This window comes from Pyrgilauda ruficollis, unplaced genomic scaffold (assembly GCF_017590135.1).
Source record: "Pyrgilauda ruficollis isolate IOZ18807 unplaced genomic scaffold, ASM1759013v1 scaffold12, whole genome shotgun sequence".
Classification (NCBI taxonomy): Eukaryota; Metazoa; Chordata; class Aves; order Passeriformes; family Passeridae; genus Pyrgilauda; species Pyrgilauda ruficollis.
Genome location: NW_024510321.1, coordinates 11,854,259 through 12,142,616, shown reverse-complemented (window position 1 = coordinate 12,142,616; position 288,358 = coordinate 11,854,259). Strand labels below are relative to the sequence as shown.

At 39.8% G+C, this 288,358-nt stretch overlaps 2 protein-coding genes across 4 annotated transcripts; both read right to left on the bottom strand.

Moving 5' to 3' along the window:
- Nucleotides 1–22,606: 22,606 nt before the first annotated feature.
- ITGB1 (integrin subunit beta 1) lies at nucleotides 22,607–65,024 on the bottom strand. 3 transcript variants are annotated; one of them, XM_041487349.1, is made up of 17 exons: nucleotides 64,833–65,024; nucleotides 45,348–45,417; nucleotides 45,018–45,103; nucleotides 43,338–43,560; nucleotides 41,169–41,339; nucleotides 40,636–40,874; nucleotides 39,274–39,429; nucleotides 38,186–38,281; nucleotides 37,327–37,416; nucleotides 36,538–36,678; nucleotides 36,160–36,362; nucleotides 34,939–35,177; nucleotides 33,234–33,456; nucleotides 32,231–32,463; nucleotides 29,930–30,096; nucleotides 29,101–29,181; nucleotides 22,613–22,840 (listed from the first exon to the last, which is right to left on the bottom strand). In XM_041487349.1, exons 1-16 carry the CDS (start codon nucleotides 64,839–64,841, stop codon nucleotides 29,107–29,109), a joined length of 2,421 nt encoding a protein of 806 aa, XP_041343283.1. In that variant the 5' UTR covers nucleotides 64,842–65,024; the 3' UTR covers nucleotides 22,613–22,840; nucleotides 29,101–29,106. The 3 variants fall into 3 exon arrangements, with proteins under 3 accessions (XP_041343274.1, XP_041343283.1, XP_041343267.1); XM_041487333.1 differs by having other exon boundaries at nucleotides 29,115–29,181; nucleotides 64,833–65,009; XM_041487340.1 differs by lacking the exon at nucleotides 29,101–29,181 and having other exon boundaries at nucleotides 22,607–22,840; nucleotides 64,833–65,008.
- A 54,066-nt stretch (nucleotides 65,025–119,090) lies between these two features.
- NRP1 (neuropilin 1) lies at nucleotides 119,091–232,627 on the bottom strand. Its single transcript, XM_041486622.1, is given in 18 exon segments — nucleotides 119,091–122,597; nucleotides 122,600–122,857; nucleotides 124,106–124,165; nucleotides 125,750–125,843; nucleotides 126,317–126,588; nucleotides 130,351–130,482; nucleotides 137,601–137,660; nucleotides 140,621–140,725; nucleotides 143,607–143,751; nucleotides 148,232–148,563; nucleotides 150,002–150,146; nucleotides 152,850–153,005; nucleotides 171,488–171,654; nucleotides 173,807–173,962; nucleotides 181,348–181,575; nucleotides 186,012–186,193; nucleotides 228,629–228,803; nucleotides 232,048–232,627. Coding segments are annotated over 18 exon segments (2,775 nt in total). The 5' UTR covers nucleotides 232,115–232,627; the 3' UTR covers nucleotides 119,091–122,556.
- Between the last annotated feature and the right edge of the window lie 55,731 nt (nucleotides 232,628–288,358).

Below are 288,358 nucleotides of genomic sequence, written 5' to 3'. Positions count from 1 at the left end.
TAACAAAGTGCCATCAATTTTGTGGTATATTTATTCTAGCTCCATCACCACATCAACAGTTTGTTTGCCTAGTGAGGATCGTATCCTGAACTATCAATGGGTTTGAATAAAATGCTTCCTCATGTGCACTTCACCCTACTTGTGGAACTGGAGAAATCAGTGAGAAGTCTGGTTGCATTACCCGGAGAACTAAAACGTGTTTTCTGACAAAGGTTCAACTAAATATGATTTTAAATAACATAGCATAATGAATTAGAATTTAAACAGTTGGAGAATAAGATATCTCCATGAATCAGTAGTTCTGGCTTGTTGGGAAAGCAGAGTTTTCATGGTACTAGTAAGAAGTTTTCTTTGGGATACAAACCCAGCTGATACACAGCCAGAGATGCGGAGAAAGGCACAGGAATCTCAGCAAGGGCAGACCTGGGAGTGCTCTCACTTGTTTATCTGGCATGGGCTTGTGTGTGTTTGGTCAGTAAGGTGAGAAAGTGAGGACAGCCAGGGAGGGAAGTGAAATGTCAGGCAGCTCCTAAGGACAGCAGACACCTGGGGAGTGACATGGGGAGCAGCCACGTGCTGGGGGATCCCTGCAAGGTGGACACATCCTGACCTGCCACAGGTGGTGAGTGAGGGAATTGTTTCTGCATCCAGTGCTCATTATTTACCAACACACATGCCTTCCATGAATTTGTGAAGCATATTTAAAAGCCATTTATATTTTTAGTTTCTATAATAGAAATTATTTCTGGTTAGACTTAATTTGTAAATGACTGATTGATTTTCTAATCTGTCCTGATTTTAGAAATAATGATAATTTTTAACTCACATTTTGCCATCCTTTCTAATTCCATGGTTTTACTGTATCTGTCAGGTAAGAAGGATTCTGTTGTATTTTGGAGAAAACTACAATCAATTTATTGACTCAAGTGAAGCAATTCAATGCCTCTTGCTATCTCTGTCACCTTTCTCTGCTCCTTTTCTACATTTTTATTTTTTCTGAGGTGCCAGAAGAGTGCCAGAAGTAGATGTAGTAGTAGTCAAGATGTGGACATACCATCCATGCATACAGCAGGACAATGATGCTTTCTTCTGAATTTTAGTTTTCTTTGCTTATTATCCTTGTTAAAATCCAATAGATTTTAACACTATTCACTTAATACTAAGAGTTACTTCTCTTCGTAGAATTAACTACAATAAGATCAATTTTTTGATCTTCCCAGTGTGCACTTACAGAAATGATGGTGACTTCTCTCCAGGTATACTATATTTATCCATCTTCAACATTGCATTTGTAATAATTTCTGCTAATAACTTTCCCAAGATGGAGGTCACCCTTAGGAGCTTAGAGTTTCCAGGATCATACAGGGACACCTTGTGAAGTGATTGTTCCTCACATTCAGTTTCCCTGGTACTGAGATTTTAGAACAATCAGGTCTAGTACTGTCACATTTTGGAACAGAGGCTTGGAATTTGGCAGCAGAACCTCTCTGATATTAGTGATGCAAATTTGCTATTTTTAGGACTGCCATCAAATTTTGGCCAAGTCTGGGAAAACAATTCCTATGTATTCAGTAAAGACTAATAGATTTTCCTTAACTACAAGACATTCAATTTATTGTTTTGACTTCTTTAAGGCAATTGTGTATGGCATATAATTTTTGGAAATAATGCATCTAAATGTAGCATACTCCACTACATGCTCCTATATATTAATTAGACTCTTACTCTGCTGTGCCTTGTAGGAAGTGGGGTCATTGGATCCCCACAGCTGTTTCTCTATCCCTGCCTCCCTGCTGGCTTAGCAAAGAGGTGGCTTTTTCTGAGGACTCCGAAGCTCAGCAGAATGCCCAGCATTTCTGCCGTGGCACGGGCAGTTACTGTGGTGCTAAAACTGAGACAGTGGGTAATATCTCAGGCTTTCCTTGCTCAAACACTGTCAAGGGGAGAGCTTGCAGATGCAGACTGACTGGTGAACAGGTCTGCTGGGCAGCTGCATATTGAAGACAAAGAGATTGTGGTTAGCAGGAAAAACCAAAAGCTGGATGGCAAAGGAAGAAGGAGAAACCCCTCTGAGATCTTAGAATGAATAATAATTCTTGGAGTTAATGTGTGTGTCTGCTATCATCAAATAAACCAAAAGCTGGATGGCAAAGGAAGAAGGAGAAACCCCTCTGGGATCTTAGAATGAATCCATAATTCTTGGAGTCAATGTGTGTGTCTGCTGTCATCAAACAGCTTTGAAATAATTGAAAAGGTAAGTGACCTCTCTTGATTTCTCTGTGTAGAAGGCAGCAACAAGCTGCTGGGCAGTTTTCTTGTGTTGTCAGTCTGAAGGGTTCAGTATTGTTACACCCTATGTGGGCATAAATGTATTTACACGTGATGAAATTTCTGGAGAGGCAGGGTAGAGAAAGTAGTCCATGTTTATACTTCTTTTTTTTCTACAAGATCCCTGCTCCCTACAGTGCATGAAACTTGGTCCTTATGGAATGAATTTGTCTCTGAATTATTCTCAGATAATTTCTTTTCAGAATATGTAAAGTGAATGTACAGGAAATGAGGCAGAAATGTGCCTCAGAAAAAGAAAGGGTTCAGGCAGCTGCACAGCCCCTCAGTAGGACTGAAATCCTGTCTTCCTTCATCATCTTAGCCCAGTTACTCTAGTAAAAGCTGAAAAAGTGGTGGAAACTGTGTTTATGTCAGTCTGCTTTTTGTGTTCATAATTCAAATATCTAACCAGTTTGGAAGTGTCAAAAGTGAAGTCAGTGGGAATGCAGAACACACAAATTTCTTTAGTTGTTTGAGAAGCTATATTCATATTAAAGTAAGATAAAAACCAGCACTCAAAGCCCAGTTTTTGTGACATATTTTTGTGACATATTAGTTGCAAGTTTGCTGTTGAATAAAGTGTGTGTGCCACCTTCCTTTGGAGAACTTCTGCAAATAGGAGGTTACTTTGTATTTTTTCTACAAGATCCCTGCTCCCTACAGTGCATGAAACTTGGTCCTTATGGAATGAATTTGTCTCTGAATTATTCTCAGATAATTTCTTTTCAGAATATGTAAAGTGAATGTACAGGAAATGAGGCAGAAATGTGCCTCAGAAAAAGAAAGGGTTCAGGCAGCTGCACAGCCCCTCAGTAGGACTGAAATCCTGTCTTCCTTCATGATCTTAGCCCAGTTATTGTAGTAAAAGCTGAAAAAGTGGTGGAAACTGTGTTTATGTCAGTCTGCTTTTTGTGTTCATAATTCAAATATCTAACCAGTTTGGAAGTGTCAAAAGTGAAGTCAGTGGGAATGCAGAACACACAAAATGTTAACACTGGGAAAAAAAAAAATCAAAGCTCACCTGGGACTTGCAGAATAGGTTGACATTACTGACTTTGCTCCCTTCACACTTGTGCATAGAATTACAACATGACCTCATTCATCATACAAAGTGTCTCTGAAAATGCATGAATTAATGTTTTGAAAGTACTCACAGAGGTGACCTGCCCTGCAAAGAAAGAGGAAAAAGCCATCAGAAAGTGATAATCCATTTCCAAAGCATTGTTTGCAAGTTGTGTAATGTACATCAACAGTTTGAATGAAGTTATCAATAGCAATTGGTTTAGGGATTCCCGCTGTATAAAGTCAAGATGTTTCAGGTACATGATGACATGAATTTTCCCATGAGATGTTATGACATATCAAGTACAAAGAAGCAGGAATTGAAGTTTTAAGTTCAAACTTATTTATGGCATTTCCTAAGCTGCAAGTACTTGACCACACAACAATAAGTATTTAAATGCAGCATATGTCCAAGTTCAATGCTTATAATCTGGCCGAGGAATCTGTCCAGGATTATACTCCTTGTTGTATTAAATATGAAATTTGAATACCTAGTCCATGTGTTTATACAGGCTGCTCAGCAACCACCTTTTTAAAATGAGTCATCACATTAATCTCTTTGCCTGGTTACATGATTTATATCTTAGTAAAAATACACTACAATGAAAAGTCAATGGATAAAATAAAGATGCATTTGCAAAGATTACATATTTTTCCATTTTAAAATCATTAGCTATGATTGCTTGTTCTTGCTTTACCCAATTTATTGTGCAAATGTTACTCTGTTTTATTGTAGACATTATGAGAGGGATGGGGTTTCTGTTTATTCAGGGTTGATTTCTCTCTCACTGGAGCGAAGTACTTGGAATAGAACAGACGTGCATGTCAAGGAGTGTTACTTAAATTTTCAGTTAATGAGTTTACTGCACTATGGTGTTGTATCTTAAGCTTGTCCTCTTGCTAGTCACTAATCATTAGATATTATGCAAATAATACAATAATTGGACTCCTGCACACTCATCATGGAAAGCTTTGTGGTTCTTGGTGCTGCACAGGCACTGGGACAACGTGGTCTCTGCAAGCAAATTCCACAAAGAGACCTGGGAGAAACTGCTGAAAGGCTGGAGGCTGCTCCTCTGACCATCACATCCTCCAAGCCCACAGCCTGCCCCAAGCAGTGTTTCAGAACAGGTTATATTACACATATAGCACACAGAAAGAAGAAAAAGCGAGTATTATCTGAATCCTGCTATGGTTAGACTGAGTGTAATGTTTTACTTAGACATTCACTATTTCACTGTAGAAATAAGCAGGACAACTTGATGATGCTCCACTTACTGTTCTTTCCAAGATCATTTCCCTTCCATTAGAAAAACATTTTCACTCAGGTAGTGGATCATGTCTCATTCTGTTGATGTTCTCTATACCTTAAATATGCTTTTGATTTGTATTATGTTTATAGTCATGATTTATGTGCATAGCACTGTGCTTGTGTTATTTTTGTATAATAGCACAGAGGGTTTTTCACAGTGAGCTTGTAAAGATGTCTTTCATTGTTACTGGCTCTTTTTTCTGTGAATTTATTTTTCATTACCACCATCAGTTTATGAACAACACAACATTTAACAGTAGTTTAAAGTGTATTTTATTTATGGCTTATATAGTATGTGAGTATCTTACAAATATTAATTAAGGTTGCCATGTCTCTGTGAAGCAACAGATATGTTCATTTGACAGATGGGAAACTGAGGCATGGGGAGCTTATTTGAATGACCTAAAATCACTTAGCAGATCTGAGACAGTGCAGGCTTTTAATACAGGATCACCTTTAATCTCTGCAGCAGCATGGCTGTTATTTTTACGTGAGGACAGTTATAGATTAGCATCAGTCTATGTTCAGATATTAATCTCTATTGATCCATTTACCTACAAAACTGTTTCAAGAAAAATTAAAACACGTTTCTACTTCAGGCAAAGCTGTCTGTTGCTTGTATTGTGGTAAAACTTAATCTAGATGTTTCAAAATATATTGCTTTGTCAAGGCATTGCTGTAATTGGTGTATCAGCAGCACAGTTTTCACTCACCAAAGGATGATTGAATCAGAGGAAAAACAATCCTTGAGGAAAAGTTGAAGAAGCATTACAAATGCTGAATTTGGAAAAGTATTTTTATCAATATATGTTTTCCTTTTACTTTCTTGTTATGTTTTTGCTGTTGTTACTGTTTTGATACCTTTCTTAAAAGGAACAACAATTTTTAAACTTTGAAAAGGAAGTGGATAAATTCCTGCAGGGTGGTAAAATCACCTCAGTGGAGTCTTTAATTTCTCTTTCAAAGAAATGGGAAACGCAACACTAAGATTTATTTCCCATAACGTTGGAGGTCTGTCACACAGACATTTGTGTTTGAGCTGGTCTACTAAACTCCTTTCATAGTTACAGAGATAATCAGGCATTTCTAATGACCAATTTATCTGAACTGTTTTAAGCATCTATTTTGGGGCAAGATTAATTGCATTCTAGAAACATCCATTTCTTTCCACTTGCCAGAAAGTCAAACAAGTTTAGTTAGAAACTAATTCAAAAGGAAATATATAAATGGGATGAGATGAATTCCTGATTCTCTGTAATCTTACACAAGGTTACAGATTGCCCATACTTTTAACCGGAACATGGAAAAATATCTCCTATACACTAAAAGCATTGATGGAATGCTAAAATGCAGCAGCTTAAAAAAAAGGGCAAGAAATGGAAATTTAATAAGTCCTGACCTCTATATTAACTTCTGTAAATGTAACAATGTACAATTTTAAAAGTATGGCAAATTTTTATGTATACTGGAATATTCGTTTGTCTTTTTGAGCTTTCATTTTAAACTCCTATTTTGTAACTTGTATAATTCTTTTTATGGAAGGTGTTCTATTTCAAAGTATTAAACAAGTTTTCACTTACAAATTGAGGAAACTTTAAACTCTAAAATTAGAAAAAAATTTCAATAACTTCTCATAAAAGCTTAATTCAACTTTTCTTCTTTCAATTCATGCTATTTGAGAAGCTTTAAAAATGTTTTAACCACTTTTTATATTTTTACTTTTATATTTGAATGTGCTTTGCTGTAGCTGTACTACAGATATTCAGCGTATATTTGACTTGAAGCTTAAACAATATTAAAATTTAAAGAATTCTTCAGCTGAAGAATTCTTTAATCCTAAAAGGGATTTAGGAAGTGCTTATCAGCATTGAAGTGAACCTGAGCAAGAGAATTTCAATGCAATTGTGCTTTTAATATGTACTTTAATAGGAAGCTTCAAAGTCTAACAAGCAACTTAGCAACATCTATTCGTATTCAAGACACAAGTTTTTCAAGAAAAATTAGTTACAAAAATGTAAAAGAGGATCACATTGGTGTTTTTGACATTACTATGAAAAAAATGCTGAAGGTTTATCTGAGAAAGGACAAAAAAGTGTCTTAAAAGTGAAGGCAACAGTACATTGTTAACTTCCAAGGTCATTACTGAAACTGATGAATTAGTACAGAAATTGGCAGTACTGAATTAAGGAAAACAAGCTATTAAAAAAAAAAAAAAAAGGAAAAGTCGTGCATGAATGGAAGAAACTGAAGAAATTGGAGCACCATGTCAAAAAAGGATGTTATATTATGGAAATAATGATTAACAGAGAGAAGGAAGTGTAGCAATCACATGGGTTCAGCAGGCAAGTTAAGAAAAAAGATCATATTCAGAAGCAAGGTGAGCTGGATAAAGCCAAGGAATTAGATTCACCCCAATTAATCTCAGACAGAAAAATCTGCTGCCTCTGCATTCCAGGTCTGGCATTCACAGGGCTGATTCATACAATAATTTTATCCTGAAATTATTAAAAATATTTATAAAAATAGATAAGCATTCTTATCCACCTGCTGCAGGTGAAATCTGTGATACTGAGAGGTAAGAATTCTGCCAGGCTCTCATAGGTAATACTTTAGTATTACAGCCATGAAAGTACCTTACGTCACTGTAATTTACAGCACCTCTAATGATAGTGCTGAGTTATGTCCGTGTTCAGGGGCTGTTTGATTTCTTTCCTCTCCATCTGAATAGAAAGCCTTGTATTTCACTCCTGGAAACTCTAAATCATCCAGCCTTCAGGCAGGTTTCCTTCATATTCTTGGGAAAAAAGAGTTCTTTTGAAGGAGGACGGGATGGGACAGGATATGATACTTGTGCTTGTCATTTTCCAAAGAAGTCATACATTTTTTTTTTTTCCTTCTGGCTAATGCAGTATCAAGAATCAGCCCTAACTACCTTCCTTTGTTTTACTGTAAATAGGCAGAAACCCAAGACTGGAAAACCTGATCAAATTACTGAGTTCAGTTCAGTTACAGCAAGATGTATTTTACTGGTGGTTTTACTCCTACATAGTAGGAGATGGTAGAGTCCTATTTTGCAAGATGTTTGTTGTCAAATTCACTGCACATTTGCACTGCATTTTGCCTATTCCAATCGTGAATTGCTGTTTTATGAACTTAGTATAGTAATAAAACAGAAGAAACAGAAGCAAATGAGGACAGAGGTTATTAAATTTTCTCATACAATGGAGAGGTGAAATTAATAATTTTTTATTACTACTGTATTGCTGTGTCAGTGCTCTCTGTCTGTTAGCAATTGACACTTAGCTTAATTCAGTGAGAAAACTGTCTCGTTCATAACCTGAACTGCAGCTGTTTAAACCTGGAGAAATTGATTGCAGGAGAAAGAATTCTTTTGTTTTCCAACCTGTCCTTCAATTTTTTCAGTTTTGTGAAATTCCCAGGATTGAAAATGTTTCACTTTAACTTTTCTCATTGTTTTGTGAGAGAAAAATACAAACATAAAGGAACTGAATCTAGATTAGAATGTGAAACAAAGTATTTCCTCTATTTCCAAAACAATTTGTTGGCTCTTGGGTATTCTTAGTTCCCATGTTTGAATGTATTAATGAGTTTTGCTTCCTTAAACTGTAGTGAACAACATAACCTTCCCAGAAATTAATTTTCAGCACTTGAACACAGCATGTTTGGCTTTTGGGGACTTTTGCATGAAAATATTTTCTGTCTTGGACTTCATAAGTTCCTCTACATGACATTAACAGAGACTGCAGTGGAATGTATTGGACTGTTACATGACATTTAGACTGCAGTATTTGATTTCAGAGCCACCTACAAGAGTCTCATGATGGACGGAGATAAAAACCCAACACAGAAATTGAAATTTATACGATTATCTTTAAAAGCATTAAAATATAATCAATAACATGTTTTGGAGCAAAATACTTCCATGGCTGCTGGCCATGTAGAAACCATGAATATAATTCTAAAGGGGTTTCCAGCAGCAGTGGTAACCTACAGCAAACTTTTATTGTCTCTGTTTTCCTTTGAGCATTGGAAGATGACACAGCCCATCCAGCACTAATCTTACTTGTCATATTTGTTCCCATATTCAGCAATTCAAAATACACACCAATACCTCAACAATAATACATATTCTGTAGTTTTCCAAATATTGAAAAATTGCTTTGAAGTTATCAACTGCTAACATTTTATCAGTTTCATATCAGACTTCTCAGTCTTGAAAAAGTTGATGGAAAAAAGTGAAGAAGGAACTCAGTTTCTGAATAAGGTTCTGTGCATTTGTATAAATAAAATTGAGGGGGGTAAAGGGAAACATTATTCAATTTATCAGTTTTGAAATTAGTTCTATTAAATTAATCAACTACTTCTGAGTTCTTAAAGGTAGCTCCTTAATTTGCAGTTTGAATGAGTTTACTCAGGACCTGGATATGTTAAAATAAAAGCATTTATCAGCTGACTAATATTGTGATAAGTGTAAATATCATATAATGTTGTAATTTTTCATTATAGAATGTCATTTTGGAAACCATCTTACCTGAAGAAGAAAATCTTCCATGGACTATTTTAAAAGGAAGTAGTAGATGTTAAAGATAAATGTTCTCTTTTCTTTAGAAAGAAGATTATCTGATTGTAACTATTGCCATCATGCCAAAAATCACCAGAGACCTTAGAATTTGCTTCCCAGACCCAGTGTTTTAACAATATTAGGGACCATTTCTCTCTGCTGCACTGGGAATTTGTTATACCAATGAACATGTTTCCAACTGAGCTGATTATACATGAAAGATATTCAGTCATGCTGACATACAGAAAGTATGAATGTTAAATAATCAAAAAATATAATATATGATGACAATTATATGGAAATTTATGTGCATTAATGTGTTTTGACATTAAAAATATTTTTGCCATATGGGGAATATTTATACAAGTAAAGGTTATACTTTTATAATAGCTGTCAAATGAGGAGCCTACACCAGAAGCAGAAAATACCCATAATTAAATTAGGTCCAGAAAAACAGTAATGTAGGGTCCTTACAATGACAATGATTACTTTCAAAGTAACTCCATAAATTATTAGAGTTATTTTATGTGACAGTCACTCTTCCTTGAATGACTACATTATGTCTCCTTAATTGCTAAATGCTTTGAACCTGCAGGGTGAGCAGGAGAAATCAAACACACCTGGCTTTTTAAAGTTTTTGCTGCAATTCCTGAAATGACTGTCAGCCTTACATGCTCCTTGTTTGTGGGCTAAAAATATGGCAACATAAGTACTTTCTAAAATTCTAAAAATTAGTGAAATAATTTTGTTCAATAGGTAGCCAAGAAAAATGAAATTTATCTGTGTTCTGTCTTTTCAGGTGGCAAAAGAAAGGTACTGTTTGGATGTTGCACTGATATTTCCACATTGGCAATTAATTTATTTCTTAACCTTTTTCTTTCCTGTCTCCTGAACCTTGAGGTTTTGCTTCTGTAAAAAGAAATAATGATTCTTATGTCTGCAGATAGCTTTGCCTGCTTGGGAACATAGTCTCATCACGCAAATAGGTTTGTAACATAGCAAAATTTTAAGTCTTTAAGTGGTTTTTAGGTAAATATATAACAACAGAAACATGATATATATTAATCCTTTTTTTGATCTTGTTTTGTACTAAGTGGTGTTTCAGCTATTTTAATGCTTCATTATTATTATAGCAGGAAAGTATGCAGTAGCTTTAATATAAATTATTATCAAGGCTGTAATGTATTATGTACTTATATAAAAGATCCTATAGTCCAAAAAGATCATAGAATTAAATATAGAACATAGTTAAAAAAATGTTATTATATGTCCTAGATTAAAGCTTATGTATTTTTCTAAAGTAACCTTTGCTTTTTTCACCATTCCCTAGGAACTAGAACTTCTACTAGATGGCAAAAGACTGCCATCAATAAATCAAATGAGGAAAATCCGACAGGCAGCAGCAGCAGAAGCTGGCCTGGAAACTGCCAAATGGAAAGCTGCTTGAGTAGGGTCCTGATCAGAGAACGTTAAACATGACATGAGGATATTGACAGTTTGCCCTCCCTCAGTGAAGTGCTATTTATCTTCTTGTGGGCTTTTTTCCCCCTGCTATTACTGAAACCTGACTAGCTCCATAAAATCTTAACTTTGTGCCAGTTCCTCATCTATCTGCATGAAGTGGCTGCTGAAGGATGAGGTAAGGATATAATAAAGGATGAGACGAATATATGCTACAGTGAAGTGTAGAATTGTCTGAGGATGAAATTGCCAACCTTTGTGCTATGCAAGTGCTTTTCCAAATTCCTGTGTCTGGACTGGTTCTGACACTGCCTTCATCACCGACTGAAAACGCAGGGACTGCACGGGCCTGCAGCAAGAAATGCCAGAAAGGCCAGTTCTTAGGAGTTATAGAGAGTTTTCTTCACTCTTTTCAGAAAACACCGTGTGCCAGTTTCTAGAGGAAAAGCAGGCACTGTTTAGATGTTTTCTCTATTGAACATCTTTCTGAGCAGCTTTTATCTTTGCAAGGAAACAGTGGAGCTTTGGCACAGTAAAACTTGCTAGGCTGTCATCAGGTACAGAAGATCTGAAAGGCAGAGGAGCTTTTGAAGACAGTTAAGTAGACAGAAGCACTGCTAAATGCAGCACAGATACAAAGATCTGTATTCTATTATTTAGGTCCCTGTTTAATTTACTCTACCACCTCACATGCACTTAATCAAGAAATGTTACTGCTCTGGCCATTCCCAGTCTCAGGATGAAGAAACATGCTAGTGAAAGTTACTGGAGATGCTGTGAAAAGTAGAATTATTTTAAGAGGAACTTAAATAGGGTAAAACACTTTATATGATACCTAGATGACAGACTGTCAAACATATTACACAAGACTGGGAATACTGGCAGAATGTACAAAATATAAATAGGCATCAAGCTTGATGAGAAAATATGTTATGAGAGAGCTGTACAGATGAACAGGAAGAGTACCCACGAATGCATAGAGTTGTGCATGAACTAATACATCCTGCCAAGGAGCTCAGCACCACTGTTGCTGGGGGTACTTTCCTGGTTCTAATTTTAAACTAGCTCAGATATTTCTTTTACTTGGCAATTGGATATAGTTTATCTTGCATAGTGTCCAATTTTTTTTTTTTTTTTAACATGCAGATTTATGGTACTTGGACATTTAAAAGCAATACTGAAAAATGTAAGTTTGATATCAAAGGGAAGTAGACCCTGGTGGAAGAATTCAGATGGTACAGTCTTGAGGCAAGGGTGTTGCATGAACAAATTGAAAGGGTTTTAAAAATGTTTTTTAATAACATTTTATTAGGACTTAAAGGAAGCCCATTCTGTTTGGACAAAGAGGGAAGGAAGATGTTGAGTAGATGAAGATCCCAACATGGCATGTGGATTTTCTTTTATAAGAGCAATGTGAGGAAAAAACTTTGAAAGTATCCTGAGAACACATACCTGAATGTGCAGAAAGCAAAGGTATGGCAAGTTTTTGGGAAGAAAGATACTAATTATTTTTCTCAGGTTTGGTTAAAGCTGATAAAACATTGAAATGACATAATTTGAGAGAAGGACAGATGGAGAATATTGCTAGAAGAACAAGTAATGATGCTGAGCTAGATTTGTTAGTCATCAGCATGGAGATGATAACTGAGGATGTGTCAGGTGATAAAATTGCTTGGAGTGAGAGCATAATGCAAGATGAGCAAAATGCTATAGATACTGCCCAGGGGAATAATGAAAGTGGGGAAAGAGCAAAACTACTCACCAAAAGATCAACTACAGGAACAGTCTTGAAAAGAGCTGGAGCAAAAAACCCATCAAGTCTAGTAGGTGTAGAATGCCAGGAAGGCAAGAATGATCAATGGCATCAAAAATTGGAAGAAGGTAAAAGAAAGGAAGTATAAGGATGAAGGACAGGGAGATTATGCATGTCAAGGAGCAGCAGGAGTAGACTTTTCCACATGGGGAGGTGTGGATGGATGGAATGTAGGAGAATAGAGATAGTGATGAAGGTAATTTCACCCCTAAGGAGTTACAGCTGCACTAATTACCAAGAATTAGGAACAGGCCTGCCCTTAATATGCCACAGCTATATCCAATTAGGATGGGTATTATAAAAGAGTAGGTTGGCTTGTTGAAAAGTTAGTTAGAGTTTGTTGGCTGTGCTGTGAGGAAGAAGGAGTCAGAACGGGGAGGAGCTGCCTGTGAGATGTCACCAAGAAGGTCTGGAGCTTTTGCAATAAGACGATAACAGGGAGGCCCTCTGGGAGGTGGCGATGACAGCAAGGTGGTTGGAGGTACTGACAGGGGCACAATCCCACAGAAGCTGGGCAAGGCAAGCTGAGCCAGTCAGGTTATGGCTGTTGGTGTCACCAAACAGTCCAGATCACAAGGCAACACAAAATGATGAGACATAACCTGAGGTGAGGTCAGAGCCAGGGCTGGCAGCAGCAGCCAGGTTCAGTCACAGCGCGGTGGCTCCAGGCAGGAGTGCAGGCCCGAGGCCGTGGCAGGGCACAGCTCAGCGAGGCCACGGCCGGGCAAACCAGACCCTCAGCAGAGCCCAGCAGGGGCTGGGCACTCACAGGGCAGAGGGGACTGGCTCTCTCACTCTGCCTGGGCAGAAGGGACTGGCTCTGGCCCAGCTCTTTGCTCAGCTTTGTCCCCAGCTCCATTGCTGAGGCAGCCCTGGCAGAGGCCCAGGCCGCGCTCGGTAACTCTCTGCACTCGAGGGCTGGCGCCGGACTTGGGCACAGGGAATGGGAATTTGGTAATTGGCTTAATTAGAGCCAGGAACTCATCCCCAGGCCTCTGTCTGACCATTATTCCTTCTTGCCATTGCAATGTGTAAGGTGGGAAAAGAATTTATTGTGATCTGGAGGCTAGAATGATAATCACAGCTGCATTGTGACAAAAACAAGAAGATAATCTGTGTTTCGAAGGGCTTAAATATAAAGTACAACACATTCAGGAGGGAAGAGTTAACAAGATAATAGGCTATTGTTTTCCATTCCTTATGCACTTTTAAATTTTGCTATTGTTTAAATGTAAGTTTTCTTTTCACATCTCAGACATTTCTTTCTCAACATCACTCACAGCATAGACTAATAATTTATCATGGATGTTATTTGTAACATAAAATAACATAAACATAAAAAAAGCTTTAAGCTCGAGATCCATCTGCTAGGATTCAATTTTTAAAGAAAAATATGAATGTAGTTTTCCAGCTAAAGGGGCTATCAAACCAGTGAAGGCTTCTTGCAGCTTTGGAATGAAATTGAAAGACCTGCAGGAAAGCCTGGGTCTGGCAGGCAGCCAAGCAGGCAGCACAAATGGCAACACACAGCTGCAGCCTGACGCTGGGTTATTTATTCATGTGTGTCCATGGAGGAGAATCATAGAGACATTCATATCTCCCAGGACTGTGAGTGCAGGGCTGGATTTTTATAAACATGGAAATTATTTTTAGCAATTTTTAATGTTTAGAATTCTTTCCCTTGAGACGTGAAGAAAAGGAAGTTGAAGGGAATATCTGTTTTGACATAGGTGACAAAGGACATTGACTGAACTTCTGACATGGAGGAATGTTGTTTTAGATTGTCTGAGAGCTACTTAAGCATTTTTAAATAAAAAACATTAAAAAACTGATAACCTGGGAGTATATTAGTTAAAGATGCATAAAAATAAACTTCTGATCTATGTCTGCAATAGTAGATTGTCACTATACATGGAAAATGTTATCAAAGGTATAAATTTCAGCAGGTAGGAATTAGCTGCTTTTATTCTCTAAGCTGTACAGAGAGAGGGTGTTACACACTTGCATTATATCCTTGTCATAGTACATTTTGGCTTATAGACTTTTTTCCTTTTTTATAGACTTTTTTCACTTTAAATATTTTTAATATTAATATTTTATGTGACTAATCTCAGTATACTGTATTTACTATGAGAATGCAAAGACCACTTTTCAACAGTAAGCACTCTAGCTTAAAATCTTACATTGCAAAAGCTTGTAAAACTTTAAATTTAGTAACATATCTCTCATTTCCTATAGGGAAGAAAGGATATCAGCTGAAAAGAATTTTAGCAGCAAGTCTGAAAGAAAAATTGAAAGACCTGCAGCAAGTGAGGAATTCTGCAGCAGAACAGCCAAGTGCACAGGGGTCAGAGGGTGCAACCCTCTGTGGGCATTCATCTGCATGTACAGTCAGTAGAAATTATGGCTTTGGTAGACAGTCCTAGGATGGATACTTAAAGTATTTTTTATTTTTTCATTTTTATTTTAACTGAAAATACATATTATTGGCACTTGTGTGTGATTTGGAATATGTCAGATGAAATGTGAATATTCTAAACTGATCTATGTAGATAATTATCGATGAAAGATAATTAGCCTTAAGAGTCTTTTGCCCTGACAAGATGGGAAGACAAGTCAGGGGATTCTAAATTCTTTTTTTGGTAGGTGCCTCAGTCTCTTTCTAATTTGGAATTTAACTAATAGAACAGAAAAAATAAAGTTAATGATTCAAATATGTACTGAGGTATTTTTAACATTAATCAAATTTACCTGAAAGTTCTCAATGAGTTTTGAAATACAATTTTGTGGTGTTGCAGCCAACTTTGACCTTTGAAGACCAGTGTTCTAAGGCACAGGAGGCAGAGCTGCTTTATGTAGACTTTTCCTTTGTGCTCTCTTCACTGCAGTCGTTGCTGTTTTGTGTCCCTGCAGTTCTACTGAAGATGCAGAACCCTTATGGGCTGTATTCATCTTCTCTGCTCAGCTGCAGCTGCCTTCCTTCTGCAAGCCTCTGAAAAACTGTGCTGTGATTTAGGTGTTGGCTAGGACATGTTTTATATCTAAATACAACTCTTAATTACTCCCTGCAGTTGTTATGTGGCTAGTGACATTTTAGTATATGAACTTAATATGAAAATTTGATGATAAAATATTGTAGTTATAAGAAACCATTTTGCTATAAAACTGTTGATAGACTATAAATTCTGATAATATCTATTTGGAAACTATTGAAATAAATAACAAATCTTTATTTTCCAAGAGCAGGAAAAGCTTGGTTCAAAAAAAATTTTATACTATTTTTTGCCCGACTTTCTGATTTTATTAAACTCGAATGAAACTGATGGGATGCTTCAGATAACAGGAAAGAAATATTAACCTTATTACACTACAAAATGTTGTACTACAAGGGAACAGGTAGTGCCCCAGTCTGCATGTGCACGAGCAGAGTGCTCATCTGTGAGCTGAGGATTGTCTGGGAAAGGTACAGAACAAATGGGCTGGTCAAGGAGCTGCTGGGACAGATAATTTATTGTCATTCTTGAAACTGTGGGGAGTTTCCAGGAAACTGCAATGGAGCTACTGTTGTGCAAGTGTTTTAAAACCAACAGTTGTGCTAGTGTTTTAAAAGAATATAGGGGACAGTATCAGTTTCATATCAGATAGTTTTCTATAATATTACCCTGCTAATGCTAAGGGAAGAAAATATAGCTGATGTTGCTCACTCTTGTTTTATAGAACATAAGATGCAAACCAACTTTTTTTTTTTTTGAGCAGTGCTGAAGGTACCCTATTTATTAATAGCAATTATAATGCTGGCAGAGCTGAGATCTGCAAGTTAGTAGTTTTACAGAAATATATTTTTACTACAAAATGAGATAAATAGGGAATTAACCGTTCTGCCAAGTAATTCCAGCTGAGTATTTGTCAGCTTTGTGGTGTGTTCCTTGCCAATGTAAAATTAAAATAGGTCGTTTTCATTTTAATTTTCTATCTCAAAAGGAATCAATTGAGGAAAACCTGATGGTCAGTGTTATGCAGTACCCTGAATTCAGTGCCAAGGTCAGATCTTGCCTGCTTTGGCACTTAAGGCAGAATGTTCCACAGAAAACTGAGGTGCCCAAGTCAAAGAGAGCAGTCCAGCAAAAGCTGGACTTGTTAAAATATAAAATTTGTATAAAATACGTTAAATAATTACTTGTCTGTAGAGTAACATGCCTTCCTGGTTTTTAACTGTCCAAAAGATTTCCAGGATTCTGACTGCACAGTGATCCAGCTTCAACAAGGAATGGAGTCCATCTAAACTCTTACCCTGGTGGTCTCCAGCCACTGAGCTGTATCATACTTGCCCACACCCAGGGAGGGCTCAGGGCTCTGGATCCTGTATGGATGAAGGTGCCAGTGAGAGGAAATAACTGACATAAAATTTCATTTTTAGTATTTTGTTTGCTCACTGTAGACAATATTTCAAACAGAAGCAGAGAATGACCGTATTTCAGTTTGGGGATTAAATGAATTGGCACTTGGATCATTTCACTGAAACACCAGTTCTTACAGAAGTGTAACATGTACTTGGATGCTTCCAAGTTAAAGGTGGCTTCCGTAACTCCAGCGTCTGTAAACTACCTTAAAATGGCTGCACTTTCTGTTCTGGTAGGAGAATTCATGCATCATGAAATTTTTGAAAAAAATTGAATGTGAAGCAGTGGGCTGGGGGTGTCTCCTTCATCAGGTGCTGGAAACAGCCTAGATAGTGTTTTGTGATGTATCACACTAAAGTGAAGCGTCTCTTACTGCCAGGAGTCTCTTCTGCAATGCTCCCAGATCTCTTAATACACACTACATCCTACTGCTGTTTGAGAGACTTATGGGAAAGTGCTCTAGCTGTACATCAGTGGAGAGCCTGGAAATTAAAAGAATTTGTTGTTTTCTGTTCTGGAAGGGATGTTTTGATGAGCCCATTAGCATGACACAAAGGAGCAGGGCAGACAGCCTTATTGAAATAAGTTTCTTATTTCTTTTGATTCGTATTTTAAAATAGTATATGTAATTTACTTCTAATTATTGCTGCAAAGTATTTCTCTTGTGATAGAAAAGAAAATGCAGGAGGTAACTGAAAACATTTGCTTACAAGACTGGAATCAAACTGGAAAGGTCTGTAAGAAGCTGGGGCCCTTACAGCTGGCCAGTGTTGGGACATGAATGGTCAATACCAAAGAACATAAAGGTTTCTCACCTTCCTGGGTCACATTAAGGGTTCTTATAATCCAGTGCCCTCTCTCCATCTGTGTTCACAAGCAAATGTGTAGAGAAAAAAAAATTGATTCTTCCCAGCATAATCTCCAATTTCAACTTAAGCAATATTTACTAGGTTCTGCAGCTAATATCCCATGATGAATTCCTCTTTTGTGAATTTATCTGCTCATTTTAAATATGTGCTACCCACATATGTCAGAATCTTTTGCAACTTATGGGTTATGGGAAGATGTACCTTACATTTATTTCTTGGGGCTGTCTTTGTCTGATAACTCTTTTTTCTTCCCCTATTTGCCTTCTCCACTGCCTCTCACAGTAAGTCGCTATGGTATCCTTGCTGTCTTTTCCAGGCTGAAAATCCCTTTGTATTTAGTATTCCCTTACAGAAATTGGTGTGCAGCTTTTGTTATGTCATCCTCCTCTGTGTCTTTTCTCGTTTCACTTTATCGTTGCTGTGAAGGCTGAATCTGAAGTGATACTCCAGATTTAGTTACACCAGTCCTTTTTTTCTTAAAAAAAAAAAAAAAAATTTACTGTTTTCTCTTTTGCTTTTTACTCTTTTTCTAGTAATCCCTACTTATACTGTGTGTTTTATTGACTGTTACTGAGCATTACACAGATGGTCTGTATCTTATTTCCTGAGTAGGTACCAGGTAGTTCAGGGACTGTCCCTGGTTACATACAGTTAATGACTGATTTGTACCCTTTAGCTTGATTTAAATGTATGGATTTGGGTTTCCCAGAGGACAGCAGTGGATGTTATCTCCCCCTCAGTAAAGATTTTGACATTGTTTGCCACAACATCATTGCAGACAGGGTGATGGAGTTTATGGCAGACAAGAAGGCAGTGAGATGGTTGAAAACTGCCTGAAATGCCAGGGCTGAGGGGGCTGTGATTGGTGGCACCAGTCTGGAGGCCAGTGGTGGATCCAAGGGCTTGACATTGGACCCCTCCCAGTTCAGCATCCCCTGGAATGACCTGAAGGATGGGGCACACCCTCAGCACCTCCAGAGACCAACACAACTGCGAGGAATGGCTGGTTCACCACAGGGGGACCTGGCAGACTGGGAGTGGAAAGAAACTGGGAATGGAAGAAACCTTTTGACATTCAATAAAGGGAAGGGCCAAGACTGGCCCCTGGGGAGGAATAACCCCAAGCAGCAGCACACCCTGGGGCCCAGTGTGTGGAAAGCTGCCCTGCAGAAGGACCTTGCTGGTCCTGGTGACAACACAAGGACCAGGCAGTGACACAGTGCCCCCAAGGCAAAGGTGGCCAGTGGTGTCCTGGACTGCACAGAGGCTGCTGCCAGCAGGTTGAAGACTCACCCATGGCAGCCCTCAGATTAGAGAACTGGTAACTGAGCTCCTATGATGTGCTTTTTAACCTTCTGCCTCAATAGCTGTTTATTCTTTTGAAGACTTTCTTCACATCCCCTGGAAGTTTCTGCAATGGTCATTGATGCAAAGCATTGCTAGAAGGCTTTGGAAGTCCAGTTGTATGAAATGATCTCTTTGCATGGTGCTGATTCCCTCAAAGTTCACATTTGTGAGATAGGACATCCCTCTGCCCATGCTGATTCTTCCACCACATGTCACACTTATCCCTGTGTCCACTTATAATTCCTATCAGTGGTAGAAACATCTGGGTAACTCTTTTTTTAAAATTTTGAGTCCCAGAAAGCCTCCTAAAAATTGAGACTTATGTATGTTAGCCATTTCCCATTCATATGGCAATGAGACCAGGCACTCATCCTTGAGTTCCTTAAGCCTTCTCAGATGATTAGCATTGGCTTTTGGCACTTTGCTGCTATTCCTTCTGTTGATTCCTCTCTAGAACATTCTGTTGACACTCCATTTTGAATAATTTCTCTGGTATTTGCCCTCTGCTGGGGAATGTTAGGTTGGCTGTCTCATGAAACTCTTCCATTAGAAATATATAAGCAAAGAATGAGTTTACATATTCCATCAAATCTTTATTCCAACTGTCCTTCTTAATCTTGATGTCAGACTTCTTTTTACAGTATATTTATTATTTCTTATGCCCTTCATGAGGAACTAACATACTTCTAATGTTTAAATTTCTTTTATATTTTCAGCTTTTTCAAGGACATCTTTGATCAGCTGCTTTTACTGGCTTTTTAATCCAGCCTTCTCTTTGTGTAATCTTTCTAAAATCTTCCTTGAAAAGTTTCTCTGGTAACCAAGAAAAATTTGGTGGCTCCATTCAAACATACTTATAGTTACCTTCTTGAATAAATTTTATTTTCTGATTTTGCAATTAGGCATTAGTAGATGGTCTGACTAACAATTGTCATATTTTTAGAGTTTCTGATATTATTCTGATTGTATTATTATTCTGATACCATGCTATGTCAGCACCCTCATTAAAATCATTCCCAAGTACTTTGAAATTATGTTCTACAGTGGTTTTTTTATCTGCAATTTATAAATTTTATTGAGATGGGGTTAATGTATTATCATTAATGAACATTCACTGGAGTTATGTTACAGCAATCTGTGTTCTGATAGTTGTACTCATAGCTGCTAACAAATATTTTCTTTCTGCTAGATAAATGCCTTGGCAGCAACTAATTTTTCAAAAAGAAAATCAGAAGTGCTTGACAAACACCTTCTAAACAGAAGTGTGTAGCTAGAACATACCATCTCTACTTCATCAGTATTTTACTTAATTAAAAGCTTCTCCTTTTTATCCTACTCATATTCTATGTTCCTCTGAGAAGGAATTTTTACTTGTTACAGAAAAGAACATATTATAGCTTTTGCAGAAAAGGAAAAAACCCATCAGCATCCCCAGAGCATCAATTTATCAGTCCAGATTCCTCATGTGTAGGTGCTCAAGACTGTGCTTACACTACTTTCCAAGCAGACTTAGAGGTAGTTTTAAGGTAGGAGGCTCAACATACTATTGCAAAATTAGCTAATTAATAAACTACATGATTACAGAGAATTATTTTCTTTAGCTGACTTGTGTTTTTGTTGTTAGTTTCTACCAGGATAAGAAACTCTGATTATTACAACTGCCATAAAACAATTCTAGCTTAGCTCTTTAGTTACTAGACAGGAGTTGAGATGGATGGATGAAGGAGAGAGAGACTTTGGGTACATAAACTGTATTTATTTTAAAACAGAGAAACTGCTGGGATCTTACACGTGGCTCGTGTGGGATCAGAGTCTTCTGTGTCGATGCACTGCTATTGACTGTAAGAGTTCACTGCTCTGTCAGCTGGCAGAATTCAGGTAAGTACCTGAGGACACTGTTTACAAACCAAGGAGGATTCACAACTACTCCTGGTTCCCAGCATCCAGATTTTATCCTACTTGAACTACATCTTCTCTCTTAGCTGCATCATGCAATCCTGGTTAAAGCAAATCCCACAATCTGTGGCACTTATCTTGAATGTAATCCTGTAGGATGGCAGCTGTTCTCTCTCATTTAAGCAACTGTTCACTTGCAGATATTAAGCAGCTTCCATCTGTCTGGAAGCCTCTACAGGAAACCCAGTTCAGACAAAGGTTTAGAAAAGCTCTCTTAATGGGCCACTTAAATTCAAAGCCTTCAGCATCTCTATGGAAAAGCAGTCACAAAATCCACAAAAACATTTTGAAACCAGATTTGTTAAGGAAAGTGCAGAACATGTAATATAATAAGTGGATACAACCAGGTTAATGAACATGTAATTAAATATTGGCCTAATTTGGGAGCACTGGTAACACTGCACAGGGGTCAGTGCTCCTAAAGGTCAGACTCCTGTGTGACATTAACTCCTTTCAGGGCATATTTGGTATTATTACAATTACTACCTTGCAGAGACACAGTTCTCAGGATTTTGAATAATAACTTCTACAAGATAGAGAGACAAGATCAAGTATTTTAAGGTACTTTTATTTAATAAATAACTTCAGTAATAGCATTGTAAAAAGTGAACATCTGTTAAAATAAAAAGGCACTTAAAACAAGAATATGACTATGATGCACTTTGAATGGTCAGAGGCAAATATACATGGCACATGTCAAGAATGATGTGTGACTCATCACATGACAAACTATGCAATCTCAGCTATGAGGTCAACGCAAATTTACAGCTAAGACTGCTCAAAAAAAAAAAAAGAGGAGAAAAAAAAGCTTGTGTTGATACAAAAATATTACAAAAAGAATGGCAACCAAATACATTAAAAAGATTAGAAGGTGACAAAGCACCAGGCTTGGAAGCAAAGAAACATTACAGAATAAAACACACAGCATCACGTAAGGCCCTTAGGTGATCTGAGGATGTCTTGGTAAGGTACTTCATGATACTGCCACCCAGGGCTTGAATTTACAAAGGAAAACTAAGTAAGTTACCAGTCAGCAACTTCTTCAGTAATGGCACATGTTTTAAAGCTATTTTTTCCTTCTTAACATTCTTCTCAAAACTTTTCATTTTAACCATAACCTGGCAATATGCAACTTGAAAATCAAAGATAAGTATGCACACGCTTTTCAGTCTTTTACACTGCTCCCCTCCAGCTTACTCAACTTACCAAACACTTAATCACACATCTAGCAAGTCAAAGACCAATTAACCACCAGCTCCATGCTACATGAGTTCAATTACATCTGCAAACTCAAGCCCTGATTTCCCTGTAAAGCTAAAAAGTTTAATACTAAATGGCTAGGCAGAGCCCTCATGCTGATTGCTTTAACCCCTTCCCTCCCAGTCATGCCATGCAGCATCACGCCCTGCACAAGACCTGGATTCACAGCATGGGAATGGGAAAGGTCAAAAAGGCACCATGTGTCCTGGGCTGACTAAAAAAATTAAAAAAACCCCAATTACATACGGCATATTTTCACACAGGAAAACAAACCTATATGTAATTAATTAGTAAAAATCACTGCAGCTTGCCCTAAATCTATCTTATTGTGACTACAAAAGTTGCTATACTGCATACAGTGTTGTGAAGTTATACAAGCAGTGTTCATTTTCCCTCATATTTAGGATTGACCACAGTCGTCACTGCACTCTTGTAAATAGGATTTTCACCCTAGGAAAAGAAAAAAAAAATTAACATTTAAAGATATGAAAAAAGATACTTGTTTGCAAGAAGCATAAAAATTAGCATAAGAAATTACCCATTAATGCTTTGCTTGTACACACAAACAGCTTAAGTCAAAGTAGTTTTCCTTCTAGCAACTTGAACAAAGGCATGCACAGCTAATAAATAAAGCAAAGGGTTAGCAGGATCCTGTTCCATTTGCACCACAGAATTCCTTGGAGGCAGCTGAACCTCGGGGCTGAGCCATCACCCAGGGCTCTGCAGCCCCAGGGCATTTTATAGAGAAGAACAGAATTGTAAACAAAATTGTTTGACACCAGGACTGACCACAGACCACATTCTGCTATAAGAAACATTTAAATAGCTTATCTTACATTGTAATTGAATTCTAGAAACAATGTGGAAAGACTTCTAGTATTTTGCTAATACACAGTCAATATTTATAGTGACATTCAGTACTTGTCATTTTCATTTTATTCCTGCAGGTCTCCCCAACCACCATAAGGGCAAAATGTACAGATAAAACAAAGAAACTTTTGTACTGGTGCAGATGCTGTAATAAAACAATTATTTCTACTGTTATGAGACAAGCCTACAGAACAATTGCTTACATCTCTCTTGCTGAGATTTAAAACCTGCCTAAATTAAGCTTATTTGAAGCTTCCTTTTCCCCCAGGTTTCCTTCTATCTCAGTACATCTTACTCCATTTATGACATCCTTGCACACCTCAGATGAACAGCTTGATCTCGAAATTAACACATAAATCCTCACAGGAGAAAGGACCACTGCTAGAACTGCTGGAGCTGCAGCTCTGAGCTCTTGGCACAGCCTGAACCTCAGCCTGAATGCTGTCTGCCAGCATGAAGCTCTTCTGTGCATACACAACTGATTCCTGAGAAAATTGAGCTCAGTGCAGATGTCAGCTCGAGTGCTGCCCTGGCCAGGGCTGTATCTGGCCTTCAGCAGCAGTGGAGGAATCTCTGACCCTTCACCCCGATCTGAGATGGGCTATACAACCACATTAACTCAACTCCATTTACAATATTTCAGGTTAAACCAATTTCTCCTACACTCAATTAAAGGATGCACAAACAGGTGTCTATTTTTCAGGGTCATAAACCTGGAAAAACAGCTTGGAATACCACAGAAAGTGCCAAAGGCAAACAAGAACCTCACTCGGTGTGAAATTTTGTCATCATGGTTCCTGGGAAGTTTGGTGCCTCCTGTTTGCGAGGCCCAGCAGAGGATGGATAACTGGTCTACCCCAACAACAGTGGGGTGCTGAGGGAGCCCCTCCAGCTGCTCCCATGGTTCCCCTCACAGCAAAAGGGTTTTTCTCCTCACAGCCAGCTTCTCTAACGGGCAGAGAGCAAGGAGGCACATCCAGTCTTGCCTAGATCCAAGAGACTTGTCCAGCCAGAACCTGGATTGCCAGACAAGGGAAGTCAAAGCTCTCTGTTCAGTCTTCTCAAGTCAATGTCACCTGAGGTGAAGAAGGAGCTGGGTGTTCAGTGCTGGCTGTGCTTCACAAATACAGTGTGACAGCAAAAGTCCCTTCCCCCTTCCATCAGTTCCCAGGCAAATGCTCTCTTGAGTAGAAGTGTATCACCTACTGGTCTGGGAGGGGATGAGGAGTAACATTTGGTTGGGTTTTTTTAAATTTTAAATAACGGAAAATCATGTAATGTGGCTAGTTCTCAGACAGACTAATTAATCAATGGAAAATTATGACTTTCCCCAATATTTTTAGCAAAAGGTTTACAATAGTAACATGCAAACAAAATGGGAAGAACATCCAGGGATGAGGGATTTAATCTGGTACTGAAGGATCTCTTTATCCCTCAAAGTTCTTGGCAATGTACATTGCTTATTTCCTTGACAAGCTTTAATGGAGAATTCTTAAAAATATAAATATAAACCGGTAAAGTTTATGATGCAGAGGAAGTCTGTAAGCATAAGAGGCTGCATCATATGCAGACTATAAGTTATTGTACAGCTCCTCCATGGCCAGGCATTATGTAACATTTGTGCTGTTAGCCTCCAACATTTTACAGAACAGACTCCCCTGAGCACACACAGGGGGTATACACTCACACCTTCTAGCTGTAAAAGAGATAACTTCTACCACATAGCCTAGGAATGGGTCTAAAGGTAAGGAATAAAACTTGGAAATTTGCTAGGTGCTACTCATACAAATAATTTGAACCTGAAATCAGGCTTAACATACAATTTGTGTAACAAGATTGCAAAATTTTTACTATACTGCTTTTTAAAGAGAAGTCAGAATTGAAGTTTTCATGCTCTTGATTTAGCATAAGCCCTATAAGGATATTGAAACTCTGTCCTGCCTTCCCTTGTACTTGCACTTCTCAGAAGCACACAGTGGGATTTAGGTCACTGGATAAAGCACTTGACTAGCTGTCTCCCCACGTCAGGTCAGTGTCTCAGTTCCCATTACAAATAATGGAGATTTAGTCAATATTCACAACTCTTCAGCTTAACCCAACCTGACATTTGATCAGCTAAATGGCTCCTGAGGCTCTACTGCCTATAACTGCAACACAGGCACCTGATGGATCTGCAGGTTCCTTCCCTGCTCTCTTCTGGTAAAGCTCCAGCCCCACCCAACCACCCTGCCTTGGGCCTGGCTTGGCAGCGTCTCCTGCAGACAGCTCTTCATGAAAATAAATATCCACAAATGAGTTTCCAACATGACACTCCCCTCGCTCAGGGCCCCTCACAGCTGGCAGAGGGTACATTTTCAGACATTAGAAGCATTCCAGTTTTTTAATTGGCCACTAAAACACGGGATTCAAACTTGCTGTCCTAGACAAATAGTATGATTTTAAATGCCCCCGCTTCTTCATGGCACTGCAGAGAATACACTGGTTTAAGCATGCAGACTTAGGGAAAACACATTTGCCACATGCCCCTACAACTGAAAACTCCATACACACTTAAACCAAAATTAAAATTAACAAACAGTAACTACATATAAGACTCAGTGAAATACTGAGCAAAATAAAGATGGGGGTACTTTTTAAAAGTACGTTCAACCGAGACTAAAAAGCTGTGTTCTTGCAACAATATTCACTTTCAGCTAGGCTGCTCAGAGGACACCAGTTCAGTCCAGTGTTGCATGGAGATGAAACTATTACACAGAATAGCTCTGTGTTCAATTAACCTTCTTATTCCTTTTGCTGCAGGGGCTCAGTGTTTCAACAGTCACTGAAATGACCTCCATAGTGGGTTTAAGACCGAAGGCACCGTAAGAAACAGAGCTAAACTCATGCACACGCTGTTCAAGAGCAGGCTGTGCCTATGGAGCCCCCGCTGGTGTCCAGCGCCGCTTCCCAGCAGCGGGGCCCGCTCCGAGCCCGCACGGCCGCCAGAGGGCGCCCCCACCCCCAGAGATCCGTCCGTCCGTCCGTCCGTCCGTCCATCCATCCATCCCTCCCTCCCCTCCATCCTTGGGTCACAAACCAGCGCTCACTGAACACAGCAATTTACAGGAAAGGGACTGAAAACACGGCATCTCCACTCCCACACCTAGAGCGCGTCCATCATTCAGCAGCAAGGTAAATTACAGCATAAAATCCAACTCAGGAGAAGAACAAGTACCTGCAATTTTGAGCACTTTGAAGTGCTTGTGGGTTTTTTTTTCATTTTAACCAGTAGCTGATAATAAGGCTAACCAAACTACTACAGACTTAAACTTCTTTAATTTTAGTATTAGTGTCTAATATAAATGTGTTTATCACTTGTGAAATTCAAGATGACTGAATTTGGAGTCTGTTTGAAGATGCTTAGCAATGCACAAGCTATTCCCATGCAGGAGTGGTAATGGCATTCACTACAGATAGCAGCTTTGTGTTTTAAATTTGTGATGCAGCTTTTCAGTCCAGAAGAAATTTATCCTTAGACTTGTTACAAGCATGAGTGCACCAAAGCTTTTATGGCTGACTGGGGTAGAACCTGGGCAAAGAGAACTCTGTTTGACCCAGCTGCCTTGAGCACTGAGCACTGGGATGCTGTGGCTTCATCTGCACCACCATGGACCAGCACCAGGGAAATAGCTGAGTACCTGGTCCATGGCAAACTCCATGGTGCTGCAGTTCCCCCACCACAGAGCCCCAGCCCGAGTGTGGACAATGGCTGTGGGAGAGGGGAAGGGTCACACACACTGCACTAAGTTAATTTGTGTATGCACACACCTGAAGGGAATCCACTACAGTGTAATTTTCATATAATGGGATTTCAGATGACTTTCCTGCCTTGACGTCACAAGGCATCTCTTCATCTAAATGAGAGGCTATGGCAATAATGTAATACCACCAGAAAATCTTATCTATAGGGAAAAGCAGGACCTTGTTTTACATCTCATGGCTCACCTGACAATTCTGACCTCCTCCTTTCCAGGGATCCAGAAGAATAAACCCACCTCCCTCTCTCCCCAGACTTCTAATATTTCTATGAAAACCAAAAATTGTAAAGACATGTTTAAAAAAACCCAAATCACACCCTTTCACACTTTTAGCCTTCACATCTGAGTGAACCAAAAAGGCAGAAGTCAATCTCTCAATTTACACCACAGGAAAGCTTTTAGCAGGATATACTTTTTGAGGAGAAATGGCAGCACCAAACATTACATCCTGAAGAGTCACAGGGTAGAGAACAAGAGCACAGAATGGAAGTTACACACCGTATGGTTTGTTAGGTGCTTGTCCTGCATGCAACAGAAAGTACACAATTAAGTGAATGGCAGAAGAACGGGTAACAGACACTTAACCAGATGGAGTATGTGAAGTGTTAGAAAGGACCAAAAACTCAATTTCCTCCCCAGCATAATTGGCTCTGGGAAGAAAAATGAAAAGGAGGTGAATGTGGTTGATGTAGCAGGCAAAAGGAATGTTGTTTACAATCCATTTTGGATACACTGCAAAGTGAAATGATTGTGAAGGGAAAAGGAAAGTGTATTTCATCAGGAAGGGCTTGGAATGCTACACAAAGTATTTGGAACTGTTGTCACAGTAAGAGCTTAAATATTCTCAGTTTCTGCTTTCTCCCCTTATTTTTCCTTTACAAACTCTTTTGAATGCAACACTGAAAAAGGGAGACAGCAGACAGTATAAAATTAGAGATACAGATTGTTCCCTTCCTCTGGCTTCTGAAAAAAGCTCCATGGACATTTAATGGATGTGCTGCCTTCACAACTTCTTCATACCCCTCCCTCTAGTCTCATCTCTGCACTACTTTCTCTTAGTGCTCCTCTGACATCCATTCCCCATCTCAGCATCCCTTTCCCTCCTTCCCAGCAGCTGGGGGTCCCAGGGAAGGAGAACACCTCCAGCACTCATGGAAGGGCAGTCTCAGAGTCTGCAGAAGGTATCAAATCATCTTGTGCTTCACTGACTTCCCCTCCTGGATACTGCTGTTACTTTGGCGTGTTGGGTGTGCAGAGAACTGAACTCAGCAGCTCCAACCAAACGAGGTGCCCAGGCTGAGTTTAGGAGGGAGTAAGAAACTGAGTGAAAAATGCATCTAGAGGGGACAAGGATATTTCCTCCTCTCCTATTAATGTTCCATATCTATGGACACCCTAAAGCTGGCTAGGTTGCAAAGACTATGATATTGCCAGTTTCAATAGAAAAAAGGATGAAAAAAATAAGGTGCATATTTAATTATAAAATTAGTAGAGTATATGCATTTCATACCTTAATTACAGACTAGGTCTATACTAGGTTAATAAGCCAAAGCAGTTGACAAAAAAAAGTAATGCTACTCTGCATGTTCACAGAGCTACTCCAATAAAAACAGTGATATTTATAGGCTGGGATATTTTAGGAGTATCTAATCTAGCTTAGCAAAAATATTGATTTTAAGCAAACTGACTGCTGATTTGAAGAAGTAGAAGACAAAACATCCCCTGTGTGTCTCTCTACAATCCAAAAATATTTTTCAATCCTAGGAGCTGCTCTATTAGGTATCCACATATCTAGAAAAAAACCTAAAAAATCACTTGTAGAAGAATAGTTTAAGCCAGTACTGGCAGTATTAGTAAGTAAGCAATCTTGCTGTCAAATGCAGTTAAAAATTTTCAAGCTGCATTCTTGAAAACCCCACGATCAAAGCAGAAGTAGTACACTGAGCAAGACTCAAACTGTGATTAACGGACTGTGACACACAGTGAGTTTGAAGTAACATGCAAAGGGGGAAAAAAGGAAAGAAAATGAAAGGAGATACAAACTGAGACTCAGAGACCAGCTTTACGTCCATAGTTTGGATTCTTGAAATTGTTAATAGGGCTCTTGTATATTGGATTTTCTTGCTGAAGTAAAAGAAATGGTCAATGTCGAATAATTCAACAGGAAAAAAAAGCAACATTCTCAACTATCACTGAAAAGGAATCATGCTGTACATAAAGTAAAGTGTTAGTAATTTTTTTCCCCAGTATGAGATTAATCAATTTACTTAAATGAAACTTAAAATGAAGCCAAAAGGCTTCCTAGGACAATTTTTAAAAAAGATATTTTCTCATCAAGCACATGGGGGCGTTGACTTCTACAGAACTGTAGTGAAGGGGCTCTTGATCAGCAAACTCCTGACACTGCCCAGAGGCAGCGATTCCATAGTCTATGGAAGCCTATACACCACAGGCTTGTTTTTCTTGCCCACTTCTCTGCTGACAAAGAGCTGGGGAGATTTCAACCAACCAGCACCAGCCATGACTTTGTGACTTTATGGAAACCTCCCAACTAACCCTGTGTGAGTATTTACAAGATTTCCTCAATCAGTGCAAAATTTTCTTCTTTGCTTTCTACAGAAGTGACTCATCTTTGAAATAAACGTTTTAATCATAGGCTGTAAAGCGTGGTAGAACTGCAAAGCTGAACTGTTCTGTCACCATCACATTTCCTCTCTGAAATATTATTTAAACCTGCGTTACTATTCTCTTTTCTGCCTCAAGAAACACCTCTCCAAGAGGACTGGTTATAATCTGAAACACTTTGAACAAAAATCTTCTATTTTTCCTCCACTACTGAAGTTTTTATACATAGAAAACCTTCTTGACTCACCGTATCCCACTTGGCATTCATCTTCTCCTTTTCAAATTTAGCAAATTCTCTTCTGTCATGAATGATCATTAGTAGTTTCCAAATCAATAATAATGCAAGTCCAATAAGAACAATTCCAGCAACCACACCGGCTACAATGGGAATGATGTCAGGACCGCTGGGGCACTCTGGGGAACAAAGCACGGGAAACATGATTTTCCAAAATGGTAAAGGTAATGCATATCCAGAAGCTGTTAATGTTTGATCTTGTACTGAAGCCAGTATTTTGAGTATCAGATATGCCAATACTACTTTTCTTTCAAATAACAGAATTTTTGGAATATGTACATCCTGTAACATTCCAGCTTATTTTTATCCTTCTAATTTGTGTTTGATCTTAGCAACAGAACAACCCGTTCTGAAGACAAAGTCTATACACTGCTAACCCCTTAAGCTAATTATTTACAATATTAAGAGTAAAATAACTGGCAATTGTATTTAAACATGCAAGAGCTCCAAGTCAAAGCTGAGGCAGCTGGAGCACAAATGCTGACCAGCAGAACAGGCCCCACACACAGAAACAGAATATCCTGAGTTGGAAGGGACCCACAAGGATCATTGAGTCCAACTCCTGCCCCTGCACAGGGAAGTCCCAAGAGTCACACCCTGTGCCTGAGAACACTGTGCAAAAACTTCTTGAACTCTGTCAGGCTGGTGCTGTGATCACTTCCCTGGGGAGCCTGTTCCAGTGTCCAACCACCCTCTGGGTGAAGAACCTTTCCTAATATCACCCTCTGGGTGAAAAACCTTCCCTGACACAACTTCAGCCTATTCCCTTGGGTCCTGTCACTGGTCACCACAGAGATCAGTGCCTGCCCCTCCTCTTCCCCTCACAAGGAAGCTGTAGACTGTCATGACATGCAAGGTGATTTAAAGTGGCTGACACAGAAATAATAATCCTCCAAATTAAAATCCTACTCCACTATTAACATAAATTCCCAATAATCACAAACTGAAGAAAGGCTTTTGCAGAGCTCACTGCACCGACTGAAGGAGTCAGAAGCAAATTAATGCAAGTCCTGTGCTATAAAACAACTGTGGATAGAACACAGCTTCCCCACACGGCAGACTCCCTGTCTTCATAGCTGCCTCTGCAGGAGGGAGGGAAGTGGGAAGGGACACGACAGGAGCCAGTAAGGAACAAGTGTCTGCTCCACAGAACACAGCTCTACTGGCCAGAGCTTGTTCCTTCAGCACTTGGATGGCACAAATTAAGGTGCCTCTCATGCATGATGGGCTTGATTCACCTTTGAGCTAAGGCAGCAGAAGTGTGTACTTGAAAAGGTCAGGCCCCAAAAGCATAGGGCATATATAGCTTGTCTAGGAGACAGAGCTCGAGTTCCTCCTCTGTACTGTGGACTACTTTTGTACAGAATTTAAAGCATTCTGAATTGAAGCAGTATTTATTTCTGACAGCCACTAGCCACTGGATTGTGTAAAGTCATGATCATCAAAATGATCAATTCTGAAAATTCCTCAAGTATATAATACAGCACTAAATCTCTAATGTGTGTATTTTCCATCAGGCTTTTAAGACCACAAACTGCTAATGTACAGAACCATAAATTCTCCACTGTTAGACGCAATATCCAGTGATTCAAAGTAACAATACCCTTGGTAAATAAATGGTAAATTACTGATGGAGGTAGAGAATTGTTGTCACCTTTTTTTTTTTTTCTATCAGAAGACTGATCTATGAGGGATTAACTAAACTAAATTATTTTGGGATCTATTATTGAAGGTACCACAGGCAAGTAAAAACAAAGGTTTTCAGTATAAAATTCAAGCAGTTTGCAGCATAATACACAATTTCATGTAGACTGATCCCAAATTATTAAGGAAAAGAAAGAAAGGAATGAAACCCCACAGACACCATTGTTTATAACCTGTAGCAGAAGCCTAGTAAAAAAAATATCAAAATTTATCTAAATAATAAAATTTATCTAAATATCTCTCCTTGCTACAGGAGAGATAAAGTAAGTCAGAGTACATCAAGTGCAAACAGGAAATGTTTCAACAAATATACATATCTGATTTACCTTTTGTTTTTAAAAAATAGAATCTGTTTCTATCAGGTCAAGGGTTGAAAAATCTAGATCTAGGGAGACATATGTTTTTCTGAAGCCACTCAGACACATACAACTGTCACTCAGGTAACAGGCACCTGTTTCTGAATGCATTTAACTCACCAAACTGACCAGAGGCACCCAACAACCGCACTAATTAACAACAAAAGCGGAACAGGCAACATCACGCTCCTACCTGGGGTCTCCACCACGTGCACATTGGCTTCACCATTTGAGTTGACAGAGTAAGTGAAGTAGAACCAGCAGTCATCAACATCCTTCTCTTTGCAGTGGGACAGGGGGTCAGGCTGGCCGGGCTGTGGCAGCTTGTCCCGGCTCTCCACGCGCGTCATGTTGAAGTGCATACACTCCTGGGAACACGTCTCCTTCTTCTCTCCCTTGTCGAAAGCTCTGCACTGAACACAGTCCCTGGGCAAGAACAAAACAGAAGCAGTGCTTTTGAATGTGTTCATAGAAGATTTCTAGCATTTAATCTCAAGAAACGTTACAGAGAAAACTCAGGGGAAAAAGCCCAAGAAAACCAACCCTTCTGCCATAAAGGTTAGGAAAAAAATAAAGTAAGACATGGCGGTGTACCAGTCAGAACATTTATATACCTTGAGATTAACAAAAGCCCTTTTCATAAACTCATCTTTCCCTGAATGACCCACAGGTTTCAAGGACAGAAAAAACCCCAAACTTTTTCAACACCTCTACCTGGGAAATGAATACTCTCAGAGAAGGCGCTGTAAGAACAGGGTACTTACAGTGGAACACACACAGGTTAAAAAGAACAAACTCAGTGACGAGCTTCACAGTGGGGTATCACTGATTAATTCATTGAAAAAGACAGATTGAACATGATTTTTATACTGAAAAGACCAAGTTTTTTTTCAGCATGAAGTGAGTTGCACAGGAATCCACTTAGCCACTAATCCTAAACATATTTCAAAGTTTTCATTCAGAAAACGCTAGGTTTCTAAAAACCTGGATTTCCAAAGGGAAGGATGCAAATTTCACTGTCCACAGGTCCAGGTTTAGTTATTGACTGTCAAGTTAGTAATTTCAGTAGTATTTTTTTTAAGCAAAAATCTTAGCTGAAGTTCTACCTATCAAAAGCTTTTTTTTTTTTTTTAAATCCTCACATATCACAAACTCAAAATGCACAGAAGCTGGGATTTGGTTTTCTGGGTACGTACTTGTGCTCTGCACAGACACCGAGGCAAGTCTGACACATTTCACAGGTGGGGCCTTGGAATTTGGGATCTGTACAGTTACAGGTGCCACATTCACAGGTTCCTCTTCCATTGCAAATCTGCCCATTGGATGCCAAACACGGTGTAGTATCCAAGGAACAGTCGCAGGCGCTGCCAGTGAAGTTGGGGAAACACTCGCACACTCTGCACTTGCAGATCCCGTTTCCTGTGCAGTGAAAAGGCATTGCAATGAAATCAAGTCTAATATTAAAAAATCTGTGACAGTGAGAAATAAATGTTCACCACCTCAGGGTAGATAAAAGAAATCATGGTGAGATAATGAAGAATTAACTAAGAGGTACAAAATAAATTTTAGCTCCTTGAAAGACTACTTGCAGGCATTTGTCCCCTTTTTCCCATTCTCCTATACATCTGGATTTCTTTTCATAAACAAAATAACAAGACTCAGGAATATTTGATCAAGAATAGTATAATGTGATGACCACATCCCCTGGGTGGAGAAGCATGACAGCACTGCTTCAGTTCACAATCTTGTATGCATTGACTGCTATATGAAAATATAGATAGATACAGACCACTACAGATAAATTCACTGCTCCTGTCTTCACATCTATCACTATACAAATGTATAAAGCAAGACTTAAAAAGATGAGGAGTGCACTAACTGAGTATTTAAAACAGAAAAATGAAATAGCTTTGGCTCCACAGGACACCAGTGTTCAGCTGCTGTACTTCTGACCTCCATCACCCAACCCAACTTCATGCTCCTTGCATTCTCTGCACAAGAAACAAGATGCCTTTGTACTGATCTGGATGACAAGGAAAGGTCTTTGGCTACACTCCTCCAATGAATGAAGTGTTTCAGTCAACACTTTCCTGTCACCGTGTATTCTGGAACATCACCACCATTGCTCCCATCCTTTGCAGAGCAATAGTGGATTCTGAGCAAATCAGACAAATGAAGTATTCTTGTAACTCAATTAGAGCTCAGTGCCTTCTCTGTTTTATTTTTGCAGCACAGACAACACTGTGCTGCAAAAATAAAGTAGTTATACTCCTACCTGTAGTTATACTCCTACCAGACACTTCCACATGCAAAGCAGCAAAATAATTTAGACACTGGCTGCTGAATGTTTTTAAAATTGCTTTTGATTTCAGGAATTAACTATCAGCAAAGTCTTGCTCAGAGTGCTTAAGGTGTTTTCCTGGATCTTGCACATTCTAGTCTTCCCTTACCTTTCAGAACAGTGTAAAGCAGTTCACTGGTATCCTGTCAAGCACCAAAGTCAAGCACTCACTATTACTAATAAGCTGAGGGCATTCTCTCTATTGACACAGTGCTTACACTGAGGCAGTACAACATTACAATCTCAGGGCAGTTGTCTCAGCCTTCTTTACTGAAACACCTGAGGGTAATTCTGTAATAAACAGCAGAAGTCAAGTTACTTTACACCCTTCTTGGAGCTGTGATTGAAGGAAGCTGAAATTTGCATTAACAGGCTACATTTTCGGAAGGCCGTTTTATTAACAGAAAAGTGTTTGCAATCACTAAATCTGTGAGCATCCTCATCTCTGTTATCAAGTGGTTTTGATCTTTCACCTAAAGTATCCCTACTCTGCTGGGTAAGAAGACAGACTTGTAAGCTGCTGACCAGCTTTTCCTGCAGAAAGCCGAAGCATCTCTCACCTCCACAGATTAAACCATTTGATCGATCACAGTTGAAGTTGTCACATTCACAGTATTTGCCAGAATACACCTCATTGGTGTTCTCCCTTTTCTTGCACACGCATTGTCCACAAATGCATTCTCCATTGTTACTGCAGATTTCTGTGCTGTTCTCCCTCCTGCAGTAAGCATCCATATCCTCACTATTTACTTCATCTGTGCTACATTCACATAGTCTTCCGATACGTCCTTCATTACATCTGCAAGGTAAAAGCATGACTGAAAATGTAACCTTAATTGAAAGTCACAAAAAAAGGCCACAAGAATAGCACAAAGAACAGCAGTAAAAGTGATACTCTCTCAAGGGATGTTCCAATTTGAACTTCAAATGAGGTTTCCAGTAGACACTTATGTACCAGCTCTTGAAGACACTGGAACAAACTGGACGAAGTTGCTTTTATGCTGATTATCTTATCTGATATTCCAGGTGAGAGACTATGTGTCACTCCCTCTAACTAAACTGTCACATAATCATTATTAATCCCTCTCTCATGTGACAGAACAATAATTACTTCTCAAGTGACAACAACGGTTCCCTGTAGCTGCTGTCGTATTTCAGTGAAAAGGTTTCCTATGAACAGCAATTAAGAAGGAGAGTAGATGATCTTCAGAGCTGCCAAACTGAGATCTTCAGGGATCACCACTTCTCATTACTGAGGGTAAGATACAGATGAGCAAATGGAGGTTGCTCTTGCTCCCATCAGTGATCAACAGACTGTTACATGGTGTCCACCAGAGACAACAGATCATTGGGAAAATGCTGCATTTACAAAAACAAAAGGCTGTGCTTATCCACAGGCCTGTTCTCACCCACGTGAAACCAAGTGGACAACAGTATCAGTGACACCAAGGATAAGAAGTTTTCCTACACACAGATGGGAAAATCTGTTCTCTTGATTTAAAAAGGTACACCAAAAACTGATCTATATCCTTTAAAGTACTGACTCAAGGCCAAATTTGAATTCTGACTCATACAATAATGCTGATCTAATGATCAACATTTAAGCATATGGATTATTTGCAGAGATATGGCAGTATTTCAGAGTATCCTAAAAGAAACAGGCCTGTAACAGAAATTCTTGTTCTTTAACAAAAAAAAAAATTAGTAAACCCTAATTAAGGAAACAAAGATCTTGCTCATATTTCTCTTTATAAAAATTAAGAAAACATCTATTTATTTACCTGCACGCACCACATTCAAATGTTCCATTTCCTGCATGGCAGGCTGGACTGTTAGGTTCTCCTTCACTTTGACACTGACACTCACAGATGAACTGGAGATTAATTTCAACTTCTTCCGTGAATCCCAGTGGTTTAATTTTAATTGTTTCATTTTGTTCTTTCTTTGGACATTCATTAGCTGTTATATTAATCTCAAATCTAACCTGCAAAAAAAAAAAAAAAGGAGTGTCATGTTACTACAAGGAGTATTGTCTGTACTATTAAAAAGAAATGCTGTGTTGGACATTTTAAGTGCATTTTGTATTGGAGCAGCAGCACATATACTGACATTTTAAGTGCATTTTGTATTGGAGCAGCAGCACATATACTCTGAGTTACCTCATCTCCAATCGAAATGTTAGAACACTTCCTTCCATCTTCTTGTGTGTCATTCACTCCATTCTTGCAGAAAGACTTGTAACTGATGGTCACTCCTTTTGGTAGCTTAGTATTTTCCAGGATAACCTCTGAAGAAAGGGACTGAAACAACAGTTATCACCTAACTTCAAACTGAGCTGCAGAAGTGTTCTGTTGAAGAACAGACATTATACAACTATGCCCAGTCTAAGCACCAACCCCAGAGGCACACTGGAATTATTTAAGTTCCACTGTGCTGAGAAACACCAGCCCAGGGCTGCCCAAAGTCACTCGGTGGTGACTCCTTCCCATGTCTGAACTTGTTACAAGGTCAGGACAGGTTTCCACAGATGTTGGAGGCACTCATTTACCCCATGTACTCCAAAGGAGAAGTGAGGCTCAATTACACACAAAGCAGTAATGAAGAAAATATTGTGGGGCCAAACCCAGCAAAATAGCCTTTTTTTGCTAACACTTGGAAAGAAGGTAAAAGTGAAGAAGCTGAAGAAACAGTGTGGGTTTTGGTTGTGAATTTTATTTTTTAAAAGGGAAAACGTGGATTGTAAGTTTTCCTTGTAATGCCATTTTAAATGACTAAGAGTGTATCTTTTTACTCATCTAACCTCTTACTGCCATAGAGGCTTAATGTTTAGTCTGGTTTTACAGCAATGGAGTGTATTTGTAGTGTAGAACGCTAAGTAATCCACCTTGGAGTCTTCTGCTTGAAAAACTTAGAAGAAAGAAAAATTAATGCATAAAATCTGAACTTACATTATATGCATCAATGATCAGCTGAATCACATTGCTGGAATTTGAAGACAATGTTCCCACTGCTGATTTTGGTATCAGATTTTTCAGTTCCTTTCAATATTGACAAAAAAGAAGGAGAAGTATAGTCTTACTAGCAAACAGAGTATAATTTGCAGTACAAATGGTGATATAATGTGTTAGTGGATGAACTAGTCAAGTACTTCAGAAAATAAAGCTGTGTTGCCAGTGATGAACACGATTTTTGAGGTTATACACAGCCTTACTGGCACAAACTCTGCATTTGTAAGAGAATACTAAGCCCTTCTCTTGTACAAGCAGACCACAATCTCTCTTCAACCATACTTAGAATACATTAAAAATAGGCAGGCATAATTTTCCAACAAAAAATTTGAATACAGTTTTAAAAAGAACCCCAAAACCAAAAAAACAGGTTAAAAGAAGGAAAGATATGCATGTCCTTCACACAGTCATTTCCTATTGCACAATCACATCCAGCAGTTTAGTTAATTTTAAACATGGGATATATAAATAGAACAAAAGAGGCAAAATATGTTCTTTCATAAGTGTGTCCCCTGATTCAGTGTCCACACCCCCCTCAGCTATTTTGATGTAAAAACGTTCACAGAAACTAGAACTGCAAATGTGCTCTCCACTCACTCATACCTATAAAGAGTAGCAAGGAGAAGGGGCACTTTCTCACTGGAAATTACACAGAGAGTCAGTTTTGATTCGAAGAAATAAAAAAAGCTTAATAATAAAATATGTGGGTAGCAAAATATTACTTCCATGATCAGTTACTTCCACAATTACTTTAATTTCAAATAAGTCAATTTTAATGACTTTAGAGTAATTTCCTTACCTTATAGACTGCCTGAAACTCTTCAGTAACAGCAAAGATTGTCTGAATATTGTTCTCACTAAGTTTCTGTACCAGATGAGCAATAGAGGGATAATCCTAAAAAAGTCAAGCATAAAATTAAATTCAAATTTAAGACATTTTGCTAGAAAATAATCACTGACTCCAACATCATAAATACAAATCATCTTTAGAAACATACACAGAACTCCAGCTCATGTCACAGTTCTAAAGCAAAATAACCTGTGAAACCAGACATTGGTAAGATTTCATATATGCCTCACGAAGATAGGTGTTTCTTCACATGGACATTATCACACTCCATGCCATACAAAAGCTTAAATCCTTAATCTCAATGTCCTCAGAAAATTATCTTCAGTCCCTCAAAACCACTACTTTTTGCATTGTTTCACAAAGAAATGATGAAATAAAATGGAATTAATTTTAGGTTTTTATTGTACCATTTTCATTCAAAGTTAGGAATATATGAACACATAAAACTTGGTGAAGCTTATTGTGGTTACCCCATCTGGTATTTCTTTCTCTTTGCATTTTTTGTCAGATCTCCCTTCCAGTAAACCACAAAGGCAATGTTAACCATACTCTTACCATAAACTTTGCATCGTAAGATTTCAGTCTTAAAAAACAATTCAAGCAGATATTTTACAGTATTTTTCACTAGTAAATTATTCTGAACATGAAGACTGGTGAAATGATAATGAAACAACCACCACAGTTTTCTAGTGGACATACAAGTCCAGCTTAGGAGCTGGACTCTGTGACCCTTCTGCATCCCTTCCAACTCAGACTATTCTGTTATTCACTGTGGCATACAGGACTACTACTCATCAAAAAGGCAAAATCCAGCAACACATAATCATAGCATGAAAGTTGCCATTTCTTGAAATTTTCCAATTAAGACTAGATTAATTCTTGTACATTTGCTTTAGTTTAACAGAAGTCACTTGATGTAAACAGATACATTTTCTAATACATAGTGGTCTGAAATGACACCAGATGATCCAATGTGTTCTTTTGAGCCTAAGCATCATAAAATATTCATTTTCCTAAAAGATGATATAAAGACTTACGTAATAGTGGCTCATTGTGTACACATTATTTTCCAGATGACATTTCCCATCATTTGGCAGAACAATTCCACCAAGTTTACCATCTCCTGCAAAGTGGAATCCAGCATCCGTGGAAAACACTAATAGTCTTGTAACATTCCTCCAGCCAATTTGTTCCTTGGGAAAAACACAAACATATTTTTGGTATTTTGTACCAATTTATTTTAAAGCATTGGGGAACCAACACTTGAGAGAGAAATGCATGGAAAGGTCGAGACTTAGGAGAAGTCACAATGCAAAAATTGTCACCCTGGAAAACATTAATTCATGTAAACCTTGGAAACACTTGTGTTTCATTAAATGCCTGCTCCAAAACATCTGCTGCAGATTTTTCATCAAAGGCAAAAAAGAGTCTTTTTGAGATAGATCCTGTTCTCATTGGAGTATCTGAAGAATGACAGGTTTAGAAATCAGGCTGTTCAGTTCCACTCCCATGCCACGAGAGGCAGCCCCAGGATGCTGGTGTGCAGCACTGCTGCAGTACTGAACTGCCCAGCATTAGACTCTCAGCAATCATCAGGCTTTGCCAGCCTAGTGCACCGTGCTTGCCAGAGGACTGGCAAATGAGCATCCTGGCTCACAACTGCACAACTGTTTAATTATGTAAACTGCCCATTCCTATTTTTGAAATTTATCCATGGAGCTGAAGCCCTAGCTAATTTAATGAAAGAAGACCATGTACAAGTGTCATATACTAAGTTACCACCAAAAAAAACAAACCTAAAAGGCTTATGATAAACACTGCACTTTTAAGTCAAGACTCCAGAGCATTTATTTCAGAAAGTCTTGAATTAATTGACCAACAGCAAAAATAATACGGAAACAAAGCAATAAACTTGGGTATTGCTTTTTTGGGAGTCCATTTTGTGCAGGTGCATAGAACTGTCTGAAAAAATGACAAAAAAACCCCAAAGAATCCTTAGGCCTTTAAAAATAAATAAGAAACCAGTTTTCCATCTACTTTCTGAGAAATTAGTAGAAGTCACAACACACCAAATTTCTGCAACCACAAACACAAAAAGCTTACAGACCTTTCAAATAATGAGAATAATTGCTTACTCAGGATCTCATACACTTTTAAGCAGAACCCAACTCTTCCTCTACAGCAAACTTTAAAAGGTTTGTCTCTACATGCTGCGTGATGACAACCTCTGTTTGGCAACTTCACATTTTCCAGTTTCATTGACTCACTGAATTCTTCCTCATCTACCCTGTTTTGCTCACAGGAGGTGAGATATTCAAATGCCAGCCACCATAAAACACTAAGGCTGCATTCAAACAATTTCATCTAATAGAACAGTTAAAAAAAAAATACACACTTACCCCACAAACTGCAACCTGCATTATTGCATCAAATCCACCTTCAGGAGAATCTAAGTTCCCAGAAATGTGCTGTTTGCCTACAAGTTCATTGAATTTGTTTCCTTCACTGGTAAGGCTGAGCACATTTTTATAGCTAAATGGACTTGTGCAGTTCTGGTCCCCTGTACAAGGATTTCTGAGTTTGGCTGGTGTTGTACTTATATAAGGCATCACAGTTTTCTCCACAAAAGAACCAAAGCCTAAGACAAGAACAATAAAATCCCTGTAAGTTGAATGGAAGTCTCATTTCTATTATCACACAACAGAATGCAAATGCATTATAGCTGAGCACCAAAAATAGCTCTTGTACTTGTTTATGTCCCACCTTCTCCACCAATGCCAAATACTTTTATGCTGCCTTTGTATTAGAACATCTGCCATAATACTGCTAAACTGAAAAAAAAATACACTTCATATACAATCATGTGAAAAACATCAGGAAGGAAACTTGGAAGAAAATTATTGTATTTTTAGAATAGGCAAATCTTTCTTACCAATCCGAAAGTCCGAAGTTATTTTTTCCATCTCTAACATCAGAGCCGTTCCAAGACTTTTTACATTCTCTAAATCATCTTTCATAGAATAGGAGAGGTCCATAAGATAATAAAGGTCAATGGGGTAGTCTTCAGCTCTCTTGAATTTTAATGAAAATGTCTGGGGTTCCCCTGATTCAGAGATTAAACAACAAACAGAAACCATTAAAAATTCCGTAACTGCACTGGCAAGAAAAATGCCTTTCTAAGGAAAGGCTTGTAAATCCTTTTGAAGGTTTTGATTACAGGTGAGTAATTTTTTCTCCTGTTGACTGAAATGCTTAACATCAAATTATGATTGAAAAAAAAAAAAAGTCAACAAGTGTTTCTTTCAAATGTTCAACTTGCCATTTTTGAGGGACTTTATCTCCCCACAGAAATATTAGCATGCCAAAACCCAAGCTTCTTGTAGTTGCTGCAATTTCAAATCTTCATACTTGCAATCATTTTAAGAAGATTCCTAAGACATCATAGCACAAATTTTCAACATCTATTTTCATCCAAGATGACTTCAATAGGTCTCAAAAGTTAAAAAAACACATTGTTTTAACAGGTTTATAAAAGAAAAATTAGTTCTGGATGGAATATTGCAAGTTACTTTGCATCTACCAAGCTCAGAACACAGAAATGGCAGTGAGAGCACAAGTTAGTGTTTGTTGTGATTGTAAGCCAGACCCTGCATTTTACCTACAGAAGAATGTAGTCTCACTCTGATGCTGAAAGACAGTGCAGAAGGATTACACACACGTCCCACACATCCCCTTTCCCAGAAACTGGAACTGTATTCTTTTGCCTATTTTATATGACATAAGGAATTAAATCAATACGATTTCCCCACTCCCCTCGGTCATTGAACTTAAATGGTAGGATTGCTGCTACTTAAGTTTGCTTAAAAATTAGGAAACTTTTAATAAACATCAGCAAAATTAGTGAAGTGAGAAAAACATTAAATGGGCAAGTTGAACGGCATATGGATCACACAGCTACGTAACACGGTTTTCACCAAAAAACCCACGAACAACAAAACAAAAGAGAAAAAAAGCCACACCACAAAAAACCCAGCACAAAAATCTGTTTAGATTTTTCTTAGCTATTATTTCAAAAAGCCTGCACAGAAAGCAAGTATCTCTCTCTGCAGTTCTCAGTCCTCTCAGAGAACTAATACCAACAGAAGTGCGTACAAACATCTTTTGGCTTATTAGATTCTGGCTGCCCAGGCCCCTGCTATCTTCTGATGAAGAAACTTCTGTGTCAACAGAGGAACAATAATTTGGTTTGAACCAAAAGGTTCACGTAAGAAATAAACAGGAGCCACACCAAAATTGCAAAATAATTTTCATTACTTTTCTCTCTGCATAATGCTGAGCCTGCTTCACATCACCTTCCAATTATTACTGCAACTACCACCAAGCAGATGACCCCAAGCACAAGCTCTTCTTCCAGGAAAATACAAGGCAGCTGTTTAATGTGTCTACACTACCTAGGAACGCTCCCTGAGGACAATCTCCATTGTGCTCAAGTGAGCCACTCACCCTGTTCTTTCTCGCCCCCCTCATTTGAACTAGATAAAAGTTCTCTTTAGGGGCTAGAAATGGTACACAACTACTTTGTGTTTTCATTACTGTGGTTCTGTGCCCACATCTTTAGATCTGGAAGGTATTTTACATAGCAATCCAAAAATTGTGCTGCATAACTACAAAACCACTTTGTTCAGACACGCAGACTTCAGGAAACAGCAGTACTTCAAGCAAAAGGAAATGCTCTAGTAACTTGAAGTTTTTGCTGACTCCTCTACTTCCATCCTACAGGCATGCTGTAGAAAATCAACTACAAAATACTGAAAACAAAACAATTTTACCTTTCTGATATATCTAACAATCCATGTTGTATAAATTTTCTCCCAGGTTCTATTGGGAAAATAGAACAAGTGATAATATCTAATCTCTCTCAAGAATTAAACAGTATTTGGAGTACGTAAACACCTAGAGCTGAACTGAATGGCTCTGCTATCACTCTCATTATCTGAAAAATAGTAATTTCTGTAACAAAATGGTTACACATGCAAATAAAAAAATGCAGACGTGGCGGTGGCAGAGAATCATCCCAAAACTGGAACGAAACTGTCCTTACCGACTCTTAGATGCAGTGATAATTTCTGTGGCTGGATCTGGGTAATGGCTTCTGGTTTCAGCTTCTCTGCAGCACCTTTCTTACGATTTGTTACTTCTCTATTTTCGAGCACCTGTTTGCTGCCTCTGGGATTCTCTATATCCTCCATAGGGCAGCCTTTACTCTTCAGGGCTGCCAAGTCATCACACCGGGCAGATGTTGGCTCTCCTTCTTGCAAAAAGTCCTAGAAAACACAGCAAAAGAGAATCACAACAACAGCTGTGTGCAAGTTGTTATATTCTACCCACAACTGCTCTTTCTACAATTATCACATCCATTTTTTTTCCAAAGTTCAGTAATAAAACACACGGTCCTGAAATATATTAAATGATGCTACATATATTCAATGACTACTATTTACTCCAGGAGTTTGCATCTACTTATACTTATCTGTGTATAAGATGCAAGAGGGAAAAAAAAAATAAAGCCCAATGCCATCTCCATCAGAAGTGGGACATCTGTTTAAAATGGCTACTCTAAAAGTGACTGCGAGTAGAAAAATCTTTCATTTTCTCATAGTTACCAATAACGTGAACCTACTCATACAGCCTGCTTTTAACATTCTTTCCTTTTTAATTAAGATATATAAATGTACCTTGGTACTCCACAACAAAGTAATAGCTATATTCTGACAGAGCAGAGCAAAGACAGACAACTCTTTATTTTGGGGAAATTCAATCTGAAAGTAACACCCGTAAGAAAATCCAATCCTTAACTTTGTTCTGAACAACAAATTATCATTACAAACCTCAGAAAAGCTCTAACCTCAAGTATAAATAAATAAGGCTTGTAATTGAGAAACTTGGCAAGTCTGATTTTGCCCCCTCCCCTAAAATATGCATATAAATAAATGTATACTAAAGCTCGTCAGTTTTTGGTGACACAGACCTACAGGAAATCTGATGGCTCAAGGTGAAATTATAAAATCAGTCTGTTTAATTAAATATTGCAAGTTTATAAGCTAGTTTGGGAATAGTAAGTAGGCAAGACATAGAAACAAAAATAAATTATCATCTCCTAGCAAGAAAAAGGAAAATTTCTCAGTTTCAATAACAAACCTAAGAAGAGTTATAGAAAATATTTTCTTCTGTTTCTAACCTGAAGAAGATATGTCAGCATACAGTGGTTATATCTTATATTTTGCAGTTTCCTAAACTTAATTTTTCTTAACATACCCTTTTCATTTCATAATGAAACAAACTACCCACCCACACAAACCCATCTCCTACTCCACAGGTCTACCAACAGGAAACTAAAATCTGAGAATCTTTCTTTTAGAAGAAAAATCCCCTTCAATCTCTTTCCCTACTCCACCTACATCGGCTTTAACTCTAATGTCACTGGAAGACTACAATTAAGCATACTCAGACAGATTGCACATTAGAGTAATTTTAAATAACTGTGAGACAGCTTATGGGGTCTGTATGCGCTTAGAAAAGGAGAAGTAAACACATTGTGAAAAATGTTTATACTCAAATCAGAAAAATCACAGTATTTGATTTTTAAAGTACAAATAAGTATCGAACTGAAGAACTACAGGAAATTACTATTAATGAAAACAGACATTTCAATACAGGTATTTACTAAAGTTTGAAACCAAGGGAAAAAAACAAACCATAAAAAGATTTTTGCAACACTTACTGTTTTTTTACACCAGCCACAGTTTGGTCCTGCTTGTATACATTCCCCACATGACTTTGCATTTGCTTTTATGCAGTCGCTTCCACCTAGCGAGGAACGCAAATCCGTCACTTCAGTTATAAAAAGGTGTTTTACAACAACAGCATTTCACTTTGGTTCACTGTGGTTTTGTAAACTAAGCTCCAACTACAGGTTATTAACATGAGATATGACTGACCTACTGCCATTAGCATTTGTCTAGTGAGGATGTGCCTACCCACATAAATAACTGCTAAACAGATACAGCTTTAAAGCAGCAATTAACTACTGCAGTGCAATCAAGTGCCTTACCTTGCTGGGCAAATCCATTCCATAGCAAGCAACAGAGGACGCCAGCACACGTGAGCCATTTGAAATTAGTCTGGAAGACAAAACAGAAAGCAAACTGGATGATTTACTCTAATGAGTAAGCGCAAAAAAGATAATTTCACAAAGCTGTGGACATATAACAGTGTTTCAGAGGAGACAAGGAACACGGAACAAATGCAAATCTAATTATCTTAGCTGGAAAGTTTTGCCCTAATACAAACCATGTTTGTGGGCTACTCTGTATTTAGAAGACATCAAACAGGGTAGCTTTTAAAATTATTTTGTAATGTTCTTCTGCTAGGTAAACCAGCAAGCTATGAGAAATTCAGAAACATTGTTGACTTGGGAGGAAGACCAAGACCGATTTTTTAACACCTTATAAAAAATATGTATGCTCTGAATGTTATCAGAGGGAGACTTCTAAATAAAGCTACCACAGCAATACAGGACGGAAACAAAGCTTCGATACTCACATCTCTGTTTCAAGATAAACACCAAGGCCCTTTACAAAACATTTTCTTCGTAATCTTCAAAGGGCATTTTACTTTATACAACAAACTAGAAATTTAATCTCAAAATATGCACCATAAAGCATCTGTGACATGAACTCCACCCCTGTTTTTTCTTCTTTAGACAACAGAAAATTAACAGATACCACCCATATAAAAGAAAAAGAAAAACTGTTCAGCACTGTAAGTATTAATGAAAGGCTAAATTTTTCTAAATTGTTTCCTACCTTAATAGCAGGTAGTCAGCCAGGGTCAGTTGCCTTTTAAATTTTTATACTATTTTAAATTCTATTTCTCTACACTATAAGAGTTCTCAGAACTTAGATGATAACAGCCAGTTTTCTTGAATACCCTAAAATGTTGCTAATTAAAGCCTCTCCAGTCATCCTGGAAACAAAAGTACTCTTAATAACTTTTTGTTCTAAAAAACATCTTGCGGTATAGCCAAGGAAAAGTGAATTTGGCAGAATCTCCTAAACTGAAGATGTCATTTTTCTAGAAGATGTACTCTTTTTGGTATAAATTAGCAACAAAGTAAGCAATGCTCAAATTAGTCCAGCAGTTAAGCTTTGGTTTCTGCACACTGAAACACAGTTGTTACTTTGCACATCCAGCCAGACCTACCAGAGAAGGGATGGCCACTCCAAAATCTGATGGGGAAAGTTTCAAACAGAAGCCAACCCTTTGCTAGCAAATTGTATCTAACAACAGTATTACATGGCTCATATTTTTCTGATAAATCATTTTGGCTCACTTTTCAGTGGATGCTATGGTGAGAGGACAGGCAGTGGAGTTTAGACACAGCAGAATTAAGAGAATATGCTGTTGAATTACTTTGACAGATGTTACGTTTAAGCACAAAAGAAATTACTAGTCAAAAAAGGAGGAAAAAATTGAACTGTGAATTATACCTTACTCAGCTTTTGAACACTACTTTCTGCATATATGCAACTTGAATTTCTCTCTGCACACTGCTGCAAGTGACCAGTCCTTCATTCACAAAAACTCTCTTCCAGAACACTTTCATTAAGTCCCTTTATAAGCGATCACCTAAATTCAACCTGTGTAACCACAAACCCTGCTCAGATGGGAACAGTGACCCAAGGAATGTGAGCAGGTGGAAGACAGATGAAGGGATTGAACCACGGCTTGGAAAGACAAGGTTAGGAGCTCACCTACTAGACCAGCGGTCTGGACAGCAAGTCCTTACCAGGTTGCTCAATTTTTGGGTTCTTCTTTCCTAATTTTATGGTAGGTATGTTGTGTACAGCAAACCTTGCTTCTCTCAAGTGAAATTATATTTGTTACTCAAGAAGCAGTTTTGCTTTTAGTACAGCCCAGAATGGGGTGGGCTTTCCAGTAAGAAAAAAGCCAAGCTGCTGGCACCAGGTGAGCACCATCTTTTCTGTCAGCCTGGACGAGAAAATTATAAACAGTTCACCTTTTTAGGGCAGACTGAGTGGATGCACACAAGTCCACACAGACTATATAAATAAGTCAGCAAAGATGTGACACAGTGCTAAAGCTATGATTAAGACCGTTTGGAAGAGAAACGTTCCAGTGGAAACGCATCCGCATGATGAATGCGGCTCTGGGCACAGAGCGCCGGTGAAGCTAACAAGGAAAATGTCCTTTCCCATATATGGCTGCGCCAATGCCTCTCCGGAGCGGCGTGGCTTCCTCTGCCTCCACAGCTTAACAGCTTTTCCAGCTGCTGAGAGCTGGGGAAACGCGAGCACAGATCTGCTGTGCTGGACTCAGCTCTGACTGCTGTCCCATGCAAGCGAAGCCATGCACATCCCTGTCCTTCCACCCTCCTGGCAGCCACTGCAGCGTGGAATGCACTCCCCTGCAAGCCCCCAGTCAGCAGCGGGAACTGCCCTCCTGCACATTTTTCCATCAAAGGAATAAACCCAGACAAATAACCCCTGAGTACACGAGCTGGCCAAAGGAAGCCTTTGGAAACCCTTGGTGGAGCTACAACTAAATGTCATGTCAGTATTCAACCAGAGATGACTGCAACTGAAAAAAACCTCAATTGTTACAATTAACATTTAACTATTTTCTATTATACTTGTTCTCCACTTTCTAAAGCCTTGAAAAAGATTCCAGAATCCTTGAAAAAGTGTTTTTTTTCCTCCCTGAAAAAAAGCAACTCAAAGCCAAGAGACTGAAATCTCTTTAATACTGTATCACCACTTGGATCCTTTTTAAAAGGCTGCAAATGGTGTGCTGTTGAAAAACTGATTTTAAAATTATTTCTGCACAATTGTAAACCATACTCTATTTTTGTTAAATATTTTAGGAAAACAAACACGGACACAACCTTAAATGTTTAGATTCAGTGCTTTTCAAGCTGCTTTTTTTTACTGTCTCGACAAACTGTAATGCTTGAAGAAAATTTTTTATTTATAAAATCAGCTTTGATGGAAATTTGATGGAGCTTTTAATTTGAAATGAGAGACTCATTAAGTGACAACAGAAAGAAGAAAGGACTATTTCTCCATAAAATTTTAAATTAAGTATTTAGAACCTTCACATTCTGCTGAACATCAAGCTATGGAGAAATTAACCACTCCACCTTACTGAAGCCTTTTTAAGTTTATTTATTAGAATGGCAACAGCATCCCTGAAAAAACTTAACTGGGCAAATAGGGTCAAGGAAGAAAGGTAAGAGTTATACATTTATTCCTTTGAAATTAAATACTTATGGCTATGCTGCTCTCCTCTCATCACTCTCCAGCTCAGCACTGCCACAGGCCACAGTTTATACAGTTATTAAGGCAATATCAACAATGTGCTGGGTTCCTGCAGTATTATTCCCCTCAGCTGAGCTGCTCATCTCACCCAGTAATGCAGAATCCACCAAGCTGATGGCAAGCACAGGAAAACACTCCATGGCATCTGCCCTACTGCATTCTGAACTGTGCCTCACTGCAAAGCTTTCCACTGAAACATGCAACCAGACCACGGGGGAAACATTTCAGTGTGCAGAAAGAGCTGAGCTGTTGTGCAGACAGCACCTTTTTAGAGCAGTATCCAGACAGCCAACTGACTCATACCCCCACACACCACTCTAATTGCACTTATAAACCTAGAAATTAATACACAACTCACACTTTTGGAGTAGCATTCGTGCTTTCCTCAGCCTGACACCTCTTAGCATGAGCTGTATTTTCATGGGTTTAAATCTTGGTTCAGAAATGCTGCATGGAATTGATTCCTCCTGGAGCTAATGTTACATTTACAGCCACTTTCATGTAGTGCAAGGATGGAAAGTCACTGAAGAGAGCTGCCCCATCCTCCTTGCTGATTATTCCCTCTTGTCAGTCAACCTCCTGGCTGATTACTCTTACTGCTTTCTTTTTTGATCAATGCCAGTATTACTGTGGCCACCGGGAGGGCTGGAACAAGAAAAGATCTGTCTGAAACGAATCCAACAAAGAAAGCGTCTTGTTCCTTCCACCTGGCCACAAAATCACTTATCCGGGTGTGGGAGATGTGGTGAGATTAGGATGGAGAAAAAGAGAACTTGGAGGGGGCGGGGAAGCAAAAGCTCCTGCTGCTCAGCCAGAGGCTGTGGTTGTGTGCTGGACTGCACTGGTCACACAGCCAAGCCCCCACCCCCAGGCATGAAGGCTCTGGTTCAAAAAGGAGCAGGAAGAGACACATTTCTAAAATAAGCAGAATGAAATAGTCTCTGGAGATGCCTGTTTCAGAACTCGATGGCTGCCCTGCTAAAACAGTTCCTTCTTCCCTCGCTCCAGAAGGTTTCCTAGCATGAGCTGAGGGCCATGCTTTTCAGTGTGGATCTTACTGACTGGCAGAATGAATCCCATTGATATTTCTGAAAAAAAAGTGGGGGGGAAAAGAAGGGACTGAAGAACCAAACAACCTCAGTGACACGGCACAGCAATTACACAGAAACTACAAACCTCTAGCAATGACCTGCAAATACTCTTGACAGCAGAACTCCCACAACAGATGTCATTAATTACAATCCCCAAGTTGCCTGCACATGAAACAACTCTAAACATATCTGCTTGTACAACTATTCACTGTAAAGAAGCAATGCACTATAAAAGAAAGCACTAAAATGGTGTCTCGCTGTTCTGGAAGACGCATATTACTAAGGCACCAGTACAAAAAAAAAAAAAAAAGTTTTACACTAAGGAGTTACTTTTGATGAAAGCTTTCAAGCCTGTGGTATAGATTTTCCCACAAATCTTAAATTGGTAATTCTTCATTTATGACCTTCACTGCTATCTTACTTACTTAATCAGTGTAACTGTGATACTGAAATATAGTCAGAATACACCACACAGTAAATTCCAGAACCACCATTAAGAAACTACGTGATGCATTCTTCATTAAACAAGCAGAGAATTGGGATAAACACTGGTGCTTGAATTGCCAGCAATTTTAATCAAAGAACCCAACCCTAAACTCAGCCAGCAAAACTATTTGTTCCCTGGATGCAGACCAGCCTTGTGATGGTTGCCCTTCACAGAGGCCCAGCTCCTGACCTTGCACCGTGAGGGATGAAGTAGCAGAGCATCCCCATGTAGGGAAAGTGAATTTGATGGGAAAAGTCAAGATGGACAACAGAAGTGCAGTTCCCAGAGCAGGGCTTTGGAACACACCAATCCAAATGGGAATGCTAGAAGTAAACCTTCCTTCAACAGCCTATCTAACCAGCCTAACACCATGGCTCAAGACCACAATGTTCCTTTTGCCCCTGGTAACTTTACAGACATGAACGCAGCAGGTTTTGAACTGCTTGCAGTAATACGGAAAGAATGGGATGTTATCACAGACTGAAGTGCAAAATAAAAAATTCTTTAGCACTGAAATAACTTTTACACAAAAAGTTCAGCACATCAAGACTGCTTACTCAAAATGTTTCCTGAGAAAACTTTAAGGCATACCCACTTCAGCTACTGTGATGTTACAGCATAAAAGAATCAACAGTATTTCACACTGAACTTAACTTCTGTTGGCTATTTCTAAGTTAATGGAATAAAACAAATCTAGAAATACTCATGAGAATCACTTCCATAAACACTGTTTTAGCAGGGCATTAAATATTTAAATAATATAGAATAAACTAGTTAAGAATTAACTTTCAATTACAAGAGAGTTAAAATCTACAGAAAACTGATTTTCTGCTCTAGGTTAGGGAGACTGGCTCCTCCATTCCCTTATGGTTCTGTAAGGTCACCTGCCACAATTAGTGTATGCCACTGTTAGATCAGAAGATTCCCCTGCAGGGTTGGGAGTCCAAAAAGAGATGAGAATACACATTTCTGCATGCCCAAACAATGAGAAAAGATATCACAATTGTAAAAGTTTGACATCGAAACTCCTGTGCCGCGCTCCTGTGCCCAGTAAGGCAGACAACCATGAAGAGTAATGCGACTGCTAAGACTGAGTTACACTACATTACTACCCACAGTTTATTCACACAGCTCTAAAAAATTTCCCATGAAATCAAGTAGCTTAAAATTCACCAAAAAGGACTGAATGCAGTGGGAAAAATCCGTAGGTGTTAGGTTCTAAAATACCCTTGTGTCTTTTGCTGAAATCCCAGCATGGGCACCTACAACACATGGCCTCTTCAGCAGAATAAATGAAAATGTTCATGTACAAGTATGAGCAGGCTGAGGCCACAGCTCATGAGAACCGAGCTGGACGGCTGTTCATGGTATCATCTTGTGTCCCCAGAGTATGGGGTGTTTGTTAGTTTATATAGGACACAGCTGCTTCAAGACTGAACCACTAACTTCACAAGCACTCACATGGTTTGACCATACTATTGCTTTTACATAGAATTTGCTCATGTTTATTTTGTGGGTTTCACACAAGCTCTCAACTTTTTGACAGTTCTAAATAATGGAATGAAAAGCAACTGGGTATTTTTATGCAAAGTATCTTTTGGTTTTGATTTGAATGATGGAATGGAAACAAATCTGCCCAAGTTAGGTGCCTGGTTGCAGGGAATTGTGGTGGGGAAGATTTTTCTTGATGGAAGACATAAATTTCATCTATAATCAGAAAAAATACAGGTAGCATTTTCAGAACAACTGCAGATAATAAAGTTTTCTGGTATCTGACATCACTGCACAATGAGAAAGATAAAATGCAGTAGATCCAGTTGGGACGTGACAGAAGGTGGTAATGGATCCCTGATATTTCACAGTACTGTGGCATACACAGGAAGTAAGGTAAATGGGCTCCAGTCCCTCCTTAGCCCCAAAGGGTTTTCATTCCCATTTCCTGGGAATGCTCTATCATCCTACAGGATATACTAGTAGGACCTTCAATTAAACCTTTGTTCTGCTATGCAGAACAAAAGCACAGACAGAAAAACTGATAGTTTTGTCTCTAGATTGCCTACTGAAGGACTCATATAGCAGGAGCTAGATAAAAAGGTATGAGTGGAGTTCCAGTTACTGTTCCCTGTAATATTTACAGATTTACAGCATATTGTCTATAAGAAAAAACAAGAGACTTGGGTTCATAGTCTGGAGTACGAACTTTATTTCTTTCTCACCAAATGCTCTACCCTGAAGGAAACTGAAAGGAAACAGATGTATGTTCACACTCAGACACATAAGAGAGCCCCGACTGCAAATCTCCTGTGTCATGGGTGACGACTCTGACTTGTGCATGCTGGGCTGAAATCCCTCTCTACCTGCCCACCTGACCAATCCAAACCATATGGACTTCTCTAGGGACTTAGGTTAAAAGTGAATACAAGGAGCTCAATACAAGGAATCAAAGGCAGCCAGGGAACTTCTGGAAAGCCAGGAAAACCTACAGAATGTAGACTTTTATGGAACATAGCAAACCTATAATGGCAGGGCAAATTACATACCATGCCTGATTTCACTGTATTTCTGCATGTGTTTCATCGTATTTTTGTGTTTTCCCTAGCAAAATCTAGCGACAATTTCTCTCAAAGACAAACTCCAGCAATTGGAGTTTGCAATTACACCTAAGTAATACTCACAAGAAACATGAGTGCCATAGCAAATTATAAAGAAGACTACTACTAGTAAAGCCCACTCAATTTATTCATAGAATATTCTGAGATGGAAAGGACACACAAGGATCACTGAAGTCCAACTCCTGGCCCTGCACAGGACAGTCCCAAGAATCACACCATGATTTCCTTTTCATTAAATATCTCTATTTCAGAACGCACACATGTCAGAATTTCAAGCTGACAATGGTGACAGAAGTTAAAAGAACGGGAAAAAGATGCACAGGGGCAACTTGAAGATGCAGCTACTGACAAAGAGCCTTCATCTTTCTAGTCAGCAAACCCCAAGAGCAACCTTGATCTCTTTCCTTTGTTCTCAGGCTTTTTGGGGAGGACTGTAGTGCAGACAGGATTAACATTGGTTAGTCAGCACCACCTCTGAAGGAAGGACCTTTTTTCACGCAATGTGTGTACACACTGCCATGCACAGACAGCTTGTAACTCATGACTGGATCTTCACAGTACTACCACAGCACAAATCATTACTAATTTAAGAACACTGCTTTGCTGTATTAACCATCCTTGTCCCTGGCTTGGTTTGTATGCACATGAAGAGATGATTTGTATAACACTTTCTTGACCTGTTGAATCAGAATTTAAAGCCAAGACCCCACAGTTCAGGAGTTACTCTGGAAAGCATCTCAATGCTTGAAAGACAGGTACTACTTCAACACAGCTCACAAGAACAAGCAACCTGTGCATGATGACCACATATATGAAACTGTTCAAGAGTCAAGTCAGGTATTCTTTCTCATGAAAATGTTCCTTTTTATTTAAATATTTTTACCAGGCAGTTATGCATGAACTGCAATTTACAGCATGAAATCTGACAGGTGTATTTTGGAAAACCAGATTAACAAGCAGGTTAAAATTAAAGTTCAACACTAAATTAGGAGAGAAATACAACTCTGCATGCTCTCCATCAGAGCACTCAGACTTGCAGCTACACCTCATTAAAACATCAGCAATGTGCTTTACGTGTTGATTACCTACGGCTTATACCTAGTTTAAGCTATAACATTTACCTCTCTGACAATCCAGTCTGCAACTAAATCTTGCTCTACACTTCTCAAACTGTTGTGCCTATGAAAGCCCATGTCACTGCATCCTGCCCACAGAACCCGAGGATTCATACAAGGATACAATGAAGCTCTTTGAACTTTAGGAAAGGACATAACAATGTCCTGCACTGCTTATGCTGGTGTGCAAGCACCCTGCAAAGGCAGCACCTCTCCAAGCCTAAACCACTAAAACACACCAAGCCCATTGCTACTGACACTGTGGTTGAAAGTGTTTGCTACACCTACAGCACCTCTATACATGCGCAACTAGAAAGTTTCCTCTTTAAGGATAAATATACAATGTGGACATGTGCCAATAACAAATATATGTCATTTTTTCCCATTAAAACTGTCACTGTCAAAAATATCCCTTTTTCATACTCTTTAAAACATAAGCTGCCAATAGTTCATCACAACTTTACTGACTCAAAGCACATTGTCTCCAGAAATTTGTAAGAAGTATCACTGTACTCAATCTTGCTGTTATCAGCAGGCATTTTTCTGTAACAAATATTTCAGGATTTTTCTATCACAGTTGCATCTCTTCACACAACTGTGATTACAACAGAATTTTAAAAATCTGTTGTTTCAGTACCTTTCAAATGCTTTTAGAACCATGAGTTGTTTTTGCCATAACCTAATTTCTTCTCTAGTCTAAATATAACACCATTTTTTGGTGGGAGAAAGTGCAAACGGGATACTTAACTTGTTTACATAGTTTTTTCCAGCCTACAAGACTTCTTGGCTACGTTCAGCATTTCCATCAGAGACAGATTACAATCAAGAATGCCACATAATGATTTAAGCCATTCTAGTAGAAAACATGGGGGTCTGTTCCATGTGGTAGTATTAAATTCCTGCATACTCTTCACCACTTACTACTCCCATAAAGACACTATTTAATTTTGTGCAACTTAAACCTCACATTTATCCACATGGGGAAACGAGAAGTTTAGTTAAGCACATAAATATAGCTCTTACACAGCTGACTGTAACTGATGCTTCCGAGGCTGTACTGCCTCCATGACTGTCACAACATCTGGCTAAACTTACTTTAATCCAAGCTTTTCTGTTAAAGGAAAAGCAGAACAGAGGCAAGTATGTTCTTAGTAAAAAGATAGAGAATTTCAGTAAATGCAGTGTCTCACTCATCTATTTCTTTAAGAAAAAACAATTTCAAATGCATTGCTAGCTATTGCTGTAGGTACTGCAGGAAACCAGCAGCTGGCACACCACAAAGAGAAAACTCAGCGGAAACTCGTCTGTCGTTACATGGCAGAGTTCACCCACCAGGAGCTATCATTAACACTCAGGGTACAGTTTCAGCAGCCAAAACCCAGATGAAAGCAAACTGCAGCTGAAAGAATCAGCAGTGCTGCAGCATCTCCACAACAGCAACCTCTGACCCTGCGCTACCACTCAGGGACCTCCCCACATCTATCCCAAGCCAGCTCCACTTGGACCTTGGGCCATCCCTTCCCCCTCTGTGTCAAATGCCACTTTCTGTAAGCCTCAGTGAAAACCAGACATCCACATGGACAGAGAAGAGCTGAGGAAACAGCTTTTAAGAACGGGCAGGTGGCTGTCAGACTGACTGCCCTTCAAAATTACACTGGGCTCTCTGCTGCTAAACCAGCCCAACCTCAGGCTGTCACAGGCCAACCATCCTAAGCTGATCTTGGATGAACTGTTTATAAATGCTCTGCAACACAGCCAGCCAGTTTGGGGAACTACTCTGATTTTATTTTTACAGGTTATCAGAATAAATTAGCTGGCCAAAAAAATTAACAGACGCAAAGAACAAAATACTGAAGGATTTTAGGTTTGTTGTTGTTTGTTCATATTTTTGTTCAGAATTTGAAGCAAGTGCATAAAATAATATTTACAGACAATATTCAAATATTTACCATCAAGTTTTTTAAAAGGTTCACTATTCAAACACAATTTAGAATGAGACTTGTACTGAAACAACTCTCATCCTCAACATTCTTTTAATGCCAGGTAAGTGTCCATAAAAATGATCATGTAGAAACAATAAAAAACTGGTCATCCCACAGAACTACATACAGCCTTATAAATCTGTATCTATGAGATTTTGCATTTAATTCTATATATATTTAATCTTTCATACATGTGTTATATATTTTTCTGTACATAACTAACGATGATTATTAATTCAACAGCAGTGATAACTGGCTGGGCAGAAGCACAAACAGTAGACTTTATCCAGATTTTGACACCAATTTGAGCACTTGCAAAAAGCTCATCAATCTCAGGAAAAAATAAAACTTCAACCTTAAAAGACTTTTTAATAAAAAAATCAAAACCAAAACCACCCAGACTCATCACTTCATAAAAAGCAGTCCTGGCCTGAATAATCTGCCTATTCATACATACACTTCTGCTGCTTTCCAGAGCAGAATTTTAAGCCTGGAGTCCACAAGCTGCTTTAAAAGCACTGCAAAAGGTAAGATGAGGTTTCTCGTAGTAGCTAAGTACATCTACCAGTTTGCTACTAGGGAACCCAGGAGACAGCTCAACTTCTCCAGACCCTAAAATTCCCCACTTTGCACCCTTTATCTCTCTGGTGCCAACTACAGACGATAGTTTTGCCTCTTAGCTGAGCCAGTGGAACAAGCTGAGCAATAACACCTTGCTGAGTGATTTCCCACCTGATCTAGCAAGTTAAGATGGATTACTCAAGTCAGAAGATCGCTGAAGCAGGCACAAGCAGATGCTGTGAGGTGCCACAGCAGTTTATGCCAACTTATCTCTGGACTGCCACAGTGGCACACGCTCTCTCTATGAGTTGCACGTTTTCCCCTTCCTCCCCTGGCAATGCATGTGATCTCCCAGCAGCAACAACTGACCTAGCTGAAAATTAATTTTTGGCCAAGCTATTTTTCAGCCAGAATAGTTACTGAAATAACTCAATGTACAGCCCTATAACTTCCACAGCTGATGCAAGCAGGATGGTAAAACTGCACAGGTACAGGCAGGAGGGACGGTTGAGACCTAGCGCTGGTATAAATTGCTGCAGAACCATTTTCCTATGAAAATTAAACACAATTTTAGTTGAATTCATGGCTCAAAAGCCACTTTGGAACGTTTTACAAAACAGGAAATTCAGATAAATTTGAAAACCAATTGTCTGCTGCGGAGTTTTGAGTTATCACTAATGAGTGAGATTTTTTTTTAAACTCTGCAACAACACAGCATTAGAATTGCTTCCAGCTACAAGCAAATGTTAATCATTTTAAATACAGATATTTTTCATTTAGAAAGTGAAACTGCATTGTGAATTATGCACCAAAAAGAGGCAGTATTTGTGCAAACTCTTTTATTACTATCCAAACCAGGCAGCTGGCAACAGCAAAAATGCTGGCAGCAATCTTACACAGTATAGTTACTTCTTAAAGCTGAAGTTGAGCTTTCACTGAAAGGAGATATCTCTAACATGGCTATGTAACATTTTAGTCTAGCTTTTGAAAAGTTATGTAAACAAGATGTGTAGTGGAGAGAGATAACACATACATAGAAAAAAAAAGTTTGCTGCTGTTTATTGATTTTATTACATGTTTTTAACAACCTATAGCTGGTATGTACAGCATGTTCTTCCAAAAAAGGAAATTTGCTGTTTCCTTTTTTATGCTGAAGTCCACACCCAGGAAAAATTACACTGAAGTTCTTGTACATTCATTTCTCACATTGATTTGTATTTGCATAGAAGTGACAAAAAAACCACAAAAAATCATCCCCATTTTTGAACTACACAATAAAAGCAAAGAACAAGTGTTACCTTCTAAAATGTTACACTTTCAGATGTTTCAGAAATGCACATAAGTTATATTCATATGTAACTGAAAGACAGATTTTTAATCTATTCTGCCACAAAATCAGCAAATTAACAATTCAAAAACTGTAAAGCCTTGTGTTTTATGCAGATGGGCTATAGCACGCCTTTCAGCTGTGGGACAATCTCCACCTGGCATCACAAAGTCAGCACAGTAACACACACTAAATACAACCTTGCAAAAGCACAGAAGGAAGCTCTCAGAAAGTAATTATTGCCTTTATCCTAAGCCCACTAAAACTAATTTCTTAATACACAAGAACATCAGTGTAATAAGAAAAAAGCCCAGCCAGAATTCACTGGCAGCACATCAACCATGCCTTCCCTAGCCAACCTTGCAGATGATGATAGCAAATATTTCCTCATTTCTTCTTTTCATTAACAGAAGAGGGAGCATTTCACTTGCTGACTGGACAAGCATAAAGCCTTCAGCCACTCCATTCTCAAAGATGTGTTAGCAATATCAGAAGTCATTCTGATACAAAATTTATTCCAAATTTATTGATAACCAACTACTAAAATGTGTCATCTTTTGACACCTGGGAGAGTGCTTTGATTTAACATCAAAAAGATCAAGTTCTTTCATATTTATCTCCACTTCAGAAACAGGCCTTCCATTTAGTTATACTCATCCTTATACAAAACCTCTTTACCCAAGAATTGGAACACCAGACAGCTCAGGGTATAGGTGGAGCCGGATGTTACCAATTTAGTGCTTAAAAAGCTGAATTTGTGGATGATGTTGGCCAAGCTACTAGAATGCCAGGTCCTTCAAATGACCTCCTATGGTCCCCAGGATGTTCCTGGACACTCTGGTTACCCCGCTGCTCACTGGAAGAGCACCCTCTGCTTTGTGGAAGATCACTCCCAGCAGGTCCTGCCAGCCTACAAGGACGCAGAGCAGATGAGGACACATCAGATGCAGCTTCCTGCACGAGGGGAAGATGTGACTCTTGGTGCCACTGCCCAAGGTAAGCACATGTTAAGACACATTAAACTACAATTCCACCAAAGAAAATTAAGAAACACAAGAATGACAGCTTATTCCCCTTTCCGAATGGACACATCCTTATTTCAATATTTACTTCAAGGGAAAGATTAGGCCAAACTACACATCCCAGTCTCAGACTTGTTTTCCAGAGACCAAGTATGCACTGATATCCAAGATACCACCTTTGACTCATCACCATTTCCTAAGTGAAATACTGACTTCTTCTAAATTAATCTGATACAATTATTTTTCTTCTCTTAAATAACCACAGATCAGTAATCTTTGAATGGGGGCAAGTTCAGTGTTTCAGTTCAGCCCAATATATAATTACTGTTTTTCATTTTACCACAAAGGATGAGAAAAGAAGAAAGATTTCTTTTTCTGTTCAGCTTCCACATCAAAAATGCTTTTAAAAAATTGTTAATAGCTATAACAGAAAATTAAATACAGGTACTTCTTTGTAGTATAAATACTACAGAGAAATTTGTAGTTTAAAACAACAAGAATTCATACAGACAACAGCCTCCTTCCTGCTTTTACACTAGAATGTACCAAGAGAATAAGTTAAAACTAAGTGAGTCAAAACTATGACTAAGTTAAGCATATGTAAGTGATCTCATACAAAACCCAAAGCAGAAATAGGAGAACTACAAATACAATGCAAATCATTTGGGGGAGGAAATACTGGCACTGGTTATTGTATATGTTGCAGTTTATGAGCATTATAAAGAGGAATCTCCACTTATACATGGTCTTACAGATTGGAATTTTTAAGAAAGTGACTTTTATAGTCTAATGATTTGCTGACAAAATGTGAGAACAGCATTAATTTAACAAAGATTTGCAAAACAGTTTTTCTGTGACAGAAAGGAATGGAAAGGATGGTGAGAAAAGACCAGGATCTTCTTAGCTCTTATGAGCAACAACAAAGTTAAGATTCCAGCCTCAGCTTTGTTACTCAAAACCTTCCCCTCTAATAAAACCACAAGAATACTAGTGGCATTTTGTTGCTGCTGTTGAAAAAGAAAAAAATGAAACACATGAAACTGCTTTTAAGACAGAAAGCATGTTTCATAAGCCATTCTGCAGCCAACTGTAAAGAGAAATGAAAAAGATATAGCACACAAAAAAAAACCCTAAAAATATTTAAGAGCCTCTGCTCAGTGACACCCCAAAGATGATTACAAGTAGGAATTCTATCACCTTTTGCAAAAGAAAACATTAATATTATAGCCTCCTCAGGCTAATTCCCCTACCACGTGCTTGGTTTTGTGCAAATTTTGTTACAGAGACTTTACCATCTTTCTGAACATATCCAACCCATTAATGAGAAAATACAATAGCCTAGGAAGTCCACTAACCACTCTGATTAGTTTATGAATAGAAAAGTAATAGAAGGTGGTAATTACAAAAATACAGGATGTTTAATAACAACACTCTTCTAAAGAGAGCACCTTTAGTACTGAAAAAGGCAATCATATTATTTAGTGATGTATAACAAGGTGCCTAGTGTCTCATTTTTTGTTCACAAAAGCTAGAATTTTCATTTCCTGCGTAACATTCCCAACAGAATCTGTTCAGCAAGCTTAGATGCATCTTACATTGGGCTAGAAACTCGCACAGCTAAAGCACACAACTATTTCTTACAATGAAGCCATATATACTTTCTACTGGTTCTTACACTAATAAGTGTAAGAACTAATGGTGGGAGAGAAAAAAGTTCAGAGAAAAAGCCTTCTCACAAATTTATTCTGACTTACAGTTTGAGGAGTTTAGGTTACTGGACCACACCTATGCAAGACGAATTAGGAAAAAAAAAAGAAGAAGAAATAGAATATGTCTTCCCATTTGTGGGTAAACACAAAAATGGCTTTATAGGCTACCCCAGAAATGCCATAACCACAACAACTGACAGATACTGGTCAATATTGTGGTCCCCTCTGGTTACCACATGACAAGAAACATCATCCTTTTTAGAAAGTTGTCAACACAATACACCACAGAGCAGAGCAAGGAGGAACTACAGAGTAAAAAGGAGAACATATCTGCCACCATAAATGACAATATTCAGCAGCATTAGAACTATCCAAGAGATTTTAATTTTCTGACACAAAAGGAGCATTAAATCACACATAGATATTGCCAGTATCCGCCCAGGAGACAGAGCCACAGAATTTGTTCGTCTATTCATTTGTTCTCAAATCTGTGATACTCCTTCCCTTTTGAAAAGCAAACAAACATCCTCTTCAGAAAAAAAAACAAACTAGCTAACTCTCCCCTACAACAAAAACTTATTGTCACAGGTCTGAGATGTGTTTGTCTAAAAAATGTCCCTGCACACCTATACCAGAGCAGAAGCCTGAAAAAACTGGAAAAGAAGTGGCAGTGAGAACACTGCTATTAGAAGGTGACTTCTAAGCAAGGTGAGTGGAGCAAGTCAAACAATTTGAAGAATCAGCAATATAAAGACAGATGGGAGATGAGAAGCAAGACAACACAGACTGAACTCTGAGTTTTCTGCTGCTGGGAGACCAGAAATTTTCTACAAGGCACAGAATATAGCAGCTGACTTAAAAATCTAGTCATAGGGGAATAGTACACATACTGGCAAGTACTTTTTAATGACACTTCCAAAATAAATCTAACTACATATTGTTGCCTTAATTACATTTTTAAGATTGATTAAATTTACGTAATTGCTTTATGAGCTCTACCAATAGATGCAGCTTAAAAGTCAAAGGAAAAAAAAAAAAGAAGGAAAAAAGGCACTCCCAAGAACGATTCCCTCTCAGAGGGCTGACAGCAGTCCCTAAGAATTAAAAGGATGCCAAGAGGATTGGCCATCCTAAAAAAAAAGGTTGGAAAAAACCAAATCACTTGACATTCTAGAAAAGCAAAGGAGGCAGAAAAGGCTCTGCTATTGTTAAGTATGGATTCCATCTTTTCTGACCTACCTAACCAATGTCTTTTCCAAGTGCCACATGAGGTGGCATGAGCAATCTTAAAGCTAGTGATTAATACTGATTATCTTCATTTGAGCAATGTCTCACTGATTACAACAGTCTGTCTTACGTGGAAGGGGTACAAGACACATTTGGAAAGGAATGAGGAGGAAGAGGAAGGTCGGTATACCAATGGCCAGCAAGCTCCATCCAGCTCTCCTCCACAAAACCCACTCCCCAACCGCATGAGGAGAACTACCAGAGAAAGTAGCACTGCCACACATCCACCTCCTGTGCAGCAGTGACAGGGGACACAAGCAAAGGCTGCAGGAGGCATCATGAGCAGGTCCTCACTGAAGAAACCCAGGCCCTCAGAAGAAACCCAGGCCCTCATGTGCAAGAGAAGAACAACAGGGACTCTGCATGGCTGTCCACCAGAAGGAAAGGGAGCCTGTTGCAGAGCTAAAGCCTTTGCTTATTAAAAAGAGTCCCATCAAGAGAAGATACTTAACAGCCTGCTTAGCAATCACAGCTGCAGCACCTTGTTTCAGTACCAAGAGCCACAGCCAAGCACAAAGCCTGTAGCAGACTGATGAGAAGCTGTCAGAACCACAAGCTAAGGGTGCATCACATCACCCAACTAAATCGAGACTGGGTGGAAAGGCAGGCATGACAACTATTTACAAACAACTGGGGCACTCATACCAGCAGCAGCAAGGGAATTTATTCAGGGCAAGGGAGAGCACAGCACATGCCCACCCCATGTGTGCACGGCTCTCCCCAAGTTTGCCTTTCTGCTACCCAAGTTATCTACTTCCTGAGCTGCTGCTACAGCAAACAAGGTTTTTTCAAATCTGAACTGCAGCCGAGCTATCCAATGAGAGGTACAGAGAGGATGGTTTAGAGAGAGGAATGAAATCATGAATCAGGAAGAAAGAACAGCAGGAAAAGTTCTCAGACAGTTTTTTTTCAGCTTTGGGAATCACTTCCCAAAGGAAGTGGTGTAAGGCTAACCACTTGAGTCATTTAAAATACTCAAGACAAAACTAAAATTCTGCACTCCCATCAGAAATTCATGAACATTCTTAGAGAAACAAGGATCCCTCCAAATCAGTTTTCCACAAGGGTGGGCGTTACTGGTGACATGGCACAGATCAGATGCCTGAACAGAAAGAGCAGAATGAGCTCCCTGGCTGCACCCACAGAGAACAACAGAGTTTTAACTGCTGACATTTCATTTTGAAACAAATATGGTTCATTTATCATGTGGCTGGCAAACAGATACAGCACTTAGCAGCTCCAACTTTGATTAAGGTAAGATTATGCATGCCTGTCAGCTTTTCACCTTTCAGCTGAAACATCTTTGAAAAGGACAAAAGTTGAAGGTGTTCACATCTTAAACTTGTCTTGTCTTGCCAATCTATTGCCAATGGCTCACTGTTTTTGCAACCCTGATAAATAGAGCCTTAGGCAAGCTTGCAAAATGCTACTTAATCATTACCCAGAGGCAAGTAATATTTTTTGTGACAGGAGAATGAATCATCGGTTTCGTCGCTGGGATGGATGTGGACAATGAATGTCTTTGCTCTTAGTCTTGTTTAATTTAGTCTAATTTACATCCTTCTAGTAGTATAATACTACTATTAAAAGGCCCATACAAATAACCAAGAACAACAAAATACCCTCACTGCTACCAAGCTGCCTCATTTCTCAAAACTAATTTTTCTAGCGCTGCCACCATCCCCTACCAAATGATCTGCGTGCCAAGAATACAAGTTATTTAAATCTCCTTCCACATACATAATGTCCTGCTTAATTTCAACACCTTAGCACACAAGCAGCATTAGCCGTGAGTGGTTCCACAAATCTAAATGGAGACAATCGCTACTCCTAAAGGTTTGTGTATCTTGGCATGAATAGGATTGTAGCAGCGATGGCAAATCTACCAGAAAAATCAACATTTTTCACCCAACAGCTATGTGCACATGTGCTGGCATGAATGGACTGTTGTATTCTATCAAGGGCAAATGAAGAACCAAACATGAACGCTGATGTTTCTTTTCATGAACAGTCACAAAGACTACCTAATGAGTTTAACAGGCAGTCAGATACTTATTCCATAACATAAAGACATCTGACATGGGCCTAAACAGTGAGTCAGAATGAATTTCCCATCAGTTCATGTTTCCTTCCAACCATCAGTAACTGAATGCAGTAACAGGAGACAAAGCACTGCACTACTTCTGTAAAATCCCCATGTGGGACATGGCACGGAGGCCTCACATTCCCACTGCATCCCGACACAAGTTTATAGCAAGCTATAGAGGCTCAGAGCCAGTTTGGACGATCGAGCAGCCAAACGCTGCACTGCGACCATCCCGTCATTCAAACCGCACAGAGCCGGCTCTCAGCGCTCGCTTTCTGCGGATATGTGCAGGTCACAACCCGGGGTAGTCAGGCTCCTGCACTGCCCTGCCTCACTCCTTTCGTTTCCATTCCTGTAACTCCAGCGCCCGCTTCCCGCGGAAGGCAGCTTCCCCCTCCGGACGCCCGCCCTCCCGGGAAGCCGCCCGAAACTTTCCCTGCCGAGTGCTGCCCCCGTCCCGGGCACCACCGGCGGGAGGCGGCGGCCGGCACAGGGCAGGGCACCGGCACGGGTTCCGTCCCTCTCGGAGAGGAGGGCTCGGGGCGCTGCCCGGGGCAGACGCTACCCCGCTGGCAGGGGTAGGGCCGGCCCCGAGCGGACAAAGGCCCGGCCGGCCCCGGCAGCACGGGAGGCCCGAGGCCGCCGTCCCGCCGCCACAGGAAGCCGCAGGCTGGGCCCGACACCTTCCCGCCCACAGCGCCGGGCGGGCACGGCGGGAGGCGGCGCCCCCTCCTCCGCCCGGGACCGGCGCCGGGGGACCCTCACACGGGGCGGCGGCGGCGGCTCCGGGCGCGGGAAGCGGCGCTCGCAGTCCCGCGCAGCCCGCCGGAGCCCGCCCGAGGCGCTGAGCCCCGGGACAGCCATAAGCACCGCTCATCTCGCTCCCGGCCGGCTGCGACCCCCGCCCGTCCTCCCGTTACCTCGGCCATGGCTCCGGGCAGCGGGCGCGCTCCGGCCCGCCCGGCTCGCTGCGGCGGCGTCCTGGGCTGGGCAGGGCTGGGCTGGGCGCGGCGGGACGCCCGGGCTCGCTCCTCGCTGGCTGCCCGCCGCCGCCTGCTCCGAGCTGCTGCGGGAACCACGCCCGCGGGGGAGGGGAGGGGAGGGGAGGTCCGCGCTCCGCTTTACCCGCCCCGGAAACACATTCCTCCCCGCTGCCGTCAAGCGGGCCGGGGAGGCGTCTGCGGCGCGGCGGGCAGGGACGGGAGCGCCGTGCTTGAGGCGGGGCTCGGTGCCCGCTTCCATCCGTGCCGCCCGCCAGCGCCTTATTTGGCGGGGTTTGCCGGCGGGCCGGCTGCCCCCGGGCTGGGCCGGTGGGTGGGACGGGGCTCGGGCTGCCCCGCGGCCCCCTCGCTGCTGGCGGTATCGAAAGGCTCTTCGACCCCAGCCCTTTTCCAGAGGTCTTCTCCTGCTCCCCTCCCTGCCTGGTTCCACGCGCAGACACTGCGGGGAATCTGGGCAGAGGGGGATTCCCTGTCCCTCTTGCTCGCAGCTGTTGCCAAGAGCAGTGGAAGTCACTAAGTGAGGAGGGGGCTTGTCGGTGCTAACACACGCTTTTCCCAGATCCCTCGGCCGGAGCCTCCTGGTGTTCGAGGCATGCTCTGTATTTTAAAGTGCCCCTTAAAATAGGTACCTGGGAAATTACCGATTTTAAAAAATGAAAAAGCGTGCCATTCGACACCTTTGTGAAGGTAAGGTGTTGGGAAACACAAGCTATCTGCTCACAGCTCTAAGCACTGTGCCTTTATGTGTGGCTACTGGAGCTTGTGTCAGTTCTTGGTTTTCTACGGTTAACTTAACCAGCAGTGCTGCAGCTTGTTTATAATTTCAATCACTTTCCCCCTGCTTGCTTTCTAGCTGCATTTTGGAATAAGAAAGGAATTATATTTCTAGTTTACTCAAGTGTGGCCGGTGATTCAACCCCGTGTTCCACTTGGGCAGTGCAGTGGTTTAGGGTGCAGTCTCATAACAGCTGTTTTAGCAGAAGCTTTTAATGCTGGTACAGCTGTAATTGCAAAACTGTTTCAGTGGTGTTGGAAAATGAGATTGAAATGACAGACTACTGCTCCAAGCAGCTCCATCAAAAGCAAGCACTGGCCAAATGAAATGGTAGCTAAATAACTCTGACATCCAGAGATAAGCACAGCATATGTTTCAATGGGTAAATCAATATATAATATTAATACTGCCAGGAAGGAAGAAAGCCACCAGAAAGCTGAAGTTTTTAAAACAGTAAAAATTAATGCCATGCAAAGTAAAAGCAAATGCTGGAGGGATAGTTGTCTGCAAAAAATATGGGAAATTTAAGTATTGGCAGATAAAAATTAGTTTTGTCTGAGGTATTCTCTGCTTCTTTATTGCAGGGGGGAAAAAGCACATCTGGTGTTAATTATGATAAAGTTGTGGATTTTAATCCTTGTATGGGCCGTTCACTTAAAAGATGGACTTGATAATCCATATTCTGTGAATATTCTGTGGTTTTGCCAGAATATGCAAATAGTGAGCAGCTGTCCACTATAGTGTACTGCAAAGAAGTGGTGGCAAAGATGTGCTCCTGAGATCACTGGGGCTCTGAGGGGTAAATAAAATAAAACTGCTCAACAGACTGGTTCAAGTGCTACCCAATGCTCTGCTCAGATCTTACTGTGTCAAGTAGCCAGTGGCTGGCTGTGCTGAGCAGTAGGAAATCAACAGGAAAAAGTCTCACAAATGGCTGAAAAAAAAAAAAAAACCTGAATTATTTGGCTGCTTTCTGGACTCCTTTGGAGAGCACAGATGGGTATGAAAATCATGAGTTATTTTCCAACACTTGTGAAATACTAAAGATGTCAGAAAAAAAAAAAAAGTGCTGGAGGTGTCTGAGCCAGTAGACACAATTGTGGGTGATGTCAAAATGTTTAATGTAGCATCTCTATACTGCAGTGTACGTGACATCTGGGAGAGTGAGTGAGCAGTTTTGCACAGGAGGGCTCAAGAAAAGATGGGTTTTCATGGATTGAGTGGGAAGCTGGGAAGTGTTTGGTTCACTGTTAACTTATCTTGCAGATACAGATTTTATTATAACTTTTACACAAACACGAGTCCCAAACCAGGTTTTGGTGTGCCCAGTGTTGCCTTGTCAAGAAGCCAGCTGTGTAAATCAGCGGTGCCCAGCTGCACTCGAGGGCTGGGGATGAGTATCCCTGTGCCAGGCAGCTCTGCTGCAATCCCTCCCAGTGCCTGGCTGGAACCTCTGGAGTGAGGGGTCACTGGGGTGCCTCAGGAGCCACTGCCTCCAGGGAAGGAGGAGCTGGTTGGTAGGAGAAGCTGCAGCATCTCCTGACCACTTACCAGGGTATTCCTTGGCTGCAGTTTCCCATTTGCCACACGTTGCTGCCAAGCTGCTGAACTCTGACTTACCAAAGCCCACACAGCCAGGGAGCTGTCACCCTGTTCTCCAGCCTCTTCTCCACTCCTACAGCTTGCAAAGGGTTTAGAAGGAGATATTTTTCAACTGGGGCCTCAGTGATAATAAACACAGGATGTGTTTTAATGCGCGTGGTTTGCACATTAATACCCAAATGCAAATGCCTCCCATCAAGGCACCCATTAGGCAACATCATAATCTCACCAGCCACTAGAACTTCCACCTTTACTTCTCCATACTGTACTAAGTACCTCTGTCACCTCTGCCCCAGGGCGTGATAATTTATCTGTGCTGCTCCGCTTTCCCAACAAACTTTGTTACTGACAGCAGAGTACTTTCCCTTTCTAGCCCTCTTCTTTTCCTTCCCTGCCTCTTCAAAATGCTCCTACCCTGCTTAAGGTATTTTTTTCTTTCCAAACTAAAGAAAACCAAATTATAAACCTGAGGTAAAGAATCATAGTCTGATCACAAAAGATAGATAAAGGGACAGAAAAGAGGAAGTCAAAGTCATTTTCCCAAGCATAGGAATGAAGCCAGGAAAAGAAAGCAGGTCTCCTGTGAACACATCAGACTGCAGCCACCTGGGCTGAGCTGGCTCCAGGAGCACACAGTTTTCCTGGCCTGACCTTGGAGCAGAGAGCAGCAGCTGCAGCCGCTGTTTTATTCCACTGCAGCTGTGCAGTCGCCAAGGGGCACAGTGAGCACTGAACCTCGCTGGCAGCTGGTCAGCACGGGGCTCTGGCTTCCAGCGTGGAGGATGGAGGAGATGTTAGGGCTTGGACAGAAGATTCACAGAGAAAGTATTATTAGAAGGCTCACTTAGTACAGGAAGTGATGGTGCTTCGTGGTTGTGGTCATTGCTTTTGATAACAGCCTCTATTTGGCTGCTCATGAGGAATGAGCAGCACTTCTCTGGAGGCAGCCTGTGGCCATGTACAGGGTGCCCATGATATGGAATGCTGTGTTTACACTGGAGCCATGTTCTCCTGCCCCACACAAGGAGTGACATGAGTCACAAATGTTCAGCCAGGAGATTGCCACAGATTGTATCCTACGGGCAAAGGTGTGCTCTGCAAGATTGCCTGCCTGCTGTTCATGGGAGCAATGTACAGCACTAAGGTGCAATAAAGCTGATATATTAACACCTGGTTTGTGATCAATGCTTAGATCTCTGCTTTGTTCAATCCACAGTCCTGTGTTTAACATGAGCCTGAAAAGGTCAGAGTCCACCAAGCCCTTCCTTCAGCTTGCCAGCGTTTAAAAAGCAACTTGTGGCTGTCAGGCAAGAAGAAAGGAGAGGTCACCAGAGCACATGGCCCCTCTGGTGGGACTGTGCCCTTGCTGGCACAGAGCAGGCTGTGGGAGTAGAGGGGCTTGGGGACAGCTTTGTTACAGCTGCACTGTGCCTTCTGATGCTTCCTCTGGCTCGTTTTCTGCACTTCCTTCAGCTGAAGAGCTGCTCTCCCCTCTGTGCATATGTTTGGGTGGGCTGAGCTGTTGCTGTTACAATCCCTGCTGCCATTAGCATACACATTCCTTCTTGTTTGTCACACTTATATCTTCCAAAGCACTTTTGTGGGACTCCTATGTCATTGTGAAGAGAGTTTGTTTTATGCAGAAATTCTATAAGATATTTTGATCCTCAGTAAGCAAGGCAGGAATCCTTTTTCATGGTTAGGCATGAACTACAGGTTGCCCCCTGTGTTCCAAAGTAAAGAAGCGAGCAGGAGTTAAGTGAAGAGACTAAAGCCTTTGAGATTTATGTTCAAGCACTCATACTCATGATAACACAGGGCAGAGAACTTCTGCAGCTACTTATGTTGCTTGAAATGAATAATGTTTTCTAGAAAACTAGATTAAAAAACTTCTAGCTTGAAGATATTTTAGTGTTTAATTACCCAAGAAAAAATGCCTTTGGGAGATTAAAAATATCCCCAAAGGATGATAATTCTGAATGCACAGTAAATTTCTGAGATTCAGCAGTTAGTTAATTCTTACCATGTGGTGCTTTTATTCTGTGAGACTCTGAGATCACGTGCCTGCATATTCTGTTCCCTCCTTCTCAGGGGATTCCCACTGTTTAGACAAGCAGCTCATGCTCATTCAGGGGAAAAATGAATTCCACTGCTCCCAAAGAAATGAACAAGGACGATTGCAAGAGCTCTCCCTGAAGAATTCTTCTGCTTTGGTTTTGCCCAGAGGGACATCCTGCAAAATTTTAAGCTCAATGCAGTAGTTATTAGTGCATAAAATTACTGAAATTTAGACTTGTGCAGAGGAGAGAAAGGATAGAAATGAGAAAGGAGGATTTTGGTATCAGCTGTAGAAAAAGTAGGAGATGGTAGCAGTCTACTAGTACTGAGAGTCTGTCATGAGAGCGGGAGTAAGGACAGATTTAATGGTCATTGATATACAGGGGAAAGAGGAGCTATGTGGAAAACAGAATATTTCAAGCAAGACTGGTAGGCAAGAAAAAAAGGCAAAAATAGTCTGAAGGAAATAAGTAGTAATGGTACCACTGGGAAAAGAGATTTGGGAAATGGAATGACTATTGTATGAGGTGATTGGCTGTTCCAGTAGAAAACAATGGTAAAAAAGGCAGAACAGAGTATTTTTTCTAATACTATTTCTGTCAAGTAGTAGAGTTTTACATTGAGATTGTTTCTGAAACCCCCAATTTATCCTCCTCATTATTACACTCGTGAAGTTATTTTCATGATTGTGTTTTTTCAAATAATTTCATTGACTTTTAAAAAAGTTATTTTTTTAAGGCTCATCTCTAAAATGCTTTGGCAGTAATGATGTTTGGATGAAGATGCCAGAGATTTACAGCCAGAATCTCTTGCTTGTGCACTCTCAATCATCTTTCTAGAACAAGTGCCATCAATATTCTTTTTCTTAAGAGGTTATGTCTGGACGTTAATAGCAGTTTTGCTTGAATATTGATTTATCCCACTACCTTGTCATCTAAGCAGAGTCTAATAGAAAGAAATTCTGACTTTCTGTTGTCTGTTCAGCCAGCTTTTCTTGCCTTCTTTATGATTCTGACAGCAGTTGCCGTAATTTTGCAGCAGTAAGCTGTGTAACTCACAGGACTCATCAAGCAAAGAATTGAGTTTCTCAGTCTACAGGTTCAGGCTCTTAAATGAAATTCATCATCAGGTAGTGAGAATTGTAGTTTGCTAGTATCCTTGGCAGTAGGATATTCTGGCCACAGAATTTAAGAACACAAAGTTCTGATTTTAGCTGGGTGTAATGAACCAACAAGGAATGAAAGTGAAAAGATAATTGTTGATGAACTTACATACAACAGAGAGATTCACAATCAATTTTGAGAAAAGCTCAAAAAGAACAAGGTTGAACATTGCAAGGAGGTGAATTGATCACTCTAGTACAGGTTATAAATGTATTTTAAAGTTACTATGCTTCTAATGCACATGTAGGCCATCCTGGATGTCCCGTTGCTCAGATGGTAGGAAGGCATTTGGCTTTCAGCCTTTTGCCTCACAGCTTACCCAGGATCTGTGGTATTTTCTGTAACCACATACTTGAGTGTGTGGCATTGGCTTTCTGCTGTAGCTGAGGTTTAGCTAAAATTAGACTGTCTTCAGACTAGTAAACATACATCTTAATTCTCTTTGCTTGTCTGGTATCTGTATCACAAAAAATCTTGTGCCATATGATCCATCCTCCATCTTATCCTGTCCTTCCTTTTTATTCTCCCCATTTTCATCTGTGATCTTTCAGATTTCCTCACCTGCTTTGAACAGTCCTTTTTCTTTGGTCTGCAGTGTGGGCACTGGGCTGTTCCTTTTGCCAGTGGCACATACACCCTCATGCTTACATTCCTGCTGCACTGATCTGTCCCCGATTCCCATTCAGAAAAGAAGAATTCCAAGAGCTGTTGAGGCACACAATGTCTTCTGAAAATGAACCTGCAGGTTCCAAGAAAACTCCACCAAGCTACTTTCCAGATTGGAGTCTGCATGCTATAAACAAAGTTTTGAAAAATGTCAAATTCTAGTTTCTATCAAATATACATGTCCAGTCTCATAAAGTAGCCTGATTTACAAAGCTTTTATAAGAAAGGCCAGGGATGCTTCTAATGGCTTTAAGACCTTTGCCCTGAGGATGGGAGGTCGCTGGAATTATTTTAACTTCATTTTCTGTTATCTTTGTTTTACACTATTGAAAATGGCAGGTTTGTTTTTACTTTCCAAAGGAAAACACACAACTTCAGGAAAATTATTTTCTTAGATGCCTTCAACCTGATGCATTAATATTGCAAATCTGTATAATAGTAAAATGGGGTTACAAAGAGAAATCTGGCCTTGACTGAGGGCAGTAATACTTACATACTAGTTTTGTAGGTTTACAGGAACATTGCTGAAGTCATATGATAAATTTCCTAGAACTGAGATTTGTAAAAAGCTGTATAATGAAAAGAAGATGGTGTTCAATTTAAATAATTATCTTAGGTGACATAGCTGTAAATCCTGAATTAAATTGGTCTGTGCTGTGTAATTTCATTGTCTAAGCAGATCTGGCAGATTAAGTTTAAAAGCCATTATTAATAGTATATATTAAATTAGCTTTGAAACATTTTGATAGTTTCTCTTTTGACAGCATAAGTCTTTAAAAAAAAAAATGATGGCAGTTTTGTCCAAAACCCCCTCCTTTTAGTTTTTTCTTTATGAAAATATCATAAAAGTCTAATACCTTATTTTAAACTAAGTTACTTTCTTTTATTATTTTTCAAATATCAAAGCAGAAATGTTATATTGGTGTAAATATCTATTTGTGGACTATAAAACTATTCTGCAAGGCATCCTCAGGAACACATCCGCTGTGCTCAGGCCAGTGGATTCTCAGCTTGCTGAAGTAAGAGCAGCTCTTCACCTCTGCTGCTTTCCACAGCCCCGCTGGCCCCATCACTGTTTACAGCTTGCCAAAGGAGCCCAGCCCATGATCCATCCTGGCCAGTGGATTCTCAGCTTGCTGAAGAGCAGCTCTTCACCTCTGCTGCTTCCACAGCCCCGCTGGCCCCATCACTGTTTACAGCTTGCCAAAGGAGCCCAGCCCATGATCCATCCTGCAAGCAGCCAGCACCAAACCTTCCCTGAGATCCATCCCAGCCAGAGGCAGCTGCTTAGATTCCAGGCTGACACCAGCCAGTGGACACAGTGATTCATGCTGCCTGAAGATTAGTGCCTGAAAAGTCTTGCATCTCTCTCCCTTGACTGTAACACCCAGTTTGAACTTGACACTTAACTTCCCATGGGCAAAGTGAAGTGTGGGGAGCCCTCCCTCCCTTTTATGTTCCACAGTTATGGATAATGGATCTGAGCACTGGGAGAAATGTGTGCATGCCCCGTGCAGGCGGCCACAGGAAGTTGTGAGCTCTCTGCTAAGTAGATTGGAGGCTGTAACCACGTCCTGAAGTTTTATAAACTTCTTACTCAGTTCTTCTCTGTGAAACATTTCCACTTAGTCACTGGCTATTCAGCACAAATGATTGATCAGAAACATTCCCCTAATGTAAATCAGTCTTATCATGTTTAAACACAAATATAACTTCTGCCAGCCAGGATGTTATGCATACTGGGAGTGGGAGGGATGCAAACAGCTGGAAGCATTCCCTGTTTACTGAATCCATATTGCCATAGTGCTGCTTTGCACAGTTGGAGAATTGCTGTGCAGAAGGAGCAGTTCACAAAGAGTTTAAAATTTCTTGGCCTTAAGAGCACATGATTTGCTTTTCATTTCATGCTTGGATTTCAGTCCTCTGTTTGGACAAAAAAAATAAGAAGACAGAAATGTTAAGTATACTGGTATTTTATTTATTCCACTAATTTCACTACCATCTTATAGTAGATAACACCTTCCCTCCAAATACTTGTTTCACATTTCAGAGGGTTCTTTCCTGCTGCTGGGAGATGCATTTTCTGCCTTTGAAAGTACCATAAAAGTACCGTGAGCTGACTCAAGCTGACTCATGGTTGGGGCAGATGAAGCTTACAGCTCAGCTAATTCTGGATAGCATCGCAGGTTATTTATACAACATGCTTAAGGCTTTCAAGTGACTTGTTTGTTCTTCCTTATTTAAAATTTAATTTTATTCCAGGCAAGCCTTGGGTATTTATGTAATAATTTTATCTGCTGCACCTCATCCTTTTACTGGAGGTAAACTGAATACAAGTGGTGTAATTTTTGTTTGGAGGCTTTTTTATTTTCTGTTGGGAAAAATATGGGACTGAAGTGAAAATAAAGGCTGTCATTCTTGTTGTCTGGACATTTTTGCTTTAGTCAGACTCTCAGCCTTGACTTCTAAGTGCAAACAGGAACTTGAGTCACTTGTGGGAAAAGGTGCAGACTTGTTTGCGACATTTCACCTGCAGGAGAAGGTTTGTCCTTTGCTCTTATTCAAATGACACAGCACTGATAAATCCATATACTGAACTTCTTGTATCACCTTACTTTCTTTATCTTACTGGACTTACTGACTTAAGAGCACTGTGGTATTTCTGGAAATAAACTTTTTTTCCTGGAATACAGGAAATTTAATTTAAAATTTAAAAGATATGTTTTTTTTCACTAGGTAATTTTTATAATTTTTTTCTTCTCACAGAAGTCATTGAATAACCTAGTAAAGGAAATATTCAGTTATGAGATAATTTGTGTCTAAAAGAAAATCCCAGGGTGGTTGTATTAAATGTCTTGCTGTAGGATAGAGGAGATCTCATCCACGATATGCAGTTAATTTCATATAGGAGTTCATTGACAGTTTTCTCACATGGCACTCTCTTTTTATGTTTAGGGTTTCATATCCTTATGCTTATATCCCGTGACAGAGCATCCCCTCAATGATACAATGCTTCCCTGGCTGCGTAAGGAATGTGAATTCTGGTGGCTGGCTCCTTAAATTTTAGATGTCACCCCCGTCATCTTCTTTTCTTTCCAGTACTGGTAAATAAAAGACAAAAATTTATGTGATTACATTTCTTGAAGTGAAGGAAAGGAGGTGGATTAATTGTTGTGTAAGTGGAATCTGAATCTTGATCTGTTTATGTCTGTACATATATATGCATACACATAGATGCATATACATATATGTATGTATGTATGTGATTTATAAAGATTTTTCTCTTTTGCACTAAAAATCCTTTTTGAAACTGTATCAGGGTGGTAACTCTCTATACTGTCTGATTTTAATACTGATTGAGAACATTTAAATAACTCATCTAGGTGAAAGAGCTACTTACTGATTTCTTAAAACTTTATAGGCTAAATTGTATGGGCTAAATTCAGGAAAAAAAAAAAAGGTTCTGCTTTTGATTTATTTAGCAGTGTTATTCCAATATTCTCTGAGAAGAGTAACAAGTTTCTTACTAGCATTTAAGTTCCTATGTTTCATATCCCCACTGGTGTACCTATTTGTTCTAGAAATAAGATTTGTCACTCTTTATTTTGGATAGGTAATTGTTCTAATTATGCTGCTATGACCCTGAGATGCCACCGCTGCTCATGACTTTTCTAGGGAAAACATGAACCTTAGGGAGCACGTGAGTTCATGAGAAACTAGTGAAGCCTTTTCTGCTTAGTGCTTTTGTCTTTATGGTTTGCTTGCTTTTTAAATGAGCTATGGCAACATTTCAATTTGATATCAAAATTCATTGTGCAGCTAAACTGTTCTCCCTTTCTCTTGTGGGCTGTTTGGGCAGCAGCACACAGACTGCAGTACTTGTGGTTGCTGCACCCTGTTCCTCACAGCATGAAGGATGGTGCTGTGCTGCTGGCATGGCTCAGCAGCCCTGGGCTTGTGCCATTTGCTTCATATTAGGCCCCTGGCTTGAGACATCTCAGCGAGGAAATGTCCCATGGTAACTGCCAAAGCTTTTTGTTTCACAACCCTTTTTCTGCTGGTGCCCCATGTCCCCACCCCAGGTCAGCCTCCCCACAAACCCTCATCCCAGGCTGCTGCTGTCAGCCTTGCTGCTGCTCTAAACGTTGTGCCTGTCCTTGAGTGTTTTCCCAGATGCTCAGCTGCTGCAGTACTTTTGGCTACTGGTGCTGCTGGCTAATTCCAGATCAAAATGCATTCTTCTGTTAAAAATATTCCTCAGGCAACCAAAAATATTCACGTCTCATCTTTTTCTGTATTTGCTAGAGATTCACTAATGGGATCCCAACACTATGGAGCACACATAGATACACCAGTTGCTAGTGATGAGATGAAAAGCCTTTCATGTTTCCATGTTAACTGGGCTAAAAAATGAGCCAGTAGTGTAAAAATGTAATTTGACTGTGCAAAATTGAGATACTGCATATATACCACTTTCTAATATAGTACCACCCACTTGAAATTATTATTCAAACATGCAAATCGGGTAACCCAAAAGAAAAGCCTGCCACCTGTTCTCTGTGGCCTCCTTATTCTATTGTTTCACCATCCTTTGAACATTATTTTATTGAAAACACTTTCACGAGCTGGCTGGCTGTTTTCCTGGAAAATAGCTTCTGAATAAATAATAGGTTGTGGTGGAAACTCCATGGAAACTGTGGGGTTGTCAGCTCTGATTCCAGCTGTTGTCCTCATCCACATCTCCATTGTAACCAGTGGATATATTAAAGTGTAAATCTTGTGGTTTCCTCTCTGACAGACTTCCAAGCTTTTCCCTTCACTTTTCTGTCTACTGTGTGGACAATTTTCATTAGGTCTTTTACAAGTCCATGAACTTTATGCAGAAGGGATGACCATCAGTAATTACCAATTTGACTGTAATAGTTTGGTAAACCTGTTAATCTAGAGTCCATTGGCCTCATAGCCTCACTTAAATTGCAATACTGAAAAGGGAAATTAGTCAAAATCAAGAATGGTTTTGATGTTTGCAAGATATCCTGTGCAGTTCTTTTTGCAAATGATGGGCTAGTTTTATTCTGAGCTCCTAAATCTAGAGTTCCCTGTGAGGATAGGTGTCTTAGTCAGAGTATGTGTTTAATATAATACCTATATAAAGGAAAAAAAAGAGAAATATGAGTACTTTAGAACAATTCTATTTCACATAGACAAACCTGGGTTTTTTTCTACTACCTTGTATAATTATTCTGTGTTACAATTTGTTTTGAGTTTCTAAATTCATAACATATAACTCGTTTCTTATTTTTTATGTTCCTCAGTTCTACAGACAGTGAGAGAAAATAACACCCTGAAGGTCCTGGCAGAGTCTTCTGAAGATAGAAACTGTACAATAGGTGTGGTGTGCTTTTCCTCTGGGTAATGATTCTGCAAGGCAGGGCAGCATTGCTTCATGTGGGATTGTCTCATTTTAAGACTGTTAAAAGAGTGGTTACATTATGATTTCTTTTCCCACTAAATATTGCCAAAATATTTTTAAAACAGGATTTCATTAAAACAGGTCAGACTGTCACACGCAAATAATTAGAAAAAAAAAGGCAGCAACTTTTTGAAGAGAATTAAAAGTACTCGAGTTTAGTTTACAAAAACACTAATCCTCCACTGGAGAACGGAAAATGCATGGCTGGCATGGACTGTCCTCCTGTCTCTTGTTTTCTTGAGCAAGAAGAAAAGAAAGATGTTTCTCCCATAGTTTTCTAATAAAACTATGGAAGAAAATTGAAATAGTACCAACAGACCTGAAACACCAATATTTTTCTTCATTGCTGCATTAAATTGAGTCCAGTAATGGAGAAATGTACCTCAGGGCTGAGCATCAACAGAGTTTACTGCAACTTATTAAAAAGAAGACTTTCCATTTGCAATGCATCAGTATTAAAAAGAAAAAAAAAAAGAAAAAAAAAGCAGCTTTTTTTTTTTTTTTTTTCCCCCAGCTTAGTCTGAAAACATTTTTGTGAGCCAGAAGTTGCTGGAGCTGCCTGTCTCCAGCTCAGAGCTGTACCTGATCTCTGGGCTGTAAAGTTCTGCTGCCTCTGGTGTTGTCCAGCCCACATCTGCAGGGCTTCCTCAGAAACTCCTGCTGAGTAAGAGATATTCCAGACAGATCATTTCACCTTCAACAATGCAGATTTTTTTTTGACAAAACTTAGTTGCAGAAGTGAATTTATAAATAGCTCTGTCTTATCTTTGGCTATGGCACCAAGCATGGAGATAGGAGATACAATCTTTTAGTGTGACCTTGGACTAGTTTTAGCTTAAATAATAATTTTAATGGAGCTTGTAAGCAGAGTTTCACTTTTCTGACCCTTCATAAAATTTGTGATGCAGGTATCAGCTTGCTGGAACTCGCTAGCATCCTTTCCCTGGCAGGACTAGGAACAGGAACTGTGACCCTGGGCCAGATGGCTCTGGAGCAGGGCTTTGAGGGAAGTGACAGTGCCTGCTTGCTCTGGTTCTTCCCAAGGCTATTGGTCATTGCTGGACACACAAAATAGATCAAGTGGCTGTGCTATGACCATTCTTACTTTTTTAGTGTACAAGCCTTACTGAAGCCTCTTCTGCTATTGAGCAATAAAGTATTCCCTCTTCCTGTAGACTTGCTTCTAAATACATTTTCTGCTGCTTACCACAACCTCAGCTGATTTTGGAGTCTTTGTGTCTGTGAGGGCATTTAACAGATTTCTGCCATCTGCACATTTTTATAGGCACTTAATTTTCTGAAGAAATTTCTGTCTCTCTGCTAAGTTTTTTTTTTTGTTTTTTTTTTTTTCCAATCCATGTAAGAAAATTAAACAATCTAAATATACAGAATTTTGCTGGCAAATGGAGGGAGGAGGATTAACCTCTACAAGTATTCAACGGACACTGACATCAAGGAAGGAGAGGAATTTGTTAGGAGTATCCAAGTCTTTGTACTGGACTCAAAAATAACTAAAACCAGAGCAGAAATGTATTTTTGGACAAGTACAAGGAAAAAACTTCCAAAGTTTACTGCTTTGTGGATGAGACTCCAGAAATAAAACTCTTTTGTCTCATCATTTATAAAGTTCTCTGGAATTCTGTGGAGAGAAGCATGAAGTAGAAGGATGGAAAAGGTGACTCAAGAGTCATGGTTGAAGTTCTCTAGGAAGAAACAGATTTGTTATTGGTGTCATTTGTATGATGGCAAATTTCTACAGACAGAAAATAAGACTGAAGGGAAAGGCTCACCCGTGCCCTGAGAGAATTGTAGACTAAAGCTCTGATCTGCAATTGGGTCTGGAGAGATGAACCCTGGAGACACAGGACTGTGGAATTCCAGTGCCTGGAGGGCTCTGCAGAGCTGCATATCTGGCTGCACAGGAAGATCTGTGCCAAGAGACCCAGCTTCAGCTTGTATGCACTGGGTGTGCAGGTAGCACCATCCTGGGTGTTCAGGTGTTTGATCTGGAGCTCTGGGAGACTTAATTGCCGATGAAAATCACTCATCTACTTCATCTTTCCTATTCAATGTCTTTGTCCTGTTCTAAAAAGTGGCAGAGGTGCCTCTTTGCTGCTAAAAGAGAATCCCAGCAGTTTCAGAGAGTGCTTCCCTGCCCAGGATCAGGTACACAAGTTGCTGGTGCGTGTTCAGACATCCTTACATGATACTAGAATGGACTTGTCTGCCTGACTAATCTGATCTGTGAGTAGAGAAGAAACTGCCCTTCCCCTTAATTTTTTCAAGTAACTTGTCTGAAAATGGTTGGCTCTTGAATGTGTTTGTGGTTTGGCCTCCAAGTCCCTTTCTAGGAAAATGAGAAGCTTTTGCAAACCAGATGATTACAGGACAATGCAAAACAAGTCCCAAACCTATGTTTGTTGTCTTGTTATGGGACTTATGTACAGAAGCTGTACAGAAAACTGCTTGGCGGCACTTTATTTTAGTTTTGGACATTTATTTTCTCATGTACAAAAAACATTGGCTTTCTATTTTTAAAAATTGTAACTGGAATATATCAACCCTATAACTTACTTAGGGAATGTATTTGAAATAATATGAAGTCTGCACTGTTGAGATGAAGGTATGAGACCGTAGCAATCTCTGTTCTGCTTTCTGAGTCAGTGCTACATGACTTTTAGTACATTAAGCATTCAATTTTTTTCACTGAGGGATCAGAAATGCACACAGCGTTAGAAATGCAGCCATGCCATAAAATTGTCTATTTTTAAGACATTAAATTGTATCTAATGAAGCCTTCTCAAGACCTGCACTTACAGTTGTACTCCTTAGTTACTCATTAAACCCAGCTTAAGGCCTCTGCATACAGAAGGACGTATTTTCTTCCCTGTTTCCATATCTTCACATCTCTTTCTCTCTTACTTCCTTTTCTATTTTTCTTGCACATCAGTTCCTCCATCATCTGTTCAGTTCAGTGCATTCTCCCAGCTTGACTGGAAAAATTTTGAAAATCCTGAAGGAGGCTTACAGGATGGAAGCAGCAGGAAATGAGGGTGCAGAAAGAAAAAGGAAGCTCTTACTCATTAAATAGTGTGGCACTCTAAGCAAGAGGGGAAAAAATGTGGTGAGGAGGGAAAAGAATGTACATACTTAACATCCAGCCTGAACTGGGGCCATTCCTCTTCTGCTTCTTCCTAGCTTCTGCCTTGCTGAACTGAGGACTTTGGACTTTATCCCTAGTTAATGAGCAAGAGAAACACAAACCCCCATGAAGCTAGCCCAAACCAAAAAGGATGTGTATAATATACTTATTTTTGAGGGACATCAATTAGTAACCTTTGAACTGAAGTTTACTCCAGTAAACAAGACAACAACTTGGGTTCTGAGAGTGGATTTTGAGAGTAAATATTTCTGCTTGAAATATTTTTTACATTCCAGAAATAGCTGGTGTTTTATATGAGCTGTAGATATGCAACCCGTTCTAAATCAGTATATTTTTCCTTTCAAAATGTAGTGTTTATCCCTCTTCTAAATCTTTAACAAATATTTTAAATAAGACTTATAGCAATTTTCCTGTTGGACATATACTGTTCTTTCTTTCAGCTCATAATTATTTTACTCAGAATTATTTTGGTTTTCATCACCAGCTACTATGAGTATGCCTGTCTTTTGCTTACTGCTGTAACTGGTGTTAAATGAAAAATGGTCTGAACTGGCTTCCAGTTGAAATTAGCTTAGGTACTGGTGGCTCTATAGCAATGGCCAAATGAAACACGGAAGGGTTTACAGTAGCTGTCTAGGAGGGCTGGGAAGGCTCTGTGGTTAGCTGGAGATGAGCTCTGTGGTGTCATGGTTATGTTCCTTGTAATATCTGAAGTAGCTGGGGAAGAGCTTGTTTATGCATTTCTGTACATCAGCCAAAATTACTGCAGAAGCTACAGTCGAGCTTCTGGGGTTTCTTCAAGCCAAATACCATTTAAGATATCGTAGTTACTGTTTCAAGTGCTTCCTAAAATCAAGTTGTTGCTGATTATATCCATGAAATTGTTTTCTTTTTTATAAGTAAGAAACAAAGTGTCTTTGTCAGATGTAACCCCTTTTTATAACCCAGTTCTTCCATTGTCTAGACCCTATTACTGATAGCTTCTATTAGTGGAGCTAATTGTCTCTAATTTGAAATTCAGAGTGGACAAGCTGTCAGTATTTCTATTTTACCCTTTAAAAAAAACAAGTCACTTTTCTGATCAGCTTTTGAGTGTGAAAGATTCTCTCATAAACCACGTTTAACTCTATTCTGAATTGCTTTTTCCCTCCAAACAGTAATGATCAAATAAAATGGCAACACAGAAGACCTGTATACCTCTCACCGATCACCGAAGACTTCATGTTTGTGCTGCCATAATATCAAATTTACTGGGTCCGTGGATATGTCAGTGAAAGAGATTCACAACGTGAAAAGTAAGATACTGTAATTCTTCACTCAGCCCAGTTTTGTGCTCAAACAACTGACCTGATGGGGCACTGAAAGGACTTCTTTCACACACTTGTCCCCCATTGTGTTCTGCAGGGGCCTTCACAGCATTAGAAGTATCTGACACAATTCCTGCTTTGTAGCCGTCCTGCTTACACCACGTTGGGTCCAAAGTAGCTGAAATACTGAGTCTCTTATAGTGAAAGAGGCTCTTTATTCATAGACTGTAAAGCCATAAGGGATCCTTGAGATCAAACTAGATGATCTCCTACATAACACAAACCTTGCATAAATGCCTATTTGAATAAAGCATATCTTTCAGAGGGCTTTTCACTTTTTGCTTGAAAGCCTCAGCTGATGAGGAATCCACCACAACCAGCTCTTGCATGTTCTTTTACTGTTTGCAATTTACAGCCTGAAGTCTGTTGCCAGTGTACAGCCTAGATCACACTGCTTCTGTTTCTAATCTGCTCTTTTTTCCTCTGGACTGTGACCAACTCACATTTTTTTACTTTTTCTTGCACAGTATATAGAACAAAATGTAGACTAGAATAATACCATATGTTTAGAGAAAAAATGTTAGTTAAAATATTAACATTCAATTTCTCTGTAGTTTTATTAAAATATATGCTACTAAGTTTCTACTATCAATTTTCAAGATTTACTCTAGAATGTTAGTGAGAAATATTTAGGTCTGTATGTGTTACAGATGCAGGAAAACCCCAAGGGCATTTTCAGATATGCTGGCAGGAATTTGGCTGAGAAACCTCAATGTCTTTGTAAAGAAATGCCTTTGAAAAGTAACATCTGGGTCACTTCCCATTGGTCCAACACAATTGGAACAGGTCAACATCAAGTGCAGGTACTAGTGTAGCTCTGAAAGTGGTGGAGCTGGATCAGTATTCAACTGGTCCTAGGCAGAGGATTCTTGTGCCTGGAGCTGCTTCTCACTATTCCTGTGTATGAGACAGGTGTCTTCAAGCATTCCCATCCTGTTGGGAAGCTTAAAATCACTCTTCATTAATTTGATGTGATTAATAATGTGATGATGTTTAAAAAAGCATTTCAAGCAACAAATACAAAATAAGCAACTACAGTTCCAAGTAGCATAAAAAAAATATGAGGTTTTTTTTTTTAATGGGAGAATTGTTTATATATATTAATTATATGCAGCTCTTACAGCAAACTGTCAGCACACACTCACAACTTTGCAACAGTATTTTTGGAAGAGTATTTCCTGTAAACCAGAATGTGGATTTACACAGTTCAGTTTTTTCATCAGTTTTCTTACCATGGCATCCTTGAAATAGAGATCACTTAGTTCAAACTGGCTGGAATGTTTGGTAGGACAGGAATTTAACTTGAAACTGAAAAATAAGATACCAGTAACTATTATTACATGTCTCTTACAAAGCCCATGAATTTATCTGTTCTTCCTCCCCTCTTTTTTACTTAATGCTGAAGAATTTTCTAGGTTAATGATACTTCCAGGCATAAATTCTTCTCCCAAGGCATCTATTTTTTCCACCTCAAACTGGTCCCTGAAACTATGTGGAAATATACCTTGTTATGAGTGGCAAAGAGGAGAAGCAGGGGAGAGGTATCCAGAACTCTGTTTTTTTCAGAATGGCCATCACGGAGGACTGGGATACCATAAAGTTCAGCCAGTTACTCAGAAGTTATTTTTGACACGAACAGGAGCAAGTTAAAAACAAATAAAACTACTTATTTATATAGTTGGAAAAAAAAACCCATGAAATGCAGAACACGCAAAAATACATGAACGGAAATGAAAGTAGAAAAAAAACCCCAACACTCATATCTGGCAGAGGCTCTGGTTAGCACTGAATGTCCTTTCACCCTGGACGAGTCATCTCTCAACCTGGTGGGTGCTTTACACTGGTCTTGATTCTACAGCTTGAAGTTGCTTTCTCAGAAAAGTCCCCACCTAGGGGGCCCCTAGGTCTCTTCCTAGCCACCTTCAGAGTCAAGGCTCCCCTCCCCACCCCCATGTCAGCTAGGTAATACGGGCAAGGAAGGATTTGCACCCTTCTGCCAGTAAACTGGTGCTTACAGCTTCCTGCTTCGGTGAGTTTAGGATGGAACCTCAATCGTGTAATCATGGACATGGTTCTCTTTTCCAAAAAAGCCGTGCCAATTACTAGCAGTAGGCAGGAAATGGAAAGTTCACATTTTTTCAGTTAAATTGTAATGTCACACATTCATAGAAGCTAGAGTCACAGAGTCATAGAATCATTTACGTCGGGAAAGAGCTCTAAGATCAGCAAGTCCAGCCATTAACCCAGCACTGCGAAGTCCAACACAAAACCATGTCCCTAAGTGCCACATCTATGCATTTTGTAAATACCTCCAGGGATGCTGACTCAACCACTTGCCTCAGCAGCCTGTTCCAATGCTTGACAATACTTTTCAAGGTATTTTTCCTAATATCCAATCTGAACCTCAAATTCAAATTGAGGTCATTGGTGCAAATTGAGGCCATTTCCTCTTGTCTAGTCACTTGTTACTTGGAAGAAGGATCAACCCTAACCTGACTACACCCTCTTTTAGGGCAGTTGCAGAAATTGATAAGATCCCCTATGAGCTTCCTTTTCTGCAGGCTAAACCCCCGAATTAAAACAGACCCACAGTAAGCAGAGATCCAATAAAGTGTATTAAGTTGTAATAGTAGATTTCTGTTTCTGGGCTTCTAGGTCTCTTGGGACAGGGAAAAAAAAACCTTACAGCTATGTAAAGAGTGAAAGAGTGAAAGTGAGTACTTGCTTTTACTTGCAAAGTGAAGCACAGGTCGTTTAACAGAATCCCTGTGATAGGTAATTATATCACTTAAGCCTTGTCCCAGCAGTTATAATTTTGAACTGTGGAGGTTGCCAGGTCAAGTGGGCTGTACTTTGCATGCCTCTCTGTTATTTCACATTGCACCAAAATGAGCATCCCCTTGCCTGTCAACAAGCCACTAAATAAAGTATCTGTTTACTTTCCGAGGCTGCCAAGTTAGGCAGAGCTATAAATAGCAAAATAACTCTGACAGAGTAAGAGGGGTGAAATTTTATTGGAAAGGTTATCTGCCCAGTGGGGTTTAATAGTATACTTAGGCTCATGTTTTGCTTGGTCCTTTTAGCCACATTCCAGGCTGATGCTTTGAAACAAATTTTTGGCTTCCGAACCAAAAAAGCAGCAATACAGCGGTTGTTGTGTGCCATCTAGTGTTCCCCACGTGGAGCGGATTGCTGAGCAGGTTCGCCTGTGTCGCACGGGGAGGATGTCCCGATGTCCCACATCCTGCCCCTGCAAGACCTTTGCAGTCCTGCCTTCCCTGCGCAGCCCTGCCCGGCGGGAGGCGGGCCCTGCTGCTGCTGGCTCCAGGGCTGGAAAAGGGATGGAGGAAGGAGAGCCCTGGGAGGGGAGAGCACTGAAATAGCTCCTTCAGATTATCGATAGATAGCACAGTTTAAACATCACCTGTGCCTTGCGCGAGGATATTACAACCACTAGATCACATCGCAACCACAATGCACCAGAATGCAGCACATCAATGCTGGGACAGTCCCTGAATGCAAAGAAGAGAAATTTGGCTTAAAGCAAATGGACTGAATGTCCCTATGCTGCATTCTGCAGGCTAAACATCCCCAGCTCCCTCAGCCACTCCTCATAAGATGTGCTCCAGACCCTTCATCACTTTATGCTTGTTGAATCTGTGAAGCAGTATCAGGAACTGACTGCTTTAATATTTTGGAAATGAAGTGTGAAGGTTTCTCCGTCTGATATAAATGTCCCCTGCTGGACATAGTGGAAGTCTGATATAAATGTCCCCTGCTGGATATAGTGTGAGTCTAATATAGACTCAGATCCTGTTTTGGTACTGCACAGGCTTTGCCTCCAGGGCCCCTGCAGGAGATACCATGCTCAGAATGAGAAGAGCAGTTTACACACTTCATCTCTAAACTATTTTGGTTTAGTCTGTAGCTCTTCCAGTATGTCTGTTTTCGCTGATCCCAAAATAACTACACCAAATACCTTGAGATGGGTGTTCTAGTTAGGGACTAATTTTAAGTGGTGTAAAAAAATATGTCTGGAGAGCTAAAAAACTTGCTGGAAAGTCAGCAACTCCAAGGTGGTTTGAACCTTGCCAAGGTTATTAGGAAAAGTTTGTGAAAATTCAGAAAATTGAATCCACCCGGCCCAAGGCTCTGACAACTAATCCATGGAGATTGTTATGTAGCTCTGGCACTGATAATGTGAGTTTTGTGGATGACCACAGGGCAAACATTTGAAACCACACATTGTTCTGGAATTAATGAGGAAGTGAGGTGTTAAGAAAGAGAATATTAAATGGAATTGAAACCATTTGAATTAGAGAAAAAAATACTACTGGGTGTGGAGCTGGAAGGAAGCAGACCTGAGCAACAAGTCTAAGTCCAAGCTGGATTTTGACAGGACATATTTTTGTCAGGACTCTTTGTTCAGTTTGGGTACATGTAAGTTATTTTGGAGAGATAATTCTTTACAAAAAAGGTCTGCATAAGCAACTGTAGATATACCATGTTGAAAGAAAGATTGAACTGGTAACTAATTCCCTGGGTATTCCATGGTTGTAGGTGAAATTTGGAAAGAATATGCTTTTTAGTAGAATGGTTGTTATTAGAATGCTTATTATTATGAAAAGAAAATTGGTTCAAGAAGAGCACTTGATAGAATCTCTAAGAAGAGTTGAACTGTCTGACATTAGGAGAGTATGATAATCTTATTTTTGGGATCCTTCACAAATCCAGGGCAATCCACTGTGTGCATGCAATGAGCCCATTTGATAAAAACAGTAACTCAAAATAATTGTGGTGACAACCACATGTGAGAATGTTGCAGATTTAGAAGCTGTCCTCATACACAGTACAAAGCCCAAAATAGGCAATTTTACACCTTCACAGTGATGTTATCTTTTAATTCAGTTGCTTTTGGCCCCTACAACCTCTGCTCATTCTCTTTTTTAATGCTAAACACTTTTTTTCCTCCCAATACTTACTGCTTTCAGTAGTTAAAGCACAAAGTTAAACAGGCTTTGCAAAAATTGATTAAAAAAATCCATGCACATGAGCTAGCCCAAGAGATATCTCTTGTAGACAAATGAATAAGCATGTGCCTCTTTTTACTAACCACTCGTGCATTCTTTGGATTTAAGTCAAAATCTTATCGGAAATTCAGGATTCTTTTTCTCTTAAGCATAGCTTCTCTAAATCATGGGCTTGTCTTTGACTTTTTCAATTAGTTTGTTATTGACCAGAATATCTAGTCAGAGATTCACATGCAACCTGGGTCGCCTTTGCTGTTTTCATGATCCTGGGTGACTCACTGCCTAGTGATGTCTCCCCTGGAATTCAAACAGAGGAAAAACTGGGAAGGAGGTATTTCTAGGAGGACTCCAGATGCATAGGTGGTCATTTTTAGGTCTGTACAAAGGCCAGGAGTTTTTTTTCAATCACATCCTGTGGATTTTGGTTGAAAAATGGAACTTAAAGACAGCAGAGGATACCAGCAAACTCTGCATCAAGATAGTGTGTGAAGGACATAAATACACTGTCACCCAGAGGCTGTCCCCAATATCACAGAGAATTTGTAAACTATGTGTGTTCACAAATTTCTCCAGTCCTTTATATTATGTATTCCCTTTTATTTTGTGTGTGTTTCTGTATGGTATGCACAGTACAGCTACCAGCTGATGGGGCTGGGCACTTCCTCCTATACAATGTTAATAATGGGGGAAAAATAAACATTGCACACAGCAGTATAAAATGATAATGCAGCCAGTTTCCTAAATGACAGATGAGATAAAGCTTGAGTCTGTAACTCAGGAAACACATCAGCATTTTCATCACACACAGCCTGGAATGCTAGCTATAAACAATAGGCTGGATACGTAAGGGGAGGAAAGGAGAGAATTACTAAGTCTAAACAATTTATCTGAGAGGAGTTTAATGAGCTACTTCTGTGTTTCAGTACAAACACATGGCTTTAGCTCAAATCAGCAGATTCTTTAAGGCAGCATCTATAGGATTGTTACAGCAGTGGAAGGAAGGGAGAATGGCAAAAGGTTTGTGCAGAGGAGCTTTGTTGTTGCTTTGAAGAGGGGAGCTGCTCCATCCTGGGGAGGGTTGGGAGAGGTAAATGTTTGTGAGGTTATTTACGCTCTCCTCTGACCTTCCACATTGTTTGATTTCAGTGTTCCTTCACTTCCTGTTTTATTCTGTCTAGCTCTGAAGGTGCTTCCAGAGAAGACAATGCACCATATTAAAATGCAGAACTTTTCCAAGGAGAGCAGAGATCTCTGAGAATGAGTTATAGTCACCAGTCACACTTGTGTGACAAGACTCTCTGTTGGACAAACATACATAGATGAAATCATATGGTGAAGATCTTCTGAGCTCTGTAATGTGAAGGGGGACAAAGACTGCCCAGAGTCTCATTTATTTATTTTTATCATGGTAGAGCTTAGCAGCCTTCATCTTGGACCAGTGCCTGTCAGAGCAGCTCCAGCATGAAATGACAGGTCCTGTCCCAAAGTCTGCAAAAGCAGCAAAGGCCTAAACAGCCAAGCAGTGAGTAGAGCTCCTCAGCCAAGATGACAGCCAGCCCTTTGTCCATCTTCAGGGGCTCATCTGGAGAGAGGTAACAGGCCTGGACAGACAGGTAATCTAAGAAGTGATGGTGAAAAGATGAATCAGGGTGAATCTCCCAGGGTCTACCATGGCTTCCTGGGCTTCCCTTTACCTTGAACTCAAGCTTTCGCAGTGAGGACCACAAGGCAGAAATACACACTGAACCAAATATAGTCACTATGGCAATCTTGTGGGCCTGTCAGAGACACCCTGGCAAAGCTTCCTGTTAAAAAATCTGTGGTTGTAGGGCTCCTGATGAGCTGATTCAATAGGAACCTGCCTCCTCCAGGCAGCAGAGAGTGGAGAGAGGCACTTCTTCCCCAGTGGGAAGTGAGGGCACCCACATGACAACACCGAAGCCAAGTGCAATTCTTTGCTTTGAAAGTTTTCAGCACACGTAAATGGAGTTGTCTTTATTCCACCTGTCTTTCCTCTTTGGAAGGCTGGTCCCATTTCTGAGTGCTATCAGGGGAGCTGGAGAAAATCAGAACTATGACAATACTTGAATAGTTGGCAACCTTCCCATGCTTTCAGATGGCTTTTAAAACATAATGCTTTCGATGCACGCATTGCTAGGTAACACTGAGGCTGAAACTTCAATTTCAAGGTAATTAAGTTATCTGTTCCTCACCATCAGGATTTTACTCACAAGGGCTAAAGGCCCCTGAGAAGCAGAGATCACAGCAGAACAATGGAATTGCGAGGCTGGAAATTTCTGGAGTTCTGTGCATATTTATACACTCACTGTACACCAGCTATTTGTTTTAAAGTGGAGTCTGGAACTGAAACAATGGGTCTCATTAAATTGCCAGAAGGTCAGTAGTGCCTGCCAATTCACAGGCCCCAGCCAGGTGCTTTGAAAAATATCACGAAACTGTGAGGAAGCTGAAGGACTAAAGAGCTTTCCACACAGCTTTTCTCAGACCCCTGCAAAGCTGCCCTACCCCTCAGTGGGCAGCAGCCTCTTGCCTGCAGGAAAACCAGTCATGGCAGTCCTCATCCCAGCTGGAGTCTTCACACAGACTCTGCTGGCTTCTCTGGGGAGCGTTCACAGGCTGCTCGCATGCTCTTAAGCTGCCTTATTGGAAGATTCAAGGCTTTTCTTTAGGTGTGTTTAGGGGAGATTGGAGAAAAAGAAATAGTTCTTTGGAGATGAAGTAATGGCAAATATCCTGGAGATGGAAAAGGGAGGCCAAGATTTAGACCTTGACAACCTTGGCAGTGGAATAACCTCTCCTATGTAGGATTTGAATAAATGCATAATGCTATTTTATGATCCCTTGAAAGAGGAAAACTGTCTTGCCAGCACAAGAATTCTCCTATCGACAGTATTGAATGTTTCAACAGAAAAGCCTTGATGAAGTGAAAGCCAAGTGCATTAAGGATGTTGAGGCCTATTTTCCCCTGCTTTTAGAAGCAGCATGAGTTGGTAAAAAGAGACACTTTGTACCAAAGTTTTTCTGGCTGTAAATATCTTAGGAAATATTTTCTAGCTCGTAAGGAGAATTCATACTCCGGGACAAAGGCTTTGCCAAAAAAACATACCAAGAAAGCTTAGAATTATGTTCTAATTTGCAAGATTTTGATTGTTCTGCCAGATGGTAGGACTTTTTACTGTGCCGTAAGGTAGGTTGAACAGCAAATACAGGAATAGTGGCATATGGCTTAGAGATCAAGTATTATGAAAATCTATCAGATCAAAATTGCTTAAAAGTTTTAATAAAAGTATGACTGTCATCTCAACGAGTGACTAGTGACCTGATTTAGATTTTAGTGCATGATGAATCTCTAATTCTGACCATATGACATTGAAGATGGAAGTACTTTTAGAATGTGTAGCATATGGATATATTTCCAAAATCCTTCTCCTTAGAGAACCCCCAAAGAACAGTTCTGCCTTCTCCTGCCTCTCCATTAACCCTCCCCAGGCCCTGTTCCCACCACATACACTCCCACGTAAGAATTTGTAGCAAGATGTCACAACCGCCCCATTACTCTACTCCAGTGTGAGAATTTTCTATGAAAAAATAATTAAAGCCATATATTGCCAGTGTGGTCTAATGGAGCTTGTGATTGTTCTCAGATGAGCTTAATGAGATAGTAAACAATACTTCTGTGCCTAAATTCAATACAATACAATATTCTGTGCCTAAATACAAAGCAGGGAGGGGGGGAGGAGAAAGCATGGAAAAATGTAGAAAAATTAAGACCAAACATTAGAGAAGAAACAAGTAAAATGTATAGCTTGCAACCACAAAAGGTCTTCATGAGCAGACACTTTTCTTACCAGGAAATTAAACTGAATACATTTTCGGGAATGATTCACCTCCAAGGACTTTTACGTGGTATTAAGCCAGACTCTGATCACCTACCATCATTACTTGGGCAGTGAAAAACCATGTGAGTGTTTAGTCTTGGCAGGGGGAATTCACACTGCTGAAATTAGGTGCACAGGGTTCTGCAGTCACTGCAGGGACTGAGCACCTCTGCAGACCTAGGTAGAGAATGTGAATCAAATGCTTTTTCCTTTGTTTAAGTAGGGAGTTTACTTTCTTATGTAAGTTGATGTATGATTTACACACTCACTGTGTAAATCATACATCATTTGCTCCTTTACGTGGAACAAAGTGCACTGGGGCCAGCCAACATCAAACACTACTTCCCTGGATGTTTCTGATGTGCCTGAGGCCTGGCTCCATTTGGAACTGATGTCTTGATGATTTGGAGTTAACTGCATTTGTTTTTTTCAGGGAAGGTGCCTACTTGCTGTGGAGGATGTGATGACATTTGCTTACTTTGGAGCTGATCAGGACCGCTTATAGGCAGGTATGTGGGTTGAAGGGTAATTCCTAAGAAACCTATACACCCCCAGGCTAGTGGTTTTACCATGAAAGTGCAGGACACCAATGAAGGAAATGTTTTGGGGCCAAACCCAGGAATTCCTAAGGTTGATGCAAATGCTTTCTTTGGGGTCAAGAGATTGCAAAGTGGACCTTTTATCTTTCATTTGGAAGGAAGGCAGGAACAGAAGATGTTGAAGGGACAGTGCATCGCTTTCTATAAAGGGAAAACACAGCTGAAAGCTTTTCCTTTGTAATTGTGTTTCAAGTGGCTTTAAGAGTGTATCTTCCTAGCCATCTAACCTCTTACTGCTGTGGTGTCTGAATGTCTTACATGAATTTATTGCAATGGTGGTATATTTGTGGTTGAATTTATTATTTAAAGCCTTATTTTAAAGGCCTTAGACTGTCATTAAGATGAGATGTGTGTGAATGAAGCCAGCAGGATTTGTCTAGTAAGTGTGTGGTACTGTAATGATTTGTTTCCTGTGTGCCAGCTGTAACAGAGAAAAGTTGGAGTGATTTGGGAGAAAGGACAAAGGAAATGACAATATGTTAAAGCCAGTTTTGAAGAGATTCAATTTACATTGACCACTTTAGAGATTTTTGTAATTTGTATTGTGAGGAGGGGTCTGTTTCTCTGACAGCCTCCTCCTACACCTCCATGGTCTCTGCTCCTGTCTGTCTGCTTAGTGGATACTTAATTGTATGTGAATATTTTAACAGGAAAAAATAGTGTATGGCTAAACTCGCTCAAAGAAGATTTATGCAGCTCTTCCATATAATTTACAGGAAAAGCCTATGAAAAGAAATCCTTTCTTGCTTTCCTGCTGCTAAGTGGATGAAATGTATGTCTTTCTTGTCCCTGTTTTATTCAGAATATTTATGGATATGTTTACTTATTAATGAAATTTCTTAGAAGTGGATGTAAGACCTACTTCATTCTCCAAACCACTTACAGTAACTATATCAACTTTCTGGATCTGTTGCCTACTCAGAGACTGTGAGTTCCAGGAAAACCTGTGTGGGTGTTAGCAGGGAGAATTATTTCTTCAGTATGCATAAGGCAATGCTTTTTCCAAAAATTTTTCACCTTGAAAGATGGGTACCATAGTTCTCTATATACTCCTGTGCCCTTCCAGGGCCTCTTTGTGCAGTACAAGAGTTAGTGGTGTGTCAGACTGTGACATGGGACATGTGTGGCACATGGAGCAGGGAGGACTGAGGCAGCTCTGTTACATCTGCACAAATCCACAGCCGTCCACAAGTGGCACATGTGGTCACGGAGCTGGAAGGGGAATATGAGATTGTCTTGAGTGAACCATGAAAAAAAAAAAATCTAAATGCAAGTGTCTGCTGTGCTGTAGCAGAGCAGGTGAGTGTGCTGTGAAACTGAAGGTGTCGTGAGTGCTGCTTCACAAGCTGCTCTGGAAGCCGTGCAGTGCGGTCACACAGACCTTGGCTTTCATGGATTAATGCTGAAATTTTCAGAATATTCTAGGGAATTTGAAGAACTACTCCCAAAGCACTCATGAGAAAATTGTCTATGCTTTTCCTGCCAGAATGAATGGAAAATGTTCTTCTTTTCTGTGTTCTGGTTTACACAGAAGTAAACCTCTTTAGAGCTGGTGAGTGTGATGATGAGCCTTCCACGGAAGCATGAACTTCAGATGAGCTCCTTGGGGGCACCAGGTAACTGAAGCACATAAACAGTACACAGGCATATGGTAAGTGAAAACCAAACTTTGTAGCTCAAATAATTTCCACAGGAATGAGCAGAGGGACTAAAACTTTAGTGGTATAGAAAACATCATGGAAATATGGAGAGGAGAAAAAACAGAGAAGAAAACCAGATTATAGTGTAGGGAAAAAAAAAAGCTGATGGAAAGCTTTCCAGGCAGAGAGCTGGCTGAAAGGAGGTTTGGAGCTGTGACAGAAGAATCTAATTCCACTTTGACTCTTATTCTATTCAGGAAGACAAGCAGTTATAAATTATTTCTAAATGGGGAGGTTTGCATCATAGGAATATTTTATTTTCTCCACAAAGAAGAAAAGAAAAAGACTCCAGTTTGGTTCAAATAGCTCAGGTCAAATAGATAAAAAATATTTATCAAGACTTTTCTACTTGTGTCTTTACAGTGTGCCCTTGCTGGGGTTTATCAATGCCAAGAGCATATCATAATTCTAGAAGAAGGGAGGCAAGGGACACCTAATAAATAAGTTACAGGGAAATTTATGCTTCCAGCCACCTGCTACCCAGTCAACTGTGTTAATGCCTGGCAAAATCGAAGTCCCTGTGAGATTTCCTGTCTCCTGAATATTAGTTTCCCCTGTAGTAGGTAGATACCTCTCTAATGGGTTTCTGGCCACCTGCAGACCTGTCCAGCTGGGTAAATTGCATTGCATTGTAATGAACCTGCTTAAGCAACCAGGAGGAAAGTTGCTTCAAAATTATTTCCATAATGGGAAAACAACCCCCTTAATTAAAATATTATGCTCTTAAGTATCAAACAGAACAGTTAGAAACCCAAAACTACTTAATAGGAGCTTGCCTTTTTGTCCTATCTTAAATGGTAATGAGTGTAGCTGATGACACCATTGCAGCTCATATATTACCAGGACATACTAAGTTGTGTGATCTGTGTAGTGAGACATATGGGGACATTGCAGGCATTATCTGGACATGCTGTTGGGATATTTTATTAAAATACATTTTCTAGACACTATGTTATGCACCTGGAGCCTAATGTATTCATAGTTAATAAATTCTAATGGATATATAAATGTGCAGAGGAAGTAAGGTCAGTGAGAAGGTAGATGTGCCCCATAAATAGCACACTCCAGAGTTTTTTGTCTGTGTGATGACAAATCTCACCCTCCTTTTATTTTCACCCTCCCCACACGAACGTACTCCTCCTGGGAAAAGTAGCAGAGGGATCCAATGAATATGTGATTCATGGAAACATCAAGGAGGAGTGGAAAGGATAATCTAGTTTTTCACATTGCCATATGACTTGTCACAGAGAATACCGTCACTGGAAAATCCTGACAGAAAAGAAGGAGGTTTTTCAAGCATGGCAAAGGTGATAGACAGGGAGAGACACGTCTCACCAGAACAGCTGAGAAGGTGCTGGCCTTACCGGAAAAACCCTGCCTTGTAGTTTTCTGTCACAATTTTATTATTGCAGATCTCTGTTTTAATCTGTGTCTTACAAAATGAAATGGTCCTTATCATTCATCCCCGTTTTGTAGGGATAGAACTGGGCTGCTATTACCAGGCAAACAGTGGATACTGTAGTTGAGGTCACTGGAGCTGTGGGATTTCTCCTCCAGCGCCACGCACTGTGTGGTTTCAAGTCCCTGCAGAGTCTGTTAGGGAGCATCCATTTTTCTGCAAGTGCATGCTGTAAAATGGTAAGTTTGACTTTCCAAAATTAAGAGGAGGAGAGTTTTCCAGAGGCTTGATCTGGGCAACACTTCATTTGCCTTGTGATGCCTCAGAGGGGCTGGGGTTCTCATCTGCTCTGCTGGCTCTCCCAGCAGCCAGGATCCAGGTGACTTTGGGTGGCAGAGATGGCTTGTGAGGTAGAAAGGGTCTCATATTTGCAGAAAGGAAGCGACTTTGCCACTTTTTTTTCATAATCATAAGAAAGTGAAAAGAAAGACTGGAAGTATGAACTTTGCTGTCCCTTAGGTGTGACAAAATCACTTTATGGCCCTGATAAATACCTGCCTCCTCTGTGTGTCATTGCACTGGAGCTGGTGCTTTTGCTTTTGGCTCTGGTTGAGTAAATATCATGATTCTGTCTGGGCTTGCCGTCCTTTTAGCTCCTCTTGAGTTTCTAAAAGAACTTCTGTGCTGAGGCGTTTCTCACTGGGCACATACTCCTGAACCCAGCATGGAACAGTCAGCACTTAGTTAGTGACAGCTACTGCAAACAAAATCTGTGCCAATTCTGGCTTTGAAAGTTGAAATATAGGTTTTTTACTACCATTTCTGAGACTCTTCCCCTTTTGTGATCTTTCTAGGGCTACATGAAATGTGGTTAATTAACCTGCCATCACCTTATTTTCTGTGAATCCACAGTCCCATTATCTACTTGGTATGCTGAAGCTTTTCAGTGATGTATGTTCTTCCCTGTGCAGACATTTTATTTAACCTCTTGGTAATCTACTGAGTTAATTCAGTTTTGCATGAGTTGTTTTGGCTTTTTTTTTTCCTTATGTGCTGGTATTCCTAGTCTTAGTTAGTGGTCTTACTATTAATTTTGAAGCAGAAAAATCCACATTACTGTAAGGTCCTCTGGATGGTCACTCTTTCAGTTTGATTTTTAACCCTGGTCTGGACTTGTCCTTGTTTTTGTGGAAGGAATGGCTTCTCTGTCTTTACAGAATATACATTACAATACCTCACTAACCAACATTTTTTTCTTAGGTCTTAGGGATTTTTCGTCTGTTGTCCTACGTTTTCAGTGAAAAGGAAAAGTACAAAAAGAGGAGATTTGCATTTAATAAAGAGGCTATGAAAAACTGAAGCTTGAAAATGTCCTTCTGCTTGAGGGAACCTTAGGACAGTGAAATAAATAGGTAAAATTTAGATTAAATGGAGAAAGATAGCTACCACTGCAATGCAGTGAAATGGAATTAAGGAGTCTGAGTGATTCTTTCTTGTAAAGGTCAACATCATTGACTGAATTTTTGTGAACCTAATAAATTCTAAGATATGCTATAAATAGGAGCATCTCAAGGGCAATACTTAAGTCATTCAATTGAAAAATGAGACAAAATAAATAGTAAAATGATAATGAGAAATGGCAAATCAAGTTAAAATGGTACGTTTAGACCTGGCTTTCTTGATAATACAATTTTAAAATGTTACCAAATCAATTCTTATTTAGAATGCATTTTGGAAAGAGATTAATTTACTTTGGATACGGACCAGGTTTCTATACAGGTTTTCAATGATGCCAACATTATGCGTATTTGATTATTTCTAAAGACTTTCAGAACAGTGAAAATCTCTATTTACATATTTGCAATTTGATATTAATTTTGACCTGTAAATTCAACATTTTATAAGAAAATGAACTAATGTATAGTTACACTGCATTCACTATAGAATGACAATATTTTATTTTAATTTTCACTGATAAAATACAATTTATTAGTATGGAGGATAATTAGTAACAGGCTTGTAATAAATATTCTCAAACTGTTTTTTTAAATCAAAAATTCAGGGAATTCATACAGTTAATACCTTGTAGGAGATCAAAACAAATTATCATGGTGGTCCATTCCTATTTTAAATTATAGTCATAGCTTTATAGAAAATGCTCACCAATTTTATATTAATGTATAATGTTTATTTTTAGTCTATGAATCAGACTTGAGACTTGTCTTTTTTCAGGAAGAAGAGTGTCAATTCTCGGCATCCAAAAATGTTCTGTTCCCAGCTCCTGTTGTGCATTTCATCCTGACTGTAAAAATTTCATTGTCCCAAGATCACGTCATGATTCAGAGATTGAGTTTGTCTTTGATGAATTTGGGTCTTGATCAAGTAATTATATTATCAGGAGATGAAGAGGAGCTGGAGAAGGGATTTGAGCTGGTGGCTGCTCTCTGCATCAGCTGCCTCCTGGCCTGGCTGGCTCCTCGCTGCGTTCTGCCTCCACTGATGATGCTCCAGCTTCACCAGCCAGCCAGGAACACCCTGTCCTCAGCAGAGCACCAGCTTTGACAGGCATCTCTCAGGTGGAGAGTTAAAATTCAAACAAACAGGGGTAGCCCTGGGTCTGTAGGTGTATATTTTACAAAGCTCTCTGTGATAATAATTTATGTAATATTTATCCGCTTTCCTGAGCTAGTGCTCGCTGGTCAGAGTGGTGAAGGACAGCATCCAGATCATCTCTGTAAGCTGAACTGTCATGTTGAACTGCAGCAGAAGAAAAATGGCAAGCTGTGGATATATTTTCTATTATATAATCCACTTCCTTGGTTTAGAGATCTTTTTCATCCCCCTGTCCCTCAGATAGATATGCTATACTTCCAAATGAATGCATTTTGACTACAGCTTCAGCCTTTTTCCACTTGTTTGTCTGCTGGGAACACACACAGCAGATCAAGGTAAAGCAATAACAGGAAAGCATCTAAGCTTAGAAGCACAATAACCAGAGGCACTCTCACAGAGCAAGTGGTAAGGTCATGGAGAAGTCACAAGGAGGGCAGGACCTAAAAGAAAAAAAGACTGAAACAGGATATGTACACAGAAATAATGCTGATAACATCTTTGTCTTGTGTTCAAAGCACTCTGGCCCCTAACAAACACGAGCAGTGTGACTTGATGGGTAGCAAATAAGAGATGGAAGAGTAGCAGGTGGCTCTGGGCATCTGTAATTCTTGTCTAGCAGAAGTCAGGGTGGTGATGGAGACTTGCTGACTCAGGTCAAAAGGATTCAGGATGCCAGCAGATGTGCAAGGGGTAGCAAAATGCCTGAGAGCACTGGGGGAAACAGCTGAAGCAGCTGTTGGTGTTGCAGGAGCAGAGGACCAGGACAAGCATCTGGCAAGCATCAAACCAGGAGAGGAGCCATCCGTGCAGCAAATCATACCAGTTAAACTGACTCTTGTTCCCCACACTGGAAACCTTTAGTCAAGCAAATATCTTTTCACCTAACTGTGTGAATGAGTTTTGTTTTATTTTATTTCTGTGTACTGAAGGTCTTATAGGTCAACTAACAATAAGCTGGGTGTTCTTAAATTCTGTAACATGAAGTCAAGACTGACTAGGACAGAAAAAAAATGTGAAATAAGTTGTTTTAGTTTAACCTTGGTAGGTAGCTCAGCCTCACACAGACCCTGGCTCACTCCCCCACAGCAGCTGGGCGAGGGCACCAGAAGGGCAAGAGTGAGAAAACTCATACACTGCTACATCAGCACAACAGACCCAGACACATCCAGACTCAGTGGAGTTTGCCTGTTATATACATCTTGTACAGCCCTCCCACTAAAAATGGGCTTTTTTGCTTTTGCAAATCATTAGGAAAACGTGTGGATTTTTTATCTTTAGGGCAATTGCAATGAGGTATTCCAAAAGAGAAAATAAATACTCAAACTACTACTTTTCATCTTGTTTTGAGGAACCTAACAGCCAGACAGAGCTGTGCTCTATAATTATAGTATCCAAGATAGATGAAGCTAAATAGTTTTTGTATAGATTTCTGAAAGATCAATATTGCTGCTTCTTTTTTAAGCCTCTCCTGTGACATAGATAGATACATACTTAGACAAGTTGTATATTTGCCTGCTGCAGATGTGGGAGAATTTCTGACAGGTTCCCTAAATATACTGAAAGAAAAAATTAGAACTTTCATTATATTCTCTGACATGGAAAAGTTTAAGATATCACCTACAAAAGTAATGTACTGGTTTCTTCTATAAAAGTGTTCTAGCTTTTGGAGGAAAGAAGGTCCTCTAAGTGTATAGTATTTGGATACCTAAGCTTGTACCTAATAATTTGAAGGGGTGTTGGTAATGGTGGCTGATTTCCTTTCTCTTTCACAAACCCCAGGGACAGCAGAAGTGAAGGTCATCATCCAAGACCTGCTTTTGTTTCTGAGTCCTGTCATGTATTTTCTTGGGATCTGAATTTTAACAACAAACTGAAATGCAGTTTGAATCCCACTGTTCTTTTTCCTTCATAGGGGGAATACAGAGGACCAGAAAACAATGCCAGGAAACCCTTGCATTTATTTTTAGGCCTATTCGTTAACGGTTTTCCCTCCTCCCCTCCAGACAAACTCCTGCTGAAGCTGGTGGCTGAGGATTGCGAAACCTGCCCCTTTCTTGTTGCGTGTTCTGCTCTTGGCCGATCTGAGGGCCTGGAGAAGTTCAACAGTTCAGTGAAGCACACAGCAACCCCCTCCCCACAAGGGCAATGCACTGCCCACATGAAACTGTGATTGTGATTAAAACAGAAAAGTGGTAGCTGGAAAGAATCGAAATGCACATTTCCTCCTGTCACTGTGTGGTTTTTGCACTTACCAGATGGCAGTTTCATACTTGCTGTGAATCCTCCTGTGTGCCCTATGGGCAAAAAAGGCAGTCCAGCCTTTCTCCCTCCTTGCTCATCTCCTTGCTGGCTCCCTTGGGCATGATCTGGCAGAAAATTTAGCTCCCAAAGAAGGCACAAAGAGCTGAAAGAGCAGCTGTGGTCTGGTTGACTCTGTGATTGCACCAGTGGCAATGCCAGTGTCAGCAGCGGGGTGGGAACCTGCACACAGGGATCCTGGGATGGTGGGATGACACTTGGTTGGTGGCCATGCAGTCTTCAGACAGCTTAAACAATTTGTGATGTATGGTCAGGTAAGAGTTGGTAATGTGAATTACTGAGAGTTCTGTAGCCCCACAGGAATTCAGCAATAGATGCCAATTAAAGATCAAAGAGCAAAAAGCCAAATGCCAAAATGAGGTGGTGATACTTGCAACAGAGTATGATTAGCATGGTGAGGTGCTAATTTATGCAGCTGGAAGAGAACTTTAGAGAACTAACAGGTATGGGTGAAGTAAAAATAATTACAATTATATTTAATGAGTGAAGTAAATGAGGAAAGCAGGTTAGCACTCTTTGCTCTCTGAGGAAATGAGAAGAAAGATAAATAAGAGTGAATAGAGAAGATAAATAAGAAAAAAAGTAGTTAATGTGAGAAAAATGAAAATCACTAATTTTTTCCTTTGTCTAATGGTATTATAGAAAGAAATAAGAAAAATATAATTGTAACATCAGGGGAATTTCGTATTCCTTGATGATGAACCCATCTCAGCTCCAACAGTATTTGATCATCTGGATCAAATCAAAGACATCGGTAGGAAAATCCTCTGTCAAAATTAATCAGTTCTAAGGAAGATAGATTAAAAAAGCTGTTCTGTAGATGTTCATCTGTAACTAAGGTAAAGTTTGCTTTTTCTGGCTGTATAGCACCATATTTCTGCCAGTATGTTGTGGAAAAGCATCTGGCTTATTCTTGCTCACAGAAAAGGACATAACAGTGCATTGCATTGTATGGTGAAACTACTGACTTGAGCATCTGTTGCAATTAGGGAGGAATTTATTAATATATTAATGTTAATGCCATATGGCTTATAGAGAGTTTCTTGGTCTTAAAATTCCTGCTATTTACATAGGGCTGGTCAAATGTAACCAGCAAGTTCCTCCAACTGTGGGAGCATTGCAATCTTTTGTGGGCGCTGGGAGGGTGAGAGCCCTGAGGCAATGCTGTTGGCATGGAGGGAGACAGTGCCAGAACTGGGGACAGAAAAGACAGCTCTTGATCTCCTGATTACAGCATTTTGCATTGACCTAATATCTTTCTTGAAAAAAAAAAAAAGACATGAAGAAAACTGGAATGTTAATATAGCAAGATCAGTGTACTCTACTAAATTAAAATTTATTAGCATGAGAAGCTAGTGGGAAAAATGTCAGCATGGTCCAAGTGCTCAGCTGTTTGCATGGCATTTCTTGAAGGGGGAGAAAATCCTCTGCAGAGCCACAAAGGTGCCCCAGTAGCTACAGGCACCCTTCCATAGCTCATCCCTGTGTTCCCACTAACTCCCCACACCCTGACTCCTTGTCTCTGAATACCATCTGAAGAAGGTGTCTTGTTCATCAGAGGAGAACATGAGTTTCAGGCAGTGTCTGGCAATTGCTTGGCCAGGATAGTGTAATTCAGTTATTGGTGTGTGCACGTGATTGCTCCCTACAAACCCTTAGGTCCTGCATCCTGGTTTTCCTGGCAGGCTCAGCACCTGTCCTTATCTCCTGGGCACCAGAAGGCTCTGCAGCTCAGACTTCCAGCATCACAGGCTGCCAGTTCTGCCTGCCAGCCTGTACAAGGGTTTCTTCCTGGTTTATTCCTCAAGTCTCTTTGGAGGTGGCCTTCTCTCACTCTGGTGGCAGCAGTCCCAGGTGCAGATGCCTCTCTTAGGCTGTGTCTGATGTCTCCAGACTTTGGTGCTTCTTGGCAAACAACCTGTGTGTACCTGAAATGTGCTCAGCCACACTGGTGTGTTTGCCCCTTGAGAAGCAGTGTGTGTGTGAGGAGGGAGGGTAATTAACATGGAACTCTTTCCTTGACACTTTCCTTGAGCTCTGAATGTGTATTTATGTGCTGGTTTCCTGTCAGTGAGTTCTCTCATCTCTCCTAGGGAGAACAGAGACCACCGCAACATCCTCCTAGCCCTCTCAGCTTCAAAAGCATTATACAGAATTTATACTTTGCATGCTTTAAAACACAATTAAAGGTACAATTTGATCTGTCTATGGTCTGTCTAGAATTGCTGTCTACCACAGAGTATTCTTATTAATGTATAATTAATATTAATTAACATGGGTTGCAAAGAACCAGAAAGGCTTTAATGGTGTTTAGGGAATTCTGGAGACACAGAATGCTTGCAAAGAGAAATTTATTATTGTCTTTCCTGATAAAGTGATTTTTCAGGTGTGAACACATAGTGTCATGCAGAAATACAAGTTAACAACGAATATTGTCTTGTGGTTTAACCCCTGCCAACAACTAAGCACCACACAGCCACTCACTCACACACCTCTGCCCCTGGGTAGGGAGAATTGGAAAAAAAATTAAAACTTGTGGGTTGAGATGACAACAGTTTAATAATTGAAACAAAGTTAAACACAATGCTACTGATAACACAAACGAAAACAACAACAATTGTAATGGAAAAGAGGGAGAACGAATAAAACTTAAAAACAACACATGATGCATAGTGCAATTCCTCACCACAAATGCCCAGCCTGGCTCTGAGCAGCAGCCTGTGGTTCCTGGACAAGTCCTTCGAGTTTATATACTGAGCACCATGTTCTGTGGCATGAAACACCTCTGTGGCCAGCTTGGATCAGGTGTCCTGGCTGTGCACTTTCCAGGCTTCTCGCACAATTGCTTGCTGGCAGAGCATGAAAAACTGAAAAGTTCTGGTTCAGAGTGAGTGCCATAACTATAGCTCACACCTAGCTTTATCAGGTGTGAACTTTGTCAGAGATTTTAGAAGAGAACTCTACAGTGTAGTTTCCTGTTTAGAAGAGGTTATCAGTCATATTTATGAATACAAATACTTTGAATTAAAAGAAATAAAACATTATCAAACTAGAATAAAATGTTTGTTAATTTCAGGCAAAATTTGAAGGAAAAATTAAACCATATTAGTTCTGTAAGTTGGGATGTGTACAATTATATTATGGTGTTGGCAAATTGATGGATTTCTGTAGTTTTGGCTGAGATATTAAATTTGTATCTCCTCAATTTTAACCATACAGGAGTATTTATTCTTTCTTAAAGCTCACAGCTGAATTTACCTTGCTAGGTTAAATAAGCTAACATTTACTGTGTTCAGAAAATAGTTAGAGAGAACTGACAGCAGTTCTACAGCTGCTAAAGGTCCATGTTAGTGATAAAGCAAAGGCTTCTTGATTTTTAACATACATGAGTTGTAACTACAATGCTGTTATTGCGCATGGGGAATTTGTTACAAAGCTGAGCCAGTTTGCCTTCAGTAATCAATCATTTGTTGTGAGAGGTTTCATTTCTTCTTTGAAGCTGCTGGTATAAATGTCTCTCTGAGACAGGATGCTAGACTTGATAGAAACACAGAAACTGCCAGGTCAGTTCAGCCTGCAAACTTTGCAAAATACCACAGGAGTATTTTTAACCAAGCCTCAGCACAGCTCTCATGACTGCACCTATGATACTGTGTGACAAAAATTAGGCTTGATTGCAGTTTCTTTTTATCATGGTATGTTTTTCATCTGCAGTAGTAACTTTTTTCCAGTGTGAATAATGAACATAGAATAATGTTCACTTCTAAATAGGTTTGTTCGGTGAGAGAGACAGAGGGAGAGAGGTTGTGCTCCATTTGGCTCAACTGAAGTCATCCCAGGAGCCCTCAGCAGTTCTCTGCCTTTCTTATGTCTTTTTGCATGTTCCCTCTGGTTCCCATAGAAAACCAGCAGAAACGAAACCATCTTTTTACTGAGTCTCTGGCTTGCATGCATAGCTCTTTCATGATCCTGCTGATGTATTTATTGGCCTTTGGAGATTAAGTGAGGCACAAATAGCACATAGAGCTTTTGGAGATGAATTCCTTTATTTTGGCTATGTCTGGACCAGAGTTTAAATAGTTGAGCTCACACTAGTTCAACTTATTAGTACTGGTGTTAAAATCAGAACCTCTAATGTCATTGTACAGCTTGATTGGTTTAAAAACTCAAGAGGCTTGTTTGAACTAACACTTTTATTGGTGCTCTTCTGAGCCCGTAGGTGCAAGCTTTGACTTTCTTTGGGTTTCTTCTCTGCAAAGAGAGCTGGAAGTGTCCCTGTGCAGTGTCCTGAGGCCAGCAGTAGAGCTCCTGGGAGTAATGCCAAATGTATGAGGGACAGAAAAAAATAATGAATTGAAAATAGTACTAACTAGGCCAATCTAATTAATACCTTCTAAACCCAGGAGTTTACAAAATGAAGGATGCAATTAGGAATAATGCGAGTCTATTGAAATCCTGGCTTTGAGACACACGGATGTTATGTGGTGTAACTAGAAAACAGGATTAGGATCATTAATAATATTCCTAAAAGAAAAAGCAAAGCAGTGAATGGAAAAGACCAGGCTCAGGAGTCTGATGGTTGGGTATGGAAGTGCTTAATGGTCAGGACTCTTCAATTCCTGTGACTGTGCTTATTGAATTATGCAAATTGAGTGTGACAGTATGAGACAGTGTCTTGGGCCCCTCATTTACTATTTAAGCTATGAACATTCAGCCTAAAAAAAACCATATGTCCCAGTTTACAGAGAATCTGTGGGCTTTGGGTTTTTCACCTGGAAGGTGAAATAGGTATTGCTGGTAGGAAGCTGTGACGTCCTTTATAGCTTCACTGTGATTTAATGGAGACAGAGATTCCTTCTTAGGTTGCATCAACCCAGACTTGAGTGCTTGAGTGAATTGAGGTTCTCCTTTTGAGGGAGGAAGCCTGTTGGTAGGATAATTCAGAGTGGAAATCACTGGTGCAATGTGCAATGATATTTTCTTTCTGACATAGCCTGCGCTTGGGTTCAGTTTCCTTGAACTTGCACAGTAATAACCCATGCACAGGAAAGCTCTGTCTTTGGCTACCTCTGCTGCAGCATCCTCTGTTTCTAGGATGCATGGAAAATAGAAGAAGTCCAGACAACCATGATCTTTTTCTCCTCTGTTAATCATTGTCTTTTCCATACCAGATCGACTCAGTTCAAAGATCTCCTACCTGCCTGGTCCAAAAGGAGAGCTTTGCCATTAACCTTCCATGTGCAGTTGCTTGGCAACACAAGGTAACGATCTAAACAAAAGGGCAAAGAAAAATGATTTAATTCCCAAGACAGCCTGAACAGATTTGGAGGTAGTTGCTGGTAGTAGTTTTTCTGTTGTTTAGCCAAACAACATGCTACAAAATTTTGCTCACAAAGCAGGGTGACACCCTCAGTTATCACCGATACGCTGAAAAAATCCTTGTTGCAGACACACATATGGCTGCAGAAATGAGTGTTTCCTGGCTTGGCTCTTGCTGTCGGGGGAGGAGGTGTAAATAGAACAACACAAAGCTGCAGCTTGGTGGCATATGTTCCCCCTCACCTGGGAGCCCTGACAGCAGAGTCGTCTGGGCGGAGGAGCACCCCAAGCATGTGTCTGCTGTGACCCTCGTGTCCCCTCTCCTCTCATCGCTGGCCACAGGAAACACTGGGGGCTGATTCATGCACGTCTCCTTGCTGTCCCCAGCGCCGGGTGACATGGCTCATTATGTACTGTGCTGGCAATTGGCACTTCCACTCAGTGCTGGAATGAGATGAGTCCTCGCAAGGCGTGTAATGTATGCGCTATCCGTGCCAAAGTGGAGCCTATCTCTTGTAAAATGGCTTTGATACATCGATAAATGGAGCTAGCTGACAAAAATTCCTTAACAATGAAGTATCATTTCAAAGCCAATATTTTTTTAGAGTGCTGAAGGTACAAGGAGCCCTAATGACTAACAGAGGGTCGTTATGTATGCAGGTGAAAAAGAAAGATGACAAGGATTTTAAATCAATCTATCACATTATGCAGTTACCTGCCAGCAGTGAGTTTTTCACCCCTTTCATTTTCCGCTGCCAAATACCACATATTCAGGCTGGTAAGCAGAACATTTGGGGGCAGAATTTACATTAAAAATGAACCTTTTACATAAATTATGACCTCTTTTGTTTCCCTCCTGACTGATGCTCTTTAGCTGTCACATGCCCATTGTAGAGGGACTATTCTTTCCCTGATGCGTGCATGTAATTCTCATTAACATCAAGGCGACTTACAAGTACTCATTTGGGAAAGACAGAACCCAAAGTGCCTCTAAATGCTTATGACAGGGGTGCCCAGATTGCCAGGTCCTGCAAGCAACAATCCAACATGTTCATCTGGCTGAGAGCCTTTCCCTCCCCAGTGACTCTCTCAGCCATCCCATGGGTCCCACTGCCCCAACCCAGATGTCCCCCCAGACACTGACATAATCCCCCTCTGCTTCCCTCAACCCCCCCAACAACTTGAATCCCTCACTGCCTCCCCCACACTCCCACATCTCCAAACAGCCATCACACCTTGCTGCTGCTAGCCCACCCTCTCTGCTGCGTGTCCCTGCTTGGTCCAGCAGCAGCCCTGACAGAGGCAGGCAGTGCCAGCAGCAGCAGCAGCTCCAGCACCTGCAGTGCCACAAGCTGCTCCTTCCAAGTGCCACATGGCACAGGCGAGTTCTGCAATCTGCTGGCTCCTCACACATCATGGACCTTCCCAAGCTGCAGAGACAAGCACGTGTGAATCATCCCTCCTGCCTCCAGCAGGCCTCCATGAGCAAAGTGGCCTTCTCACCTGCCACACACATCCCCCATCCTCTAGTCTGAGCTGCTGTTCTCCCCAGGTCTGGTACATGTCCTGTAAGAAAGTGAGAGCATGCTGGGAGTAATGGCAATCCAAACTGTGAGTGGAACCCTGCCTTGTGGTCACCAAGTGCTGGGACTATAAAATGATGGTGCCACTGTGGGAGGTTACCTCTGAAAGAGAGGAGCTATTTACACTTTGAGAAACGCTTTCAGCTTCAGGCTTCATGCTGACATGATCCCCATGTTAGGCACAGGCAAGGAATTTGGCTGCCTGCAGTTTCTCTTATTCCCAGATCCTCTTGCAGCCTTAGTACTGCCACAGAAGGCGTGAGACCAAAACTGAGTCTCCTGCAGACTGGTGGGATTGGTAGGTGGAGGAGAGGAAAAACTTCACAGTTATTCCAAGGAGAAGGGGAAGGGGAAGGTGACCGATGAAAGTTTGATAGGGCTCGTGTTCAGTGCCTGCAACTTATCTCTGTTGGTTAAAGGACACTGAGGCTTAGGTTCTCATTTGTATAGGGCTATAATTTCCTCCTCTGTAATACCTCCTTCCATCAGTGTAAAATAAAAACCAGCCCAAGTAATGGCCGAACTGATGTAGGGGAGCTTAGAGAATGAAACCACTTCTATATGACTGATTTTTAAGGGCAGTCAGCCCGTATTCCAGCCTTTGAAGAAGCTGAAGATTGATCACAACAATACTGTAACTCACAAAATAACAAGATATCTACAACATTAGACAGAGAAGAGAGAACAGCCTCATGGAGGAAAATTTCTTGCCAGTTGCATTGGCATCATCTTAAAAGCAGAAGTCATGAAAGAGAGAAGAAGTATGGCAAAACTGCAGATATGAATCATGGTTTCACCTTTGGGAAGAAGTAGATCTGTGCGGGGGAGAGGAGAGAGTGAGCTGCTCCCTGGACCAGCTGTTTGAGTGCTGAGGCTGGGGTGATTCTCAAAATCATGAGGATATTGGGCACTTGAGGTTTTAGATGAGTTTAGAAAGCACTTTTTAATCTTCAGAATTCGCTCAGTATGAAGTCTTGTGGGTCTATCCTAAATTAAAACAACAGAAAAAACCCCATGCCTCTGGTTATCTTATAATTCTCTATAAAGATGAATCTGGGGACATGTTAGTTTGAGTTAGACATTTGCCTCCTGCCAGGTAAGTGAATGAATTTAGTTTCATAATATGTTGCAGTCAAGTAAGTTCAACAGGCCTAACAATGCACATTGTGATATTTAATTATGCAGTTATTTTCAGTAAGACTCAGAACACTCTTCCCCCCCTTTAATATCTCCTTCTCTATTACTAATCTTATTTGGCAAAAAGTCTTCTTTTTTTAGCAGCAGAATGGATGGGCAAACCGAGAGTGGCAAAATGCTCTTTGTGGAGAGTGAAACTGGCAAGTGCTTGACAGATCATGATTGTATTATGTGGCAGGGCTTTCAGGCTGGTAAACATGTGCAATTCTCAGTATTTGCTTTCATGTGGGGAGGGGGTGTAGTCTCAGTATTTCACATATGTCACTTCAGGGGAAACAGAGCCATCATACTGGTACAGAGCAGGTGTACTGGTGTCTGTGCTCAGACCAGTCTGTTTTTCGGTAGCTCTAAAATATAATGAATCTCATCGACTCTAAACGTTCAAGTATCTTCCGAGAGTTGCTTCCTGTGTCTGAAGGAGGGACTAAAAGGATGAGTTACAGAAGTTAGATGTGAGAGAGGATCAAGGCTGTGGGAGTGGTGGGCAATGCATATATTGACATTTCAAATCTCAGTGAACCAAGAAGCTTTGATTCAGAGGTGGATGTAGCTACATAGCTGCTGGAACATGAGGGGACATTTCTTACCCAGACAGACACCTGAGAATTGTGAGCTGAATCGCCATGTGGAGGTGCCCATCTCTACTCACAGAAGGAAATTACATGGCTGGTTTAGACCTCAGTTTGAATGACTAGAGAGATGAAGATGAATCCCACTGCTGTGACTCAGCGCTTGATCTCTTTTTTTGGTGTTTTGCAGGAGGATGTTAACTCACTCCTTTCAAGTTTCTGGCTTCCATGTCCTTTTCTTTGCTTCTTTTCACCCTTGTCCTTTCCTCTTCCTCATGATATGCCTGAGCAGCTCATTGGCTAGAGACAGCAAATAAAATCCTGGAACAGGATCATAGAATATCCTCAGTTGAAAGGTTGCAATATTAAGTCTTAAAATTTGTTTGAAGTGGAAAAAAAATGAGATCCCCATTTCATGTTGCTTTGTTTTCCTTTTGGTGACTGTCTGATGGCCTGGTGACCCTACTTACCTACAGGATTCAGAGCCCTCTCTGCCCTAAGATCAACTGAACTGTGACTTTGGTTGTACTGGGTTCCTCTCCACTTCTAGGAAATCTATTACCTATGGACAACTAACATAAGAATTTTAATAGCAGAAAATTTTTAATAGCAGAAGAAGGAGTAGAAATCTACACCTCTGAAAGCCTTTGTGTTAAACTAGTTAGGATTTTCAAAGATGAGCAAAATGAAGCTGCAAAATACTGTCCACTGTCAATAAATTCTGAATTTTGGCTTCACCCACTCTGTGACTGTGTGGGAAATCTCTGTCCCCTTTGTTTGTGACATTATGAAGTCACTGCACCATGCATAAACTTGTCCAGTATGATTTTGAAGTGATAACTTGGGTTTTGCTAACAGGACAGACGATGCCTTTCTGAACTAATGTGAGCTGTCTGTGCTGAGCTCCATGTTGTGGCTGCACCGTCACACTCAGTATGGGGTCAGAGTGTGAACACAACTGCCTTCCTCAGACAATCGAACACGTAAGCACTGAAATGCTTTAGTTTTAAATAGTAGCTTTATGTTACATCTCTTTTATGCAGGAGACTTTCTGTATTCTAGGACTGCCTTTATATGTGCTCAGATGTGAGGGGAGAATCACTGCAGCCTTTCAATGGTAGCAGGAAACAATAATGTCTGGGGCAAGAAGGAAAGAAATATATCCAATTGAATCCAGACAGGTGGACTTGTGCCAAGCTAGAACTCAATTAAAACACTGGGATTAAATCCACTTTTCTAGTACACCCTCTTTAATTAAGGTAGTAATATGACTAAGCTGTGTATATTCTTGTTAGCCATTCAGTGCAAAATCTTCAGAAAAAAGACAGATGAACCTGTATGTTGAATAGTTAGAAAAATTGAACAATTTGCCACAGCCAAATGCTCTGTTTTGTGAAAAGGCAACAGTGTTGGTGACAGCTGGTTCTATTTCAAAAGCTAAAGAAAACAATAGAAACCATTGTCTGTACAGAGATGAAGACATATGTTAGGAAACTGCAGTTACACTCATTGCTTAATGAACTATTTCTCTTCAATTATATTTAATTATTCTATCTATGTAGAATCTAGGGTCATGTATAAAATATATAGTATTTAAACTACCCCTCAGTAACTCTTTCAATATACTTTAGTTAGTGTTCAAGCAGGTTTCAAAGCAAGCTTTAAAAATATTCTCACAGTGCCAAATCCCTGCTTCAGGGGATCATTTAATCTTGATTGGCTGACAAGGTATGTTTTTATTCACTCCATAGGGGTAGTTTGTTTTAAAGGTCTAAAAATACCCATGGTCTTTGGAATATTAATTCTCAGAGCTGGACTTGCATTGCTCTTCAGTGTTTGGAAAAGAGTGAAGTCTTTGCAATCAAAGGATAATGATTTATTGGAAGGTGGAATTCAAGCTTCTAAGATCTGAACTATGGTGCAAATAGAGTTCAATTACTCTAGAGATGAGATGGAACTTAAAAAGACAAATCCTGTCACTACCAATGGCCATCAAACAGATTTTACAGTCATACAGTTTTGTTGTGTTTGCTATATTGAGATGATGCCAAACCTTACAGATCTATTTTAAAGTATTCTTGCACATGATGGCTACCACATTCTTGGGTCAAAAATCTTGGAGAGATCCTATGCCCATGTTAATCAGCCTCCTCTGTTTTTATCCTTTCCAGTGAAATAAAGAGCAGAAGAGTTTAAAAAAACCTGAAAAACTGCTGAATGATTGTGATATGCTTGCCAATAGCAAACAGGCCAGCAAGTTCTCGAGACTTTGGCTTGCACTGAATAATAATTTACAGCAGGAGTTGAGCACTGGAACTGATTTGGGGGAGAGGAGAAGATGAGACTTGTCTTCTAAAGTTCCTTTTCTATTGAGAGAAATAAGCTCTCACAAACTGTAATTCAGAGCAGTTAAATTGGATGTTTAATGAGTTCTGTGAGCTACGTGCCTGAAGTGAGCCCATATCTGCTGCAGTCATGCACCCAACAGCATGTCTAGGGAGCAGAAGTTATTTCAACTGCTTGAGGAATGAGGAGCTACTAACCTTAGAGAATGATGTAAAAAGTGGCTTTGTATATTTGTTAGCATCAGGAGTTGTTTGAAACTTGCTGTCTGGGGGATTATTATGTTCTTAATGTACATTACAAATTTACAGACCCTGGTTTTCATACAGTAAAGTCAACAAATATTTGGCACTGAATGTAAAAATAGATTCAGTGCTAGGAGATATAGCTAAGCTGTTATGATAAAAGGCTGAAGCTGTGATCTGTGCAAACAGTTATAATGATTATTTCATATTTGAAACCCTGTGTGAATTGCTAATGACCAGTTTTCTCTGCTTTTCCAATGGGTTAGCATTAACTTTGCATTTTCAATTTCTTCTACAGTCTTTTTTACTACGGCAATTACTACTTCTCTGCTAGTAGTCCTCTAAGACACTGACATTGTTTTTCAGGTGGCAAGAGTGAGCAGTAGCCCTGAACATTTCTCCAAAAAAGCTCCATCTGACTTTCTGTGCTGCTTTACTTGAGTAAGGCCTGTCAAACTGGGTCTGGCAGCGCCATTAGCAGGAAGAGCAGTGACATTTTGATTGCTCTGTACTTTCTCCAGCTTCAACAGAGCTCAGCAGATTTGGGGATGTCTGATTACTCCAATTTAAAGGGCTTGGAAATGACTAGCCGTTTTCCATTTCTCTATAGTCTGCACATATTGTTTGCACAATATCTTCAGACATGTGATAACATATGCACCTCAGAGATCACAGATGTCTCCTGTACACACTCATATTTGTTTTAGAACATGCACCAAGCTGAGACAATAATCATAAAAGAAAAAAAGTGTGTTTTTTAGAATGATTGAAGAGAGACTCAGAAAACCTTTATCTTCATTCTGCACAGTGAGGATGGACAAACAGAAATTGTGCTTGGAAGTGACTATTATATGAACCATAGAGATTTGCAAATATATTGCAAAGTAACGTGAAACTAAGACAAATACCTGTGTTTCTTTAGTGTGCCAAGCACCAAAACATCAGAACAAGCTTTTTCAATATGGTGATTCATATGGCATCTACTGGGACCTGTCCTGTTTGCCCGCATAAATGCAAAAAGAAAGAAGACATGTCATGGCCCTTTTGTTAAAATATATGTTCAGATAAGAAATATGATTTTTCCTAGTAAAAAACAATCAGAAAAGAACTGGAGTTTTGCTGCAAGCACAGTGGTGTCAATAATAATAACAGTAATAATTCTTACTAACACTTCTGATGATAGTTTCTTCCAGCTCATTTCAGGGTTCTGTCAGGTTTCATTAATATACTCACTAAGCCTTCTTCTGTATTAAAAGCAGTCTATGATTTTGGGTCATCCTCATGCTGCCTGTCATGGACATAAGTATCCTTGTTGCTGAGAAAAATACTTAACAAACCATCTAAAGTAATGGTTAGAAATGTGTGTGAAGTTATAAAATAAAGCTGTAAGCTTCAGAACTTTGAGACTTCCTGGAGAGAACTAAGAGCTGCACCTCTGAAATAGATGCTTTTTATTCACAGAGTCACAAGAGAATGAAACTAGGTAGAGCAAATCTCTAAGAAGAAAACCCTCAGCTTTATGTGAAGTTGCACACATAGATCAGAACAAAACCAAAACCCAAAAAGAAGTGAGAAAATGAATAGATGATTGTGAGGTAGGTGACTATGGGTCTGAACTGCAGCACTGTAGGAAACACTATAATTACCTTGTAGAGCCAGAGCAAAACCAATTTAGGAAGCAAATTTAGCAGGCCTATAAAAAAACCAGGTAGAATTCTTAGTTCTAGACTTTGAATAACGACATGACTGGACCCAAGGCTACCTAAGTATGAGGGTAGGATAAAGCTTCTTCTTCTTCAAGGCGTATCATAAATCTGGAGGTAGCAGTGGCTGACACAGTGATGAAGGATCCACTGTTCTACCTAACTTCAAACTACATATTTGCATCCACTACCAAACCTGAGCCAGTGGGTTTTGAGACTCTTACCATGGACTAAGTGGTGAAATTTTGCTTCTGCTCACTGACTAGCAAGTGAACAATGCTTCCAGATGTCAAAACAAGCTATAAAATAAGGTAAACAAGGTAAAAATCAGTCAAAGCAGTTCAGATCCTTGTCCTTGGTATAACCAAACAAAGCCACAACTAGTTTGCATGTAATTAGAAATTATTAGGAGTGTTTTTTTCATTTAATTTTATCCATCTAAAATATAGGCCCTTAAATTCAAATTATTAATTCAAGCTACTGTACAGACAAGAGAAACTGGGCTGTAAAAGGAAAATTCACCCCAACAGGTAGGTGTTTGAAACAGTGAATGTAACTCACACTTTGGACATGATATCCAACATAGCCAATGATAGACAAGCTGGATGCTGCTCTGGAAGACTAATTGACAGCATTTTTTCTTAGCATCCCATGCTTTTGATATATTGATCCTAAAATCCAGTAACTGCTCTGGAAAATACAAGAGACAGAGCAGGAAATAAAGGTGCTTGATGAAAACACTGTGGTCAGAATCAGCTGTGGTCACAGCAGCCATTACAGCTCCTCTCTGTGAGGTTGGAAAGCACATTTTCTGTATATTTGAATATTTCTTAGCTTTACAGGACCATGAACTGTGATCCTCTAGTGTCTATCACAATATAAACACAAATTAAATACAAATTCATTTATCTCAAAGAATATTATATGCATAAAATTATAGAGCAAAGTATTTGCCAAACATTAAAGACTTTCTCAAATCTGAGTTATGAACTAAAAGAGCAGAAAGAAAGTATTTCTACATATGAAAAGTATTTCTGCTTGTAGAGAAGCTCTTTGCATTTCTAAATGCATTACACCATCAGAAGGAATCCACAAGCCTGAGTAAAACCTTCAGATATTAAATAACTGCACACACCTTTACTTTTAGGCAAACACTCCATTCTAGTGCTTTTAGTGTTCCTTCACTTTCTGATGTAGAACCATGGCTGCACCTCAGCAGATATGTACATATGTGTGCTTTCTATATTTAATGCACAAACAATGTGACATTGGTTAAAATGTATATATTGTTAATCAGCAGCAGCTCTGAAGAAAGTTGGCAACAAGGATGAAAGCTCTATTGCCATTGATATCTAATGAAGTGACTTTAGCAAGTATGTGCCCATATGAAACCACAAAGGTCAGGCTTGTGTTGAACTGTACGCTGTATTTGAGACCTAGAAGAAGCAGTAATCTATATTAAAGTTCACAGCCTGTGTGAAATGAGACTTGATTAAAATTATACAAGCTGTTAGCTCTGAATTGGTTCTTCATGTGAAAAGAACAAAACTTACCACATATAACTGTTCAGTATAAAAAGCAGTGAAATCTTCTCGTGCATTTAAAGCAGTGCTTAGGATTGTAATAAAACACATGGTTCAGTTGTAATGGGGGGTCAGTAATGCAAGGAGCAAGAAGTATAGCGTTAAATTAAAGAAAATGAGAGATCTGACTGACTATCAGTTTAGCACTATTACTCATGATGAGATGTAAAATGAAGTTCATGACCCCATCTACTCTGCCTCTACTCTCTGCTCCTTCGTGTCCTTCATCAGGAGGCACTTCCTCAAGGAGATTCATAAATCCGTAGTTTTCCCCAATGAATTGACAGGCACACATTCTAACTCTTCTAACCACCATACTTCTGTAAACACAGAAAGAAAAGCTGCTACTCTGAGGCAAGTTACTACAGCTTCTAGTTGGGAGATGTTTGGTATTTTTCTCTTAAACCATATGGTGACATCCTCACAGCATTTTTTCAGTCTGTCTATCTAGTGCTACATGCATTTGAATACAGTACACAGCACAGAGAGCCAAATAGTCCTCATATTAGGTTATAATGATTATTATAATGCATATAACCTATTTATTACCCATAGTAATAAGATGGTAATGGTTTATTTCACTTGGAGAGCAACCTGATCTTTTCCAGAAAGCAGCTACGATTTAGGTTTTCATAAGCAGGACTACTAACAGGATCTTTGGTAAGACACTTACCCTATGGAGAAATCCATCTTTTGCAATAATGGCTATTAAGAGCCATAAACTAATTGTAGATAATGGCCTCCCATTCAGCAGCAGTAATTCAGCCACTTTATCAAGATATATGGCTTTAAGTTGACCAATTTAAGACCTCAGTACGCATGAAGAAAAGGGTATAGATTGTGAAAAGACTTGTTAAAAGTAGCAAAGATGATCCTTAGTCACCTAGAGACTATGGCAGTGAAATAAGAGTCCGGATCTCAGGTGAACTTTCAGTGACCTCCTCTTACAAACAGGATAGTGATGTAAAACAACCATCAAGCCAGGAGAGGCTGGGTCAGCAGAGCAGCATTAGCTGGGAGAATGGGAGATCTGGTCCCACACTGGGCTTCCCAAGCTGCTAAAAATGGGAGCTGGGGTGCCCTGCACCATATAAGACAGAGCCTGGGGAAATGTGGCTTAATTGGCAGCCCTCATCTTAAGAAGAAGAGAGGCCAAAGAAATGTGAAAAGAAGATAATGTGGTGTAGGGCATGAAAACTGCATTTGAAATGCAGATTATGAATATGAAGTGGTATCACTTCCTGCATATTACTGTTTGGAGACCATGCAAAGGTGTTGAGGGTCTGTGATCTTGCACAGGAAGAGTCATGGTACCAACTTCTCCTTGCCTCAGTCTCAGAGGTGCATGGTTGTGAGGAGGGGGTCTGAAGTGACACAGGGTCCCCAGGAAGGTGCAAAGGAGAGCCCTTTATTCCAAAAACCTGCCCTTTAAAAGCAATTGGATGGTCACCAGCTACGCAATTTTAAATCATAACAAACATAATTCAACCAACCACCATACACCATGATGGGAACACGCAATAGTTACATAACTTGTTTTTCTGCCTCTAATTCAGCTGAGTCCTTTTCCCACAGTCTTTTTCTGCTCAGCCAAAGTAACAGGCCTGAGCCATGATTTTACAACCTCCCCTTTGTAAGGTTTTACCTGTATGCAACACGTGGTAACTCTAGGACATGGATTAGTCCATGGGAGCTGTAGGTGAACCAAGTTGTAGTTCAGTCAGTTCCTTGTTTTGCCTCACATCTTCTGAAGACTGATTGAAAGAGAAACTAATAGAATGAAGAATAAGAATCCTTAAATAAATAAATCCTTTCTGATTTACTCTTAATACTAAGTATTTTCCTGCTTTTCTTCCATTTTGTCAGTCATGCTTGGGGTAAAACCAATACTTGCCTGCTGTGATATCCCTGTGTTCTCACCACTTGACAGACTTGTTAACCCTTTCCAGATGTTACAGGTTAATTTTCAGAAGGTTTCAGTAGCAGTCCCCTTACTGCTTCACAGACATCTCAAATACTACCTTCAACCAGTCTGGTGACTTTCCTCTTCATTCCACAAAAACACATTTTAAAGTAAAAATAAATTTCTATTTCTTCACATATTTAGTGGATTGTTTTCAGTCATGTTGGATGAAGTCAGATAGAGCTATCTTTCTTTGGTGTTGTTTGTTTTGTTTTTCTTGATGATAGAGTTATGAGAAACATAGATCAGCAAGTTAAAAGTAGAGAAAGATGAAACACTTAGATGATCTACTTAGTAGTCTCAAAAGGCAAAATGAGAGTGACCCACTGACCCACTCTGGTATGCTCACAGTTATAAAGCTAGTAAGTAAATATTTAGTAAGAATATTGATATCAATAATTAATTAATGCAAAGATATCAGGCATGATGTTGAAAGCATTGAGTCTCCCTGAAAGGTAGATTATTTATTAAAGATGTAGTGTCTGAGTCTCTGACATAGAGTACACATCTCTGGCAGGGATGTGGAAGAAGAGGTGTTGGACAAAGTGGGTTCTTCTCTCTTCTGACACACAGTATGTGTAGCATTGGGTGGTTTATTTCCTGCTATTCATTCCTTAGTAATGCATAGAGAAATGTTATGAAAGTATTTGAGCAGTGAAGGAAGCATAAATTGCACTACAGAAAAATACACTGATAGTAGAAGACCACACAAGCCAGTAGTTCAGCCCAGGCAATGTAGTTTGAAAAAAGTGGAATAAGCCAACATGTTGCAGAGGAAAGGGAATAAAGGTGAAGAGATTTCAAGATGAAAATGGTGCATGAAGAATGCCAGTGTTACAGCTGCCTGGATCTTCAAGGACACACCCACACCTGTTGCCTCTCTGAGTTAAGTAATCTGCCATTTAGGTTCAGCTAACAGATGGGTTGGTACCCCTGCTCCCTTCTTCCATACCTGTGGATTTAAAAAGTGCCTGGCGGATGCCAGAGACATTTTTATTTTGCAGATATTTTTTCTTAGAATTGTGAGGTTGATTTTTTTTATTCTGTCAGGGAAAATGAAGTAATCAAAATGAAGGGAGTTTCCTGGTAATTCTCTTAGTAGCTCCTGTCACCAGAAGTACTTGTTTCCTCAGGCAAGCCCTTTATGCTCCAGACTCTCAACACTGGATCCCTCAGTCTTTGCCATGTTTGCCAGCACCTGCCAAACCTTGCCAAACCTTGTTCTCACCTTCTACCCTTGAGAGAAACACCTGACATCTCTCTCTGGTACTAACAGTGCTTCAGTAAGACTGCAATTCCTTTTTCAATTCAGACCCACCTCACCCATTATGGAACACAACCATCTGTAATAAAATACAGCGCACGGTGCACAGTGATGCAGTACGATGACAGGGACATGAATCAAGTGTCTGAGAGATGAGCAAAAACAATGTAAATTTAAATAGGAGAATATGATTATTGAAGATGGAATTAGGTTTGGACACATGATAAGACTCCATCCATCTGTGAAAAATGCCAGAAGATTTTTTAATGAGATTTTCAGTTATAAACGTTGAGACACCATCAGTCCTGAGGTGATAAGATTAGAGCTTGATTGTGTGTAGCTATGAGAATGGAAATGTATATAGAGAACTGACCTACTGTGGAAAAGCAATTAGGGACTACAGGGGGACTAATCAGCAAATAAAACAGCCATACAACATATCAGATGGCAAAAAAAAAAAAAAAAAAAGAAGAAGAAGAAAAAGTCAGACATACTCTGTTATAATTTAACAGACATTTGTAGATAAAATTGTGGTTATGGGTGACTTGAGGCATAAAATGATCTAAAATATGAAATTAAAGCTCTAATAAATTAATGTTGCTTGAACCAATATGCTGTTAGGCATAATGTATTGCAAAGGACAGGACAATTAAGGAATGGGACAGGAATTACTTCTGGGATGAAATGTCCAGATGCTACAATCTGAAAATCCAACTGAACTTTGACATTTGAATTTGGCAAAGTGGCTTAGAAGAATCGACTTAGGAACGGACTAATTGTACATATGAAAAGACTTGTGAGGGTCAAAATTATGGCTGCATTATCTTGCACCTGTCAGGTCTTCAAATGCCTCATAAAAGGTAGGTTCTGAGGCTGGAGGGGCTTCATCTCCACCAGGACTGGGAGCTTCCCTCCAGAGGGCAGGTGGCACAGGTGGGCACGGCTGTCATTTCCATGCTGCTCACGGGCTTCACGCAATGCCAGCAGTGCTGCCCCCACCCTCTCCTCTGCACCTGCCTTTTGCTGAACAATTTTATGTCCTGCCAAAAGGAAAGGAAATGGGGCTGGCTATGTGGCTGCTGGATGTGGAGTGGTACATTTGATTGGAGAAATAATAAAGGGGTTTGCCTTTACTACCTACCAAAGACCCCTCTTACAGACCATGACCCTCATAGCTGTGCACTTCTGGCACTGTTTGTCTGTAGCTGGCCCATCTGTTATTTCCATCTGCTTTTTTTCTTCAAGTTTACAAGTTATATTCTGAAAAGTAATTCAGATCACATTGAACCATTTTTGTTCTTGCTTTGTGCAGCCCATTTAGTGTGGAGAACTGAAGGTTTAGTGCCAAGCACTAGTAAGCTTCTAGACACATCCCTGAATGAAACAAAGAGAAATTTCTTAACTTTAAATACTTGTCTGTCTTTCTTGAGCTTCATCCTCAACAGATTCCCTTTATAGATTTCCCTTTTTCACTGATCAATTTCATTGCCATTAATTGTGGCTGGTTACCACAGAAGCACACAGAGTGCCATGAAGTACACCTCTAATGAATTTGGGTATAATGGTTTATGGACAGCAACTTTCACAACCACCTTTTGGGAGTAATCCCTACTCTGAGCAGAGATTTTGCTCAGGTGCTTGCTGGAGTTCCATCTCATGTTTTAAACAGGTACACATGACGCTGCTCCCTTGAGGAGACAAGATTCAATACATTCTTTTCAAGTGTTAACAATGATCAAGTACATGGTAATAAGTACGGCATTTTTCCCATGAGTAGTAAAGTAGCTGAAGTAAAATGTTTATACTGCACCTAATGACACACTGACAGTCTGTGCTTTGTTCATGTGTGCAATGTAAAGAAAAGATTTGTCAAACTTTAATGTGCAGAGTGCTGAGTATTAAAAGGAAACAAAATAGGTAAGCATTGCATAAGACAGGAAACATTAAATATAAAGCTTCTGATCTGGATGCAAGCTTTGTCAAGGTCTCTCTGCACATGACCATGTGTTCCACAGGTGATTTTGGCACCCAACTGATGCCAAACCAGGCTCAACAGACCATCTTGGTTGCATTTGCTCCAGTCATCAACTTGTGCTCTGCCTTGGGAAATTTGGCCATGGTTGAGTAAGTCCAGATGACCCCCCTGGAAATTTTCAGAGAGTTTATTGGTGCAAACCTTACCGCAGGAGCAGAGGCTTCGTGGAGTAACACATCAAAAATGGGCAGTACTTGGCAGTAAATCTCACCCCTGCCCAAGGAGGGTGTAACACCTGCACAGGGTGTTACGTTGGGTGGCCCGTGGCAAGGGGCAGTGGTGGCAAATTTGTCCTCTTCAGTTCCAGCTGTTTGGCCAAAAAGCAGGCTGTGGGACTGACTTCCAGCAAGGAAAGAGAATGGGTAGGCAAAGGTGAATGCCTCTATCCTAAACAATGAACAAACCCACCAAGGTTTGTCTGTTGGAGCTGCCTACTGACAAATACAATTGTGATTGAAACACTGTGCTTGTGGCAAGATGCTAAATAACACCATCCATTTAATAATACCAATCCATTCTAGTATAATAAAATACATCAGCTAAGGGATATTTTATGAAAATGTTTAATTCAACTGTTTCTTTGGAATGTAGTAGTCATAGTTTGGAAATTTAAGTTACAGTTCAGTTCTATGTGATTTTTTTATGCTACTCAGTGTCTGAGAATACAAATGTCATTTAAAGTTAAGGCTTCGCTGTTCATTTTGAAACAACAATTTACAAGTGTCATATTGTCATAGAAAATAAAAATTTCTGTAAAAAAAATTTGCACAAAGTTTTATGATGGTACAAAACATGAAGCAATAATATACCAGTAAAATGAAATCATTTTACTACAGAAGATTTTTATAGTTTTTCAATAAAGAAAAAAATATGTTATTTTACACTTTAAAAATTATGAAACAATCTAAAACAATATAAACTGAACATTTTGTAACACTGCCTTTACAAATTAATAACTTTATAAACATATAATTTTTTTAAATATATTTATCAGTGCAAGATACTTTTCAATGTAAAGTTGCAGTATCATTTTTCCTTTATTGAAGGGCAACTTTAATTCTATTACCTTCAGAGAAATCAAATCTTCAGTGCTAGATCCTCATTATCATAGTAATGTCTGAAGACCACAAAGGAGATAAATTTTTTTTAGGTTCACTATTCTCTGTATGTTAAAAGAAGGAAAAAACCTACCAAATACCAGCTTTTCTGTTCAAATAGATCAAGACACAGAGCTGGTCTGGAATCTATTGAAATCAGTGGGAATATTTCAAAAGGTTTTGCATTTGGGCTCCTCAATGGGATTTTCTCTTCAAGGCAATATAAGCATGTAACTCTTCGTCAAGTTAGTGGACTAGAAGGTTTTCAGCTAAGGAGAATAGACCCTTAATTCCTGACTCACACAGTGGTGGTCTGCTGAAAATAGTTTTGAAAAATCCTTTTCTTCTTTGGGTTAATTAACTAGCTGCTGCAATGCCATTATGGTCAAATTACAGTGTTAGAAACCAATGAAAATTCTACCTCTGACAAATTCTACCTCTGAGTCTGTCGCTTGGGACATCTCATGGACTAACTTTTAGGCAAAACTGTCAGGCCTTAGGTGCACTGTCTCACCCTTTGGGGGACCCAAAGTTGAGAGTCTGGGGAGGTAGCTCTTCCATCAATCTAAGGTTTGATGACCTGAAGTGGGTGTTTGGGTTTTCAGGATAGTCATTGCCTTTACCACTCCTCTGAAGTAGCAACTTTTCATGCTTTTTTTCTATTGGGTCTTCCTTTAAAATATTTTTTACTTCAAACGTCATTTTCACCTACTGTCTCCCTCCCTTTTCTTCCATTTCTGGGTTACTCGTGGATTTTCTACATATTTTTCTATTTTATAGTTCATACTGGTGAAATTATACACTTCAAAGCATTTGGTGTATAGACAGGGGTGGATTCTTTTGCTCCGAGTAATTCAAGGCTGAATTAGCCCTTCTTTAATCCTAATCCTGGACAGGATATTTTATTGCTCTTCTACAAAAGCAATTTTGGAAAAAGACTAACTCAGTCCCAATCACTTCCCTGACTCTACTCAGGAATTTCAATGAGGAAAATCATGAGTTCAGCACTTGGCAGGATGTTCCTTTCCCCATGTTTGCACTGGTTTTCTCTGCTGGTTGGTGGGTACCCAGGGGAGGCTGATGCTGCCCCCCATTTATGGCTGCGCTGTGTGCAGGTCACTGCAGAAACCCAGGGGCTCCCCTTGCACCTGCAGGAGGGGAGTGACCCCTCTGCTCTCTCACTGCCTTGTAAGACCCCTGTGGGAAACATGCTCTTGTTTCTTTTTACCCTGTTGGACCAGCTGCATAGGCTGTTGAATATTATTTGACCAATAGTATTTGCCTTAAAATATTTAAAAAATTCCCCATCATTGTCAAGCACATTCTCCCGACGGCTTAGAGTACTCAGTTCACTGCATTGGTCACTGCCTGCACTTGTGGTCAAACAGAAACCTCCTGGTATGAAATGCCAATTGGATATAACATGATGGTAAGAACATACCCTACATACATTGTGGGATTTCATTCTGCCCTCAGTACATACTCCTAAGCCCAATTAGCATTGATTAGCATGAAAATACATGGTTACGGAGAGAGCAGAACTAAGAGTTCAGGTAGGGGCAAGAGGAGGAAAGTTTCTTGTTTTAAAGGCAATCTTTTCTGTGAGGGAAGCATTTTCCCCAGTGTAATTAACAGGCAAGCTGTTCAGGATAAAAGACATGTTTCATGACATCAGGAAAAAAGATACTGTCACTTTATGCTGTTAAGAAGAAACCCAAAGTTCGACTTTGGAGGATAAAGTTAAGAATTTTCCCTTATTTTTTTAACACAAACTCTAATAAAATCCTTTGCCATTACCAGCAAGTTAAAGCTGAAGTTTTCTTTCCTTGGCAATGGCAAATGCTTATGAAACCTACTCAGAGAGACAAAGAGAGAGGGAAAGAGAAGAGAAAGGGAGAGAGATTTTACATTTGAAAATACATTCTATATGAAAGAACAATAAAAGGGGATATTGCAGCTTTATACAAAAGGGTCAAGAGACATGAAGTTGAAATACAGAAAGCAGAACAATCAAGCCAGGTTGTCAAATCTGATTAGCCCTTGCCTTGGCTGAGGCTGTTTTCTTACACTAAAATATACTTTTCTTTTAGTCAGTGAGCCATCAGAATATGATTAAAGACAAGGGCGTAACTGCAGAGAAGCTGTAGTTAATGTTAACACAATGAGAAGCAGTACAAACAAAAAGGCACTTGAGAGGACATACACTAGCCAGTGCCAAGGACTTTTTTTGTTTAGTTTTTAGGCAGTACACTTGGTTACCAGTTGTGTCTGATGATGGCACGTACTCTTTTATGGAGTTCACAAGCACAAAATTCAGTACAACACTGAAAAACATCAATAAAATTTGACAGTATTGCTTCGTAAACAGAGCTGACACGCTATATCGGTACTGATGCAGCAGTACTTTCAAAAACATCCTAACCCTTCTTTGCCTATGCACAACACGAGCAATTATACACAAATACAGGTGCAGAAGTCCACTAAATTGCTGTTACTCCAATATTTTCTGGGCACTGAGCTACAGACAGCATGTCCATCCAAAGGACCCCACTGAATACATTTTGTGACAGCATCTTGGATTTTGCACAGTAAAAACAAAATTATCCATTAACGGAAAACAAAAGAGAGGGAGAGAAAGAAAGACAAAATGAATTATAAGTCAATCATACTTGGTCTCAACACCAGCATTCGATTATTTCAAATAAAACCAACAGAAGAAGCAGACTGTACATGATTCAGGTTGTTAACACAGATTGTTGTCCATGTTCATCGGTTACACACTCATTGAAGCTCCTGAGAAAAGCTTGGCTCAGTGTCATCAATGCACTTTTCAGCCTGTACAGTAAGAGATCAACAGTTCCCCAGCACGACCGAGCTATGTCCTTCCATCCCGATTCTCTGACGTCTCCAGTTGCTTTACGCCTTCATGCTTCTGAGTATGAATTCTGTGTGTTTAGTTTATCTTTTTTCAGTTTTACACCATCGACCAGTTCAAAGTTATAATTCTCCAGTGCAGACAAGTTCCTCTCCGACATCCCATTGTGCCAACAGGCACAGTACAGCACAACTCCACAGATGGCTCCTAAAAGCACCCCGAGTGCACTCATGGCTATGATGGTAATGAGGATTGGATCTAGGGTCTTCAGGACATTGCCTGGCTTCCTGGAGATGTTGTCATCATAGTCTTCACCTGTGCTACGGTACGGAGGTGTAAACCCTGAAATTGAATAAAGAATTGCAAAATTTTCAGAACTGATCCTAGTGAGAACTTTGTTTAATGAATTGGAAATTTTGAGAAGACCATTGATTTTATTAACATAAGTTTTTTACATAATTTTAAAACCTAGCTTCTGCAAGGTGGTCATAAATAACTGAAGACTGTAACGTGGCCCAAATAGCTGTGGATTTTTTCCAGACTGTTCTCCAATCTTTAAATCTCCTGCCTGTTAGTAGAGCTGTGGTTCTGCCTTGCATTAAGTGGGAGTCTTGGGAGTGAATAAGGAGGTCTTTTAATTATGTTTTGCCATGTTGCAGTATATAGCTCAAAAATGTTAATCAAATCCTACTCAGCTCAGTGTGAGAGGTTAGAGCCTTAGACATTGGTTGGGAATATCCAGCCATTTCATTTCTACTTCAATGACTTTAGGATTGGATCTTGAAGTGCAAATAGTGGCAGAACTGAGACAAAAGAGCACTCTGCCCTCTTGTGTAAAATATTCACTGGGTATCAGAATGTTTTCTCTCAACTTCTTTAGTTTATGAAAATGATCCAAAAGCAGCAAACCCTGTAACTGTTGCTGGAAAAGCCAAAAAGTCTTTTTGAACAAACCCACTCTCTTTCACTGAAATCAATTATAGCAATCCTGTTGACTGTAACAGAAAAAAATTAAGCTCATTGCCTGAAAAATGCAAATATATTTTATTATTGGAACAATATGACAATTATGATCCACTTAATGATCCATTTACCGTTATCATCATTGGAAATGATAATGCTTTGCTAGACTGGTCATAAAATGGCATTTTCAGCCAGGTCTGTGAAACATTTAACCTGAAGAGTTTTGAGCCTAGTTACTGAGGCATAATGCAAGTCATAAATTGTAAGATATAATGATAGTGCTTTCTTCAGCAGTGGACAAACCTTCTAGGTAACAAAATATTGGGGGCTATAATGTGCTTGCACATATATGAATATAATTAACAAATTAGCTATATGAAATTTGAAATGTTTGGGATAGGACAAAATAATAAAAAGGGCATAAGTCCATATGACATGGAAGAATAAAACTATTACAACCTTCAAATAAATGTAAGTCTTCTTATCATCTCATCCAGAAAAATCATAACACCTTAATACAGTATGCAGTTAGAGAACAAATCTATAAATAAATAAATAGAATGCAAAAATTCACATTAAAATACACATTAAAATTCATTCCCTTTTAAGAAATAACACAAATTTTACCTGTTTGATTACTTTCTGGGTCTTCTTCTTCATCTATTTCATTCTCCACATCAGTTGATTCTAATGAAGCAAAAGAATTGACATTGATTATTAGGGTTACAAACACTGATTGACTATCATGCTGGCAATAATGGTATAGCAGATTTTCCTGTGTCAGAGCATCATTATGGCAGCTTGACAGAGCTGTTCATTATAATGGGCTCTGAAAATTAATGGAGAAAAAAGAAAGATTAAAAAACTCCCCTCCGCCCAGTCTTGGCACAGTTGTAGACATCAGCAGGGGTTTTCCATGCCTGGGAAAGAGAAATCAGTGTGATGAATTAGCATCTCGTTCACTGTATTTACAATTTTGGAGCCCAATTCCATAACACTTCATCAGCATAGGCATAGTTAATCACAAGAATCGTTTCACTGGCTGCAGCGAGACCACTTGTGTTTGGATTTCAGACTGAGCTTTTGGGTTTAGCTCCCTCAGGCAGAAATTTTTGCTCAACATTTGGTTTGAACAACCAAAACACAGAGGTAGGAAAGAAGTTGTTTTCCTTTCTCATGCTGGAGTCAATTAAATGCAGACACTGTGGTCTCAAGACCTCTCTTGGCACTGGGGACACTGCAGGAGGACTAAGCAGTGTGTCCTGCCTCCCTTTCCTGCCAGCTGCCACTCTGGTGGCATTTGATAAACCCCAGGAGTTGGTCCACGTGGTAAGAAGAGATTGTTTCCTCATCCTGCAGTGAAATTACCAGGTAGCTGAAGACTGTCATGTTACCCTCTAAAGGTAATTAGCTACAATAGGTGAGGAGCACCCTCTATTATTGGTCTTAGTTGTATTGTTAACTCACACAGAATAGATTTATCTTCTTAATGCTAAGAGCTCTCATTTCTATTCCCTCTTTTATATAAAAGTAATTGCTTTATCTCAGCTATGAAGGACAGTGTTCTGTTGCTTGTGTTTATCTGGGGCTGCTGCTGCCAAATTACGTGCAGTATGCAATGTGCATGTGATCAGCAGTGACTGGAATAACTCGAGACTGGCCAGGAATAAAAGGGCTCAAAGAGCATCTCAGGAATAGCCTGGCTCAGAGATGGGAAAGGCCATGTCCTAACATTGCTTTGTGTCCCACATGTCTGGGAGCTGATGACTACAGCAAATGAGCCACAGCAAACCCAGAATAACAGGACAGCAGATGACACAGCAGGGGCCTTTTCACCCTATGTGCTTATCCTGTAAGGGTAAGCCATTTTTTAAAATGGCCCTTTAAAAATATTAAGAAGGCTTCATAATAAGTTATCTAAAAAAGGCAAAGAAATAAAATTGGATTTTTTGCATTAGGTAAAACAGGGTCCTGCCACAGGAAACGCAGAGAAATTTAAAGAGGGAAGCAATATGAAGTACAGGGAGAGACATGAAATTGTGAATATGCTGTGACCCATGTCAGTAGGATGCCAATTCTGATCCAAACTGCTGCCATACCAAGGTGACACCAGTGGCACTTACTATGAATAAAGCTATGGGCTGAATCAGGGTATTTTCAGTGGAAACATATCTAATAATTATCCCTTTCTCACAGATAAAACCAGTTATCAAAACAAAATAAACAATATTTTGGATGAGAACTCTCTATGTTCTTGCTAGTCACACTTACTTCGGCAATCCTCTTGTGCTATGTGATTGTCAATTTTAATATCATCCACAGCAATTCCTCCGGTTCCTTTTCCAATTTCTCCCTCAATAACCACCTGGAAAAACAACACAGTGTTCACATTGTTTTCATGGTAGCATACAACTGTAGCAGTCAGGATTTCTTAATCAGTTGTTAACACACATCTTCACTTGATGACACATTTGTGGCCTGAAAATCTGCATTGCTTTTATGAACTTATACAGGTAAATGTAAATTATGTACTGACACAACTTTATGAAAGATTTCACATCAGCAAAACAGTGGCAAAGAGGCACTTTTGTGACTGATGATAAATGATATATAAAGTATTTATTTGGCCTCTAATAACAAAGTGCTTGTATCACAGTAATCTGAGATACCATGAAATATTTCACTATTATTAGCCACAGCAAACGTAGCTCATCTGTAGGTGTAATACTGTCTACATAAATCCTTGGGTGACACCTTTTACTGCGGTGTATAACACACGAGCAGCAAGGCGTTGCTGGCCTTGGCTGCGGTAGCTCAGCGAGGAGCAGCCAAGCTCACCTGGTAGTGTTTCACAGACTTGTGAAGAAGAACACGTCCTTCCTTCCAGTAGTTTGCCTGGTGCCCGCTCAGGGTCCACAGCACCTGGTCATATTCATCCGGCTTTTGGTAGCGCAGTTTGATCTTGAGGGTGCCGACGTGCGCGCCGGACATGTGGTACCAGAACGTCATGCAGTGCGCGGAGTTCTGCGAGTAAATCACGGGACTCAGCAGCCGGGCCACTTTGCCTTTCTGGCTTTCATCAGCTTGTGAGTAAATGAAATTGCCATCTCCTACTGTGACAGAAGGACTGTGTTAAGAATAGCCACCAGCTTTAATTTTCTTTGTTAACATAAGAATCCCTGACCACCCCATATTTTTTGCTTTCTTTCTGTGCTGATGGGTCAAGCATCACAAACAAGAGAGTCAGAGTATGTTGTTTTGGGAGTTCTAGGAAAGCTGATATGCTTTGAGAAGAGGGCCACAAAGCTGATCAGAGGGCTGGAGTACCTCTCCTGTGAGGACAGGCTGAGAGTTGGTGTTATTCAGCTTGGAGAAGAGGAGGCTCTGGGGAGACCCTTTCAGCCACTAAAGGGGACTTACAACAAAGATGAGGACAAACTTTTTAGTAGGGCCCATGGTGACAGCCTAAAGGGTAATTGTTTTAAACTAAAAGTGAGTAGATTCAGACTAGATATAAGGAAGAAATTTGGTGGGTGGTGAATCACTGACACAAGTTGTCCAGAGAGGAAAAAGACACACCACCTCCAGAAACATTCAGAGTCAGGCTTGAAGATGTCCCTGGTCACTGCAGGGCAGTTGGACTAGATGACCTTTAAAGGTCCTGTCCAACCCAGGCAATTCTGTTATTCTGCACTTTCCTCTGGCCATCTCCTCTGCTGTTCACTGGGATATTTTGTGCCAAGAGTGAACCCTTACAGCGTGCTCACCACATGAAACACACAAGGCATTTGTTATGTTAAGGGAAGGAGGCACAAGCACGTTTGGTGAGACAGCATTATGTGCTCCATTAGTCAGTGTGCACCTCCTGAAAACAGCCATCCCTGGTTCAGCAGTCTAGAGAGAAATCCCTGGGGCCTACTCTATGTTAATTGTGCAGAGCTATTAAAAAAAAATTCTGTTTGAAATAATCTGTGCTCAAGGGGCAAGATTAGAATGGGAAGAACACTGAGAAGGGTGAAATGGCTTTGAGCAGCCGTGGCCCGAGATCAGGCACTGAGATTTAAAGCATGTTCCCAAATAGAGGTTGAGCATTGTCACAGATGGTGTCAGAATTATGCCCTTGATTTTTGTAACAATATGTCAGGCTCTATATATTTGTGAGCCCTTTTTTCTGAAAGAGTAAGATTATAGCTTATAATATATAGGTGATTATAGCTTTCTCAAGAGCATAATGGATTTATACTCATTGAAATCTGAACACCTAACACCCTTAACTTGGAAACTTACTTTCTCAATCATGCTGAGAGAGAAGCATGTGGGAGTGTGATTAGTTTGGTAACAGAAAATTGCTAAGTAAGATACTGACTATAGAGATGTGCTTCTGAATTACATCAGCCACACATCCATTCCAGTCAGCTTTTGAACAGTGTCTTTGCAGAGAGTCATGGTGGAAAAACACAAAGTTCATCCTGGTGTGTGTAAGAATAGATTGCATGTGCAATGCACTCACACAAAAGGATGGAGTCAGCATTTATTGACATCATCCTATTGAGAGTAGGAAGGACAAAAGTAATAATAAAAAATACTATTTCTCAAGTATTGCTGAAATAAGTACACAGTACATATCACAGTTTATACCAACACTCAAAAGAAAGAAAAGTAAAAAGAGGCAAAATAAGACGTTTTGGAAGGGTGGTGTTTTGTCAGCATTGGTCTTTGCTATACACAACATCCTTGAATTTCATGTGAAATAGTGTATAATTGGATTGCAGTGGTATAGTCCTTCCTACATCAATGAAGACAGGAAGATGAGCATTGCTGCTCTGGTAAGCATAAGAAGGACAGAGTAGTGAGATGGGCACCAGAAATAAAGAGGAGAGGGTTAAACCCAGTGGCTAGACCTAATAAATAAGAAAGGAACATATTTCTTCTAATATGAGACAAGGGTGTTTTCTTTTGTTTGGATCTTTCAGTGAGCAGTAGAGGTATCCTGCCCAATATGCATGTTGAAGAATTTTATAGGAGAAGATGATGTTATATTGCAAAATAAATTTAGGCTTTTTTTCCCCTGTGTTTCTGCAGTAACATCTTGTCCAGCTTCTTAAGCAGGAATGCTTTTGTCTATACATTCTTTCCAATTTCGCTTCTGTGCAGAGCAACACAACGTGCAAATCTCTTCAAAGAATGGGGAAATCCATTGGGAGGAAAAAAGGAAAATAATCACAGCATTAGGATGGCTGTCTGAGTTGGAAGACCTAACACTGGCCAGATTTCATCACAAGGTATATAATTTGAAGTGACATGCTGTGTATCCTGCCGTCTACAAGCAATTGCTGTTGAAAATTTCTTCTGTGCATTTTTTCAGCTTTACACATGTGTCTGAGAGAAAGATATGTCTGGGAGTTGCTCACTGTGATTTTCTCAATACATGGGATGGCATTGTTGTGCAGCTGAGGGTTTGTTTGGGACATCAGTGCCATTCAGATTGCTCATGGTCTGCTTTCACACCCACCCCACTCGCTCTGTGCCTGCTGGCAGGCAGGCCACAAACCTGGCAAGAGAAGGTGCCCTTAGAATTCAAGGAGAATTTTGGAAAATATTGAAAGTGAAGTAGAAGAAAAAGGGGCTGCCTTTAAGATTTACTAAAGCTATAGCTCATGGAACAAATAAGTTTTCTGTACTAGCAGGGACCAGTGGAAACAACAAAATCTCATTTGAAGAATATAATTTCTTCATGTCCTGATTGAAGATAGGTTCTCTCTCTATAATCCTTGATGGCAAAGTGCAGATAGCTCTCATTTTCAGAATATTATTGCAGTGCCAGGTCAGGAACTCTGTCTTCATTGTCTTAATTAGAGCTTTACTTATGCATGCCTTTTAGATTTTGTCAGTCTCTGGCTAACATAGCTTTTAACCTCCTTTCAATGTCAGATCCTACTGAGCCATTTCACTTTACTCTACATCAATTTTTCCACCATTACAGCCTTCACTTCAGCTAACTGCATTTAGTTAATTTGATGCCATTTATTTGTACAATGCCATTTATAGTCAAAGTATTACAAGTTTTTTTTTCCCCCTGAAACTACTGTACTTGTCTTAAGATTCAATTGAAAGTGTCTCAGAATTTAAAAAGTCCAATTTTGTCTAATTTCCTTGTCATTCTCATTAAGCAAAGGGTAGCAGAAGTGGGAAGGGGGATTCATCTCAACCCATTTGATTAATCTGCACGTATGCAAGCAAGAATGCTAAAGTAAGAGGCTGTGCAGGTCACACAGTGCCCTCCCTTCTCCGCTAGCCTGCAGCAAATTTATTGCCTAATTATGCTGAGCTATGAGTTAGTTACTGCAAAACAAACCAATCAATTCCCCAGTGTGATATTTCTTGAAAACCTCTTTGTGAGCAGAGGATGGCCATAATCTCCAGCTCCTGCTGGAAAGGAGAGGGGCTTGGTAACACACCCATCTGGGAAGTTTCACTTACATACAACACTTTCCTGTGGTGGGTAGCCCCTCTAACTACAAACAGGAATAATATGATGTCATTAACTGCCTGACTGTATTAGTTGGTCAGTGATATTTGCAAAATATTTGGTCATTCAGATTTTTTTCTACCCCAGGTGATGATTACCCAAAAGCAAGTCAGGGGAAGGCAATATCTTCAGTTCCTGACAAGAAGCAATCTTTATTCCCCAACAGAAAGGACAATTACAGCCAGTTGTGATTACCGGTAATGGATTAGGTTTACTAGCGAACCATCTTTGTGACTTTATGTATTTTAGATATAATTCACTCTCCTGTGATTTTGGAAGACATTGGTATTAAACAGAACAATTTCATCCTGAGTAAAATAGCACATCATGAACTCATGATTACCTGAGTGGTCTTGAATCGGCCCGGTTTTGCTGGTCAGGATTGCCCACCTTAAATCCACCTGGTTGTCATGCTCCCAGTGGCATAAAGTCTTTTGGGATCCCCAGCCAAAGCCACAGTTGTATAGCGGCGGCTCTGCAAGGAAAGATGAAAAAGGGGGGATGAAATGTGATTATTAATTGCATAATTCAGATTTTGTACTTCAAAACAAATGCATGCATTCGACCATTAGTAGAACCATTCCTTCCCGAGACTCTGAGAAGCCATAGCAAGAACAGCCCTCCTGGGAAACAGATGAAAAATCACTATTTTTTGTAAAAGATGTGGTTACTTCTTGTCTCTTTATGACCCATATGATGGGATTTTTTTTCCTGTGGTTAGATTAAGTCTTCTGATTTGCCCGCATTATCTGATAACCGCATTGCAGCACAGAAGACTCATAAAGCAAGCTCTGGCTTACTTATCAGATGTATTTTCTGGTTATCAATATCTCTGTAATGGTGCCACAATTTGTAACTCTCAATGAGATTTGGAAAAAAATAAGAACAATCAGGAACATTAATAGAATGTCTTTGGCAGAAAAGGATTTCTGGTGAAGTCTACAGTTCTTGGCTGCAATAAGAACTTTTTTCAGCATCTTCCAGACAGTTAAGTAGGCCCACAAGATGGCAGCATTGAAATGGACAAATTGAGAGGGAAAAGGGACAAATGTGGCTGATTGCCAAATGAACTCAAAATAAGCTTCAAAACAAGCTCTGCGTAAAATAAGGGAAGTCTGGTATTATGGTCAGGATGAGATCATATCTTGTTTTCAGCTTCTTTTCAATTCTGCCCAAAGGTTTAATACATAGTAGCTTATTTTCTTCAATAGAACTAGGAATTTCAATGGAAAGATTATACAAAGATAGCGTATAAATCCTTTGCATTTCTTATTTTCAGAAGCAGTTTGAAATGTTTTGAGCACTCGGTTCCTACCCCATTGGTATGAACTTTTATCTCACCTTGAGCAGTGACAACTCCCAGTAGAGCAATACCCTCCCAACAGCAATGTGACCAAATCTTGGAGTATTTTCTCAGGCATGACTCACACCTTATTAAAGGAATAACTTAGGTTTACTTTAATGAGATGCTTTGTGCAAGTATGAACTAAGAACAAAGGACTCTATGCTTCCATCAATATCAGCTCAAGGGGAAGAATTGTGTTTCTTGCCCATTATTAATAAAAAAAAGCCAGGAAAGATAATGCACCTCTTAGAATGTGCTTGTTTATTGTGGGAAAATAATGAGAAATATGGGAAGTGTGTTGAGACCTGCAGCTGGCCAGACCTTTGAGGTAGAGCTCTTCCAGTCTGAAGAGGCTAAAAACTCCTGCATGTACTGAGCTGCCAGAGCAGTCTGGTAAGGTTTTTGAACTCACAACCCAGATTTTGATGGAAGGTAAACTAGAATAATAATTTTAACAACACAAAACCTCAGGTGAGACAGAATGGATATAAAAAGAGTTAATCTATCATTCTCTCCTTGCCTGCTGTGTCCTTGCTTGGCAGGCCCTTGCTCTCAGACAGTTTTTTCTCAACACACTGGATTCCTGCATTGTGGCCACTGTGCCCTCTCCCCTCTGGCCCCTAGAAAATTTCTTTCTGTCAGCAGAGACATCTGAGCCTATGGCAGCTCCTGCCCCTCTGCTCTGCCTGTCAGTGCCTCGGCTGAGCTGTGGTGTCTCTCGGCACTGAGCCCTCATTCTTCACTCCTTTCTTTCATCCTCCCCATCCCATCTGCCTCCCCCCTCTCTCCTGCTGGCCTCCAGAGGGGTCCACTCCACATTGTCACGAATGCAGCATCCTAGTTGGGAACAAATGAATTCAACAGATAATGTCTGGCATAGGAATTCAATGTGGAGGAAAGATGTTTCCTGGAGCACCCCAGCCTTTTCCAGGAAAAAAGCAGATCGTGGTGAATAATCTCTCTTTGGGCTCAAAATATCGAAGAAGCAGAACTCAGTCTATGCACACATGAGTGCAGAAAGGCAATTCTGCAATTATGTCTCTTTTGTCAGTATATTAGGTATTTTTTTCTAGACAATGGGGCCATGATCAAAGACATCTTGCCCAAAAGGGGACATCTGAAAATCAAGGGGTTTTTAAAAGAAACAGAGTGACATTGCAATGAATTAAAGAGTTTTAAGATTGTGACAAATAGCCTTTCATTGTCAAGGAGGCCTAGGGAGAGCTATATTGCATGGCTTTGACATCAGAGCCATGAGACAGAACTTTAGAAAAGGTTTTAGAAAATGTAGAACAAAATTAATCTTATTAATCCCAAAGGATTATATCACACAAAGTAATGATAGCCTGTGTGGTATTCAAACCACAAGAAAGGAGAACAGTGGTAGATAGATCACATCCATCTGAAGATACCACACAGCACAAATGAGCCCATAGCACAAAGATAGGACTGGTATTGTTCAACTCTGAATAAAAATAAATAGCAGAATACATAGGAGAAGTATGTAAATGAATGATGAATCCAGAGGCTCAGAACAGAACAATATTCTGGTTTCTCCATTTCACAGCCTAAGTAATGTGAGATACCCAGTTAAGCTCAATGTGGATCAAAGGAAAAAAAATTCTCATATGATGTGAGTGGTACTTGCTCCCTTGAATGCTTCTAAGATTGAGCACAATTCAAAGAGAACTGGACACTGACATGGACAAGGAAAACATCCAGAATTTAACAGTTAATTCTAAAATGCAGGAAGTGACAAAAGCCTTTTACTTCATGCTCTGATGACTGTTCTGAACACTGGGATCAGAAGGAGAGATTCAAAAGAAAGCTAAATTTCACAGCTCCATCTAATAAATAGTTTCTTACACTTTCATTTGAAATATATAGTCCAGGAAATTGGCAAAGAGCCTAAGTCTGATATGCTTTGGCCATGCCTGTGTTCCTTGGCTTCAGACTCAGAGACAGCATGGTGTAGCATAAAAATGAACTTGTTTTCCATGCAGAACTAGAATCCACTGAAACTGAGGAGAATTTGACCAGTACCTGCACGCAGTTAGCTGTTTCTTGCTAGGTTCCTATTGTTTTCTCAGAAGTTATTGTGTTACTATGTTCCTTAGACAATCACAGCAATGGGATTGAAGGTCAAAGGCAAGGCATTTCAGAGTGCTCTTATTTTACGAGCTTCTTAAACATGCCATCTCTTATTGCCTATTCTTATGTCTCTTCCAGTGCTTCTCCCAGGGACTCATAAAAAAGGAAAAACAGGCCTGCTAGCCAATTAATAATGGACACTTGTAGCATTAGGATAGGTTCATTAGGGTTCAGTATGGACAATGGATCTGCCCCAGAAAAGACAGGCTAGTTCAGCCCTCCTATTAAAGGTCCCAGGGGGCTGATACAGTAGCTCACAGCAAGCTACAGGCAATCTGTCCTTTTCTTTGTCCTTGAACTATAGCTTGGCAGCTCTGGTGGAAGGAAGGAAACTAGGGACGAGTAACAATTGTTGGGCTCCCTCTGCATTGCTGGCCCATTCCCATGCTAGGATAATTCTCCTGCCAATAGGTGATTGATCTCTGGGTTTGTGTGTATTGAGAGGACAAAGAAAACCAGCTATTATGTAATCAAATAGCAGCAGCTCAGATGAGAATCTGAGAGGGAGGTGTGATGAAATCCCATATGCCTTTTTCAAAATGTAGGGTACGTGATACTGAATTAAAACAGATTTATCCTCTCAAAGAATAACCAACAGCTGTACTTTTTGACCACATCTTGCTCACAGCTGGGACCATTACTGCACATGAACAAGAAAGTAATTTGAAAATCTAGTTGAGTGAGTTTCTTGTGAGTCCATTAATCTTTCGTGGCCCACAGACTTTGACATATTTTTATAACTCCTTCAACAAGAGGCAAGAAGAAGCATGATGGCATTAAAAATGATATGAAAGTGCTCTCTAAGATGCTCTTGCCAAAGGGTAAATCAACATTAAAATAGGAAATTACAAACATAATTTGGACCACTTCAAAGTCGTATATTTGGTCTCATTTGAATTTGCATTTTTATACCATTTATGCTGGCAGCACAGAATTACCTTAAATGATAGTAAATGATAATTTAACTGCGTTAATATCCTTTTACTGACAAAAAGTTGCTCCAGCATAAATGAGAATCAGACGTATTCTACCTTTAAATTATTTTTAGCAGAGATTTTAACTTCAATATTTTTAGTTATATTTTTCTGACATAGTTATTACATGTGTGAAAAACAAGGTACTTCTCAGAACAGTCTTCTTTACAAAGGACTCAGATTACACACTGAGAGCATGTAATGTAAATTAACAGCTTGCTCTGTATGTAAATAGCTAAGAGACAAGCATTTCAAATAGCCCTTTAGAATTGAAAAATATGTGTTCAAAAACAACTAGATGTTAGAAAGAGTTAGGGCTGAGAACTGAGGTATTTACCTTGACAAATGGATTTGTAAAAGGCATCTTTTTAAGTTTGAGGAGGAAACTAGATCCTCTCTTAAAAAAAAATAAAAATCCAAACCTTTAAACACTTTTAGCAGTTTGAAATCATGATTCTTTTTATTTTCTTTCAATTGAGTCCCCTTGAAATGAAATGTAAACGACTCCTTGATGGAACAGCTTGTTTATATACAGAGGCTTTCCAGCTATTTGCTCTTAACTGTTTCCATAGTGTATGAAAGCTGGTTGGAATAGGATAATCTCAGGCTTTGACACACACAAGCACGTTAGTCTGGTATAACAAGATCAGGGATATTTGCAGGCTGGAATGCAGGCAGGAGGACAGCAGTACGTGGTGCTGGCACCTCCTGCAGAGTACCTGTGCCATGGCAGGTGCTGCTGCAGGCTGGGCTGGTCAATCTCTGTCCCCAGGCACTGTGGCACAGGCTGCTGCGGCCACCACTGGCACCATGGAGCTGATGCAGGGTCACCTGCTGGAGCCTGCAAACTGCAATTGATCTGGAATAGCTCCTTGGCTTGGAGCTCATCATTTACCCCACGGTGCATTAGCATCTAAAGGTAAACCAGCCTTAAAGGGAATTCAGGCCAAAGCTGAAGGCTCAGTCCTTGATGTGTTAAATTCCTACCTTGTTCAGCTTGAGAAGAGCTGAAAGAGTGCACTTATCCTCAGGCAGCAGAGGGCCAGGGGCCCCAAGCAGCCGTGGAACTTCAAGAGCAGTTTAAACCACGTTATTTGTGGCTGACAGGACAGACTCGCTCCCGGCTCCACGGCCTGCTCCCCGTGCTGCACTGTGGCACTCGGGTGCAGCCATGCCCCTTCAGCAGAGGGAAGTGTTCATACCACCTCCAGGCCAGGAGGGGTTCCCCCATGCTGAGGGAAATTTCTGTCTGCCCGTTTTGGGGAGTTTTTGGCTGGTTTTCAGTGAGGGATTATGAGGCAGCTGGAAACCTTTATGTCTTAAACTGGAAATTCTGGAAACCTTATTCTTATTTATTAGCGTCTGGCTGATCTCTATCTAAGATCTTTGTAATGTGCTGCCATGTGGGAGCCTGGAGTTTGGGATGTGAATTCGCCCCTTATTCCCCGGAAGGAAATGGTTCCTACCAGCACAATGCAGGGAAGTAACACTGGCATGCTCTGAACAGAGCCTCAGAAACTCTTTTAATAGAGAAAAAAACTTGGCACATCGCAGAGTAAGCAAAGGTGGTGCAGGAGGGAAGTAAGGAGAGAAAATGAGGATATCTTAATCTCTGGTAGTAAGAGTCAATCTGTTGCTGGAGAGTCCCACCCAAGCCAAGGGGATTGAACAGAAACTGCAGAGCAGCTGGCACTGCTCGGGAGGGAGTGAAACTGCACTGCACAGAGGCACTGTCTGAATCTGCATTTTGTTTAAATGCAAGGAGACAGTTTAAAAAACTGTAAAAAAATCCTTAATGTCATCAAAATAGAAACCTAACAGATAATTTCAGACATAAGAATTAAAATGCTTTGCTCTAAATACACTGCACAGAATCTTTTCTTCCTCTGCATTCCCAACCCGTTGGCAGAACTGAGATCAGCAGCAGCCTTCCAGCCCTTCAGCAGCACCGACTGTGAAGGGGAGGGTGGAGAGGTGTCCCAACAGGGGGGACTGGCTCACTGTTGTGTTTCTCATTGCATTGGTGCTCCACGATTTGCCTCTGCTCATAAAGCAGGGCAGAGGTAAAAATAGTGTATGCTGACTTAGCCAGCTGGGTGACCCTGGAGACAAATTTTGAGGAGAGTAAAAGCATTGGCCTCTGCAATATCTGAATGCAGAGGCTGAGAGTGGGAACAACATCTGAGCTAAGTCAGCTCTATCTCTTAATCAGATCAACATCGTAAGTGTCCTTTAGGAATTTTTTTACATTATTAGTCCCTTTCTTTCACTTGAAGCAAGAGTGGATTCTGTCACATGGTTGAGGAAACAATGATAAACATTTACCCACCCTGTTAATAAATCACTTGCAAGACTGTGCCTGACTGTGCTTTAATGCAGGAAATGGGAGTAACTGAAAACTGACCTCTTTACTGCTCCACAATTATTGATGCAAAGGATTTTTAACCAGTGCTTATAGTTTTTGGAGTTTGGGTTTTCTGCCCAAATCCACCCTCTCCCCCATTCCCAGTAAATTGTACAGGATATTAAAAAAAATGGTTGAAAGCTGAGGAAGCAGCAAACTAAGGAATTTAAAAGCTTCTAGCTATTGTATTAAGTAACAAGGACCTGCTGCCAGTGACAACTTGGTTTTCCCTTTTCAAGTACGTGGTAGCAGTTTATGTAACCCCATTTCAAGTAAACTTGCTAGAAAACAATATTGTAGAACTGCCAGCTCCCTGGTGGAAAAAAACTGGCAAACTTTACTTGTCTTAGTTTTGTAAAACCATGGATATAAATAGTGAGTGGGCCTGTGTGGCTGTTTTTGTTTTCCTGGAGTTTGCAAACACACTTTGTGTCACTGACATGCCACATTTAAACAGTGCACTGTGTGATTAAGTTAGTTTAATTTTGTCAGCACTTGGCATTTGCTGATGCAGAAGGAAATCTTGTTCTCTGCTGTATCTACATGTGGATGAAAGGAATAAAATATTTACTGTACAGAGCTAAGAGACCAGATGCTTCTTTACTTCAGAGACTTCAAGGAATGGTAAGTCAGGGAGTGCTGCAATTCATTATTTTGTCTCTGGCATGAAATTTGGGTATGGAATTTATTGTGGTTTTAATAAGAATTTTTTTTTTTACCTGGTTGTAATGTATTGTCAATTACTGTTGGCTTTTCTGTATTCAGCACTGTAGTCCCACCTGGAAAAGAAATTATGCGTATCATGATACATGTGACACAACAAAGGACACAGCAGTCATTAGGAATAACCTATATATAAACCTGAAATATTACTGTCTTTATTAGACATGTAGGTAACCGAGTATGCGAGCTTAAGCATGAAAATACGACATTAAAAGTCTGGTTTCCTTTATCAAAAAAGCCCCACAAGAACTCTTCATTAAATAAAGCTGCATATCTTTGGAGTCCTTGCAAACACCAACTAAATCATCCTCAACATGTGCCTGTGACCGTCCTTGATTTATAGACACTGATTTGCTCCAAATCACATGGGAAGTGAGCAGCTGGTCTTCATGACACCTCCTAAGAGTCACTATTTTGTTCATTTACCCATGACCTGCTGTTTCTCATACCAGGGATGTGAGGTAAAACTGGGGCTCCCTGTAAGTTGTTTCATAGCTCCCTGTAAGTTGTGAGACCAGTTCACAGGAGAGATGCATGGAAATTGCCAGACTTTAGGATCTAGTCTAAGGTAGGTTTCACTTCTGTCTCAAAGTGAAGGAAGAATTAAGGACTTCCCCATTGTCCTTTTCTTCATGCAGATAAACAAGAGGTGAGTGGGGTCATGGCCCTCTCCTAGGCTTACTAATTGATATTTTTAAAATACTTGACTTTTTAAAGCAAGCCTCATATTCATAAGGAAACAAAAAGGAAATTAGTACAATTATAAATGCACGGTGGGGTGCTGATTACCAGTCAATGACTCCTGTTTTTCTTTTCTCCAGCAAGCAAGTGCTTAAAGCATTATAGAAAGGATGACTGTGATGACTTCCAATGAGAATGAATGCCCAAGCTGTACCAGCTTTATGTTTGTGAGAATGATCTGATGGGAAATGCTATAAACCACGCAAATAGAGTAGCTCTGTATGGGGTCCAAATAGAGCAGGAAGGAATTTGGCCTACAGCACAATTACAGTTAATTGCAAGGGAGGCTTCACTGTGCTGCTCACATATGTGCAAGTGCTGTCAGGGAAGCGGCTCTGCAGCGGCGCACGCGAGCGCCTGCACCGGGAACGGGTGAGAGAGGGCAGGGCACTCGTGAAATCCCCTCTGCACTGCCCTGCTGTCCTTAACGGGCCGCAAGACTCACACACGTGCCTTCTATGCAGTTTGGAGGAGGAAAAGAATGTTTACAATGATTTATTGGTAAAATCAGTTCTGTGCATTTTGCTGTGCATTTGTAAGTAAAACCATATGTACAATGCATTGTTCCTCCAATGTCCAGAACAACTGGGCATGCACTGCCTAGGGTTTCTAGGTGTTGTAATAATAAATTGTACTTAAGTGTCTGCACTTTTGTAGGAGAGCAATGCAGTAATTTTCAATATTAATGCTGAAAAACATTCAGTTCCCTGGAAGAGATTGTGCTCAGGAAGGTTGGCGGCTGTTCCCTTGTCTTAGAGATTATAAATTGCCCCCTAAGCACAACCAGCAGAAACTGTGGAAGGTTTTCCTTCTGCTCAATAAATGTTCCCTAAGGGACATGTGGGATGGAGTTCTGAGCTCCTTGAAGTGCAGACTATGTACATGGAAGGTGCTTGCATAGATCTGTCTGCTTTCCCTGACAGAGCCTCCTCTATGTGCAGTATGTCTCTACCTATTGGGCTTTGCACGACAATGTAGGGTTCTGCAGGAAGCTCTAGTGTTTCCTGACCTGCCTCCTTCTTTTCTGAATAATAAATAAATAAATTACATTGTTTAGTAACATTGAAAGCTTTCTGAGCTACCTTAACACAATACAGACTATTTTATCAGACTCCCTTCATGGCTGTTTTCAAAAAGAATAAGGTTAATCTGAGACACTGATTTGAAAAGCAGTGACAGTGACCATGCACTGTCTTTTCCACTCAAGCATTGTTTTTTCAATTTATGATTTGCAGCTTTCAATTACAGGAGATATTGGCAAAGCTCAGAGAGGGTTTGATATTGAAATTTCACTTTCATTTGTATCTGTTGCCTGATGTTCTACTTGGCTCATTCCAAAAAGCCAATCTCTTACCTAAGCTCACCCAATGACCTCTTGGACAGCTACTGCCAGATTTTAATGCTATTTTATGTCATGGATATAAGAAGCAATAAACATTTATTAGATGAGCACATCAGGGAGCAGTGATGAAATAACTTGTGTCACTGCATCTAAAAACAACCTCAATTACTGCAGATGTATAGATCTAATCAAACAGACACATAGATTTGTGGAACAAGTGACCTCCAACAAGAGATCAAAAACATATAGATGCAGTGTCAGCTGTCTAGAAGAACTAATGATTCTGTGCAGAAGTGTGAGGATATGAAACCTAGCAAGCTTCCTCTATTTCAGATGCTGTCTATGTTACATCTCCCCCTCCTACTTTTCTGGTGGTGGTGGCAGCTTGGAGAACATCAGCCCCTCTGTGGCTGTAATGCTGTGTAGGAAGGGAAGCTCATGGGAATATTTCTGGCAGTGTGAGTATATGGCAGTGCACTTTGATGAAACAAATCTGTTTTGTTTCTGACTAGGAAAGGTTTGGGGATGAGATTTGAGTCCCATACTAAGTTTTAGGTAGGAAGCCTATATGTAAACCAAGCAATATTTCAAGTTCTTCAATCTCAGAAAATAAATGTCAAGAGTATTGTCCAGCTTTTCTTCTTAGTAAGAGAAAGTTTGATTAGAAGATTTGATTAGACACAATTACCGCTCAAAAAATTGCCCTCTCTTCCATCTAGTCACTATTATTTTCTTCAAAAATTACATAGCTGAGAAAACAATCAAAAGTATTGTCATATGTAAAAGGCAGATGCCCATGTTTTGACAGCACTAACAATACAAACTGCATACTAATGCCCATTAGTACTGAGTGGTTAAATCAGTGCAAACATTAAGCTGGTGATGGATATGAGCTACAATGAATCTGCAATGGAATGAGGATGGTTTCTGCACCTGTCAGTTGGTAGTCATCACCTGTGCCACTGTGACAGTTTGCCTGGTCATCATCACACTCATCCACAGGCTTGCCTTCGGAAACGGTAGGGACAGCGGTCGGAGCTGAAACAAAACCCAGTTGTTCGGTTAAAACACGAGCTGGAGAACCAGCCTGCAGCTGGGAGTAACGTCCGGATGAGCACCATGTGTTGTGTCTGAACCAATTCTACTTTGCAGGTTGCTTGGTACTTTGGAATGAGGAGTATCTGCTCTGCCTCCTGCACTGAGGCATATCTGAGCTCAAGGGCTGAGCAGAGCTGGGCAGCAAAGCCCCAGACTGTCTATTCACTGGGTGTTTGTTCCTGTCAAGGAATAGTGAAAGCCTGGCAAGGCAGAATGAGAGTCCTGGAGGGCTGTGTGTGGGGTAGAGACTCCATAATTTTATTGCACCCTCAAGTCCCAGGGAGTGGGCCTGTGCAGAGAAGGAGGGGGGTGCATGCTGAAGGTAGAAATTCTCTAGCACCCAATGAGTTACTGAAGAAACCTCTCTGCAGCACACACATACGAGAGGAAATGTCTGAGCACGGTTCTGGTAGCAGCAGCAGGAAGGCAGTGTGATGTGGAATCACTTTGTGCTCAATAAGGACACATGGAAGGTGTTTCTTTTGTTTTTTGTTGAAGTTATAAATAAATAAGATATGAGTGATGTCAGTCATCCCTCCCGGCCACCTGCCTGCTTCTCACTGCTGATGACTTTCCGGTAGCTGCTGCCTAACCAGTAAAATTCTGAACCTTGTTATTACAGTTAAGAGCTTCAGGTTTGTGTAAGATGCCAGAAAACACATAGCCCAGAATCTGCAAAGCACACCACATCTGGAAAACCAGAACACAGAGACTTGGTGCTACGTTTACGTTTGTGTTTCATGCCGCACGTATAGTTCCCTGGCTTAAGATAAGCACTCCTGGAATGTGATCCAGGCTTTTGTCTCTTCTCACTCACTGTTATTTTCATTAGCAGTATTTTTCACTCATTATAGGCTATGCAATAATGTATGTCTTTTGCAGATTCTTCTTTTCCTTTCTACTGTCCTCAGCATCCGTTGGCCACAGAAGATCACATACACTGAATTCTTGGCTTGAAAATGTCAGGAGAGGTGGTAGTTTTTGAAGTAGCTATATTATGGGATAAAACATGCCTCTTTAGGACCCTGACCTATGCTTTACAGGTTCAATCTATCCCTAGTTAAAGAAACAGTTCTGTACGTATTATGAATTATGCAGAACATTTGTTACCCACATTGCTATAAAAAACCCTCTGGGGGATCCCTCTAGTTTTCTACATCCAGTTAAGTTTCTTATCTTGATCTTTGTGTCCCTATATAGCCTCAAGCTTGCCTACATCTCTGCCATCATTTCATATAAGCCCCCCTGGGGTGCTTCAAGCACACAAAACTTGCCCTTGCTCATTACTGCTGGAGAGCTGATTTCTGCTCCTCTCTGTGCCAACCTCCACACTTCTTTTCTCATCTCAACTCTTTTCTTGCTCAGTAAATCTCAGGTGACTTCATTCAAATTCCTCTTTAAGATGCAATTATACAACACTAAGCATTATTGTGCTTCTCCCACAGGCAAATGGGAACTGACCTCACGTGTCCATGGGTGACCTACAGGTGAGCATACATCAAAAGTATACCATAGCAAGAAGAAAGAATGTGAAAAGATGTGTCCCAATGGAAAAACAAGAACCTACTTGCTATTTCAGTTTGCCTAAAAGCAAAGGGTCCTCCATCTCACTGAGCAATATATTCTTGTGAGGTGGCCCACAGACTCACTCCTGGATGGCTGGGTGGCTACAGGAGCCCTGTGGCTGAAGGGCTTTGCCCAGAGGTTGTGAGTTTACATAAGGCAGGTGCTGGGTTTTCTTTTTTTCTGAACAAGCAGCACAATAGTTTGCAGGAACTAAGTATTCCCACAGGAAATGAGGACTTCCTGCGGGAACTAAGAAGTATTTCCAGCCTCCCCACTTTCCGGGCCAAGTAAAATCATACTAATTCAATCTCTAAACTAAAAAAAACAACACAGAACTCATCAGTTCTCACAGCAAATGCCTCCCACACTTCCGTCTTGGGGGGAAATGGTGAGAAAGAAATGGAGGTAGAGCAGTTGTTTCCATTCATCTTGGGAGCCTGTTCAGCTGCTTCTGTAAGAGGTGTCATACGAAACCCCAAATAATATGGTTTGTTATTCTGTATTTTTAAACTGTGTGGATTATAAACCTTACCACTGTGTCATCATCCACCAGATAAAATTGTTAAATTCACATAGTGTTATCTGTAGTTATCTATGAAGTTAAATAATTATGTTTATATAACAAAAATCAAAGCGGACTTCATGTCACAGTCCAAGGACAAATGTCTAAACTTTGCTTTTCCTGGTCTTTCATCTCCTACATACTCTTGCACAATTAAAGCTTAGTAATGAACAAAGAGGGCCCCTTTACCCCCCAAAAGTAACACCACAGACACGGTCCAGTCAAGTGATCTTTGCCTACCATAGATTGTGGCATGACTTTCAGGTCCTTTGGAGGATAGAGGGAGGTAATTACTATATTTAATGCAAAGCTCCCTCTTCATTCTTGGAAAACATCTCCTCCAGGGTTGTATCATGGTAACATAAAATTTAAGTTCCTGTCTTTATTCTCTCGTAATAGCTCTATGATTCTCAAAAGTATAATCATAAGGCTGTTTAAGGGAATGGAAAACCATGTGGAGAATATCACTGTGATTCAACAAAGGAACGGGAAAAAGAATAATAATTGTGCCTTGGGCACATTCAAATGTTGCAGAGAGGAGCTGAATAGGCCAAGGAACAGCACTAATGGCAGTCACGGAAGTGAGAGTCCGATGTGCTGCCTGTGCAGACACAGCAGTCTTCAGCAGCAGACCAAGCAGAGAATGTATTTATGAAAATAATAAAGTGCATTCATTTCTAGCAGAGCAATTACCTTCAAGTTCACAGCCCAGCAGCTCCATCCGCAGCCCCAGTCCCCCGTGTGTGGCTCTCTCAGGGTAGACACGTATGAATCGTGTCGATACAGGTTCAAAAGTCCGCAGCTCAGGCGTGTCGTAGTTGGTGTTGCCTTCAAAAGTCTGCAAAGCATGACAAATGCTACTTGTTAAAAAAGAAAGAAAAGTCTATTTTCCACCCTCATCTTTTTTCCTTCATTCTCCAGCCTTTGAATTAGGTGAGCCGTAGGCCATATTCTAACGGCTTAGTAAGTGTCAGGCATTCCCATCCTAAATGAGAATGGCAAATACATTGTTAAAGCTTCTCGGAAAAGTAATGCATTTCATTTTTCATAAACTCAGTAGCAACCAATCCATCAGGGTCCTAACAAGAGCTGAGTGTTTAATGAGACATGTTTTTAAATGACTCTCTGATCTGAGGTTTAACTGGGTGACATTTCCAACACTTCTCAGGGAAAAAAAATGGCTGAGGTGAAGATCCTGTCACCTTTTAAGTGGTTACAATAATAATCCAACTATTCAAGAGAAAATTTCAATCTGATTTCCCCCAGTGACAGAGCTTCACAAGTTGTAGCTATTTCAAAAGGCATAAATTAAACTTCAGGAGCAGTAGCTGCAAGAGTTCTTCCAGTGAGCTGGCATTTGAAGAAGAATTAGAAGAAAGAAAAAAAAAGCTGCTTCCTGACAAAACTGCAATATAATCCAACAGGCAAGGCAGGTCAGCAAATGTATATTTCAGACAAAAAAATCTCATCCCTGAATTGCACTTTGGGCTCTTCAGACATAATACAACTCTCAATGGCATTTGTAGGATACCTTCAGTTTCTCCTTTTCACTAATCTTTTGCATATAGAACACATTATAATTTGTACTTATAGCAACACCTCAAGTGCCTCCATGTAGATGATCAGCCTTAGAAGGAATCAACTGAACAAAGAAATGGTCCTTGCCATGAAAGCTTTATAGCCCAAGATAGGCAAAAGCAAAAAATGCCTATTTTATAGCAAAAAATGCCTTCAGAATATAATGTACAAAAGTCTTTAAAGTACAAAATAGGAGAATGCATATAACAATGAAGTAAAAGTATTTTCACAGTTTCCATGAATTAGTGAAATGGCAAAACTCTAAAAAACATCTTTGAACTGCAGTTCAAATTTAAGATTAGAAGTACTACCATAAGATACTTCTAAGATATTGCTGTGAAACCAGAATCATTCTTCAGGAAGAAACCATCAGATGCCCTTCATTTTGGAAGAGAACAAAACCCAACCTGCAATGAACTCCTTCTGTTCATCTGTAGCAGAGAAAACAGAGGCCATGGGAAAAGCTGGCTGAATTCCCAAGGCAGAAAACCAGCACAGGTAATCCTGATTGCTTCTTGTATTTGCAGTGCAGTTCTAAAAGCCTTCTTTGTTTTTACTGTACACTTCTGCATTATGATCACAATCCTTCCAGCCACTGCTTACAAAGTGCCAGTTGCAAAAGCCAATAGTGATGGGAGACTGTGAAGAACTAAACAAAAAAATAATTTTAACATCAATGCCGCTTCTCCTACTTCTTAGGGAAATTGCACCTCCAAGGTGGCTTCAAGGGGCACTGGTTGACCTGTGCTGCCAGTGCTTGGAAGACAGTTGTCACAAATTCATGTGTAGAGGGCCTGTCAGATCTAATTGACATGGAATTACATATTATTATATTTGAATAACAATATAGTGCAAATGATCAGAAAAGCTACCTACTATATGAAAAAGAATGAATGCCATTTTATGTATAAAAAGTAGACAGACACATGTATCTGAGGAATCCTTGCTCCCTTTTTTAATAGTAGTCTTAATAGCAACATATAATAATGAAAACTGATTTATAAAAGACATCACTATGGAGTACTGACACATAGACATTAGGATTCAATAGGCATCTAGAATTACATTGAATCACTGTCCTTTGTAGAGCAGAGCTGCCTGTGATTCAATTTTGACTGTTCATTTAAAACACATACTGATACTCTTTGTGGGAGAGGAGAGAGGAGTGTTCAGAAAAACTTCACTTTGTGAGTGTCCTTTATACAAGCTGTGTCACAAATTGCTTTACTCCACTACAAAGATAAGGTATAACAAATAATAGTTAAACAAAAGAGGAGCTAAGATGGTGAGCAGAAAAAAATCTGCCTAACTTATTTTAAAATCAAAATAAACATTGCAGAAAAATTTTAAAAGGATGTTCCAAATGGCAGGATGTTCTGAAGTTTCTTGTACCAGAAATTATGAGAGGAACTGTAAAAACAACAGCAAAAAACTCCCACAAAACATCTCATCCCACCCCCATAAAAAGCAGAAGGAGGAAAGAAGCATGAAAGAGAAAGATGACTTTATGGAGTAAACTTGAGTAAGCAAGCCCATGGACAAGAAGTTCAAATTCGATCTTGAAATGGAGTTCTGCATGGTTATTTGATGACTGGTGATTTTCACTCCTTTGAGTGCTTGAGCTAAAGCACTCAAAGGGGGAAACATTTTGCACACTCAAAAATAGCTGAAATTGGGTCAGCCAAAGAGGAGGGAGTTATGGTAGTCTTTGTGAGAGCAGCTGCAGGCATGAATAACGAGATCATGCTAAGAAACAAGGTGATGTTTCACCCAGATTCTGTTGTTATGTTTAGCTTATCACTGCTCTTTCTTCTCTGAAATGCAGTTGTTTGTTTATTGAAAGTCACGACTTTAACCAAGTGAAACGATGTGTTTCATTTCATATAACAGGGCTGTTTCTAATCCACGTTCCTGCTGTGACTCATTATAGCATCCTGTCCCATCCAGCTCTACTTACAGTTGAAAACACTACATTCCAGTATTAACATTTTAAATTCCTCAGGCTCCAAAATCATGGGATTTATCCTATTCTCTTTAAAGAAGACTTTTGCTTTGGAATAAAGTTTATTAAATATATTGAATTTTTAGGAAGGATTATAATTATGCCACAAGAGATTTGAATTCCAGCCTTCTCTGTTCCATTAATCTTGAAAGTTAATTTCTGGTGGTGATGAAAACTGAGGATGGGCTCAGTGCATTAGTTAGCACACTAGTTTTCTTGTCAAACTGCTAACTTCTGACAATGATGGCAAGTGCCTGTATTAGAAAACAGAAAGCCATGCAGCAGACGGCGCGCTGCTTCGAAAGCATATGGCATTATTTTTTTCCCTCGTTGAGCCACAGTGTAGAAGTACATGTCAAAACAACATCTATTTTAGAAAGAAAATGGTAAGATCCCATTGTTGATTTACACTCCCTTCACACTTTATGATGAAGTCAAAACTCATGGTAACAAGAGAAAGGAGATGACTGCAAAGGCTGAATCCATTTAGTTTTAATCCCCCAAACAAATGATGAAAAGTGAGAAAATGCAGACATATTCAGTGAGATTAAAACAGGAGAGAATGAAGTCCAATATTTACCAAATGTGCTTGGAAAAGCTGCATCCATGGGCCCACTCAGCTTTTCCTTTAAGGAAACACAGGTTCCTCCAATGGATGAGTCTATACAGCAAAACAGCTTTTACATCTAATTTTCAAACTAACACAGATGAGATATGGAGCAACTCCCGGGATTCCCATCTGCCAAGCACCACAACAATTTGCCTTTTGAGGGCATGTTTTGGTGTATGATTCCTTGGTCATCTAAGTACTACTGCACCAACTTGTGAGCAGGGCTGCATGCCTACTCATTTCCTCAAGGAACTGGGCAGGAGAACTAAGAAAGAGTTGTGCCTTTTGAGGCAAAAAGGCACTTTGTGAGCAGAGATAGCAAAATGGGATGGAAGACTTCAATGGGATTTGGTGTAAATAAGCTAAACCCCCAGTGTAATTTAGGTCCTGAAATGCACACATCCAAAACCAAATCAAAACAGATACATTCCCAGAAATTCTTCTGGGCTACAATTATTTTCTTTTCCTTGGAATCTAACCCAGCAATTCATTTGGCCCTCCTCTGGAAATGTACTCCCAAGCATTCTCCAAGATGCTTCCCATGTGTGAGTAAAATAGTACTTCTCACTTGGGATGGGATAACATGACCAAAACTTCATCATTTTCTTTTGGAGGCACTTGGATAAGGTCATTACAGAGAACCTGTGAAACTCTCAAAGCAATCTACAGGCAGCTGAGAAACACAACAGGTACCCCATTGAGCTGAGTAACACCATTCTCATTCTATAGGTCTGACAGAAAGAAGCAAAATAAAAGTAATTCAAATAAATTTGTCTCAAATAAGTTTGTTCACTCTCAGTTTAGAGATCAGCTTTTTAGAGTAGACTTTAAAATCCCATTGCATGGGATTTTGCAGTAAGTTGTTAGCCATAAAGGCACCGATACTGCCAGGAGTGAAGCCTGAACTAACTGTTGAATCAGCAAAACGTGCTGCCGGAGAGGCAAATGTCCCAAGGCCAGCTCTTGCCCTCAGGCATGGGACAGCTCCCACGGCATTCCTTCAGGGCTGCTCTCCTACTTGGCTTCACCCCAGCTGTGTGCCCTTCCTAAGGTCAGACAGAGAGGTGTAGAAATTAATGCAAACCTTTTTTTAACTCAACTTTTCTCAAGTGCAGTTTTCACCCTTACCTTTATCTTTTTCTTGCTGGAATCCATGATCATTTTCCAATCTGATCCATTGTTGCTGTAGCCAATTTTGAATTTTTTCATGAACACTTTGTTTTCTCGGTGCTTGCCTCCTTGGACAATGATGCCCCTCACTATCTTTTCCTCACCAAGGTCTATTTGAAGCCATTCATTTGTGTATGGGTGAGTAGTTGGTGGCAGCGCCCAGCCTGAGCGGCTCGTTATGAGTCGAGCATTTTCTGGGATCCAGTTTCGATCCACTTGAGTAGATGCAGTAATCTGAGAGTCAGGAATAAGGCCAGACACCATACCCAGCATCCCAGAACAAGGATAATCTACAGAGAGAAAAAAAAATCCAAATAAATTAAATAGTTATTATGAACAAGTGCCAAAACAGAAACAGGACACGTCAGTCAATTCAACTATCATAATTGATTACTTATTTATTTCTTATATTCAAAGTAAACTACTGGATTGGTAAATAATTTTCATTTGTTCAAACTTGCACATCCTAGTTTTAGCAGGAAGTACCAAAATACCACAAGTATTTTTGGCTTGGTGGGAACCAAAAGGATCAGAAAATCCTATTCTATTCTTGTTTTCTATTCTTCTTGCTAAAGCAAAGAGTGCAGGGCCATCTGAGTTTGTGAATATTTCCTCAGAGAAAACTTCCAAAACCAGCCAAAATCTGGTTGCAGATTACCTAATTTTGGTGACATCAGAAATGGAAATCTTCATACATGAAAATATAATTTACTGTTGCACTTGAGATTTACTTAGTGCATTTTTTTTTGTCTCTCAGACTTTTTCAGGTGACATGGGAACTAAATAGTTGCTTATTTTATGATTCCAGATAAAAATAAGTTAGAAGTACCTGCTAACAAAAAATTAAGAATTCTAATATAGAATGCAACAGTAGATCTGATTACCTGCATCTAATCTGAAAAGATTTCATAGAATGACTTGTAATTCTCTAACAAAGTAATCAGTAATCTTATTTTCCTTCTGTATGGAAACCAGTTCTAAGAAACATTTTCAAGACTAAATAAACACTTTAAAAGGAAAAAAAAACCCTAAATATTAAAAATTAGTGCCATTGAACTGTATTAAGTGCTAAAAAATGTGCTAGAAAAATTAGCTTTCTAAAGTCTAATAAATCATTATAATTTTCTTTCAACTGTAAGTTGTATTTCTACTTTACAGATAAAGGCACTTCCACTGTGTAGAAATTCTAGAAAACTTAAAACTGCAAAAAAGATATTTCTAAAAATTTTTTGACAGGTAACTCTGTGATATAAAGGAATTACATTGCAATACTGATCATGATGGGGAACTTGACTACAACCACCATTATTTGCACAGACTTCAGATCTAAATGTTTGTACTTTGCAATCCTTTTAAACCTAGTAATGTGTGTTTGTTCCTTGAGAAACCTGCTCAGAACTACCTATGAATAGCAGACATAAGAGAGAGAGACTGGAGGGTTAGAAGGGAAAAAAAGAGAATTTGCGAAGTATCTGTGTGTGTCAGGAATTTTGCATGAAGCTGTAAAGTGATTGCAATAAAAGTAATTAAAACTAAAATATAGTGTGAGGAAAATATTCAGATAATGCTGGATGTTTGGGTTGTGGTGTTTTGTTATCTTTTTTTTTTTAATATTTCTTCATTCAGATTGTGGTGGAAATCATGTTCATGAATTTTACTCATAAAAATAAATCCCACAACATAAGCACAATAAATTCCCCATACTTTATAATCTTTTCCAAGACCTACCTGTTATCTTGCAGCCATATACTTCAAATCTCAGTGAAACTCCATTTTCCCAAGACACAGGTCTAATTCTCACAAACCGTGTTAAAACTGGTTTGGCAAAAGCTCTGTAAACAACATCAGTGGGATTGCTATTCCCTTGAAACACCTTTGTGTGGAAAGAAAAAGTATATATTTGTTAGGCTTTCTCTTAACTGATGCTTACAGTTCTGTGTTTTACAGACAGTTATGATATGAGGTCTAGCCAGGATTTGTTGTGGGGCCTGAGACAAAAGACTAGCATGGGAAACTATTTCATTAATCTCCTAACACAACTTTTGCAGACAGGTTTGCTTTCCCTGGGGAGGAAAAATGAAGATGTAAGGTGTTCAATGATACTAAAAAAGTTGTTCCTAATGCCCAGATCTATATGCAGGAATGACAAACACTGGTCTTCATCACCCAACGACTTCTGTGTCCTGGAAGAATCCCCCAATGCCCCATTAGAGCAGTTTTATTTCTTGTACACTCATGGAATGATGCAGAAAGCTAAAGAATCTCAGGCTCAAATTAAAGATTTGGATTTCAATTAGACCACATAAAAATCCTATATGGTTATGATAGAAATATATATTATTTTGCTGACCTTGGGCTTAAGATTTTTTACGGTATATTGTGCAAACCTTGCTTTGTTAACACCCTGTTTTCAAATCCTTTTCAACAAGATCTCAGAATTTCTTTCTCCTTGCATATTGAGATTGAAGTCTATTTAAAATCTGTATAGCAGGCTCCAAGATTTTCCCTGCATCCCCTGAGGCTGGAAGTCAAATTAGATGAACAATGAGACTTCCACCAGAAGCACATGACTGTGCTGTGCTTTCATGTTGAGGATCCTGCAGACACACTCCTTCCTAGCCCAGCAAAACCTTGCGATGCTCCAGTCCAAAGAAGGTGATTCAGCTTCCTGCTTCTTCCTCATGTAGAGTGGACTAATTTCCTGTTGTTTTCCATGGATGCAGACCCCTCTCCTTTTTATGGGAGATTCTCCCATTTCTTACACACACTGTCCTACTTTCCTGTTTGTTCCTTACAGTAGCTGCATTAATTTGGAGCGGAGGCCAACAGCACACAGCTGTCAACTCATAAGGCTCAGTTACAGCTCAGGTAATTTAACACCACAGTTTCATATCTAGTAAGAGATTTTTAATGGAACTGCATTTCTTTCCAGCAACTATTTTTTCTTTTTTTTTATTTTTCTGTGAGGACCTGCTATAGTTTTCTCAAAGTTTGTATCTGGCACAAAAAAGGAGTCTTTTCTCAAAAGTACAAGAGATTCTTACATGTAGTTAGTGCAACCCTGGGGTATGACTGCCTTGAGACCTGCAGCTGCAAACTTTTAATTTGAATTAAAATATCTGTGAGGGAGACTGGTGCATACGTTTTTCTTGTCTTGATCAACAGCAAAATACTACCATTTTAGAAAACTCATTTTTTTAATGAACCCTTTGTACAAGTGACACAGGTTTAGGAGATGTTCTCACTAATTAAAGACAGCATCTGCAAGAGAAACTCATGTAAAATACACTTTTGGAGAGTTTACAAATTGAAGCTGGTAATGAAAATCAGGCATGGTCTAATTTTGAAAGAAGCATTTGTTCAGATTGCAGAATCCAGAGTCAGGAAACCCCGTGTCTCATACCAGCCACTGTGCTGGCTCCTCTTGTGACTTTGGGCAAGTCAATTATTGTATCTTTATATACATCACTGTACAGTGCCCACATTGTGTAATCTGACTTTCAGGACTTCCAGTAAAACCAGGATAATACCTATCAGAGAGAAGTTTTCAGTATTCATTTTTTACTGTTTTCCAAAGAGCTTCAAAAAAGCAAGATGTATTTGTTAAACACTGCTACCACGTTGATTAGATAAATGTAGTGGATTTGGCATAGCATTTACAGATGAGTCAGGGACAAACCAGTAACCAAATATTTAGAGCTAGATAGGGTTGCACTGATAGAGTTTGATATTGTACAGCTCTTCTGTGTCTTTACAGAGGGGTCACAAAAAAGCTGTTTTGAAGGGAGGAACCACAAAACTATTCCAATTGCATCAGCCCCTGGCAGCCTCTGGGGATGCTGCTCCCAGGCACATCCTGAGCGAGGTGGGAAGGGAGGCACAGCCTCACTGGGGCTATTCATGTGTGAGCTGGAGCAGAACTGACTTCTCAGTAATGAGCTTTATGCTCGTGGTAGCGGATAATGACAATTTTTCTTATGAGCGTCTAAAGCTGTTTCATTGGGAGGTCACAGAGAGCAAATCTGCTGATAAATGGAAAGGTGATAAAAATCTATAAGGATGGAAAGATGTGCCTAATCATCTGTCTGCATGACCCCCATCACTGAGATACTTGGAAGTCTAACAAACCACTAATCATCTGCTAGCAGTCCTGCATGGCTATGCACAGGGAGCTGAGGCACTGACACATTGCATATCCAGAGCTTCACTGCACATAACAGACAGACACATTTTTTGAAAAGTTCTGCATAATGTTTTTCTCAAGGTCACATAGAAAATCTCTGAGAAACAGGGAAACAGCAGAACAGTCCAGGAAAAAGACACAAAATGACTCAAATTATGGTGAGTTCAATACATGGGGCATCACCTTACACCATTTTCAGCTGCTCTAGGCTTTGCGTAAACAATTTCTGTGTCCTATTACTACTGAGACACAAGCTGGCTTTTGGATTTGGAAAATAGTGCTGATCAACCTGACTAAACTTTATTCCTCTTTTTTAAGCAGATAATAACAACTAAACAGTTCAACAGACTATTTCTCAGCTGAAGAGAGATAAAAAACGAAAAAAATACTCACAACAGGTTTGTTTCCCTCCTTCAGGGTAATCCAGTCTTCTCCATTGGAGCTGACATCTACACGATATGTTTTCAGATAATATTCCTTCTTTGTTTCTTTTGAGATGGCTCCTTGGGTCCCAATTCCAGAAACAAAGCGGAGAAGTCCCAGGTCTACCTGTGGTAGAGAATAATTTGAAGTGTGAGGACAACCAGTTCAGAGCATAACAACATTGCAGCAGTGGCACCCTCTCTACCTCACCCTGTCTTGCAAAAATAATAAGGATTTTATATAAAGCAAACTGCCAAATATTGTTGACAATAACATAGACATAATCTCTTCTTTCTTAAACAGTGTCATCACAGAATTCGGGGAAATTTGCCTAATTAGCCAGGAATGTTATTCACGCACCAGAGAATTCTCTTTCCTCTGTGAGGGGGAACCAGAGACACCATCAGTGCAAGTGGGAACCAGCAGACTGCAGAGGAGCTACTAGAGAAATTCCTCAAGGGCCAGTCTGCTGAACAACCTTACTTAATACTTTCATTAAGCACTTGCATAGATGCTAATGAAATTCCCTGAGAACACTCCAGCTGCAAGGTGTTGCCAACACAGAGGAGACTCATGCAGTGAGAGCTGAGTGACCCTGAGGACTGTGGCAGTAGAAATGGGACGGAATTCACTAGGATAATGTCAAAGTTGCACTTATGGAATGATAAGAAGAATTTTGCTAAAACCCAGAAGATCATCACTTGCAGAAGAGAAGAATCCCAATGCACATTAGTTGGTCACAAGATAATTACAAATCACTGTGTGATTTTGTTGGGGAAAAGCAAATTAGTTGCTAGTACTGTGTGATGTATTTGAGGAAAACAGAAAGAAGCATTAGCACAAGTGCAGTAATTCTGTTCCAGCTGTCAAATGCCATGAAATTCTATCATTAGAAAACAATGTCATTTTGAACTTGCTGGAGAAATGCACCTGAATGTGCGTTAGGTGTCATCTCTCTTATTCACTCTTCAGTCTCCTCCTTCTCTCACGGAACTACATTGTCCATTACAAATGGACAAGTGATTTAGGTTAACCTTGCTCTCCCCCATCATTTATTTTCCATCCAGGTCTTTTCCTTATCCAGTTCATAGTGTGGCATCAAAGAAGTATCAACATATTTGGGAGAATGATGTGGGGTGCAGGAATACAGCTACTCGAGTAGTTGGCCACTCAGTTCTGCTGGCAAAAGAGCCCCTTATCCCAGTGCACAAGTCCAAATAGCTGAAACTGGGCAAAAAACTTTCTCACAGGTTGGTGACCACAGTTTTGAAACCTCTGCCATTTCTTTACAGCCTTTTTAAGCCATAACAACAAACCAATTAAAATAAAATTCTTCACCCTCTTCCTCTGCAGCGAGAACCTTTGTATCCTAAAGCAGGTAATTTCATTTTTGTACAAAATGACCCTATTCACAAAATATTAATCAGTGTAATTTATTCCCCTAACTTGAGTTGCCCAGAGCTTAGTAGGATAATAGGTTGAATTAACTCTTCTCAAGTGAATGGCCCCATGAATGTCTCAGTCTTTTTCATTATTTCCAAAGCACGTAGGATGCAGAATATATGTGTCCTGTGTCCCACAGGCATCCTTTTTCCTGGATGTATGTCATATATCCAAAGGCAGTGGAGCAGTTAAATCAACATGCTGTGCATTCTCTGTCAAAAGGCTGAAGGAAGTGCTATTGAGGACAGAGAGTCTGCTCTCTCAGTGCCCCTGTCATATGCAAGGTATTTTGGAGTCCTCCAACACAAGAATAGCAGCCTTGTGTGTGACAGATAGAACTGGCTTTCAGGGCAAAGCCCCTGCCCCAGTTTGTAAGGCTCATAAAGTCTATATGTAACATTTTAGCCCTTGTCTTTAGGGGTGAAATACTGCAACATTTTGTTTTTGTGTGATAAAAAAAAATTCAGTCTTAAAAAAAAAATAAAATCCCAGCACCGCCTCACAAAAACAATCAAGTGATTTAAAGTAACTGGAGAGTCTCAGATGTTAGATTGTTGCAATCTGAAAGTTAATGGGGGAATCTGGGCATCATTGCTTTGAGCAATCTCAGCTTAACTTCAAATGCTCTCCAAGCTGTACTCTGCTGATTGTAAAGTGTGCTGCACTGAGTTATGTCCAATACCACATTCACTTCCAGGCTGAAGTGCACTTGAAAATCTGGAAGTCTGAGGGAGCACAGAGCTAAGTTATTTAAATGATCTGCCTCTCTTACAGTTTGAAACAGCTCTTCAGTTTTGAAATGATTAGGGTCCCAAGCCTGTACCATTCCAACTGATTTGAAATTATTCTAGTGGAGGCTTTTTAATATACAGTAAGTACTTCATTGTGAATAAAGTCAAGCAATGGCCTTTTACAAGAGTTCTAGGTATTTGAAGCCGAGTTAAAATGTAACATTGGTGGCTTAGGAAGATTTGATTATTTGATGCCTGACTTATCAATTACTACCAGTCACTGACCATTCAGGACTCAGGCTTGTCCTGTCAGAAACCTTCAGGCCCCCAAATTTTGCTTGGTCCCAAATTCAGGGATTCAATACACCTTCTTAACTCCAGGGCACTGAATATCTTGCAGCATGTCTTACTGCCCAGGATAAAGTCCCAAACACACAATGTATATAGACATGTACTTTCATGCCTAGAACCCGGCAGAACTCTCTCACTGGGAGAGAGGGAGACTCTGAGAGGACTTCTGATTTATTGCCTATAAGTAAGGAAGGAAAGGCAACCTCATTAGCACTCCTGGCTCCAGTAACTGAGAAAGACATTACTGGAGGAAGGGGGGCTCTCTTGGTTGGGAGCGCATCTCTTCACATGGATGTCCTTTCTCTCCAGGTCAGCAAATCTTTAGGTGCTCTTGAAAACTGGAACTATGTCAACAGTAGTCCTCTCCTGGAGTGCCTGGAGTCTGACAGCTCGAGTGCTCAGCACAGCTTTAAAGCCCTTGCAAAAGCAGACCCCAGACCTGCATGCTTGCCAGGGGCTGTTTGCTCTCAGGATGATAAAGGAAAGAAGAATAACATTTCTCCACTGGTGTTTTGTGAGAAAGAAGCAGTGCAAACAAGAAAGGTGAGATTAAACAACAGAGAGGCAGAAGGGTCTCTTGGAATTTTTAGTACTAACTGTGTGTCAGTGAAAAAGTCCAGGAAAGAAGTAGGGCTTAAGGCATTGACTTCCCTTTGACAATTCTCTGCAGTGGCCTCCGGAGGGGAGCTGCCTCTCTCCAGGTGCATGCAAACAGAATTGCAACTGTGCACCCCTCTGTGGTGCCTAAGTATGTTTGCAAATTAAGCTCTAAATGTAGCAATCTTCTCTAAGAAAGGCGATAGAAATGAATTATGTAGAAAACTACCTCGGAAACTGCACGACACATTTTAATGGGCTGTTAAGCTCCCCCTCATTAATCACTTTGTGATGCATTTTGTTTTTGTTCCATTGGGTTTTGAAAGTTTGCTTTTTATAAAATGCAAAAAGTTGTCCATAAAACACAGATTCTAAAAGTCACTGGGACTGTTCAGAATTGAAGTTCAACTATATCAATTGCTAGTAACAACTGGAACCTGAAGGTACCCAAGTGTAGCTGTGATAAGGCACAGGTCTTCTCTATTTTTCCCAGAGGAATCAATGCAGAGGGTAATAGCTCTGGAACAGCTGTGTCACCAGACAGGAAGTCTTTTGCATCTTGAAGGCTTACGTCTAGAGAGTCTACCTCCTGTAAAAGTTCCAGTCAACAGAGTATGTCCTCTCCAAAGAAGTCTCCAAGTGTTAATGTGACCAGAGGTAACCCATTTTTCTCAGATGCAGGCTACTCCAGCTATGATTGTAATATAAGTCTTTAATAACTAGCTTTTTGTTTTGGCCTTCTTGTCCTTTTTGTTTCAAGAACTTATGTTTCATGTTAGAGTGACTGTGAAGAGATGTGGTGTTGAAATACAGTACTTTTGAAGATGAACATCAAATGCATTTCCCTGCAATTATTTGACATTTAACGTTCTGCACATATGATAAACAAACATCTGGTATTTATTTTAGAAAATGCAAGCGATTTTGTAAGTTATTGCAAGCCTTATGGCTGTGATCTGAGATAGGCAGCTGTCTACAAACCTGAAATCTTCACATTTCATTTCCATGACCAGACTTTCAGCTTTGACTAACAGCAGCATGTTTCAAGTTCTTTTTTTTTTTTTTTTTTTCAAATTTTCACTTTCATTCAGCTTAAGAAGCATATCTCTCTTAGAAAATGATGCCTAAGGCCTTATCCAAAAACACAGCCTTTGATAGTTGCCTGTGCTGCAATGTGAACATCTTTATTTGAAAGTGCAAGTCTGGGAGCAGACTTGCCTATAGGAATGGGCCCCTACTTACAAAAAATGAGGAGCACCTTGAGTGTGTATTTTTTTTTTTCCAGGAGAGAAATGTTCATGATTTTTTTCAAAAAAGACTCGTGTTCCTATTTCTAAAATCAATTTATTTCTTACAGAAGCATATTGCAAGGCACTAGCTGTTTCTACATATGAATTACTTCCTCTCTATTCTACAATATCTCCTAGCATCCAGGAGAAATATTCTTATTGCTGTATCACTGTCTCCAAAAAATGCAGGTGGGCGACACATTTTTAAGACAAATATATGCAAGGGCTGGCATATGCATTTTACTTGACACCAGTTAAGGAGAAGGAAAAAAATAATATTTAGCTCTGCACAATGCATCATGTAGCAAATCTGAGCAAACTGCTGGATAAAGAATGACACACAATATACACGGCTTGAATTAATCTTGCTTCTTCCTGTCCTCATACATAACTAGGTTGTAGTATGGAAGACCTTATCTTCAGAATGAAAATCTGCCTTGTTAAATAAAATACAGTAATTGAGGGAGCTGTAGCAAGGGAGCAGTTCTGCCAGCTTTTAACACTCCTACTGTAGGTCTGTTCAACAGCCTGAGAAAATAAAGTACTGAGTGCTGGAGTTTGATTAACAACAGGAAGCTTTTTGTTGTGGGCATCTCTTGTGGCTTGAAAAGCTGTACAATCCATCACTTGACACAACATACCAAAGCAAATATTTTTAGAGAACCGTGTCATTTCCCTAGATAGCATACAGTGCTCTGAGTCAGATTAACTGTTGTGACGCTTCACTGTTCTGTCAAATATTTAATTAAGCAAGAGTTGATCTACTTTCTTAACACTGCTGTTGATTTGGCCAATCATGCTTTCTCATGAGGTATATACAACTATGACTTAATTCCTTAATTTCTTAGATTGTAATGCTAAGTAGAAATGGGACAGGTTCCAGTAGAAATTCTGAAAATAGTCTAATTAATTTGGTTGGAAAATTACTTCCAAAAGTCTTCATTCTTGACATGAGTAGTCATTACAAGAGCACAACTCCTTGATTAATGACAGGTTGTAAATATTCATCCTGGATTTAAGTGAAAATAGTTAATCCTGTAAACTACCTCAAATCTTTGTGTAAAACTCTCAGTAATACTTGCGGCAGCTCCATAAAGGTGGGGAGAAAAAATTGCTCTTATTAAGATCTCTCCTGAAGAGACTGAAGTCTTTCCCACTGACCTTGACAGCAACATCCTGAAAGCCCCAAAAGGGAAAGCAGTGACTTGGCAAACAAGAGTTGTGCCTAACAACTGTCCCCAGTCAGCTTGCTTTACTGAACTGATGCTTATGTGACTTGGCAAAATGGGGAAGCATGCAAGAAGAGATTAGAAAGCATTCAGCCAAAGACATAGGAATTCTTGGCAGCAAAAGGGAAATGAACCTTTCTTTAGCAGCTGAAATATATATTTCTCACAATCTTCACCTTCTGCTCAAATCCCTTTCTGCAGAAGAAAGACACATAAGTGTAAAGATTCCCCCCACCTGCAAACAAAGAATAGAGTCAAAAGATGCTACCAAGTTAAGCTACTGATGCTGTGGTCACAGAATTGAATACAGCAACTTTTCTCAGAAGCAGATCAGCCAGTTTCTATAGGAGAAAATTTAGGATAGTAGTGAAAAAGTATGACTGATAAACATAAGAGAACCTCAGTCATCATTATGAGGCTGGCTCAAGAGGGAAAAGATGCAAAAAGCCTAAGAAAAATGAAATCCAGAAACATAAAGGAAAAAAAGAAAATAAAAGAATAAAAGAAAAAGCTTCTGTGTCTCTGACAGAGAAAAGATAATGCTTGTGTGGGCTGTGTTGCATCTGGATTCATGGCACATTCTCCCACTCTTATGTTAATTTTTTTTTTTTTGCATAAATCAGAAGCAACTAATTAAAAAAGAAATATTTAATTCTGACATGTTCTTTGAACTGGTGTTCCATCTGGTTCTGTTTGAATAGTAAAATCTGCTGTAGTCATAAAAATTGGCAAGCAGCACTCTGGTAAAGAGAAACAAAAGAGACTCAGTACAGCAGGTTAATACACTAGCATTTTAACTGGAGACATTTCCAGAATTCAGCAAACCAAATCGCTCCAGTATGGAAACCATAAAGATCAAATGGGAAAGAGAAGAGCTGTGAGGGGCCGGGAGTGGCGCTGCCGGCGGCACCAGAGCGCAGTGTGCCAGTGGGCCCGGGGCACAGTGTGCCAGAGGGGCTGGGCACAGTGTGCCAGCGGGGCTGGGCACAGTGTGCCAGCGGGGCTGGGCACAGTGTGCCAGCGGGGCTGGGCACAGTGTGCCAGCGGGGCTGGGCACAGTGTGCCAGCGGGGCTGGGCACAGTGTGCCAGCGGGGCTGGGCACAGTGTGCCAGCGGGGCTGGGCACAGTGTGCCAGCGGGGCTGGGCACAGTGTGCCAGCGGGGCTGGGCACAGTGTGCCAGCGGGGCTGGGCACAGTGTGCCAGCGGGGCTGGGCACAGTGTGCCAGCGGGGCTGGGCACAGTGTGCCAGCGGGGCTGGGCACAGTGTGCCAGCGGGGCTGGGCACAGTGTGCCAGCGGGGCTGGGCACAGTGTGCCAGCGGGGCTGGGCACAGTGTGCCAGCGGGGCTGGGCACAGTGTGCCAGCGGGGCTGGGCACAGTGTGCCAGCGGGGCTGGGCACAGTGTGCCAGCGGGGCTGGGCACAGTGTGCCAGCGGGGCTGGGCACAGTGTGCCAGCGGGGCTGGGCACAGTGTGCCAGCGGGGCTGGGCACAGTGTGCCAGCGGGGCTGGGCACAGTGTGCCAGCGGGGCTGGGCACAGTGTGCCAGCGGGGCTGGGCACAGTGTGCCAGCGGGGCTGGGCACAGTGTGCCAGCGGGGCTGGGCACAGTGTGCCAGCGGGGCTGGGCACAGTGTGCCAGCGGGGCTGGGCACAGTGTGCCAGCGGGGCTGGGCACAGTGTGCCAGCGGGGCTGGGCACAGTGTGCCAGCGGGGCTGGGCACAGTGTGCCAGCGGGGCTGGGCACAGTGTGCCAGCGGGGCTGGGCACAGTGTGCCAGCGGGGCTGGGCACAGTGTGCCAGTGGGCCCGGGGCACAGTGTGCCATAGGAGATGGGCACAGTGTGCCAGTGGGGATGGGCACAGTGTGCCAGCGGGGCTGGGCACAGTGTGCTGGCGGGATGGGCACAGTGTGCCAGAGGGGATGGGCACAGTGTGCCGGTGGGGATGGGCACAGTGTGCTGAGGGGATGGGCACAGTGTGCCGGCGGGGCTGGGCACAGTGTGCCGGCGGGGATGGGCACAGTGTGCCGGTGGGGCCGGGGCACGGTGTGCCAGAGGGGACGGGCACAGTGTGTCATAGGGGCTGGGCACAGTGTGCCAGAGGGGCTGGGCACAGTGTGCCGGTGTGGCTGGGCACAGTATCCCAGAGTATACAGTGTGCCGGCAGGGCCGGGCTGGCAGCGCGGGCAGTCCCGGAGAGCCGCGGCTGAAACACACCCGGGGCACAGGGAGGGACACGGAGCCATCCCCCGCCACTCATCGGCGAGCTCCGTCTCGCGCATTCATGTGCGGCTTTGATGCAGCGCCATTCAGAAGACTCAGAAAATACCTTTTTCCTAATTTATTTTTCTTACTTGAACACTATTTAAAACCTGAGCGCCAAGATACAATAAACTCTGATAACAAAGGGAGGAAAATGTAATCGTATTGGGTTTTCTATAGACTCTGGGATCTAAGCAATCAGCATCTTATGCCATTCAAATCCTCTCTGTAGCAATGGAGAGAAAGGCTGATTAACTCCCAGTGCTTTAGAAAAAGATTGTTTTACATCTTGCAGGAACATATCTTGCTGTGAAATATTACTTCTTTAAAATGAAAACCTTTGCTTCAGCACTACATTAACTTGCAAATGGATAACCTAAGACATGTACAATGACTTGGTCAAAAAAAAAGGAGGAATGTGAATGGCCCCTTTCTCCAGCTAAGATACTTAGGAACCCTTGCTGAGCAATAAATGAGTCAGGAACGTAATACTTTTAATTAACGTTTTCTGAATACTTATTTGTAATTTACATTTAATTTTAAACCTGAGCTTAATCCTCTGATCTGGAATGAAGACAACTATTTAGTGCGGTTTGAATGTGACCTTCCCTGGTTTGTGTTAGAAACTATAGAAAAGGGAAACTCTATAGCAATACGTGCAGAACCACTCTTTTCTGAGAGAAGGACATAATTGTAGGACTTTCTTTCCCCTAAGTGTACTGAGCAACTAATGCACAAATGGGAAACAAGTAATCCAAAGCTTCTCATTCAGCCTTCTTCACATGGGAATAACCACACTTTGGGCAGAAAAAAATTGAATTTTGCCTATTAAGTTCTTTTGTTTTTTTCTGCCAGCTGCGGTCCTGTCAAAATCAGGGGGTACAGGCAGAAGGGCTTGATTTATAATTGTGGTATTTTGAGTACAAGTACAATACTACATGTGTAAACACACAGTAATAACTTCTCCTTCCTGTTTCACAGCATACCTATGCTAATGGTAGGAAGCTGCTAAGGGATGATATGTTGTGCAAAATTAAACCTCTTCTGTCTCAGACAGCACACCTTGATGGCATAGATAGACCTGACTGTGCAATCACTGTGTTCACCATCAGTTCCACCAAAATAACTGGAATTTACTATACTCAGATATTTTTGAGAGTTCAGGCTTTGGGTTTTCTATAAAAAATCACAGCAAAATGAGGAAAAAGTGTCAGTGTCTGTGATATAATACTTTTTAAGCCTAATTTCACTGGAATAGGTGTACAACCTGTCTCACGTGGAAATACATGTATTTTCTTTTGATCAGCTTTCTCATCTTGAAAAATCGGCACAGTCTCTTTAAATCAGTCATTCATCCACAGGAGTCTGCATTCATTTATTCTCTGTTAAATGGAACTGTCAGTTTTGTTGCATCAAAATTCGATTTTCTATTTCATACACATTGTATATGATGATTTTAATTTACTGCTGGGTCACCAAGCAAGTCACTGCTTTTTTACAATATGAGTTTCTGCTACCTTCTAGAAAAATGTCAGGTAGCTACAGTTAGACAGTGTGGTGAGGGTGCTGTAAATGTATGGTGAAAAATGAGAGACAGACTGCACATGCAAAGATTATTTCACTTTTTCTGGTATGTTCCTCACAGCTCTGAGGAAATGCACACATGTAGATTAAATACTTCTGAGGCTGTGTCTTGGAAAACCCACTGCTGAGAGTGGTGCTCTTGTCCTGTGCCAGAGGAGGAAGTGGGACAGCAGAAGGGGTGCACAGGTCACTCACTACCAAGACAACTTCCCCCAAGTGCTAAAGCAAACCTGGGACACTGGCTGCCCCCAGCCCCATCCTTCCCTCAGCAGAGCATGCTCAAAAATTAGGCAGGACGATTTTATTTACAGGGTTTCTTTGGCCAGATAATGGTGCCTGGTTTTTGTATCCCCACTCTACCTATCTGAAAGTTGCTCTATCTGCAGTTATGTAAAGAGAAAAGCTATTGATTTTTAAGTGCTGTGGCTTTTAAAAATAAACACAGGATGTATTTTCTTAGTTAAGCATATCATGAAAGGGGGGAACCCTCCTATGGACAGCTAATTTTTAAGGCCTGGTAAGAACATTTAAATATTACTCTGTGCTATGTTAACCCTTCAGTCCATTGCCTGAAGTTAATAGTATTTGCATTGGAGAAGAACCTGCTCCTGTGTCTATTATGGCTGAAAGAAACTTTAGTCTTTAGTACAATAATCTGTAACCTAAATACAACCAGTTAAAACATATCCTGGTCCAACATGTGATGGGACAGATTGATCTTTTCATCATCTTCAAGATGATCAACACCAGAAATGAGTTTAGCCTGAAGTGTTCAACACAGAATGCTGCAATGAAGAGAAAGACCAGACTACACAGGTACAGCTGGTTGGTGAAGTTATGTATAAACAGTACTTCCCTGGTGAGAAGCCAGTTGTGCCTGAACACAGAGGAACTGAATCTCAGCTTAATGTTTGGTAAACTGTATTTTCTCTGCTAGCAGCTTTTGTTTACCAGTCAGCTTTGGAGGTTATTCTGACGCCTTTTAAAAGACTTTTTTTGAAACCTTAAATGAAAACATTAGAGGCAAAGACAAAATGAAATTAAGTGTTTCCTTTTTGGAAGATACTTTTATTTTTTCTTTTTTTCTGCGGGGGCAAGAAGACAAATTGCTTTCTGAAGGGCAGGTATTTACCACTTGGAAGAAATCTCATTTATCCTTCCACTCTACCCATTTTGCTACTGCTGTGAAAATGTCACCTAATGGGCAGAACAGAATTGAACTGGGACAGAAAAGCAGGATGACACAAGGACAGGAGAGGCAAATAATAGCTCAGCAACAGAAAATCTGGAGCCTGGATGCTGGGATGGGGAAGGGCCCATAGGACTCATCAACTCTACAGCTTCATACTACTGTGCAGGTGTGGAAAGAGTGAATAAAAATGCATAATCGTCTCTGCAAAGCACTCAGCAGCACACCTCTCATCTCCAGCCCAGGGTCAGCCCCACGAGAACAGAGACCTTTAGCTCAGTAATAACTCTGCTTATTAGAACACACCTCAGCTGTGCGTTCCTAGCCGAGGCTCTGTTTCTAGCCACTGCCCTCAGCCACTTAACTTCTAGCCTTGAGCTTTACCTCACCCTAGTCTGACACCTGCCTAGTCTCATAGATTAATTTATTTCTGCCAGACTCAGAAAAATCTCCCTCTGAGATACCTTCCTTCACATCTGCACAGGGTCCTGGCTGTGGTGTTGCTTAAGATGTGTTTTTGTTACTGGGTGGGCAAAGCTGCCTCAGCCCCCACAGGGTCTGCAAACTGTCTGGGAGAGAGCTCCCCTACCCAGCAGAACGGCACAAACAACTGATTTCTTGGCATGATGGCAGCTTAAAACCCAGCAAAATATAACAAATATTTTGAGTCAAGTCAAACATCTGAACCTGGTGAATGGGAAAAATAAAAACAAAAACAAAAGAGAGAGAGAAGAACCACTTTATACAGAATAAGTGGATTTAATTTCTGCGAAATAAAGAAAAACAAGATGCGATGTAAAAAAACCCAAAAATGAAATGAAACAAGCCAGTGGTGGTTAGTTTAAAACTAGTTTTAGTTTAGAATTAAAGATTTTAATTTCTTTGCCTCCTGGAACCAACTAGTGAAAGTGAGATAAATTTACAAAATTATTTTAGTAGTTGCTGAATCAGTGCTTTGGTTGGACACATTTTTAATTTGCTATCTCAGCTCTAAAGGGCCATCTGTCTCGCAGCCATTGAGGGGATGTAGGGCTGGACTGGGGAGTAGATGCACAGGTAATTACAGAGCTACATACAAACTGCTCAGATCTCTGCACAGTGGATCCCCTGAAAAAACTGAAACTATTATAATGATTAGACTGGCAGTGGAGGCTCGGAGGGGCTCTGCCTCTGCTGCTTCTCCATATGTTGCACTCAGGATTGCTTGAAGCCACACAGGACTCCCCTCTGTATTAGGCCTGATGTTGAAACATTTCAGAGGGAGGTAGAGAGGATTTTCTTCTAAACTGCATTCTGCACCTGCACTTCCAGAGCAATAAGGCTGCCAATGGTTTTGCACAGTTCTCTGAGCATCTCTTCAGCCTCCCCAGAGTGATAAATCTATTGCTGGGAACTTTCTGGTACTAAAATAGCTCTTAAAGCACTTTGAATAATCAAAAAACCTTCATACTTTGTAGGGCCCTTTTATTTCTCCCTCTCCCTCTAGTTTAATTTCAGTACTTGCCTTTGTGAAACTCTACCATTTATTCCCATGTCACAGTAAATAAAGGTATGAATGTATCCTACTGGGTCAATTAACCCCGGTTCTGTGCTGTGTCACAGTCTGTGCTGGCTGTGATTTCCAGAAAGGAATATTCTTTTGTCATTCTTTGCCCATGTGCAAAGCATGTTAAGACCGCTAAGATAACTGTAACACTTTTCTACACAAAGATAACTCTGCTTTTTGTGATTTCTGGAGTGCAGTTATGAACTGTAAAAAGGCATGAACTAAATTCATGACTTGTAATCTAAAGTGGTAGAGAAGACAAAGGACTGACAGTTTTTGTGCTTTAATGTCAGTGTGCTCCCTAATGATGGGCAAGCCCCACCACAAAGCCTTGAACTCCATCTCTTAGGCTGTCCTTCAAAGGCCAGGAAAACTGGGAGGATGAGATTTCCCAGTTTTCATGCTCTTCTATACAGTAATATGCTTCACTTCAGTACCAAACTCCAAAAAACCCCAGAAATAATAATAAAAATAACAGGCACTGTTGACCAGCACATCCATGACTTTTTATGTGAAGTATTAAGATAAGCTTGCTGGGCAAAGTCAGCCTAAACACCTGCCTGATGTAAGAATAAACCTGTAAATGAAATGAATGTGCTGTGCAATAGCAAATATAAATACTGACTATGTTTTTAAGTGAATACCTGATAAGGAAATCAGCTATGACACAGATGAAAGGTCAAGACACCAAATGATGAACTGCAATTATTTTCAGAAGTGATATGGAAATAAATCAGTATTAATCTATATACCAGTTCACATCAGTGATGTATGCTCCTGGGTTACGCTTACAAAGGAGCAAATAATGAAGAATGTAGGTTAAAAACTAAAGGAATGAAGACAAATGTGGAAGGCAAATTCCATCTCAGAGTTCCCTCTCAATTCTGGTGAAGTAGTGTATACAGAGAAATGCTTTAAATCAATGGGAGTATATTTTCCTTGCACAGCAGAGTTAGTGTTAAATAAACAACTGATATTTCAATCAGTGAAGGAAAGGGGGATCTCCCAGGTTGTTTTTTGAGGAGACCTACTGTTACCTCTCTGGCCTTTCTCCAGACTCCTGGATGCTGAAAGATGCAGAGGGAGAATTTTGCACCAGATCAGCTGACACTCCTAGGCCTGACTGGTCTAGAGTCTCGAATTACTGCAGGGGGTGTAGGTGCCAAAGGGATGGGCAGGCAGTGAGAGAGGGACTGGCAGGCAGAGGCCAGAGGGAGCCTGGTGCTCCCTGTGACAACCCCTGAGTCTGGAGGTTCACATGTGGTATCAGGTCTGTGGCCTGCTGAAAAACCCAGCAGTATAAATTTGGGCTGGTTTGGCTGGATTTATGTCATATTAGCCAGAACACACAATAAAGAGCTCATCTTACGGTAAGACCCTATGACAGCTGCAGAATGACAGATAATGCTCAATCCAGAGCATACTGTCTACTTATGTTAACCCCCTGTTAATGTTTTTGAACAAATTTGAACAGGCAGAGTGTGTTTATACCATACTAGTGCTTTTTGGTTTGTGGCTGCAAAGTTTTGATCTGATACCAGGATTCTTAAAGCTGGATTTATGGTTTTCTCCTACCCCAGACATAATGTGAACTGAACATCTCATGTTATTAACAAACACATTTTGGTCTCTGGGCAAGCTAGAGGTCTCACAGGATGAGAGAAAAATTGTGCCACCCAGAAACTGTCATCCAGCTTGGTGGGAGCAAAAACATTTGTGTTATATGCATTAGAAGAAACATTTTGATAGAAAACATACAGATCCTGCAGTAAAAGTACCCAGAAGGTGTTGCTCCTTGTGGGTTTGAAAACCCACCCCATGATGAGGATTGATGGCAGCTGAGGTTCCCAGTGACCCTGGTAATAGGCAATCAGTCTCCCCCCAAAGCCACACACGTGGGTTTCAAGTGTCCCTGTGGGGGCTCCTCTGGAGCTCCCCCTGCTCCTGCCCTGGGGCTGCTGGCCACAACCCAGGGGCATCCCTGAGCCAGAAGGGCTTGCCATGCACAATGACCCGTGGCTCCTTCTCAAAAGACTAAGAAATAAGATGCAAAAAGACCCCTAAGTATAAAGATTTTGCATGTTATTTTTTCAGGTAAGTGTAAATGTAACTGCTTTCTTAAATGTGAACATTAAATCTACTCTGTAAAAACACAATTACTGCTGCCATGGCAGGCATCAGTTGTCCCTTTTGAAGGAACGCCTTGAAAATGCAATCATAAAATCCTTGTGCATTATGGATTTCATTAACATTGTACTCCCCTAGGATTCCCAATTGCACAATAACAGGAGTTCTTTAAATTTTAAATACCACAGACAGGAACAATTTCACTAAAACCAGATGTGAAACCCTTGCATGGACCTTCTTACTGGTTCTAAGTACTGAAACTGGCTGGTAATTGATACCTATTAACATGTTTGTTGTTCAGATTACAGAAATGGAAACACTATACTATTTTTCCTGTGAAAGGATATGTTAATGAGGGACAATGACTTACATTGCAATGGCAGTTCCCTGCTCTTGATTAAATTAAAGGTCTGGCTTTATTTTTTATCTTAAATTATTCTGTTTCAAACTGAAGGGCAGTCAAGTGTGTGAAACATAAGTGCAATAAACAAGTAGGCTGGGCTTAAGGTTGAGATGCTAATAACATCCCATATAACAATAAACTACCTTCACAAATATTTTTGGCAGCCCTTACTCCCTCATGCGTATCTTTATTCCATTCATACTGGAAAATTCACAGACTTATTAATGTGTTTTTAAAGAAGAAATTCAATCTAGAGCAACTCTGTTTCTGATTAAGGAATCACTCCAAAGCTCATGTTAGTTGAGCAATTTTCAAAGTGTGTTTGAGGGTAAAAATAAAATGGGTAAAGTGCTGTGCAGACTTGCAGTGTGACTGTACTATGGTTATTTTGAATCTAAGCTTTGAAATTGACTTTCAAACAATTAAGGAAAGGAGGGGAAAGTCAACTCTCACTTAACAGAGCCCTGTAAGCAGGTGGAACTCAGATGGACTCAGGAGTTCATACCTGTCAGCCACAAAGGAGCAATCTAGTTTTTCCACAAATGAATAGGATTCAGGTCCACAGATGGAACTCATGCAAATCCATTACTAATAATGAGCCAACACTATTTTCCTAATTATTTTCATCAAAATGGTCCAAAAGACTTCAACAGCTCAAAGGAGACAATAATATCTCGTGCCCTCTAGACGTCCTCTATAGATACCAATCTCCTTTGGCTGATACTCAGATTTTCTGTTTCTTTTGTCTTAACAAAAACAATAACCTTGAAGAGAGGTAAAAGGAAGAGAAAGAAGAACTATAATATTTCCCCTATACAAAAAAACCCCAACACACTGAGGAAATTAATATTTGGAGCTGAATTTTCAAGCTGTTCTGCCCATGTATGACTGTACACAGCTCATATAGATGACCTAGTTGCATATGCACATTAGCAGCTCAAAGACAGATATCACTATTTTACCAGCTGCAGTGTTTGTGTAGGTATGGAAACCTGCAATTATGAAAAAATTAATGGTTAACTGATACACACAAAACTTCTGTCTCTCAGACAAGGGCATATAGGCAGAAATTTTCACTTTGAAAGTTCTAAGTTCAGCATTGCGGTATCTTTCAGCTTTGTTTTTTTGCTGTTGAATACCTTCTAGAGTTCTGCACTGTGCAGCAAAAATCCATTTATGCTGCATTGCACAAAAGCAAATACTTCACATAAATGACTAGTTTACAATAGCATGCACAACAAAGCAGAACAAAGTGACCTCAGTCCTTCACATACAAGTGCCTTCTTCCTTTTTATAAAATATTACAAATTTTTTTTCTATTGGTAATTTCAGAGTACTTTATCAGTTACATGTCCTTGGTTGTTTGTCTGTAAGCTCTTATGGAGATGAACATCTGTTCCCAGGGATATTTGTACAGAGGAAACATGGGACTTCAGTATTTTATCCAGACACAAATTCACAACATGCACTTATTGCCAGTGGCACCAAGACTGTAGAAGATGGAGGTTCATATGCACAAGGACCCTCTTATTGAGGTTTCTGGGGGTCTGAAGCCCTTAGCACTCATCACAAGATTGTCAATTAACAGGAAAGCATTTAGAACACAGTTGGACGTTTGAATTATCAACATCAGTGTAGGACTAAACCACAATAAGCATAATCAGAGGCAAATAAGAATTATCAGAGCCAAAGATGAGTTAAGGTGTACCTTATGAAAGGGGATGATATACTGAATCTCTGAACTGGCTCAGTTTCTTCTGCAGCATAGGTTATGTTCTGCAGCATGTGTAAAGCATCTCTACTCAACACAGTGAACCTTCAAGCAAGAACTTGTAGGCTCCTTTCTGCCAACAGGACACAGCTGCAGCCTAATTGCTCTGTGATGAGATCTGCCTTGGGGGTGCTGCTCCCTCCACATGGGTCCCAGGCAGCAAATGAGATGTCCAAGGGACTGCTCAGGGAAATGGTTCCTGCTGCTTTTTCCAGACCAGGAGCTGGGTGAAGAAGATGAGAGCTGTGGCATGAGCAGCAGAGCATGCAAATAACCACCAGCTTCTGGGCGGATGTGGTAGCTGAAGGCAGCAAAAAGCTGCTAGAAATTATGCTCAGGGGTTTTTTCAGGCCCTGAGCACCCTGGTTTATGGCAAGAAGAAAAGGAGGCTGAGAAATTCATGTGCAGGAGGCCTGAGGTACCCTGAGCTGTTTTAAGCATAAAACCTGGAGTAGTTTGAATTCTGCTGTGCCTGTTATTAAAGAAGTTTATGGTCAAAAGAAGTCCTTTGAAACTTTTCTCAGAAAGATCTAGTTCTAAGTGAAAGGATTAAGATATATATATAGCTAATATATAGGTATGTAGTTATCATAACTTAATAAAGTTAATAAACACACAGAACACATGAATGAGGTTTGACTAACTCTCCTGTTTTGATTATCTGATCATAAATGTGCAAGTGACAGCAGAAAAGAAGGAAACAAAGGAAAAGTGGCCGCCCTGTGACCAGATGAAACACATGGAATTTGATTCTGATGCATTCCACCCTTTTCCCATGTGCATTCCATGGATTGCAAGTGGCAATGATTAATAACAAGCCTTGCACTTAGATAAGGTTGAGGAGATTTTAGTGTTTATTCCTAAATAATGAAAAAGGATCAACAGATTTTTTTTAAATACTTTTTTTGCCTCTCTGAAGTCTGATTGGGTCCATTGTACTCGACTGCCAAGAGCTCAGGATGCATAGGGGCCCCCAAGCAGGACACCTGAGAGTCCCGTTGTGTGCCAGGGATCAGAAATGAAAGATTTCCCCCTCTTTCTTCCCTTTACTAACTAGTACTCAACATGTTTTTAAGCTTTCTTGCAGACATCAAACCTCACAGGAAACATCAGTGTGAACACTTGTATGAAAGGCTAATAAGGCATTGTTTTCATATGTCAGTTAGTAATTTCCTATAGAAAATAACAGAAGTAGGAGGAATGTTTCAAATCTACAAACAAGTTTTCAATATTAGTAATTTAGATATAATATGCTTAAGCTTTTGCCAACAGAAATATATCCTAAGTTTCAGGTAAGTAGTGTAAGTCAATTTAAAATTGAAGATAATCAGTTTCTTCATATAACGATATTAATACTTGCCTTCTAGTGTAGTTTTTTTGTACACGGTAATTGATATGAATAGTCTAAACCTGTTCAGGAGTTATGTACCATTCAGCTATGGACCTGACACTATATAACAAACAACAAGTCCAAAGAGACTGACTGAACTCAAGGAGCCTCTTCATGGTAACAAATGTTTGCAGGATTTCTCCTGTGCTAACAGAGCAAAGCCAAGGCAGCCCATCTTGGTAATGAATGTTGTGTTTAAGGACGTGGAAGAATAGCCACCAGACAGAGACCAGTGAGCTCATTCTGTGAGCAACACACTCTGGAAGGGACATAGGTCTTCTGAGGTGAAATCTGAGTGCATGAAAACATCACATTGTATTAATGCTTAACTGTAATCAGCTAGAGACATAGCACATGCTCAGTTTACTGGGACATTCCACTTTAAGTGCATGTTAAACTAATATTGACTTTTCCACTAAACCAAAATCTCTGTTATTTGTGCCCAGAAGACTACAAAAACAATAGATGTGGGAAGTAGAAGAATTAATCTTCCTGACCTTTTCTTTTTCTATGCCCTTGGGAGTAAGTCTTTTTTTGTCTGTCTAATGGGGAATATGAGCAATTCACTTGCAACGATTCTTAAATTATGTAGAAGTACTTCACTGCGTTATTTTTTTCCTTTCTTTTGCATTCTTCACATCCAATAAACTCCACAGAGTATTATTAATAACGTCTTTAAAATGTTATCTTTTTACCTGTATCCATTCTCTGATAGAATCTTCCCCTGGGGTCCATCCATTCTCAGGGTAATTTAGCCGGGACCTTTCTGAAGACCAGATAGCGCTGTACTGGGAGGAGACAGTGATTTGATCAGAGTGAATTTCTCCTGACTCCATGCCCAGTGGTTCCATGCACTGGAAATCTGAAGAAAAATGAATTACCATCATTATTATGGTCAGCTTTTTTATTTAGACTTTGAATAATAAGAGCATTTACCTGCTTTGAATATGAATATCTAAAGAATTTATTTTTATGTGACTTTGAATACTTTAGCAACTTTAAGTGAGGCAGTGTTGGGCTTATGGTGTCATTCTTAATACTGCCATTTGAGTTGCCATGGCAATTCCTGCAATAATAATGCCATACAAATATTTTAGCCCAGTATTGTGGCCATTTCAGTATAGGACAATAGCAGTGTCTATCCTAGGCTAGCACAGACACTTCTGTTGATTCATAATATAGAACAATGTATTTTCACCTCAAAATTATGCAAAAGCCCAGAAAAGACAACCTAGACAACTTTATGAAATAATTTGATTTTAAAACTATTTACTTAAGTACAAAAAATATAAAATGGTTAAAAAATATGATTAAAATTTTAATCATTCTCTTTGGATTCTAGACACTGGAATGAAATAGGTGAACAAAATTTGAATTCAGGCCACAAAATTATTGACCTAAGGAAATTACCAGCTCTTCTGTAATGTGGTCTATTGTAAATGAGTTGATCATCTCCATTCAATCTCTTTTTGTTTACACAAAAATTACCTAGCTAATTTAGAATCAATTGACTTCCTAATCACTACAGAGAGTTCAAAGGTTGGTAGGGCAGAGTGACTCAATTCTCTCAGTCTTTAAAAATAAATGCTCCAACCCCCACTAAGGCAGGAGAAGGCACGAGCTTCAGGCAGATCCTCACACCCAGGTGCTCCTGGGCCTTCATGTCAGTACAAGGGCAAGAGAAAAAGCCCCATGGGCCTGTGCTTCTGTTCAAGGACTTCCCACTATAAAATAGAATTAATTCCTTTATTAGAAGGAATTTAATTTATTAGAATTTAATATTTATTAGAATTTAAGCTAAATAACTGTGAAATGGAGTTGGATGTACGTTGGGGTTGGATATATGTTGCTCCTTTTTATTGCACCTTCTCTGGAGCTGAAATTAAATGAGAGAATTCTCTTCTCTGTCTAAGTCTGCAGCATGTAAAATGCTTCCTCTTGTCATCCAAAAGGATTTTCATACACATCAACCGCTGTTCTGCTGTCCTGTGTTTGAGAGCTGAAGGCATCTTGGCATTGCAGATATTATTAATTCTGACTCCAGTGTGATGGTGCATCTACAGCCTGGAGAGGAGGGGGACATGGGGGACACAAGTTGTTTGTGCTAGTTTTGAAGGGATGGGAGCAGCTCTTACATAAGGAGAAACCAAACTAGCTGAAGGTACAATGCTTCCCATCCACAGAGGCTGTGAGTCCCCCATTCCCTCTTCCTGCCTACATGTGTGTAAGAAAGCTGTTAGAAAGGCACAGAGTGGAGGAGAGATGGGGAGTTACAGCTAAATTTTCAGTTTACTCATTTTTCTTTTGTCTCTTTTTTGATTAAACAACTACATAAAATCTGTATGAATCTGCTCAAAACTCAGTAAAGACACAGAAAGGAGAGGGAGTTTGATATAAAATGTGTGTTTTATCATTGAGGAAGGCAATGAAATCTGCAAGGACATGGTGTAACACAGCGTGTTATTTTCCCGTTTCCCTCACTTCATTTCATTTTCTGTCCAAAGGGTAAGCATGAAAAGGAGTCAACTGAGAAAAAAATACGAGACAGAGAACAAAGCTGAGCTAGCTTATGAAATGGTTTAACAAGAGCACATATATTAAATGGGTTCTTTTTATTCAAGAAATCGATCATCAAAGCTTATTCCATGTAATAAAAGAAGGCTTTGGATAGTGCATTCATTGTTCATGTTTCATTGTTTTAATGCAAGTGTTCAATTGCTCTGCATTCCTGCGTTTCCTTGGTCAGCACAGTTTTTCACAATAATTATCCCAACTTCCTGGCAATACAGTGGAATAAAACTGTAAGGAGAATTCTGCTTCTTGCACTTCTTTTCAAAGGGCAGCTGTTCTTTAAAAAAAAAAAAAAAAGAAAAAGGAAAACAGAACCAATCCTTCCCTTCTCTACCCTCTTATTTATTTAAGGTTTCTTTAAAGCTTCAGACAACACCTGGTGTGCAAGAAGACATAACAGAGAGTATTTTCCAAGAAGCTCTGCGGGATAGATAAATACTGACCTTCTGAGACACTGCTCTGTGACACACTGTAGTTTGCTGAGAATCCCTCCTTTGCTATTGCACTGTCGGTGTAAAATACCATTGAAAGAATCCCTGTTGAAGACCGGACACGTCCTGGGTTGTTTTGCCCACAATAACGCCCGATGTGTGGGCCAACTGCAAAGAAACAGGATACAATAGTAAACTGCCAGTGCTGCTATAACAATAGGTGCCACTACAATATCCTCCCAAAGACAGTCCCTCAGCAGGAAACAGTCAACCTCTGTAACAGCTCGAAATAACAGCGCCATCAATGATTTAGCGATGAACAATAAATTGTTTATCCTACCCTAGCAATCGTGCTTCTAAAATGCTCCAGATAGCACTCCATGAACCTCTGAAAATGTACAGAACCAGGATTTAGAAAAGTGTCCTTCAAAGTATGCAGAGAGGGCAGTGATGCACAAAATTACTCATACAAAGCACCACAAGTATTTTCCAAAGTGTGATTGAAGCACCAATTTATGACAAGAGCAACTGAATGGCCTGATTTGCCAACCTAGTACACAATATGCTGTGAGGGGTTCAAACAGTGCCTTCCAGGTTTTATGCTCTGTACTGCAGATGATCTGTTAATTTCATCTCAAACTTTGAAAAACATTTTTGACTCATATTGAGGCTACAACCAATGGCTATATTCCTCCTTCATCCCCCTTTATTTAGGCTTTCAGACCCCCATAGCTCTTTTGCCCATACGGTCAATATTAAAGAATATTGTAAAAGAATTTGAGAGTGAAATCTTAATCCTTTCAAAAGAGCAAGAATTTCTTAAGTATATCTCCATGTCACAGAATACACACACATACAGAGTTACATGATCTCTCTTCATGTTAATACTGTATAAACCAGATTTTGGTATTTTTCAACATTTCCTGTGCAGTGAGATAATCTTTTTCCTTAATTAAGCTACTCAATTCACAACCAACATATGTGGCCTTCTAGCACTTGAGCATTCCCTACAGATAGGTCCCTAGGCTGTGGAATGGTGGTACATCTGTGCTTACAAACAAAAAGAGAAGATAATGCTAAAACCCACCCATGGAGTCAATCATGAAAATAATCATGAGGTGTCATTCTGATGCTTACACCACTGGCTTTCCAGGCTTAAATTAACACCTTGTCATTTCTCTAGAAAGTCCATTACACTTTCAGTTTAAAATATAAAATGTTTAGATATCCTAATTATTCACAGTTCAAAGAAAATCTACAGCTAACATAATTTTCTAGTCCTTTATTGGCATTTTCAACAAGAAAAACAGTTCCAGCTTGGAATAACTTAATACTTACTTATGTAAGCTACACATTTCTGTAAGGCCCTAGAATTGCCAGAAAGAGGGAGCTCAGATGTTATAGCTCTTGCTGCCAGCATGTGCTTTTCTATCCATGCTCTGGCCACAGTTACTCTTCAGTTGCCTTGGCAATCCCATGGCATTTGAAATACCTGCCAATTCAGACTTTTTCCACTAAGGTGGTTCAATGCATTGATAGAATGAAACATCCAATAGAGGATATGAATTGAGTTCTTCCTCATCCTAAAAATCATTAAAGCTTCATGGTTTTATTTTTCAGAGAGAGAAATTTGTTTAGACTGTTACCATTAGCAGCTTTTTAAAAACACAAAATAATGCCCCACATTCCAGGTGCTGCAAGTTTTTGGTTTTGTTTTTGTTTTCTTTTGTATTTTCTATGTGCAAACAGCCCTGATCCTGCTCTTTCTCAGAATGGCATTCAAGATTATAGCTACTGATGGTGCTCTGAACTGCAAGAATATAAGGAGGATAAGGCTACCATGTTATGGTACTCTGAGCCTCCCTCCTCCCATTTCCTGTAGGGAAACCTCTTTGAAAGGACAAACAGAAGAGAACTTTGTTTAAAGCAGACAGGCTTTAAGATTCCCCATGACTCACTGGTTTATAATTTTTAAGACATATTTAGTGATTATGCATTTGAGTCTTCAACAGATTGGCCCTGCCATCACAGTACTATTCCCTTTGCCAGCTATGTGGATACAAGTGCCAAAAATGTGCAGAATATGACACAAAGAGGTATTGAATTTTTTTGTGCAACATGTAAACCTTAGCCTGCTGAGCTAATACGGTATTGATCTGAGAAAAACTGGGTGAAATAGAAATGCTCCTTCTTCCATAAACAGCACAAAGTTCCTCCCTTCTATTCTTTGTTTCCATTCAAGACTTGAAAACTTTTGAATGACAATAAATTATCAAATATTTCGTGTGTCACTGCATCAAATAAATGCTGTGCAGGAAACCCACCTGAGGAGTCATTCAGGGGATGAGACTGCTGTCTGTTTAGATAGACTATGTCACTGGTTATTTTTTACCATCTTCCTGACAATTCCTTAGGAAATGAGATGGGATTTCATATTAGACTGTGTAGAGTTCTAAATGGGAATTTTGGGGCAGAAGGTGCTGAAAAGTCACTAGACCAACCTCTAACTGTGGACCATCATGTTGCTATGAAAGCATCCCCCAGGAAGGGCTACTCCAAATGTGAGTCACTTGGATTATGTCCTCACTCAAGGATGCTTCTACACTACCTGCAGAACAAAGGCATTTCGGTGAGCCAGCTACCTCATCTGACTGCTGTAGCAATTTCTGACACCTTGGCTGCTCTTTTCACTGACACAGTATTATACAGTAGAAAACTGAGTAACTTTCTGGTTAAAAGATGGAGGGAGAACTAAGAGGTCTATTTTGCATGCATTTCCCAAAGTGCAGAATCTAATTCTATGGCTTGAATAAATCCTTGATTAGTCTTAATAAGTATTTTGGAAGGTTTACAGATCAGAGTGCAGAATATATAGTAAGTGGCTGCTGGTTCAAGACTAAACAGGAACCTTATCCTTACTGATTCTTCTTTTTTTACTATTGTTTGCCCTTCTGCACAAAGAATATTGATATGAGGAAATTCTGAATATTACTGAAATATACTTTTACCCATCTAGTTGAAATATAAACTTTTGGAATTATAAGCTTGCATGTATGGTGTGGACAGTATTTTCACATCACTATGATTTTTATTGAAAAAATATTTGCACCCAATTTAGGATGCTGAAGAAGAAACAATAAAAAAATTAATTCCATCTTCACATTCCAGTAGTCAACTACACTGAGCTTGTGTATGCTCTTAGATCTTAATGGCTTCTCACAAGAGTGTAGAAAGCAACCACAACAGGAGAAACACAGATTAATAGCAACCTTCATTTGCACTGATGTTAATGACTGCAGTAAAGCATTCTGCTTTGCTCTGTAAATCAGTGGAAGCTCTTGTGGTATTGACTGAAGCAGCAATGCTTAGGCTGTGGTTCTCAAACCATATGTAAACTTCTTTAAATTACGTTTGAGCTCTAGTAGACAGCCTATAGAGCTTCAAAGAGAGCTGCATGATGAATATGTGCAATTCATCACTAAAGCTAGTCCTCATCTTGAGTGGGCTATTTTTCTTCAAAGTCATCAATGGAGTGTTCTCAGCAGATGCTGGCTGAGATATATCTGTGCCTTGGGCAAAGATATTTTTGGTATTTAGTTTATTCATGCAAAATCATCTTTCTCTTCTGAGATCTACTCACTCTCCTGCTCCAAATCCACCTGTTATCTCTTTCAAACCATGGTCCCTTTTCTGTACAATATTTGCAACAAGCATCTATAGTTCTCAGATATTCCTCAACAGGGTTTTTTCACAAAACAAAATGCCAGGTTTGAGACTTTCCTGAATGCCTACCGTTCCTCTCTTGAAACAGCAAAACACTTACACCACTGTTTAACTTCAGTCCTGTAAGTGTCCTTGGTGAATTCCTTTTGAAGTCAATCTAACTGTTCACATGCTTCAAAGATAAGCACGTATTTTGTAGAATCAAGTAGCAAATACTCAGCACTTGCCAGCTTCAATCCACTGAAAGGACAGCCAGGTAGGCTGAGGACTCCATGATTGTGACAGAGCATTTCAGGATTAACGTCTTCTTGAATGACTGTTACAGTTGCTGTCAAATTCTCTAACAGAAAATTGTTTTCCATCAGTGAAATGGAAATTATGTAGAAGCAAAATGTAAATGGAAGCTTACTGACTTTGACATATCCTTTTAAACATCATTGTGAAAATTTGTTTAAAAGAACATCTCTTTATTTTTTTGGTTTTTTTTTGGGGGGAAGGAAAGAAAAAATAATCACAACTGTATAAAACAGCAAATTTATTTTCTGCTGTTCTCTAGGGACTGCAGCTTATTAAATTCTATAGTGAAAATATTTTCCATTTATGTTGGGTTTCATCTGCTCTAACTTCTGCATCTGAAGTTTATATCTGACTTAGGGATTCATAGCTTTCACGACAGTCAACAAGACAAGACACTCCAGAGGTCCTTTAACTGAGTCCTAAAGTAGATGTTGAGACAGGCCAGAGTGGGAAGCTGTTCCTTGCTGGAAACAGAGGGGCTAGCTGTTCCTGGCCCAAATGCTCATGCCTATTTTCCAAAGATGCATGTGCAGGGGGCTATCCACTGAATTCTGCTCTAGTTGAGACCACAACTATTTTCCAAAAAACTGTTCTCTCTCTCCTGTTACAATACTGCCCATCATCCCAGGAAACCACAGCTGTGATGCTGTGGAGCAGGGGATGTGAACTGAGGGATAAACATTTTTTCCACATATTAAAAGAAACCCTTCTGTCACATTTATATCAATGCAATAGCAGCTTTAACACAACTGGGCATGTGAGCAGCAATGGATTACAACAAAGAAAAATAACTTCTTTTCTATGGATATATCAGTAAACCGAGTGGGCCATGGGATGTCCTTTGGACCTGCAGCCAGTCACCAGGGACTGCTCCTGGGACCAGACTAAGAGAGTGACACAACTTGCCCCTGTGGGGTTCTTCCCTCTGGAACTGGCTGGCCGTGTCCAACTTGCCTGTTGAGAATATTCCCTGGCTTTCACTATCCTCCAAATCATGCTTAGGAATTTCTTGGGAAAGTGCAAATTGATGTGTGCTAAAACTGCGCAAGGGAGTACACCAGCAAATTAGAAGTGCACACAATCACGTTTGTTAATATCAGTTAATAGCGGAGAATACTTTTGCACAGACTAAAGGGAAACGGACAAATGGCTCAAAGACTCACCCTGGGTGAGTCTCTCTCCATCAAAGGGAACCATACTGTCTAATTTACCCCTGTGTAGAAATTTACTATTTCCATGTGGATGCAAATTAGATTTTTTTTTCCCCAGATACTCTCTCTGTATATATTCTCCAGTATCTAGACATTCTCTATCTTCAGTTCATGGCCAGGTTGTACCAGTGGTTTCCCATTTTGCTCTTCAGTTGAAATAGTTGTCCCTCCCAGGGATTCATTCTGTGATGCATTTATAGAAAAGCAATCCCATTCCCTCTTTCTTTGTAGTGTTAAGTTGAACAAGAGAGACTGACTGCTGGCTGAGGATCATCCTACAATGAAATGATGCAGCAAACATTTTTCCTACAACTGCTGCAACCTACAACAGTTTATATCAAAGAAAACATTTTTCCAGCCTACAAATTCTGTTGAATATTTACAAGTAAACATGCAAGTACCCTTAGTGGATGTCAGGGTGATTTTGAGTGCAGAGAGTTTGTGAGACAGTTTGCAGAAGGCTGATAATGCCTGTTGATAATTGGTCTTCAGTATGGCTCAGCCAGTTTCTTGAACCAGGAAATTACTGCTTTGAAACCCTCTACACTGACAATAATGCATTTCTTTTTGGTTATATTACACATAAATTGATTTACTGGATCATCTTTTCAAATATCAGTTTAAATGCAAGCTCTACAGGACAGATTTGGCCTATATACAAATAAACCTATTATTAAATGTTCCAGACATCATTATTATACTATTAAAATACTGTTTTTCAAATTGAGGCATTAAATACTAAATAGTCTTTTAGCTACTGTTATGGGTCTTTCTTCACTCTTTATTGAAATGGGTTGAAAAGAGCCATGATAAACCCATTAAGCATAAAATATGAACAAAAAGGTGCAAATATATGTTAAAAGACATATATTTCCTGCAGCATGAATGGAAACTTTAAGCAAAATTATATTGGGGATTTATTTAGGAAAACAGTCAAGATTTAATGCATTTTTAAAGTATATTCCTTAAGTTATATATTTTCATTAAAATAAAATATTAATGTAGGATTAGCAGTTTGTAGAAACTGCCACTGCTGCTCATAAAACAAACAAAAAAATCTATTAATATGAATTATCACACTAGTGGAAAATTGAAATAGTTGTAATTAGTGCCCAATACAAACAACATAAATCTTCAGTCACTGAATTTTGCTACAAATTTAAGAAGAAAAAGGACAGCTTCAAGATGCTTCTCTTTATCAGCTTATGCCAAACGTAGAAACAGTGAAAAAGGCATCACTAATAATCAGCTGTTTCCACACAGCTCATATAGGCATTTGGGCACCCTAAAGGTTGGGCATTCAGCTTGAACAATCCCTTTTAGGCTGGAGCTGCAGCCTTTGGCTCTGTGCCCTTGGAGAACTGATAGGGGGCTGTCCTGCCTGGGGGAGATTTGAATCTTGCAGACCCAAGATTGTACATGAAAAACATAGAGAAATCATGTAGCTATTTTATTTGTCAGACTCAATGTAAAACAGGGATATGGGGTTGGGCAGAAGGTGAAATGAGGGCTCTCTGGCTCTGGTAGGGTTAGCTAATATCTAGCTATGCACTTAGTGAATGTGCACAAGGTCAAGTGTGGTCAGTAACTAAGTGGAAAATTACTGCGATGGCAGAGACTTTCCAGAAGGGTACCCAACACACCCACCCTGACACATGAGGCCATCTAATCAGAGATTATAAATTAACAAATTAAGATAAAACCTTTGGATTTGCTTAAACTGTTGGAAGAGAGATCACTATAATGGAGGAACCCTGCAGTGCCCAGTCACTGAAGTCACCTGAATGAATAACTCAGTGCCTGTTTACTGACCTGGGTAATTGTTTAGTCACTAGGATTTCAACTGCATGGACACCACATTTTCTCTGGCAGAGAAATTCTCTGCTGTGGCAGCTGGTCTGTAACACAATTCCTTTGCAAGTCAGAGGGTCAGTACCTAAAGTCCAGTTTCTGCAATTTGTTGGAAATGTCTGGACTATACTCTTGGGTTAGCTGTGAAAATTTGAGGACTCATTATAAGACTTCACATTTAATTTATTTTGGTGTAGGAGGTTCGTCACATGTTACCACTGAACACAGAGGTTTCTGCTAAGCCAACTGTTAAAACTGAACATATTTCATTAAAAAAAAAAAAAATCACACTATGATATGTTTTACTGAATGAATTTTCAGAGCATTTTCTCCATTTCTTTTTAATTCAACTCACTTCACATAAATCAAGCAAGGATCTCTCTAGCATGACAGTTTAAAAAATGGGACTATGACTTCTGCAGGCCACGACATAGTAATGGTTATGCATACTACAGTCCATTTTTCTCTTACCATCGGGGAATCCATCCCAGATCTCCAATCGGTCATAGCGACAGAATGCTCCCCCTGGAGTATTTGAATCAGGTTCTAGCTCAAAGCTTTCAAATTCCAGTATAATCTCTGACATCTTTGGTGCAAAGATAATGTAAGTGCATTCAAGGCTATTGGGATATTTTTCAGGGAATCCAGGGGACTTTATCACTCCACTTGATGAAGTAAAGTTTCTGGAACATTCAGGTCCTGTAGGAGAAGGAGAAAAATCAACCGGGTTAACACTGCGCTACTAAGCAAAGCAGTTAGCTGGAAAACAAATTAGGTTGTATTGTCTCTCCAGCAGCAAAGGTGGCTTTTCAATGAAACACCTCATTTTAATCGCTGCATTAATCATTCAGCCAGCTTGTTCCTATTATTGATAGTCAGTCATTTAAAGCCCAATCCACATATACTGTCTGATCTTCAATTTTCAATTTGTATGGAACAATATGAAAACTTGTACCAGCTCTAGAAAAAATTATGACAAATACAAAGTCATGTGGGAACAATGAAAGTGTAAGCTGCAGAAATCTCGACAGAGCCCTAGAGAAATAATTATAGCCCCTTCAAGCTCAAATCTTTAAATCTTACAGCTGACAGGCTTTTATTGGTGAAATAGAACTTTTTACAAAAGCGGGTGAGTGAATTCAGTAGAGGGAGTAGTGGTTTCAGATTCCTGGAGCACTGACTCAGTAACTCTGCCAGATGTGACCTATGCCTCCTTGACAAACTAAATGTGAAAGGTAATTCGTACATGTTCTGAGGGTGAGTGACTCATTCTGAGTGGTGTTGACACAGGTGCACCAGTAAAATGTTGCTGTTAGTGTGGGCATGATAAACTGTGTGATTACAGGCACTGTTGCTAGAAGCCACCTAATGTCAGTGTTGACACAACAGCTTTCCCTGATGTTCCCACCATGGCATAATGGGATGCTCCAAACAGTGCTCTTGGTGGAGCAGGAAACTGGCAGTAAAGATGTGAGGGTATAAAAGGCCAGGTCACTAGATTTGCCTTTGTGAATAAAGGGGACAAACGGGAATCCCTTTCTTGTTGATGGATCTGATTTCTTCTTTACTCAGGTCCCTCAGGAATCCTCTCTGTGGATCACACACCTGCAGGTGTGCTCAGAAGTCAGCTGCTGGCACTGCCCACACATCTTCCCACAAGGTCTGCCTTTTGACACTCCAAATTTAATAGAGTGATTTACAGGACTTGGGGCATTGGTGGATATCAGCTGGCCTGGGGAGTTCAGGTAGGATGGCCAAATGAAGGTCCTCAGACATGGAGGAGAGGAAGGACACGGAGAGCACAGCTTGGTTGCAGGTCTGTGCAGGAGGATGAAGTGTGTGAGGCCCCAGTCTGGATGAGGATGCCCAGCATCCTTAGAGACTGTAGTCAGGAGCCTTAGAGGATTTCCAATGCCTAACACAGATCATTGAAGGAAAACAGTCTGGCTTGTTGCATATATGAATACTCTTATTTCACTATAGAAAATGTTTTCATTGTGAATGTGCCAAACATATTACCCCCCACAGATCTGGCCACCTCCCAGCTAAATTCAGCACGCAAGAGAGAGGTCTGAATGAATTTACTCAGTTCAGGTATTTTTGCCCTCCAACAGACACTGAGAGGAAATTCTTGAACTATCACATCAATATTCAGAACACTTCATGGCATGTTTTGGAAGATGTGGATATTGATGCTCATGTAACCTGACCCATTCCAATTTGGGAAATTACATTTTGCCTATAATTAAATCACCCCCTTACACATTAGTTGAATATTCCTCTTCTCTCCCTGTCATTCCCTTGTCTCCTTGTCATGTAGGGGAGGGCTGTATTCTGGTTGTTGCTCTTCACTCCCACCAGTAGCTGCTGTTCCAGGATAAAATAGCTTTGCTATGCCATTCATAGTATAAAGTCCTCTGTACTCCTCTTGGAATCCAATAAAAGATGCAATATAAAATGTAAGCCAGGATCATTATTGCTTTATTAAATACAGCCAGATCCTGGCTCCGAGTGTGCGCAATCGTCAGGCTCTTGCACTCACACAGTATCTCAATGCCAGCTTGCTTTATTTTAAACATGTTTGAATCAATCTGGTGCAAGAAACAGAAGCTGTTTTCTGGGGAGCTGTCTCACTAAAATGCCCTCCAAAGATTTTGACCCTTTATTGACACTGTGAAGCAGCTGCAGGAATTATATCAATTCTGAGGCTACAAGGAGCTCCATAGGGCAATGTGCATGGAAAACTGGCAGAAAAGGTTCCAGTGGAGATACCAAAAGTAGATACTTCTGAGGTGGAGAAACTACATGTGTATATGTGTATGAAACAAAGGAAGAGATATGAACTGAAGGAACTACAGAGAGAACAAAGAAAAAGAGATGACATTGGGGATAATTTAATCTGGTATCTGTGGGTGTCACTGAGCCAAAAAAAATCATTTGCCTTCTTGGTTGACACTTTCTTTTCTTTCAGTTTACACTATAAATTTAGTTGACTAAAGTCAGGAATGTTGAATGTGAACTGTGTAGATTCTTTCCTAGTGAATACGTCACTCATGCTCCCCAAAATAGAATGTTTGCCCAAGCCAAAATGATGAACATTTCATGTGGGCTAAGTGTTGGGCAAAATGTGTTTCATTTTTTAGTCCTGTTTTAGTTTTACAACTTCTTCAGTGTCTCTCTGGCTATGGAGCTGAATGAGAAGCAAAGATTAATGGGCAAAAATAGACTGTGTGCTGGAATGAAGCTCAGCCTTTGGCTCAGCACTACAGGACCTTGGGCTTGGGATCATTCTTCCCATACCTGGAAATGAAGAGCTAAGTTGTGAATATGCTAAACCAGACATACTTGTCTGGTGTGAGCAGCTGAGTTTCACCTGTGCAAAAGGGTGAACTGCTTTATTTGGCACAGATATTAAAATGCAAAACTGGTACAGCATATATGCATTTTTTCAGACGTTAAATAGGGCTGTGCTCCCACAGCAATGATAATTTTTATCCTTTGTGTACACATGGCATTTTCTAACACTGCATGGTGATAACCATCCTGCCTTAATATACAGTTTATGTGGAATGAACTGGAGTTAAAGTTGCTCTGGGAGCCATAATTTTGCGTTTCCTGACGTCCATGTGTGTAAAATCGCATTCATAATGCCATCTTAACATGGTAAATGTGTATCTTTGAGGCATGTAAATGACCACACAAGGAAATAAACACAATGTTTCTGTCAGAGTTCTGAGCTGTCACTACACTGTCAGGAAATAAATAAAACCTTTTCTTTGAAAGGGTTCAGTTACTAAAATAGATTGTTTCACAGATCATTCTTTCACTTCTTCTTGTGTTTCAGCCTTGTTCTTTATGAAAGATGGTACTGCATATATAAGCACTGAGAAACGTCAGAACACATTTTCAAGAGTTTAGGCTCCAAAGGATATCAAAATAAATAGAGATATTTTTTCAGGAAAGCTTGGTGTCATTTGGATGCTGAATTCTTTCAAAAAATGTGACCCTGAAGGTCAACAAAAGAATTTCTGGGAGTCAAGAGTGGATTTACAGACAGGGAAGATGGTGAACAAGAGGTCTGTGGCCCCAATTAGCACTGTGCAGAGCAGCAATAGCAATAGAAAAGAGACTTCACTACTGTGCTTCTCCTCATTAACAGTACAGCTGCCACCAAGAGTGTGTGCTGAACACAGCTGAAAATCTGGCTCTGGTTTAGGTGCATTAAAGGGACTTGGACTGGTTCTGAAAATGGGACACTGATTGGGAGTGGTGGAAATTAGAAGTTTTGAGCTGCTTTTGTGAATATGACCCTAAACAGTGATGTTGAAGCCAATATTTTTCCCTATAAAATGAATGTTATTGTCTTTTCACATATGATGAGTTTTGGTCCTGTATTCTCCAGAAATGGAATACATGAATTATTACTCTCCATGCAGCTATAGGGAAGATGTATGCCAAAAAGAGTGACCTTACAGCCCTTCTAGCGATTGACTTGGGAAGAGTGTTATGAAAGAGGGAGTGTCTCTCTGTCTGGTTAATCCTGCACTCTCTGTTTCTCTGTGCCCCATAAAGCTAATTGTGCTCACTGGCACTAACTCCTGGCACGAGCATCCAGCAGGTCATGCCTGTGATCAGTGTGAGCTGCTTCTCTCCTTTACATCCCAAACATGATTTGTGAAAGCAGCAGCAACATCATCTGCTGCCCACGTGTACTCGGGTCCTTCCCGAGCCCGCAGCCGTCTCTTGGGAACACAGAGCAAAACACTAACCAAAATAACCCAGGGACTCACAAGGTTGCAGTGCTGTTGAGGCAGTAACATTGTAAATCATACAGTAATTATTATTAAAAAAAAAGGGAAAGCAATAAAGCTAATGGTTTTAAGATGGTTGAAACAAACAGCTGACAAAAACTACCATATTTCATGCAAAGGAGTCAACCCTCAGACGCAGCTGACCCACTGGGCTCATGATGATTTACACCCACTGAACACACACCCCATCTTGGAATGACTAGGGTTATAAGATTTTCTCTTTCAAGCATTTTCATGCATTTTCCCCATTCCAAAGAATTAAGGTGAACTTTCTAATGCAAGTAAAAATCACAATGAACAATGTAAAAATGAATAGTTTCTTACCTCTTTTGAAAACTTCATAACGGATAGAAAATCCTGCTCCATGTGTCTCATAGTCAGAAACAAATTTAATAAAAAGATATGGTCCTGAAGACACTAAAGGAGGGGGAGCAATTTTTCCACAGTACTTTCCCCATAAGCGTCCTTCAGCATTATCTCCATCAATCACTTCAACATAATCGTACCTGGTAGATAAATGGAAGGAAGAAACTTTTAACTTCCAGGAAAGAAGGAGACCTAATTAATTTAGAAACCATAACACAACATAGATAATCAAGAAAAATGCTAGCTTGCTTGGAAAATGCATTATGCTGAAAGATGTAAGCAAAATGAAATAATTAAAATGGACTACATTATGTCTGTAGACATCATCTGGCAACATGGAACTATTAGGAAGAATGGTGTCCATTATGCTTGCAGACAATGTCAGCTAAAGTAACCAATTAACAAAAAAAAAAAAAAAAAAAAAAAAAAAAAGGAAATCTCACGAGCTCAATTCTGTATTATTAAATTGTGTTCCTTTGTCTGTGTAGTGTTGTTATCAATACATAATGCATAGCATTCTTTTCAAACTGTGAAGTTCTGTTATGAATTCAAAAATGTCTTCTTGGCTGTAGCTCTTTATGAACAATACTTTGATTTCCATATGCTGTCCTCCAAACATATGTCCACAGAATAATAAATAAATCCCTAAACATTAGATTTTGTTCAAAACTCCATGATGCTACAGATCAGTGGTAAAAAAAATCTGTTCTTTTCCTTATTATCTGGACAATTAGTTTAGAGCATATCACAAAATCCACAAGTCAGTCACAGCAGTTGGTTTTTCTCAGAAAAAAATTATTTCAATGCAAAAAAAAAAAATTGTTTCAATGCAAATCACCTTTGCTTAGGTATTTGAATCAAGAAGTGAATGTTCCCACATTCATATATTGTACAGCATGTGATTACTAGACAGACTGGGCTAAAAACCTCTGTGATTATTTGCATCAAACCTAAGACTGTATAAGGAAAACATGTAATAACCAAATAATGATTGGTAGTAAAAGTTTGCCTGTGAGCAACACTTTAGGGCTGCTCAGCCCTGTCACCAGAGATGCCAGCGTGTGGTGTCTGGTCTGACAGATTTGGTGTTCAAGGGCTGAGGAGAGCAAGCCCAGCAGGCTGGTGGTGCTAAACCAGCCCAGAGAATGCAATGGAGAATGAAGGGAGGGGGAAGCTGCAGGTGCAGAGACAGGTCTGTTCTTAAGTTTTATTAGCAGATGAGTTCACTTGACCCCAGACAGGAAAGAGGATCAGACCAAATCTGTAGAACCAGTTTTATCTTCTCCTAGAAGGTGGTGGCATTTGGAGCTTGGGTTGTGTCCTGTGACTCTTTCAGACAGCAGCAAAAGGCTTTTCCCTGCCACTGTGTGGGTCTGTCGTGGTCTGTGTCTCAGCCACACTGCCCTTTCATTTAACAGGTTGCTGTTAGCCAGACAATCTCATTTACTTTTCATTATCTTACTACGACTGACATTAAAATGTTGCCATTAATTTGTTTAGACCTTTATATTCTACTGTTATGATTACTGAAATGTTCCAAGCATATTAATATACAAGGAAGAGCTAAAAATGACAGGACAATAAAGTGTGTCTGGCATTTTTAAAGAGATCAAAGGAAAAAAATGTCTTCATGATGACCAATGTCATTTTTAACAACTCTGCTCCAAACCATCCAGGGCACATTACTTATGTTTACATGAAGTCCTGTGAGACAGCTGCAAAGATGATATCACTAGTTAAAGTGGACAGCTTAAGGCTCCTTAAATAAAAAATGACATTACCTCATCAGTTAAAATTGTGTGCCAGCTTTGGTGTATATCAAATAGAAAATAAAGCTGACACTGATGGAACTGTAAGCATTAACATATGTGAAATATTGTGTTAACTGCATTTCTTCTTATGTATTTGGTTTTTCTAGTAGCAATTGCTCAGCTCACTAGCTTCACTGTCCCAGTGCAGACTGGTGGAAATATAAAGGGGAAATATGCATTTCTGAGATAATTTTACAGATACTTAAGTAGCCTGTAGTTTTTAAAATTAGCCTTCTGTTCTTTCTATAATATCTTTATGATATGTATATAACAGGATTCGAAAATCAGGAGAAGAGTTGTAAAGAGACTTCAGAATTGTTGGGGTTTTGTCTGGTTTGTTTTTTATTTTTCCTTTTCAAAAATATCCTTAAAAGTTCCAGCTCTAGGTTCCCTGCAATACCTATTGAAAGTACTCAGAGATACATGCTACTAGTTTTTATATTTTAGGAAAAAAAAGTATGCTGAGAATTTTTAACAAGACAACCTTTCTCCAAATAATCAGCTGCTTGTTAAAAAGAAAGAGTAACCACATAAACCCACAGCATCTCAGTGACAGTCTTTGCTCCATTTACCCCACAGTGACATTATTTCACCACTTTCCCAGGCACCATTCTTTGCCTATGCTTCAACAGTAGAAAAATTTTCAAATGGTATGAAAAAAATTAACTAAATATGCTAGGCAAATTTTACATTCTTTTTTCCTTCATATATAAAAGAGATAAAAAAATTAAAAAGGCTTGGATTTGGTGGTTTTATTCTGGAACACCTTAAAAATAAACAATGTTATATAATCTTGCTAAATCTTCCATATACAGCCAAAAAATAACTAACCTGTAAATACCAATTTTGCTATTATATGAAGTAAATTAGCCAAAAAAACCCATTTAAATTAAATTCTATCACTCTCCTAGTTTTCCTCCTTTATAGCAATAGCCTGCCCACACTTTCCATTGTCTGCTGTAGTGACAGAATTGTAATTTATGGTGCTCTTCCTGGCTGCTGTGCAGTTGTAAATGACACAATTTGGTTACTAAAAGGCTTTCTTCTAATGGATTTCTGCAAGTTAGAGGTCATGCAGCCCCATGGAAGATTGGAGGATTTTTCAATTTTTTTTCTTTCATTTTGAAAAATTACTGACAGACAGAGAAGAAGTTTAGCTGTGAGACAATGAGTAAGAAGAACAGTTTGGAAAGAGGAAGCTTTAGAGATCAGCCCCACAACCTTCATATTCTAATGATCATGTTTTACATTTGGCAGCTAATAACTGGATTTGGATTCTCCCACACTGGTGGCAACACATGATATCTGGGCTGCAGTAAATGAGTATCTATATTATTTTTTCTTAGAGAAATAAAATTACTCTGGATTTTACTAGTTTATACTTGGAAACCAGCATCCTGCTGTCATTTTTGCACTTTTCAAAATCCTACCAGAGACCACAGCATATCACAAAAAACTGATCTTGTAAATAGGAGAAAGTACAGTCACAACTTGGAAATGGAGTTGCTGCCAAGGAAGCTCAGAAAGCAGCTTGCATGTCCCTCTGGACTTGGTAGCAGTTCTTTTCCATAAGTTTGTCAGAAGATGCCGTGCCAGGGATACAGTTGGCACGTTGGCATCCCTGTGAGAAGACTGAATGTGTCACCTCCGCAGCACCCAGACAGACTTGGCACCCGGCCCAGAATACTGAGTTTGCAAATTTGGATTTCCCATTTGGCAATTCTTCACTCAGTTACTGCTGTCAATGGTGTGGCAAATATTTCTTGTAATTTTATAGTCCTTTAGGGCTTATGGCAGCGAGATGTAAATATAAACATGGTGCTAGCCATTGAGTGTAGTTTCGGGTGAAAGACTAGAGCATGAGTTCAGATGTGAAAATAGGAGATGCCTGCCCAGAAGAGAGGACAGTCAGTGAATATGTTCATGGAGCCGCTTTGCCACGATGCAAAAAGCATTCCCTTTTTGCTTGTCTGGGTCCTTCCAGATATCCCACTTCTGTTTGCACCCTCTGTAGTGTGCAAGGCTTTTGGGTGGGAGACTGATGAACAGCCCTGCAAGAGCTCACACACACGTCCTGCTCCTCCCAGCTACTGCCTGGACAGGCCATACTAGTTAGCCCTAATTTTATGGTTTAGTAAAGCCATGTGTGAGAGAGATTCCCAGTGGAAAGATAAGGGAATCTAGAATTCCTCTACAAAGTCTTTAAGGAATTGCAAAGAACTTGTTCTTTTTTGGAAAGCGCAAGTTATAGTTTTAAGGAAAAGGACAAACAATACCTATATAATGAGCCCTGGGCAGTGAAAAACATAAAGAGCTGCAGAATTTAAATTTTGGTGAATTTTTTAGTACCAGTTTCTAGTAAGTGGTAACAGTGCTTATATAGGGGTTCAGTTCTGAACACGCCAGAGACCCCTGAAATGCAGCATTGTGTGTTGGACTGCACAAAGTGAGGTGCAAGTGCTGGAAAGCCCTGCCTGCTCCTGAAGCCAGCCATTCTGCCAAGCTACACTCTGCTTCTACACATTTGCCTATAGCCAGGGCAGTGAGATGTTCTGCCTTTTTCCTTAAAAAACTCCTTTTCAAGAAATAGGCAGAACTCAGCTGAAATCTAAATATCTGCCATTTAATCTTATGAAACAGTCAGTGAAATATATAAAACTATAATTTACATCCAAGTATACCATATTTTTCTGCAGCTGACTGTGATCTATATGGTTGTTATGAATACTTTGGCTATTCACCTGTTAGGATGGAAAAATGTCCCAAGTGTTTCTTTATTTTACCACTCTGATTCCACATACAACCAAGCTGCTAAATTTCTCCTTGACATGAATTATCCGCCCTGGTCAGACTATCTTTGGTTGTGAAAATTTTCTTAGTATGTATCTTTCTTTTGCCTTTATTTTATAAAGACTTTTTTTTTTTTTTTATTCCTCACAAGTCTCCACTTTAGTTGAACAGAAGGCATCGCAAGAAGAAATCTAAATAAAGAGCTTCAAGTTGTTCTGTACTGTGGCTTTGTGCCCCATTAGTTACTGAGGGTTAGAGGTGTGGGATTTACTGCAGTGCTTGTGGCACAAGGCAATCTGTATCCCAGAGCTAAAAGCTTAAAAGCTGCAGGCACTCGAGGGACACCAACCTTAATCCCAGTTTATTAGCAACAAGAAAAAGAACTACATGCTATTAAAAAAAAAAAAAAATAGGCATAGCCCTGAAAGGGCTGATTTTCTGACTGTAACCTCAGCATCTGTTGCATTTCTCTTCATGTGAGCCTCCTCTGTACAGCCTGAGCAGACTCCAGGGCCTCCTGTAAGGTAACCCATCTTGTGGGCACTGGGGGACTGACCCATCGTGTGAAGACGCACCAGCCTTCCCTCTAGCTGGGACTGTCAGTGCAGGTGTCTGCACCAAGGGGATATAATTCCTCACATGTGGGCCTCACAAGACACCTTGATGGAGGTGAAAGTAGCACGCAGCCCTCCAAGGATCCGCGGTGACTGCTGTGTCCTCAACAAGTCTAAGCAGGGCACTAGTGCTCCCTGATAACTGGGTGGCATGGGAATTGCAGGTTTTTTTTCCCTTTTTAAGCCTCTTCCCAGTGTGCTGAGTGCCATGGGATCCTGCATGGTGTGTTCCTACCAGGCTGCTTGCTCCTGTCACACACTGCAGTCTTCTCAATGGAGAGGCCCTTCTCCATCTTTACAAATCACCTGTTGGTCTTTGACAACCAACTTGCCTTCCTTGATTCCTTCCTTCCTTCCTCCTCCCAACAGATCATTTCTCCAAGGATGGAGATGCACACAGTTGAATTAGGATGAGCCAGGCAGTGCAAACTCCATGAGAAGGGAAGGTGGGAGTCAGTGCCCATGGCAGGAGCTTCTAAACTAGTTTTGTACTGGATTCATGGTGCAGATGCAGCCCCCTGAGAGAGACAACATATAATCTAAATCCCAGAGTTCTCTAAAGTGCTGGATATTTAAATGCACACTTTGCAATCAATTAATGATTTGTCATTTACTGTCAGTTTGGGGGGCCTTTCTTTCCATTGGTCTTTTGTGAGCCGGTGTTTTTATAGTGCTCACCCAGGGCCAAAATTCACTGTAGTTATTCATACAAAGGTCCTGTCAGCCTAAGAGATTTCTGGGAATAAGGCCATTGGGATTTGGCCACTGTTCAGTAATTTACTAATGCCATTAACTGGCAGTGGGTCTCCAATAAGAATGAACTACCGAGGGTCTATTTTAGTGCAAGACAATGCTGTAGAGAAAAAGAGAAAAGATGTAACAAAGACATCAACGAAGATCTACAGTTACCCACTGCAACAGTTAAATTCCAACTAATGTTAGTAGCAGTCTTGTTATTACACTGGTTTCTAGAATAATTAAATGTATTGGGATTTTCACTTTCATTTAAAATTAAGCTTTTAATTCTTTGCTGAACAAAGGAATCTGAAATACCTTATATCTTAACCAATAACATTTCAAAACCCAGAAGTAACAAAAACAATCATTACTATTTTAAAATCTGAGTATCTTGCGTCTTATCACATACTCCTTGTATATTGACTCATGTTTTTTGAGTACCTGGGACTGGCAGAACTGAAGATCTGAACCAAATAAGCAAGATTGTATCTGTACTTTTATCTGTACAGCTCCACTGAGAACAATAGCCAGATCTTTATCTGCTGCAAATGAGATTAGGCCCTTTATACCAATGGATCTAAGTTAGTTTACACTGATATATGGCTAAAGAGGGTGCAAGTGGTGACAGAATCTTTTATCTTGTATTTATTTGGTTCTATTCTATTAATACCAAATAAAATCTGGAAATTTCTTCAACAGAAATGAGAACACCAGGATTCACTTTTGGAATGCATGTAACATTGTCATGCAGAACATGAAGAAGAACCAGAGGTTATGGACTGGGTTTTGACATTTGAGCATTACAATGTCCTAAGGGAAGTAAAAGCAAAATTAATCTGCTAAGGTCTTCAGCACATCTATTTGCAAAAAACATTTCACCAATGAAAAGATTTGATATTGAAGTTACAGTAAATTCCACTGATTTCACTGCTCGCCACATACTGTAATAAATTATAATGATCCCAGTATATAAAAATGAAAACCTCTTCTGGGAAGAAACATTCAATTTTAAACCTCTTCAGTGAGAAACTTCAGTTCATAACTTTCTGGCATAAAGAAATGCTATCTTTTCATGGAAAAGTATTCTGTCTGTCACATAAGACAAATTTACAAATGCTTGACTTCCACTTTAAGTGGGGGAAAAAGAAACACTTAGCAGTTTAAAGACTTCAGAGAGGAAGGAGCTTTCTAGTGTCAAACTGGTGAAGTTTAGTATTTATAGGAATTTCACATGCCCCTAATTACTCTAAACTCAGTTCCCAAGTAAAATATGCCATCTGGAAGATATTAGAGTCATTTACAACTTGTTCACTTCCCTATTTCACTGCAAAATCTTACCTCTTGCCAACTTTCCAGTGTTCTTCACAAAATGAAATGCAGTCTAATTTTTACTGGTTGTTAATAGTTACTTTATCTATGTTGAGACAGCTAAGTTTTTTAGAGACTGGAAAAATAGTTACATTTTTTAAAAACTAACTTAGTTTAAAAACTAACTTTCTTATTACTCACTGTACCTCAAGCTTTTCATGTGGATGTTTCAGGTGTGAGGGTTATGCCTAGGCTTAGTTTAGTTTAGTTTAGTATTTAGCCACTAATTTGACACAGTTAGATTTGGAAAAGATATCATAGGTGATAAGAAAGATGACACAAACAGCCATGATGCATAAGAATAGGCTCTTTAAAGAAAAAAAATTCAGAAACTAGACTATATGGTTTTGTTTTTGTTTCTATGACCTCCCAAGAGATGCCCATCAATCAGAAAACTTCTTGTTAGTACAGCAACTTCATCCAAGTATGCCAATCTGTTTATAAGTGAAGCTTTGCGACATTCCTCTGAGGTAAAGTTGTCATTCTCATTTTACATATGTGGAGACAGGAGAGAGAGACTGAGTGCCAGAAGTCTTACAGAAATTTTGCAAACAGCAAGGAACAAAGCCGAGATAGCCATATACTGTGTTTTAAACACAAGAGCCCAGTCTAGCTTCTCCCGAAATAATGGAAAGATTCCTAGTGGCTTCTGTGGGTTTCAAATAAAGCTTCTTAACAGAGGCTTGAAACTTGGAAGTTTTCCTAAGCTATAGAATGACTGGAAGAAGGGGCTGCAAAGTCTCACACAGAATCACAAATACATTTCTGTAGGAGAACTAGACTAAATAACTTGCATACAGAGACTCATGCATATATACACACTCACACTCACTGTACACCTCTATATCCATCAAACATTGTTTTCATGTGCCTAACAAGTTTAATGATTTGTGGTTGGATTAGTGCTCTGTGCATGTACTGCTGAATTCACTAAAAAGCCTGCCTAATTGGTAAGTTAGAGAAGCCTTGGGTTTGCCTCCTCGAATGCCGAAAGAACAGAAAGAGCTGCACCAAATGGAGATCAGAATCGGTTGTGATTCCTTTTTCTGTCCATGAAAGGAGAAGAGAAATGCTTTAAAGTCATGGCAACCTTATAGCACTCCATTTGGGAGTTTGAACCGCTGATTAATTTGTAATTATCCTTTGGGGATTTATGTAGTATATTAATCACAACCTTAGGAACTCAAATTTAAAAGTATAAGGTAGATGTTAGTTTTTCACAGAAACTGTGAAAGTTCAGAACATAAAATAAGTTCCACACTTAGGAAACTCAGATATTTGTCCCTTGTGGGTTGTCTGCAACCTCTCTGACCAATACTTGTAATTAATGAAACTAAAAGAGGCTAAAGGAGAAAGGAAATTACAGACATACATATCAGCTTTACATCAGAAGTTATAGAAATTTTCTTCCATAGCAACCATGTCCTGAAGCTCTGTAAATACAGTAAAATGATGGGCATTTTCATTTATTTCCAGTTAGGAACTATATAAGGGAATATTAAAGATGCAGTTTTAGGCACTTGGAGTTCAATATTTCTCAGTGTTGCTCCCTTTGTTGTGATTTCTGCATCACATGCCCTATGGGCAGACCTTGGGCCAAGTGGAAAATCCACTGTGGGATTAGTGTCTTCACATACTTAGTGTGTAGTGATATAAATGAATACTGTGGGTCTTCCTTGCCTGAAAGTGTGACATATGTAAATGATTGCATTGATTTTTGCTGAGACTGTATCACAAACCTGTATATAGCCACACAATTAGGCATATGTACAAACAAGTGGAGTTATTGGAAAATGTCCAGCTTTGCTTTTGAAACTTTTTGGCTTGTCAGTGTTTCATCATGTGCATGTATTAGAGTTTTTCCCATGGATTTTTATTGGGGATAGGGGGGTCAGACTCTTTTGAGCTATCACCAAGGAAAAAAGAGTTTGAACTACATAAAGGAGATCCAAACTTTCAAATATTCTCTGTATTGAAAACAGAGTCCTCAAGTGTGTGAGATACGTGGCATTATTAGGTAAATATTCTCATAATGCTGAAAAGACTTTTGGCAGACTATTGTAACATCTAGATGAAAACCATCTCCTTACTTCTTTCTTATAATACAAACTTGGGAAGGCGAAGTGCCTGGCCATAACATCTAGGAGTGCTCTCTGGCACAGGAGGCACACAAAGCTGAATAAGAAACATTTGTAGTTCAGAGATCAACCCACTTACAACATCTGCATGTTTCCCGGCGAGCCGTTATCTCAGCACAAAATCATTTGGTTGTGTACATTGCCACTTTAACAAACAACTCTTAAGCACATGAGTAATACTTAGGGTTGGCAACTTTAAAGGAGCCCTGGCTTTGTGAAATCTGAATGATATTTCCTAAGAGCAGTGCAAGGAACATTTACTCAAGGATGGTGCTCTCAAATTCCAGACTTCTGATCTGACTAAGTGTGGTTGAAGAGCTGCCTGAAAAAGTCCCGTGGCTTGTCTTCTGTTTTGCAATTGGGATGTGTATGCACGTATGTGTGTGTGTTTCTGTGTGTATATTTTTATATTCTTTATACAAGAAAAGACCTGAATGATTTCAGATGTTTTTTTTCTTAAAGTTTATTCTCAGCCAGAGAACGGCCTGGGAAACAGCCTGGAATACGTTCATTTCAAAACCATTAAAGCAGATGAGAACAGGGAAGCAGAGTGCCTGTGTAGATTATAACTATAGTAATTGCTACCAATGCTTTTCTATTAATTTGTTGTCTAATTTCAGTAGAGACATTATAAATAAAACCCCTGTTGATAATGCATGACTTATGCATGTCCTCACAGGTGTAGTCTGATTTTGCACACATCAGTGTGTAAATCCAACATGAGCGCAACCTCTCCCTGAGATTCTGCTCTTGAAATCTGCATTAGGAAATTCAATATTACCCTCAGAATTATAATTTATAAAGTACATGATTACTTAATGTTTATTGCAAACAGATCACTATTTAAAGTGTTTCAGAGATACAGTGCTTTGGTTTTTGTAATAGAGCTCACAGTTAAACTGCACCAATTTGAAACATCAGTATATAAAAATTTGTCCCATTGAGCAACTTTATTGCCATTTTATTGTGTGTATCCTGGAACTGAAAAGTGTATATAACTTAAATAAATGTATTTATCTTATGATAAAATATACCATAGATGTTTAAAGCTGCTAAACCTGAATTTAGTTCATTTTTATCATATATCACAGAGGATGTCACAGTTTTTATGTGTTTTGTGACATTATGATTTATATGGGTCTTAAGAAATAACTATGTCTTTAGAAAAGAGGAAAACAGTGGCCAATAAACATTCCCAGTAGCCTAAAAACAGGAACAGCTTGTTAGCTGAGGTCAGCCATATGACCCAGTGCCCAGTGAAACTGCATTGTTATAGCTGGAATGTGGGGAAAACCAGCTATGCAAAAAAAAAAACCCACCCCAGTGATCCACCTTCCATAAAAATGTCTTTCTTAGAAAGAGAGGCATGTGATAATGACTTACAGGAAGGAAATTTGTGCACAGCAGATCAGCATCATCTCTGGTACAGATTTACAGGGTTTAGTGGCATTGCATCTGAGGTGCATTGTCTTAGACTAATTTAAAATGGAAAACTAAGTGGAAAACCTAGAATTCACAAGTGTTTGCTAAAAAATTTGTTTTGCGTTGTTTTCTTCTGGTACTTAATACTTTGGAAAGTAAGCAGGGTAATGGACATACACACAACACAAACACATACACAGCTCATGGGCTTCAGTAATTGGGACCATACTGAATCCATGCATGCCAGCTCAAATCCCCAGCAGGAGCTGCACAAATGTCAAGAAAGTATTCATTAAATGGGACTAAGTTTGTCTTCTTTCCACTTCCTTTTCCTCCCTCATCAGTGCAACTTCTTGAGTTATACGCTGTCTTAAATCTGCTGAGCATTTGGGCTCATACTCAGTGGATGCTAGATCTATTTTGGAGAGGCATGGATGTGAGATGACCCCTGCCTTTGAAATCAGGGCAGTGTAAAACCTAAGTCAGGAGTAGTACACTCACAAAGAAATTGCTGCTTTTGAGGTCAGAAGTAATGTTCTCCTAGAACCACTCTCCCATCCTTGTACAGGCTGCTTCGACAGCTGTAATCAAGAAAAAGACACTCTTCAGGAAAGAGCTGTTACTGGGTCCAAGAAAGTATGGATTATGATGTTGTGTTTTCTGCATTTCATGGGTCAGGTTTCTGCCCTTGCTTTCTACTTAGAGAAATGGACAGTGTGACATGGGGCTATAATAATAAATTACCTGACAGACCAAGGGGATCTGCAAATAACGCAATGAGTTGCAAACAAAAATGGCATTGCATTTTCTTTCCTTTTGTAATCCATAAGGGAGTGGTGTTCTAAGTCTTCTTTAATTAATTACAATAAATAAGCCTTGAAAGGCAATAAACCATTATAGAGCTGATGAAAACACTCTGCAATTAAATGGATAAAATCCTGATTTGATGGCTTTTGTTTAGTTTACACTTTCAGTAGGTATCTATAAATGCTTTTACTTTTGTTTGTCTACTTAGTGGTGATAAGCACATCCAAGAGCAACCTGTGTAAGACTCTGTGGTATTAAGCATTGATTCTTTCCTCTCCTTCACTCCTGGCAAGAAGCACACTAACTCAGACAGACAAGCCGTGAAATGTGTTTGGGCCGGATCCTCTCGTACGTGCAGAGATAACGCCAGGCTTTCCTTTATGGTTTAATAATGCAAAAGACAGGCTTTCACACACTGGGGAGAACGAGGTTTGTTTGCCTTATGCATTCTTAAAGGTATAAATTGCCCAAAACAGTAGTAGGAAGTCTGGGAAGGAAATGAGATAATACGCCATCCCTTTCCTCACTTTGAGCGCTCTGAGCAGGCTGACAGAGATGTCTGACTTGCACAGAGGGACTGGGGGACTCCTTTTGGCAGCACAGCCTCCATCCTTCTGCTGCAAACACTGCCCGTGCTGTGTCTGAGGTGGTGCAGAGCCCAGGGTGTCCCTCTGGAGCTGCTCCCTGGCCAGCAGCCCTGCCAGACACTGTCACCTTGCAGTGTAGCAATGAAACAGGAGCCTGTGGGTTTGCTCTCTCAGGACCCAAAAATCCAACAGCCACCCAGCTTTGAGCCAGGTGGTAAATGCTTACTGTTCAGCCCCTACCCGGAATAAAACTGTTGGTACCTGGCAGGGGAGGATCTTTAGCTTGAAAAGTCTCAACCTTTGCGTCAAAACCACTTTTTTTGAAAATCTCAGACTGAAGCATTATTTTCATAATTTTTAAAATACAAACCCTTCCTCTCCAAACAGCTCATGGGTTTTATGCTGCTGAGCCTAGGTGTCCCTGCTAGTTCCCCTTTAAAATTTTACAGTGTAACATAACCTCATTTTGTTACACTGTAAACATTTCCAAGACACAGGATCCTGGTTTTTATTATGGGGAAAATGGTAATAACCCCCCCTCTTCCCTGAAACATGCAGAAAACCCCACCAACAAATTAATTGTATGCATTCCTCATTAGCTTTAACCCAGATTTGGTCTGCGGGCACTGTAAAGCCAGTCCCTCTTTCTCTCTGAACAAAGGGATGTTAGGAGACTTACAGACCACTGGAGAGGCACAATCCTGCCTGACTCACAGCACCAACACATTGTGATGAACAGATTCCTGAAACAGCTCCACTGAATTGAATTTTCACATATTTGGCATACAACATCCCGTTTTTCAGCTTTTCCTCAATTACTGCACATTACTCCTCAAACAGACACCACAAAGTGTCCTCTGTCCTCACAAGATTGCTGCATGGCTACTATAGGAACCACTCCAGCCAACTTTGAGAAAAATTTCAAAACTTAGTCCCTTCCCCCTGTAAAAATTCCACATGGGAATTAACAAAAATCAGAACTAGCAGACGGATAATAGACAAACTGATGAAGGATTACCTCTTTTTTCCCCACAGGGATAAGGATCATGGAAACATGTCTCATGCCAGCAACAAAAGGATATGTCAGCTGGAAAGAACCTAAGGTTTCTACACAGCCCTGTGCTCTGGGAAAATCACAGTACTGCTTGTTAATGGTGCTGCTCAGAGCAGTGATAAACTCTACCAAAAAACTGCAATCCTTGCATTTGGAGATGTGATTACAACACATGTCTGAACCGTTTTTGTTTAACTGGCTGAGGTACTTATAATGTCATAGACTCCGCTCAGTGCTGAATGTTCCCACCAGGAGCAATAAATCCTGTGCCACCACAGCTTTGCCCCTAGCTGGGCAGGAATCTGGCACCGCTGTGGATGCTGCAGTCACGGCTTCGACTGCAGTGCAGATGCAAATACCCAACCTGCAGCAGCGTGGAAGCTAGGAGTCATTCTGCTTTCATCAGAGCCCCTGTCTGGGAAGGCAGGAGCATTGGAAAGGAATTGGGCTGCCCAGGGTTGCCTGTTCAGTCAGCTGTATGCTTTCTGGTTTGTTACAGCTCTGTTCTGTTCACACAGTAGTTAGCAGGGCCATAAACCTGTGAGATTAGAGACCGAGTTGGTATTTTAAGATGCAAATTGTGCCTAGATGACCCTCAGTACAATGGGGCTTAGTTAGGTCATTTAGGGACATAGGAGCTGGTGGGAGAAAGTGGACAGACACTGGACTGGAAGGCTGAAAGCAAGCTCTTTTCATGTGCCATGGCTATTCAGTGAAGCCAACTGTGAGCTAACTTCCTTGTGCCACAGCTTTCTGGATTGGAAAATCAGATATTGATATTTCCCTGAAAGAGTTTGAAGGCACAAGATGAACTGAGATGGCCACAGTACTAGTGACACTCTCATTAATTTTGTGATTCAATACATCTCTTGTAAATAGATATATTTAGTGAACAGCTCTTCGTTCTTGCTTCTAACTGTTTTTAGCTGTGTTTTCAAATTTTTACCCTTGAAGATGGACAATAATAAGAACAAAGAGACCTAAAATACTATGTATTTTTTGTGACTCACAATTCCAAAACATTCCTAGTGAAATACAGTGTTTTGTTACTCTTGCCACTACATCAAACCTTCTTCTATGAAGCCCATTATAACAAGCAACAACATTTCTTTATAACCCAGAAATAATCATTGATGTAGCCTTGCCTAGATGTGCAAGGATTTAGACAATTAATACTCAGAAGTATTAATAAGCCCCCTGCATTAATCCCTAGGTGTGGAAGAGGCAACGGTGTATCCCTAAGCTCCTTAGGGCAGGTACTTACAAGGTGCCTGAAAAACAAAGGATTTGGGGCACAGTCTGTAGTTCAGCAGAAAATGAGTGTTTGACATCTGAGGGATGCAGAGTTACTTTGAGTTACCCTGAGTGACCTGCTGCTTTGGAGAACTGGTTATCTGAGGGACGTGCCCTGGCACGTCATGGTAGGGTGCCCCAGCAGGTTATCCACTCTTGTTTCACTCTTGACTAAACACATTGGGCAAGTGGATTCAAAGGATTTCTGCTTTGAAGAGGAATATTTCCAGTACCTGAGCTCAGGTGTGAGAAGTTGGCCAGCTTTCCCCAGACTATCTAAATAAGTGATGATGATGATTATACTGCTGTCAGTAAAACAGAGTAGGAAAAAAGGAGGTGTGCTACCTCCTTCATAATCCTGTCAGGATTTTCTATTTGAATCTCATCTTATTATGCTTATTTACTCTGATAATCCACATACAATCCAGTAATTTTGCTGTGAGGTGGAGTCTTTTCACATGAAGTTACTGCAAAAAAACCTCTCATTGCATGAAAACCTTAGCTAAATTGTATACAGGGTAGATTGCATACACACCATGAAGTTGTCAAAACATTGTGATTTGATTAATGAGGCTGTTAATTTTCAGACTTGTCTCCCATACAGATCTTGAGCCTCTTCAGTCACATCAAGACTTGTGAGGTTAACGATATTCCCTGCCAGCCTTAGCATGAGTCTGTCACGTTATAAATGACTCTCCCTTCATTTGCCATGCAGGAATTGTCTTAGATACCTGGGGCAACATGAGAGGATGAGAGCACATTAGCAAACACTTTGCTATGGTGTGGCGTTCTGAATGTGATGTGACTTTCACCCAGTATGACCAGCACATTTTACACCCAGGAGCTTGCTCCTCCTCAACATGCATTTTGTCTCCTGATGCTTTTAATCCTTAGGGATGCAAGTGCTGCTCTGTTCAATTTTGCAGTCTCCTGCCCATCTGCATTTAGCCAACGCAATTATGAGAAGAAAATCAGGGAGTTGCTATAAGGTAAGTGAACATGGTTTCATATGAATTGAATCCTAAAAATAGCCTGTTTTGTTTTCCTAAATCTGCAATATCTGTGTTACTCTGTAAAGAATCCCAAAGGCATTAACACAAGTAAGGAACACAGAACAGTGCTGAGATCTATTTTCCCCTTCTTTCAGCCCATCCTTCAAACAGACAGACACACAGACATGCAAATCCATGATTAAGAGGCATGGTTAAAACTGCTTTTAAGTGTCATTGTTAATCATGTGTATATTGATGACCTTCTATTTGTATTTCTTTCATGTTAAGCCCATAAGTCTTGACTGATTGGAGCTCTTTAAATTGGTACTATCCACTACTCGTACAACTTAGAAACATGAATTACTCACTAAGCTAGAGAATTTTAATATTCAGCCAGTCTCATATTCAGGCCATATGCTCTACCATACAAAATCTGAGATAAAAACGACAGCAGCAAGAATTTATATGAACATGACTTATTTTAAGAATTAGACTGTGCAGCCCTGCTTTTGCTGACGTCAGTGAGACTATTCATGCACAAGGATTTAGCAGCATAGAGGTTACACACAGAGCTTGGGAAAAAGGTTTTAATGTTCCGCAGTATGACATCAGGTTGGAACTGTATCTATCTTTCTGCAATAAAGCCAATCCAAATAACAAGAAAAAAAATCTCTTCTTATAGGGTTTTAACAATTTCAATTGTTGAAAACTCAAAAAAGCCTTTTAGCATATGTATTTGAATTTGAAATGCACAATTCTTAAAGTTAAATCACTTAACAGAATTACAGATAAGCCCTTCTGTGTTCCCCAAGTGCTTATCAGCTTCACCTAAGGCAGGTTTCTGGGCTATTTTTCATCAAATAAGTTTTGTTTCAGTCAATACAGGTTAAGAACCGGTTACAAATCCTCCAGTTTCTGCATGATTCAAATACCTTTGTATATTACACTGTTGTACAAAAACACATTTTCAAATGGTGTCCAAACTAATGCTGGAGAGAAGAAATACAATTTCTACATGCAATTGCACCAGCCTGTCAAAATCAGCATAAAGGGAGAGAAGAAAACAGGCTATGTGGTATGTTTTGCTATTGTCAAACCCAAGAGGGCATCTCACCTAATAATTTAAATGAGATCCTGCTGCCTGACGTTTTTAAAGCCTTTTGATCTCTTTCTTCTGGTTGCCTGGGTTGTGGCTCTGTAGGGTGCAGTAGACAGAAAGCTATGGATTAAATGCCATGTTGCCTATGCCCCCTTCACTTTGCCAAAACCCCTGTTAGTGGACAAAATGAATGTTTGCCTTTATGAAACACTGCTCCGCTGGAGATGGTGGAGAACAACCTTTACTAGAGATTTTAGACATGGGCCAATTTATAAAACTGCCCAGTTCAGGTTTTCTGTTATTATCAAGGCAATAATTCTTAGGCCCTTTGTTAAGAAGATTTGACAATTTTGTTGGCACAAATTAGGGACCGAGATTAATCTGATTTTGAAAATCAACATAATACTCACTGGATCCCCAAAATCATGTAGAGGGGTTTGTTTTGCAATTTGCTGCACTTGGATATGATGCTAGGAAATGACAAATTTTATCTTTCCAGAACAAAGACAGAAAGATACCATATTATCACTGGTTCAGTGAGAGTAGATAAACCTGAACAATTTGAGGATAAAAAACTTAGCTGAATGTTTAGAACTTGAGCCACGCATCTAACTTACCTATTTTCTCACTGAATGCAAAGTCAACATGATCATTAACTTCAATAGAGGAAGACATTGCTTAAAAATGTAGAGATATTGAATTATAACAAGAATTTTGTGAAAAAAAATATGAAATAGGCATGAGAAATCACAGAGATTGAGAGTAGACCTTTTTCCTGTTGTAACCCAATTAGTTTCTAAAGAATTACACGAAGCATTACTACAGACCCTTATATTTCCAGTGGCTCAGATTTAGCATAGGAGATTGTAAATTGCTTTGTGGCAACAGCTCAAGGCATTTGCATTCAATTTACATTTAGAATTTGTAACACAAGCTGAGAAGAGGTTGTAAAAGTCCTTTCAGAAAGCTCCATTTTATCTGTACATAAGCATTAGCTCCAAGCATATCTGTGAGATCCGTCGGCTCCTTTGGTTTGGCAGAAGCCTCTGGGGAAGCCGGGTGCCACTCCCCCTTCACAGGGAAATGCTTATTAATTATTCTCCCAACCAGCACTGATAGAAAAGTGTCACTTCCAGCCTTGACTGTCTCCCCTGACAGCCTGCTACTTTGTTTAAGTGATCTCACAGTTACAACATTTTTCATAATATTTAACCTAGATTTTCCTTGCTTCAGATTAATCCTACTCCTTTTCTTATCAAGTAGAATAACTTCACAGCTTACAGACAGCATTTCTAACATGAAACAGGGATCTAAGCAAGGGCTCTTTCTTAGAGTACATGATGTCAAACTGACCTTTGACTCTCACACTTTAAATACATCTCTAGGCATCCTGCACAGAAGAAAACAGACACCACTTGTTTCCTAACGATTTTACAACTGTCTTGGGCTAATTAATCAGTCTCCAGCACACACAGCTCTGTGCTTACCTGGCTGGAGGACGTGCAGATCACAGGAGCAAAGTGAAGCTTCTCAGATCTGTTGTTCTCCAGGTACTTCATTAGTTACCAAAGACAAAGGGAAATCTCCTCATGGCTGCTTCTTCCTTTCTGCTACTGCGCAGCAATCCCATTACCCATTTGACTATTTCATTATATGCAAAAATAGATTTTGGTTCCATGGCCCATTTCGATTCCTGGTGTAGTTTAGCCAAAGCCAGTGAAATTCCAGTAGGAACAATTTGGCCCACTGTCCTTAAGCATTTAACCATCTGCACAAAAACCACAAAAGAGACGCCCAAACCAAAACCACTCATTTACATAATAAGGATGTGAACCTACTACAGCCATGTGAAACTATCATTTTTCACATGTGCTTGTGAATCTTTTCCCAGGCTTTTGCAGAGGGAGGGGTAGTCTGAGGGCTGGGATATATGAAGAGAAATGTGTGGGTGGGAAAACCAAGAGTTTTAATTTTTTTCCTTTTATTCTGTAAGAAGTATGCAGCAATTACTACTGTATTTTAAAGAAATGGTAAAAATACCCAGAGGTTATAGAATGATGCTGTTCCTTAATGTTTATACAAATATAAACATTCATCTAAAATAAATACAGAAGTAAATGGAATACACCCACCTCTACAATTACAAAATCACTTTCCCATGGGTAAATTTTATCGTATCCCCATCTGTTAGAACTTGGATTGTGCCATGAACCATTACGGCTTATATCCCTTAATTATTTTATATCATATGAAATGTAATTGTGGATATTCCATGTCTTCATTGAAAATCCCTAATTTTCTTTTGTAAAGCTACCTATATACTTGGCCTAGTTCTATGTTGTGGAAATGAATTCCCAGGGTTAATTAGGTATAACAGAGTAAGCTGCAGCCCCAATCCCACAGTCTCTACATAAGTTAAATTCCCACAGAGAGAACAGAACTTTTTCCAGGCTGAGAAGAAAATAAAAAGGAAAAACACGCCCAGCACTCTGCCCTGTGTCTGAGACCAGGACCCCCAACAGAGACATGCAACAACTGTCCTGGGCAGAGGATCATGATAGACATCTTACCCAACAGAGAACCCAGAAAATCTGCACTCTGCAACCACACTCTCCTCTCTGGCATCTAGTCAAACTCTTCAGATTTTGGTAGCAGAGCACATGGTAGCACAAAGGTGATGCTGCCAGGAGGGGAAAAGATGATACTGAGTGGAGAATCTCAGCTCTTAAAGAGAATATGAAATCTGCACTTGGAAAATATGTTCAAGTCTTTCTCACAGAGCTTTTCTGGTCCTGCTTGCAGGATGTGCATCCTGTCCTGTCCCACCACTCCAGCTCCGCCAAAGCTGAAAACTGACACAGCTTCATTAGTTTTAGTGGAGGCAATTTAACCCAGTGAGGTTTAGCTCAAGGCAAGTCGTCCTAGTATATTTAATAGTTGCTTTTCTACCTTGCAGCTGAATTGTGGAATTCCCTGAGTGAAGAATGCGGAATTCATAAACTGTGGTGGTTTGACAAAACTCACATAAGACCAGAAAGTGCAAACCTCCTGGTGTATCCTATGAGCGGCCAGATATCTGGCTTCTGAAGCAGGTATGCCAGACTCCTAAGGAAATCTGTACTCCTGGGTTGTATTCCTAAAAGAAATAGTGCTTGTGATATTACCGGGTAGCTGAGGAAAATAAGAATTTTGTGATTTTGACTTGAAGACATGGATTTTATTTTTCTAAGAACATTATTCATGACTTTGAACCAGTGCCTGTTTTAAAGCTGTGCCAGTTTTCACATACTGTACAGCTGCTTTGCCCCTTGGTCAAAAAACAGGTTAATTGTGGCAGTCAGGAAAACATCATGAATGTATTTTCATGATAGTTCAGCAGGAAATCTGAGATCCTCAAATCCAGGAGACTGATATAAAAAAGAAGATAGACAGCCTCTGTTTGAATTACAGGGCTCTCCTGACAGAAAAGAGGCAATGGATTTCTTACACATCATTTCTTACTGGATATAAGATATCCTCTAATAGACTCACAATAAACTGCAGCAGATGTTTGAAAAGCACATAATTTGCAATTGATTATACACATGTATCACAAATCAAGCATTATACAAATAATAGTTTCTTTGTAATCATATTGTTTTTGTGAATGAGATATTCAACTATTCAAGTATTGGTTGAATTTTTATAGCTGGTCTTCTACAGTGTCCCAGCTTTGACCGTAATAGAGTTAATATTCTTCCTAGTGGGTAGTACAGTGCTGTATTTTGAATTTAAGCAAAAAATTATATTGATAACAGTGATCTATCTTTCAGTTGCTCTTGAGCTGTGCTTATACTAAACAGTGTTTGCACAGTGTTTACTTACTTTCAGCTTCTCACATCACCTGACAAGGGAGTAGGCTGGGGGTACAAGAACTGGGAAGAGACACAGCTGAGACAGCTGACCCCAGCTGACCAAAAGGATATTGCAGACCATACAGTGGTTTCAGTTTAAACTACAGTGAAAGTTGGCCAGTGGCTGCATGAACTTGGCTGGGCGCTGGTCAGTGGATGGTGAGCAACTGCAACGTGCATCACTTGTTTTGTACATTACTATTACTGTTATTGTTATTACCCACTTCTCTCCTATTAAACTGTCTTTAGCTCAACTCACAAATTGTATTATTTTTTGTCCCACATTCTCTCCCCCATCCCACTGGGTGGGAGGAGGACCAAACAAGCAGCTGTGGGGTGTTTAGCTACCTGTCAGGTTAAACCAAGACATACAGGAAATATAACTCTGAGGTACTTAATGCCTCCCAGCTACAGTGACTTTTAGAATATACATAAAAAAGCTGATCTGTGACTTCCCTGTGTGCAAGCATGCTTTTTACCTGCAAAATTAATCAATCAGATGAGAGCAGATGCGTTTGCATAATTTCACCTGCAGTTTATTACTAAGCCTAGGATGTAGTCAGTTATATGGATAAGATACAGTAAAAAAAAAAGGAGAGGGACACAATGTATTTTGTTCTGCTGTCAGGTAAGGAGGAAAAGGTAGTATTAGGGTTTGGCCTCCAGGCATGAATCAGCTGGAGCAGAGGAGAAGAGTCAGAGGTGGGAACCCAACACCAAGAGCAGAGTGTCAGGCTAGAAGAGGTTGGAAATAAATTTCCTTCCACTGCTTGAAAGCTGGAACTGGAAAGAAGGGTTTATTCTGAAGATTTTGAAAAGAAGAATAGATACATCATGATCATTTCAGTATTATTCAGCCACTTTGACATAATCTTTGTCTCCTTGGTTTATTCCTGTCTGCTTTCACATGAACTGAGAAGTGTTGAAAATATACAGACATTTCCACACAAAAGAGCACAAATACATCATTTGAATGTGAAAGAGGTGCTAAACAGTGTTCTCATCTAAATGATGTATAAAGCCAAGAGACACAAAGTCTAAGATATATGAGAACAAGACACAAAACCATCTCTACCATGTTTAAAAGCAAATTTGTATAGCTACTTCATGCTGAGATTACATTCAGCATTTTTCCCTAGACCTAGAGTTGCTGAGACAGACAGAACATAGTTGACCTTTGGAGCGGGTTTTTTGCAGAAGAAGTGAACTGGATGGATGAGCATAAAAGTCACAAACCTCTTTAAAAAACCATAGGTGAAAATCTTGTAAACAGTCCATAAATATCACCTGCTGGGTAAGATTTGCAGAAGCTGTTGCAGAACTTGCCAATAGCATCTTCTCACCAAAAACACTGAACCATCTCATAATGGCAATTTATTCTATAGCTTTCCTGTTTTCATGTGAACATGTTATTAGCAGCTTTGGTCTGGAAGCAGCACCATGCCACAGCCTGGGATCAGGAGCACTGACTGACACTTTGACTGAAATGCCGGTAAGGCTGAGGCACCCGTGGTGACACCAGCACAGTGTTTGTCTTCCTCCCTTTGGAGGTAACTTTGCTGATATTATAGGTGACAATTTTAACAAGCATAGTAGTTGTAAAACTGAGCTCTTAGTTTTTCTTCCAGAGTTCAACTTCCTGAGGAGGAAGTTAGCATTGATCTAATTCTCACTGATACAAATGAGGTTTTTCCATTTGCAAACCAGAGTTGGACCAAGCTCAATAGTGCAACTTTTTGTGACTATCTCTGCGAGGACTGATTTTGTGAAATAACAAAACCACTGACTGCTTTGAGGGTTAATTTCTTACTGAGGTAATTTTTAAAGTAGATCTACTTTTCAGTCACAGATCTATGAAAAATATTTGAAAAGCTTATTCTTTTTTTTACGCACGAAACTTCTAAAGTGTAAAAATTATGCCTTTTTATTTTAATAATTTGGTTTTAAATATTCACTCATTGCCTGACTTTAATCCTGGGAGTGAATTTTTGTGGCTGATATTTAAACCCTTGAAAATAGGGTCTTGTAACAGAATCTCCAATGCACTTTAAACTACTGTGCAGCAGTCCTGGCTGGCTCTGCTTTAGATAGCACTCCTTTTAATCTACTGTTTGAACACACAACTGAAGAAATACTCTGGATTTTAGTGGACAGAATAGTTATAGATCCTATAACTTGCCATGAGAATTTTCATTTATAACAATTGGAATTAAGAACAGTACATATGATTTAATAGCTTTATCATTACGAACAGGCGCAAAGGCTGACATTTGAAAGTCATTATCCTGTTGTACAAGTTGGTACAATTACACTTTTAATCAAGAATTTCTACTTCTTTTGTAACTTCCTGTCTTTCCAAGTTCCTGTGATATACAGTTCCCATTTTGGCCTCATCCTGTTTTGCCCTGCTTCTTGTATGTTAAGGAGTCTTGCTGTACTGTAGGCTAGCATTTTTCAAATGCAGCAGCATACAGTAAACAGGAAAGATTCCCTTAGAGACACTGTTGTTTTTAGCTGATCAAAAGGCCATTCTGACATCCGCTTCTTGCTCAATAAAAATATTATTTAAGGAAAAAGAGAAACAACCCCAGATTAACATTGTGTCCCTAGCCAGACTAAAGTCTCAGCAAAAGAAATTACTGGCGTCATTACTGCTTAACCTATTGGTGATCCAGTCCACCCTATTTTAGTTACATAAGGTAGAGACAACAAATCAGACTGTAAGTGATACTGTAAGTGTCTTGTGTTTTTCCTGAATTTTAAACAGAACCTCTTACTACAGTTTAGCAAAACATCACAAACTTAAGGACACTGCCCTGACCATATGCCAGGAATCCATGAACTGCATCCAGTTTGCACGTTTCAAGCCTGTGAGAGTTTTGAAAGCAACAGGATCTTCAGGATCTGGGCTTCATAAATTGGTCTAAGACAGTCATTGCTTTGACCCTGATTAAAAAAGAGTTTTGAGCTCAGACCCAAATGGATGCACATGAACAGACTTCTGAACAGAAGCATTTCATAGTGCTTCGTCGTCCATGTGGTGTGGTCTGTACTGATTACAAATCCTAGCGTGCAGTGCTCCATCTTAATGGAAACAGTCTTGTCCATGTCTTAAAGCAGGAATGTTTCGGGCCTTAATTCAGGCACATTACTAAGCATGTGCTTAATTGTAAGTTGGCTACGTTAGATCAAGCAGGATTCAAGCATATGTCAAACAGGACTGAGCGTGTGCTGAGAGAAGAATGAGGAAGGCTAAGTGAATTAATGACATTTGTTGAATTATGCAGCCTGTGTTGTGTGCACTTACACTCCAGTATTTTTCTTTCCATTGCCTTCCACTTCAGGGATGTTGCTCATATCACTGTGTCCTACACCAAGTATCATTGCTGCAGGAGATGTCTGACTGCTGACCCCTGTGCTCCTGCAGTGCCTGTGCTCTGCAGGAGTGACTGAACGCCACAGCCCAGCGAGCACAGGTCTGTCAGCCTGTCCCACCAGACTCCCGCAGGCTTTGAGCCAAGCCACGGGGGCTGCAGGTAACACTGCCTGAGCAAACACCATCTGACACTATCTTCAACGTGTGATACAGTGCAACACAACTGGTTCAGTTCTTGAAGAAAATTTACTTTCATAAGAGCAGAACATAAAGGTCTCGTGCTCGTTCTCTGTTTTAATTTTCACTTGTAAACAAATTGTGCCACTTGTGCATTAAACCTGTGACACAACAAAAAATTTCAAAGCAGCAGAAATATTTTTTTAACTTCATTGACATGGGCAATACTTTACCAACCTTGGCAATCAGCTCTGTGCCTGCCATGACAGAAATGAGTTCTAGCAGCTATCTAAGTCTGCCAGCTTTCCTGTCCACTTAGGGCAGCCATTTCTGAGGATTTTGAGTGGAATTTATTTCACCTTATAATAGTTGTCTAAAACCCAGGGAGATACTCTGAGCTAGTTATCCCTTGGTAGTCTGGGGAGAGAGATAAAGGCACCTGGAAAGAATGATTTATCCTGGTGATCAGTCTTAAGGTGGGATTTATTTTTGTTCTATAAACCATAGAAAAAACCCACATATCCAGATTAGAGGACACACACATTTTTTGGAAGATGAATTAGGTGAAATTATATGGGTTTTGATGCTTTTTTATAATTTTCCTCATGATTGTTTTTAAATGATACTTGCTTATCATTCCTCCTTATGCCTTACACTTCCATCTACACAACAACTCTGCAGCAAAATACCCTGTTTATTTCCTACCCGTGTGCCAACACTGTTGTCTGCTACATGTTCCCTCTACAACGAAATTAATACTGGGCAGCACTCCTTTTGCCAGGAAAAAGCCTCTTTGGCAGATCACTGTTTCTCAGCTGTTTAAAAGGGCCTCATTAAGAGCAGTTTTGAATTGCCAGATGAAGAGAAAAATTTGCAAAGGAACAACAGGTAGGATAGTTTCAGACATTAGCAGCGCTCTTCTGAAATCTAAGTTGGAAATGCAGTTATAAGTGTGGATGAGAAAGGCGTAACATTGGGGAAAGACAGGAAATTTAGCTTCTAAGTTTGGCTTATGGCTCTAATTTTCATGCGTGCAGCATACAGTTACCAGACACCTGTGCTTGGGACTTGAAACTTGGCTGGTGCTGCATCCACGTGGTGTAAAATGGCATAATAGGACTTTGATCTAATGATATGACCTAATCTTGCAGGAAGGACAACTCTGGTCCTGACACTCTGGCTCTGGGTGAGCTAGCAATTTTTGTGGATGAACGTGCAGCAAGATCGGAGAGTTCAAAAGTGAGGGTAGCTGCTCCCGTGGACAGAGCCAACAAAGGCAGGCGCTTGGCAAATACAACCAATTCCTGCCTCTCTTATCTTTGACATGCTGCCACAGCTCTCCAAACACCTTCCAAAGGAAACGTGCTGCAGTCGGGCCAAAGTAGCACTGTGTGCTTCCACGGGCTGGGACTCACTGGGGTGCTGAAGTGGTTGTGCATGCAAGCAGGGAGGATGTCAGGCATTCCCAGAGGAGCACGTAGTTTGCAGGCATCAAAGGAAGCTGAAACCTAGAAGTTGGCCCACAAACCATGTGTTCCTGCTGTTTGTGGCCTGCGAAATGCAGTGAAGAACTCCCGGACAACTGAGGTACAGATGTGGGAGCTCTGGTACATGAGACAAGAGTCCAGAATCAGTCTAGGAGCTACAGAAATGTTTAAAGTCTGATTTATTGCAAATTGGATGTTGCTTGGCCGTTGCGTGTGATCAAAATGGGTCATTCTTGCCAAAGAAGGCAAATGCAATTCTGTCAAATAGCATCTAAGTGCTTCCTTTGCTAAGTGGAAACAATTGCTTCTCCTCACTTTGCAGATTCTTCCTGGTGTTTCCTTAGGTGGCACTGACACAGTTCACAGATCAAGCATGCCAGTGCTGCTAATATTAAAGAAATAATTGGAACAAAATGTAGGAATGTTGTTTTTTTTATTTCCCACAGCAAAATTTCAACTTCTTCTACAAAGCAATATGCAATAATGTTACCATCTGTGTCGCTCTATTCAAGCCCAATGCACATTGCAGCTAGGAGAGTGTTCCCATGCTGAAACACTGCATCATTATTAGCAATTACCAACATAGCTGTGTTATTAGCAATGGGACATCTACAGCCAGTTTGCATCGTCTGTGCTGCTCTTATTTATTTTGGAGAAACAACGAACATAAAATGTCTCTGCAGGACGCTGACATGGTGTGTACAAAGGCAGACATCTCCTGCAATCTCGGGGGTGGACAGGGAGGAGGTGTCCAAGGGAAATGCTCAGGCACTGAAAGATACTTTCATCAGTGTTTCCTTTGGAAAAGGCTGCCCAAAAAAAATGCTAGGGGAAAGGTGGGAGGGAGGCGAAGAGGAGAGGGAAGGAGAGAGTCAAAAAAGCCAAAGATAAAAAGTATTTTTCTCACTGTAGTCAGCTCAGAAGCTTTTTTGACAGATAATTGCTAATTATTTGAGAGAGATGGGCACTTTTCGGCAGGTAACTGTCTCTCATGCCTTAAAACCCTGTAGAGCTAGTCTGGAATAGCCTTTAACACCTACTTTAAAAAACCCTAAGGACAGCAGACAGCAAACGGTCTATTTAACACCTGGGAAAAGCAGATACACTGCAAGAAAATATTAATCTCTTTTCAAAAACAGATGATTCAAGAGCATATTTTTAGAGTGCCTTTTAACTTAGACACCAATACAGTTTTCTGGTTACTGGGTCAGGGTGCTTAATGCCTGCGTCAGACACAGGACGATGCATGAGTCAAGTCCCTGGCTCAATGGCGAGGGAATGAGATCTGCTCTAACGTCTGTGTGCACAGTTGTGACTGCTTCTCTTCAGAATTTGCCAAGAATGCACATTAAAAGAAGCTGCAGGGTAAAAAACTACAGCTGCCTGACAGACAGGCAGCAGCCTCATTTTGCACAACTCTTGTCTGTACTCTGCTGAAATAAAAACAACAGGCTGATTCATAACTTCTAAATTATCCATGCATGAAAAGTGGATTTTCCCCTGCTATAATGAGAATATAGGAGCCTCCTTCCCCAGCACCATGCTGGGGCAATGGTCCACAATCTGCCCCCTCACTGCAGCTGGTCCAGACCATACACACTACAACAGGCTTTAACAACTCATTTGCTAAAAGCTTTTCCATTGACTGTGCTTGATACAGTCCTTAAGAGAAAGCTTATTTTTGATCCTTTTCTCCAGATCTCAGTCTTGGTTCCAGATACTTTGGGAGGGTTTGCCATGCTGGCTGCAGCCATGACCAAATGCTCTTGCCATGTACAGTGGTGATTCCTCAGTGCAGGGTGGACATTGTCAGGCAGATGCAGCCCTGAAGAGCTTTGGGAAAAACTTGCCTCCACCTGGACCAAAGCTGGGTATTTTTGGTCCTAAGTCCTTCCTGCCCTGAGCCTTAACACTGAGGGGTCTCATCTTCATGTTCTTTCTTTTAAAGAGTCTTTTCTGGGCTTAGCTGAGGGGATGGACCATGACCCAGCAGGGCCCTGCAACTGCTGTGCAGGGATGTGCTTCCCTCAGCCCCCCTCCTAGGGAAGGCCAACCCTACATGACACTTCCATGTATTTTAAAATGAAAACCAGAAGGGAACCTTCTTTTCAATAAAAACATTCAATCTAAAATTTTAAAACTAATAGGCAGAGTTAGTGACAAACTAGTATTGACTTAAGCAGAAAGGCTGGGATAGTCAGTGAAATAAAGGCTCTGAAAGACCATAATTAGATCTGTGTTTTTATGGAAACAAATATTTGGTTGACACAGATTGCTTAATTTTATCTTTTGCATTAAATAAAATGCAATTTCTTTGATTAGTAAGTTGAATGAGGTGACCTCCTAGACCCTTCCAACCCAAATATTCCTAGGATAGGGTGAAAAAAATCTAATACAACTCAGTAAAATTTTATTTTCATATAAGAATCGTAATAAAAAAAATCAAATTGAATAAATGTTTCATCATTTTATCATCACAATTCAAATGAAATTCATGACAAAAATTGAATTGAATGCTTCCCTTTTTCTTTGTGGGGGAAGAGAACTGAACAGTTGGAATTTAAGACATTCCAGAGTCAGACAATGGACTTTGCCAGGTTTATACAATATATGTTTACAATAAAACTTCCTAATGTGATTTAAACTAGTTTTTCCCATGATAAAGATATTTTCTACAAATTCTTCAACTGTTAGCAATTGTTGCAACTGTGTTGCATTTTTCAGTGCAGTTGCCCCCACCCCAGTCAAAACCAGCCAGTCATCTAAATAACACTTTCTCTGATGCTGAGATGGAACTCATCTGGAAAATTTTTGTTGTACTTTCCTGCCAAAAGCTATCTAAGATCATACCTTACTAAAAAAGCATTTTCCCTCTGGGTTCCTTAGTGGCAATACAGCAAAAAAAGGTATTCCTTGGGTTGCAATAAATAAGCACGTGCATGCGTAGATGTGCAGATGTGTGAGATTTCCCCAGCACAGAAACATACAATTGAGGTTACAGCAGTGACAGTTCCATTATAAACCCATTTTCACATGTTTGGAGCTTTCTGAGCTGTATTATTTTGACACAGAGGTTTACATTTGGCCCCTAGCTTATAGGTGATTTTTTTTTTTTTTAAGTTTCACAAAGTCTATTAATCCATTTTTGAGTTACCAGAGGGTAAAGAAACGCTTTTCCCACCTCTTAAATTCTTGTAGCCCTGTTATGGCATTGATTTTTGCACAGAAGTCTCTGCAGAGTTTAATAGCAATCAGCAGCCTGATGTGCCTTAATGACTTCCTCTGTGCATTCAAAAAATGGCTAAACTTGACAAGTTGAAACCTTCCAAGGGGCCAGTGCTCACTGAGTAATGGCTCCCAGGCCAGTTTGGGATTATTATTGTAAAGCAATAACAGAATAAAGACATTAAGATTTCCTTGAGTTTATAAAAACGTTTCAAAAAATTAGTTTTGTCTTCAGAACAGCCCCTGAGTTTAGAGCTAAGTATCCACTTCTCAGCTTGTGCACATCAGATTAGACCCACTGCAGTTATTGTAACTGCAGCAGGGAAGGATCCAAACCATTAAGGAAATACAAAGTGGTCAGCCACAACTTCATTTACTTCACTAGAAACATGCTGGCAAAAAAATGGTATAGTTAAGTGCAGGATGAGCCCCTTAATGTCAGTGTTAGCTGCTTTGCGCCATATTTTTGTGTAATATCTGAATGAGAACAATCCCCTGCAAACATAAGCCACACAACACATAAAAAACCATGGCATAGGCAAGTTTCTTCTTTGTCAGTGCACCTCATTTATCGAAAGCAGAACTGGCAGAGGACAGCTGTGCACAGGGAAAGGATCCTGAAGCAGCCAGTGTGACTTTCTACCAACCATGCCAGCAATTTGCAGATCAGGTTCTTCCTGAGCCAAAAGTCATGTCCTGGTATTTAATGGCTTTCAATCAAACTTTTTCTCATTGGTGTAATCTGGCTTTGAAGCCAAGCAAATATGTAGCCACCACAATGATTCGACTCCTAATGCTACTTCATGTGTTCTCAGAGAAAAGGATGGTAAACTCAGAGGTATTTTTTTTCTGGGACGAATTTTGATTTCTGTAAATTTTGATCATACAGTCAGGGGTGAAGAAACGTAGTCATGCAGTGAAATCAATACAAATTAACACTTCAATTTCCTTTTAGTTCTATTCTTCTTCTATAAATCTTCCCTTCAGTGGGAGTTTCAGGGCTATGACAGAGAACAGCAAAAGCATCAGGAAGTTGTGACTTTAGGAAGAATCTAACCTTACCAGCTCTTATTATTTTTAGCATGAGTAGCATGAAGTTTGGTTGCATATTTTAAAGCATCAGCTGTTGATATCGTGGTATTGCCAAACTTCTCATTTATGGCAGAGGAAAGTACCCAAAATATACTTGATAAAAAATGAAACGGGAACCAGTAGTAATTTTTGAGATACAAGGATTTTTATAAAGTTTCGCAATTTTTTGAGGCCTGACTTATGATGTCCAAAATTTGGAGTGGACAAAACTGATAAAGGGAACTGCTGCGTTTTACTGAGCAGAGTCTGAGTTTTCACATCAGCTGTAGAGAGGAGATAGGGAAGGACAAGGCATCAAGTAGAACAAGCAAATCATAAACCAGCCTAAAATGTTCTGAAAGGAGGTTAAGAAACAAGGCAGATGACCAGCACAGTACCTCGTGCATCACATGTACTCCAACAACACAAAATGATTGTGGAATGTTTTTTGGCTTTGCTTGTGATTGGTTGTTTTTTGATTTTATTTCGTAATTTTTCTAGCAGTACAAATGCCTTTGAATAGTGTGCATTGAAAGGAAAATAATGTCCAAACTGAAAAAAAATCCTACAAGAGACACTGGCACCACTAAAGTGCTCTTCAGAAAAGGGTTTTCTGGGGCCTAAAATAATTTTTTTTCAGTCCAAGCAAGACTGGGGAGAAATTTTTCCATTGACTTGGAAGAAGTCAGAATTTCACCCTGTGTGCAGGAATGGGAAATGCTCTCTCCACAGCAGACAGAACAGGTCCAAAATCTTCTGTGTCATCTGTTTCCACCCAATAACAGCTTTATATAAGTAAGTTAAGAATGAATAACTTAACAGCTGCCCAAGGCGGCTCTAAAGTGCTGCTTTCCCCTGCTGCACATGAGAAGGCAGCCATTAGTGCTGCTGCTGTGAGGTTCACTGCTCCTTGGGGGACTCTGCATTTGCAGAATGGCCTGGTTTTGTACTGGCAATATGCACACATCTGAAATTGCTTGCATTTGGATGCTGTTTGCTGCACAGTTTTGACTTAGTGCCATGTCTGTTACAGATTCTCCTCATCAGAGATAATGTGTCTCTTGTGAGCATGAGCCCTATTCTTTATTTTTGTTTGGATAACACTTCTCTCTGAACGTTAGAAGATTGGCACATGCATTTTTACATAGCAGTATATTGTTAAAAAAAATTAACAGCTAGAAGATGAACACCACAAAACAATGGAAAATTACTATTATACTGCTTTACATCTCCACCAGCAGTCTCTAAGGGTTTTGCAAACACTAATAAGCACATCCTCAGATATTTGAAAACCAGAGAAATATTACGCTCTCTGAGGAAACAGAGGCACAAAGATGATGACTGACTGTCCCAAGATCAAGCAGTAGGAGAGAGTTATCACTATAAAGAGTCACAGTACCACAGCATCCAATCCTGTGCTTTTTTTTTAAGATGTTAATGGAAAAAGAGTTTTGTACACATACAGAATTACTTTTGTCTTTATTTCATCTACTTTTAAGAAGCTACCCATTTGGTCTAAGTATTAAAGTGCAATCCTGATGAATGGTAAAACTTTAACTGCCTTCACTCTGAGTTAACATTTGTTCAGCTACAATACTGACCTTTCTTCTCAGAATTTCTAGGGAGCTGTGGAAGTGTAGAGTCAGCTCCTCACTCAGCTGATATAAATCACTGGGGTTCTACTAAGTTCAGTGGAATGATCTTTAAACAAATTAGGAATATATTCCATGAAAAAAAGCTTTCTTTCTTTACATATTTAAATCAAAATTATCTGGTATTTCTCAGATGAGAAAGAGCTAAAGCTGGGATGTTGAAAGGAAGGATTTATTTTCTTTTCTATGCTGAGCATATGGGGACATGCAAAAGTTACCTGGTGATCAGATACTTATATTCAGAGTACTCAGAGTTTGATTTCAGAGCATCAGATGAGCTGTGGTTACACCTATGAGCATGTTTTTACTTTGTAATTTCAGGTGTGGGGGAGGAACAACTGAGAAACTTGCATGTCATACAGAAGATCACAGGGTGACAGTGTGCATATGGATAATTTCCATGGAGTAAGTCAGGTGCTTGAAGGTCATACCACAGTAATTTATGTAGCTGCCTAGTAACACAAGTGCAAAAAAACCCTTCCTGGAAAGCATAAGTTACAGCAGACAGAGGAACTGCTTAGCTTAGACACTTTGGCTAAGCTTTTGTTTGAAGACTAAAAGCTGGGAGAAAATGGACGTGTCAGGAAGGCCCTCAATATGCACATCTACGTCTACATTGCAATTTGCAACTTACATTCAGTAAGGCAGTCCAATTAACTTTTGCTGCCAAATGTAGCTCATATGGGATCCCAAATCCTCTGCTAGCCGCAGTGACTAGTTATGTCACACAGAAGTAGGTTTGTACATTGTTTTTACAGGCACTATAACTTCACCACTTAGAAACCTTTATAGATACAAACCCTTACCTAGAAACCTTTCTAGGTAAAGCAGGACAGTGTTTGCTGCAAACTGCTGATATTAGCAAGGTTTATTCTGGGAAAATACTGACATTAGACACCTTTATACTAGAATACATGTATCCCCCAGTGCATGCTGAATTGTTTTAACTATACATAAACAAAACTTTAATTGAAATCATTAAATTGGTCCAAAAATGAATTCATGAAGACTAGGCTTAGAAGACAAAGATTAAAATTCCAAGGAGCACACAGGTACAGTTAGTAAAAAAAGTGTAAAAATGTGCAAGGTATAAATGTAATAGCCAGTAGAAGGAGTCTAATTGGCAAATGGCGAGAATGGTGCTTGGAGGTAAGTTTTAAGTTTAGTTTAGGGGAGAGCTATTTGTGTGGGAAAGGATGGTTTCTTGAATAATGGCTTACTATAATGAAAAGAATGAGAAGCAATTTGGGCACTATTAGCTACACTGCTCAACAGTAATAAGAAGCTTGAAAATTATGTCAGAGAAATGAGATAAAGATGACTATTACACTGTTGGAAGGCCATCATCTAGTGTAGCTGTGGAGAATAAATGAAAATGGAAACCAGTAAGGAACATAATACAATATACTTATGGTATTTTGTGTTTGAGCTATTAGCAGGTGCAGCTCTACTGCCATCAGTGGAGCTGTCTTCACTTGCTCTACAGCTCAATGTAGTCCTGTATCTATTTTATATATGTACATTTTATAGCCTATGTGCTATAAGAATGCATTGGAAAACTTTTGAAATGCATTAGAGCATTAGACTATGTGGAGTGGTTAAAATATGTACCTGATTTAACTGCTTGCCATCTGAAACACAAGGAGATGAACCTAAACTGTCTGCTGTAATGAATGTAAAGAAGTTTTGGATTTAGGCCCAGACATGAATATACAAATAGATAAAGTTTACAGAACTGTGACACAAAGTCCCAGGGGTTTTCTGAGAATGTCAAAAAACACTCAGCAATCAGAACATATGCCTTCCATGTTAATATATCTTATGCCTCTGTCCCCAAAAGAGATTATAGAGATGACTTTGAAACATGGAAAAAAGAAAGAAGACTTTTCGTTTAAAAGGTACCTTTGCATATTTTTCTAGACTTAACTAAAGCTACTCAAATGAAGCGACAGCCTAGGATTTCCTCTAAGAAGGGCTTTTAGCATGAGGGATATAAGCCTCTCATTTTGCATCTGGCAAAGTGGTGTGATCACTATGGAAATAGGCAGTGTAGCCTGCATTTCTACATGGTGATCAAACTAAACCTTTTCTAAATTGCTGATCTGCTTTCCTTGTTACAGATGAATACATCAGAAAAAAGTCAGTAGAAGTTGTCTGGCTTAATGACAGATTGGCATAAGAAGGCAAACTTTGATTGTTACTCATGCACTTAGGAACTTGTTCCCCTAGTAAGACCTAAGAGCTGGAGAAGAACAAATAACCTATTTATGGTGATCTATGAAGTTTGAGGCTGAATCTTCTACTGTTCTGTAAATTACTCTGCAAACATCTGAAAACCACTGTTATAAAAAGCAATTATTAACTTGTGTATTGCCAGCAATGTATGTCCTACTCATTAGCCCTGCTCAAGTGAGTCTGTGGTTTTAATTGACTACAGTGTGACTGTTTATGTGAATGAGCAAAACTTTGGCTTTGAGGGAGCATTTCTCAAAGCTCGAGGCAGAATAATCACTCTGGTGCGAACAGAGCTCTAGTTTTCTCTAGGTTACCAACTTTCAATTTATTTACAGAGTGTTGTAAGAAAAAAACAAAAGGAAAAGGACTACCAGTATATTTTTTTCAAAGAACAGCATGGCTGAGATGTGAGCTCAGATCTGTGCCCCCCTGCAGTGGGGTGCTCCAATCCCACTGCCACACCACAGCTCTGAGGGGCTCTGTCTTCACGTGGGGGCACGGAGCAGCCCAGAGCACAAATGTGCAACAGGGCCCCAGTGCTGGGAGCTTAGCGAAGGGATTAAACCAGGCTGTCACTCAGAGGGAGGCTCAGCCCATCTGTATTTAGGGGAGGCATGGGACGTGTGGCCACTGCAACTCCACGTCAGTGTGGAAGGCAGCAGACAACTGCCCAGTTTCTCCTGAACAGCAGCTGGTTATTGTGCTTCTGGGATGTGCATAGTTTCTTCTGGGCAAAATCATCACAATAAATGGGTGTCTCTTCCACATATGGAGATATTTTCTCAATGGTCCTTTTGAGCCATGTGAATTCTTCATTTTATAGCATTACATAAAACCCTTGTAATGATATTAACCTTCAAGATGAGTCTAAATATGCACAATCTGATCATGTTTAAATAAATTATTATAAAGTTCATACAGTTCATAACCAGCTCTGTGGATCACAGATTTTCACAGTACCTTGCAGGAGAAACAATCAGAAATTCGATTTCTGAAGTTACACTTTTAAAAACCTTTGATACTGCCCATGAAAATCAATTTCCTCCATGGAAGTTTAGGACTTGGGAAGGGGGTTATTCTCACATTTTTGTGAATTCCTACAGAAAAGCAAATGACCTATGCTCCCAAAAAGTTGGCAGGTGACTTATTAAACTTCTCTCAAATCTCCTTCAGGAAGTTAATTAAAAGTCTATTTGGAAATGGCCAGGTGCTTGCTTCCCACAGTGCAAGAGGGAAATCTGTCACTCTGTTTAAAAAATTGTTTGGTTACACGGGATAAAGAAATAATCATTATACCAAGCTGTGTGGTTTTATGATGGAAAACTGTGGCTTGGTGAGAAAAGTACCAAGGTCAATGCAATGAAAAACCCACAGTGAACTCAGACATGATTTCCGAAGTCAGTGGTGGATAGAGGCCAGGAGAACAAAGTCTTTCCTGTGGTTCACTTGAAAACAATTTTTAAGATTATGGGCAAAAATAACTCTCTAGCTTGAGAGAGTTATTAGCTTGAAAAAAATATCATTAGAAAATATTTTTTAGATGTTTTATAAGGATTGCTAAGGCTGACAAAATTACCTTGTTTAACACTGGATCCTGTCCTAAAATACTATGGCCAAGTCAAGTAACAGGAGAATAGTAGGGCTAAGCCTTTTTCATTCTTTATTCTGCCAAACCACTGCCTCTTGCAATCAGGATTGATTACAAACACCCAATTAAGAGGCATTTGGAACATGATCTGAACAACTAATCCTGTCTCTTTTTCTCTTTATACCTAATTATCAGCCTTAAGATGGGTATTAGGCTTTAATTGGTAGATTTACTTTAGGAACTTCTACATAAACTAAGAAAGCTATAACACATACATAAATACAGGCATATATGCACAGCCCTAAAAAGGTGCACATAAAATATGCTTATATCCACTATATCCAAGCAGTTTCGTGTGATATATAAGCCTAGACATATACATGTAAGTGCATATATATCCAGTTTTCAGACATAATTTAATTCTTTGGAAATACTGCAAAAGAAAATAATTTAATTTGGTTTTGTATTAGCTGTAAAAAGATCTCTATATCATAATTATTAAATTATGATCCAATGTTGTAGCCTTCAATGAACTATAATTAAGAAACTAAGAAACTAACAGAAACACATAGGTTTTTGTTCCAATTGGATTAGCACAGGAGAGGAGGGTGGAGAGAAGGGCAGTGTGGGGTTGACTGAAAACATATTGAGAGTTTCACAGACCTAAATCCAGCAACTCTGGGCTTCATTTTAGAAAGGACTTAGACCTTTGTTCTGAATTTGTTTATCTCTGTTCACAAAAAGGATGAAGGATTAGGCTTAAGGGAATCCACATTTGACCCTCAAATTTTTCCCGTCTGAAGGGCATCTGGTTGTAGCACATCTAGACAGAATTGTCCTCACAGTTAAGTGTTCAGATTAATAGAAACATCCATATATGACTAGTTTTACAGTTTTAATGTGCTGCTGTACTGAGACCTAAGTCAAGACTTTATTGTTACAGGGGATGCACCCATACACAGAGTGCAATAATGGACTCTGCATCCCACTCCTCAGCCTTGAACAGAGTCCTGCACAGACTCTCCAGCTATGACCAGGCACTTTGGTCATGGATTTCCTAATACCTTTTCCTGAGAAAACTTAAACTAAAACCATTAACAAATTTTTAAACAGTTTGACAATAGAGACTTTCACTAGAGTTAAATGCTTGGATAAAAACCAAAGGAATTGTTTCATTATACTGTATAATCAGAAAATAATAAAATTTCAAACTTCTTTTAACTCTCATTTAGTCCCTACAATAAAATAATAGCATCTTTATCTTTAAATACTTGCATCTGTGTGTGCAAATACATGTGGAATCTTGTGGCAAAGAGACATTATATATACTTTCATAATGCAAAATCTTCAAGTGAAAGAAAAAATTTTTGGGGTACAAGTGTTTTCTTCTTTCCTGATCCTGCACAGGGTCTGAACTGATTCCTTTCCTTGACAGGAACCTTTCCTGCAGCCATATGGAGGGTACAAAACAGCAGAGGTCTCCAGAAGGGCTGTCTGGGTCTAGCTGAGTGCTCCCTGAGAAAGCTTTTCATGTGCTTCATATACAGCAGAGAAATGCCCTCAAAGTACACCCAGAAACATGAGATACCACATGGCCCCCAATCTACTGCAACAACTCATTTTAAACTAAGCCAAAACCACTTGTTTCTTGTTTTAGGAATAGAATGAAGGATGGCCCCTTCATCCCTTTAGTAGTTCCAATTATCTCTTGGTAACCCCAAACAGCTCTTGAGGGACAGAATTTTGAGGGAGACAAAAAGGATAAGATGCTGCCTCTTCAGCCCAAGTATGGCCTTCCCAGTGTGTCAGTGCCCACGTCCCACTCTGGCTTTGACAGAGAGATGTCCAGGTCACTGCCCACCTCTGCCTGGGCAGCGCAGCCCATGGTGGGTGACTCCACACCTGTGGGATGGGTGGATTAGTGAATCCAGTCCAGAGCAAGCAGGGGACTGTAGGCATCCTTCCAGCTGCCCTCAACAGTGAGGAGGGGGCATTCCCATGTCTCCTGGATACCTTGTCCTGCTGAAATACACTAAAAGGCCAGGGCTGATGCTAGCTGATAGGGCCAAGCCAGTCAAGCCATATTTCTGTTGGAAAGCTCAGAGGCTTTGGCTCCTTCAGACCTCTCTGCTCAGCAGTGGGCAAACACAACCCTTACCTTCCACAGACCTGAACAACTCTGTTCCTGTGCTGCTCATCCTGCCTTGTCAGCTGCAGACACTCTGCCTGCTGAGCCCCACGGTGGCCAGGCAGAGGGAATTAGGAAGCTCTGACGGACATTTGCTACCCAAACAACTGATACAGTCGTTAGCCATCCTAGGGAGTCTGTGCTGAACCGTTCCCCACAGTCACCATGAATGGTGGGAGACAGCTCTGGGGGAGTGGAGGGCAGAGTTCCTACTGCTTCCATGGGCAGCGGGGCTGCACTGAGCCCAGAAACCTCGGGGCAGTTTGTGGGAACAGCTCAGGGCTGTCCAGCTCCAGGTGCCCCTGGGGCAGTCAAGAAGCAGCTGTTGTGTGCAGCTGATGGCAGAAACCTTCTGACAGGCCCAGTGGCAGCCCAGCAGGATCGCTCCTGGGTGGTTCTGCAGCTGTGCAGCAAGGACTGCCATCGGCTCAGCCCAAAGGGACTGCCTTTGGAACCGCCCCTGCACAAAAGGAACAAAGGCGAGGCACGAGGCCTGCACAAAGCAGACCTTCCTGCATGGAAGAATAGGAACCAGGATTTAGACAAAAGCAAATGAAAGCTTAAACTATGCAGAAACTAAAAGAAGGCTGAGCCATGATTTCGCTTGCTCCTGTTTATTTTACCAGCCTGAGTTTGTTATACCTACAGATTTGTAGCATAAATCCATTGACATTATTTAGAAGTAAAATGGATGAATGAATTTCTAACATCATTAAGGTCTGTGGGAGTTATGTGGAGCTATACTTTCACTCTGTAGGCCTGAATACCTATGCTTTCTTCCTTACCCAAGGATCTGGAGGAGGCATTTTCTTCTATAAAAACAAACATAGATATCTTTTTCTCTGTATTCTAAAACTGACCACAATTTCTATACAGCTCTGCTCTCATTCGTGTAACTAATCCCTAGTAAATGCAATATCAAGAGTAACTATCTATGACATCTCTCCTATAACTTGAATGTTTCCAAAATGGGCAATTTTTCCATTTTGAGAGATTTGGCAGCACTGTTGTATATAATCCACAAGTGTTAAGCAAGAATGAAATTTATTTACTACATCTATAAATGATGGCCATTAAAATAATAGTGCTGTGTGGCATATCTATGAAAACCTTGTAAAATAATACAGTCAAGTCTGGCAACAAAGTTAATAATTTGTCAGTAAGAAAACCACTGTTGGGCTTTTTCTACCCAACCCTCCACCTTTCTTAAGCCCTTTTCTTCTGAAGCTTCACATTCATTTTCTTAATGTTTTTAACCTAGTGTCTGTGAAATTTTTATTGCTCCCTAGATAATGACATCTGATCTGAATGTAACCACACACCTCTTTGCTCAGCAACATTTGTCACAAACCATTATAAATTATCATGCTGATAGTGTGCATTGCTGGGAAACCGGAAAAGTTCCATAAATTCAAAGCACTGTATCAGTGACATTCTTGTTTATTATCTAGGTATAAAGTTTTACTAGATTCAAGATGGCTACATTTACACAGTAGGATACTTCAGCAACACGAGACTTGTACAGCTTGCACTAAGTGCTGAAAAGCATTTACCACATGCAAGAAACACTGGAGCATTTTAACTAATATGTGGCCATATGTTTTGTCTCTTCTATTAATTTCAACCATGTTCCTGACTCCAAGAATGCATGCTTATTATTGGGACTTGCTTGAGAAAAGGCAAAATGGCAAAAAAAACCTACTTTTCTCCTAAAGTACAACCATAATTTCTGTTTCTTGGCTTCCTAAAGAGGAGGCATAACACTCATTAGAGTTAAATGTTAAAAAGACACTGTGAATTTTTTCATTATATATGGACTTGATAACAATCTGTGGTTGACATGTTTGTGTACTTCCTGTCGAAACCCAGTATTTCCATAATGCTGGTACAGTAGTCCTGTCTAGAAGATTCTTTATTAGATGAACCTAGCTTGTATGAACATATTTTTAATTATTTGTGTATCTTTATTCTTCAAAACTGTGAAAGTTGAGTAGTTGAAATACCTCCAGAGAAAAAGGAATTTTCACCATGTTTACTTGAAATTTAAAACAACTCAAATGGTTCTGATTGTCAGAAAAACATACATATATGAATTTTATTAGCAGTCATTTGAGAAATATTTATTCATTAAAGCATAGCATAATAAGTAGGTAAATCAAGGGCATATTCTTAAATTAATTCCAAACCCTAACATACAAAGAGACTAACTGGGAACAGCTTCAGTAACAGCTAGTGCTTAATTCTGCTGCTTTTGATTTTCCCCAGAGAATCAACCTTTCACCAGTTTTACATTTCAATACATCTAGCCCTCTATATACAGCAATATTTTTTAAAGTTAGGTAAAGCCTCTTGATTTTCTTGTTGGCACTTCGGAACAAGAAGGTAACCTTTCCAAAGTCAAAATGTTTCCCTTCCTGGGCTCAGGGGGTCCCTGTTATTAAAGCTGTTTTCAATGCTAACTAAGGTCCAAGTTGCAATGAACAGCATTATAAAGAGGATTTTGGGAGCTAGGCCAGCAAGCTAATCTTCTCTAGTCTACTCTAATTGTATGGGACATTTTTTGTTCCCAGACATGAATTCCCTTATCTCTCATTTTCTATCTGCATTTCATATTTAAGTGGTTATTAATTTCCAGTGCTAAACCTTTCAATAAACTAGACTGTAACCTAAATCACACATTTCTAGATTGCAAACTGGGTTTCTAATAAGCTAAGCATATTAGAGAAACAAAATGTACTTAGCTGGAAAAGAAAAAAATCTTGTGATACATTTATTGCATTAATCGCTGTTGTATTCAATATTCAGTACAAGGAATGTGAATTTTGTAAGTAGATGCTGAAATTTCAGACCACGGAGATTGTTGACAAATTCCTGTTGCTGAAATAATTGTTCTGGTCCTAAGGGTTTTTTTTGTTGTTGTTGGTTTTTTTTCCCCCACAAATACAATCGCTCTCAAGTTAAAAAGAGCAATTTTCAATATAAATGAAGTAGCAGCTGATAATTTAGCATAGCCTAGAAAATTAGTATTTCAGCACAGAGAAAATAATGGTAAAGTCATCACCATCATACACTGCAAACACAATGCAAACAACCCTGTTGAGAGACTTCCTTCCACCCACTACCATCTCATTACTGCTTTGGGCTCCATTTCAGGGGCAGAAATAATGCAGCGGGGAGAGTGGACAATGAACACTGAGAAGGAAGCAACAGAGGGAGGGAGTCAGTCCTTTCCCTGGACCCAGTTCAGCTCAGTCTAGCACTGTTTAGCACAACACTGCGCCACAAAGATTACTTGTTCTTCAAATAATTGTATGCTGTACACCATTTTACTGCTGCCAAAGACCATGTTGGTTTTACAGAGTTGGAAAAACATGCATTCTAGCAAGGGAGAAAAAGGATTTGACACTGAAATATGCTTGATTTAATTTCCTAATTTCTCTCTAAGAGGCAAAGATTGACAAATATTTTAAAGCATTAGCAGCATTCCACAGAATGAAAGCAAAACCCGTATCAAGAAGACACAGAGAAGTGAACCATTGCCTGAGTACAAGACATTAAAAATTAAAGAATGGGAAGTCAGCGTGTGAACATATGGTGTGAATATGAGCTGCAGCTCCAACACCACAGTAAAAACTCATCTTCGCAAAGTTTAGTTTTACGAGCACAGGGTTTTCCTGCATTATCACTCAACTATTGCACTGCAATGCTCATCTATAAGTGGTTGTAAAATATCATAAAAAAGCAACTAAGTACCACAATGCATCATTAAAAATTTCATTTTAAGAAAACAATAATTATGATCTAAGCAATCAATTTATTAAATAATAGGACAAAGACATGCATAGTAAAAATTAAGTGCTTGAGTACAGTTGCACTCTTTCCCTAAGTCTAACACTCTCATCTCATGGTCTATCACAAGCACTCCTGATAAACTGAGCATCATTTTATGGGACCAAATCCTGTATACTACCATGAAATACCAAACACCACTGGCTATTGAGTTTAATCTTTCTGACATGCAGAGAAAATCTTGACTGGTAGCATTAATCAACAGCAACTCTCTTGCAGTTATCAGTAGGGGATAAAAAATTATGATACACAAGAAATATTTAAATAACTATGATACTCCAGAAATATTTAAATAATGAATCACTAAAATATTTTCTTCATGCAACAAGCTGGCTGAATTCAGAGGGCATGTTGAAGAGGGGAACGATCTGACCATATGTTGCCTTGTGCAAGCTGCGAGATTTACAGATTTGGGGAAAAGTGGAGAACAGCTTCTGGGAGGTTCCGATTCTCCTTCTCACTTTTGGAATGGGTGGCCAAAGGGAATGCGAGGACAGGGGACAAAGGGAGCTCAGCTCCCTCCTTTCTCCTCTCAGGGCACTACAGGAGAGTAGGAGGAGGGGAAAGAAAAGCTACTGGCTATAAATCAGCAGCAAAGGGAGAAATAAGGAAATACAACTATCAGTTCTGCAGTCCACCGCCCCTTGAAGGGTGAGGGTAATTGTCAGACTAACTCTGCGTTAAGAAGATTTGCCCATTTATAAGCAGCCTGTCTCTTCCATGGGGTGTTTGTAGTCTTGGGGGTACAAAAAGAAAAGGAGCTCCTTTTTGAAACCCAAACAAGAGACATACAAAAGCAAGCGGGCCAGCAAAAGGTGCCTCACCACAACCGCGCCCCCACTCCGCGCATCGCCACCGCCCCCCGCCCGCAGCGCGCCGGGCGGGCGCAGGTCAGACGCAGCTTGCAAACCTCAGAAAGCGGTGAAGACATTTTTAACACGCACACACACACAGACAGACACACAGACAGACAGACACACACACACAGAGCTCCCTCCCGCTCGGCCCCGGCGCGCAGCACGCCCGCGGAGTGCCCGCGGCGGCCGGCAGGTGTCGCCGTGGCGCTCCGCAGCGCTGCGCGGGCGGCGCTCTCTCGCTCTCTCGCTCGCTCCCTCACTCACTTGCAGTCGCGGTCCTCCAGGTCGAAGTGCGGGTTGAAGTTGATCATGATGCGCTGGTACGGCTCCGGCGCCTGGATCAGCCACTCGCATTTCTGGCTGGGGTGGTAGGACTGCGGGTAGCCGGGAGACGTCAGGTACCCGGGGCTTAAAATTTTGATCGTGTCGCCACACTTGTCTGCGGGGGAAGCGAACACACGGGCTGGTCTGAGTGCCCCCGGCAAGCGTCCGGGAGCAGCCCGCAGCAGCGGACCCGGCAGACTGCCGTGGGAATGCTGCGGGGCCGCAGCCTTCTCCAGGCTAACTTAGCATCCTTCTGCTTTTAAAGGCATCTGAGCTACTTTCTACCGGAGGGAAGAGGTCTCCCTCTCCGTCCCCCATTCCTTAAATCCGATGGCTGGAGAGACAGCAGATAGCAGAAGGCATCCCCATTTCTAAACAGCATCCTTTTAAAAAGCCTGCCACTCCAACAGTACTCCTTACAGTGTTAAGGCCTTGCCCCTTAATAACAGCTTTAATGTTGGCTGAGAAGCATACATGGGACACAATTAACTCCAAAAACTATACTCTTCTTAAGTGTGAAGTTTCAAGAAAAGCTGGGAGGAGATGTTAAGAGATGCTATTTGACCCCCTGCCCAGCTATGGAATAAGTCTGGTCTGTGTCACTGACCACTGGGATTGTATTGGTGGATCCAAGCAGGACACCCTCGCTTTGTTTTATCAGTCTGTAAATCTAGGCAGGTTGAAACTATCTGTGCTCTTCAAACCCAGGATAGAAGAGAACAAAGTAGCTCTAGTGAAGCAGAAATCATCCGCTATTTACTCTTTCAAGGACATTTGTTCATGCTTGGAGACTGCATCAAAGTAATGGAGCAGAACAACCTCCCTTCCTCTTCCCCTCATTCCTTCCTCCCCTGAACAACAACAAAGATTCATTTCTAATAGCAAAATAGTTGCAAAAGTTTCTAGAATCACAAAGTGTGATGGTGAAATGCGGTATGCTGCATCTTGCTCCTTTGGTCAGCATTGTCAGGGTTGCATTTTAAGGTTTATAGAAAAAAAAAAAGAGACAAAAACATCCAACCTACACAGTCACTCACTTCACTGTCCAGTGCATGTTTGTGTTATCACTTTTTTTACTACTATGGATTTCTTTCTGTGGACCTTCAGGTAGGAAAAACTTTCTCCAAGTGTGGTTGTTTAATTTTGAGCAATAAAACATGACCGTAAACTATGGATAGGAAGAATGTCCCCACTAAAGCAAGACTATATATCACTACATCTCAATAATGGTATATACAGGCTGCGGTACTCTATCTAATACATTCTCTGTGAAAGCAAAATGGCAATCCTTGCTCTCAGCATGAATTTATAAATATACAGAATTTTATTGTAGGAAAAACCAGGTCAAATGGAAATGAATGAGGAAGCACACATCAAAAATGCATAAAGCAACACTCTTTATAGAAATTATTTGCCATAAATTAGTAGGGAAGTGGTTTATAGGTAGTCAGATGTATGGTCAAAACCCAGATAAAGCTAAGCACGTCTCTAGGAAAGGCTATCTTATTATATTTCTGCTGTGCCTTTGCAAACAGGCTGTTTTCCTCTGACCAGAACAAAAGGCATTGGTGCTTAAAGCTCAAAAGCTGTCACTGGTGATCTTGCTAATCCGCTGTCTGGGGCTCTCAGGGAATCTTGCCTTTTCCTCCCTGTGTAAGCATACTCGGAAAGTGATCTTGTCTCATTAAGCCCACTCCAGCCCTGCAAACATCATGGCAGGGTCTGGCATCTGTTAAATGCCTGAAATAAAGCAGTGCTGCTTCTAGTCACTTGACAGAGTCACTTCAGAGGACGCTGAGGTGGACTCACTACCACCAGCGCTCCTTAATCTGCGACTTCTGGGAAAGTGACAGTGTAATAAGATAATGCAGTCTGCTAGACTCCTTGGCTCTGTGCAATCTCTCTCACACTTGATTAAGAAGAGCAGTTTCTAATGACTTTGGACCATTAGTCCCAAATAAGGTTAATGAATTAATTTAGTGGACACTAATACTGCATGTAGGGGAAGGTGGCATTAGTAGGTCTGGTAGGTTGTAGATGAGGTTAATGGCCTTGGTGACCACCACATTAACCACTCGTGGTGGAGGCTTCTGCCCAGCAACTTGCTCTCCTCCTCTTCTTTTCACAGGGAGAAATGATCAACAAGAGCATGGGGGTGGCTCCCTTCTGTCCCTCAGAGGGACAGGGTGGCAGTATGGGTCTCTGTGGGAGGCAGCTGCCCACACCCCGAGCTGGGCTGGGGGAATGAGCAAAGTGCACCTCTCGGAGCATCCCCACACCAGGCTTGATGCACCCCTCTAGCACCTTTGCTCCTGTGCCACAGCACTCGAGGAGGCAGCTCCTGATTAAACTAAGCAGCCTCCTCAAAACATATTGGGAAAGGGATTAACTTCCATCATAAAACACGTGATTTTAATACTCTTGCTTGACACTCCACTCGCGGTCCCTTATTAAAACAACATACCAGTGTAAGTGGAGGGTGCTCACTTATTTTAATTACTTTGATTGAAAACCCAGTCAGGCAAAAGTAAATATTTGATAATTAGTTAATAGTAATTGCTCAGGATTTCTCCGGAAAGGAAGATTCACATGAGCTGTTTCATGTGCAAGAGCTAAACGTCAAGCAGTCCCACAATTAGACCATCTTTAAAAATGCATCATGCAGTAAAATATTCACAGTGCCCGGGCATTGTTCGGGGAAGGAGGGGCATGCTGCTTTTAATTAGTTGTGTTTTCAAGGGTTGCCTGACAGTAAACTAGACACACCAGTCATTTGTTATGGGATTTCTCCTCTTGGAAGGGAGTCTCGAGCCTTCACAGAGAAGCTCAGCTCCCCTCTTGGCACAGTGTAAGTTGCACGTAAACTGCAGACTTGGGAAAGGGGTACTCTAGAGAGTGCTCCGTGTGAAGACTATTCGCAGGTACACACACAGCTACTAGTAGGCACGATCTAAAATTTTACGCTTTGGAAAACAGAAAGGGCGGGCGGGGAAGAGAGCCTTCCCTTTAAAGCGTTCATTATCTTTCAGATATTGAAGGAGAGACGTTTAATTGCCTATGGGACGGGACGCTATTAAGATAATTGGCTGTCCTAATCTAGTGAGAATGAGCAGCCTGCTTTATACAATAACCCCAAAAAGCAGAAAATAAAGTCGGAAAGCATTGTCGGGGCGGGGGGCGACCCTCAGACGAGGACTGCGCCGCATCCCTCCTCGGGCAGAAAGTTCCCCCCAGCCGGGTTTGTGTCGGTGCCGGTCCCGCGGCCCGCCGGGCACCACCGCCCGCCCCCGCGCCGGCAGCCCCGCAGCCCGGCCCCGCAGCTGCCCGAGCTGAGACCCGACGTCCCCCGTGACACTCACCGCTCCGCAGAGCCCTGGCGAGGGTGAAGGTGAGGGCTGCACAGTGTAGGAGAAGTCCCCAATCCATTTTCCCTTCCGACAGCAGGGAAAGGAGGAAAAAAAAAAATAAAAATGCCTTCCACGCACAACTCTTCCTTAAATCCTCCAGCCGGAGTGAGGAGCAGAAAGCACGGTCCGCAGGGGCAGTCTCGGGGACAGAAGGAGGCTGGCTTCTCTCTGTGCCTCAAGCCGCCCGCATCCTGTCATTTAGCTCCGGCTCCCTCTCCCTTTCCCCACACTTGTTCCTTCCCCAGGAGCCGCTGCCCCTGCCATTCCCAGCGAGACTAGAAAGCCAAATAAAAAAACGAGGGGAAAAAAATAACAAAACCAAAACCCAACAAACACACAAACAAGACAGACAAAAAAATACTGGCGGCTGCCGACACCTCAGGAGCGCTCTGCTGGGCGAGGGTGCTCTGCGGATGGGAGATAAGGAAGGGAAAGCGGCCGTGAGCGGGGACCAGCCGGGGCTGGAGTTTGGCAAACTGCGTCCCCCCTGCCTGCCCGCTCTCCAGCGGCAGCGGCTCCCGCGGGGCCGAACCTCGGGCAGAAAGTTCCGGCGGTGCCAGGCGGTGCCCGGCGGTGCCCGGCGGTGCCCCGCACTCACCTGCCCCGGCGGGAGGCGAGCGAGCGAGCGCGCTGCCGCAGCAGGCACTGCCGGCCGGCGGGGAAGTGGGAAGCGCCCGGGCGGCTCCTGCTCGCAGCCTGAGGAAGAGGAGCGCAACTCAGCGGCAATAAGAGAGGCCGAGGAACCGCCGTCTCCCAAGCCCCAGTCCCCTCCCCCTCCCCGCCCTCCTCCTTCTCCTCCTCCTCCTTCTCCTCCTCAGCCCCCCAAGACATCGGCAGCGCGGAAGAACGAACAAACAAACACGGCAAGCCCCAGCTCTGGCACTCAGCCGAGGCGGGGACTGGCGAGGGGGAACGCGAGGAGCAGAGGGGGGGCGAGAGGCGGCGGCCCCCGCCCCGGCAGGTAGAGCCGATGCGGGCGGCGGCACCACCTGCGCCCGCCGCCCCGCGGGCTCCTGCGCGGCCCCGCCAGCCTGCCCGCCCTGCCCTGCCCTGCCGTGTCCTGCCGTGCCCTGCCCGGCCGCCCCCGTCGCCCCGTCCCCACACACAGACACACACACGCATCCCTGCCCACCTCCCGGCTCGCTCGCCTCGGGTGTCCCGCGGGAACCCTGCCCCGTCCCTTCCCGGGCCATCCCCTCTGCCACCTTTCCCTCCTCCGCCACCTTCTCTCCCTTCCAACACTCTTTTTTTGTTTCGTGCGAGAGTGCGTGTCCCTCGAAGTCCCTGCCCTTTCCCCATTGGGACATCACCGTCCCTACTTGTCCTAGGGGAAGCAGGCTGTGCTGATGTGGGGTGAGCTGCCAGGATTCCCCGTCAGATTTCCTACCCCCAGGTGTCAGCTTGTCTGGCCACTGCATATCTGATCTCGGGGGGAGGCCTCCCTGTATCCCCTCCCTTCCGACTCTTTTCCCACCTCCCTTCTCACCCACTCTTGCTGTCATTCCTGTCTCGCTCAGCTCCCGTTGCAGCTTTGCCCCCCTCAGTCTGTCTGTCTCTCATGAAGCCTCTTGAGGGGCTGAGGAGCTGCTGGGGTCCCCCAGGGCCGACTCTGCTCCCGAAGGAGGCTGTGCAATGTGAAATCCCCACTGGGGAGTGTGTGTCTCCTCCTGAGTATTCTTCTTCCACTCTGGCACCAGAGGAGTGGAACAAAGCGGGGACATAGCAGGCTCTGAATCCTGCTGCTTTGGCCGCACGGCCTGGTGCTCACAGCCTACGGGCCCTGTCTCTTCCTTGCCCTATTGCCCTGCCTTACAGGCTGTCCCTGCACCTGGGGAGCGATCACTTTGCTGAACACAACTGCTTCTTTTATGTGGAGTACTTTGCACACCCTCTATGTGAGGGCAATCCAGTTGCTGGGATAGGGGTTACAGGAAGAGCTCCAAGGCTGAAAGCTGAAACACAGTGTTAAATGGCCCCCAAAGATGGCTCTATGATAGGAAAATTACCTGCAGCCAGTGGTGGATGTCAGCCTCTGTCATGTCCCAGAGCAGTATGAAAACAATTTGTTGCTGGTGCACAGTCAAGGCAAACTCTGTTAATGCTTCCTCAGGAAAAAGGCCTGATAGAAGACCTATTCCATAAGGAGTTTTTCTGAAGGATGCAGTGGGAAAAGGGCTGGGTTTTGCTGAGGACAGTCATCCTCCAAGTGTAGCCATGGCAGTAAACCCCTGTCCACTCTGAAGATATAGCCCTGCTTGAAACAGTTTTCAAACATAGCTGTCAGTCTGCAGCCACACAGATTAACTACAAACATGTTACATCTGTGTACAGAAACCATACTCAAATCCATCCCTTTGTCTCTAGCCCTGAGTCTGAGATTTCTCCTCTCACTCTCCCTTGCTGCCCTTTTGAAGCCCTGAGTTTAAGGTCAGCTGAAGTCTGGAGATTAAGTCTGTAGGAAATCTGTCTGCTGCACACTCTCTCACCACTACTTTCTGAGTTTTTTCCAGACATTCCCCTTCTGTTCTGTGATTACAATTCCCTAATATTGTACACTAAAATGCAGTTTGATCCTGTTATACTCTCTGTACACTTAATACTTTCCTTTGTTGGTTTCTGCTTCTGCCCCTGCCCATGACCCTGCTTCTGCCCATGCCTGTGTCTGCAGGCGGGCTAGAAACAGGCAGGCTGGAACTAGTCAGATTGAGTTATTGGGTTCAGTCTCATTTCCCCGTCTTTAGGCAGTCTCTGGATCATCATTTGCAATACTTATGCATTTTCCTGATTGATTGGGATGTATATTTTATGGGTAGCACATTAAGCCCCCTTTATTTTTTATTTTTTTTTTCTTTTAGAGACCTTCCCAGAACACGGGGGAAGGGGAGAGTGAACAGTGCTTTCTGATTATTAAAACTCATTCTGCTGGACAGTCTTTGAGATAAATGGGTTCTGACCTGATCATAGTTTGATTGTTTGAGCAACAATATAGTTTTTAAAATAAAGTAAATCTATTTTTGAAAACAGAAATTACCTGCTGATGGTTGCTTACTAAGGGTTTGCAGAAATATATACATACATGTTTGTTTTAAAACCTGTTCCAGCAACCAAGATAAATTCTCTAAGTGACAGATACCCAGAAAGCATGTGCATCAAAAAATACACTTACTGCATGACAGTGATGGCCTTCTTGCTTTGGGATTAGCATTTTCTGTCAAGTGATTTCTAGGAATCTGCAGAAAGGAAATAATCATTGCCAGCTGTATGCTGTAAAGATGCTCCCAACCAACCAACCAACCAACCAACCACTGTGTTTCATTGATTTTTTTCCCCTATCTGATTAATAATTTGCTTTTTGCAGATGGAGACATAGTTTTTAGTAGCTAATGTATTTTAAAGAAATTCCTTTCTCTGGAAGAAAACACTTAAATGCAGACAGAAAGTGTACATTAAGGAAGATGGTACAATGTGATAAATTGTAAGATAATGGTGAAAGTTGCTTTTATCACCTGAGCCTAGCCAGTAATCACTAATCCATATACCAAGGTTTATTTCAACATGCTTGTGTCTCAAATATCAGTGCTTCCTCTTCTTGCAGAGACAGATGTGCAAAAGGCTGCAAAGACAGCTGGACAGAAATGGCCTCTGTTGGGGCTACCATGGCCCATAGAAGAGGATTTCTGCCCTTCCTCAGCACTGTGTGAGCATTTTGGATCCCACAATGGGACTTTATTATTTATTTTTTTCCTGTTGATGTCTCAAGGCCTAGCAAATGTACCAGAGTCTGGTATATTAATGTCCTTCCCTACCATAACATGAATGACACCAGTCTAATTTTTCCACCCATCTTTTTCTCTCTATATAAGCACAGTTTTCTCCTGTATATGAATTGCCCTGGAATGATGAGCGAAGACATTCTATCCTTGGTTTACATGTATTTACCTGAAAATGTTTAATCTTTAATAATCTTGAATATAAACTGGCATCAAATGAAACATTCAGAAGTGTCTTTTTATAATCCACTTCTCACATTTTAGTCATGGAATTTTAGGTCCTGATCCTGCAACTGCTTACACATTTGTTCAGATCTCCATTTTCACATCAGTAATGGGATTTTATGGCAAGGATGAGTTAGTGTTACAAAGACTGAATCTGAATCCAATGTATGTAAAAGTTAATGGAGTGGCTAGCTTTGGGGTTTGGGTTCAGGCCCATCTTTGCTTCATAATTTGACTTGGTGTTTATAATGCTTTTTTGAAGATTGTCTGCACTTCTGTTATAAACCTGTTTCTCAAGAAGTTTATAATTCAGCCATAAAAAATATTTGCCTTGGGCTAAATAATGTAATATAAAACTTAAAATTCCAAAGGAAAAAAACCATTTTTTCCCATTTTAACAATAGCAAAACCGAGCAACTTTGATGTTTATCCCTTTATGTACTCACACAGCACTTTTAATTAAAAACTAAGTTTGGCAAATGATTAATCAATGGCTGAAGACACCTTTATTTGGAGTTATTTTGAAAAAGAAACACAACAAATTAAACTCATCCATAATATTAAAAGCCTGAAAATGGAGACTTCCTATGAGTATTTAGTGCAGAATATAAATATATTTACTTTATGACTGTGTCTACTAATATCTTCATATACAGTCTGGTGCTCATTTATATCTTTTTTTCTAATGTTTTCTTTTTTTTTTTTCACTTATCTTCCCCAATAATCTCTCCAAAACTAGGGTTCTGTGTCATCTCCTCTTCTGTTGTTTTGGCCATATGAATCACTGCTTGGCTTCCTGTTGCTTACTGTACTGAACCAAAGCTATTTACCCTTATCTTTAAGATCAGACATACATTTTACCTTGTCTATATCTCTCCTCTCTCAGCCCTTTTATCTCCTACATCTTTTATCCTCCTACTCAGTCTCTCACACCCAATGCTTTTTCACCCTGTCCTCTCACGTTACACCTCTTTTCCACACACAGCCACACACATCTAAATGATCCTTCTTCTTTCACTGCACTTCTTAGCCTTCTCCAAAGAACCACTGCAAATACATTGATTTTCATAAACTGTGCCATCTGATTTATACATTATTTAAATTTACATATGGCCATGTGTTGCAATATACATTCATATCCTAGACTCCATTGGTTAGAGATCAGATTAATTTGCTTTTACATCATCTCCACACTCACTACATTGTTGGGCTCAGATTCATTTTACAAATATCTTACCAAACTCTTTGGAATCACAACTGTGCCATGACATAAATGCCTTATCAATGTCCATCATCCTGTCTAAATGCATTCCACTCCAAAAAATTAGCACAGCCCCAGGCTTTATTAGCTGATTATCTGATCATCAGAAGTCCAATGTTTTCATTTGTGTCAAAGGCAAATTATCTCACATATCATTATACTCCCATTTTCAATTTGACAACAAGCTCATCAGGTCTCTCTGCAGCCTAATTCCTCTATTGCTTGCATTGCTGTAGCTGCCAAAATCTAGACATGGTCACCATGTTCCTCCAAACTGTCCCACTCCTCTTTTTTCTTTTCTTTTTTTTTTTTTTTCTTTCTTCACTAATATTTGTATATTTTCAGACTAATCTGCTTTTATCTGAAATAGGAAGTAGACAGCATATACAATATACGATTTACAATAGGGTTTTAATAATAATGCCTGATCAACTCAAAGGTTCTGAAGTAGCTGTTTCTGTGATTAAGGAAGTAATACATAGCAAATTCACCATATGGACTAAATATCTAACCATATTTCCATTGGTGGCAATGACAAAATCCCACTGACTTCAAAGGAGAAAAGCAGGCCCTGTATGATGATAATGGACCCTTAGATTATAAACTTGTTTTTATCAGCTTCAGTTGTTTCCATTTGCTTGCATAATGGGTATATCAGTGTCTGTGTTTACACTAAGATAACTGCTGCAGAAAAACAAAAATAGCAGTTCTTTCAAAGTAAGGTTTTGCCAGACTGAAGGTCTATAATCATTAAGAAGTAGGTAAAAAACAGTGTTAGATGTACCTTTGTATTTCTTGTCTTGCTCCATTTTTGTCTGTAAAATTAGTGTCCTGCTCAAATAATCTATTCATCCATAAAGGTCCTTGTGATTATATCATATTATTGAGAATTATGTGCACTACTTTATACATGCTACATCTGATAGACTAATACTAGGAAGGGTGCAATGTTATTAGGGGAATGGAAGCTGTCACAGCAGCACTGTATGGTTGTCATGCACCCCCTTTAGCTACAGTGCAGCAATCAGGGTAAACAAGCAGTAGAACTGCGTTCATTACAGATCAGATTCCCTTCCTCTGCCCTCTCTCATCTTCTTCAAGAGATGTTCTCTATCATAATTTTCTTTGTCACTTATTACCCCTGATGTTAAATGGCTTTTCAGCTAAATGCTTGTTTGGGTTATTTTTTAACTAGGGAACATTTACATTGGCAGACTTTGATGTTAAACCTGCAATGGAGAACCCATTTGTAGGCTATAGTGGATTAACTAGAAATTCAGGGAATCGTATTCAGAGGGATTAACTCTTAGGCAGTGGATTACCTCCAGTCAGTTAGCTTCATTGGAGGAGATGGAAACAACCACTAGCACACAGATCTGTATTCAGGTGATTACATACAATGGTAGGAGTATTATTCAAACAAATTATATGTCTGCTGCTCTTGTTCTTGCAGTGCAAGAATTTGGACTGAGATCTGGAAGGAGCTCTTAGGCTCTACATGGGTAAATTTTGTTTCACATCAGTGCTTGAAAGTGTAAAGCAAGAAACATACTGGTCTGATCTACTGTGTTCATTTCCAGAATGGTGGTTTCTTTCAGTGTTTTCTCCCTGTTGCTATGTTTGTAGGAATATTGCTCTTAAATATAATAAAATTCATAAAATTTTATTATATTTAAGAATAAAAATAAATTTTTTTCATAAAATTTCTTTGAAAAAAAACCCCACCACAACATGGAATTTTGTTACTTTATCAGGAAGGCACAGTCAAAATAGAAAGACATTTTTGGTATGGAATACATGTGGAAAATTTTTTAAAACTGAATTTACAGGGGGCAGTAGAGAGATATCAGAGAAACCCAATGGGAGTGTTGAAAAATTGGATTGGTAAACTCCCTGGCATAGAATTAGAAAAAGAAATTAAAATACAGTCTTTTAGGGATACAGAATTATATTTTAAAAGGCCTCACATTTATTGGAAATTTGTTGCGTTTGTCTTTTTTTTCAAGTCTCGCTTTTCTTAAAAATTTGTTTTGTTCATCTTTTTTCTCCATCCTGTCTTTTTTGCTTTATTTTTAACTGTGTTGAGACCACTTTGTTGCCAATAAAGTCAACTGAAGAACTCCTGTTTTGAGCTTTACCTACTTTGCTGGGGAAAAAAGGTTTGTAAAAGAAGCATCAAAGCAGTTTTCAACATCCTTACAATCTTCTCAATCTTATTTCACGAAAAGGGTAACAGAATCAGTTTTTTTTTTTGTCATCTCCCAGTATAGTTTAACATTTCTTACAGACCTTTCTGCAATCTATTTTCCATTGTGGGTTCATGACTTTATATAATTCAGACAGGTTGTCATGAGGAGAAACACAGTTGTTCAGGTTGTCATAGCAGCTAAAACTTTCTTTTCTGTGAAATTGTCACCAGGCCTTTGGCTTCTTGTAACCAAATCACCAGAAACATTATTAGTTTAATGAAGAAGCTCTCCAACAGGCTGTTTCCAAATATGTAAGTTATCTGTCCAACAAGTATGTCACTGCTGTGTGCAGTATTTTATTCACAAAGGCCATCTGGACAGCCTTGACAAAGGATTCATATCATTTGCCAGAGAACATCTTGTTTGCTGTGAAAAAAAAATTAAATTCAATGTTAGTTTAAATCTATCCAGAGACATTGCTTTTTTTGTTCTCAACTGCTTTGTTGGCTTTACCATGTTGAAGCTTCTTTGCCATCATTGCAGAATTTATAATCATGACATAGTCTGTTTTTTCATCCCTGTAGTTAAAGTCTTACACACACCTTTGTTCTTTAAGATTATTTCAGACTCTGATCAGTAACAGTCTTTTATTTATTCTAGTGAGATTTGTGTTTGGATACAAACTCTCTGACATTTATATGTTATGTTGTTTTAGAGATTTCCTTCATGGCTTGTTCATCATGCCATAGCATATCATAAAACCTTCAATTATTTTCTCCTCCTTTGGGGCAAATTCTTCAGTCACAAAGATCTTAATGAGTAATAAACAGACAAAAACCAGGTACCACATATAGACTAGAAAAAGGTCAAAGCCCACTTTAACAGCTTGGCAATTGCATGTAGTGAATCCAAAAGGTGCTTGGGTTTTATTGACTGGAATGAAGATGATTTCAGCTAGGCAGAAAATAACATGCTGTGACCAATGGCCAAGAACCCCACTTCAAATTAATCCTGCAAGATACTGAGCAATCTTATAAAAGAGTGAGTAACCTGAGCTGCCATACAACACGGATAGAAGCTGATGTTTTTTCAGCTCCTTAGTACAACACCGAGCACGTTGCTGGAGAGCTCTGCATCTTTCATGCAGAAAGTTCACATGTTAATATAAATTCAAATGTTCTTTCACCCAATTACCCATAATTAGAAAAGGGCTTCCAGACCTTTGTGATACAGTATCTGGATGAAACATGAGAAAATTAATGAAATTGATTTTTTGACATGTGCAGTATCACTCCCTGAATCTAATTGAAATAACATTTTTGAGAACGACCAGAACTTACTAGATTTATTGAAAGGGCTCCTTTTTTATTTGCTGCCTTGATTTTTGTCTTACAAGATAATTTTGTGGCACACATATATGATCCTGTTGCAATCAGCGAATAAATAACACATTTTGCATTCATTTGTTTATTCAAGATCTCTCAAAAGTCTCCATTGGAGTAAAGTATAGACACACTATTTTGGAGATTTTAAGGTGAATTAAAATTTAGAACCAAAGTGTATTAATTTGTCTTAATTATGTAAATGTGGTACCTGAAAAAAAAATTAAGTTTGTAATGAGACAGTGGTAATAAACAATTTCTGCTTTAAATGTAATCTTTTTTTATGGCTAAAGAAGACCAGAGGCATGCCAGAGCTCATTTTTCCAAAGGCCGACACTTTTACAGATGAAATGAGAAGATTTTCTGCATTGACTACTTTAAAAATAATAAAAAAAGAAGCTTAAAAGTTTAGTATCCCTAGACACAGTGACAAGACTGCATGTAGATGCTAAAACCCAGCAGAAAAGCAGCAACAGGTATTTAGAGAGGCTGGGGTTATTTGAGTGTAATATCTCCCTAGGTGACAGGGGAGTGTTGGGCAGTGAAGCTCACTATTATGGTCTGTGGCTGCACTCTGGCCCACGCTGCTGCCCTGCCAAGACACACTCAGGGTCTTTAGCCAAGACATTAACCTATTGACCCACTGCCTCAGGATGAGAATGCTGCCAGCCATAGTTGGCTCTCATTGAAGAGTAAGGTACTGCAAACATTGAAAAGAAACAATTCCTTGGCAACTAATCAGAAGATATACCTAAGAAACACTCACTGAACAAAGTCAATGTTTCTGAGACTCTGCTGCTTGCCTATGCCCCATGGAAAATTGTCTTCATCAAACTCTAATTCATATGTATTAAAATAGATTAGGTTAATTTTGTATATACTGACATACTGATGAGGATGTGGGGTGGACCTGAGCACTACTGATAATTGTCATCATGATTTCAGTGTGGTTTTACTCACTGTGAGCTAGTGCATGCAGGCAGTGCCTAGGGGAGTCAGCATGGGCCAGGAAGCATTCCCCAAAGGAAGTCTGGATGAAGCTGCCCTGCAGAAAGGAGGCTGAGTTAGTTGCCATCAGGCCAGGGCACAATCTCTAATCCATTTGGTCAACAAATATAGACACAGCTTTAATAGCTGCACAGACAATTACTACATCTTTGCGAAAACTGATGCTGTCCAGCAAATAGAAAACTATTAATGTGAGAGTTAACCAAAATGAAAGGCTACTTTTGATGAACACATTTTTGGTATGGAGAGGAAGCAATCAAAGTGAAGGGTGACCCTGCATACCACCACTTGTTGCTCAGCTGCCCGCTGTGGAGATTAGTCCCTCTGCTGATACCTCCAGACTGGGTTTCTAGGAGGGTTTTGAGCACGAGGACATGCAAAGGATTCATCATCCCTCCCCTTCCGAAATGCCTATTATTCATCTACTAGGTGATAGCTCAGATTTCTGTATAAAAACGAGGGTGCCCAAGGCTTTCAGCTGCTCTGGCTGACATGTCTAAGAAGCATTTCAGTATTCCACAGTGTGAGATCTTGCTCTTTGGCAAGGGGGAGTGGGTACAGTGTCTGCTACTTCAAATGCTGGAAGGAGAGGGTGTCTTTGGAGGGACAGAGGGGCACCACCCCATGTTGCTGTGCTGATCTGCTCCCCACCACATCCAGGAGTGGATCTCACATTTTCTACAAGAGGGGCCTGCATATGTTTCCACCACCCTGTAGAAGGCCAGTGTGTGGTGGTGAGTTCTGAGAAAACACTGAAGGCAGTGGTAAATGACTCTTCTCATGCCATACCTTCTGGATTTCTCTTCCAGGTCTCAAGCCTGTCCAGCACAGTGCCCATCCGTGCCCCTTTCCTGGATGACTCACAGATATTCCCTATGCTTTGTGTAAGGCCCACCTACATCCTTCTAAGCTCACCTGGGCCAACTGTGAATGAGTTAAGCACCAAAGTGTGAATAGATATCAGGAAACTGTGTAAGGGTGAGGAATGACTTTTAGATATCTCTGTTGGGATACTCTTGGGGTAACTACTGTTTTTGAACTCGTGGTGCTATTGGTATGGCCTGTGAATGATGCAACATCCTGATGATTCCTTCGGGGCACCTGGCTGGCTCTCCCCTCCTGGGCTTTCCTTTTGCACGCTGAAAGGAGGGTTGCTGTCTCTGTGAGGCCCAGGCTGGCTCCACAGTGCTCCACAGACATCTGTTGACATGGTGTTAACAGCACTTGTCGTCAGGCCTGGGTCCACAGGCCAGGCTGCTAATGAGGAAACCGCCTTACAGCCTCAAGAGTGGGATTTTAATAAGTGTGATGTGGAGAGTATACACATGCCCTGGAGTGTTGTGTGAATATTTTGGGTTGCACGTGAGAGTACGAGGTCTTCTGGGTTAATGTTGGAGGATGGTGACAGATGGAGACAGCTAAACACAGTATGGCCTCATCCATGCTGCTCCTTGGTGGAAGCTAACCTCAGGATGAACCCAAGCTTCCTGTTGAAGAGATGTAAGGGGAATAGTCCAAACGACTATGAAAGAGAATGCAGAGCAGACATCAAGGGCTGAATGCTCAAGCTTGCACCCTCAGCCTCTTTGATTTCACGGGATATGGATATGCAATGTCAGTCCTCCCTGGAACTTCTGCCTTGCCTTGTTAGGAAACATAATTCTATTGATTTAATAAATTAAAGCATTATTTCTATCAGACTAGAAACACAATCTTAAAACAATTTAATTTAAAAAGTCTTACTATGTTGCCTATGATCCACCTCTGTGTACTGACACAAGAGGGTGTCTGAATTTCAAAGCTGGTGTTGTTTGACTTACATCCTGGTGAACTACAGTCCCTATTGCTGCTGTATACCATGTTCTGATTGCTGTTTTGCAAAGACATTAATGAGTTTCCCAGATCAAAGCCGGCTCTTTCTCAGCATAGTTTAACATATATAAACAAAATCTGTTGCAGTAACTGTGAAATCATTTGCATTCATAATTATAGTGGTTTTTCTCATAAATTGCAATCATGTCCAAGAAAACATATAAAAATAGAAATACATTACTTATGCTTTATTGTTCAAAATGGGCTTCTGTTTTATCAAGCTGCAATGATAAAAAAAATACATTTACTCAAAACAAGAAACCTGGAATATCATACTGTGGCAAGGTGGTGACAGATCAAAATCAAGAATAGTGCAGTTATCTCTTAAAAAGGAGCTAGAACCTTTGAAATCACTATCACTGTAGCATTAAAAGCCCCCAAATAAAAACAACACCATGCCATGTAGACATGAGATGACATTATTCTAACTGAGGGCCTCAACTGAACCAAAACATTTGAATTTTTTATAAGGTTTTACATTTTTGATGAAAATATCTTAGTAAGGAACTGTTAGTAGATTCAAAAATATGTCTGTCAGATAGATATTCAGGTCTGTAGTGTTGTGAAAGCTCTTGGAAGTGATGGCGAATGTGCAGTTGATCAAAAGTCTCAGCCGATTTTATAAGCTCAGTAAAATCCAATTAAGCAAAGCAGGGACTAAGGAATCAAAATGTCTACTTTTTCCATCCAAGCACCTGCATATCTTTAGGAATTTAAATTATTACTGGCATATGTAGTCCATATCGGAAGTAATGAAATATTTTCCCTTCCAAGAATTATAAATTACATCTAAATCCCATTTACTCAGAGTATTTGAGAAAGAGACATTGTATTCAGATAACAATGTCTGAACTGGTCAGCTGGAGTAATGGAGGAAGGAATTAGATTCTTGGGTCTATTATCATAAAAAACAGATTCTGCCACTGTTACTCTCATAAAATCATAGCTCAGTCCTGAGTATCTTACACCATTTTGGCAGTTTCACTGCTGATGGAGAATAGCATTATCTACATGGATACAGATAACAATATTTGTCTAATAGAAAATGTTTCAGTACTCTGCATTAGATAGATTGTAGTAAAACTTCTGAAAGGGGTATTCTGCTTAAGCTGTCTGCTGTAATTGATGATTTGGCTGCAATAAGAAATGACAGGCTTTTCCTATCTTAAGACTAAACAAAAAGGCCTTCTGGAATTTGAGAGGAGATTTTTGATGTCCTAAGAATTTCTTTCTGTAGGTCCTGGTTTTAGCAAGAATTAGAAAAAATAAGTATTGAAATGTAATAAATAAGGCTACTCTCCTGAGCTTTCCAAATCACTTTGCTGACCCAAGAGGCAGGTCAGAAAAATATTGAATCCTGAGAGTGCTTATCTGAACCACACATTTTGAGGGGCAATGGGTCACGGATGGAATCTCTAAAATAAGAATCCAAAGTTCAAGCTCTTGGTGTCAGTTTAGTATAATTTCATGAGGAGTCCATAACTCCAGTGCACTGTTAATGATGTTGTTAAAAAGCTCATGAATACAGAGGCAATGACTACGGGATTCTCAAACCAGTCCATTGTGATAAGTGTGGTGGTAATCCAAAGCTAGGGAAAAGTGAAGGGTCATTTACTGTGCCAAGTTTAACACATTTGGGCTCTGTTGGAGTAGTTGGGGAAGCCAATTTTGAAGCTGAGAGCTGTTTGTTTTAAAAGCCTTTCTACTGCCTCCTATTTGTTTAAATCTAGAGCTCTAACATTATACTGTCAGAAATTGCTTTGAGACTTCACTTGGCAGGAGATGTTTTTTCAAGAAGATAGGACCCAGGTCATTTAACACTAATTCAGTGTAGGAGCCAGTTTCAATAGGGAGAGAGCCATTCCTTTGATGGGGAGGAAAACAGAACTTTTGCCAGAGAAGCTATCTAGTATGTGCTCAGCGGTTCCCGTTGCCAGCCAGGCAAGCAGCTGGTTTCAGCACGCACTATTGTTTCCAGTTGGTCCTCATCTGTAGCCCCATATAGAGCACATCACAATAATTAAGTCTGGAATTTAAAAAGGCATGGATTAGAGGTGGTACTGTCCAAAGCCAAGAAGAAATGTGATAGATGTCTAACTGAAGCAGATATGAAAATCTGTCTTGGGCCCTCAAAGCCACCTGCAATTTCAAATAGCAATAGGAACCCAAATGCACTCCAGGTCAAAATCCTCTCAAATGGGAAGTGGAAAAGAAGTAAGATTACACCTATTTTCCCTCACACGATAGCCCCTCCTCCATCTTGTCCAAATGAAGCTTCTGTTGGCTTACCCTTATCTAAGTATCAATCTCTGCCAGGCGCAGGCAAAGCAAAGATGCTGCACCATCTGGGTTTGATGAAAATGAGGCATAGAGCAGCGTGTCACCTGCATCTTGAAAGCACAACAGCCCAAACTGTGTTATTATCTCTCTCAGCATCACACAGAGGAGGTGCACTAAAGTATAGCCTGGCAGAACCTGTGTGAAAGCGTTCTTTGGGCAGATGAGCAATTGATCAAAATCACTTTCTTTCATCTCCTGGGGCCCAAACCTGTTTTAGTTGAAGCCTAAAGCAGTTTTGCAGTTGAGTTCAGTGGGAACTGGACTTGACGTTTGGAGAGGAAAGAACAAAATCACTCAAGTGAGTGATAGCATAAAAGCTGTGCTGTTTATCACAACCAAGGGCCATGGGTATCAAACACCACTGACTGGTCTAAGAAATTACAACAGACATCTAAGATTTTGTCCACTGCTAAGGAGAAACCACCAACCAGTGAGACTAGAACAGCCTCTCCTAACACAAATGGACCTGAAAAAAAAGTTGAAGGACACATCAAGGTTCCAAACTGGTTTATTTATCCTTATCTTCCTTCTTGAAGACCCACAGAAAGGAGATTGTGGAGCAATATAATAGCAACAGAATTGCAAGGACTGAGACATGCATCATTTAAGACAACTAATAGTTATATAGTCTTGCTATCTTTAAGTCTTATGAGGAATCAGAAATATCTGGTCTAATGCATTTGTGCTCAACTCAGTTCCAAAATCCAGGTTACAAAATTAAGTCGTTCCTCAAACTTCCAAGCTGCCGCTTAAACTGGCTGACATATTGCCAGAGAAGAAGTCACATTTATCTATTGCAGTCCCAGTGTGACCACAGGTGGATACACTGCCTGTCTTGGAGAGCACTGAGGGTGAAGGGTCCATTTGTCCATCTCCTTTCCCCCAGGTAATCAATTACAGTGAAGTAGATTGGCTTGGCTTCCTCTGTAGGGTCACCTTTATTCTTCTGAATGGAAACCCAGCTTTCACTATCCTTCAGTATCTGCACAGCTTAAAAGCCTTATGTATTTAACCTAGACTGACACTCAAAATGTGTACAAAAAAAGAGTGATAGATACATACAGCATGAAGGTGAAAGGAAGAAATATCTGCTTGTAACCAGATTTCCTCAGTTCTTACTTTTTTGTTAACCACAGCATGCAAGGTGTGCAGATGTCCTGCTGGAGTGAACACACATGTACTGCAGATCATGCTTTACATCAGTCTGCACGTATGTCCTTTGAACGAGATAAAAGGTTTGCTTCTCAGCAACCTGGCTTACAGGCTCACGTGGGTTGAAAGGAAATCTTTGTGGTATTTTAATCCTAGCAATTTTCTGGAAATTTGTGAGGGGAAAAAAAGACTCAGATTAAAAACTTAAGCTCTTATACCAGTTAAGAAAACCCAGCATTCTAACATGATTAACATTAATAAGTAGCGATTTTAAAAGCGGCAGAAGTGGCTAAGCCACAGTGGAACTGCATTTTAGGAATTTTAAGATAATAATTTGAGTATTAAACTGTGAAAAATTGGTCTGTACCAAGAAGGAAGCAGCAGGTTTGATAACTAATGCAGAACATGAAGAGAAGAAGACAAAATCCTTTTCAGAAGTGATAATTTAATGTAATAATGATGTGGGGACATATATGAAAAGTGTATACCCAAACACCTATGACAGAAATGGCTATTTTAGAAAACAACTAGTTTCCTTCTGATCCCTGAGAGAAAAAGTATTAAAAGAATGAAAGAGAAAAGGATACTTTAACTCATGCTAATATGTCTTTTTATTTTAAACACAATTTTATGATAAGCACTACTTCCTTGGAGCTGTAATGGTATTTAAAAAAGAGCATGCATGTTAACTTTTATGGTGTCATCATGACCTGTAAGTATTCAAATGAAGAAAACATCCTAGTTTTGTAATTGTAGAAAGCAAGATCATTTAATAGCTTATGGAGAGTGAAAATCATTATGTTTTGTATAGGATGTAGCAGAAGGTTCTGGGTGTTATCTTCCTTGCATTTTATATAAATTGCATTCTTGTATTTTATATAAATATTTTCAAAACTTTTTTAAAATTTATTTTTAAATTCAGTAAATACCTGGAGTTGTAAGAAATAACACCAAGAAATGAAATTTGTTTTTCACAAAATCATCCACTTTTGCGTTGATGTAATTTTTATGATGTGATATGTTTCTTATGATTTTAGGCTTAGCTGTGCAGGCTGTATCCAATATACTTACATTAAGATTTTGATGACACAAAAGTTCAGAGTTCATTTTGCCTAAAGTATTCTTTCTCTATTGAGATTTCAGTGAAGAACAGTGAAATGTGACCAGAATAACCAAGTAATGACCAACCTCCTAAGTTATCAGAAAGATAAAAAGGATTAAAGTGGCACTTTGAAATATAGTTCAGAGTGTGGAACATACCGAAGAAAACATTTTTGAAGAGAAAAAAGTTTATAAATTACATAGAGATTAGAAAAGTGCTGTTAAAAGAGGTGGTTGAAAGGTGAGCTCAGTCCTGTCAAGAGAGGAAATAAACAGAGAAAAACAAGTTTTTCGTAATTTAAAAACCTATATATGATCCATGAATACTTACATTTGTATAAATTAAGCACGTAATTCTATAACATTGATGGAGAAACACATCATACAAATTAGAAGCATTTTCTAGGCAAAAAAACATTTTAAGGAAGATAACAGACCTCCTATCCTTTTCCTCTCACTGGAGTAAAATAAATTATGTCTGGCTGGAATCTACAAATAGTGAAAAACCATTTAATACAGGGATGAAATCAATTCCTCCAAATTTTAATGCTTACATAGATGCTTTTTTCTTTTATTCTAGTAGTAGGTATATAAAATGCCTTTTCTTGGAACATTCAGTAGTGTGAAGGGTATGTGGCTGTTTCCAAAGGATGTAGATATCTTACTGATGGGACGAGGCTGCCTTCCATATACTGGGATCTAAAGACAATTTAGAGTGAGGCAGGTGTAGGGGGAACTAAAAGGAATATTTGGAATCATTGTTCTTGCAATTACATGGTCAGCATGCATATAGACATAATTACTTCTATCTGTGCATAATTTTCTCTTTTGAAATTGCCTAGAGCCAAAAAATATGAGAAATTGTTTGGGATGAACAAATCTAGCATTTCTGCCCATCCTTCCCTAAAGAACTCTGTTTTGTAGGTGGGTTGAAAGCACACCTAGTACACTGGCAGTACTGACATCCACACCACATGACGTTCACAACAAATGTGGGTGGCAGGTCACAATAAACAGTTCCTATAAGAGCCTGTTGAATAGCAGTCTACTCAGAAATTAAAGACCTGAAATATAAGCGTGGGGAAACACCATCTTTCCATATTTGAATTAGTCACAGAGGTAGAGGTGAGGATTTGGGCTGAAAGCCATGGCTTTGTGTTGATGTCCTACTCAGGAAAGAGAGGTAAGAGCTGTGAATTTGAGGTGCTCTGACCTCCAGCTGCACAGGATGGGAGCCATCTCTGTGGTGGCATTCTGCAAATTCTTCCTTCCAGCCCCAAATACTGGAAATCCCTGTCTTCTACAAACAGACAAAATGAATTGGTTATGACAGGGTTGCCATAAGGTGTCTCTGACAGCAGCTATTGAGATCAGTTCTACTTTGTCTCTGAGTATTCATTAACTTTTAAAAATCAGATTTCTATAACTGTTTACTCACTGGATATGTTTACATTCTACATACATGAAGAATATCTTGGGGGATACATTCACAAAACTGTGAGAATAAGGTCTGATCTTCTGTGAATTCTACTTAGTTCTGGTAGTGCCTGTTTTCTCTTCCACAGCAATTCCAGTTCAAGCAGTCTTAAGTTAATTTTGAAGAATTTATGATGACAAAAATGAAAAAAATAAAATCAAGCACATTCACATAAAAAAGGTCATAGTGGTATCTATGTTATAAAAAAAATAGGGTAACCTGCATATCAATTATTTTTGCCACTATAATTTTGAATTGTAATGATCAAATATATGCAATAAATTGTTCACAGATGAGTTACATAGCAAAAATTATTTGATGAATAACTCAAAACAATGGTTACATTGACGGAAATTGTTACCTCTTCATAGACAATGCACAGACATAAAAGAAAAGGCAAAATTAGTCAAATAAATTATGCATTGCAAATCAACATCTCAGCTTTTATGATATCCCACCCCTTTACTGTAGCTCTGTCTTTCACCATATGGAGAAATAAAATGCATTTCTAATTTGTTTTCTAATAAGTACTAATTAGTTCAGGCCTTTTGAGATCCTTAAGGAAATAAAGTGTGTCCTTGTAGCCTTCCAAATAAAGCTCTAAAGCTGCAGCTGGTACAGTCCCACATTGCTCTTCCTTCCATCTTCCAAGTAAAAGCTGAAATCATCCCTTATTTAGATTTTGGTGTGAGATTAATTTAAAATCAAATTGACTACAAGTAGCAGCAGTCATTTAGTCAACAGGCAACGTATGGAAGCTACTCCTTTGTTGTGACGTAAAAGATGACCTGAAGGAAAACACACAGAAAAAGTTAAAGTAAAAAGAAGCAAATGATTTTAAACTGCTTTTGTCAGATGCCATTATTAGCAGAAATAGTTTAATGGGGAAAGCCCATTTTGCTGTGCAAGTGTCTGCTCCCTCTGCAGAGCCACTCTGAAGCAGCCACGTGTGGGGCATGGGGAGCACCTCCCAGGAGTCATGCCTGGAGTGACCTGTGTATTCCTGGAGTCCATCTCCCTTGGCCCACTGGAGAACTTCATCATGTATCCTTCAGCAAGCGTTCAACTAAATTTTATTATAAACCTGACTCTTTCTTTAAACCGTAATTCCTTTTTGTAAGGAATGATAATGTAGTTGGATACTTCAACTTTTCCTCTCCTTCCAGTACTGGGCTGCTTTCTGGGATAGGTACTCTGGCGTATTTTTAGGGGCTTATCATGTCGTACTGAAAACCTCTGCAAATGTACTCATGGTGTGTGAGAAGGAAAAAAGGAAGTGTTTTACTCTGCCTCCTTCAGCCAACTTTTTGGGGTCTCCGCCTTGTGAGGTGAAAAGCTGAAAAAAGGTGAAAAAGTTGAAAAAACGCTTTGTGATTTTTGCCTACTCCACTCTGTATTGTTTTCTAGTGTCTGTTCTGATTCATGTGATCTCTCCAGCTATTCCCTCCAAAGTTTTTTTGTTTCTTACTTCAAATGTTTCCTAAAAATCTCTTTTTGATCCAGGGAAAAATAACTGCTCATTAGTCCATTGTACAGAAACTGTATAGAGAAAGGTTATTTCACCTTTTAGAAAATTTTAAGATTTTAATCGCTTTTTTCCCAGCATTAATGTGGAAAACAAAACAAAACTTGATGTGAAAACAAATCCACTTCTGCTGAAACTTTCATTTTTTACAAGTCAGCATGTTCTGAGGCAAAAATACTTCCCTGACACTTCTGTGACCTTAGGAAGAGTGGCTGTATCTGCGGGCTCCTGGGTGAGCACTCCCCATGGCACGAAGCAGTGCTCAGTGATTGCTGGTGGGGTGGCACCAGTGTGCTGGTCCCTGGGGCACGAGCTGCTCTGCTCTCCCATCCCTGCTGGCAAACTGGGCTCTGCAGCCAGAGCAGGCTCTGCTCCACTCAGCTGAGCATTAAGCACGTGCTAAACAGAAGCATGTGAGTCATCCTGCTGACATGAACTTGAGCTGATGAACAGCAAGTGGGGGAAGAGAAATAACAAATACTTTTCTTCATGCATGAAGCCCTTTGGTTATGCAGGGATGCTGTTATCTGTGTGAGTAATGCCATATCCAGCAATGTTTGTCTGAATGCCTGAGGAGAAATGGGAAAAGGGCAGGGTGCTGATACCACAGAATTGTAGCTCTTGGAAATTTTACAGTTAAGGTCATTGACAAATATTTTTGTTACTTGTTCATCTCTTATAAGGACCATAAATAAAATTTTCTAGCATGCCTACTTTCTTTGACTTTACATTCCAAACAGGTCTAAGCCCAGTTTCTGCTTCTGCCTTCTTAGTATTATAATTGCACCTTTAGTTGTTCTGTGGTGGCACTAAACTTTTCTCAGCCCCAAGAGCTTTGGGGCTCTGTGATATGCACAGTGTTTGTCCCCAGCATGAAATAAACCATAGGTCATCTAATTAATAACCTTAAGTATTACCACCTTTTTATTTGTTAGAATATTATTTGCCACCATTTCTGAAAATAAGAGTGTCTTCCTTTGCTGAGACCCTCATTCCGTGCTCCAAAGGAAGCTTAGGTGGCCAAATATCTACTTCTACAGATATTATTGACAGGAAGTAAAATTTGAATATGCAGAAACAGATGTCTGTAGGCACATAGGGAGCTTTGTAAAATAATAAATCCCTAAGAAATTCTGGCTGCCCTTGAGTTAGGTAGTGACCAGGGAAAAAGAATTTAGAATAGGATTTAGTGTTAAGGCTACTCAAGCCCCATTGTGTACACCTACATCATTTGCTGTATCTAGCCTGTGGGGATGTGCTAAATTTCATTTTACAGTCACTTTTGTTTTCTTCTTCTCTTTCTGAGGATGATAGTTTTTAAAAAGAACGTTGGATGTCATAACCATTTTTGGTACGTTGGTTCTTAAAGGAGATAGACTGTGATGTGAATTCCTAAAAACTGGTTGTGATCCAAGTTCATGTTCTTTGCTTGTTTTTCATTTTTGCTGGTACCTATTTGGCTTCTAGCTGGTGTGTTACTTTTCTGCTCATTTCCATAAATAAAATGTTCTTTCTCTGCCATGTTGCTGTTCCCCCTGATTATTTCCTGCTGTGGCCTTGGTGTAATAGTGTTTCTTCTTTTACTTAAAACAGCATGCAATTGCATTTTGAGTTAAGTTAATGGGGGATGGAAAGGATGTAGCCAAATCTCTGCAGGACTCCCTGAGTCTCACCACAGCATCTCTACAAAACCTTTCTATGGGCCTGGCTCAGTTTTTCTGCTGGATTCTGTTGGCTTTGTTTATTACCGGCCAGTGTAGAACATTTTGTATGTCACTTGCTATTTAATGAAATACCCTGCAGTAAGTTGGATTTCTAGTATTAGCTTCCAGGAAACCAGTAAGAGTCCAGTTATTGTTACTGCTATTAGGGGTGTATTGGTTCTTTGCCATCATTAAAAGAATGAAGTATTACATCTGCTAGGCTTGCATTACAAAGCAGCTTCATAAAGCTCAATGTGAGCTTTATTATCTGTTGGACTTCCCATAATGTCTAGCATACAATACAGTGCACCTATTTAGCAAAAAGGTTCCCTCTGCAATTGAACCTTCTCTTAGAAATAGAAAAGGATTTTCAGGCTGTGAATCTGCAGGTAGTAATTTTAATAGCCGCTAATGTGAATTAATAATTCTAATAGCCTCATTTCTGATGCATTATCAGAATACTGGTGAGTGGGTTGCCATGGCTGCTATATTTTATCACTCACAGCTGTGTAAACTCTTTTAGGCAATCGCTTTTTCTTTTTTTCTTTTTTTCTTTTTTTTTTTTTTTTTTGTCTAAGAGACCATTCGTGTGACTTCTTACTTTTAGAGCCCTCATTCAACATGGACTAACATGGCTCTTAGGAAAGTGTTTTACTCCCCTCTGGGAGACTGAGCGATATTATTATCAGCTTAGAAAAAATTCACTATTCAGGGAAATGTTCAAGGTAAAACTAGTTGTCATCATGCTGGCATATTTATCATTAGGAATGCATGATCTGCCCAATACTCCTCAAGAAATTGAGTTGTGCAGTGAAATAACCAGTGAGACAGAGAATATATTCTCCATTTCCCAGGATGCAGATAGCTCCTAAAAATACAACACATCCCTTGATTTGCAAAAGTGTTATATGTGGATAAATTTGCATGGATATAAACTTTGCATTCTTTGTCTAATAGCAGGAAAAATATTTAATTATACGAATAACCTCATTCCTGCTTGGCAAAGCACTTGAGCATATGGAACTTAAGTCCTTGCTTAAAGTAAACCCTTAATTGCTGTTTGTATCAGTTGCTCATCTAAGGTAAAAAAGTGAAAGCTTAGGAGGCACAGCACTCAGTTCACAGGCCTTTTTATCTCTGACATTTTATTTATCAAAATAAAATTATTTCTGTGCCATTTGTGGGCAACTCAGTGGTAGTGTTGATTTAGGGAGCATCTTAATCATGTTGGCTGGCATCACCAGTCCATTCATATTTATAAATCTCTTGAAAGCAGTGCTGCAAACTCTCATGTCAAGGACAGCTGACCAAATTTGTATGATAGTTGTACTTCAATGTACTTCAACAGTCTAACCTGTTAATGGATGGACCTTAGAGTGGAGATTTGCATCTGGTAATGAGACAAACTTTCAATTCCTTATCTGAAGAACATCCAGACCTCTGCAGTCAGCAAAACATCTCCAAATCTTACAGCAACAGACTTTATAGAGATAACGATGGTATTTCCCAGAAGGACAAGAGTGGTCTTGCTCACAGAATTTTGGCACTGCTATTTGTCCCTGGACTTAAGAACAGAAAGGGAGAGGAAATTTAAAAAATGTAATTCACACTTTAAAAAATCCCCTTTGTTTCTGTTTTGGTTCTACAAATAGGCACAGGGAGAGGAAGGGACTCACTCTCCTATACTTGCTATACACCCAAACCTACTTTACCTCAAGATTTTTAGTGAACAGTTTTCAGGCAAATTTCTTTTCCTGTGCTGCAGTTCCTGCTTATCTGAGGGTGGGATGCATTCTTGGAAACCTCTCTGTAGCACGGCTATTTTGGGGCAGTGGAAGAAGACCTTTCTCTACAGCTCAGGGCTCTGTTATGCCGACTGCACTACCCTTAGTCAATACTCCAGTTTGCTTCCCAGCCTGTCTGCTCTCATTTCCAGCATATTCACCTTCACATGATGACTCATTTGCTTTCACAGTTGTTAAGAGTCACCTCAGGTTTTGTATGCACAGTTACTGTACATTTTGTACCCTTAAAACCCTCAAAGGATGACCATGGCAGAGCAGGGATTAAAAATGTTTGATGGATGACACCCTTCCTCTTCACTGAAAGCATTTTGTCTATTTTATATTAAGAGAGTCAGACAAAATTACATCTCTAAATGTCCCAGACTGTGCCCTTTGTTAACATGAATCACACCAGCTACATAAGGCAGGCAGCACAGCACGAAAACAGATCCTCACGACACATCTAAGCAACTGTGCCTCCACTCACTTGGACACCAAAAGACTATTTCATGTTGTATAGATATAATGTACAAAAGACATATATAGAGTTCATTTGAAATATAAACTAATATAAGCATACTCTATTTTTTAACTATGGAAAAATTCTACAGGTTTTTATTTTCTTGACTCATTCTGCTTCTTGAAAAAGAGTTGATAAATTAATCCTTTTAGATTACAAAAAATGATATTTTATAGCAAATATAGATGCCCACACACTGTCCCTCAAGAAATAAGTATATAATCGGATTAGAAGATATTTCAGATTTGGACAACTCTAATTAAATTACTTCTAACTTTTACTGGCCTCTGTGTATCAATCTCTTCTTGACCTTCACAGTCTGTCAATATAAGCAAAAGCAAAGCAAAAAAGTCTTCTATCTGAAAAAAAGTGTGCTTTTTTCTTATTAAAAAAAGAAAAAAAGCCTCTAGTTGGCTGGATTTCCTTGGAACTTGACCTCTTCATGCGTTAACATTAGCTTAAGAAACACACACCTACTTCTTTTACATTGACTTTATTCCGTAGTACAATCCCTGTATAAAGAAATCTCTTGTGCAATCTGGTTTTCTTTTGCATACATCATTTGCCATCTTTCAAGGTAAGGAATTTAAATGTATGCTGATACCTTTATCATTTTGACAGTTTAAGGATAAAAGTTCTGTCCAACATGATGAAGAAAAGACTTTTTCCCTTATGAAGTAGAAGACATTTTCTTTAAATCTCTTAGAAGATTAAATGACACATAATATTTTGCATAACATTTAGGAAATCTTTTACTTGAGAAGCCCAGAGTATATGTCTTTGAGGTCCTATTCTGATCCTTTGCATCTACATAGTGTAATGGTAATCTGATCGTGCATCTCCTCACTTGCCACAGTAATGAATGAGGACATACTCTGCTGGAATTCTGTCCTTTTGATGTAAAAGATGTGCCTCAACAGTAGCCAATTTAAGGGGTTTGTAGGTAGGATTGCATATTTAGTTCCTTGGTGCCTGCTGTGACTATGTGGGCTTAAATTTTTCAATTTTAGCATTTATATAGAAACAAAAATAAATTAAAAGTTTTTAAAAATTAACTCTATTTTACGAATTTAATTTAATTACAGTGATGCCAGTATGCATTAAAGTGAATGTTGCTGCCATGAAACCACACAGCCAGAATCAAAACAATTCTTAGTCAACAATGTACAACCACTATATCAAATTTAAACTTGAAGTAAGCACAAGCCATCTCAATTAGAGATGTGACATTCTGCCTGTCTCAAGGCTAATTTTTCCCCACCAATTTTTGTGCAATGTAATAAGTGTACCTGGAAGGAAAATGCAGTCTCATGCCTTTATCCTGTGTATAGAAATGATTAATCATAGTCTTCACACTGTTAGTGCTGAGGATAATGCATTGGCCTTGGATGACCCTGGTTCAGAAGGATGACCCATCTTCCAAAGTTAAGAAGTGTTCATTTTGTCACATTTAATAATGTACAAAATATTGTTTTGGACTGATAAAAAAATATTCAAGGTTCTGTGAAGTTTCGAAACGTCACTGAAAATGAAAACTACTTTTTTGGTAAAAAACAAAAAGACATTTGTAAACATCTTTCTTGTTTTACTGCTCTGAAAGATGAAATTCGACTGTAAAAACTAGATTTTCCACTGAAGTTCAAAGTCAGAACATTTATTTATTTTTTTCCCACATTTGTAACTTGTTGGAGGAAAAAATCTTTAGTTGCTAGGAGAAATGCTACTGTCTTTCCTTCACAAAATGAAAAATGGCAAATCAGGCAAACTTGAGGTGTGTCTTTTGCAACAGAGACTTCACAAAGACATATAACTTGGAAAAATAAAAGACAAATCATTCCTTCACTTCTGTTGCTCACACTTTTCTTCTTCCCTAAATGCTAGTCTACACTTAGCTGTAGACTAGCTGCCTTCTTTCTCCAAATATTTTTTCTTATTTTCTAGTCTCTTCTTTCTCACCAGGCAACTGCAAACAACTTTACTTGTTGCCCTGAGGGAATGCAGCCATTTCACATAAAATTACCCAGGGATTCTCCAGATGGAATGCAAGGGACATTTCCTAAAATACCAAGTAAACACTTTCTCTGCTGGTGAGCTGAGAAAGAGTCAGTTCCTGATCAGTTCCAAAACTCATCCAGGTACAGTATGACGGACATTGGGTTCATGAAGCCTCAGATGCCTTCCAAACCTCTTACTCTTTAAACGTCTCCCTTCCTTTTTCTCTTAAATGATCACTATTATTGTAAAATCTGACTACACACATACACCATCCTTCTGCTGTCTGCACCGTGACTAATGGGAAACAATTCCTCATGAAGCTTCAGTTCTTCCTAATTTTATTCTAAGCAGGGTTAACACAAAAGCAGTTTTTCGGCAGTGACCATAATGACTGTTGAATTAACCCCCATGGGCCAATTAGTTGCAGCACAACTTTGCAGCCCATGTGAGCTGGGGTTCTCCTGCAAGCTGTCTCTTGGGCAGCCCTGCTAACAAGCCACAAAGCAGTCTGGGAATGTCACCAAATGCCTTTTCCTTTGTTTCAAAGACCCAATTGGTAAAGTATTCTCCATAAAATAATAGTAAACAGTGATGTGGGAGTAGTGGGGAAAATCCACTATAAAACTTCCATTAGTTAATGAAAGTGGCTGTCACAATCATGTGAAAAGTTCAAGGAGACAATCTTGTTAAACAACCATTTTGCATAGAGAAATTTATATTGCTATAGACCTTTTCAAATAACTTTGAGGTTTTCCAGAACAATTTATGAATGCTGAGCTTTGAAAGAAGGAAGATCAATTCCACTACAAAATAAAGTTGGCTAGCAATGGACATTTGGTCCCAGCTCAGACACTCTGTTCATTTATAACATACTTCTATACAGCTCAGTAGGGATTTTTCTCTGCTGAAGAGCTCCACAAGCTTAAACCTCATTTTGTATTGGAAGTTGTTTTAAAACATCTCTGCAATCACATTAAATGCTCAAGCATCAACGTAAGAGTTCCTAACACTGATGACAAATTACTCTTAAATGAATAGCACCAAAGCTGATGGCCTCACCATCACTGTGTTTTCATTTGTATTGCCCTCTGAACCTGTCAAATCTGTCCTTGTCTTGAGGTGACCAGTCTTCTGAGGTTAACATTCTTACTTAGGACTGAAATTCTTGACCTACACAGACACAAAAACTGCAGACTTCAAAGAAGAAGGACAAAACCCCAGAGTTTTAATCTATTTTTCCAGCCACTCATCTCCCATGCATCTAAATTTAAGTTACTCCTCAAAAGCATCCAGCCAAACCAGCCCAATTCAATTAACAAAATGTTAACCCAAACACCCAAACAGAGGTTCCTTTAAAGTTTTGACTCAGACAGTATTTACCATGTAGTGGGCATAGTGGCTCTGAAATACAGGTGAGGGCAACCATTTGCTCTCATGGCAGTCTTGTAATACATGCACCTTCAAAGGAGCCCATGTGTGGTACCTGTTATAGGTACAGCTTCACTGCACTGTTACACATCTGTATCAGTGGGTAGCTGTAATGTCTGCCTGTCTCCCTCCTCTTCCTGCATCCAAGGGTCTCTGGCACCTGGTTTCTGGGGGTCCCTGCTGCACTGCTAGGATTGCTTTCTTCTATGTTGGTCCTGTTCATGTTTCAAATACCTTTCACTGCAGAGATATATTCAGGTAACTGTGGTCTTTTGATTCAGTTGCCTAAACCATGCACTCTCAAAGCTGCATGGGCTGGTTATTGCTGTGTGCCTGCTGCTTGGACAGCATTGTGAATACTTTGGTCTTGCTTCACCAGATACTGACATTTTGATAATTATTTGCAAATAACATAGCTGTAATGTGCAAAAATTTTTGATAAACATTTTAATATTATAAGAATACCTGGAAGATTCCAAACCTATATTACTAACAATGCAGTAAGTGGATGAAATAAGACATGCAGTAGTTTAGATGCTGTGGAACTGCAAAATATATAATCCTATAAAAACATTGCTATTGATTCAAATTGTTATGCCCATGTTTTAACATTTTCCTGGATTTATTGAAGCTTCCCTTAATTTTGCTGGAATTCTATTACTGAATAACTCATTATAGATGTAGGTATAAGGTTTTTTTCATCATTTCTTCCATCCATTGGCTCCGTTGGAATAGTTTTAAATGAGCTTAAAGCCAGTGTGTTATTTTCAATTACAACAATGGCAAGTGTGAGAGTTTTATAATGCACTTGAAGCCATCTGACTGAGAGCACGGAGCACCAAACATCTTTGGATAAAGTTTGGTTTTCAATTACAAAGTGTGATCTAACTGCCAAGATACCACATGACAAAGTACATAAAGTGAGTGTTTTTTCCAGACTGAAAAAGATAACTTTTGCATTGAGTGATTCTTCATGGTGATGGATATTTGCTGTTATTCTCCCGAAGCAAGAGAACAATTGTTGGACATTTCTAAAGCCACTTGATTAGTTCCTTGAAAATGAAAGAATCTTTCTACTAAATTAGTACATGCTTGCACGTACAGGTTCCTAGTATTTTCATTATCAGTATATCTCCACAGTTAAAGAATTTATGGCCTCTACCATTGCTTAGTATTTCTTAAGACAAATGCAAGGCCTTTAACCTACACATATTTATTTCAAAATATTCCCAATACAACACTACAGAAACTGTCTTTGATCACAAAATAATATAAATAAAATATAATGTTGTGAAGCTTCATGTAATGGTGTCCAGCCTTCTGAAATAGAACTTATTGAAGCCAACTTTTTTTCATTGTTACTCTTTTTAAATTTTTGAAAATTTTCTTTTGTAACAAAGTTTGCATACCAGATCATCACACAGGCCAGGTAACAATCCAGACAGATTCTTATGCAGTGCATATAACACTTGAAACTAATGAAAAGTAGATGCTGGAAAGAACATGGGCCCACTTTGTAATGTCCTAGAATGTGTAAACTTCCATTCTCCCATATAGGTGCTTTCATAATGTCACTGCCCATCAAAGATAAATGCAAATACATTAGGTAAGCATGTGAAATCTATACCATTTAATGCCCCACTCACTACCCACACAATGCTCAATAAAGTACTTAGGTATCTATCTTTCCATCACACTCATCCATTTTTTAATCCATTGTCTGCATGGATTTAACCCAAAATACGTTCCAGCTGATAACTCAAAAATTTGTGTTCAAAGGAATATTTAAGTTGATTTGTGCAAAATGCAAGTATTTAAATTTGAAAAACCTTTCTGTTTCCCATGGTGGCTTCAAATATGTAGGCTTCTCTCCATGGATTTCACATATGTCTGAGAATAACAATAAAACACTTAATTCCTCTCTTTATTCCTTTCCTGTTTCTTTTTGCCATCGCATGCTTTTGTCCGCAGTATCTTTTAGGACCAGGCTAATACTTTCACCCTGTTTGCTGGGTACACAGTTGCATCCATTACAGTTTTATCCATGATTCTATTCACCTGTGAAATCTTTCAACCCCTTTAGACATTGATTAGAGAATGCTACCACCTGAATAATTTTGCACCACTCCCCCCCACTTATTAATTTGGTTGGATTTTAACCCTCGCATTGTTCTTGTAAAATTTCTTCAGCTCTTCACATAATATCTATGAATTTCTCCAATTTCATGGTTACTGTATTTACTGAGCTTAGTTGTCTCTTCAGCCTGCTTCAGTGCTTCATGTATGGCTAGTGTGAAACCCTCTTTATAAATATTCACCAGTGTTCTCAGTAACTAAACCCTGGCTCTGGTACCCAATAATTTATTTTCTTCTGTGTATCCATTGGTGATTTTAATTTGAACTTTATTCTGCAGGATGAAAAAAATGTACCAACAATTTACCAGCACCTTAAATGAACTGTCAAACTTGTCAAGTTCCCTTCCTTAATGCACTTTTACTGTTTGGGTTACTTTGCAGTTTTGAGTAAGTAAAGCCCAGCTAAAATTTGTTGGGGCTGGTTGTTCAATTAAAGATTGATCTTCACTCTTTAGTCCTGGATATTCCTCCAGTGCTACTACCCAACTTGTACAGTTTTCCTGTTTAAGGACCCTATGTCCTTTTTTGGTTGTTCTAACATGATCCCTATCCAGTTCTGCTGCAATAGTGACTTGTTAATTTGTCCTTGATTTGGAAATTAATTTGGTGATAACTAGTTTTGCTATTTCTTTTCTTTTATGTGTTAATGTTACTAATTTGCATACTCTTGTTAATGAAGAGAGTGTGTGATATTCTTGTGGATTCACACTAAGTTTTATGCAATTTGGGTCATAGTAGATATCTCTATTCAAGTTGTTATTCCTCACTTGTACAGCTGTTGCAATATCTATTTTTTATGCTTATGCTTTTAAGTTGTTTTTTTAAAAAATGTTTTCAGACTTCCATATTTCCTGGTAACACAGCATGTGATCACATTTCTCCTCTGATTCTACTTTTTATTTTCCAGCACAACTTGAAAGTAGCCTGGGTGTCACTTAATTTTGGTTTAGTTCTTGCTTCCTCTTACAAGGATTGGTTTTTCATTTTTATTATGGTATGTTCCTTTTTCTAGAAACCTCAGCATTACTGCTCCTCAGAGTCCTTTTCTGCTACATTGTCTGCATTATTTTTTTTCTACCTCCTGTTTCAATTTCCATAGTTCACCTTCTGGTCTTTTAATCTTCTTTTGTTTAATATTTGCCTTCTTTGTCCTACATTGTTGGGGCTCTTTTATCTTTTTTTTTTTTTTTTTTTTTTTTTTTTTTTTTTTTTTTTTTTTTGCCATGCTGTCTGTGGTTTTATTTTCAGTGTCTTCTACCTCTGGTTCCTTCTCCTGTACACTGTGATATCCAAATGTCTCATCTTTTGAACACATTGTAACTGAATTTCTCATTTCATATTAACACTTAGACATCAAGAACTCACAGTGCATTTTCTAATGACCCATGGAAGACATCCTCTGTTCGTGTGCTGGGACCCCATTGTCAGATCCATGATTCTAGCTGAGAATTCACTTTCCTGATTCCTACATATGACAACACAAAGCTTGTAATCATTTCAATCCATGGCTCAATTTTTGCTGTTATGGGTCTGTTACAGAATCTGGTATTGATTCCTGATTTCACAGCATGTTTGGATACCTAAAAGTGTTAGTACCCAATGGTGAAGGTGAAAAGACAAATGTTTTAGTAGGTTACTTGGGCTGTGGGGCTGAATGGCAACTACATCATTCAAGCAAGATAGAGGATGTTTCTGTCCTCATGTCATATTATCAGTATTGCTTGGTTTCATAGATTGTCTACATCCTCCATCAATTGCTGCAAGCAGAGTTAAGTTAGGCCCCAAGAGGAGTTCATCAGATCAGTCATGCATAATCAGGCCCCATAAATACAGTTATGTTTATGGTAGTAAAGCAGTAATACCCTAGTACTAAACGCTGTCATGCCACTACCACAGCATTAAGAAAGGAGTTGAGGACAGGGTCTGAGCCATAATCACACACCTGATTCTGAAGTACAGCACAAACACAAAAAAATTGCTTTTCTTGCTGTTGTATTGATAAATCTTAAGGATACTCTACCTGTGCTATCCTTAAGGGCATCTACACGTCTGTTTTAATCACCATCCCTGTGTCTGTCTGCTGGGTCTCTGGCCCTCTTTTCTTCCTGTAGTTCCAAGGTCCTTGCTTCTCAGTTTTGTGGTTCTTTCTGTTGCATACACCCTTATCCTAGAGCCACTGGTAGTTTTCTCTGTCTGACCATGGTGTTACAAAGCACATATGTATGTGCATATGCAATGCTTCTTTGACTTGTCATTGATATCTAATTCTGGTAATGTTATTATTACAGATTTGGATTTGGTTCTTTTCAGGTTGTAACACCCAGAAGAGTAAGCACAGAATATTTACACTAAAAATGAACAGTGTGGAACTGTGACAGATGGGCATTAATCTGTCATCAATTACATCGGACACAGAACAGAACAAAGTTGGGAAGCTGTAAGAAAATATGAACTCTATCTTTTTTTAAAGGAAAAATGAACTGGACACAGACTGAAACCTCTAATCAGAATAAGTAGGCTGTAAATCCTGATTTTTTTTAAAGCAAGGATCCTGATGCAGATGTGGAAGCCAGCTCTAAAAAAAAGACTTTATCCTTGCTCAGAGTCCTGTGACACAGGAGAAAAAATCCAGGATCAAAAATTCCCCATGTAACTGTGAGACTGTTGGTAGCATTTTCAGAGAACTTTTATGTAACTGCATTTGAGGGGTGAGATAATGGAGGCAGAAAAATTTTATACTAAAGAGCATGACTGGACATACCAAAAGAATGTGAGGGAGCAGTTAACCAATAGCATCTGTACCAGTGGTTATGGTAGTGCTGGGGTGTCTCTGGGGCCAAAACACCAAACATACATTAAGAAGCTGGCCCATAAGGGACTCTCTGTTCTTGCAGATTTTCTCTCACAGGGTTAATGTTTGCACTTTGTGAGTTGGGTGCAATCATTGTTTACTTTATTTTACTTTACTTTTCCTGACTTATTCATGGTAAATATTGTATTTTTGCAGTGTTTGAGGCTTGTGAATACCATAATAGAATTGTCTATACATATAGACATATAAAACATATAAAAACATATAAAATCTTCCTATCTACCTATGGAAGTGTTTCTATCTCTTGCCTAGCACTTGTTGCTCAGAGAAACACAGAGTGAGAGCTACCCAGCCTAGGATACTTTGCTGTGAGGTCTGGGAGTTGGCAGGTGAACGCACTGTGTCCTGAGCTCAAAGGAGAGCTGAGCTTACAAGTTTATAAAGGCACAAAACTGTATTTTGTCACATGTGTAAAACATAAGATTCATACCTGCAATTACCTGGACAGATGCTTGCACTGATTTATCCCATGTATTTGTTTTTTCTCGTATAAATTCAGGACTATCCTTACATTTAACTGATAATTGTTTATAGTCTCACTGTAAAACTCTACCATTTTTGTAGACAGAAGGAACTCCAGGGTAATTATCAGTTCACATAAAAACATAAACAGATGCCCCATAGCAACACATATTTTATTGCTGAGAATGTAGATTTTATAAAAATATCCTGAGACAGTGCTGTGAGTAAGCAAGACTTGTGTGACTAGCATTCCAGATGCCCTCATGATACGGGCACTGCATCTGATTTTCAACAATAATAAAATTTCTACTGAATTTACAGGGAGATTTGGAAACCTGGAGAATCTGGACTTTCAGAAACTCAGTCTGCTTCTTTTGTGGAACAAAATGTGGCACCATTTTTGGCAGAGCAAAAGCTCTTCTGGGTGAGGCTGTTATTGCCGAGCCGCTTTGGGTGCAGCATTTGGAGCGGCGCTGAGCTCCGGCTGGTCACACAGCAGAGAGGCAGAGCTGGTTCCCTCAGGCATGGAACAACACTAATGTAATTATGCAGCTTTTAGGACTAGAGCTAATATTTCCAGCAGAAATCAGAGCTGTGTTATACCAGATTGGCCACTACTAACCCAAGGATCTCTTTGTGAGAGAGGATAAAGTCTTTTTTGATGGATACAGGGATATCTGTCTTGTTTGTGCCAACACCTGATGCTAAGCAATTATGTTACTGACATTGATCTTATCAGCAGATATCACTGCAAGTGTTAAACATAGGACAGAAATCTCTCTTTTTAATGAAAAAATAGGATTAGATTGAAACTAATTCCATTATATGATTCTGAAAGCTAAGACTGGAGGCACATTGCTAGGCCTGAGTCAGTAAGAACTAACTTTGCAGTATTATCTGTGCAAGAAGGGTACCTACTTACCTGTTAAAATTATTGTCAGAGACAGAGGGAAGGAACAAATCCCTGATGAGTAGAATACCTTTCTGAAAATACTATCTCTGTTGTTTTTTGACTTTTTTTCTTGTCATGAGTGTGTCCTCATACAACTTGATCCACTGAAAAGAAAAAAATAAAGGAACATCTCTCATGAGTAACACAGCAAGAGAGTCATATAGCACAGGTTAGCACAGCTAATTTCAGAGTCATCAAACTGAACAATGCCTCTTTACTAAACTTGAACCATCAAACTAATTTTGTTGTTGGCTTTGTACCATCATATCCCAATTATTGATTTCTTTCTGGGGGATCCTTTTCAGATACTGTCTGAGATATTTTGTGCAATGCTTCCACTGCACCATGAAGGGTTTGCCAGGTCAAGCAACACATACATTTTCCTGTCAAACAAAGAGATGTGTCCATCTGTTCAACCTTTAAAGGCATACTCTGTCTGATCTTTACCTGACTAATACTTGAGGCCTTGGAAACATTTTGGAGATAAGGAGTTAAATAAGAAGTGGACTGTTTTTTCACCAGGACCTCACAGTCTGAACAGGCCTTCTGCTCCAGGTCACTTCTACTCTGCTCATGCCTGCATGGATAGAGTACATCTCCATCTGTCCTTGCCAAGCTGGAAGTAACACACTATTTTGCCCTACTTTCTAAGCAATAATTCTTTGGATACTCTTTAACCACAGTAGATCTTTGTAGTGATAGGCAGGATCCTCATGCATAGGACTTTTTAAACAAATGCCATGTACAGATGATGCCTGGATCCCCAGTAATTTTATCTAACTGGTAAGTGGCAGTGAAAATGTAGTAATGCAAAAGCCACTCACATTTACATAACATCTTTCAATCACAGAGCTGTAGAATTGTAATATTGCAAAGCAGTGTGAAGTTTTCATTTAGTCTGTCCCTGCCCAAAGACCACATTGATTATATTTGCCATTCTTGGCAGGTGTCTTATCCTTTAAACACTCCAGTGAAAAACATTGTCCTCAAGAAATCTGTTGTACTTCCCTGTTTTTGTATTGCTAGGACATTGTTTATGCACATGTTCAGTCTTCTTTTCTCTTTCACCTGGAGGTTGTTATTGTGTGGCACCACAGAATTTTCTGCTTTAGGCTCTCCTGTCAAGGACAGGAGACAAGGACATTCTCTCCTGTCAATCTTTCCTGATAGCTCATATTTTTTGTTCCTCTGATTGGTTTTGTTCCTCTCCTCAGGGCATCCACACCAAATTCACAGGTGGTTTTTGGAGTGTAGTAGCCAAAACTGGTAGAAATATTTCTTCTAAGTCCCTGTCATTGTTGAAGTGACAGATTACTTAGTATATCCTATAGGCTACATTCCTGCTTACAAATTCATATCCTAGCAAAATGAATACAGTTTGGAGAGATGACTCTACAAAATGTAATACGAAGCATTCACTAAATCAAGCTGCAGCTGTGTGATGCATAACAACATCGTGGTTTTGGTTTTAAAGTTATGTTGTTAAATATCTTGTCCAGTTGTTACACAGTGAATCAATACCAGCAGCATCCCAAGAGTTTTGCTTCTTATTACCCAAAGGTAGACTTACATCACACTACAAGTGACAAGCCTGGTCATTATTAATTCTGAGCACCCTTCAGTCGTACAACTTGTTCTCCTGCAGCCAGTGAGATTCTTCACACAGAGAGGATGACTAAAAGAAGCAGCCAAAGGATTAACACTGTTTAGTTTTGAATGGATATCAACCTATGTGAAAACTGAGGAGGAAAAAATGCCAAAATAACCAGTGGTGGCAAAATATGCAGTATTTTCTTTATGATGTGCTGATATCTCTCCTCTGTAACTATAAATCAAGGATTTAACATGCAGTGTCTGACTGAAGTTTTTAAAGACCTTGAATGCAGCTTTACTGCGATTGGGTTTTTATGCAATTTGAGTCTCGAAGCCAACACAGAGGTCCTTGCCTTAACTAGAGGCTTGGTGGTTATTGATAAAATGTTAGGAGAGAGCAGACATTAATTATCTATGTTCATAATTCAAATTCATTCTTTAAACACTGCAGCATCTTGTCATTAAAAATATAGATGCTGAATGATTGGAGCCTAGACCTCCACAGAACTCATCAGCAGATTCCATGGTAGCTATTCCCTTTGGAATCAATTAAAAATATCTTCTACAAATCTATTTCTTCTTATCCACATTTAAAAGGAATGCACAAACAGTGTATTAGGAAAAAAGGCTTTAACATCAATTATATCAAATTAGGTAAAGATTCTCCAATAAATTGCTAAGCTTGACATGCTATGAACATACTTAACTGAAACCTTGCCTTGATATATTCAAAATATTCACTGTGTGTCATGAAAATAATTTTAATGGGTTTGCCATTAAGACTTCCACTGTTTTAGGAATGAAAAATGGACTTAATATTGAAATCACTCCTTCAGACCCGCTCTTTATGCCATATTTAGAGATGACTACAAGCAAAATGTCTGATTCTGCGAGTGCTTGAGCATTTCAGCTTCTTAATTTCTGTGACTAATGGAACTCAAAGGTTATTTTTTTGCCTGGATGTTTATGGTCTTATGTCTGTTCAGACCGGGGTCATCAGGACTATTCTGTGCCTCTTCTGCTTTAACCAAGTTGTAATTGTATCTGAGTGTAAGCAATCAGTGAAATAATGATACTTCACTACTTTTTGCTTGAAAGACTACAAATTATTTTTCCTTTGCAAGTGGCAATATCTGCCATTAACTGGAAGATGAGCACAAAGGCCCCTCTTCTGAGACAACTGAGGAATGGAGCAATGCCCTGGCAGCACTGAGCTTCTGCTCAGGCCTCTGCGCATCCTCAGCATGAACAGGGTGAGACGTGGCCCCATTGGTCCTTTGTCCTACCCTACAGACATTAAGGAACTGTGTTTGGGGCCAGCTGAAGTAGTTTCCCTTACTGGCTTCAGTGTCAAGACAGTGACTCCAGGTTCAGGGTACTGTCCCCCCAAAGCATGTCTGATTTCTGTAGAGCTGTCCTGGCTTTATGGACTTGAAATCCAGGCCCTCAGGGAAGTCTAATCTAAAAAGAACAAAGTTTATCTTTGTTAGCTAATTAGACTATGGAGCATAGAATTGAATAGATTATTCCCATAAATAAAGAATTGATTTTAACAAGAAATATATATTATGGCAAAAAGATAAATGGAGAATTATAATGTAGCAAAATTGTATGCTGAAAGCTGTGTTGAAGCTCCAGGGTATTTGTCTCATTAGTACAATGCATCTAAATAGTCGCTAACCTTACATACGTTGGTGGAACTATTGAAAAAAAATGTGACAAAATGTTTTTAAAGAAAAAAAAATGTATCCTATGCCTGACAATTCCATCCACTCATTAAATCAAGACTTATGATTAATATCAGAGTTTAGTATATTTTAGAACTAGGGAAAAGCCCTTCAGTACAAAAGCTCCAAAAATATTTTCTCTTAAAAGAGGAAAAAAATCTCCCAACCCTGTCGATACTCTCCTATTCAAAGTTCTCTTGGAACAGACATGCTTTTCCCTTGCTGCCCCTTTTCCTCTTCTCAAGGGACTGCTGAAGACATTCCTTCCTGTCTACACCCAGGATAAGGAAAATGACCTGAAAGCAGAGACACAGAAGACTCTCTCATGGGAAAACCTGCAAAAGAAATCTCTAAAGAGCTGTGAGACTTAAATATATATGCCACAACATATCTGCCAGTTTTGTCAAGATCTGAACTGTGGATGCCAGCTCTAGGCATCTGGGAGTATTTTCAGTACTTCTGCCCACAGCCCAGGGCAAAATCATTGATGATCAGATCTATCCATTTCACAGCTTCCACACTTGTGTGTGCTTGGATTTCTGCTTGACTAGCCTCGCTAGCCGTGTGTGTGGCTGTACGAGTTCAGAGAGCAGAGACTCATGGCAAGGCAATGAACTGGACAGTGAAAAGGAGACTGTTGCTTCTCAGAGCTGTGCTAAAAGGCTTCTGTATCTGGCAAAGTATAGAAACTGGTGTGATAAGACATTTCACAGAGTCACTGCTCACCAGAGCAGAGTGGGAAATCAGGAGATTGAGGCCTTTGGTTAAATATTATCACTGATCCTCACTTTTATATCTTCTAGTCCTTAACTATGAAGTGAAGAAAAGACACAAACTACTTTTAAACCTGGATTGGGATTGAGTGGTAAAAATACATGTATCAGGAGACAAGAAGATATATGAAGTGTTCTAATATTTATAAATATCATGCAACCCAGAAAATAGTGTTTGTGATCGAAATACAAATTAATATTTTTTTATACCTTCCCATGCTTTGATGATCATTCAGATATTAAATATCATACACTATTCTCACAGAATCAAATGTATAACCACTTTTTTTTTGGTCAAAATAATTACCTTTTTTATATTACTTTCCAGCACTTATATTTCTTATTATTTCCTTTGCTATTGAATGCCAAGAGAAAAAGGCACTCACATTCAGTTCTCTATACAGAGTCAATAAAAAATTGTGTATGCACAACAGGGGAAATCAGAATATTGTAACTGTCTTGATTGCAGTTGTTTTGATGCCAATATTAAAAATAAAAAACAGCATAGGCACAGTGTACCTCCCATTGAGATATTCCTCATGGAGAGATTAACCTGTGTAAACAAAGGCGTCCATTTGAGACAGTATCTGTGTGTCCAGGACAGTTGTAAGAGGCAGCAGACGCAAACCAAAATCTGCAGATACTTACACCCTCTTGGAGTGACAACTGGAAACTGGGCAGTACACCCAGTGTAAACGCCTTCCACATGTGTGCTATAAAATGGAGGTATTTTTGACTCTGAAAATCTTTATAGTAAGGATAATAAATACGGTTCACATGTAACTCTTCACATGAGAAAGACACCTCCAATCCTTCAAAGATTCTTACCATATATTTCTTCTGTAAGACAGAAACATACATCAATTAATAACCCCTGAAATATGGATCCAAATCAAGGTCTCACAAAATGTGTTGTTAACAACACATACTGGTAGTGTATTTCCATTGCATCAATTGTTTTAGTGATAAATAACCCTCACAAAGTGGAATGACTTGTTGACAGACCAAAGCACCATCTAACAATGGACTATTTAGACTTGCAAATTATATAACTTAATTATTCCAAAATAACATTTCCCTGTTAAACTATGATCATTAAATCCATCATCCTTCAGTTTATATGCATGAAACATTTATCATGTCTTCTAAAAACAGGAGTCAGTCATCTCAATATAGATTTTTGGACCATTCATTTCATCATGGCATTTCATCGAAAGCCCAGGATTTCATTTATTTTCAGTAACAGAGATAAAGTGTTTGTAAACGATGTGATAAGGCCATAAAGAAAAGTGAAGTGAAATTCTGCTCCATACAAAGATGATAAATACAATACCTACTTTGAACACTGGGATTATTGTGTGAGAAAAATGAGATATTGGAGGGCTGTAGCTATGTTTAAGATAAGAAGTTTTTTGCCTGTGAATTTTTCATTAAAGTCAGGGGCAAATAAAGAATTATCTGAATAATTCATTTTTTTTTTAAATGGCCATTACAGACCTTAAGCTAAAAAAAAAAACCCTAACAAAAATAGAACAACTGTAACTAAAAGGAAGCAATTTCTGTGGTCCTTTACTTCTTGTGCTGTGAAATTACTAAAGGACAGTTTTTCAGTTTCAAAAAAACCATTTCTATTCCATTAACATGTGCTCTGGTGAGATGTGTGATTTTCAATGTTCATTGTAGACAACAAGCCAGAATCCCTTTTTCCAAACAATATCTAATCTCTGCATTTCTGGGAGTTTCCAGCAGAAGCCTGAGCTTTCAGTTCAAAACCTTATTTGGGCAGTTTGCTGACACACACATTTGGGACATTTGAAAGAGCATTTAATCTGCACCTCTTGGCATTTTGGCTTCACCTTTGCATGAGTTCATTTTGGCAGGATATATTTCTTTCATTGCCCGCATCCCTTTCCTCTCTCTTTTTGGCACAGTGGCTGCTTCACTCCAAATCACTGCACCCAAGCCTCTCTGAATGATTGTTTTCACTTTTGTAATGCAATCTAAATCATAACTACCATAATGAGAATGTGTTTGCATAATTCCTGTGGGACTTATTTTGCATAGACTGCACATTGGAGAACATTTTTATTTTATTTGCCAAGGTAACAAAAGTAGTGTTTTCTGTGCTTTTTCTTACTGCAACCATATAGCAGATTAACTTTTCTCCTCTTTCTACCTGTGTTTTTTTTTTTTTCTTTTATAAAAGACCTAAAGAAGGAAACAAAATAAATAATGGATGTACAAAATGTTCTTGGCTTCTGTGTATGCCTACAGGTGTCCTTTCATCATACTCATTTGGCTGGCAAAGTGGAAAAGTGCTTGCAGCATGAGGGTTAGCTTGCAAAACAAACAAAATCCAAAATATGTTACAGAAAGGGAAGAAAACATTAGGTTTGGTATACAGTTTCTTTTGGGGGGAAGAGGGGGAATCTAGAAATTAAACATGTATGTCTATCATATCAAATATTATATTAAGAGATTGTTAGAATTACAGAATGGTTGAGGTTGCAAGGGACCTCTATAGGTCATATTATCCAAAACCCTTTTAACAGAGACAAGGATTGAAAAGTGAGGAAATACTAGTTTTTAAGTGGTCTGTATAACCTTATCTTTTCTCTCAGTATGCATTTAAACAGAACTTTGATTATGTAAGTTAAACTTTTTTTTTTTCCATTTTGCCCTTATATTATTTAATGCACTGGATTCAGAGAGCTCTCAAAAGAGGAATTAGATGTTGATGATTTCTAAGCTGACTCAGTTCACTTTGTGATGTGTCTAAGCCTTTGCTTTTAATACACACTACTCAAACCTTTATCACTAACAAAAATCATTACACTTCCTCTTGTGTGTTTATAAAATGATCAGAGGGTGGGAGCTCATTAGGATATTTTGGCTTCTAGTCCTCATTTTCAGTGCTTACAGAAGTGTAGATTTCTACCTCACCTGCACAATCTGGAGCTCTTAAAATGACAATGTTAATTCAAGCACTTTATCACTTCTGAATCCTTCAGAACTTAATGACCCTTCTACATGTTAACTGCTCACCTTTTTCCCATGGTTTCCTTAAACTTGTTTGTAAAGCACCCTGTGAGCAATATCCAATCCCTGCAGAGGGTCCAGCAAAGCTCAGGTCAAAGCAGTTGGCTGCTGTGGTCGTGCAGACTGATCAGGGCAGTCCTTAGTTGTTTTGGGCATGGCCCCTTTGAGACATGAGGCATTAAATACCTAGTGGGCTCACTGTGAGATGAAGTCTTGAGAGTAGGCTTATGCATCCTGATCCACGGTGCAGGTGTTTCCTGGTCCTTATTGCACGTGCTGCTGTCCTCACGGCTGTAACTAAAACCATCTACACAGTCCCTGAGAAGAGCTGTGGATAGATGGGTCTGTAGGGCTATCATTGCTGGTATACACAACGTGTACAAATGACAGGGGGAGTCCTTAGACATATTTTTGTATACACATATGTGTGGATATTCTCCACAGAGAAAGAAAATATACACTGTGTCTCAGATGTCACAGCTGTACGAAAAGACAGCATGCTTACTGCAAATAGAGTATTTGGAGAATTTACATTTTAACAGAATATGAGTGTGTGAGAATTTAGTTTTTTAGGAGATTACAGCTGGATCAGATTTTTACAGGAGTGACAGAAGATAAGTCTTGACATCAAAGTGATTTCCTCATGGAGTTTCAAACTTCAGTTCCAAAACTTAGATATGCTAGAGTCTCTCAATATGACGCTTGCAAGAGTTCTTAATATGACTAAAAGGATGTATTTTTATTATCTGTGTTCTTGGAATTATCTGAGCCATTTTGGTCAGGACTTTCCAAACCCAATTCAGTTTAGAGACAGATACCCACCACGGAAAATTTAAGCTGTAACAGTTAAATTTTGGCAAACTGTATAAGTAATTGAATGTAAGCTCTTACAAATGAGCATTAGGCAATCTTAGCTAAAGGCATTACTTTTCCTATTATGTATAAACATACATGAATAACTAATGCATTTACTTCTGCTATGCATGTACATATACATTATATATGCATATGTATAACAGGGAATTAATGTAATAGATTTTAATGCAGCTGGCAGTCAGGGAGAGACAGCTTTATGTGGAGCAGTGGCTTGTACTCTTTAGGCAGAATCCTGAGGTTATACACTAACTTCCAAAGCCTCCAAATTTTTAACATAAGTTTAAAGTTCATGAAAAGTGTCAGCTCAATGCTTGTTAAGAAGGAAGTTCTTTGTTTGGGTACAGCACGGGGCGGCACGGAGAGCAGCAGCCCAAGCTTCCTATGTAGCTCTATCAGATGTCTCATCCCTGACCTGGAATGCAGGGGGGGGAGGTGAAAGGTTAGTCCATTCTTCATGCTCATTCAATACTTCACTTCTCTGTTGAGTGCCAAAAGAGTATCAATTACTGCCAGTTGTATGTTGCTTTTTGTAACGTGGACTTATGTCCATTAAGAATTGGACAGAGTCCACAAAACCATCTCATTGAGCCTGTTGGAAAGTCATCTTGATGGCGATGGCTATTCCATCATTTCCACAATTGTTGAATTTGAAACAGGTACCTGGATTTAATGTACTTCATTACTTGAGTCATACAGCTTCCCAACTTTTCATTTGTGTTTGGAGAGGAGATGTCAGGGCAGGAACTCTCTCTACTAATACTGATAAAATAGAATGGTAATTGCAATCTTTCAGTACAGCCAGGATGCCTGGTAAATCTATGCTTTTTTAGTCAGGACCTTTTTGCAAGAAAGGTCACAAAACATTATTCAGATAAAATTGCTCCAGTCAGGCAGTGTATGCACATTCTTGATACTCCCTGCAACAACCTAATTTATGGGATACTGCAGTGAGAAACAGGCTGTGATGGTGCTAGTGTAACAGTATCTTAGCAGCAAATAAACACAGTGTGAGAAATTCTTCCTTTTAAAAACAATGTAAAGGAAAGACATTCAATCCCTCGGGCAATTTCTTTTCAAAGTGTTCGAATTCTACAATACCAGAGAGATTCTCAGTGCATCACATGGGGGATATGGACAAATGCCATCTATAAATTAATTAGTTTTGCATATGCATTTCACAGACATAATTTCAAATACTTTGCCCTTACTTTCACTACATTTTGGTCTGTGTGCATGTAATTTATCCTAAAAATGCAGAACTGCAGTTATAAGTGACAACTTTATCTAAGGAAGACTGCTGTACTAATTTAAGTCCAACCATTTTCTAACTGGCCATTGTTACACTTCTGTATAAAGCTGTCATGGGTATCCTAGAGCCTGGGATTTTAATCTTTCCAAGCACAGAGTTTCTGCAGCCATTCCTCTTTCTCTCTTATTTCTTCCCCATGATCTCTGTTTCAGACCTGCCCATCACAGCTCACGTGCACAAAGCAGCAGTGGGATTTTACAAGCTCTCCCTTAGAAATGTTTGCCTCGTGAGCAGGAGGACCAGGAATAGTAATAGGTAACACAAATTCCAGAAGGGAATGGCTGGTGCTAAGAAAGAAAATTTTCTGGCAATGCAAAGACTCCACCCCAGCGTGCTGCTGAGGATGTGGAGCTGTGCTGGGGAATATTGCTGTGTTTGCCCTGTTTCTGTACTCTTTTGTAGGCAATGGCTGTAGGACAGTGTCAGAGCCAGGACACTGCTAGGGAGCCCTGTGCTTCGATCCCGACGACGCTGGCAGCAAATGTTGAGCCCCTTTCTAAGCATGAGCACAGCTTGTTAAAGCACAGCACACGATCAGAGGTTGAAACTTTGGCCTGCTAATCAGCAAGGGCCTCAAATTGTGGGGCTCAAATCTGGATCCAAGCTCCTCTGGATTTTCAAGTTATTCAGGTCTATGGTTTTGGCTCTGGCTCATCTGTCCTAAAAACAAAGTGAAGTTGACAAATGTCTCTCTTAGGCAGCTGCCCCAAAGGACTGAATATCATTACAAAAAAGACATTAAAATACAAAAGGCCTTAGCAATTTGTATAGGGCCTCGTTTCCAGTAATGTTGTAAGAAGCCTGCCAGCATTTTGGTGAAAAGAGACTGGAGCACAAATCTTGTTAACCAAACTGAATGAGGAACAAAACAGCCTCACTATGCACTCCCACTGAAGTCAGTGGCAGAACTCCCACTGGCCGTGGCAGTGCATGATCCAGCCTTTTCAGTATGGAATGCAAGCACTTTCTTTTATTACCTGGTCAATAAGTTACCAAGGACTTTTCATTCAAAAAAGCAACTCCATTTACTGCCCTATTTATGAACCACATTTGGGAGTTTAATAGGATCTGAAATATAAATAGATACAAACTTGGTATTTGTTCTTAACATGAATCTCTATGAATAGCAGTAAAAAGTATAATGAATTAAAAGTGTAATACAACCCAGGATCTGGTTATCTTCATAAAAGACTAACCATGCTGTATTCCAAAGTGAAAATTATAGAATACTTTCTACTTAGCACTCAGTCTTCATGAGGAAGGGTGAAGCAAGTTTTACTCCTCTCTCAGAAACTAGTAGTTACCTTACTATACTGCTTACTAACTGCTGGATCCACTGAGATATTTAGGAACCAAAATCTTTCTAGCCTCAGTGAATCTGTGTGTGATAACAGCTTCCATTGAGAAGGTGAGAGAGATGTATTTGTTGTGCTCTAAACTGATGACCTAGATTACTATTAGTGACGTGACGGAGCAGAGTTATTGTTGATTGTGTTGATGGTCAGTACGTGCCTGCTGGTGCTTTCTGCAGGTAAGTACCACCTCACTACTGTCATGGCAGTGCACCATGGGCTACAGACAATGCTGGAGAAAACTCATTTTTTTCCAGGCTTCTTGCAGATCATGCTGATTAAAAAAAAAAATCAACATGATTTAAATCAAAATTTTGACATTAATGAATTAATTAAAAGAACATCCTGTCCTGGATTCTGAGTTATGTTCATTTTAAAAATGCAATTTACTCTATACTGATGATTAATTTTATTTATTTTGCTCTTTTTCAGTTCAATGATCTTGTGAGAGCTTTTCATTCTCTCCAGTCTTCTTCTACTGCCAACATAGCTCAGTATAACCCAGACTTCTCAGCAAACATTACTACACATGCCAGTATTCTGTCTAATTTTAACTAAACATTCAATAATTCCAAGCTATTTTAGTACCTTGGGCCCACATTCTCAAAGGTATTTAAGCACAGAACTCCTGTGAGGATCTTGGCTTTGTTGATTTCTAAAAATGCTAGAATTCTCATACGTGCTAACAGGGCAACGGTAAATGAACAACTAATTCTGCTGCTGTATTTACATAAACCTTTATAAATTACATTCTTTCAGTGTAGAACATGATTATTAATCATCCCATTCAGTTCTCTGTAATATGCAACTAAATAAGGAACACAGTGGACCCTTTGTAATTACTTACCCTAACTTCACTTTTAAAGCCAAACACATTGTGACCTTATACTGATTTGGGGTTTATTAAACAGACTCCTACATTGTATGAAAGAAAAGAGAAGAAAATGTTTACATAAGATTTTTTGACATTTATTAACCCCTCAAAAATCTCTCTCATACAGTAATCAGTAAAACGTCCTGGGTGTACATATGGGCACAGTAATTAGCACGTATGTCAGAGTAACAAATGAACTCTTTCTGTCAACACAGAAAAGGCCAGGAGAAGGGTAAATCAAGATTATTCTCTAGTTATGTGGAATCCAGATAATTAAAAAATAATCTGCTGTCCTTAAATGCTACAAATTATTAAAAGCACTGAAATATTCAGGTTTATCTTCATGATGTTTGTTCACTAAATTATTATGTCCCGAAACTGTCAAACTGCTGACCTATCTCTCCCCTTCCACTGCCTGCTCCCCAAATCTGTTGCATTGCCTAATTTTCTCTTGCTTAATTAACATCGGCACTAAATTTAGAATTGTCAGAGCCTGAAAGGACAATTTACGATCTATGCATTCCTGTATTAGCACTAATGGAAATAGAGCTTGGGGAAGTATTAATCTAAATTTGAACATTAGTTTAGGGTCATATTTTTCTCTGTCCTGCCCGGTATACTTGCAAGCAGATGACATGGCCATGCAGATAATAGACTTCAGATGAGAGACTTTCATCCACAGGAACTCTAAAACATTGTTTTGCATACAGAAGTATCATGCTTTGACTGGGTCAGTCAGGGGTATTTACAGCAGTGACAGCCAGGGGAATGCAGGAAGTTGTATTGATCTAGGAAAAAAAGCCAGGGCTCTTGGTGTTACACTTTCTGGAGGGCTACAATACAGCTTCATAAACAGTGCTAATGACTAAAGCAGAGAAACCTGCATCTCCTCTGCTCTGAGGCCCACTGAGATGGGAAGCAGGAGAGTGCAATCCCTGTTTGGTTCTGCCAGCACCCAGCTGCAGGAGGAAGACATGCTGCTCTGGGGTTCCTCCCACACTGCCTGCCCAAACTGCTCTCCTGTAGTCTGGCCCATAGAACCCATTTTTGAGAATATGCCCCATATTTTGAACTATCTTGAGAGATTCGAGCTTTCTGAGGTTCAGCATCTAATAAATCCTGCCCCTAGGCAAGGAAGAGAATGGCCAATTCATGTTTTCTGCAGCTGCCCAGCCCATGTATGCAGAGCAGCACGAGGAGGGAGAGACAAGTACAAGAAGCAAATGATGATACAGGGAGAAGAGGGTTTATGCTTTTAAAATAGTGAACCAAATGAGGAGCTGAAAGATATCTGTAGGTTTAAGAAGGAAGGGCCATGCAAACAGTAGGGGAGATTTGGGAGGATGAGAGCCCTGGAAAATCAGAGTCATACAAGCACCCTGAAAAAAAGAAATGTGGAGGGATGATGGGGAAAATGTGATGGAGATATTAAATCCTGGAAGCCGATTTAGAAACAGTGATGTTAGTGAGGGATCAATAGGAGAAGAAGTGAGCAAAATTTAAAAATGAGGTGGACCGAGAAGGGCTGTGCACAGAGCAGAGAGGAGCTGCTCTGGGAAGTACTAATAGGTTCCAGGCAGGGAAATCCAGGGATCACCATTAAGGATCGTGTCTTGGAAGGTTTCCTGTGGGGCACTGAAGATATAAATCTGTGGTTTCTTTAAATTTTGTTGGTGCCTTTTGTGTGTGTGTGTGTGTGTGTGTGTTTGTGTGTGTGTTTGTTTGTTTTGTTATTTCCTCTGACACGAGTAGTTTCATGAGACATAACTGAGAATTTCAATACCTTTCCATGAAAGGCATCCAAATGATTGAAAGGTAAAGCTTTCAGAAAATTTAGAAAGTCTTTGCATGTCCTGCTAGTGGTTCAATTATTGCTCCAGGGAACATATTTTTTCTTAGAAAAAATGTATGCTTTCAGTCTTGTCAGAAAAATAAGCGAGCATCTAGCATGATAGCCTGTTTAGTTGACAGTATGCAACAGTTCTCATGGACTATCTACAACTATGTGTGGCTGGAAAGTCCACTCAAAAGAAAAGAAACTAAAAATGCCTCAGATATCTTCAAATTTGATTTGTTCTTCCAAAGAGCAATGCTTTGAGATGTACGTCGAGATCATTAGCACAGCCTCCCACACAGAGGGAGGGAGTTGTGTTTATCTACTTGGCTGTTGCGTTGGACTACAACAGCCAAGTAGATAAAAATAGTCTTCTTTGATACAAATTCTGAGAAGTAATTAAAGTCCATTTCCCATTACAGTAAGAAAACCCACAAATAGTCTTCTATCATTGGGCTACTCCTTTTTATGCATTTTTGATCACTACTTATTATGCATGGAAAACATGTTCACACTAAAAAACCACATTATCTTCTGCTTCAATGGCCTGTGGTCAAATGTATTTAAAAGCCCAACACTAATAATACATAATATCCTCTTCTTTTTTTGCCCTGATAGCTAACCTTAGGAAATGGTCTGAAATATTTCAGATAATTTTGTCTCAGTAAAGCAATGTTCATTGAGTACTGTTGGCTAAACCTTTTAAAATTTCTCATTTGAGTATGCCATAGTTTCTCATCTCACTGTCCCCGAGATAATACAACTTCATAGTCCTTTGGTTTTCTGAGTCTGACAAAAGGCTTTTGATATTTCTTATGAATTTTGATTCTGCATCTCAATCATGTAGTAACTGAATAGCCAGAAGTTTGAAAGATATCAACTATTAGTCACCATGACTAATTTTTTTAAAAAAGAGCTTTATGCCACATATGAGTAACTCCTTATCTGCAGTTTGCAGGGGGAAAAAAAAAAGTACAGGGAAGTAAACATAGTGATCTGTTAAAATATGGATAAAGAATGCACTATTTTATGGCTATTTATAAAAATAATGAGCAAAGCATCAAAGAAACTTTGTCTTTGAATTCTAATGAAGAAGACATTATTTCCTTCCATTTCCCCCTATCACAATACACACAGAAAGAGGGACAAAGAATGCAAACCCGTTAGAACTACTTATGGATTTTCAGGAACTTCTCCACAAATTGACCCAAGAGTTGCTACAAATGTTTGGATTTATGTGTGGATATTAACCAAACTTTGGACAGTAGGAATACATGTCATGCATGGAGAGGGAAAGACTCATCTGATAATGTGAGCATTGAAGGCAAATGGTGAACTGCACATGAAGTATAAGCTAAACAAAACCACCAGGTCAAATTTTTGTCTGCTTTTCTCTGTTCAGCAACAAGCACAGATAAAGCCAGCTTAAACTATTCTTTGAAGATTTGTGGTAACTGATTTTACTTTCTTTTATTATTCCACTGTAAATGGATTTCTGCTCAGAAAGGGGTCTCCACATGCCCATGTCAGTTTATTTTATAATTTCCTTTATAGTAGTTTCTACACGTCTTCTAAATTTATGGGGTTAGCAGGTGCTTGTAGACTAAAACTGGAAGTCCATAAAAACAGTATTTGGAAGCGTGGTGATCCACATCCAAATAGATATTGTCTGAACTCAACATTTTCACTGGATATTGCCCTAACTCAACATTTTCAAGATGCCTGCAGATACTGATAGGAAAGATGAGTGTTGACTGTCTTAACAAAAAACTTGATGGGTGAGGGTCTTTAGGAGAAATGGGTGTTAATATCTTTGAAATGAGTCTTAATGCTCTGCCCACCTCAAACCCCACACATTTGTTACAGACCTCAAGACAGTTTGACTACAGCTTGAACTCCTGAACTTCAAGGTAATAGACAAATGGGCCCACGCAAAGCCTTTTGCAGAGCCCAGACAACTGGAACTTCTGGTGGAACCACAAAACCCAGACAGCCTGAACTTCTGAGCTTTGGGGCAAAATGATATGGTCAAAGGGGGAATATGTGGTAGGCAGTTCAGGAAGTCTGTACCTTCCTAGTACCTCAGCCAGTGGGGAAAGAAAGAGGGCAACATGTGACCCAGAGTTCAGCATTGAAGGAGGCTGTGTCCTCTGAAATCTCAAGAGAGAAACCCCACGGGGGTATGCCCCAGTAGACTCTCTCCCATTATTGAAATAAAGTTGAGGACTCCATTGTTTTCTTCATGGACATTGGTTTTTCATAGTGTGAGTCTCCACACAATACTGACTGTAGGCGCAGTACCTCCAATAGCAGACATGCAGGAGTAGAATAATGCTGGCTGAAAAGGATGGATAATTGGGATAAGGAGCCAAACCAGAGTATGTGTCTCTGTTCATTAAATGACTGAGTTCCTGTTACACATTTGTCCCATGTGCACAATGGAAGGCAAAACACCCCACTCTTCTATGTCTTCTTGCTATAAGTAGGAGCCAGTGGCTTCTTTCCAGCCTAAAATTTGGCCTTGGCTAAGGATGTAATGAACACCTCAATTCATTGTTGGTGAAATTACCTGTATCTGGGACACGCATGAAAATGCTTCAGAGGCTATATTCAGCTTATTGCTGCTATGGGCTGCAAAGAGCACACTGCTGCAGCCTCAGCACTGCTCAGCATTACCTTCCCTTGGCCTTGATCCTGAAGCTGCTGCCGGCTCCAGTTGCTGCTATCTCAGAGGCTGTCTGCCTTTCCATATCCCATGGTATCCATGGGGATCCCATAGCTTTGCAGGCGTTATCCGAGGTGTGTCTGGCAAGTGGTCACAAAGGGTTTTCTTCATGTGTCTGCTGACTGGTTTGGAGAGCCACAGCAGATCATAAGTGGTCTTGCAGTATGGTTTTTCTCCCTCTGAGTGGAGAGCCTAGAAGCTAATCCTGGGCAACCAAGCACCACGGCCATTTGCGCATTGCAGTTGAAGGCTGGCCTCTGTGAACACTCAGCAAAGCTCAATCTCCAAAGCAATTATGGAACGTGAAAGGACACAGCACACCTGATGGGAGCCCATTAATAAAGCCACATCCTTTTTTTTTTTTCCCCTTTTTTTTTGGTAGTGTTACTTCCAGCCGGGATGCTTTTGGCATAAAAGATATTCAAGAAGTGAGGTTTTTCCCTTACAGCACAGACAACCAGGTGGTTTCGCCAAGGCTCAGCATCAGTTGTGAAAGGGGCTGGTGATGAATACCAATCTGATGGCAATAAGGGGCAGATGATTTCAGTCAATGCAACCATGGCATGTTAATGTTACTGCCAGAGAACTGAGAGATTTGGTAAATCCATTGCTTATATGGCAAAATGCATTGCTAAAAGAACACAGCAATATTTAGAGCAGGAAGTTTATTTTTCTCCAAATTGCTTTTGTTTTGTTGTTCCATTATTATAATATTTCTTCTGCTTCCTTTCAACATGATTGTTTTTCAAATCCTAAACAAAAGAATAAGGCAAATTATTCTGCAGCAGTATATGAGTTGGCATAGAGTAACAGAAGGAGCTATTATGATCTGTCAGACAACTACTTATTTAGGGACTTTTGAAACTACTGATAATTGACTTAGTAGAATAAAACAGCTTTTCTGAAACTGATGGAGCCTATTGTTTAGGTACTTAACACATTTGCTGCAAGTTATTTAAAAATACTACTGACCCTGGTTAAACTACTACAGACATGGAGGAATGGTGAAAATGTGAGGTGCAGTGGTGCTATTTTAATACCATTTTACTAAACTGACTGCATAAATAAGATTTGAAGTGTAAGGTGGTCACAAATTTAAACCCCAGTGGCAAAGTCAGTAAGAGTCAGCTGGAGACTGGAAGAAACAGATAATAATATGCAAGGCACTCGGCTGTGTCAGCCTGACAGCCTCTCTGTCTGCTCCACAGGACTCCTGTGAAGGTTGCCATGGGCTCAGATCCATGTGTCCCTGATGCATATTCAATACCAGACCCCATCTCACTCTCCAGAAGAGGGTAAGTTGTGCAGACATACAAGACTGACACATGCACATAAGCAGTCACATCAGCTGGAGCAGGGAAATGGATGCTTAGTGATATCCAAGGACCTGTGGAAATCAGTCCCATAGGTCCCTTGGAAGCATAGAAAACCTGAGAAGGCATTTGTAAATCCAAATCTTAAAAACTGGGCATCTTGTCAAACTGTGCTGCACAGTCTCATGGCAGTAGTTGCTGTTCATGGAGACAGATGTGGGCTTGCTTTAATGCAGCCCAGCATAGCTGGGAGATGCATTAAGGAGCTCAGAGGTTCCTCATTTCTATTTCTATGGTTAGGACACCCGTCTGGGAGGTGCAAAATAGGAGTCTGGATAATCTCCATCTGAGAAAGGCACTGAACAAAGTCTCCCACATCACATGCTCCAGTCTCCGACAGTTTTGATGCAAAAGATTCTGGTGGGAACTGCCTGTGCTTTGCACTAGAGAGGATAACAGGATCAGTTCCCAATGAGAGGCCATTGCTTTGCTTCATCAATGAGAGGAGTGCAGGTAAGGGCTCGCTGGCAGATTCTTTTCTGTGTTTTCTCAGACAGGATGAAGTTCACAAGCCCAGCAGGTCCTGGCAGCATCTGATCTATGTGGTTTACACTCATGTGCTCCTACAACCATTCAGTACGTTTGTGAGAGGCGCAGTGCTGTCTGAATTCTTTCTCAGCATTTGCTATCCTCTTGATCCCCATACATGCTGTTGCTCTGTTACTGCTCTGATTTGATTGTTGGGCAAGTCTTGTTTATAATTTGATAATGTGCACATTATATGATCTAATATGATTTAATATGATCATGGGAAATCTTGTTTCTAATACAATCATGTGCACAGTCCTCAAATTCTACTTGAGCAAAATTTCTAGCTGGAAAAAAGTTCCTATATCTGCCAAAATATAGATTTAAAAAGCTTAAACCACTAACAGAATTCTTGAGGAATTGTAAAAAAAATAATTTTGCAAACCCTTTGTGGCTTTTACAATGGTGAGATATTTTAGAACAAAAACTCAGCATATTTTGTCATTTTCAGGTTCTAATACTAATATAGACGTCCTCTTACCTGAAGTATGAAAATGTTTATGGGGGTGCATGTTTGTTGAAGATGCTGTCAGTTTCCACTAAGAAAAACAGAGACCCATCTTTTTCAAGTTCATAGCATGGCATTGGGTATAGCAATGAAGAAATTATGAGGTCTGAATTTATTTTTACTGTGTGTGCACAAATCTGACTCACTTTACTTTCAGTAGAATTACTCCAGATTTACACTGACATGAGAAGAGAATTTACTTAGCCTAGATTTTACCTACACAAAACAAAATAAATGTCAGTCTCAAACTCTGGATGCCTTTGACTGTGTTTGAAGAATACTAAATAAAACTGACTGGCTCCAGAAATTATCTCCAAATCATGATACCTCAGTACAGCATAAATGTAGCGCAAATTTAATTAGTCACACCAACAAAATCACTAACTTTTTTGCTTGCTAAAAGTGAAATATCTCTCCTCTCTGTGACAATGTCAATGTTATGGGTCAGACTTGGATTCTTGTTGTATATGAAAGCAATATTTATGGAAGAGGCCATTTATCAGCTAAAGACAATAAATACTATGACTAAATTCATAGGCTGAGACAGAGAAAACAGTACAGTTTTTATGAGCATCTTTGCAGGACTGTACAAATATATTATGCTGACACTCTGTGGATATATTTACCTACATGAAAATAAACATACATTTAAATCTTAAAATTGAATGCAAAGGGGTATTAAGAAAATGAAACTTGAAGACACACTGCATTTTTTGACTGTCTTTTCCTAAGAGAAAATCTGATGAAAGGCGTAAGAGAAACTGGTCCACTGGGAAAGCAGGTCACACCTCTATTTTTCAGGAACAGTCTGAGTGATCCACCTGAAATCTTTTGGAAAGAAGCTTGTTTGACAGAAACATCTATTTTGTAGCAAGCACCAGTCATTGACCATCAGGCATAATCAACCTTCTTCAAAGGAATTCCATGATTCCCTTAGGAGGTCAGTACACTTTGTTAAGGGATCACCAAATGTATGAAGTGGTGAGGCGTGGGGGCACTGTATCACATTTCCCTCATAAAGCTCATAAGCCATGCACATGCCTTTGGACCTGTTGTTTGCAGCCTGTGCTCTGGTTCAAATCTGGGTTGTGGGCATCTTTCTGGAAAGTGGCTTTCCCCTGCAGCAGGAAAAAATCCGTGATCAGAAGAGCCGTTCACACACAGCTCTTAGGGCCTGTTCCTGCCAGCTCTCACTCCAGGCTGTTGTAATGAGCTTGGCTTTCCTGAGATGCTCTTTTCTCTTCTCACTATTCTTGTGGTTACCCAGGAATGTCAACATGTTCTCATGCTGAAATTGCAACAACAGTGTAAAAGCTCTTTCAAATCAAGGAGTGAGAATGAAACAGAAGGAAGAAAATAAGAGAGAAGAAAAAAGGAAAGAGAAAAAAAAGAAAATTAAAAAGACAAGCGGTATCTATTTTCATGTTTTTGTTTGGTTTCATTTGTTTATTTGTTTGTTGTATTTTCCTGGAAAGAATGTTCGCTCAAAGAAGAACTTTGTTTAGAATTGGTGAATAGTGTTGAAAATCCATCAGCTTCTAGTAACTTGCCAAGTACATTTTAGTCCATTTTAAGCCATAAATTATTTGGTCTGAAATGGATTTATGTAAGTGCCTTATGAAATCATTCTCAGAATGGACATAATTAAATTGTAAATAAAATATTCTGTGAAAAAACATTGCATAAGTTTTATAACACATAACTTTGTCTTGTCTTTTTTCTTTTGTCATTAAATACAGCCTTTACCGACAATTTTCAGTTAAGTCTTAATAACAAGTATTGGGTTTTGCAGTGCGTTTGTAAGACAACTTATGTATGTGAATAGATTTAGATGTATATGCAAATTCAACACAACCCTTAGGCTGTCAGAGTGGTAAATGTTGTATTTTGCGGCACAAAAGGTTAAGGACCTCTGGCTCAGAGGGAATTTTTATAGACGGGTAGTATGGGATACTAGCATTATCCTAAGTGGTGGCACTCCATAATGTTGCTCATTATTATTTCTTAGCATTAATTGGGGAGTGACAGATTAGTTTGGAAAAACCACAAGTGTAAGTTAAAGTAGAAATTTTAACCTTGTGCTCTAACTGCCCTGATAAGAGTAATTTTCTGACTCCACCTTCCACAACTGACTTACCCTCCCACCCAGACTTTCCCCTTGACATTTGACCCTTCTGTTGAAGAGCTTCAGCCATGAAAGGAATCAGCTCTTGGCTGTCTGCTGATGTCCAATGTTATATGCACTGTGATCTAGGGAAAAATTATACAGGTTTAATATTATTATTCAGACTTTGCTGCATCTCTTACTGTCACACGAACAGTACAGTGGGACAAAAATGAGAAGCTCTGTGGGGTTTGTGTGAAGACATATGAGGTTAAGGTAAAAGAAGAGCCTTTAAAGAGAGTAGGAAAGGTCTGAAAGACCCTACATGAGTCAGCCAAAATGTTTATTGAATTTACAATTCCACCAATAGACACAACTGGTTGTAAGGTCAATGACAAAGTCAAAAAATAAAGACTAGTGCTCAAAGACAATCTTCCTTAAAAGATAGGTGTGACAGAAGAGAGTAGTTAGTAGAGGAACCAGAAAAATACTGGGATACACTCAGGTAATCATATGCTTCCTGAAAAACAAGATTGCTCAACCTTTTGAAGTTTTCATCCCTATAAATTATATGAATATTAACCTTAATAGTATGAAATTGAAAAAAATTCTCCTTTGTAGGTCATAATTAAAGAGCAGTATATTACAGACTGGTTGCTAAATATTGTCAGAGATACAGGGAATCTATTAATCTAAGAAACCATTTTATCTGTTAGTTATAATAATTCTTCAGTTTTATCACATGTGAGCAGACTTTAAATTATACAGAAAGCTACATAAACCTGATTATTTTAGTAGTCTTGGGTGAATGGGAAAACTAGGAATAAGTAAGGTTCCCCTCTTAAAGCTATCAATCAGGTGATATTAGAAATGTCTTGACTCTTAAATTTCATCTCAGAGATTTGAGTTTTGTTAGTGAGATTTTAAGGCCACCTACTGTTAATTCATTTTCATAAGTGTATTAAAACATTGTTTAAAGGTACTCCATTCATACCTGAAGACACAGAGAATAAACCTGTTGATGGTGTGATCTCTGTTCACATAAAAGGATCTCTTCTCTTGAAGAAATTTTCTATATTCATATTTTGTATGTAAAAGAAAAAGAGTTCTCCCCCATATCCTAAATTTTTAGGTAAAGTGGAAATTTTTTTTAAAAGAAAACTAAAGGAAATGTTTTAAAAAATTAATTTAAAAAGAAAGGAGAAAACTAGAGTGCAGGAAAAACAAGAAAGTGCAAGTATATGGGAAAATTCTGGGATAAGTCTAAAAATCAAGACGTGATAAAGATGTCCAGGAAAGAAGGCTAAAAAGGACCATAATCCTCGACAAGTTAAAACCAAAATCACAAAAAACCATGCCAAAATTTTGGAGAAACTAATCTTGAGTGAAGAGAAGCTGCTTCTTATTCAAACCTATCAGAAAAAGAAAGGTAGCCTAGTTCCAAGACATTGTTAAGAAAGAATATTTTTCTAACATGTAGTGATTGCAGACAGGCTGACTGGATCATTATTATATCACAATCATTCTATAAAGGGAATGAGCCGGAGGAAATGTTTCAGACTGATATGTCAATGAAAGAGTTTTAAAATAAGTTAACACGCTTAAGAGTAACAAATCACTAAAACTTAGTAGCACTGCTTCTAGACTTCTTAAAAAAGGTAAATATAAAATGGTTGAGCTGCTAATTAACACAAGATTATTGTTTATATCTGTCTTATTGTCGGAGAAACATGGGAACATGGGAAACATGTCATCAAGCTTTAAAGTAAAGCTCCTCTCATGATTCTGGGAAATATGAATCAGTAAATCTGATTTCCACAAAACAATTGAAATTAAATGACCTGATAATGAATAAATATAGTAATGCAGTGAGGAATATGACATATTTGGGAATAGGCTTTTGGTGAAAGTCATAGTTTTCTTACAGTTGAAAAAAGAATAAATGAACATGTGGATAAGGCTGATCCAAAGGATACAATGTATGTGGATTTTCAAAAGGCATTTAACATTATCTCTTTTAAAGAAACTAAGTACTCCTGGGATAACAGGAGAATTTTTCTTATGGATTAATGGGTGATCAAAGAAGGTTAGAAACAAATGACATGTTTATACAATGGAGAAATGGAGAAGGTTTATGTACCCAAAAATTTGCAAAATCTTCTTAAGATCAGTACTGAGGCATATCTAAGTTCAACATAGTCTGGAACTGAAAATGAGGATGAATCTGATGTCAGTCACTGTTAAGTCTCTTCAGCACACAGACATTTTTGGCATGAAGTCTTGAAGTTGACTCTGAAGAGTTACAAAAGGATCTCACAGCCACGACAAACTACAGAATAACTTACCAAATTAAAGTCAATGTCAGTGAAAGCAGGGAAGTGTGCACAAAAAGGAAAGTTTTGCTCCAGGTACACTGTGAAGGGTTATAAACATATTTTTATGAGATATAATAATTGTGGGGAGTTCTCTGAATGCAGTCAATATTAAATGACAG

What these genes read in the sequence shown, in the direction of transcription:
- ITGB1 (XM_041487349.1), bottom strand. An exon ending in ACATTTCGATTGGAGATGAG is followed by an intron (nt 36,363 to 36,537) that starts GTAACTCAGAGT and finishes TTTTTTTTGCAG; the next exon opens with GTTAGATTTGAGATTAATAT. An exon ending in GGTGTCTGTGCAGAGCACAA is followed by an intron (nt 32,464 to 33,233) that starts GTACGTACCCAG and finishes GTTCTTGCCCAG; the next exon opens with GGACTGTGTTCAGTGCAGAG.